The sequence below is a fragment of the Bos javanicus genome, chromosome 6 (genome assembly GCF_032452875.1).
Source record: "Bos javanicus breed banteng chromosome 6, ARS-OSU_banteng_1.0, whole genome shotgun sequence".
NCBI lineage: Eukaryota > Metazoa > Chordata > Mammalia > Artiodactyla > Bovidae > Bos > Bos javanicus.
In genome coordinates this window covers 59,211,379-59,425,003 of record NC_083873.1, presented here as the reverse complement: position 1 = coordinate 59,425,003, position 213,625 = coordinate 59,211,379, and the positions used below count along the sequence as shown (strand labels likewise).

General features: G+C 37.9%; 1 protein-coding gene and 1 pseudogene across 4 annotated transcripts; one reads left to right on the top strand and one right to left on the bottom strand.

The window, feature by feature from the left end:
• Positions 1–22,809: 22,809 nt before the first annotated feature.
• Positions 22,810–59,640, bottom strand: LOC133249150 (nucleosome assembly protein 1-like 1; annotated as a pseudogene).
• An 11,438-nt stretch (positions 59,641–71,078) lies between these two features.
• Positions 71,079–204,887, top strand: PDS5A (PDS5 cohesin associated factor A). 4 transcript variants are annotated; one of them, XM_061421178.1, is made up of 34 exons: positions 71,079–71,170; positions 72,027–72,204; positions 115,504–115,707; positions 116,748–116,834; positions 117,351–117,448; positions 121,591–121,717; positions 125,701–125,781; positions 130,782–130,922; positions 135,128–135,243; positions 143,021–143,115; positions 144,537–144,682; positions 147,756–147,907; positions 149,264–149,377; positions 151,273–151,354; positions 152,534–152,582; positions 152,810–152,949; positions 156,554–156,669; positions 158,409–158,654; positions 162,977–163,082; positions 165,131–165,291; positions 168,372–168,495; positions 169,267–169,425; positions 171,303–171,371; positions 172,440–172,576; positions 176,087–176,210; positions 176,532–176,736; positions 177,271–177,385; positions 181,580–181,712; positions 182,275–182,394; positions 185,475–185,537; positions 186,283–186,428; positions 187,470–187,578; positions 192,245–192,597; positions 202,233–204,887. In XM_061421178.1, the coding sequence occupies exons 2-34, from the start codon at positions 72,067–72,069 to the stop codon at positions 202,234–202,236; spliced, it is 4,260 nt and encodes a 1,419-aa protein (XP_061277162.1). In that variant the 5' UTR covers positions 71,079–71,170; positions 72,027–72,066; the 3' UTR covers positions 202,237–204,887. The 4 variants fall into 4 exon arrangements, with proteins under 4 accessions (XP_061277162.1, XP_061277161.1, XP_061277164.1 ...); XM_061421177.1 differs by lacking the exon at positions 71,079–71,170 and adding an exon at positions 71,292–71,379; XM_061421179.1 differs by lacking the exons at positions 71,079–71,170; positions 158,409–158,654.
• The last annotated feature ends 8,738 nt before the right edge of the window (positions 204,888–213,625 follow it).

Below are 213,625 nucleotides of genomic sequence, written 5' to 3'. Positions count from 1 at the left end.
AAGGAAGGAGGTTTTCTTCGCTTTTGCGATCTCTGTGTTGTTAGACTGTCACCCAAGCCTGCTCCATTTTTTTTTTCCTCCTAAATTCTACCTTCCTTGGTTTCCTGCTATGTGTTCTATCGTGAAATGTTCAGTGTTTTGGGGTACACGAATTTTTTCCCCCTTGTTTTCTGATAGTGGTGATTATGGTTAAATTCGGTTTTTGCCCCGCCCTCTGTTCCCTTCTCTTTGCAATTACTTTTTGTTCCGTCGTCAGTGTTTTTCGTAGAGAAACGAAATAGTCCCCGGACAGACATGGAAGAGACAGTCTGTCGATGTTGTTATAGTAATTGCTTTAAACTGAATGGAAATTTGGGAGGAAATGTAAGTGAATTTTTATCTTCATTTAGGTCTAATTGGAACACTTAACTAAAGAAAACATTCTAGGGTTTTTTTTTTTTTTAGAATCTCGAAATATTTAAGCAGAGATCTCGGGATGGTCAATTTTCTAATGAAACCAACCACACTGGGAAGGATTTCTACCCCCCCTTTGTGTGATTTTTGTATTTTTGAAAAGTTTCCCTGAGCCCCTGTTTAGAAATTACAATGCAAATACCTCTGTTATTGCTTTTATTAATTTCGAAACACAAAAATGTTAACAAAGTACCCCAAATCGCAATATCTATATAACCTTAACATTATGTTGCCTCCTAACAGCCATTAAAAGAGACTAATAACAGTGTTATATGCCACTTGAGGAATGAAAGAATCCTAGTAATTATAAACTTCAAACAAATCTAGAAAGTTAATTTTGTTCATATGAAATATGTTCAGCACGATACTAAAAACTGGCATTTCTTGTTTTTTCCTTTGATCATTGTTAAGGATTTATCACATTCTTAGGTCTGAACAATAAGAAGTAAAGTATTCTTAACACTGGAAAACATATCATCACCCAGGAAGAAAGCGGGGGGAAGTGTTTGCTTAGTATATCAATGAAAGAAAAACATAAATAAAAGTTCAGAAAATCAGACTCTAATAAGGAACAAAGCAGTCTTTACTCAACATTCACAATGCTAGCCTTCGTTTGTGAATATTTATAAAGATTCCCTCCTTCCTTATTGGTTTAAATTCTAAGCCAATAGGAAAAGTACAACACATCTTTTAAAGAGTGAGACATAAGCATTAGGTTAAAACATTGGATAAACGGATTGTTTATCAGGCTATTCTTATTTCAGATCGTGTATCTTTTAATTCTAAAGAAGAAATTTAAGAATCTTTGAATTATTGAGTATCTTGATGTAACTTAAATAGCAAGGTGCTACTCCTGGTCACATTCTGCTCTCTGTAATCTTCCTGTTGGTTTTGTTACAATATTTAATTCTCTAAAATGCTAGGTGAATATGAAGAATGGTGAAATACTACTGCTTAATCTTTTAGATAAATAAGATGAACCCTGGCATTTCTTTAGATGAAAGACCAGCCTTTAAGGAAATAATAAAATTTACATTTTTTTAAATTTCTCAGATTTTTGTAATAAATTTTGTAATTTATTATAAACAAATATTTTATATTTATCTAAAGCATCTTTGATCTGTTTAATGGCTAAATTCTAAGCATGCTTATGTTTAGAACGTGTGATTTCATCTCAGTCACAAATAATCAATGCCACCTTTGCATTTCTATGCTTTGAATTTGTGAGCTTTCGGCTTAATTATAATTATTTGCATATTTATGGTCTTCCCTGGTGGCTCAGATGGTAAAGAACCTGCCTGCAATGTGAGAGACCTAGATTCGATCCCTGGGTCGGGAAGATCCCCTGGAGGAGGGCATGGCAACCTGCTCCAGTATACTTGCCTGGAGAATCCCCCTGGCAGGCTACAGTCCATGGGGTTGCAAAGAGTCAGATACAACTAAGCACAACACAGCACAGCATATTTATAATCTCCCTTAGTAAGTCATCAATTTCTTGAAGATAGGTTCTGTTTCCCATTCAGCCTTGTATTCCTCATTACCAAACTCAGACCCTTATACAGAGCACCCCTTGGACATTTGATGAGTAAAAGAATGACCATTACTCCATGGCACAGTGTATGGCAAATCAAAAGAAAGTCGGTCTCAGGATTTTTTTTTTTTTTTAATGTGATGACTGACAAATACTTGTTTTCATTCCCAACTCAACAGAATAACATTTTGCAAGAATTTTACTAACAAGTAAAAACCAACATATGGTGGAATTCCTGTGTTTTTACATTTTAAATCTGATAGAAACTGGATAGTGAGTTATATTGCCATTATCTAAAGTAAATAATATCAATGGGCTTATCTTTACAAAAAAATTTCTTTACCACACTAAACAGGAGCTACAAGTTCTGTGACCGTGGGAAAATTACTTTAAACCCTCTAAAACTCAGTTTTCGCATCTGTCAAATACATTCATTCATATCTATTTTATGATTAATTAAAATAATGAAAGCATGTAAAAGTAAAAGCTCAATAGATGATAGTTATTACTTGCAGATATTGGTGGATTCAATCATGAAAAGAAGTAATTTTCTTTGTGCAATTATTTATGTATAAAAAGGCAGGCATAAAGTGCTGCTTTAAAAATAGTGAGGAAACATATCTTAAAGGAAGGAATAAAATACTAAGAACTAAGGAGATAACTTTAAGAGTTGAAATTTGCCAAGAGAATAGATCTTAAGTGGTCTCAGCACACACATACAACTATGAGAAGTAAAGGGATGTATTAATTGTGATAACGCATTTCACAATGTACCTATACCTATATCAAATTATGTTGTACACTTTCTGTACAATTTTTTCAGTCATACTATACCTCAAGCTATAGTAAGTGGGGAGGTAAGGAGGGTAGCGGAGAAATCAATCTCTGTTGAAAAAATAACAATAACTGACAAACAGAAAAACCAAATCCCTTAGTGTAGCTTCCAAATCCTGCCCCTTCTACAGAAATGGACTTCAAGACCTCAAGCCTAGATCCACTGAGGGGTGCTCTCAAGAACTGTATCTTTGCTTTACCTAGTTTCTCCATAAGTGGATGACCAGAGTACCAGTCAGGCAGTCTCCAGACTTAACAGGGAAAGGTAGAAAAGGAATTGGCAACAGAGAATATTAAAAAAAATAAAACACCTAAGAGAATAAGAACTACAGAATAGATGGCAAAGACAGCTTCCTTGTGCTTGGGATAATCCTTTTGTAAATGTGATGGTAAGCACAGTACTGTGTCTTTGTGAGTAATTTTCATAGGAAGCCACGCTTCAGTCCAGAAGCGTATTGTGGTAGCTCTAGCTTTGTGTAACTGTGAAATTTCATATGATTTACCAGTAAGGAAATGTTACATCCTATAATCATACCTGTTGACATCTTTCTGTCAGTTGCATTACTTTTCCACTTGTGACAGTCAGACACATCCTACTTCCAATGATGTTGAGTCATTGGGTAACTTCATCGTTCATTTTCATTTCTGGGCTTCCCAGGTGGCTCCATGGTAAAGAATTGACCTGCAGTGTTGGCGCAGAAGACATGGGTTTGATCCCTGGGTGAGGAAGATCCCCTGGGGGAGGAAATGGCAACTCGCTCCAGAATTCTTGCCTAGAGAATCCTGTGGACAGAGGAGCCTGATGGGTTATGATCCATGTGGTCACAACGAGTCGGATATGACTGAGGACTGAGCACATGTGCACATTCTTTACAAATCTAGTTTAAATGTCTTTTCTCCTGTAGTTTTCCAAGGTACCTCAAATATAATGAATTACTACTTCCTCTAAGACCATAGCAATCTGTGTATATCTCTCTTACTCAGTCCCAATGATGACTGTTGGTATATATCTTCATCAAAACTCTTTTCCCCTAGATAAGAAATAACTCCAGTGACTTGAAAATGTCCTCTAAACATTGAAATGTATAGACGCCTTTTAGCGTACCTCCTAGCTCACAATTTCCCCTTTAGCTTTACTTGCCCTCATTCTATAGGGTGGACTTCAGGATATTAAAAAATGACTTCACTTCCCTGGCCATAGTTAATGAACCAGGGGTGGGTGTCTTAATCTAATAGCCCCTTCCTGGAAAATTTTAGGATTGAGACAAAATAAAAAATTAGCATTAGTAAAATCAAAGGAAAAATGATGAATAATAGCACAATTCATATCAGAGACAAAGGACTGTTTCCTCTAATATACAAACACTTGGAAATCAATTTTAAGAAGACCAATAACCCAACAGAAGAAAAACTGGGCAAAGCATAAAAAGGCTCCCCAAAATGTATATATTATATATACATGTATTATGTACTATGCTGCTGCTGCTGCTACTAAGTCGCTTCAGTCATGTCCAACTCTGTGCGACCCTGTGGAGAGCAGCCCACCAGGATCCTCCGTCCCTGGGATTCTCCAGGCAAGAATACTGGAGATTATGTACCATACACAAATTATAAACATACTTCTGATTTTCTATTGCAGCATTAAATTCCAAATTTTGGAATTCTATAAAAGAATGATGGCATTCTCTGAGTGCTGATTCTGTACAATCTCCAGGATAAATTGCTCAGTGAAAAAAGTTTATGCTATGCTGCCATCATATTAAAAAAAAAAATGGGAATAGGAGAATAGGTAGACAGATGTTATCACATATACATAAAATTTCTCTGGAAGGAGATGGAGCAAACTTGAGAAAGGGAACTGAGTAGCCAGAGGGAAGAGGCTGGAAAGAGTTTTCACTGTATCTTTTTGGAACCAAAAGAATCTATTTGCTATTCAAGAAAATAAGTAGGAGTAAGATATTTGGGATCCTAGAGAGATGCAGTTTCTTTGTGCAACTAAGCCAGTGTGGGGTTAACTCAGGAGTTGAGGGCAACTATATTCTGCATGAAGCCTGGGGAGCAAAGGAAGCTGACCTAGAAAGAAGACTGAAGCGGATAAGCAGACAAGAGGGATTGGATATGCAGACAAGAGGGATTGGGGAGAAAATATTGTCTGGGCTCGCAACAGTTTGGTTCTAGTCTTTCCTGGAGCCAGCTGCATCCCTCCACTTGGTTTCTTTTAAAACATTCCTATATTCCTTTTTTTTCTTCCAGTTTTATTGAGATATAATTGTACACGTTTAAAGTGTACAGCATAATGACTTACATCATGAAATGATTACCACAGTAAATATAACAGACATTCATCATCTCCTATAGATAGAAAATAAAAGAAAAAAATATTTTTTCCTTGTGATGAGAATTTAGGATTTACTTTTGTAACAACTATTATATGTAACATACACCAATGTTAATTATATTAATCATGTTGTACATCATACTAGTTGTATTTATCTTACAACTAGAAATTTGTACCTTTTGACCACCTTCATCCAGTTCTTCCTTCCCCCAACCCCTGCCTTTGGTAACCGCAAATTAGATCTTATTTTCCATGAGTTTGTTTGTTTAAGTATAATTGTGTGTGTGTGTGTCTGACTCTTGGTGACCCCGTGGACTGTGGCCCGCCAGGCTCCTCTGTCCATGAGATTTTCCAGGCAAGAATACTGGAGTGGGTTGCCATTTCCTACTCCAGGGGATCTTCTGACGCAGAGATAGAACCCCCGTTTCCTGCATTGGCAGGCAGATTCTTTATCACTACTGCCACCTGGGAGGCCCCATAATTGACTTAGTAACACTGTTAGTTCCTGGAGCGCGACACAGTGGTATGATATTTCTTTACATTACAAAATGCTCACCACAGTAATTCTAGTTACCATCGATCACCACACAAAGATATTGCAGTATTGAGTGTATTCCCCATACTTAAATTTTATCTCCGTGACTCACTTATTTTGCACCTGGAAGTTTGTATCTCTTAATCTCCCTCACCTATTTCACTTACCCCCTCACCCCCATCCTCAATCCCTCAGACAATCACCTATTGCTCTCTGTATTGATGGGTCTTTCTGTTTTGTTGTATTTGTTAATTTGTTTTGCTTTTTGGATTCCACATATAAGTGAAGTCATATCTAACTTACTGCACTTAGCATAATACACTCAAGGCCCATCCACATTGTAGGAAATAAGATTTCACTTTTCTTTCTGGGTAACAATTCCATTGTATGTATACAGACACATGTAGTATATCCATTCATTTATCCATGAATACTTAGGTTGTTTCCATACTTGGCTTTTGTGAATAATGCTGCAGTTAACATGGGGGTGATGCATTTTCTTGAATTAGGATTTTTGTTTTCTTTGGCAAAATACCCAGAAGTGTGTAATTGCTGGCTCATGTGATAGTTCTATTTTTAATTTTTTGAGGAACCTCCATACTGTGTTCCATAGTGGCTGCACCAATTTACATTTCCAACTACCCTTTTCTTCACATTCTTGCCAATATTTGTTCTTTTTGATAATAGCCATTCTGACAGGTGTGAGGTGATGTCTCACTATGGTTTTGACTTGCATTTCCCTGATGATTAGTGATGTTGAGCATCTTTTCATGTACCTGCCGGTCATCTGTCTTTGGGAAAATGTCTGCTCGGGTCCTCTGCCCATTTTTTAATCAGGTTGTTTGGTTTTTTGATGTTGAGTTTTATGAACTCTTTGAATATTGTGCATATTAACCCCTTATCAGATATATTGTTTACAAATGACTTCTCGCATTCAGTAGCTGACCTTTTCTTCTTATGATAGTTCCCTTCATGTGCAAAAACTTTTTAGTTTGATATAGTCCCATTTGTTTATTTTTGCTTTTGTTTCCCTTGCCTGAGAAGGCAGATACAAAAAAATATTTCTAAGACCATGTCAAAGATCATATTGCATATGTTTTCTTCTGGGAATTTTATGGTTTCAGGTGTTAAGTATTTAATCCATTTTGAGGTGTTTTTTTTTTTTAATGTGGTGTGATAAAGCAGATCACTTTTATCATTTTGCAAGTAACTGTCTCATTTTCCCAACACCATTTACTGAAGAAGTTGTCATTTCCCCATTACTTGTCTCCTTTGTCGTAGATGAATTAATCATCTAAGTGTGGGCTCATTTCTGGGCTCTCTGATTCTGTTCCACTGATCTATTCATCTGTTTTTGTGCCAGTATACTGTTGACTATACTGTTTGCTTATAGTATATAAATATACTATATATTTATAGTTTTAAATCAGGGAATGTGATACCTTCAACTTTCCTATGTTCTTATAATAAATCTCCTTTTTTCGTCCTAAGCTAACCTAAGTTGTTCTCTGATCCAAAGAGTTTAATTATTATAGTGGCATCAAAAAGAGTTTAACTTTTGTAGTAGGTTTTCTGTAAATTCTTGTTAAAATGAAATGTGAAGTTCTTTATAATGAAATCCATTTGGGCTCTTAAAGTTTATACTGTTTTCTTTAAATCTCTCAAATTGAAGAGGATAAGTGAACAAGTTCAGGGCATTCTGAAAGACCTTCACCCAAAGCTAAGGTGGTGTTTGCTGATGGAAAATATAAACGAGGCCTGAAGCCAAGTAACACATTCCACCTGCTAGACTTTCCTCTCAGTTTCCTGCCTGAGAACTGAGACTTCTCAGTGTTTCCTGATAGCCTGCCTGAGAGATAAGTTCTTAACTTTTTCTAGTTAGGATGCAGTTTGAAGATTGTGGAACATTTTTAGGCTGATTTGTATTTTGATAGAAAAGGCACTGGGGAACAGGGCAAGAGCATCAATCCTATGGTGAAGGGACATGGGTGTCATTAATTGAGCATATTCAAATATGAGTTTCCAAGACTTAGGGCTAGTTAATACATTGACACTTACCCTTTCAGAAAGCAGTGTCCATTTCTTTGTTCACATTTTCAAATCTATAGGTAGAACTATCATTTTACTATTTATATCATTCTTCCTAGTACTGCAAAACTAGGAAATACTTCAGAAAATTCATAGAAGGCCCAGAATGCATTTACAGAGCAACTCTTAGAGTTCAACAGCTTGCAAATGAGGCTAAATATAGTTTATCTGAGCGTGGTGACATAATGCACATTCCAAGGATGGCAGCATAGACGCTTCACAAATGTTTATGTACCATTTATATAGGGTGAATTTAAACAGGATGATGAAATTATCTCTCATGTAAAATGTCAAAATAATTATATGTAAGTACTAAGATGTAGAAGAGCACAGTTTATTTCTGTCATTAAAATCCCATTGAAAAGTTAAATACCATTATTTAACTACCAGGAGCTATTCTTTATTCTTTCTCAATATTTCTTGAGAATTTATTATCAAGGGTATTGTAAAATATAAGACACAGGCCCTGTCCTTAAGGAGTTTTGTAATTTTGCTGAGGTAAGACATACAGGTATAAAGCATCATCATTGTTATTTTCCACTAAGAGGAGTAGGATGATGACATGGAAAATAATATGGGCTTACTTTATTTTTTATTATAAAAGAGCAACTTTGAAAGTCTACAGTTGAAACCACCACAGGAATTGAAGGTTGTGATCCCAAGCATCTTGGTTCCTCACCCCATCCTGTCCCCAGTGTGACTCCCAGAGGGCATCCCCAGACTGACACATGGATGGCCGTCTGTACACGTCTACTGGCAATATGGGCTTTTAAACTTGGTTCCCATTTTCAGTTCTGCCATGTCATTAATATATGAGCTCTACAAAGACATTTAACTCCCCCAACCTCAGTTTCCTCAATTAGTAAAGTGAGGATAAGGATGATAACCTTAGAGGACCATTTTAAGAATTAAATGAGACAATATGAATGAAAATAGCTAAGAAAATGCTTAATATATATCAGGTGCTTGATAAATATTAGTTTATTTTTTAACTGAACTTGAAAGGATTATCTGTTTTTCTCATTTTGATCCATTTATAATGAGCTTCAGTTAATTTTAAAATTGAAGTCAGCATACATAAATGAAAATTTAAAAAAATTTTAAACCAAAAAAGGAAGAAAAAATTTTAATATAAATAAATTTTAAAAATAAAATTGTAGTTAGCTAAAAATTTCAACAGCTGGGAGAAGAACCGAAACTCTTATCACTTTAAAACTTAAAGCAATATCTAGAGTTTTAATCAAGTAAACTAGAGAAGGAAAAATAAATATCATTATTTTCCTAGAAAAACCATTTATCATTCCTAGGGAAACGTTGTCATTCCAACTTGCTCTCTGAATGTAATATCACCTAAGTGACTTTTCCATGTATAAAATAGTTCCAGAGTTTACTTGGGGTTCCATACAGAATGTATGCGAGTATTTCAAAATATACCCTATATTGGACATTTGTTAATGGAATTTCTCATTATTTGCTTTGATGGATCACTCAAAAAGCCTGTTCCGAATCAGGATAATTTGTAGGATGATGTCAATGAGTTTCTTCATTTTCTTTTGACTGATTCCAAAATATAGAAGAATTTGATTTGCATAGAACATAGAAATGGGAAGTTAAGTAACAGTAATTTCTCAGAAAGTGACCAACATTGATCAGAGTAACCCTGCTCAGTACACAAATTCCCCAGTCTGCTTCCACTTAATTCAATAAATATATATTCCTGTGATTGATGTTGGAGTCTTCAGGGAGCTCAGTAAATAGCACTGCTCTCCTCTGTCTAAATTGAGAATAAAGGTCAAGTGTAAGGTAAATGAGGGATCAAATATCTCCTTGAACTGATAAGGACCAACTGCAGGCTGCAGCTCATGAGAACCAAACTGACCTGTCACGCAAATCCCTCAATTAGGTAGAATTCCCTACTCTGTTGCACAGACAGCACAGGTCCACAAAGAGTCTTGCATGGCATTTCTGCCTTTATGGCTACCTACTATCATTTAAAAAAAAAAAATTAAAGCCACATTTTATGACTGCACTGATATAGTTCAGTTCAGTTCAGTTGCTCAGTCGTATTCGACTCTTTGCGACCCCATGAATCGCAGCACACCAGGCCTCCCTGTCCATCACCAACTCCCGGAGTTCACTCAGACTCACGTCCATCGAGTCAGTGATGCCATCCAGCCATCTCATCCTCTGTCGTCCCCTTCTCCTCCTGCCCCCAATCCCTCCCAGCATCAGAGTCTTTTCCAATGAGTCAACTCTTCGCATGAGGTGGCCAAAGTACTGGAGTTTCAGCTTTAGCATCATTCCTTCCAAAGAAATCCCAGGGCTGATCTTCAGAACGGACTGGTTGGATCTCCTTGCAGTCCAAGGGACTGCACTGATATAGATAAAAATATATTAATACTATGTATTAAAACATTTTCATTGGCTTACAAGTTCATTTTTTTTTTCCTTCTCATTTTAAATTGAATCAAAACATTTTCAGGGCCCCTGAAACTATCCTGACTCCTAGACACTGGGCCCACTGTGCCTAATGGAGAAATTAGCCCTGGGCAACACACTGGATGAAGTAAATCTTAAATCCTGGAATAAGCACGTACTCTCTGAGCAGCCTTACTTTCAGGAGAGAAGACAAGAAATCAGGCAACCATGCTTCAGTCATTCTTCCTGAATTTACCTATCAGATGTTACTTTCTCCACTCCTGGATGGGTAAAGGAATAGGAAGCTAGGAGTTACACCTTTCCCAGTTCAGTTCATATAAAAGAAAATATTGGTAGAGAAAAGCAAACCTCTCTTAGCAAGCATTTTCTTACTACTGAAATGATTGTGTTCACTTACTATAATTTGGTAATCCTGGCCTTTATGAATACCCATCTAGGACTTTCCTAGTGGTCCAGTGGTTAAGAGTTCACCTGCCAGGGTTGGATCCCTGGTCTAGGAAGATTCTACATGCGTCCAGGCAGCTAGTGGTCCACAAGTACTGAGCCCTCCCACCTAGACCCTGTGCTCCACCACACAAGAAGCCACTGCAGTGAGAAGCCTTCACACTGCAATGAAGAGTAGCCTCCACCACCACCAAAACTAGAGAAAGCCCGAGCACAGCAATGAAGACCCAGTGCAGCCAAAAACAAATACATTTTTTAAAATAAAAACTAGAAGTTCACCCATCTAATTTTTCTTGCTCCAGATTTCATTTTACCAGGAAACTTTCTGATTATAACTATGGGTGCATGCATGCTAAGTTGCTTCAGTCATGCCCGACACTTTGCGACCCACTGGACTGCAGCCCACCAGGCTCCTCTTTCCATGAGATTCTCCAGGGAAGAATTCTTCAGTGGATTGCCATGCCCTCCTCCAGGGGATCTTGCCGACGCAAGGATTGAACCTGCATCTCCTGCATTGGCAGAAGGGTTCTTTATGACAGGCGCCACCTGGGAAGACCAATTATAGCTATATGGCCTCCCCTATTTTCCTACCAAGAAAGAGTGTATCAAGCAGCTGATAAGGCATACAACCTGCTCTCTGGTTACAGTTATCATTGTAAATTAAAGCATCCTGTTTTACATATTATTTTCACAAGAAATTTGTTGGCATGAGAATTCATGGATTTAACTCATTCATTTAACTGACTTGACTGTGTTGTTGAACTAGAAAAGTTGAGGTTCAAAATATGAACCATTGGGAATTCCCTGACAGTCCAGTGGTTAGGACTCTGAGCTTCAACTGCAGGGCACACAGTTTCCATCCCTACTCAAGAAACTAAGATCCCTCATGCCTCTCGACATGGCCAAAAAAATCTGTATCATTGATGGTGTAATCTAAGGCAACCCTAGAGGACTCCACCTCAGTCGTCAGCAAGTTTTTGTGAGCTGCAGTTCAATTTCCCCATCCTCTAATCACAACATCCTTCAAACTACTGATAATAGTGTATTCTTAAATTATAATAAATGGGGGGCGAAGGAAGAAATACTCTGGCAAAATTTTCCACAACTATTGTTTTCCTCCAGTTCTACCCAATGTCATGGGATTAAGAATGCTTGCTTTTCTTCATGGCATATAATTAAGGGGAAATTATTACTAGTTCTGTGTAAAACAAATCATATTCTTTACAACAAATAATCCACAGGAAATTTTCATTTGGTTTAACTACCTCCATGGCCAGACAAGATGTCAACCTGGATCAAGATAAGGAAGAACTGGTGACACAACAAAAAAAATTTTTTTTTCACAACAAAATTTATAATGGAATACGTCAGCAGTTATATATGTCTCATTAAACATATATTGAGAGCCAGTAATGTGCCAGTCAGTATGTGCCTAATATAATTGGAGGCTGCAAAGGATTATCTAGCTGCATGTCCAGGAAGAAAAGGAAACAGATTTTTGTGAATACACCGAAATCAGACTGATTATATTCTTTGCAGCCAAAGATGGAGAAGCTCTATACAGTCAGCAAAAACAAGACCAGGAGCTGACTGTGGTTCAGACCATGAACTCCTTATTGCCAAATTCAGACTTAAATTGAAGAAAGTAGGGAAAACCACTAGACCATTCAGGTATGACCTAAATCAAATCCCTTATGATTATACAGTGGAAGTGAGAAATAGATTTAAGGGCCTAGATCTGATAGATAGAGTGCCTGATGAACTATGGAATGAGGTTCGTGACATTGTACAGGAGACAAGGATCAAGATAATTCCCATAGAAAAGAAATGCAAAAAAGCAAAATGGCTGTCTGGGGAGGCCTTACAAATAGCTGTGAAAAGAAGAGAAGCGAAAAGCAAAGGAGAAAAGGAAAGATATAAGCATCTGAATGCAGAGTTCCAAAGAATAGCAAGAAGAGATAAGAAAGCCTTCCTCAGCAATCAATGCAAAGAAATAGAGGAAAACAACAGAATGGGAAAGACTAGGGATCTCTTCAAGAAAATCAGAGATACCAAAGGAACATTTCATGCAAAGATGAGCTCGATAAAGGACAGAAATGGTATGGACCTAACAGAAGCAGAAGATATTAAGAAGAGATGGCAAGAATACACAGAAGAACTGTACAAAAAGATCTTCACGACCCAGATAATCATGATGGTGTGATCACTGACCTAGAGCCAGACATCCTGGAATGTGAAGTCAAGTGGGCCTTAGAAAGCATCACTACGAACAAAGCTAGTGGACGTGATGGAATTCCAGTTGAACTATTCCAAATCCTGAAAGATGATGCTGTGAAAGTGCTGCACTCAATATGCCAGCAAATTTGGAAAACTCAGCAGTGGCCACAGGACTGGAAAAGGTCAGTTTTCATTCCAATCTCAAAGAAAGGCAATGCCAAAGAATGCTCAAACTACCGCACAATTGCACTCATCTCACACACTAGTAAAGTAATGCTCAAAATTCTCCAAGCCAGGCTTCAGCAATATGTGAACTGTGAACTTCCTGATGTTCAAGCTGGTTTTAGAAAAGGCAGAGGAACCAGAGATCAAATTGCCAATATCTGCTGGATCATGGAAAAAGCAAGAGAGTTCCAGAAAAACATCTATTTCTGCTTTGTTGACTATGCCAAAGCCTTTGACTGTGTGGATCACCATAAACTGTGGAAAATTCTGAAAGAGATGGGAATACCAGACCACCTGATCTGCCTCTTGAGAAATTTGTATGCAGGTCAGGAAGCAACAGTTAGAACTGGACATGGAACAACAGACTGGTTCCAAATAGGAAAAGGAATTCGTCAAGTCTGTATATTGTCACCCTGTTTATTTAACTTATATGCAGAGTACATCATGAGAAACGCTGGACTGGAAGAAACACAAGCTGGAATCAAGATTGCCGGGACAAATATCAATTACCTCAGATATGCAGATGACACCACCCTTATGGCATAAAGTGAAGAGGAACTCAAAAGCCTCTTGATGAAAGTGAAAGAGGAGAGTGAAAAAGTTGGCTTAAAGCTCACCATTCAGAAAACGAAGATCATGGCATCTGGTCCCACCACTTCATGGGAAATAGATGGGGAAACAGTGGAAACAATGTCAGACTTTATTTTTCTGGGCTCCAAAATCACTGCAGATGGTGACTGCAGCCATGAAATTAAAAGACACTTACTCCTTGGAAGGAAAGTTATGACCAACCTAGATAGCATATTGAAAAGCAGAGACATTACTTTGCCAACAAAGGTCCGTCTAGTCAAGGCTATGGTTTTTCCTGTGGTCATGTATGGATGTGAGAGTTGGACTGTGAAGAAGGCTGAGTGCCAAAGAATTGATGCTTTTGAACTGTGGCGTTGGAGAAGACTCTTGAGAGTCCCTTGGACTGCAAGGAGATCCAACCAGTCCATTCTGAAGAAGATCAGTCCTGGGATTTCTTTGGAAGGAATGATGCTGAAACTCCAGTACTTTGGCCACCTCATGCGAAGGGTTGACTCATTGGAAAAGACTCTGATGCTGGGAGGGATTGGGGACAGGAGGAGAAGGGGACGACAGAGGATGAGGTGGCTGGATGGCATCACTGACTCGATGGACGTGAGTCTGAGTGAACTCCGGAGTTGGTGATGGACAGGGAGGCCTGGCGTGCTGCGATTCATGGGGTCGCAAAGAGTCGGACAGGACTGAGCGACTGATCTGATCTGATTAGTTTCTGACTCAATGACTGGGATTATTGTCCCCATTTTCACAGGAAATGGAGGCACAGAGAGAAGTAATTTTCCTAAGCTCATATCTAGAAATTGTGATATAATCATGATGCAATCATGACTGAAACCCAAACCTGTTCAGTTCACTAAATATATGAGTCATTACTCTATGGCAGGCCTTCTGGTGGGGATAGGGGCTTCCCTGGTGGCTCAGCAGGTAAAGAATCTGCCTGCAATGCAAGAGACACGGGTTCAATCCCTGGACTGGGAAAATCCCCTGGAGGAGGGCACAGCAATGCACTCCAGTATTCTTGCCTGGAGAATCCCATGGACAGAGGAACCTAGCAGGTTACAGCCCGTGGGGTTGCAGAGTCCCACACGAGTAAAGCGACTGAGCTCACATGCACACACGCATGCAGGTAGTGGGTATTGAGGATACAGCGGTGGTCTTCCCTTGAAGAACTCCATCAGCTTCCTGCCAGCAGGCCAGTAAACCTACCTACATGGCCACTCATGCTTTCTGCTAGCCCTCCTGGTTCCATGGGAGCAGCATAGCTTTACCTCCTAAGGCTACTTTTCCCCTTGTTTTCTAGATCCCACCACTCATCTTTATTTATTTTTTAACTTTTTGGTTTGAAATAGTTTTGGACTTACAGAAAATTACAAAAATAGAACAGAGTTCATATGTACCCTTCACCCAAGCTGTCTCCAGTATTAACAATCTAAATAACCATAGTTCAATGAACAAAACTGGACATTAACGCTGCTACAGTACTGTTAACTAAACTGTGTGTATGTGTGCTCAGTCACTCAGTGGTGTCCAGCTCCTTTGCAAGTCCACAGTGTAGCCTGCCAGGCTCCTCTGTTGATGGAATTCTCCAGGCAAGAATACTGGAGTGGGTAGCCATTCCCTCCTCCAGGGAATCTTCCCGACCAGGAATCAAACCTGGGTCTCCTGCATTGTAGGCAGATTCTTTACCCTCTGAGCCAACAGGGAAGGGGTTTCTCTGATATGTTCTAATAATTAGATTAAAGTTGTGCATTTTGGGCAAAAATACCACATAGATGGGGTTCCCTTGTGGCTCAGCTATAAAGAATCCACCTGCAATGCAGGAGACCCAGGTTCCATCCCTGGGTTGGAAGATCCCCTAGAGAAGGAAATGGCAACCCACTGCAGTATTCTTGCCTGGGAAATCCCATGGACAGGGGAAGTTTGCGGGCTACAGTCCATGGGGTCACAAAGAATTGTACACAACTTAGTGGCTTAACAACAACCACCAACATATAGGCCATAGTATGTTTTAAACACCTATCAGAAGATGCATGATATCAGTACATCTTATTACTGGTGGTATTAATCTTGATCACTTGGTTAAGTTAATATCTACCAGGTAGTAAAGTTACCATTTTCTTTCCTTTATATTGATAAGTATCTTGAGGAAGTTACTTTGAGACTATGCAAAAATCCCATCTTTCCTCAAACTTTCACCATCTAACTTTACCATCTATCGATGGCTCTTGCCTGAAACAATTATTACTGTTGTATTTGTCTAATATAGATTGGCTATTTCCCTCATTCATTCTACACCTAATAATTGAAAATTTTCTGCAAGGAATAGTTGTTCCTTCTTTCTAATTTATCTAATTATATTTATGTCAATATGAACTCATGGATATTTATTTTACTTTATGGGTTATAATTCAATATTATTATTTATTTTGTTTCTCAAGTTATTCAACTTTTGTCATTGGGCGCTCCTTCAGGCTAGTTTCTGTGTCCTTTCGATGTGTCCACTTCCTTTTGCAAGCACTCCCTTATTTTCTGGTATCACAAGATATCCCAGACTCATCCTGCACCAGCCCTAGAATTAAGCACTTCCCCGAGGAGCCCCAGGTTCCTGTTATTAAAGAATGTTACTTAGGAATTCATCTGGATGCTAGATGTGCTCATTGCTACTGGATATTATTGCTCCTAGGCCCTTCTAGTGAACAGAGCTAAGGGATCCTATGTATGTGTATTAATGCACACACTTTTATATTTCTATCTATGTATGAGTTTATTTGACATGAGTTTACTCTGACATCATCTAGTGTCAGAAAATTCTAGCCTTTCCCTGCTCCTTATTTATAATATTTTTCTCCAACAGAGAGGAAGCCTGGCTCTCATTGTCTACAATAGAGACATTTGTTGAATCCTAGTGTACACATGGAGAAGGCAATGGCACCCCACTCCAGTACTCTTGCCTGGAAAATCCCATGGACGGAGGAGCCTGGTAGGCTGCAGTCCATGGGGTCGCTAAGAGTCGGACACAACTGAGCGACTTCACTTTCACTTTTCATTTTCATGCACTGGAGGAGGAAATGGCAACCCACTCCAGTGTTCTTGCCTGGAGAATCCCAGGGACGGCGGGGCCTGGTGGGCTGCCGTCTATGGGGTCGCCCAGAGTCGGACACGACTGAAGCGACTTAGCAGCAGCAGTGTACACATAGAGTAATTAGAACATGCTAACCCATGAAAAGTATGATAGAGATTTACTAAGTAGAATGCAGTATTTGTGCTTTTTTTTTTTTTTGTCTTCAGTCTTGGAGTATCTGTATACTGTTCACTTGTATTTTTAATATCTTTTTATTGCCTTCTTATCAGCCTTTAAACACCTCAACCCTCTCCTGTATGAAAAGGACTATTTCTCATACTTCATTCTCCTTCCACTTAGTCCTTAGTTCTGAAAGCACTTGAATAATTCTATATTCCCTATCATCATTTCCTCTTATCTTCACTCTTGAAGTCACTGCACTCTGACTTCCATCTTCACTACTCCCCAGAATCTCCTCCTACTTCAGTCACTTCTTACCTTTGTGTTCCTATAATCAGAAGTCAGTTTTTTGCTTGACATCTCAAAAAAAAACACAAAATACAATACGCTGTTGACCTCTTTCTTTGACAACGATGGTAAGGAGTCTTCAGTATTCCTGCTGTTTATCTGGCTGATCCTTGTTGTTCTTTACAAGTTCCTCTTCTTTCTTTTTTCCCTTTCTTATTTATTTACTTATGGCTGCACTGGGTCTTTTTTTTCTTTTTAGGTCTTAAACATTGATGCTTCCCTGATTCTTTTAGCATCCTCTTCCATACTTACCGTCTGGCTCCTGAATAATCTCAATATATCTAATGATTTATAATTACTATCTGTATGAAAATGACTCTAAAATTTGGAACCGCAATTTAGACATTCCCAGGGAGTACCAGAATTATATACCCAAATGCTTATTAGACAGTCTTCATCTGAATATATCATAGGAACTTCAGATTCAACATGTTCAATTATCAGCCTGACTTTAGACCTGCTTCTCTTCAATAAGCCTATTTTCAAAATCTTGAAAAGTCTCTTTCCCTTCACATCCAAGTCTTCAGATATAAAGAAATTAATCCTTTTCATGATTTGTTTTAAATATTTTTATTAACCATTTTTTTATTGAAGTGTAATTTACAATGTGTGTTAGTTTCAGGTGTACAGTAAAGTGATTCTCATATATATGTGTATATATATATTTTTTCAGATTATTTTCCACTATAGGCCAAGATATTGAATATGGTTCCCTGTCTACACGACAGGTCTTTGTTTACCTATTATATATCAGATCAGATCAGTTGCTCAGTTATGTCCGACTCTTTGCGACCCCATGAATCGCAGCACGCCACGCCTCCCTGTCCATCACCAACTCCCGGAGTTTACTCAGACTCACGTCCATCGAGTCAGTGATGCCATCCAGCCATCTCATCCTCTGTCATCCCCTTCTCCTCCTGTCCCCAATCCCTCCCAGCATCAGAGTCTTTTCCAATGAGTTAACTCTTCGCATGAGGTGGCCAAAGTACTGGAGTTTCAGCTTTAGCATCATTCCTTCCAAAGAAATCCCAGGGCTGATCTCCTTCAGAATGGACTGGTTGGATCTCCTTGCAGTCCAAGGGACTCTCAAGAGTCTTCTCCAACACCACAGTTCAAAAGCATCAATTCTTCAGCGCTCAGCCTTCTTCACAGTCCAACTCTCACGTCCATACATGACCACAGGAAAAACCATAGCCTTGACTAGACGGACCTTTGTTGGCAAAGTAATGTCTCTGCTTTTCAATATGCTATCTAGGTTGGTCATAGCTTTCCTTCCAAGGAGTAAGCGTCTTTTAATTTCATGGCTGCAGTCACCATGTGCAGTGATTTTGGAGCCCAGAAAAATAAAGTCTGACATTGTTTCCACTGTTTCCCCATCTATTTCCCATGAAGTGATGGGACCCAATGCCATGATCTTCGTTATATGTATGTATATGTTGATCGCAAACTCCTAGTTTATGCCCCCCTGTCCCTTTTGGTAGTAATAAGTTTCTTTTCTTTTTTTTTTCTCGTTCTCTCTCTCTCTTTTTTTAATGCACTGCTCAGCTTGCAGGATTTTAGTTCCCCTGTGATGGAACCCATGCTCCCTACAGTGGATTGAAGTCTTAACCACTGGATCACCAGGGAATTCTCATAAGTTTGTTTTCTATGTCTGTGAGTCTACTTCTGCTTTGTAAATTAGTTTATTTGTATAATTTTTTTAGATTCCACATAGGTATAAGTGATTTCATATGATATGTGTCATTATCTGTGTTTCATACTTTGTTCAATGATAATTCTGAAATATGACTAGAAATGAACTCCTTGCATCTAAACTTCATCTCCTGGAGAAGGAAATGGCAACCCACCCCAGTATTCTTGCCTGGGAAATCCCATGGACAGAGGAGCCTGGAGGGCTACAGTCCATGGAGTCACAAAAGAGTCAGACACAACTTTATTGTTATTCAGTTGCTAAGTCGTATCTGACTCTTTATGACCCCATGGACTGCAGCATGCCAGGCTTCCCTGTCCATCACCTTCTCCTGGAGTTTGCTAAAACTCACGTCCATTGAGTTGGTGATGCCATCTAACCATCTCATCCTCTGTCACCCCCTTCTCCTCCTGCCTTCAATCTTAGTATCTAAACAACAACCTGTTCCATTTAGATTGTATTCCTTTCAGTTCCAAAAGTTAGACATTTATGTATTTCAATTTTGTTTAAAGTAGCAACTAATGAGGAAAATCCATCTCTAGTATTCGTTTAATTATATGTCCCAAAGTTTACAAAGCCAAAGATATCTGGACTTCATTTGTGATTTTTATCTCTTTATTGCATTCTTTGTACTTCTCATTGATAAAGTTTCAAGTCCCAGACATTCCAGCTCCTATAAGCCCCAGTTCTCTCTGGTCTTGCACTACTGCTCTCTTCCAGGCACCTTCATCTCTTTCTTTGATCACTGCAACTGACTCCTAACTGATTTCACTTCCTCAGTCTTGCTTACCCACATACAACTAGCCATACCACAGAGCACTCTTTCTAAAATGTAAATCTGCTTTGATCACTTTCCAATTAGAACTCTCCCTTTTGTGCTTCATGACATCATGAAAAAAGTGAGGGGGAAAAAAAAACCCACAGGAGACATTTTTTGCAAATCATATATCTGATAAAGGACTTGTAGCTAGAATGTACAAAATACAATTGCAACTCAATAACAAAAAGATAACTCAATTTTAAAATGGGCAAAGGGGACTACACTGCTAGTCCAGTGGTTAAGAAACTGCCTTACAATGCAGGGGACTCAGGTTCAATCCCTGGTTGGGGAACTAAGATCCCACATGCCACAGGGCAACTAAAGCTGAGCACCTCAAGGAAAAGCCCTCGTGCAGCAATGAAAACCCAGCATATTTAAAATTTTAAAAATAAAATAAATGGTCAAAGAATCTGAGCAGACACTGCTCCCATAATGGCCAATAAACATATGAAAAGGTACTCAACAACATTAACTATCAAGAGAATTGTATTAACCATGTGTTTCTGTTTTTTTGACATTTTGGGGCCTTGCTGATCTTGAAGAACTGCCCCTCCTGCGGTTAGCCAATATTTATAGATAGTAAGGCATGCCTTTCATCTGCAGACTAAATAATCTACAGCCTAAACCCTCAATCATCTCCTTTATCAGGTTCTTATACTCCAGGCTACTATTTCTCTGGAGGTCTCAGTCCAGGAACCAGACAAGCTAGGAGCAGCCCCTTTACCCTGGGGCCTATGGAAATTATCCACCTAGCCAATCTTCAGAGAAAGCAATGGCACCCCACTTCAGTACTTTTGCCTGGAAAATCCCATGGACAGAGGAGCCTGGTAGGCTGCAGTCCATGGGGTCGCTGAGTCAGACACGACTGAGCGACTTCACTTTCACTTTTCACTTTCATGCATTGAAGAAGGAAATGGCAACCCACTTCAGTGTTCTTGCCTGGAGAATCCCAGGGACAGGGAAGCCTGGTGCGCTTCCGTCTCTGGGGTCGCACAGAGTCGGACACGACTGAAGCGAATTAGCAGCAGCAGCAGCAGCCAATCTTACTCTACCTCACATGTTCATTCTCACAGAAATCACAGTAAAAGTTCTTGCCTACATTCCCCTCTTCGCCTGACTGAACTTGGTGGCTCCTTCTGCCATGACATGGCTTGCCCCCTCCTCTTGAGATCTCTGAGCATTACAGTTATCTTTTCAATGACAATCTGACCTGTTGACCTTTCATACCTGAATAATAATAAACCTACGTTTTAAAACAAAAATACAAATTGAAAACAAAATGAAATGCCTTGTCACACCCACTAGGATGATGGTTATCAAAAAGATGGACAACAGCATATGTTGGCAAAGGTGTGAAGAAATTGGAATCCTCATACATTGCTAGTAGGAATGTAAAATGGTGCAGCTGAATGGAAAACAGCCTGGCAGTTCCTCAAAAAGTTAAACATATAGTTATGACATGACCCAGAAATCTACTCCTAAGTATACAGAAAATATGCCCACACAAAATCTTGTACATGAATGTTTACAGCAACATTATTCACAATAGCCAAACAGTAGAAACAAGCCAAATGTCTATCAGCTGATAGGTAAAATGTATATCTATGCAATGGAATATTATTCATCCATAAAAAGGAATGGGAGCTTCCCAAGGGGTGCTAGTGGTAAAGAATCCGCCTGCTAATGCAGGAGATGTGGGTTTAATCCTTAGGTTGGGAACATCCCCTGGAGGAGGACATGGCAACCCACTCCAGTATTCTTGCCGGGAGATTCCATGGACAGAGGAGAGACTGGCAGGCTACAGTCCATAACGTCCCAAAGAGTTGGACATGACTGAAGCAATTTAGCACGCATGCACACACTAATGGTAAGGATTTGGTGCTTTTATTATAATACTGCCATGGCCCAGGTTCAATCCCTGGTCACAGAATTGAGATCCCACAAGCCACACTGACTGCACTGTGTAGTCAGAAAGTAAATAAATAAAATGTTTCTTAAAAAAAAAAAAAAAAAAGTATTGATACATAGTGCAACATAAATGAATCTTGAAAACATGATAAGTAAAAGAAACCAGTCACAAAGTACTGCGTATTATATGATTCATTTGCATGAAAGGCCAGAATAGGTAAATATAGAGAGAGAAAAAGTAGATTGGTGGTTGCCTAGGGACAGGGAGTAAGAGTAACAACTAAACCTTTCTTTTTGGGGTAATGGAAATATTCTAAAATTGATTGTAGAAAGAAATGTACAATTCTGTGAATATACTAAAAGCCATTTGTTGAACACTTTAAATAGGTGATTTGCATGGTTTATGAATTATATTTCAATAAAGTTTTGAAAAAGGAAAACTTTTCAATAGCTTCCCACTGCCCTTAAAATAAAATCTAAATCACTAAGATTAATAGGCAATAAGGAATCTGGCTCCAGCTAATTTTTCTAATGTCATTACTCACAAGGCCTTTTCATCAGTCATTACCCTCCTCTTTTACTCTAATTCTAGCCATGCTGAATTTTATTTTTTGTCACCTCCCTGAATATGTTTGGTAGTGTTAAAATATGTCTACAAGATCTTTGACACTCATCCTGATAAAAAGTTGAAGCATACTTCTCCCCTTAAATACAGAGTAGACTTAGTGACTCACTTCTAATGAGTAGAAAGTGGTAGAAGTGATTTTTGCATGGCTTCTAAGACTAGGTCATTAGGCACTGCGGCCTCGTTGCTCTCTTTTGGGGAAGTTGCCATATTTCAAAGATACTCAAGCAGCCCCATGGAGAGACTCATGCATAATAATGGGGAACTGAGGCCTTCTGCCAACAGCCATATGAGTGAGCCATGTGGGGAGCAGATCCTCCAGTCAAACTTTAGCGAGCCTCCAGATGACTGCAACCCCAGCCAATATCTTGATGTAACTTCATGAGTGACGCTGAGCCACAACTACACGATTAAGTCACTTCCAAATTCCTGACCACAGAAACTGTGAAATAAAATTTTTTAATTTGATATTTTATTTTAGTCTGCAAAAACAAAATCAAGCCAAAAAACAAACAAAACCCTTAGAATAGGCTTTTCAAATTATGTAAATTCCTCCTTTCCAAGGAAGCAGAGGGTAGACCAGTGTAGGTTATCCCTAGGGCCACGTGCATCCTGCTACAGCAGCTTGCTCTTGGTTGGGTTTTGATCCTTCTTTGAGTCATATCTGGATCATTTTCCTTATCTCCTTCTTCTCCCCTTTCCTCATCTTCTTCTCTACTGTTTTATCATAATCATGGTCTTCTTCAGTAACTTCTCCAGTCAAGTATAATACTGATCTTGGGATTATATATTCATGTAAAAAATGATGACGTTTAAGGTGTGCAGGAAGAATAGCTTCAGCAGCAGCATCAGATCTCCACTCTCAGGAACTTCAGGAGGGACAAACAAATTAAAGAAAGAATATTAGAATCTGTTTTAGTTACAGTACAAACAGACCCAAGTCCCTTGTTTCTGCTTCTTAGTGGTTTTCAAAATGACAATTCTTTCCTTTTTTCCAGTCTACGTGGCATCTTGTATAACCCATAATTTCTGGTCCATCAAAAGAAAAGGGATCCGAGTCATCTGGTTATGACCTCATATTATGTGTCTTAGTCAACACTTCACTTGTGAAATATTCACTGGGTTCAAAGTGAAATTTGAAGACAAAATACATAGGCTGGCCTGTACCTAAGGACTTTACTTGAGTACCTTGCGAGTGCTTCAGCGTAGGTTTATCATTTTTCTGAAACATACCACTGAGCAAATCAACACTTAAAAAACAGTCAACCAAAATTCAGGAATTCCCTTGAGGTCCTCTTTCTCTTTATCCTTTTTCTCATCTTCAATCTTGGCCTTTACTTTTAGCCCCTCCAAAATTTCATCTTCCTCATCTGGTTTCCATTCAGTCTTCTTATGTAGGTTCATAAATGATCTCAAATGGCTTATCAGATAGAGGCTGATAGAGAACAGCATACTTTCCTTCAAGATCATAAATTTCCTCTCACAGAATTTGGCTTCTATCTGGACACATTTAACTTGTATCTTGTTAAGATATCTCTTGTTAAGAGAGAACTAATGTAACATGGCATGCTACCTGTCACCTCAAAGCCAAACATCATGAGATATTTACTTCATTAATATCCAGTCATTCTTAGCTTTATCACTTTCAAAATCATTTTTAACGGGCTTTTAAACTACTGATTAGTTCCCTCTGCTATTTGCTACCATAACATACATTCATGCTGCTGCTGCTGCTGCTAAGTCATGCCAGTCATGTCCGACTCTGGGCGACCCCATAGACGGCAGCCCACCAGGCTCCACCATCCCTGGGATTCTCCAGGCAAGAACACTGGAGTGGGTTGCCATTTCCTTCTCCAATGCATGAAAGTGAAAAGTGAAAGTCAAATCGCTCAGTCATGTCCAAGTCTTTGTGACCCCATGGACTGCAGCCTACTAGGCTCCTCCATCCATGGGATTTTCCAGGCAAGAGTACTGGAGTGGGTTGCCATTACCTTCTCCAATACATCCATGAGTTAAATCATTTATATACCCCGACAGACTTAAGTTTAATGAGGTCCCATATGGGATCTCTCTTGTCAATATTATGTCACTAGCACCTGCCACAATACCTGATATATGGTAAACTATAAATAAATATTTGAGGAATGAATAGTTACATGAATGAATGATTGGATGAAGATATATAAGGAAATAATGTAATGAGATAAAGAACCCATGTGTGCAGAAGCTGCTATGAGAGTACAGAGGAAGGGGATTTAATTCACACCACTCCCTTATGGTGTGAATTTTTGGCAAGTTACTAATCTCTCTCTCTCTCTCTAAGGGACAGCTTCCTTATGCATAAAATTAGGATATAGCTCCTGCCTCATAATGTTGTTGTATTTACAAACTAATACCTAGTAGAAAATAAAAATGATAATAACACTTGGGAATTTAGAAAAGAGCTCCATGAGAAATGAATATCTCAGTAGAGTTTTTTTTTTTAAGATTTATTTATTTTTTGGCTGTGCTGGGTCTACATTGCTGCACTCAGGCTTTCTCTAGTTGTGGCAAGTGGGGACTACTCTTTGTTGTGGTGTGCTGGCTTCTCATAGCTGTGACTTCTCTTCTTGCAAAGCACAGGCTCTAGGCCCAAGGCTTTTGGTGCTGCATGTGAGCTCAGTAGTTGTGGCACATGGGCTTAGTTGCTCTGCAGCATGTGAGATCTTCCCAGACCAGGATGGAACCAATATCTCTTGCACTGCAAGGAGGATTCTTAACCACCAGACCAGCAGGGAAGGCCCTGGGTAGAGTCTTAAAGCATGAATAAAAATTAGGCAAAAAAGGTGGGGGGTGGGGGTCAGAAATCTAGGCAGAGAGAAAAGCAGAAACAGTTTCAGAGGTTAGAAGTAGCAAAGTGCATGTAGAAAACTCCATGCAATTCAGTATCACCAGAGTATAAATTGCAATGAAGGGAAGTGGCAGAATGTGAGGCTAAAGATGGGAGTTAGGGCTAGTAACATGGAAGACTTCCTCTGTTATATTATGCTTTTGGAATTCTGAAAAAAATTAGGACCATTAAAAGAGAGTGGTTATATTTGCATTTTGAATATACTATTCCAATTAACTTTAAAATCAATAACCTTCACACCCACTGAAATGCTTATAATAAAAAAGATGGACAGTAATAAGTGTTGACAAGGATTCAGAGAAATTGAAACCAGCATGCATTGCCATTGAAAATGTGCAATAGGCAGCTGCTTTGGAAAACAGGCAAGCAGTTCCTCAAAAAGTTAAACAGACTTACCACATGATCCAGCTGTTCTACTCCCAGGAATGCACCCTAGAGAAATAAAAACAATCCATCCTCTCAAAAACACGTGCATGAAGATTGGTAGCAACATTATTCGTAACAGACAAAAAGTGGAAACAACCCAACGTCCAAAATTGAAGAATGGATAGATAAAATATGGTACAGCCATACAATGGAATCACAAAATTTGCCCATAAAAAGAAATGAAATATTAATTCATGCTCCAACACAGATGAACCTTGAAAACATTATGCTAAATGAAAGAAGCCAGGCATAAAAGGCCACATGTTATGATTTAATTTATAAATAAAGTTTAGAATAAGAGACAGAATGTAGATTAGTGGTTTATAGGACTTTTTCTAGGTTAGGGTGGAATAGGGAGTGACTGCTACTGCATAAGGAATTTCTTTTCCAGAATACAAAAATGTTCCGAACTTAAGATTACTGTGATGGTTAAACAGTTCTGTGATTATAGTAAAACCATTGTACATTTGGAATGGGTGAATTTTATGGTAATGTGAATGATATCTCAAAATATATCTTTTTATTAAAAAGCCAATACTCTTTCTAACCTATTATTTTGTTACCTGGCTATTACTATTATTATTATATTATAGGTTTCTCTTATATAATGTGACAAAACATATATGCTATGAAAGTCATACATTTTGTTTTACAATATTGCCTTTTGTAGCATTAAATTTTTACTTCTTTAAAATTTCCAATAAAGAAATAGTTTTAAGAGTTCCTACTCACATACTTAAACTTTACTATTATTTCTATCATATTGAAATTGTATCATTTCCCAGGGCACATTGCAACTATAAGGAACATTGGAGGTGGATTTTCCTTATATAGTTGGTACTTTAAACCAAACCTAAAATACATAAATTTATGACTTCTGGGAGCAAAAGAAATAGTCTTAGAAGAATATAAGTATATGTTATTGTTTTGAGTTGAGAAAAAACATAAATTTTTTGTATGTGAGAAATTATTTGCTATATTAGCACAGGGAATATAGTCAATATTTTATAACTATAAGAGTATATTATTTAAGAATTGTGAATCATTGTTTTACACCTGAAATTTATATAATATTGTAAATCAACTACACTCCCCACCAGAAGTAAAACAAGAGTTCTTTGCTACAAAAAAAAAAAAAAATCACCACATAATTTTTTTTCCCCACTTAAGGTTATTTAACACCACAAATCTTGAAAGATATTTGCTGACTTTCAACAAAGGGGAGATGACTGCAGATTCCTGCCCTCTGATGTGTATGCCTTGTGTATAGTCCCCTCCCCTTGAGTGTGGACCCAGTGAATATGACAGAGTATTATTCCTGCTATTAGATGACTAATCTGTGGCCTTTTGGTTAAACCAACAAAAAGATTATATTTGGTGTGTGTGTGTGTGACTCTTTGTGACCTTATGAACTGTGGCCTGCCAGGCTCCTCTGTCCATGGGATTCTCCAGGCAAGAATACTGGAGTGGGTTGCCATGCCCTCTTCCATGGTATCTCCCCAATCCAGGGATCAAACCTGTGTCTCCTGGGTCTGCTGCTTTGGCAAATGCACAACACCTAGATTTCAGCCTGCTAAGGCCTTGACCAGTTCAGTTCAGTCGCTCAGTCCTGTCCAACTCTTTGCAGTCCCATGGACTGCAGCACGCCAGGCTTCCCTGTCCATTACCAACTCCCAGAGCTTACTCAAACTCATGTCCATCGAGTCAGTGATGCCATCCAACCATCTCATCCTCTGTCGTCCCCTTCTCCTCCCGCCTTCCATCTTTCCCAGCATCAGGGTCTTTTCAAATGAGTTCAGTTCTTCACATCAGGTGGCCAAAGTACTGAAGTTTCAGCTTCAGCATCAGTCCTTCCAATGAATGTTCAGGACTGATTTCCTTTAGGATGGACTGGTTGGATCTCCTTGCAGTCCAAAGGACTCTCAATAGTCTTCTCCAACACCACAGTTCAAAAGCATCAATTCTGGTCAAGCATCAAGGCCTTGGCCAGAGGACCCAGCAAACTCAGACAAGACTCCTGACCCATGTGTGTTGTTTTAAACTACAAGTTTGTGATAATTTTTTATGCAGCAATACAACTAATATAGAGGAGATAAAATACGAGCCAACTTCCCTTAGATTCTCTCTTTCTCTTTTTTCAATTATGGTATTCAACATCTTACCCTGCTTTCTATTTTTTTTTTTTTCCAGCCATGCAGCATGCAAGATCCTAGTTTCCTGCTGCTGCTGCTGCTAAGTCGCTTCAGTCGTGTCTGACTCTGTGTGACCCCATAGACAGCAGCCCACCAGGCTCCCCTATCCCTGGGATTCTCCAGGCAAGAACACTGGAGTGGGTTGCCATTTTCTTCTCCAGTGCATAAAAGTGAAAAGTGAAAGTGAAATCGCTCAGTCATGTCTGACTCCTAGTGACGCCATGGACTGCAGCCTACCAGGCTCCTCCGTCTACGGGAGTTTCCTGACCAGGGATCAAACTCTTCCCCCCTGCAAAGGAAGCACAGAGTCCTAACTACTGGACCACCAGGAAATTCCCTCCCATCTTATCCATTTTTAAAGTGCAGTTCAGTAGTAAGTTTATTCACATTGTTGAGATCTCCAGAACTTTTTCATCTTGCAATTCTGAAACTCTATTCCGATTAAACAACTCCCCTTTTCTTCTCCTCACCCTCTAATAACCACCATTCTACCTTCTGTTTCTATGAATTTGACTACTTTGGATACCTCATTCAAGTGGAATCATACAATATTTGTCTTTTTGCAACTAGCACATTTCACCTAGCAAATTCCTCAAGTTTCACCCATGTTGTAGCATGCGACAGGATTTCTTTCCTTTTTAAGGCTAAATATTTTACTGTGCATATGAGACAGCAGGGAGCAAGGCACAACCTTTAAAAGAATGACAGAACCCGAGGACATGACATAAACTGGTTAGAACCAACTAAGTCCAAGATGGCAGACGAGTCGACTTCCACTAGACCCTGAGCCTCAGTATACACTCACTGTAACACATCAGGATACTAAATGACACACCCACAGGTGCCATGACAGTTCCAAGGCCACCATAAAAGGTCAAATAGTAGGTGGTGGCCCAGTTCTTGGAAATCCCCACCCCTTCCCTAAAATAGCTAGAATACTCCTCCCCACCTCTATAAAAACTGATGACCTGGTGCTTTCTGAGATGGCCACACTGCATCGATGGAGTGTGTATCTCCCTGAATAAACTTTCTTTCACTTTACTATGGTTCGATCTTGAATTCTTTTCTATTCTCAAAGCCAAGAACCCGCATGTGACAGAGGTCCCAAGGGCTTGACCATCCTCTTGTGCCCCACTTTCTTTCCTGCAGCATACCCACCGCATTTTGTTTATGTGTCCGTCTGTCGATAAATATTTAGTTTGCTTCCACCTCTTGACTATTGTAAATAATGGTGCAGTGAACATAGGTGTGTAAATATCTCTAGGAGATCCTGTTTTCAATTCTTTTGAATATATATCCAGAAGTTGGATTGCTGGATTATACAGTAGTTCTATTTTTAATTTTTTGAGAAACTACCATTATGTTTTCCATGACAGTTGCGACACTTTATATTCCCACCAATAGCACAGTGTTCAAATTTCTCCACATCTTCCCTAATGCTTGTTACTTTCTGGGGAGTTTGTTTGTTTGTTTTCTGTTTTGCTTTTTTGGTTGCCACATCCCTCAGCCTGCAGGATCCTAGTTGCCTAACCAGGTAGGAATCCCATGCTGCCTGGGATTCAGTTCAGTGGAAGCAGAACCACTGAACTGCCAGAGAATTCCTATTTTCTGTTTTTTTTAATAATGGCCATCCTAGTGGGTGTGAAGTGATATCTTACTCTTGTTTTGATTTGTATTTCCCTGGATTAGAGATGTTGAGAATCTTTTCATGTGTGTATTGCTTATTTTATATCACCTTTGGAGAAAGGTCTATTCAAATCCTTCACCCATTTTTAAATAAATAACTAATTTATTTATTTGGCTGTGCCAGGTCTTAGTTGGGGCACCCAGGATCTTTAATCTTCATTTCAGCATGTGGGATCTAGGTCCCTAACCAGGGATCGAACCTGGGCCTCCTGCATTGGGAGTGAAGAGTCCTAGCCACTGGATTACCAGGGAAGTCCCCTTTGCCCATTTTTTAATCAAGTGAGATTCTTTATTGTTGAGTTGTAGGAGTTCTTTATGGAGTCTGAATATTAACCACTTGTCAGATATTTGATTTACAAATATTATCTTTCATTTAGAAAGTTGTCTTTTTACTCCATTGACTGTGTCCTTTGAGGCATAAAAGTTTTAGTCTGAAGTAGTCCCATTTGTTTTGGAGAAGGAAATGGTAACCCACCCCAGTGTTTTTGCCTGAGAAACCCCATGGACAGGGGAGCCTGGCAAGCTGCAGTACATGGGGTCGCAAAATTGGACACAACTTAGAAACTAAACCACCATCACCCAGTCCCATTTGTTTATTTTGCCTTTATTGCTCGTGTGTTTGATGTCATATCCAAGAGACCACTCATTCCCAAGTCCAGTGTCATGAAAACTGACTCTTAAATCCCAAGCACGTTCTCCAGAGAATTCCCAAGCAGGCCAGTGGTTAGGACTCCACACTTTCACTGACGTGGCCCAGGTTAAGTCCCTGGTTGGGGAACTAAGATCCTGCAAGCCACGCAGCATGACAAAAAAAGAAAAACCGCACACACACAAAATGCTCTCCAGATTCAGATTTTTCAAACTACCTGTGATGAAAGCCAAGTTTTCTCTTTCCAATTCAATACTTTCGTAAAATAAAATAAAAGTTAATTACTAGAAGGTGAATTTAAAAAGAACGAAGACATCAAAAATGCAAGCTGGTATTTTTATAATTAAATGAAACAAATTATCCTGTCAAATTGCCATAAAACTTTATAAATGCTTGTCCTCAACTTCCATGATTATCTGGCTACATACCCATAATACTAGCTCAAGAATTCACTCCAGTCCACAGTGCACACTCTGAGACTTTTGAGTAGCACTCCTCCAGATCTTCCTCAATGGTATGATATGGCAAATAAAGTAAAATATCCACTGTGCCTTTATGTAGCCATAGTGCCTCTATCGCTTATACACAGAGCATCCCCAAAAAGTTAAGATTTCCTATTATCGCACAAGGGCAAGAATGCCTTCAACCTGACCGATCTTCACTGTGACAATGTACAGTGGTCTAAACGACTCCCCTCCATCACCAAAGTTAGTTAAAACAAGAACTCAAAAGAATAAAGAAAAGTGACTCTCACTGTATCCTAGTTCCCTGTAGCAGCCCAAACACCTTTATCCTCCATTCCCAACTTAGCCAACCAAAATCCTACAATTAGCAAAGAAGGATCCTTTTCAGTATGTAAAAGTAGGTGTAGAACTACTCAAAGAATTTTTACTTCTTTTACTTTATCTCAAGGTTTTAGGAGAGAAATCAACACAAGAGGTTAGAGGAAATGCTTCTGATTCTGTTGATGTCACCTCATCTCAGTAAGAAGAGCTGTGGAACTCATTATTATGGCAGTGCCACACCTGTCCTTTTTGCAACATGTGTCAATAGAGCTCAGGCATCTCAAATATACTGGGAGAAAGTCAATTTGACCCAATCCTGTATTTTGTAGAAAGAGACCAACACTTGCTATAAACAGACTCAGGAGTACCTACAAGGAGAACGTGTTCTTACAAAGACAAAGTGACTGTAAGTGTTACTGTGGAATCTGCCCTGAAGCTGAAAGATGGCACAAGAATAGGCTACTTTTGCTTGGATTGTATGTTTATTTGTAGTGGCTTATGGGGGTGAGGGTGGGGCTTCCCAGGTGGCTCTAATGGTAAAGAATCCACCTGCCAAGGCAGGAGATGAAAGAGACACGGGTTCGATCCCTGGTCTGGAAGATCCCCTGGAGTAGGAAATGGTGACCCACCCCAGTATTCTTGCCTGGAAAAATTCCATAGACAGAGGAGCCTGCTGGGCTATGGTCCTCCATGGGGTCGCAAAGAGTCAGACACGACTGAGGGACTGAGCAAACACACACATGGGGGCAAGGGTAGCTGATGCAGAATGTGATATTCCTCTGGGGTCAGGATTTAAGGTGGAGCAAGTAAGTCACTCTTCTAGGGGGTAAAATTTAAGTGGTGCCCAGAAACTCAGTAATCAGGATGAATATTATTTAATATAATATTTAAAAAATAAAACCTGGTGCAAAAACTCCCATAAAAAAACCCAAAATATCACAATGTTAAAGATAGGATCAATGTTGCTAAATTACTCTTGTTTCAGGCACCAGCATAGATAGGCATATCACTGCTTGGCACTACCACTGAACAAAGATTACCTGAAGACAGAGCTGCTTTTAGAAAACTATTTCTTTTTGGTTTTTCTGTTTTGTTTTTGTTTCTCAGGAAAATCTGAACAGTCATGATCAAAGCAACGTCTTGGAAGTCACCTCCACAATTCCCAGGATTAAGATGGCTGATCATTGACCTTTCTAACCTCTTCTTTTGAAAATCTCCTACAGAGAACTCCCTGGCGGTCCAGTGGCTGGGACTCTGCTTTCACTGCAGAGGCCCTAGTGTCAGTCTTTGATGGGGGCACTAAGTTCCCGCAAGCCACGCAGTGGGGCCAAAAAAGAAAAACCAGAAATATAAACCTCATCTTCAATAAAACTAGGAAATATTTGTATCCCCAAACCCCAATATAGGAAGACAAAAAGCAGGTGGAATGGTCAGCAGAATTTTGAAGAATACTCTCAAGAAGCAAGACTACCTCAGGAAAGATTGAAACCTGTAGTACCCTGGAAGGTAGTGGTAGGAATAGGGCACTGAAAGCAGTGAGTGGTGTCTGAAAAGACTGAAAAAGTTTTAGCGCTACAAGCCTCACTCTGTCAATCAGGACCACCCCTCCCCCACGCCCACAGTACTTTCTGGGTCGGGGGCGGGGGGTCGGGGGGGCGGAGGCTTTCTGGGGAGCAACAGGCGGGAAGAGGGCAGAGGTGAGGATTTAATGAAAATGAAAGTCTGCATTCTGAACTGAGATTCCCCAGTCCTCTTACCTCACTCTGTGCTACAGCTGCCAACAGCCAGCCTTATCCTTCCCTGCGGATTAAAGGCACTTTTTCTTGATAAACTAACTTGCTACAGAGAAAGTACCTACACACTGACATTTGGGGGACCACACCCTCACCCACAAGCTTGCTGGCTACCTCTTTAATCTAAAAATAAGCCCACAAAATGACAAAACCTACCCACTCACACAGAGCTTCCAGTCAGCTTTGCAGCCATTCATTTGAAAATCTGAACAAACATCCAAGGATCACCAGATCTTTGAGGAAAGTTTCCAACAGTACAGACAGAGACCAAAACAAATAAACCCAGAGCGGGTAAAGAAAAACCCAGAGGAACAGATAATGCAGAGGTAGCCAAACATTTCAAAAAAGTAAATTAACATTCTCAAGACGCTAAGATTTTGTATTCCTGAAATAAGACTGAAATTCTCTCAGGAAGGAAGGAAGGAAAGGGAGAGAGCAAAGGAAATGACACGGAGAAGGAAGAAACATTAGAAAACAAAAGGAGCTTTTGCAAATTAAAAATGAGGGTGAAGTAAAAAATATAAGAAAATTAAAAGGTTAAGCCAGGAAGTTCAACATTTAACCAAGAGTTAAATGGAACAAAATTATCAAGAAAACAGCACAAGAACATTTACCAGAAATAAAGCCCAAGTCTCCAGTTTAAGAGTATATTGACTATAGAGATATGGAATCCTTATGTTGTATACTTAATATAACTAATATAATGTTATGTGTCAATTATATCTCATTTTTTAAGGAAAAAAAGACCACATTGAGTGCCCATTATAATAAATTTTTAAAATAGCAACTCAAGTACATATGAACTTGAAATTTCAGAATGCAACGAGATATGATTCTAGAAGCTTTCAAAGGAAGATCACATACAAAAAATTGGAAATTAAACAGTATTAAATTTCTCAGCAACAATGGATGCTAGAAGACAATGGATAATTGTTGTCAAAATTCAGAATTAGAAAACAAATTTTTAACTTAGATATATTTAGGCATGCATAGTATCAAAATGTTTATCTTCTTTTTACCCTTGCTCCAGATGCTACTGGGGGATGCACTCCAGCAAAATAAAAGAGTAAACCAAGAAAGCGTAGGTCATCAGATTCAGAACTCTGGATTGTTCAAGGATGACTGCTGTGTGATAGGTCTAGAAAGAAATGAGTACAGATCCAAGGCTGGGGCCAGACTTCTCTCTAGGAGGGAGGTCTACATGGAGAGGAAATGGCAATGAAAGTGTGAAAAGTGGAATTCACAGTCACTTTACAGAGGAAGGAAGTGGAAGGAAATTCTTCAAACCTAGCTAGAAGTTCAAAGAAAACTAAGCAGAGGGGGGAAAAAAGGAGGGGTGGGGGAGGTTAATGTCATTATTCTATATTCAGGCTAAGAAGTAAACAGCATAAATGTGTAAAACGTATTAATAAGCTAGTGGTATTAAAAACTGGAAAATTAAGGAGGAATGTCATATTTTCCTAAATACAGAAAAACTTTTAGGCATAAAGATATGCTTTACAGTAACTAATTATAAAAGCAAATATTGAAAGCAATCTAAATGTCCAACAAGTGGGGAATAGTTAAATAAATTGTGACTTACCACTTCATGGAATTTAAATTAATAACATTACAATCATTGCTGCACAGCAACAATTCATTATAGAACCTGCCTTGAGAGCAGCTTAAGTTGAAAGAACAGAGAAGAGAATGAGAGTTGCTTGTGTGCTACTGATAGGGATAGAATAGGATAGTTATACAGGTAGTTGTAGAAGTCCCAGTAGGGAACTACAGATAGAGAGGGAAACTTAGGAAACTTTGGGAGACCACTGTAAGTTAATGATTACTCAAGCTTTTGGAAGGTGGAATTAAGCAGACTTGCTTAACTCTAAAGCCATAAATAAAAGTATGAGATATGCCCCAGGCCATTAGGTGAAAGAAAAATGTTACCACTCTTCTACTAATATGATAATCCTAGTTTGACCTCATAGGGTCAGACACTCTCCTGCCTGATATGAAGAAGCTAGTGATGTACAAGACTCAAGACTATGTCTACTTGAAGAAGGCTGTCTCTTTCCCTCCCCTTTGACTATAAAACTGTAGCCCACTTAATCCTTGGGGTGGGCTTCCCTCATAGCTCAGTCAGTAAAGAATCTGCCTGCAATGCAGGAGACTTGGGTTTGATTCCTGGATTGGGAGGATTCCCTGGAGAAGGAAATGGCAACCCACTCCAGTATTCTTGCCTGGAGAATCCCATGGACAGAGGAGACTGGCGGGCTACAGTCCATGTGGTCTCAAGAGTCGGACACGACTAAATGACTTTCACTTTCATTAATCCTTGGAGCAGAGCTCCCTCGCCTGCCTGCTTGCATCTCTTACAAGATTTATATTAATAACTCTGTTTCTTGCCTATCACTTTACCCCTCACTGAATTCCTTCTGCACTGAGACACAAAGAACCTGAGCCTCAATAAATCTAGAGAACAGATAAGTGATAAAAAGATTGTGGTTTCAAGCCCCAAATAGAGTTTTGGCTGGGTTTGAGTCCCAATCTGAGGTGAAGGGTTTTATTACTACTGTGAGAAACTAAAACCAAATGCCTACAGAAAGATCAATCAAGTAAATCCCCAAACAGGCAGCCTCAGAGCCCCCACGTGGCTAATATTCAGTATTGTCAGGAGGAAGTAGGAAACAGAAGGTAGATGTTTTGGTAAACCTGTATCTGATGGTTTTGGGAAGAAAGACAGGAGGGTTAGTAATACCATGATCTCAAAATTGTACCACCTGGAACAAGACAGATGGCAGGAGCAATGTCAGCCTACCTCAGGAGTGACCTCATTCACTGTGCAATGGGAAATCATTGGGGAAAGGTCTTGGATACATCCAAGATCAGAGGACTCACATTCCCCTTTTCCTAGGACCAGAACCTCAGCCAATCAAAAAAGCTACTCTTCATCCCTAGCAACTCCAGGCATGAAGTCCTGGCTGCTTCCTCATAGGATCAGTGAGGCAAGGAAGCAGGGACCCTGGGTAACCCTACTGATGACTACAAGCCCCAGAGGCTCCAAAGTCATCTGCCCCAACTCTTTGAGCCTTATGCAATATGACTGTTAGATGGCTTCAAGAGCACGGCCCTTTAGGGCTTGAAAAACTGAAAACCTTGGCCTACATTCCCCAACCCCACCCCCAAAACAAGACAAAAACACTCCATGAGTACAGGAGTCTGCATTACATTTTCTTGTCTTAGTTAAGACTGTTTTGAGATAGAAACTGCAGTCAGAAAGTAAAAGTTCACTGTAAGAATACAAGGGAAATCTGTTGAACCCGTAGGTTTGAAACATAGTGAGGGAACCAAGAATGCAAAGCTATCACAAACAAATCCAAATGCCCTCTTCGTCTCTAGTCTGTCTGTCCCTTTTGTCTTCCTTACATTCCTCCATCCCTCCCTTTCCCTCCCTGTCTCTCTCTCTGTGCCTTTCCTCCCTCCCCTCAAGGATTCTCCCTCTGTTCTCTCCTTGGGTGGGCTTCATCCTCTTCCCTCCCCCACCCACTGGCAAACCTGGAGAGGCAGTTTTGTCTCCTGCTCAGCTTGCTTTTTCTTAAGAGAAACATACCCCTTCCACACTTCCGCCTCCATTTTATTGAATAAAATTCTCTGTGGTTTACAAACGTCAAGTACTTCTGACTAATTTTGAACTTGCTGGCTCAATTGTCCTTCTCCAGCACCAGTCTGGCAAAAATCCCAGTCCTCAATCAATCCAATAGTTCATATTTTCCATTTGTGTGCCTGTGCTGCTATGAATACCTGGAGAAAACCAGCACCACTATGAATTCATGGTTTCTGGTCTCCACTGGGCTCTTATAACACTGTCCAGGAATTCTCTGACTCCCCCATCCTGTTCACACACCCATTTTCACAGATCTTCCTTACTCTTCTCCTCTCCAATCCTACCGCCTCTCCATCACTAGTACCAAATTTCCATGTTGATTACAATAGAAAGAAAATAGAAGTGGTAATAACAGTAGAGTGTGTGAGTGAGTGAAAGTTGCTCAGTTGTGTCCAACTCTTTGCGACCCCATGGACTGTACAGTCCATGGAATTCTCCAGGCCAGAATACTGGAATAGGTAGTCTTTCCCTTCTCCAGGGGATCTTCCCAACCCAGGGATGGAACCCAAGTCTCCTGCATTGCAGGCAGATTCTTTACCAGCTGAGCCACAAGGGAACCCCAATAATAGTAGAAGGTTGTTAGAAATAATAATAGAGGAGAAACATAATAAAAATAATAAAACTCTGTTAACTCTTATCAGCTAAACATTCTTTGATCTTCTTTTCCTATTAACAAGACAGACATCTCTTCCCTTACCTGAGGCTAATTGTTTTACAGTGCTCCTCCCTTATATATTATTATACTTGCTGAAGGCTCACCCCACCAGCTAACCTTTTTTTTTTTTTTTTGGCACCATGCATAGCTTGTGAGATTTTAATTCCTGGACCAGGGATCAAACCCAGGCGTTTGGCAGTGAGACCACAGAGTCCTAACCACTGAACTGCCAAGGAATTCCCAACATCCTTTAAAATTTTTAATTAATTTTTTTTTTTTTTTAAGAAAAGTATGTCTTAAACACAAACTATTTTAGCCTGTGTACTGGAGAGTATTGTGATGAACTAGACAGATATGGCTTCCCTCATGGCTCAGCTGGTAAAGAATCCACCTGCAATGTGGGAGACCTGGGTTCGATCCCTGGTCTGGGAAGATCCCCTGGAGAAGGGAAAGGCTACCCACTCCAACAGCCTGGAGAATTCCACGGACTGTATAGACCATGGGGTCGCAAAGAGTCAGGCACAACTGAGCTACTTTCACCTGTGAACTTTCCCAGAATTCAGACTTTGAGTTAAGAATTAAAATCTGATCTGTTACATAACAGGGAATACAGGGTGCTATGGAAATAGCAAAGAAATTTAATCTTACATAGGAAGTCAAATAAGATCTTGAGAAAGGTAAAATTGAAAGCTGCCACCTAAGGGCTGTATCAAAAGAGTTTAATAAGAAGGAAAAGGTTTAAATGCTCTGGAACTCTAACCAAAATCTTATCAGAGATTTCCATGAAACTGGACAAACTAATTCTAAAATTGATTTGGAAAAGAATAAGAAGACCCAAAACAATCTGAAGATGAATAAGATGGGGAAAGTTGTCTTGTCAAGTCCTATTTTTAAATTATAATAATTAAGACCTATGATCTTGGTACAGAAATAACATCAGAGCAATGAAACCCTCTGCATGCTGTGCTTTCCTACTCATCCTCAAGACACTACCTGACTGCAACTGCCCCTAGAGAATCTCTGACTGCCCCTCCCTCACCATCTTGACTAGGTTTCATTTTATGGTGCTTCCACGAGTAAGAAGTAAGCACTCTTACTTCTCCATCACAGAACTTAACACATTCTCTCCAATATCTGTCTCCCTATTAGGACAGAGACAATTACTCTTTTCCACTGTTGATCCTTAGCCTCCTAGCCTTCCTTTAAGGGAGGACTTAAAGTGCTACCTCGAAGGTGATATAAAGATACTATCCTGACCACACCTCACCAGTGTCTTAACTACTGTTGACTTTGCAGCCACTTTCCCTCCTTTATTGTAGATTTCATCAGTTCTGACCATAGTCATTTTCTCCTAAAGCCAGAAAATTTTCCAAATTTTGACATGTACACAGACATGTCAAAATCCATCACAAAAATTTTTATATATTTATTTATTTGGCTGCTCTAGGTCTTAGTTGTGGCAGGCAAGATCTTTAGTTGGAACATGTCGGATCTCGTTCCCTGACCAAGGATCAAACCCAGGCCCTCTGCATTGGGAGCTCAGAGTCTTAGCCACTGAACCACCAGGAAGTCCTCATCAAAAATTTGTCTTTGCAGTTTCTTGACATCCCAATGTTTGAACAGACTTCTTTTCTTCACCTCAGTCTCTCATTCAGAGGTTTATAAGTATACCTTTAAAATTATGAAATCAACCTTTCTGCTAAAGATATTAATGAGGATCATCCAAATGAAAACAGTCAGAGACTATTTATTCAGAGCTTGTAATGGCAAAGTAGTCAGTCACCATCACTTGCTTTTAGCAAGCAGGAAAACTTTATATATATATATACACATACACACACACACACATATATATATATACACACACACACATATATATATATATATGCTTTTCCATTTAGTTCATTACAGGATATGTAGTTCCCTGGGCTATACAGTAGGATCTTATTGTTTATATATTTTACATATAGTAGTCAGTTAGTTCAGCCGCTCAGTCGTGTCTGACTCTTTGCAATCCCATGGACTGCAGCACACCAGGCTTCCCTGTCCATCACCAACTCCTGGAGCTTGCTCAAACTCATGTCCATCGAGTCCGTGATTCCATCCAACCATATCATACTCTGTCATCCCCTTCTTCTCCTGCCTTCAGTCTTTGAAGGGTCTTTTCCAGTGAGTCGGTTCTGCACATCAGGTGGCCAAAGTATTGGAGTTTCAGCTTCAGCATCAAACCTTCCAATGTATTTTCAGAACCGATTTCCTTTAGGATTGACTGGTTGGATCTCCTTGCAATCCAAGGTACTCTCAAGAGTCTTCTCCAACACCACAGTTCAAAAGCATCAATTCTTTGGTGCTCAGCTTTCTTTACAGTCCAACTGTGTATCTGCTAATCCCATGCTCTTTATTTATCCCTTCCCTTTCCCTTCCCCCTTTGGTAACCATAAATTTGTCTTCTCTATCTGTGGGTCTGTTTCTGTTTTGTAATTAAGTTCATTTGTATCATTTTTTTAGATTCCACATATAAGTGATATCATATGATATTTGCTTTCTCTGACTTACTTCACTTAGTATAATAATCTTGAGGTGCATCCATGTTGCTACAAATGGCATTATTTCATTCTTTTTATGGCTGAGTAATATTCTGTTGTATCTATATATCATGTATTGTTTACTTATTTATCTATTGTTGAACATTTAGGTTGCTTCCATATCTTGGCTATTATAAATTGTGCTGCTATGAACACTGGGGTGTATATATCTTTTCAAATTAAAGTTTTCTCTGGATATATGTCCAATAAGTTCAGGGAGAGGTACCTGCCTAATGATGCCTACTGGAGGATGTTTTTAATTCAAACTAAATTGACTGTACTCTTTCTGGAGAGGACTCGAGTACGGTACGCTTTGTGTGCTTTTTGCCACAGTGTCCTGGCCAGAGGTCTTGTGCTTTCTATCTCTCATGTTCTCAACTTCATTATTGAAAACCCTAGTCAAATTTCAGCTCTCCCATACTAGGTGAATGTGAAGATTCTCACTTAACTCAAAAACAGCTGCTAAAGAACAGGTGATTATATTAGAGTCTATTTATATTTCTATGTAGAAAACAAACTTTTTTTCTCATTATGAAAGCAATGCATGCTTTCACCAACTGGAGTCTATAATTGCAAACAGCATAATACAAATTTTGTTAACTTAAAATTCTTTAAAAAAGAATTTATCAGAAATGTGTCAGAGTTGGTCACAGAATCAAAAGGAGAACTGAAGACATGAATACCTGAAAAGATAGCAGCAAGGGCAGCCCCTGGAACCTGGAACTAAATGACCAATACTTTCAAGGGCTGCCTTTCAACAAATATTCACTACACTATACACTACTGTACTCCAACTACACGCCTGGCACCACCCTGAGACCAGTACAATCAAACACTATCCTTGTCCTTCAAGGGAGGAAAAGGAAGAAGGTCAAGTAAGCCTTTACCAAAGAAGAAAGGCTTGAAACAGGTTTTAAGTTAGAGTTAGCTGGGTGATCAGGGAGACAACAGCAAGAATAATATGCAAAGATGCCAAAAATGATGGATGGCATATAGGGGAGACATAGTAGTTAGGGAGGCAGGGAAGGACACTGGAGGACTTTATGTGCAGTCCCTAAAACTGAAGAGAGACTTTGGGGGCTGTGGAGGTTGGGAGTCAGGAGAAGGGTGAGGAACTCAGTCTTGACCATACCTGGACAGGGATGGACCATACCTGGACAGTTGATGAAGATGCCTCTATCTGAAGCTTCAACCACACCAAATCACATGAGAGTCTAAATTTAAGATCAAATAAAGTTGGCCTAAGACTAGCTGGGTGGTGGAAAGTGAAAGTGTCAGTCGATGAGTCATGTCCAACTTTTTGTGACCCCGTGGACTGCCAGGCTCCTTTGTCCATGGAATTCTCCAGGCAAGGATATTGGAGTGGGTAGCCATTGCCTTCTCCAGGGTATCTTCCTCACCCAGGGATCGAACCCAGGTCTCCAATATTACAGGCAGATTCTTAACCATCTGAGCCACCAGGGAAGCCCAGCTTGGTGGTGGAATGATTCTAAACAGATCAAAAGACCCAGAGGTTTGATGTAAATTTGGTGAATAAGAATCAAAAATGTAAAAATCTGGACAGCAAAAACAAAAATGTTCTGAGTGAACACCAGAGACAAGAGCTTAATGCTCACAGATGGACTGTGTATAAATTGAGTCAGCTCCGCTTTAGAGCTAGAGATGTTGCAGACATCTTTTATGTCATGAAGCATTTAGACCTAACCATGGGTGATTAGGAAGAAAAGAGAGAAAATGGAGACATTTCACCGTTATTTTGAGTATTTACTAATACCAGGCATTGTGCTAGGAATTTTAAACACATTATATAATTTAATCTTCAAAATGATCTTATGAGACAGATACTATTATTTTTCTCTCTTTTATAGGGGAGGAAATTAAAACACAGAAATGCTAAGTAGTGAGTAAGCTATGGAAACAGGATTTGCTGGCTCTTTTTAACTTACCATGATGTGAAGAAAATAATCGGTTCTGAAATTTAGAAAGATCTGTCTAGTGACAGCATGAAAGGAATTCAGGAGAATAAAAGTATGGCCGGGGTGAGGGGGTAAGCAGAGAGGTATGAATGATGAGTGAAGGCAGGGAGCCTAATTAGGAGACTGCTGTGGCGTTCTGGAAAAGAGATGTTTAGGATCTAAGCAAGAGTGATTGCAGAAGGGATTAAAAAACAGAGTAGAGATTAGAGGATGGAAAAAAAAGGGAAAACAGAATTATCATTGACCTCGGTGATTTAGTGACCTCAATCCTAGCCCTGGGGACATGCCATAGCAGGGGGACTGGCTCTGTGCTCAGTGAGTGTGTGTGAGCAGCCAAGTGTTAGGAATCTCTGTGGCACTTTGGGCCAACTATTACAAGTGAAAGAGACTTGTCATTTTGTTGTCAACCTTCAGACACACATACAGGAAATGCAGACAGAGGCTGCGGGGAACAGCTTTTGAGATTGTGGGAGGAGAAACAGAAATGACATATCCTTGGGCACAGGTCCAGATAAACACTATGCTGAACCTCCAGTGTCTTCCTGCTTATCCATGGTAGAAGTTACAGAGGTAGTTATTATGGCAGTGGTAGCAGATCTTCAGCTTCAACAGTACATATTTGAACCAGGTTCCTTTGGAAATTCAGTGGTCAGGATTCCTGCACAGCTCACCAAGCAACCCAAAAACAGCAAATGGATCAGGCTCTCTGGTTTATTTGAGACCATTGTTCTCAGGCCTAAGTAAACCCTTGGGGATATTGGATATATCATGAGTAAGGAAACTCTTAGAAGAAAATAAACTGTCTCTTAACCACAGAATGGAAGCTCCAGCATTTAATTGGAATACTGGGGGGTGAGGGGTGGGGGGTGGGAGGGAAATGTGACTAGCTTAGTGGAACATCAATAAAAGGTTATATTTTAGGCAGAGAGAACAGCATGCACAAAATTCAGGGTTCAAAAGAAAACACTGATTTGAAACTAATTAAACTAATGATATCCTCCTACTTCCACAAGCAAGTTGTTCCTTCTCTTGTATTGTTTATCCTCATCAATAAATGAAGTATAAAATTGGAAGAGTGATGTCAGAAAAAAATTTGAAAGCTTAAGAGGGTTAGGTCATTTGAGGTCTTGCAAGACATGTTAACAAAAATGTCTGTTCATTGTCATCCATTGATTCTGGAAAATTCTGAGTCATTAGATTTCTGAATATTCTATTTCATTCTATTCTCTGCTTTTGAACCACTGCTAGAAATATATTAGGTCTTCTTGTTCTTTTCTGTATGTCTCAAATTTTTCTGTTTTGTTTCTTTAGCTCTTTACACCATATTCTGTGTATTTACCATATCGATTTAAGTTTCACAACTCTCTCCTTAGCTGGTTTAATCAGCTGTTAAACTTGTCCATATTTTTTTAAAATTCCAGATACTACATTTTTCTTTTCTAGAAATTCTATTTGTGACTTTCTCCTTCTCTTTCTTCTTCTCCTCCTCTTCCTTATTCTTCTTCCATAGAAGATTATTTTTAAAGCTCTTTGTCTTTTTCTAGTCATGTCTTTTTTTTGTTCTAATGCTTTCAATTCCTTATTATATGCCTTTATTATTTTAATGTACACTTCATTTATACTGTCTACTGAATAGCCTAGTTATTTGTGATTCTTGGGGATCTCATTTTGCTGATTATTGTTTCTCTCTTTATCAGTTGAGGCTAGTAGTTTCCCTGTGAGTTTTGTGTAGTAATCTCATGTTCAACTGGGCGTCGTCTCTGAGAATCCTTTGATGCCTAAGTTAAGAGTATGTACCTCCAGAGAAGTTTTTGTGTTTTCTAGAAACACACTAAAAGCAGGCCACTTTCTTCCATCAGCTTCACTGAGGTATAATTTACATACAATAAGATTCAGTAATCTAAAGTGTAGCATTCAATGAGTTTTGAATAATGTAAACAGTTTTGTAATAATCACCAAAATTAAGATATAGAATATTTCATAACCTCAGAAGGTTTACTTATGCCTCCTTTCAAGTCAATCTTCTTCCCCCACACCTGACACCCAAGCAACCACTGATGTGCTTTATTTTATTATTATTATTTTTTAAACTACTTTTTAAAATATATAATTTTATTTATTTATTTATTTTTGGCTGCACTGGATCGTCATTGCTGCGTGGGCTTTTCTCTGGTTGTGGTGAGAAGGGGGCCACTCTCCAGTTGTGGTGCCTGGGCTTCTCATTTCTGTGGCTTCTCCTGTAGCAGAGCATGAGCTCTAGGGACTCAAGGGCTTCAGAAGTTGTGGCTCATGGACTCTAGAGGACAGGCTCAATAGTTGTGGCACATGGTATGTGGGATCTTCCCAGATCAGGGACTGAACCCACGTCTCTTGCACTGGCGTGATTTTTTACCACTGAGTCACCAGGGAAGCCCCATTGATTTTTTTATGTCATTATTTTGTTTTAATGATATGACATGAGAATGAAGCTTCATTTTTTGCTTATGGATATACAACAGTTTCAGCACCATAAGTTGAAAAGATTCTAATTTTCTATTGAATATTGGAATATTGACCTTTGAATGTTGACCATGTATGTGTTGGTCTACTCCTGAACTCTCTAGTCTGTTCTATTTATCTATACATCTATCCTTATGGCAATATCACACTCTCTGGATTACTTTAGCTATAATAAATCTCAAAATCAGGTCTCATGAGCTCTTCCAACTTTGTTCTTTTACAAGATTGTTTTGGCTATTCTAGATCCTTTGCATTTCTTTATTAATTTAGAACTTGCTTGTCAGTTTCTACATAAAGTTTACTGAGGGACTTCCTTGGTGGTCCAGCAGTTAAGACTCTACACTTTCAACGCAGGGGGTATGGATATGGGTTCGATCTCTGGTTGGGAACTAAGAATCTGCATGCTGTGAGGCCAAAAGAAAAAAAGTTTGCTGAGATTTTGTTTGGTATAAGATTGAATCTATAGATCAATTTAGTGAGAGTTAAGTCTTAACAACATAGCTTTTTCTAATTTATTATGAACAAAGTATATCTATTTACTTAAACAATCTTCAGTTTTTCTTAGAACAATTTTTATAATTTTCAGAATACAAAATCTTGCACATATTTTGTTAAGCACAGAATCCTAACCACTGGACTGCCAGGGAATTCCCTTTCATGATTTTTATTTTATTGTAAATTATATTTAAATTTTTAAATTTCTAATTGATAATAAGAAATACAACTAATGTTTGTGTATTGACCTTATATCCTGAGAGCTTGTTGAAATCACCTATGTAGCTAGTACTTTTTTGTAGATTCCTTAGTATTTTCTGTATGGATGATTATGTTACTCAGAGATCACTTTTTATGTTAAATTCTAATTTGGAGTTCCTCGACAGATACTACCATATTAGTGGTACACATTCAAACTCCAGATCTAAGTGAAATCAGGTCAAGCTAGTAGTTATAAATTAAAAAAGAATGCTTCCTTTTTACTTTCCAGACCCCAGACCAAGACAGAGAAGCTTTCTTGTCCTTTCCCTATGCCAGAGGAATTTTTCTTACTTCACCTGTCACTTACAGTAGCCTTTGAAAGTCTTGGTTTTATTTACCGGACTTAATTCCAGCTCCCTACCTCCTGAGATGTCAAGTCCTTGTTAAAAACCTAAGCCCATTGTTAACATAGTGGGAAAACCACCTCTAACCTTAGGATAGGACTGCCTGACTGCTTGCTTGCTTACGGCTCTGGTTTTACCTTTGTTTTCGGCTCCCAACTATCAGTTATCCACTGATTGCTACATTACAAACAACAGTAAAACTAATGGCTTCATGCAGCTATGATTGATTGTATCTCACACTTCAGTGGGTTGAATGAGGGTTCTCCCTGCTCATTTTGCCTGGGGTCAATGATGAATCAGCTGGAGGGTCCAAAATGTTCTCACTTACATGATTAACAGTCAGTGCTGGCTATTGGTTTGTGCATTTCAGGGTTTTGTTTTTTTTGTTTTTGTTTTTGTTTTCCTTTCTGGCTGCGCTGAGTCTTTGTTGCTGCACACACGCTTTCCCGCTTTCCGTAGTTGTGGTGACCAGGGGCTATTCTCTAGTTGTGGTGCTTGGGTTTCTCATTGTGGTGGCTTCACTTATTGGAGAGCATGCGCTCTAGGCTTTCAAACTTCAGTAGTGGCAGTACAGGGCTCTAGTTGTGGTGAACAGGCTTAGTTGCCCTGTGGCATGGGATCTTCCTGGATCAAAGATCGAACCTGTGTCTCCTGAATTGGTAGGTGGATTTTTAACCACTGGACTGCCAGGGAAGTCCTATGTCTCAACTTCTCATCCTCTACTAGGTTAAACCAATTTTCTTACATGGCAGTCAGAGCAGTGTTAAAAAAGTACAAAAAGTATTATAAGATTTAAGACCTAACCTTGGAAGTTGTATAATACGTTTTTACTACATCCTATTGGTTACATGCAGAGAAGGCACTGGTGACCCACTCCAGTACTCCATACTGGAAAATCCCATGGACAGAGGAGCCTGGTAGGCTACAGTCCATGGGGTCGCTGAGAGTCGGACACAACTGAGCAACTTCACTTTCACTTTTCACTTTCATGCATTGGAGAAGGAAATGGCAACCCACTCCAGTGTCCTTGCCTGGAGAATCCCAGGGACGGCGGAGCCTGGTGGGCTGCCGTCTGTGGGGTCGCAGAGTCGGACACAACTGAAGCGACTTAGCAGCAGCAGCAGCATTGGTTACATGGCATTATATAACAGAATTTGACCAGTCTTTGTCCCTGGTTCCTAGGAGAGAGGCTGTAAATCCTTGGTACTTCTTAAGTACTAATGTTTTTGTTATTTGTGACTTCCTTGGATGCCATCTTAATCTATGTAAAAACTGATGTGTGTGTGCTCAGTCATGTCCAACCCTATGGACTGTAGCCTACCAGGCTCCTCTGTTCATGGGATTTCTCAGGCAAGAGTACTGGACTGGTTGCCATTTCCTACTCCAGGGAATCTTCCCAACCCAAGGATCAAACCTGCATCTCCTGTATTGGCAGGCAGATCCTTTACCACTGAGCCACCTGGGAAGCCCCATGTTAGTCTTATCTTTTATCTCATAGCAAATAATATCTTAGTCTATGCTGTGAGATAAAATGACTCAGGATGACACTTGGCACAAGAAAGACCCAACTATATGATTAAGTAAGAAGTTGGGACTTTGAGCCAGTGCAATCTCCAGAAAAGAGAGAGGGGCTGAACATTGAATTTAATCACAAGGCTAATGATTCAGTCAATCATGTTCACATAAAGAAACCACGGTGAAGATTCTAGACATCAAATCCCAGTTGAGCTTCCTGGTTGGTGAACACACTGATTTGCAAAAGAGGGTGAGACACCCTGCTTCTACAAGGAGAAGTTATGTAAGTGCTGTGTTCAGATCCCTCCCAGACTATGTCTTTTGTGTTTCTTCATTTGGCTGGTTCTGAATTGTATCCTTCATAACAAACTGTCATTGCAAGTATAGAGCTTTCTCGAATTTTATGAGTCATACTAATGAATTACTGAATCTGAGAGTTCATGGGAACCCTTCATATTTGTAACTAGTTGGTCAGAAATGCAGATGGCTGGAGGACCCCACTTGCAGCTGGTATCTAAAGCCAAGAGTAGTCTTTTGGAGATCACGACCTTTAAGCTGTGGATTCTGACCATAATGCCAAATAATTAGCATTAGAATTGAACTGTATTGAAGCACACCAGTTGGTGTCAGAAGACAAGAGCAGTCTAGGCATAAAGGGTGAGAGATAAGATCATATCTTGTATGCTGCTGCTGCTGCTAAGTCGCTTCAGTCGTGTCCAACTCTGTGCGACCCCATAGATGGCAGACCACCAGGCTCCCCCATCCCTGGGATTCTCCAGGCAAGAACACTGGAGTGGGTTGTCATTTCCTTCTCCAGTGCATGAAAGTGAAAAGTGATAGTGAAGTCACTCAGTCGTGTCCGACTCTGTGAGAACCCATGGACTATAGCCCACCAGGCTCCTCCGTCCATGAGATTTTCCAGGCAAGAGTACTGGAGTGGGGTGCCATTGCCTTCTCCGCATCTCTTGTATACACAGCAGCAAAATCACACTGCAAGGGAAAAAGCATACTGGGATAAGAGGAATTTATGGCCATTAAACTGCAGATCTTTACTTAAAAGAATGTTTGTTTTATTTTATCCAGCACTTCTAGATGTTTTACAGGAGGATTTTTCCAGTTATCAGTTCACAGTATTACCAAAGAAAGAATCTATCTTTATCAATTACTGTATAGTCTCAAGTGCGATAGAAGCTAACAAGGAAAGCCTGAAAAGAAAAACCCCGCCGGTAGCCCAGAAAGACTTATTTGAGAAAAATCGAGAGAATAGTTAGAGAAGATGATGGGATAGTAAGTACAGTTAAATGTATGAAAAGAGTGAATTATCTACGAGACTGGGATGGAGTGTTGACTTTGAGCTAAAAAAAAAAAAAAGTAGAAAATAAAGAAGATATATAGCCAAAACAAAAAGACTATAAAATATTCAAGGCCATAAATATACTTTCTGGAAAGAAAATCCCCACAAGAAAGATACTTCTCTATTCAGCAAAAAAAAAAAAAAAAGGGGGGGGTGGGTGGGGGAGAGAAATGATTCGAAATACTATCTTTTTGGACTTCCCTGGTGGTCCAGGGGTTAAGAATCCTCCTGCCAATACAGGGGACACTGGTTGCTGCAGGGCAACTAAGCCCGCATGCCACAACGGCTGAGGCCACGTGCTGCAATTCCTGAAGCCCACACGCTCTAGATCCTGTGGTCTACGAGAGAAGCCACTGCAAGGAGAAGCCCTCACACCACTAGAGAGCAGCCCCTGCTCACCACAACTAGAGAAAGCCATTATGCACGGCAATGCAGATCCAGCACAGCCAAAAACAAATGAATAATTAAGTTTTAAAAATCTGTGGGATAGGTCTGAGACACTGCCCGAGGTGGGGAAGGGTGAAGTATCACAGCATGCTGGCAAGGAGTGATTAGAGAAAAATAAAACTATTATCTGCTATACATCACTGAGTTTAGCCCATTTGATAAATTGATTAAATAAGCAATACTTTTTAAAAAATACTGTTTTACAAACAGAAATAAAAATTCACTGAAGACTGATATTCTTCACAATGTCATGTTTATACAGTGCTGTTCTTCAATTTAAAGTCACAGACACACAGTCAGTTAATCTATAATATAGGAAGCAAGAATATACAGTGGAGAAAAGACAATCACTTCAATAAGTAGTGCTGGGGAAACTGGACAGCTGCATGTAAAGGAATGAGATTAGAACATTTAGAAGTGAAGTCGCTCAGTTGTGTCCCACTCTTTGCGACCCCATGGACTGCAGCCTACAGGGCTCCTCTGTCCAGGGAATTTTCCAGGCAAGAGTACTGGAGTGGGTTGCCATTTCCTTCTCCAGGGGATCTTCCCAACCCAGGGATGGAACCCAGGTCTCCCGCATTGCAGGCAGATTCTTTACCGTCTGAGCCACCAGGGAAGCCCATTAGAACATTTATTCACACCATAAATAAAAAATTATATAAATCCAAAATGGATTAAAGACCTAAATGTAAAACCTGAAGCCATAGAACTCCTAGAGGAAAACATAGGCAGAACTCTGACATAAATTGGAGCAATATTTTTTTTTTGGATCTGTCTCTTAAGGCAAAAGAAAAAAAGTAAAAATAAACAAATGGCACCTAATTAAAGGCTTTTGCACAGCAAAGGAAATCAACAACAAAATGAGAAGACAACCTATGGGAATGGGAGAAAATATTTGCAAATGATATAACCAACAAGGGGTTAATATCCAAAATATATAAACAGCTCATACAGCTGAAAATCAAAAAGAAACAATCCAATAAAAAAAATGGTCAGAAGTTTTGGATAGACCTTTTTTCAAAGAAGACATACAGATAGGTAACAGGCCCATGAGAAGAAGCTCAACACTGCTAATTATTAAAGAAATGCAAATCAAAAGAACAAACTATCACCTCCTACCTTCAGAGTGGCTATCATCAAAAAGCTTACAAATAGTAAAAGTTGGCAAGGGTGTGGAGAAAAGGGAACGCTTGTATACTGGTGGTGGGAATGTGAATTGATATAGCCACTGTGGAAAACAGTATGGAGGTTCCTCAAAAAACTAAAATGCAGCCAGCATATGATCCGGCAGTTTCACTCCAAAGTGTGTGGGAAAAAATGAAAACATTAATTTGAAAAGATACATAGACCCCAGTGTTCACAGCAGTTCTATTTATTAACAAGATAACCAAGATATGGAAGCAACCCAAGTATCCATTAACAGACAAATGGATAAAAAAAAAGATGAGGTTTATATATATAATGGAATGTTAGCCATAAAAAAGACTGAAATTCTGTTACTTACAGCAATGTAGATGGGCCTTGAGAATATTATTCTTAGTGAAATTAGTCGGAGAAAGACAAATATTGTATGATGTCACTTATGTGGAGTCTAAAAAAATAAACAAATATACTTAGCAAAACATACATAGAAAACAAACTACTGGTTACCAGTGAGGGGGCCAAGGAAGAGGGGCAAGATAGGGGTATGGGAATGAGAGACACAAACTGTTTAATTCTATATATAAAATAGATAAACAACAAGGATATAATGTATAACACAGAGAATTATAGTCATTACCTTGTAATAACTTTAAGTGGAGTATAATCTGTAAAAAATACTGAATCATTAGGATGTAAATCTGAAACATATATTGAAAATCAATTATAATTCAATTTAAAAAATAAATCAAGGCACAGATATAGTCCTAAAATTGGAGTAACTCCAGTATTTTGGTCATCTGGTGTGAACAGCTGACTCATTGGAAAAGTCCCTGATGCTGGGAAAGATTGAGGGCAGAAGGAGAAGAGGGCATCAGAGGATGAGATGGCTGGACAGCATCACCAATGCAATGAACATGAACTCAGACAAACTCCGGGAGATGGTGAGGGACAGGGAGGCCTGGAGTGCAGCAGTCCATGGGGTCACAAAGAGTCAGACATGTCTGGGCGACTGAACAACAGCAATCTAGTTATACAATTTTTTTCCTATTGCCAGTTGTTTTGTTATTTTTTCATTTAGTTTTAGGCTGCGTAGCACGTGGGATCCTAGTTCCCCAGCCAGGGATGGATCCTGTCCCCCCCTGCAATGGAGGTGCAGAGTTTTAACCACTGGACTTTCAGGGAAGTTCCTTCCTGTTGTTTGTCAGCTTTTAAAAAGTTTATTTCAGCTCCACAATGGGTTTTAGCAATGTCATATAAACTTTTACAATTGTTGTCAGATTCCTGAAGCACCCATCAGGTTTCTTTTGTGTACGTAGTGCAAGATCACAAAGCATCTGAAGATTCCTTGTTCAATGACAAACCTTTAAAACTTTGCATTGTTAACATTCATCAACAGTTTGCAGAGGGAGAGTTCCAGAAAGCCATTCCTATGCTGAGACAATTGGCAATAAGTTAACTGTACATAAAAGTGATTGCAAACCACATAAACGTATTTTGCTAAATCCAAATTACTTTTTTTTAGTTTGGTTGGTTTGGTTTGTCTGGCTTTGTTTTCATTTTGTTTTTTTTCTTACTGCATCATGCAACTTGTTGGATCTTAGTTCCCCACTCGGGGATGGAACCCAGGCCCTCCACAATGAAAGCACAGAGTCCTAACCACTGAACCTCCAGGGAATTCCCCATTGCTAAATCCAAATTAAATGTACCAAATCCAACTTCCCCTCAGCCAGATCCCCCAGAATACCTAAGGACACTCCAGTCTCTCTCAGAAAAGTGGTATGGAAGGGTAGTCACAGTGGATAGAAGCAATCGTCTAAATCTGTTGTGGTTAAAAACTGCAAATTTTACAAACTCTTCTGACTGTGTGACTTCACTAGGGTCCTCCCCAGAAGGTACTGAAATTTAAACTTCGTTAGTTTTATAGTTAATCCATTTCTACCTACCTTTCTGAGTTGTTGACGCAGTAAACAAGATATTGGAGATGAAAACTATGAATAACTACACATAGGTAAAATGATGACAATAATGTATTAGCTTAGCCTCAGTCTAAGCTTTGTCCACTATATTTATGTCTGGCAATACCTAGTAACCTGATGGGAAGAGCTGAAAGAATCCTATTTGCCAGAAAGCAGAAGGAGTTCCTGGTGAGAAAATTTATCCTAAGTGAAAAGCCAGGATTGACATATTTGGTTCAGTAACAAAGCTCTTGGTGGCTACAGTAAGAGGTGATTATTGTCTAGCCATGAGCACCATGTCTCATTCCTTTGTGGGAGTCAGTTGAGGGGTGCATCATGAATAAGTACTAAAGTATCTATTTCACTGAAATAACCTTGCAAGTCATTGAGCCAAGGAAAGTTTTTTAGAAAACTTACCAAAACTTCAGTCCAGAACTCAAAATTTTTAAATTCAGAGCAATAGCCTCAAATATTAAAACAGGTCAGTTGACCGAGTAATAAAATACCTTTAATTCTGCCTATGCAGTTTCACATCCAAATACAATAAGAAGCTATTTTAAAAATAATTTTTATATGATTTTATTTATTTATATTGGGCTGTGCTGAATCTTTATTGCTGCATGGGCTTTTCTCTAGTTGTGGCGAGCCGGGGCTATTCTAGTTGTGATGGGAGGACTTCTCATTTCTGTGGCTTCTCTTATTGAGGAGCACAGGCTCTAAGGGGTTCGCAGGCTTCAGCAGTTGTGGCTCACGGGCTTAACTGTTATGCAGCATGTGGAATCTTCCCGGATCCAGGAAGGAACCCATGTCTTCTGCATTGGCAGGTGGACTGTTTATGACTGAGTCATCAGGGAAGCCCAAGAAGCTATTTATTTACATGTATTTTATATTGTCATCCATCACTGAAGCAATGACACTTTTAGAAAAACTTTTTTTTTTATTGTCCGTTTGTAACACTCTTCCATTTCTCCTGGGTCTTATGTCAAGACAATCCATTTCAGAGTTGACCTGACTGGATAAATACTGGGAAAAGGAAAGAAGAGAGCAACTGATTCTATATTTAACATTTTTTTTAATAATATTGTAAACATCTAATTCTGCTACACTGTTGATCTTAATTTCTCCTATGTCTGGAATGGTGTCAGATACAATAGTGCGAACAGTTTAATACTTTGTTGTGTCCTGTAAAGTGTCTCCTTCTGCTGCTCCTCTACTTCTGTACATCGCTTGACAAATGTATGGCAAATGTATGACAAATATTCACTTCTAGTGAAACAGCAGAACCATGCCTAGGGAAGATAGCAGTGGTATAGCCCAAGATTAAAATCTATATTGTTAGCTAGTCAGGCGTAGACACATAATCCAGAATTTTTTTAATCAATTGGACAAGTATTTATCAAGTGCCATCAGGTGCCCGGCACTGTTCTAGGCATTTGAGATACATCATGAACAATATGAACACAGATTTCTGCCCTCACATGGCTTGCAATCTAGCAGAATGTACACAACAGTACCTTGCTTTAAGTTAGTGTCATCTCCCCAGACTCACAACAGAGTAAGGGTTTGGAAAGGGTCCCTCTAACTCTTTTCACTAGGGCTTCCTAAGTGGCCCAGTGGTAATAAAAGAATCTTTCCTGCAAGTGCAGGAGACTCAGGAGACGTGGGTTCGATCCCTGGGTCAGGAAGATCCCCTGGAGAAGGAAATAGCAACCCATTCCAGTATTCTTGCCTGGGAAATCCCATGGACTGAGGAGCCTGGGAGGCTACAGTCCATGGGATCTCAAAGAATCAGACGAGACTGAGCACGCACTCTTTTCATGTCAGCTTCTCCAGTGCTCGGTGGACAGGGGTTCTTCCATCTAAGTCCACAGAACCACCCTATCAATAAAGAAGAAGCATCCTCCCCCTTGTGTGCTAAGTCACTTCAGTGTCTGACTCTGTGACCCCATGGACTGTAGCCTGCCAGGCTCCTCTTTCCATGGGATTCTCCAGGCAAGAATACTAGAGTATTTCCTCCAGCATTTCCTCCTCCTCCTGGGATAGGCGATCTTCCCAATCCCAGGATTGAACCAATGTCTCATGTCTCCTTTGGCAGGCAGGCTCTTTACCACCAGCACCACCTGGGAAGCCCAATCCTCCCATTTAGCCCCACCCTTCCTTTTCATAACCTGTCATGACACTTGCACCCTTTCCCCATGATCTTATGTCTTCTTCTCTACCTCTGGTACAGGCTGTTCCCCTTTAGATGAGACCTGGACTGTGTCAAATCCTATCAGTGGAGTATATATAATCAGACTTTTCACATTGCAAAAACTGAACTCTCTCATGTGTTAATATTCTGAGGGGGCCTCTGTCTCTCCCTCTGCATACAGTAACACTGCCAAACGCTCCTTCTGTTCCCCATGGTATGTGCTCTGCCCCAAGAAGGGAACAGCATACAGGGAGGAAAAGGATGTCTGTCTTGTCACACTAACAGTGAGAGAATCCGAGATGCAGATAGAGTATAGAAATGAAGTATCTAGAAGATAATAGTTTTCTGTTTTATTGTATGAAAAAAGATACTGTGTTGTAAAATTTGAACTTATTACTATATATTAAATATTATTTATTAAAATGCGAATGTTTTTTATATTTAAGATTAAAAAAGTCAAACCTTTGAAAATTACATTTAAATAATTAGTTCTGATGCTAAAGGAGAGTTTTTTTTTCCCAACAAGTTGGTGGATACCTTGGGAACTTTGTGTTTGTGTCAGGAGAGAAGTGTATAAATATAAAGAATACTGCTTTGGTACTACTTTCAACAAGATAAACCTTTGGAGGAGATCTTTCCTTTCCTTTCCTTTCAATAACCTTTCCTTTCTCTGGAAATTGCTGTTGGTCTCCCAATCCACTAGTGGTGACTCATCTAGAAAGTATGTTTTGGACATGACCCTGCCCCCCTGGCCCCAGCTGATGAGACCAGTTATGGGCACCTGGAGAGACAAAGCATAAACAATAAACATAATAAATAATGAATTATTTAGTATGCTAGATGATAAGGGCTACAGGTAAAAGAAAAAAGAAGTAAATGTATTGTCCTTAGCTTTTGCAATTTGAACTAAGAGCTGCTAGTTTAGTCTGGGCTGATCTAAGATGAAGGAGTTGTAAAGAAGATGGATGATTCTCTTCTGCAAGTCATGTGAACTGAAAAGCAAAGAAAGGAGCCTCTTCAAAGAGCAAAGAATGAAGCAGGTATCAGAGGAAAGTCGATAGCATCCTGATAGTGCCTCAGTTCTTATTTCTATTTCTTTCTTGAGGCCTAGCTGTAATTTTGCTCTTGGGTTCCCTGGGATACCACCCTGTTTCTCCATCTATCTGTCTGCCTCTCTCTCTAGTTCTTGCTTAAACTAGCTACAGTTAGTTTCTTTCATTCCTTGCAACCAAGTGAACTAACTTACAGCAATAATGATAATAATATTGACAGTAGAGCTAACATTTATTAAGCATACACCATGTGCCAGGTACCGTGCTAAGCACTTCAGGTACTTTATCTCCTTAGGTGCGGATTTTATCTGTCATGTTTTAAAAATAAATTCATTTTCCAGTCTTAAGCATTCTGAAACTTTTTTTTATCTGAACATACTTTTAGAAATTTTGACAAGTAGGTGAAAATATGAAGAAAGAGAAAGCCATATCCCATAATCCCATTAACAGGAGACAATAATGGTGAATATTTTCTCCTTGCTTATACCTAAGAAAATTCTTCACGCCCCACCATCTCCCCAATTTCATTCTGTCTTTTGTCCAGACTTCTGCTTTCCAAATTAGTAAGTTAAGATAGCACAAAAGCATGCAAATATAGTAATAACATAATAACACAGGGAAACTTCAAATTGCCTGTTGAAGTTGGGGACTGTATCTTATCCACCTCTGCATCCTCAACATTTAGTATTAGAACCTGCACACAGTAAGCGCTAAGTGGATCAAGGTAGCAAAACCCAATTTGACAGAGGTTCCTAACTGGCCTCTCCTGTTGTATTCAAAGCAAAGTCAAATAAAAACCTCAATACATATACAGAGATGAAACTAACTTTCATGGAAAATTCTAGTCTCAGTACACCATGTGCCGGGTACTGTGCCAAGCAATTCAGGTACTTTATCTGATTAGGTGTGGATTTTATCGCATACACGTTTGGTTCAATCAGTCTCTGATTCTACACCCACATTTTGCAAATTTAAGTGTTTTTCAGATTATCAACACTGAAGCACTAGGGGTTATGTTCAAACACCAAATATTTTCCTTTATGTTCACTATCCTATTCTTCCTAAAGAATGAAAATAAACCTGTTGTATTCTAGTAATATAGTCAACTGAGTGAAAAGGAGTTTTCTGATTAAGTTTCAATTTGTCAAAAAATTCAATTAACAAGAAACTTCCTATCTCCTGAAAATCATAATAAACCTGTATTATTAGAAGGTGAAACAGCTCTTATTAAATTTTCTACAGATCCACTATTTAATTTTCTTTAATCTCTGGACAAGTCTATGCATAATTGAACTCTGAAGAGTTTTTCCAAAACAGTATTTATCTAGGTAGTCCACATTCCAAAAACTATTCAGTTTCTGGAACTACTTGGAAAAATTCAGAAGGCAAAAGTTACACAAATTCTTGACACATTCCTTGGACAAGTAAAATGGTGCTGGTACCAGTTCTGATGTGGTTACAGTTCCAGTTAAACTAGAAATTTGATGTTCTGTTACTTAGTCTTATAATCTGCCAATTAGAGTAATGACATTTGATAGTTCTAAGTCAGAAAATACTGCATTGATGAAAATTCTTAGTTAATAAAGTGGACATAATGAAAAGAACCAATTGATTATTAAACAACCAGACATTAACTTTAGTCCATTCACTTTTGTACAACCTCATTTAGTACATTATATATTCTCATCCCTGTACTCCTTTTAAAATTTCCATTTTGTACTTTTCTGTGTTAGCCAACGAATACTTTGAGCCAAAGCATGGTGGAGCTGTCTGCCAAACAAAAGTTCCATTTCTGCAGTTTCTACATCTTAGTTGTATAATTACTTAAATATTTTCTTGCATATTATTATTTCCTAAGAATGTGAGAAAATGGGAAAATGAAAACGCAGATTCCACAGATAAATTGAGGCTCATAAACTTAATATAACTGAGAAAAATGCACTTATGGCTTTATAAATGTTCTACAAATGTTCTACATTTTACTTGTATAAGACATAGAACATTTATATAAATGTTCTACATATATATATATATTACATTTATATGTATATATATATATATATATATATACATATAGACTTGGTAAACTCAGCAGTGACCACAAGACTGGAAAAGATCAGCTTTCATTCCAATTCCAAAGAAGGGCAGTGCCAAAGAATGTTCAAACTACTGTACAACTGAATTCATTTCACATGATAGTACAATTATGCTCAAAATCCTTCAAGCTAGGCTTCAGCAGTACGTGAACCAAGAACTTCCAGATGTACAACCAGCATTTAGAAAAGGCAGAGGAACTAGAGATCAAATTGCCAACATCTACTGGATCATAGAGAAAGCAAGAAAATTTCAGAAAAACTTCTGCTTCATTGACTACGCTAAAGTTTTTTCACTGTGTGGATCACAACAAACTGTGGAAAAATCTTAAAGAGATAGGAATAGCAGACCACCTTACCTGTCTCCTGATAAACGTGTATGCAGGTCAAGAAGCAATAGTTAGAACCTCACATGGAACAACTGACTGTTTCAAAATTGGGAAAGGAGTACGACAAGGCTGTATACTGTCACCCTGCTTGTTTAACTTATATGCAGAGTACATCATGCAAAATGCTGGGCTGGATGAGTCACAAGCTGGAATCAAGATTATTGGGAGAAATATGAACAACCTCAGATATGCAGATGTACCACTCTAATGGCAGAAAGTGAAGAGGAACTAAAGAGCCTCTTGATGAAGGTGAAAGAGGAGAGTGAAAAAGTTGGCATAAAACTCAACATTCAAAAAATTAAGATCATGACATCCAGTCCTATCTGTTCATGGAAAATAGAAGGGGAAAAAGTGGAAACAGTGACAGATTTTATATTCTTGGGCTCCAAAATCACTGTAGACGGGGACTGCAGCCATGAAATTAAAAGACACTCGCTCCTTGGAGGAAAAACTATGACAAACCTAGACAGTGTATTAAAAAACACTGACATCATTTTTTTAAATTATTTTTTAACTGAAGAATAATTGCTTTACAGAATTTTTTTGTTTTCTGTCAAACCTCAACATGAATCAGCCATAGGTATACCCTCCCTTTTGAACCTCCTTCCCATCTCCCTTCCCATCCCACCCCTCTAAGTTGATATAGAGCCCCTGTTTGGGTTTCCTAAGACATACAGCAAATTCTGGTTGGCTATCTATTTTACATGTGGTAATGTAAATTTCCATGTTACTCTCTCCACACATCTCACCCTCTCCTCCCCTCTCTCCTTGTCCATAAGTCTATTCTCTATGTCTGTTTTTCCATTGCTGCCCTGCAAATAAATTCTTCTGAACCATTTTTCTAGATTCTGTATATATGCGTAAAAAATTCTGACATCACTTTTAAAAAACAAAAACATCACTTAGCTGACAAGTGTCCATATAGTCAAAGCTATGGTTTTTCCAGTAGTCATGTATGAATGTGAGAGTTGGACCTTAAAAAAGGCAGAGTGCCAAAGAATTGACGCTTTTGAACTGTGGTGGTGGAGGAGACTCCTGAGAGTCCCTTGGACAGCAAAGAGATCAAACCAGTCAACTCTGAAGGAAATCAACCCTGAATATTCATTGGAAGGACTGACACTGAAGCTGAAGCTTCAATAATTTGGCCACCTGATGCGAAGAGTCAACTCACTGGAAAAGCCCCTGATGCTGGGAAAGATTGAGGGCAGGAGGAGAGGCGGGTGACATGAATGATTAGATAGTATCACCGACTCAGTGGACATGAATCTGAGCAAACTCCTGCAGAAAGTGAAAGACAGGCGTGCTGCAACCCATGGGGTTGCAAAAAATTGGACATGATTTAGCAAGGGAACAACATATACAGAACAATTATATATAAACATCTATCTATATAACATTTATATATAAATGTTCTACAAATTTTCTCTTTCAAAAACAAGCAAATGTTAGGTCCAAAAATAAGAGTGATGAAATTTGTTTTACAGAAGGTAAAATGCTTTTACTTCTTTCCAGCTACTAACCCCCTTTAGGACAGATTTTACATATGGCTGGTGTGTGAATTTCCTAAGGCTGTTGTAACAAAGTACCATCAGTGCAGCGGCTTACAACAACAGGAATTCATTCTCCTCTTGTTCTGGAGGCTGGAAGTCTGAAATCAAGGTGTCAGTAGGGTGACACTCTTTCTGAAGGCTCAAGGGAAGAATCTTCCCTTGCCTCTTTCCTTAGTTCCGGTGTTTGCTGGAAATCCTTGGCATTCCTTGGCTTGCAGCTGCTTGACTCCAATCTCTGCCTCTTTAATCCCCTGGCCTTCTTCCTGGCCTGTCTTTTTTTTATAACACCAGCCATTGGATTTAGGGCCCACCCTAATCCAGTATGACTTCGTTGGACCTAATTACATCTGCAAAATCCCTACTTCCAAATAAGGTCATGACCTGAGGTTCCAAGTAGACGTTAATTTGGAGGGCGCTGTTTGACCCAGTCTGGGCTTTGGTGGCTCAGTAGTAAAGAATCTACCTGCCAATGCAGAGATGCAGCTTTGATCCCTTGTCCAGGGAAGATCCCCAGAGGAAGAAATGGCAACCCATCCAGTATCCTCGCCTGGAAAATCCCATGTACAGAAGAGGCCAGCAGGCTACAGTTCATGGAGTTGCAAAGAATCAGACACAACTTAGCAACTGAACAACAAAATTGACCCAGTCAAGCTAGTTTTGTGGATCATGGTAAAGATTTCATGAAGTCCAATTGTTATTTCTAAATCAGGTCATATTTGGTATTTAAAGTTCAGAAATTTACTCGCATTGTTCAAGTGAAAGAGATTTTACTGTAAGGAAACAACGCTTATGTGGAGTCCAAGAAAAATTGAACAGTTGGGACAAAAATTAGGACAGCTCTGTTTTCCTTAGCATACTCTTATGTAGAAAGCTGAAGACCTTTACTGTTTTACATTGATAATTCAGCTAAAAGTTCCATCTGTTGCTGAGTTTTAGTTCACAGCCTCTCATGATATTTTGTTTGGCTCAGCTCAGTCACTTCAGGCTCAGTCAGCTGTGGGGGAGGGGAGGCATGGCGGGGCAGGGTACAGAGAGAGGCAGGGAAAGAGAAAGAGAGGAAATATATAGCAGATGGAGAAGCTCTATACAGTCAACAAAAACAAGACCAGGAGCTGACTGTGGCTCAGACCATGAACTCCTTATTGCCAAATTCAGACTTAAATTGAAGAAAGTAGGGAAAACCACTAGACCATTCAGGTATGACCTAAATCAAATCCCTTATGATTATACAGTGGAAGTGAGAAATAGATTTAAGGGCCTAGATCTGATAGACAGAGTGCCCGATGAGCTATGGAATGAGGTTCGTGACATTGTACAGGAGACAGGGATCAAGACCATCCCCATGGAAAAGAAATGCAAAAAAGCAAAATGGCTGTCTGGGGAGGCCTTACAAATAGCTGTGAAAAGAAGAGAAGCAAAAAGCAAAGGAGAAAAGGAAAGACATAAGGATCTGAATGCAAGAGGAGAAGGGGACGACAGAGGATGAGATGGCTGTATGGCATCACTAACTCGATGGACGTGAGTCTGGGTGAACTCCGGGAGTTGGTGATGGACAGGGAGGCCTGGCGTACTGCGATTCATGGGGTCACAAAGAGTCGGACATGACTGAGCAACTGATATGATCTGATCTGACGATAGGAACAACTCTTAAAAGAGTTTGCAGGAGGGAGGCAATGATTATCCTCTCTAACATAGTTCCATAAATGAATCTCTTCTGCCTTTACCATAATGAAGTATTTGTCATATGTTTACTTTCCCTTATATTTTAGTCATATAAAACATTAAGAGGCTGGAATCCCAGACTTCATAATAAAAATACACTTTAATGTGATTATTGAACGTTTAATTACCTTGACAATTCTTCAATTTTATAATCACTTATCATCCAAATACTAGCAATTTAAGGAAGGGCTGCAAAGTGGCATTCATGTAAAATATAATTCCAAATAATTTTTCATTTTACTACCACCATTAGAAAAAAATTATCATGGGGAAAGAATTTCTTTGACTTTGGGGGATATAATTTTTTAAATTATTATTTTTTTTTTTTATTTATTTTTGTGCTGGGTCTTTGTTGCTTTGCCAAGCTTTCTGTGGTTGTGGCAAGCAGGGGCTTCTCGCTAGTCGTGGCGTACAGTCTTCTCATTGCCGTGGCTTCTCTTGTTACACAGCATGGGCTCTAGGGTGCACAGCCTCAGTAGTTGTGGTGAATGGGCTCAGTAGTTGCAGTTCATAGGCTAGTAATTGTGGTGCACAGGCTTAGTTGGTCTGAGGCATGTGGGGTTCTTCAGGACCAGGGGAATCTCCTGCGTTAGCAGGCACATTCTTTACCATTGAACCAATAGGTAAGCCCTGGGGGATAAAATTTCTTTTTAATATTAAAGTGTAATATAAAATTTCTTAGGCTTGTCTTTTTTCTCTCTGGATTTCAGCTTCCCTGAATAAGATTAATCATAACACTTGGTAACAGAGGAACAAGAGATCAAATTGCCAACGATCATAGAAAAAGCAAAAGAATTCCAGAAAAACATCTATTTCTGCTTCACTGACTACGCTAAAGCCTTTGTGTGAATCACAACAAACTGGAAAATTCTTAAAGAGATGGAAATACCAAACCACCTCACCTGCCTCCTGAGAAACCTGTATGCAGGTCAAGAAGCAACAGTTAGAACTGGACATGGAACAACAGACTGGTTCCAAATTGGGAAAGGAGTGCCTCAGGGCTGCATATTTTCACTCTGCTTATTTAACTTATATGCAGAGTACATCATGTGAAATGCGGGGCTGGATAAAGCACAAGCTGGAATAAAGATTGCCAGGAGAAATATCAATAACCTCAGATATGAGGATGACACCACCCTTATGGCAGAAAGCAAAGAGGAACTAAAGACCCTCTTGATGAAGGTGAAAGAGGAGAGTGAAAAAAGCTGGCTTAAAACTCAACATTCAAACAACGAAGATCATGGCATCCGGTCCCATTACCTCATGGCAAATAGATGGGGAAACAACGGAAACAGTGACAGACTTTATTTTCCTGGGCTCCAAAATCACTGCAGATGGTGACTGTAGCCATGAAATTAAAAGATGCTTGCTCCTTGGAGGAAAAGTTATGACAAACCTAGACAGCATATTAAAAAGCAAAGACATTACTTTGCCTACAAAGGTCAGTTTAGTCAAAGCTTTGGTTTTTGCAGTAGTCATATATGGATGTGAGAGTTGGATCATAAAGAAGGGTGAGCACCAAAGAATTGATGCTTTTGAACTGTTGTATTGGAGAAGACTCTTGAGCGTCCCTTGGACAGCAAGGAGATCAAAGCAGTCAATCCTAAAGGAAATTAGCCCTGAATATTCATTGGAAGGACTGATGCTGAAACTGACGTTCCAATATTTTGGCCACCTGATTCAAAGAACTGACTCCCTAGAAAAGACCCTAATGCTGTGAAAATTTGAAGGCAGGAGAAGAAGCAGATGACAGAGGACAGATGAGATGTTTGGATGGCATCACCGACTTGATGGACATGAGTTTGAGTAAGCTCCAGGAGCTGGTAAAGGACAGGGAAGCCTGATGTGCTGCAGTCTATGGGGTCACAAAGAGTCAGACACGACTGAGCGACTGAACATCACTTGGGTTATAAACACATCCCTTTTTGGCCCATGGATTGCCCTCATTGATTCATCCATCCATTTACCTATCACATAATGAACATATATGAAGCCACCACTACACCCAAGAAGAAAGCTTTAACAAGAACATATCTGTCTATATATTCATTTTCCCATGTGGTCTTCCTGTGTTCCCTGCTTTCCCTTGTACTCCAGGGGTAACCAACATCTTGAGCCTTGCTTTTGAACTTTATAAACAGGTTATCATATTATGTCACTAAGATTTACCCAAGTTGTTTATATCTGTAGTTTCTTTTGTATTTGAAAATATTTAGTCTTAGTTTGCTAAATAATACTTAATTTTGATAAAAACAATTTTAAGAAAGCTAATATAATTAATGATGCAGGTCAGCTTTCACACTTTAAATTGAAAAGAGAGCACATCAAGCCAAAGATATCAGAGAGGATTCAAATAAAGTCTTTAAATTACTATGACAAACAAGTTAATCATTAACATCTTGATCATACTAAGCCAAAATGATTCAGATTTTATATTTTTAGTCATCAGTGAAACATGTAAAATTCATTTCATTCACCACAGATAGATATGGTATTATCCTGTGCCTAGATATATTTGTTCTAGCCAAGCTGTCAGGGATATCTGGAAGACTCTAAAATAAAATACCATTTTTTTAGTTTCACACTAATTATGACATATCATTAAAATTTCTCTGGGACCAGAGGTACATAGAAGTTTCAAATTTGTAATCTGTGAAATTACTCAGGATAAAGTTAGCTAGTTACATTTTAAATTGAAAAACAAATAAAGAATTTCAGATAAATAGAAAACACATATTTATAAAATCTGCATTAAATGTCTTAGATATTTTTGCTTTTTTTCTGTTGGTATTTTTACCTTCATTCACTTTCACTATAAACGGCTTTAGTCTCCTATTACCCCAGTTCTTTCTTTGAAACTGCCACTGTGTTCAACCTCTGCAGTATTTAGTGCGAACACAGATTATCCTCTACCCTCATGTTCTGTCAATCACTCCTACAAACTCTGTTCTCTAGAACTGCACTGTCCAATATAGCAACCATTATCACTGTTTAGATTTTTTTAATTAAATTAAAAATTTAGTTCCTCCATTTCATCGGCCACTTTTCAGGCGTTTTGTAGCTGCATGTGGTTAGGACCTACTGGACAAAGCAACTGTGGAACATTTCCATTGTTGTGGTACCCCAGAGTTTGGATCTAGAATTTCTATGTAGGAAGAATTTATGGTTGGTAAGATGATTGGCACCCCACTCCAGTACTCTTGTCTGGAAAATCCCACGGACGGAGGAGCCTGGTAGGCTGCAGTCCACAGGGTCGCGACAAGTCGGACATGACTGAGTGACTTCACTTTCACTTTTCACTTTCATGCATTGGAGAAGGAAATGGCAACCCACTCCAGTGTTCTTGCCTGGAGAATCCCAGGGACAGGGGAGCCTAATGGGCTGCCATCTATGGGGTCGCACAGAGTCGGACACGACTGAAGCGACTTAGCAGCAGCAGCAGCAGTAAGATGATTGAAATAGGAGGTTAGGAGTTTGTCCTGAAGCTGCATTGGATGTCATTTTGTATATAGTTTGTATGTTTGTACATGTGTATACGGGAGGGGGGCTGGTGGAAATTATATGAGGGCAGAATACGGCTCACAAAGTCAACCCACTCTTTTATACATTTATTGTTCTAATCACACCAAAGTCTTTTCTTCAGAAAGAAATTGCACTTAATTATCTCCAAGCCTTTTTTCACCTTGTGGTTGTCTCTATTAGCTGTTGCTCTTCCCACAACAACTACTCAGTAACAACTCACCATCCAATGCCCAGCCTCAAATACCCCTCCCTTTGGGAAGTTCCCATAGCATTCCTTTCTAAGGCTCTTAAACAGTACAATTTAAATCCCTATTGTAGAATAAATCACAGCCTTGCCTCGAATTATGGTACATATGTCTGTGATTCCTCCATTAGACTCTGATCCTGTCAAGAGCAGGAAATTTGTCTTCTTCTTTTCTAAATATTTGCCGAGTGCCTAGTACAATGCCTAACGGGAACTCAGTAACTGTTTGTTAAATTAACTTTTGAATAACTTAGATTCTAAAAGACATCCTGACTAAAGCTATTCCAAGCACAGTAGTCCCCTTCCCAGTTAAAGATAACTTCATCCTTTGCTACACAGGCCAAAAACTTTGGAGTCACCTTATTTTCTTAACTCCTTTTTTTTTTCATCATATCCACTGTTATTACCCAGTCCTACCATTTCTCCTTGGAATTTTTGCAGTAGTCTTATACTTGGTTATCTTACTTCTACATTTGCATCTCATTTTCAGCCTAGCAGCTAGAGTTACTCCTTCATTTTACATATATTAAAAAATTATGTAGAGCTTAGTATGTCAAAGATTTTGACTGTGTGGATCACAATAAACTGTGGAAAATTCTGAAAGAGATGGGAATACCAGACCACCTGACCTGCCTCTTGAGAAACATGTATGCAGGTCAGGAAGCAACAGTTAGAACTGGACATGGAAAAACAGACTGGTTCCAAATAGGAAAAGGAGTACATCAAGGCTGTATATTGTCACCCTGCTTATTTAACTTCTATGCAGAGTACTGCTGAAGAAGCTGAAGTTGAACGGTTCTATGAAGACCTACAAGACCTTTTAGAACTAACACCCAAAAAAGATGTCCTTTTCATTATAGGGGACTGGAATGCAAAAGTAGGAAGTCAAGAAACACCTGGAGTAACAGGCAAATTTGGCCTTGGAATACGGAATGAAGCAGGGCAAAGACTAATAGAGTTTTGCCAAAAAAATGCACTGGTCAAAACAAACACCCTCTTCCAACAACACAAGAGAAGACTCTATACATGGACATCATCAGATGGTCAACACCGAAATCAGATTGATTATATTCTTTGTAGCCAAAGATGGAGAAGCTCTATACAGTCAGCAAAAACAAGACCAGGAGCTGACTGTGGCTCAGACCATGAACTCCTTATTGCCAAATTCAGACTGAAATTGAAGAAAGTAGGGAAAGCCACTAGACCATTCAGGTATGACCTAAATCAAATCCCTTATGATTATACAGTGGAGGTGAGAAATAGATTTAAGGGCCTAGATCTGATAGAAAGACTGCCTGATGAACTATGGAATGAGGTTTGTGACATTGTACAGGAGACAGGGATCAAGACCATCCCCATGGAAAAGAAATGCAAAAAAGCAAAATGGCTGTCTGGGGAGGCCTTACAAATAGCTGTGAAAAGAAGAGAAGAGAAAAGCAAAGGAGAAAAGGAAAGATATAAGGATATGAAGGCGGAGTTCCAAAGAATAGCAAGAAGAGATAAGAAAGCCTTCTTCACCGATCAATGCAAAGAAATAGAGGAAAACAACAGAATGGGAAAGACTAGAGATCTCTTCAAGAAAATTAAGTATACCAAGGGAACATTTCATGCAAACATGGGCACGATAAAGGACAGAAATGGTATGGACCTAACAGAAGCAGAAGATATTAAGAAGAGATGGCAAGAATACACAGAAGAACCGTACAGAAAAGATCTTCATGACCCAGATAATCACGATGGTGTGATCACTGACCTAGAGCCAGACATCCTGGAATGTGAAGTCAAGTGGGCCTTAGAAAGCATCACTACGAACAAAGCTAGTGGAGGTGATAGAATTCCAGTGGAGCTATTTCAAATCCTGAAAGATGATGCTGTGAAAGTGCTGCACTCAATATGCCAGCAAATTTGGAAAACTCAGCAGTGGCCACAGGACTGGAAAAGGTCAGTTTTCATTCCAATCCCAAAGAAAGGCAATGCCAAAGAATGCTCAAACTACCACACAATTGCACTCATCTCACACGCTAGTAAAGTCATGCTCAAAATTCTCCAAGCCAGGCTTCAGCAATATGTGAACCATGAACTTCCTGATGTTCAAGCTGGTTTTAGAAAAGGCAGAGGAACCAGAGATCAAATTGCCAACATCTGCTGGATCACGGAAAAAGCAAGAGAGTTCCATAAAAACATCTATTTCTGCTTTATTGACTATGCCAAAGCCTTTGACTGTGTGGATCACAATAAACTGTGGAAAATTCTGAAAGAGATGGGAATACCAGACCACCTGATCTGCCTCTTGAGAAATTTGTATGCAGGTCAGGAAGCAACAGTTAGAACTGGACATGGAACAACAGACTGGTTGCAAATAGGAAAAAGAGTATGTCAAGGCTGTATATTGTCACCCTGTTTATTTAACTTCTATGCAGAGTACATCATGAGAAATGCTGGACTGGAAGAAACACAAGCTGGAATCAAGATTGCCAGGAGAAATATCAATAACCTCAAATATGCAGATGACACCACCTTTATGGCAGAAAGTGAAGAGGAACTACAAAGCTTCTTGATGAAAGTGAAAGTGGAGAGTGAAAAAGTTGGCTTAAAGCTCAACATTCAGAAAATGAAGATCATGGCATCTGGTCCCATCACTTCATGGGAAATAGATGGGAAAATAGTGGAAACAGTGTCAAGACTTTATTTTTCTGTGCTCCAAAATCACTGCACATGGTGACTGCAGCCATGAAATTAAAAGATGCTTACTCCTTGGAAGGAAAGCTATGACCAACCTAGATAGCATATTGAAAAGCAGAGACATTACTTTGCCAACAAAGGTTCATCTAGTCAAGGCTATAGTTTTTCCAATAGTCATGTATGGATGTGAGAGTTGGACTGTGAAGAAGGTTGAGCGCTGAAGAATTGATGCTTTTGAACTGTGGTGTTGGAGAAGACTCTTAAGAGTCCCTTGGACTGCAAGGAGATCCAACCAGTCCATTTTGAAGGAGATCAGCCCTGGGATTTCTTTGGAAGGAATGATGCTAAAGCTGAAACTCCAGTACTTTGGCCACCTCATGCGAAGTGTTGACTCATTGGAAAAGACTCTGATGCTGGGAGGGATTGAGGGCAGGAGGAAAAGGGGACGACAGAGGATGAGATGGCTGGATGGCATCACTGACTCCATGGACGTGAGTCTGGGTGAACTCCGGGAGTTGGTGGTGGACAGGGAGGCCTGGCGTGCTGAGATTCATGGGGTCGCAAAGAGTTGGACACGACTGAGCGATTGAACTGAACTGAACTGAACTGAACTGATGCAGAGTACATCATGAGAAACGCTGGGCTGGAAGAAGCACAAGCTGGAATCAAGATTGTCGGGAGAAACAGCAATAACCTCAGGTATGCCGATGACACCACCCTTATGGCAGAAAGTGGAGAGAAATTAAAAAGCCTCTTGATGAAAGTGAAAGAGGAGAGTGAAAAAGTTGGCTTACAGCTCAACATTCAGAAAAATAAGATCATGGCATCTGGTCCCATCACTTCATGGGAAATAGATGGGGAAACAGTGGAAACAGTGTCAGACTTTATTTTGCTGCTGCTGCTGCTAAGTCGCTTCAGTCGTGTCTGACTCTGTGCGACCCCATAGACGGAAGCCCACCAGGCTCCCCCGCCCCTGGGATTCTCCAAGCAAGAACACTGGAGTGGGTTGCCATTTCCTTCTCCAATGCATGAAAGTGAAAAGTGAAAAGGAAGTTGCTCAGTCGTGTCTGACTCTTAGCGACCCCGTGGATTATAGCCTACCAGGCTCCTCCATCCATGGGATTTTCCAGGCAAGAGTACCGGAGTGGGGTGCCATTGCCTTCTTTATTTTGAGGGGCTCCAAAATCACTGCAGATGGTGATTGCAGCCATGAAATTAAAAGACGCTTACTCCTTGGAAGGAAAGTTATGACCAACCTAGACAGCATTTTCAAAAGCAGAGACATTACTTTGCCAACAAAGGTCCGTCTAGTCAAGGCTATGGTTTTTCCAGTAGTCATGTATGGATGTGAGAGTTGGACTGTGAAGAAAGCTGAGCACTGAAGAACTGATGCTTTTGAACTGTGGTGTTGGAGAAGACTCTTGAGAGTCCCTTGAACAGCAAGGAGATTCAACTGGTCCATCCTAAAGGAGATCAGTCCTGGGTGTTCATTGGAAAGACTGGTGCTGAAACTGAAACTCCAGTACTTTGGCCACCTCATGCGAAGAGTTGACTCATTGGGAAAGACCCTGATGCTGGGAGGGATTGGGGAGAGGAGGAGAAGGGGACGACAGAGGATGAAATGGTTGGATGGCATCACTGATTCAATGGACATGAGTTTGGGTAAACTCCGGGAGTTGGTGATGGACAGGGAGGCCTGGCATGCTGCGATTCATGGGGTCGCAAAGAGTCAGACATGACTGAGCAACTGAACTGAACTAGTTACTGAACTGAACCAGTTACTATTCTAGGCACTTTACAAATGTTAATTTATTTATCCTTCACAATGACCCTCTAAAATAAAAACGATTATCCCTATTTTACGGATGAGGAAAATCAGGCACAGAAAGATTAAGTAATTTGTCCAAGATTGCCTAGATCATAGAACATGAATCATATCACTTCTCTTTTTAAAGCACTTCCTTCTCGGAGTATGTGCCGAAGTCTTTTCAAAGGCAGGCCTAAAATGTTGTATGTGGCCTGCATCCCCCCTCTTCTATACTTTATTTTTCCATAACTATTTATTTTTTTGTCTATCTCTCCACCAATAAATTAAGCTCTACCACAACAGGCAGGGATCTTTGTTCTCTTTCCCACTACAGACTTTATTCTCAGTGCTCAAAACAATACCTTGTATAGTAGGCCCTCTTCACATAATTGTTCACAAATGAATGTATCACTTCTCATTTACTGTAAGTGGAAATGTTTTTAAAAAGGAAATAAAAACAGAAATTTCAGAATTCCTGCAATTTAGAATTTATAAGTTCAACCTATTTATGTGTTACGATCTTTAGGGCTTACTATCTTTTGAGTGTTAATAAAATCAAACAGTATTAACAATGTAGGTAATTAAAATTACAACTTTATGGATATATACAAAACTCCATTTAGTAATGGGTAAATTACTAATGGCAAGAATGAAAATAAAAATCACTCTTTATTTAAATGTGACAGATTTTTAAAAATCATATGTGAGAGAGCCTAAAAACAGTGTAGGTTTTGGTCAGTTTAAGAATTTGGATGAAGCTTTCTTAATGGATTCTGCCCTAAATGTCTAAACAAAGCACTGACTTTTGGGCATAATTCTAGCAAATCAGCAACTGTGGTGTGTTAGATTCTGAGATAATTGCTTCCTTGTATATTACTTGAAAAGCAATTCAGTGAGGGCAGCACCTTTAATATTTTTAAGATCAAACAAAGAATGTGGAAAAGACCAATTAACATCCATTAAGAATAATTTAAATAATCCAGTATCATTTTAAACTACAGCATTGATCAGTTTCAAGAGCTGCAGACTATTTCAAATTATTTTCTCTTTTTAACTTCATCTTTGGAAATTTATATGTGCTCCCAAAGTTCATTTGCTTCAGTTTTTTATTTTAAACTGTTCAAACACCACTGCATTGGGTTTTCCTTTGGATGAAAGAAAAAGCTATCTTTTGGTATATTAAAAAAATTTTTTTAAATTAGTTACTCCATATTCATAAGACTTAGTTATCCAGTTTGTAAACAGGCTTATTTCTGAATTCCAGTCTCAGAAATCCTCATTTTCTAGGTTTGGGAGTGCAGTCCAGGAAATTTCGTCTATTCTTTGAGAACTACTCGACTCAGTGCAATTTACATATTTTGCAGTTTTCAAAATATTAATTTTAGACATGTAAAGAGGAGAGGGCAAACTCTGATGGCTGTCAAAAAAAACAATAATGAGCAGCACACGTTGTGCCATGTTGCAAAACTTTTCCTCAGGTTGCAGATCTGTCCCTAGGGAGGAAATCAGTTTATTATCACCGAGTAATTAACCATTTTTCAACCATTTCCATCCACGTCGTTCAGGATGAATCCCAAAAGTCATGAACTCATCTCCGCGGCAAACGGTAATAAACTCCGTTCATCCAACTTGGCCCCAAAAGGCCGTGGGCGCCCGGTCGCTTCCCGCCAGCCAGGCTCCTCCTCTGCTCGCCTTTTGGGTCCGGTCCTCCCGAAGGCGCTCGGTGCGGCAGGTCTTGGCGCCAACCGGGTGGCGGCGCTGTTTGCCCCGCGCGCCGCCGCTTGAGGCCCGAGGGAGGCGGAGGCAAGGCCGGCGGAGGAAGGGGCGGGAGCGAGGCGCGCGCCCTGCTCTCGCGTGCTCTCGCACCGCTCGCGTGACCCGTCGGTGTGTGCGAGAGGCGCCGGCTGCCGGGAGCACGGACGGCCGCGCGCGCGCCGCTGCTAGGGGCGTCCGGGTCCGGGTCGGCGGACCCGGCCGGCGCGAGGTGCTGGCGGGCGGGCAGCCGGGGTCCGGGGCGGACACACGCGCACACGCTCCCGGAGGAGCCTTCTCCGAGGCTGCTCTTCCTCTGGCAGACGGAGAGCGGCAGTGTCTCCCCACCCAGCTCTCACTCGCCCCGCGTCTCCCCCCGCGGCGACTGCTCCTCCTCGGCACCGCCAGCCCCAGCGCCGCTCCGGGGCGGGCGGCGGCGGCGGCGGGACCCGCGGAGCCGCTTTGTGTGCAGCCCGGAGAGGGGCGGCGGCGCAACCACCTGACAGAGGCCCGGGCGCTCGATGCACCTTCCGCCCGCATGAGGAGGAGGTAAAGGCGGCGGCGGCTCGGCTCCCGCCCTCGGCTGGGGAGGGAGGGGACGGAAGGGGAGACCGGAGAGGGGGGGCGCAGGACTGAGGCCCGGCGGGGCTGCCTGGAGGTGCTGATAAGGCCTCGGCGGCACCGGACTGCGCCGAGTGGCCGGGGGCGAGAGAATCCTCCGGGGTCCCTGAGCCGAAGTTGAAGGAACAAAATGTGAAGTGCGGAGCCGCGTCAGCCGCTTCCTGGCTTGGGGTTCGGGGTGGAGGGCAGCTTGTTTTCCCCTCCCGCGGGGGTGAGGGACCGAGACACGGGAGGGGCGGGAGCGTGGCGAGGACACCCAGGGTCCCGAAGCTTTGCCCGGCAAGGGCGTAGGTTCCCAGGAGCCGCCGTTGCGTGTAGGTCCCGTTGGGTCCCTAGTTTTGCGGCCTAAGCCGAGCCCTATAGGCCTCGCGTCTCCTTTCCCGGAGGGGACCGGCCGGGTGGGGATTCAAGGCTTCTCTCTGACCGAGCCGGGGCCTTAGGGGCCTCGCTGGGCTCTCAAAGCCTCCAAACTTCGGACCTCGGTGATTGGGGGTGGGATTTCATTGTGAAAGGAGGAATGGGAAACTCCTGGCTCTGCTCGGCGCTTCCCGCGGCCGCCGGTGCCGGGGAGCCCAGAGGGCCCCGGGTTGGCGGGGCCCGCGTGGGTGGGGGCGGCAAGGCGGCCACCAGGGTCTAAGCCCCGGGAACGAGCGGGTAGGGGGGCAGCCGCCGAGCCCCCGGCCTCCCTGGAGAAAGGATCCTTTGCAGATTAGGATTTTTGAAATGAAAAAAGAGGTTACAAAGTCGCCCCTTTCCCGCTGAACTTTTGTTTTCTGACCGATAGAGGCCGGTAGAGGACTGTGAAAGAAAAGTTGTCCCCCAGGATGGACTTCACCGCGCAGCCCAAGCCTGCCACTGCCCTCTGTGGCGTCGTGAGTGCCGACGGGAAGATCGCTTACCCTCCGGGGGTAAAGGAGATCACCGACAAGATCACCACGGACGAAATGATCAAACGACTGAAGGTAAGTTTCTCTGGACAGAATGTTCACACTTCAGACGTTTGTGGTCGGAGGTGCTCTGTCTTGGGGTATTACTGCTCTGCTGGGTCTGGCCTTAAGTTTCACCTACCAGGTTTTTGTTTTGTTTTGTTTTTAAGATATTTTACGTCTTTTCTTTTACGTCCTCTGAAAGGTATTGTTCTGTCTTGGCTGTATCTTTGAATAGTATCTCTGTTAAGGACATAATCATTATGGGAAATTAAAAGGGTTATGTATGTGATATTTTTTAATTTTACTGTTTTTTTCTCTAAGTATAAAAACTCGAGTATTTTTTAAGGTTTTTTGTCTAGAATATTTTTGAGAATACTATTCAAAATAGCTTGCAGCTTTAAAGGTAGGCAATAATTTGCCTAGGAAGGTTTTCATCAGCTTCTAGGAGACAGATATAAGTGCAAAATGCATTTTAAAAATTATCACAATTTTCTAATATCCAAAAACTTAAATATGTAAGTAGTATAATTAAACTTTAACAGAAAGTACTGACTTTTCAAAAAGGCTTGAAGTAGAGTGATGGCTTATTTCCACATGTTCAAAGGGGTTTTAGGGACAGTGATTATGGCTTATTTTATAAGGCGTCAGCTTAGTTTTAAACATGGTGGTCCTAACGTGAAGGTTGTAAGTTTCAACCTTTAGGTAAGTTAATTTTTTGTTTTCTGTTGCATGCTTATAGATTGTGGCCACAGCCTTACAGAGTAAGTGTTACTCTTATTAAGGGATCAGCTTGATGCAGTAATTCTCAACCATGGCATCTTTGACCCCTAAGGAACATTTGGCAGTGCTGAAGACATTTTTTTTTTTGGTCACCGTTGGGGGCTGGATTGAAATAGGAGAAGACTGGAGACGGGGAGTCCAGCTAGGAGACTGTTAAACTGTAGTCTAGGTCAAAGATGTTGAAATCATGAAGTGGGGCTATGATAGTGGGAATAGAGAGATAGGGAACAATCCAAGAGACATTTCAGAGTTCTACTGATCAGTTGGGAGTGTGTGGAAGGTGAGGAAAGCAACAATATTGGCACCATGCCAGTCTTCCCCTTGGGCAACTTGTTGAAATGTATTTTAGAAAATAATCTTGCCCCTTTGCTGTTAGAACTTAGTATAGTGCCTGGTAAATGTTTACAGTGTTGTGAGTGATTAATATTTAAAAGTGTTCCTGTAGTTTGTTTTTAAAAATCTAGTTGGATCCTACAATTTGCTGCCCATTTGAAAAGAATAGGACACAATACCTTATATCAAAATAAATCTTGATACTAAAGATTGTATATGAAGTGGGGGTGCTTAATTGATGCTTCTTAAGGTTGTACTATTATTGTTTTAAATTTTTGAGATGCTGAAATATGAATTATGAAATACAGATTAAGTAAAATCGTAGATCTTTCTATTATTTTCATATTAAGAATATGGAAACCTTGAATTCTGGTGATGGATAATCTGGTTTTTAAAAAGTTATGATTGTATATACATCTTCTGTTTGAAAGTAGATTAAATGTCAGAAGTATTTTTTAACTAAATTGACAGTCTAGAATGAGCATATGGTTAGAATATTCATTTGTTATCAGGTCTTTTGGAAGTTAAATTTGATATACATATTAATCAATTTGAATGTCCTATTGCTAAAATGCTGTTTTTTCAAGAATTCTTATAATTTTGTCTTCCTCCTGCCTTTGTAAGGCGATTTTGACTTTGTACTTTTTAGGAAGGAGCTATGCTCACCACTGTACCACCAATGCATGCTGTACTTTTTAGGGATCCATGTTTAGTAAAAGTATTACTGTCTTACTAGTATAGATTTTAAATAATATCTAACTATATTTTTGATAATTTTTGTGTTATTTGTGGGTAACTTGTATAAATTCAGTAGTTTATTATTATTATAGCAACAGTGTTCAAATATTGTGAGGAAGAGGGCTTAAAGTCTAGTAAAACCCTGGTCAGTAGAATTCAGAGGTGTTTAGTCCATTTTCTTCATTTTTTGAGAATGGAACAAGCATTTAACATTTAGAAGGATTCTAAAAGAAATTCCAGAACTCCTTTTATTTCACAAATAATAAAAGTTAGACCCAAAGTGGCCAAATAACATTTACCAAGATCAGTCATGGGACTGGTTAGTGGCAGAGCCAGGGCAATAGCATCATGTATCTTTTTATTCTTATGGCTGCTTTCTTGTAAGGAATCTAAAGGAAGTTGATCAAGGAAGCTGTGATTTTTATCATGCAGTGGAAAACAGTAAAATGAAAAGGGGAAGGGAATCATTGAGAGTTAACTTGGTCTTTTGCCGGGAAATATGGGACAGCATTTTGTGTTCTTAACATTAGAGAGAAACTATTGTGATGCTTTCAAGGTTTCTTGAAAGTAATTCTTAGAGTATGTCTTTGAAAAAGCTAAGACATACTTTTGTATTTTATAAGTTTTCATTTCTGTTTTCAAGGAACTACTCTTGTTTTTACATCTATTACACTACCATTCTGTCAATTCCTTAAACATGCCATGTTCATTTCTGCCTAGACAGATTTTAAATTATGTAACCCATATATGTACTCTTCCTCCCATTTCATTAAGGGAAATCTCTTAGATTTCCTGTTATATACTCTTTTAATCCCTTCATGTCACTTGTTACAGATGTGATATTACATTTATGCTTGTGTTTATTTGGTTTGTGTCCTCAGCTTCTCTGTAAGCTTCATGAATACCACATCTGTTTGTTTACTTGTGTATCCTCCCAGTGCTTAGTTTGTATGTGTGTGTGCTCAGTCATGTCCAGCTCTTGGCGATGCCATGAATGTAACCTATCAGGCTCCTCTGGCCATGGAATTTCCCAGGCAGAAATACTGGAGTGGGTAGCCATTTCCTACTCCAGGGTATCTTCCTGACCCAGGGATTGAACCTGCATCCCCTGTGTGTCCTCTATGGCAGGTGGATTTTTTACCACTGCACCACCTGGGAACCCCACAGTTAGGTGCTCAACATATATTTGTTGAATGAATGAATAAATAATATGTATTAATATTGGTTTAGAGAAGTATTCTTATTTTTGAAAATGAAGGATGACTTGAAAATATTTTGAATTGCAACTAAGTACTTTATCTGAGATTGCATACTAGAGATGATAAAGTAGATATTTATAATTTTAGAACTAGAAGGTAGCTTATAAGTAATTTGGTTTTGTTCAAATTTTCCAGATAAAGAAACTGATTCTGAGAGGTTGTGACCAACCCTAGTAACATAAAGCTGAAAACTGTCATTAATGATTTTGTTATTTAGATCAGTTATAGAAATATTAAAAGCCATATAAAAGTTACCTGTTTGAAAGGATAGCAGACATTTTTTAATACCAGTGTTACATTAAGCGTCAAGATATGTAGTTCACAAATATCCTTCCTCCTGTTTAAGTAAGGATTCTGAAACGAATGCAGGAGTCATGTCTGATAAGTTTTGTAACACATTCAAGATACACCTATAAACAGTATTGTACAAATTCCATTAAGTGCTTCTGCCCATGGGCTGTTATACAGTCTATCTCAGGTCACGTATTACAAGGCTATATGCTACATATTATTTTTTCTTCTGTTCCTGCTATTTTCTGAGTGGGAGGCCCTAAAAGCCTTGGTTTTTAAAGGAAGGTAGGTATTAGGATGAAGTTTGTTACTTATATCCATTTCTATTACCTGCTTTCAGAGTTCAGTGTCCCAGACAGGTCTCTAGCTACAACTCCATACCCCAAATACTTACTACCTTGATGCTAAGAATTAGGAAAGATTAAATAATAGAGTTTTATTATTCTGAAAATGTCCCCCATTTTTCTCCCACTAGGTGTTACTTCCGTGTTTTCTTTGTATTTTTCTATAATCTTTCTCTTTGTGTCTGTCATTCTCCCTCTTCCCCATGCTCTCACTTCTGCTTTCTGTAGTCTGGCCTGTGGGATACTTTAATATGAGTTAAGATATGGTAGGCTTGATTTAGGTAGAACACTCCCTTTTCTCATAAGAACCTAGGTTGGAAGAGGGGAAGAATAGATGGCAGGAAGACCATGAATTCTTTCCTTTTCCTTCACCTCAGGTGGACCTCAGAAATACTTGATTGGGTTATAATCATTTTCACTTGCATAAGTGATTTTTTAATTATTCCTACTTGCCATGTGGTATGCTAATTTTATAGGTAGTGTATAATTTCAAGTCTGGATTTCGTCTATATATTTTATTTTAATAAATGTATTGCAGAAGATTGTACTAAGAAAATAAGAAATGGAGAGGCAAGATTTCTTAAAATGAAGTCCTAATATCTGGCCGGTATACATTTGTGAAGTAATGCTTCATGCAGTACAGCTTTTATTTTAAATTTCCATTTGCATAGAGGAACTGTTCTAGTTATCAGCTGGTGTGTAACAAGCTACCCCTAAACCTAATAGTTTAAAACAGGAACTTGTAAAAACCTTATTGTGGTAAATAAAATACATATAAAATTTGCTATTTTAATCATCTTTAAGTGTATAGTTCAGTGCCATAGTTCCAAAGTGCAGTGCAGAGTTCCAAAGAATAGCAAGGAGAGATGAGAAAGCCTTCCTCAGCGATCAATACAAAGAAATAGAGGAAAACAATAGAATGGAAAAGACTAGAGATCTCTTCAAGAAAATTAGAGATACCAAGGGAACATTTCATGCAAAGATGGGCACAATAAAGGAACCTAATAGAAGCAGAAGATATTAAGAAGAGGTGGCAAGAATACACAGAAGAACTATACAAAAAAGATCTTCATGTCCCAGATAAGATGATGGTGTGATTGCCACCTAAAGCCAGACATCCTGCAGTGCTAAGTCAAGTGGGCCTTAGGAAGCATCACTATGAGCAAAGCTAGTGGAGGTAATGGATTTCAGTTGAGCTATTTCAAATCCTAAAAGATGATGCTGTGAAAATGCTGCACTCAATATGCCAACAAATTTGGAAAACTCAGCAGTGACCACGGGACTGGAAAAGGCCAGTTTTCATTCCAATCTCAAAGAAAGGCAATGCCAAAGAATGTTCAAACTGCTGCACAATTGCACTCATCTCACATGCTAGCAAAGTAATGCTCAGAATTCTTCAAGCAAGGCTTCAATAGTACGTGAACCGTGAACTTGCAGATATTCAAGCTGGATTTAGAAAAGGGAGAGGAAGCAGAGATCAAATTGCCAACATCCACTGGATCATCAAAAAAGAAAGAGAGTTCCAGAAAAACATCTGCTTTATTGACTACACCAAAGCCTTTGACTGTGTGGATCACAACAAAATGTAGAAAATTCTTCAAGAGATGGGAATACCAGACCGTCTCACCTGCCTCCTGAGAAAACTGTATGCAGATCAAGAAGCAACAGTTAGAACCGGACGTGGAACAACTGATTGGTTCCAAATCATGAAAGGAGTATGTCAAGGCTATGTATTGTCACCCTGCTTATTTAACTTATATGCAGAGTACATCATGTGAAATGATGGGCTGGATGAAGCAGAAGCTAGAATCAAGATTGCTGGGAGAAATATCAATAATCTCAGATATGCAGATGACACCACCTTTATGGCAGAAAGCAAAGAGGAACTAAAGACCCTCTTGATGAAAGTGAAAGAGGAGAGTGAAAAAGTTGGCTTAAAACTCAACATTCAAACAACGAAGATCATGGCATCTGGTCCCATTGCTTCATGGCAAATAGATGGGGAAACAATGGAAACAGAAACTTTATTTTGGGGGGCTCCAGAATCACTGCAGATGATGACTGCAGCCATGAAATTAGAAGACAGTTGCTCCTTGGAAGAAAAGCTATGAACAACCTAGACAGCATATTTAAAAGCAGAGACATTACTTTGCCGACAAAGGTCCATCTAGTCAAAGCTATGGTCTTTCCAGTGGTCATGTATGGATGTGAGAGTTGGATAATAAAGAAAGCTGAGCGCCAAAGAATTGATGCTTTTGAACTGTGATGTTGGAGAAGACTCTTGAGAGTCCCTTAGACTGCAAGGAGATCCAACCAGTCCATCCTAAAGGAAATCAGTCCTCAATATTCATTGGAAGGACTGAAGCTGAAGCTCCAATACTTTGGCCACCTGATGCGAAGAACTGACTCATTGGAAAAGACTGATGCTGGGAAGAATTGAAGGCAAAAAGAGAAGGGCATTGCAGAGAATGAGGTGTTTGGATGGCATCACCGACTTGATGGACATGAGTTTGAACAAGCTCCAGGAGCTGGTAAAGGACAGGGAAGCCTTGCATGCTGCAGTCCATGGGACTACAAAGAGTCGGACTCAACTGAGTGACTGAACTGAGCTCAGTGCCATAAGTACATTCACATTGTTGTGCAGCCTCATCACCATCCATTCAAAACTTTTCATCATCCTTTTCTGAACTCTGAACCCATTAAACTAGAACGCTGTTTCCCACTTCCCCCAGCCCAGGCGACCACTTTCTACTTCCTGTCTTTACGAATTTGACTACTCTAGGAGCCTTGTATCAGTTCAGTTGCTCAGTTGTGTCCAACTCTTTGCGACCCCACGGACTGCAGCATGCCAGGCTGCATCACCAACTCCCGGAGTTTACTCAGACTTACGTCCATTGAGTCGGTGATGCCATCCAACCATCTCATCCTCTGTTGTATAAATGGATCATATTGCTGCTTTTGTGACTGGCTTATTCACTTGGCATAATGTCTTCAGGTTTATCTGTTCTTGCAGTATGTGTCAGAATTCACATATATAACACCTTTTGTTTATCCTTTCATTCTTTGATGGACACTTGGGTGGCTTCCACCTTTTACCTACAGTCAGCAACTTTTCTTCCTATCTCACAGTTTTGTGGATCAGAAATTTGGGCCAGACTTGGCTTTCTGCTCCACATTATGTACTAGGGTCCCTCAGTGGTATTCACCTGGTGATTAGACTGGTCTAATGTGTACACACTGGCTTCTCTCAAACACTTGGTGCCATGGTAGGAACAGCTGAAAGGCTGGACTCAACTGGGCCCTTCTTCCTGGGTATTATGTAGTGTTAAGGCTTCTCCACATGGTCTCTCCAGCAGGGTAGTTGAGCTCAGTTTTCCAAGACACTCCGGAGGAATTTGTCAGCACTTTTAAAAGACTTTATTCAGAATTGGCCTTGACGTTTCTACCTTACTCTACTGTTTAACGTATTCATAGCCCAGCTCGCATTCAAGGGGAGAAAAATTGACCTAACTTCTCAATGGAAGAAGTAGAAAAGAATTTGTAACTGTCTTTAATCTACCATAGGAGCTCTCACAACAAATCAAAGGATACTACACTTTGTAGTTACATTCATGCATTTGAAAAACATTTAATCTCAAAAAGCAACAGTTTATACTTTCAGCGAATTTGCTGGATCTGTAAAATGTATTTTACTAAATTGCTGTAACAAGTTACTGTAAGAAAAAAGTTGTAGGAATTCTTTATATGCTAGTTCGGGAAAAATTATGAAGGAGGCTCATGATTTGATCCTAGAACTTGTTTATTATATTACTTGAATTCTTACTAGAAAGTATTACTGGTCAATCATAATGATGATCCCTCCTTCTCTCTCTTTTTTTTTTTTTTTAACCCATTTTAATATCTTCTTTTGAGACATTTTATCCCTCTAAAAATTTTGGAAAAATTGCACCTTAAACACTCATATCCCTTCACTTAGATTCACTAGTTGTTAACATTTTGTCACTTTTGCTTTCATGCACACACACACAAACACACGTGGAGGGAGATAGGTGTAACACACTATTTTGTTGGAAAGTTACTTGCATACATCTTGAGATTCCACCTCTGAATGCATCAGCAGTCTTAGTATAAGCTAATGTCTTAGTCTAAAGACATTCTCTTACTTTATAACAATGATCATTATCATACTCTAGGAATTTAACATCGACATAATGATATCTGTTATACTGTCCATAATAAAATTCTCTCAATTGCCCTAAAACTTATTATTTCAAAATTGAATTTTTCATATCTTTTTTCTTTGTTGTTAAAGTCTAATGGTATATGATATCTATCTTCCTTGTGAAATTGTACCTTTTATTATTAAAAATATTCATCTTTGTTTCATTTAAAATAAATAAAATTTTTTTAAACGGAAAAAAAATTGAATTTTTCTTCCTCTGTCCAATTTCCAATATAGGATCCCATGCATTTATCATGTCTCTTTTGTCTCCTTTAATCTAGAAAGGCCTCTCATTTTTGGGGGGAGTGTTGTTCATGACATTTTTTGAAGCATTTGTCCTACAAGAGTTAGTAATCTGTTTTTTCTCATTTCCTTATGCTTAGATTCAAGTTGAACCTTTTTTGCAAGTGTACTATGCAATCAGTGGTATATAGTTACCTTTGCATCATATCAGGAGGCATGTAATGCCAAATTTTGTTATATTGACTATGCTAAGTTTGATCACTTGGGTACAGTTGGCCAGCTCTGCATTGTAAATGTACTTCTCCCGACCATTCTTAACTTTTTTTAAAAACAGTGAACTTTTATTTATTTTATTTTTGGCTGCACTGGGTCTTCATTGCTGCATGCGGGCTTTCTCTAGTTGTCATAAGTGGGAGCTACTCTCTAGTTGCAGTGTGCAGGCTAGGGCACTTGGACATCAGTAGTTCTGGTCAGTGGGCTTAGTTGCTCTGAAGCATATGGAATCTTCCCTGACCAGGGATCAAACCTGTGTCTCCTGCATTGGATGGCAGATTCTTAACTACTGGACCACCAGGGAAGTCCTTACTCAACTGTTTTAGCACCCACTTTGATGGTTATAAAATATTGCCCTTTTTGATTCTATCATTCCTTTCACCTGTATTAGCTGGCATTCTTCTGTAGAGAAGACCCTGCCCCTGTTTAAAAAACAAAATCACTCATAGATTCTTTGTTCAGTGCCTTATAGTCCATTTTATTCCTTTTGAGAGTCAGATTGTCCCAGATGAGCATCCTTGCTTTCCTGTCTTTTCAAACATCTAGTGTCTTTTTGACATGTCTTTCTATGAGTCTTTGAGCACTTCTTTGATTTCTGGTACAAGATGTTCACCTTGTGCTTCCCTTCCCCAGATTTGGATAGATTTTTTCCAAAGAACCTTATTTCCATTTTAGTGGAGAGTGGTGTTTATAAACCAAGGCCTTGGAATGGCCATTGTGTTCACATTATTGTTAGATATGTAATTTCTTCAGGTCTTTCAGTATGTACCGCTAGGGCATATGTATACTTTAAATCATGAGTTCATTGGCCACTTTCAGTTGAAATCCAGTATCGGAACGTTTTCTAAACTTCCTCCATCAGCCTTCTCTTACACTATAAATCCTAATTTCTCTTAACTCTGGTAAATTTATTTATACTACTCTACTATAAGGTACTACTATAAACACAAAAAAATTCAGAACTACTATTTCAGTAACCCTTGCAAGGTTTCTTTGCAGTTCTTTCTGTCAAATTAAGATTGCATAGAGAACCATGCTCATTAGTTATTTGAATTGGAATTTTTTTGTCTGAATGGTTGTTAATCAGTTTTCTATACAATTGGTTTTCTGTTTGTATTCAATTATATGTGCACACACATTTGTTGACTCTTCATTTCTACTGATGAGTATAATCCTTGCTTGACTCTTTATTGGTAACAAAATTTACCATCTTAACCACTTCTAAGTGTTGACAGTACAGTAGTGTCAACTGTACACACATTGTCAATACAGTAGGTCTCTGGAACATTTTCATCATGTAAGACTGAAACTATACCCACAGAACAAGTCCCCTTTCTTCTGTGATCCCTTTAGCCCATAGTAGCCACTATTCTACTTTTGGTCTCTAAGAGTTTGACTACTTTAGATACCTCACATATAAGTGTGGAATCATATTCTATTTGTCTTTTTGTGACTGGCTTATTTCACTTAGTATAAAGTCCTCAAGGTTTATCCATGTTGTAGCATATGACAGCATTTCCTTCTTTTTTAAGGCTAATATTCCATTGTGTGTATCCACCACATTTCTTTATCCATTAATGGAAATGTAGAAAGATCCACCTTTCAGGTATCGTGAGCAGTGCTGCAGTTAACATGGATGTGCATGTATCTCTTTTGAGATCCTGTTTTCAGTTCTTTTGTGTATATATGTATTGCTGGGAATGCAGGATCGTATGGTAATTTTATCTAAACATTTTCGGGGAACTCCCCTCCATACTGTTTTCGATAATGGCTGCTTCATTTTACATTTCACCTAGTAGTACACCAGAATTCCAGTTGCTCCACGTTAGTACTTGTCTTCTGTGGTTTTGATAGTGGCCATCCTAACAGATATGAGGTAATGTCTTACTGTGGTTTTGATTTGTATTTCCCCAACAATTGGTGATGTTGAGCATCTTTTCATGCTTATTGGCTGTTTGTGTATCTTTTTTAGAAAAATATATATTTAAGTCCTGTATGTATGTATGTATGAGTTGCTGAGTTGTGTCTGACTCTTTGCAGTCCCATGGACTGCAGCCTGTCAGGCTCCCCTGTCCATGGAATTCTCCAGGTGAAAATACTGGAGTGGGTTGCCGTTCCCTTCTCCAATTAAGTTCTTTACCCATTTTTTTTTCTTTATCCATTTTTTAATCAGGTTATTTGTTTTATTGTTTAGTTGTAGAAGTGTCTGTATTCAGTTTTAGAAATTACATTGTTCATTCTTTTTTTTTTTTTTTTTAATTTTTACTTGGTTCAAGAGTCAGAACTATTGAAAAACTACTTCTCAGAAGTCTTCCATCCTTATTCCTTCCACTGCATTTCCACACACCTTCTCTCTGTAGATAATCATTTCCATTAGTTTCTGGTTGATCCTTTCTTTCTGTGTTACTTCTCTTCTTCTCAAAAGATAGACTACCATATATACTCTATTGTACTTTTGTTTTTACCCAATATATCTTAGCAATGACACCATATCTGGAAATCTTCTTTTATTCATTTTCATGATGCTATAGTATTCTATGTGTGTAGAGGTACCCTAGTTTTATTTAACTAATCTCTCAGTGTTGATTTTAGATTGTTTGTAATATTTTCCTATTAAAAGTAATGCTAAAACAAATAACCTTGGTACACATTGTTTTGTACTTGTGCAAGTGTATCATCAGGGTAAATGCCTAGGAATGGGATTATTGAACCAAAGGGTACCTTTATGAGTGATTTTGTTACAGGTGGTTAAATTCCCCTTCATACTGGTTGTACCATTTTGTTCTTTTACCAGCAAGTATAAGTGCCCAAGCTCTCACTAATGTATTGTCAAGTGATGCCTACTTTTAAATTAGTGAATTAACATGTTGCCCAGAAAAGCCATTTTATTGCCTCCTGGCAACAAAACAAATTCTTTTTAAGAATGATTATTTAAGTGCTACATTGAGGTTCAAAGGGATAAGAGCCCTATTTAGATTTCATTAAAAACTCAAATGGAATTGAGTAGCTTTTTAAAAAGTTTATTTAAAGAATGAAGGTAGAGATGGAGACAAAATTTTAGTAACAGAGATGATGTTGAAATCAACAAGCCTCACTTAGATCTTCATTCAAGACCTTGAATTAAATAGACATTAAGGTGAATGCCTATTAAAAATCATACATGAAATAAATAACATTGATATGTAGAATGCCAGTACCATAATTTATTTTCCCAATATCAGATATCCGTAGATGTCCAAGGCAAAAACTGATTTGTGCTCACAGTAGGCAACTAGGCTTAAAGCATTAAAATGAATTTTATTCTTGTTAGTTTCTATTTTCAGAGTTAATTATTTAAATACTACTTTGGCTGAGGTTGTTGGCATATGGAAGTATGTCCAGTTGAATTCCATGGTCAGAAAGATAAGTGGAGTTTATACATGATATAAAAGCCTAACAAGTTTTTATTTGCTCCAAGACAACAAATCAAGAAGTTTCTAGATAACGATTGAAATAGAAAGCTAAACACAAACATAAGCAAAGAGTTTACTAAATTTCTTTCCATTGCTATTGGCATTTGGTTTTTTACATTAAGTACAGATCTTCCCAACTGGTACACTTCTATACAGTTACAGACATGCCTAAATACAGGGTCCTCAGCCTTTGGAGATTATAAATATTAGATCTTTTTTTGAATATTATGTGATATTTTAAAAGTTGGAAGCTACCATCTTATATGTGTGTGTGTTTGTGTTGTTTTTAATGTTATAAAATAATTTTTAAGATCAAACACGTAAAACTTCCACCAAAACTAGGGCACTGTGATTAGTACTGATAAACATCATGAGTCCATTAGGGGAAACCAGACTTATACTAGGAATAACACTGAAATAGATTTCCATTTATATGAAGGATATTTGAGCTTATCCTAAAACTTAACCATAAGTTAAATGCCAATTATGTGCTAGCATGGGTTCTGTTTCTTTGGATAAAAAGATACTCAGAATTTTAGGGGTAAGGAAAAGTTTCATGGAAAAGTTGACAGTGGAACTGGGATTTGAAGGCTTAGACTTTGGTAAGCAAATAGGTGGTGAAACGGTTCAAAGAAATGAATGGTAGGGACAAAGACTGAGAGGCAAGCTTGGTGTGTTTGAAGAAAATGAGAAGAATAGTTTTGATAGAGCTAAAGCATCCCAAAGAGAGTAGTTGGAAGGAAAAACTAGTGGAAGATACTGATGAAATTTGTAAAATCCTTAAATGCCAAAGAGAGGAATTTGATTTAAAAAAGAAAAATAGAGCTGAAGAGTGATGTGTCTACATTGTGATTTTGCATGATTAGCAAAGGTAAGGGCCAAAGAGTTTTTTAAGAACATGAATGCCACCCTTTCTTTGAGGCCAGTTTGTAGAGTTTTTTTATCCTCATGTCCAGACCAGATAGTATCTTTGGTTGAACAGTGTTGTTGTCCAGTTGCTCAGTCATGTCCAACTCTTTGCAACCCCATGGACTGCAGCATGCCAGACTTCCCTGTCCTTCACCATCTCCCAGAGTGTGCTCAAACTCACGTGCATTGAGTCAGTGATGCCATCCAACCATCTCGTCATCTGTCGTCCCCTTCTCCTCCTGCCTTTAATCTTTCCCATCATCTGGGTCTTTTCTAATGAGTTGGTTCCTTCGCATCAAGTGGCAAAGTATTGGAGCTTCAGTGTCAGTACTTCGAATGAATGTTCAGGATTGATTTCCTTTAGGATTGACTGGTTTGATCTTGCAGTTGAACAGTAATCGTTTCTAATTGATATTGTCTGAATAAATCTGTTGGTTGCTGACAGTTAGTAGAGTGGTTAGTAGAATTTTATATGTTAGATCATTATAATATGAATTAGATTTTTATCACATATATTTAGTGCATTTTTTCCAAAATTTCCTAGAATTGCTGTGGTAGGAATTCAAGTAAACATCAATAGTAATTTGATGCCAAATTGTTTTAATATGTGAAAATTAAGTTCAGTGGCCATGTTTAATTTTCTGTAATTTCAGATGTTTGTTGAATTGAAGAGACTTCATGTAGCACTGTAAAATTAGTAAAGCCACCACATCTGCAGTTATTTCCTCCACTGAAGTCTTGAACCATTCAAGGTCATCAGTGAGGGTTTGGATTCAACTTTTCCCAAAGTCCTGTTAATGTTGATATTTTGACCTCTTCCCATAAATCACCAGTGTTCTTAAAAGCATGCAAGATGATTAATCCTTTCCAGAAGGTTTTCAGTCTGCTTTGCCCAGATCCATCAGAGAAATCACTGTAACCTACAAAATGTTAATGTTAAGCTTTAAATAATAAACCTTAAAAGTCAGAATTACTCTTTGACTCATAGTCTGCAGAATGGATGTTAGCAGGCATAAAAACAAACAGCTGAGAAAAGAAGCTAAAGGCAAAGGAGAAAAGGAAAAATATACCCATTTTAATGCAGAGTTCCAAAGAATAGCAAGGAGAGATAAGAGTTGGAAGTACTTATAAATGTTACTAATGATAGTTTTACTTTTTCTAAAACAGGAGGCTCAGTAAACATTGACTCAGTGATCAATGCAAAGAAATAGAGGAAAACAATAGAATGGGAAAGACTAGAGATCTCTTCAAGAAAATTAGAGATACCAAGAGAACATTTCATGCAAAGATGGGCTCTATAAAGGACAGAAATGGTATGGACCTAACAGAAGCAAATCTGTATGCAGGTCAGGAAGCAACAGTTAGATCTGGACATGGAACAACAGACTGGTTCCAAATAGGAAAAGGAGTACTTCAAGGCTGTATATTGTCACCCTGCTTGTTTAACTTATATGCCCCTGTATCACTCCTATAGAGGCATCCACACCTTTAATTTTTTAAACCTGGGTTACTTTTTCATTAGTTAGTACCTGTTCGTGGCTAAGTAGTAGACTGCTGTGTGAATATAACAATTTGTTTTTGTTGTTGTTGTTTTTGTTTGTTGTGCTGTGCTGGCAGCATGAAGGATTTTAGTTCCTAGAATAGGGACCAAACCCATGGTCCCCTGCAACAGAAGTGTGGAAACTTAACAATTGGACTGCTAGGGAAATCCCTATACCAGTTTGTTTTATACCATTCTCATATTGATGGAAAGAAACTTGTTTACATTTTAGACTATTTGAATAAAAGTACTATAAATATTACTATATAAGTCTTCTCTTGTACATATCTTAGTTTATGTTGGGTAAATGCCTAGGAGTACAGTCATTGGGTCATAAGGTGAAAGTGTTAGTTGCCTAGTCATATCCAGCTCTTTGTGATCCCATGGACTGTATCCTGCCAACCTCCTCTGTCCATGAATTTCTCCAGGCAAGAATACTGGAGAATGGAGTGGGTAGCCATTCCATGCTCCAAGGGGTTTTCCAACCCAGGAATCAAACCTGAGTTTCTTGTATTGCAGGCAGAGTCTTTACCATCTGAGCCACTAAAGACCCAGGAGTCATAAAGTAGGTTATTTTTAATTTAGTTAGCAGCTACTAGGCTTTTCCCCAAAATAGTTGTTCTGTTTTATAATTCCACTGACAGTGTATGGTAATATTTTATTTTCAAAGAATTTCTCCATACTTTCCACATTGCCTAATTTATCCATATAAAGTTGATGTTTATAATATTTATTAACCATTTAATATATATCAGATGTATAGCTATATTCCCTGTTGCATTTCTCATATTGATTCTCTTTTTTTTTTTAATTTAATCATCTAAGAAAGGATTTTTCTTATCTGTTAACTCTTCAAAATCTCAGTTTTGGCTCTGCTAATTTTTCTGCTACTTATTTGTTTTCTGCTCTTATTTCTTTCCTTCAGTGTAGTTTGGATTTTCTAACACAAGTTTCTCAGCCTTAGCACTGTGGACATTTTATACCAGATAGTTCTTTGTTTTGGAGGGATGTCTTGTGCACTGTTGGGTGTTTAGCAGCATCAGACAGATGTACTCACTAGATGACAGTGGTAGGCCCTTGCCAGATGTCTCCAGGGAGACAGAATCACCCTGGTTAGAAAACTGCTGTTCTGATAGAGGCTTTTTAAGCCTATACATTTTTTTCAAAACACTTTGAATTGTATCTCACTAATTTTGATATATTTTTATTACCATTCAGTTAGAAATATTTTCTCATTTTATGATTTTTTCCTTTGACCTGTGAATTATTTAGAAATGTGTGACTTAATTCCCAAATATTTGAAGTATACATATCTGATTATTAATTATTCCTAGTTTAATTTTATTTTGATCAGAAGACATAATTTGTCTTTGGCTACACTGAGGTTTCATTGCTGTAGGTGGGCTTTCTGTAGTTGGAGGTACTTGCTAGTTGTAGGGCATGTGCTTCTCTTCGCGATGGTTTCTCTTGTTGTGGAGCACAGGCTCCAAGCACACCAGCTCAGTAGTTATGGTGCATGAGTTCAGTTGCCCCATGACATGTGGGGTCTTTGTTTACCAGAGATCAAACCTGTGTCCTCTGCATTGGCCGTGGGTTCTTAACCACTAGACCACCAGGGAAGTCCTAAGCTTCATTTTTAAAGGATATTACTTTTTGGATATAAAATTCTGAGTTTATAGCTTCAGTGCTTTAACGATGTAATCCCACTGCCTTGTGTTCTCTAGTGCTGCAGATGAGAAGTTGGTGGCAGTTTGTATTCTTGTTTCCTTGTATGTAATGTGGGCTTTTTTTCTGGCTGCTTTCGTGGTGTTTCTTTTTCTTTGATGTTCAGCAGTTTCACTGTGATGCCCTGAGGTTTGTGTTTACCTGATACTTGTCCTGCTTTGAAATCACTCAGTTTCCTAGATCTATACATTTATGTCTTTTAGCAAATTTGGGAGCGTTTTGGCCGTTTATATCGTTGGAGTTTTTTTTCTTCTACTCCCTTTTTTCTCTTTCTAGGATCTACTTACACGTATGTTAAATATTTTTTATATAATGCCCTCAGATCACTGGCACTCTTTTTCAATAATTTCTCTCTGTGTTCTGCAAATTGGATCCCTCCTATTGTTTGTTCTTAAGTTTATGTGTTTTTCTTCTGTTATCTTCAATCATAGATACAGCCTGAAAAATGTAAAGTCATGGGGATTTGGGAGATAATGTATGTGATATTATCTATGTGTTTCCTCTTTTTTAAAATATGTAATTTTTTACATGTAGTAAAGTTCATAAACCTTAAGTATAGCATATTATTAATTTTTACATATGTATACACACATAGCCATTATCCAGATCAAAATGGCACTATAGCAGGTGCCTTTCTATTCCCCTCCCCAGAGATAGACACCCTTCTGGTCTTTACCAGCGTACATCTTGCCATCAAACTTCATATAAATGAAATCATGTAGTATGCACTCTTATGTCTGAGTTATTTGCTAAATATTATGTCTGAGTTTCATCCATGTTGTTTTGGGTTGCAGCGGTTCATTTTCACTGTATGAGTATACTAGAATTTACTTACCCATACAATTATTGATAGATATTTGGGTTAATAACTTTTTGTTTTTATGAAGAAACATTCCTTTGAATAATGTACATGGTTTTTAGTAGTGGTAAGGATTCATTTGTCTTCAGTATATACCTGAGATTGGTGGATTTTCTTTAAAGAATCAGATAGTAAGAATTTTATGTTTTGTGGGTCAATAGAACTCTGTAAGTATTTGCACAAAACAACTTAAAAAATTTTTTTTGTTTATTTTTGGCTGTGCTGGGTCTTCATTGCTGCATGGGCTTTTCTCTAGTTGTTCTGAGCAGGGGCTTCTCTCTAGTTATGGTGCAGCGCAGGCTTCTCACTGCGGTAGCTTCTCTTGTTGTGGGACACTGGCTCTGGGATGCATGGGTTTCTGTAGTTATGGCATGTGGGCTCCATAGTTGGTGGCTCCCGGGCTGTAGAGCACAGACTCAATAGTGGTGAACAGACTTGGTTCCACCGAGGCATGTGGAATCTCTGGATTGGGGATCCAATCTGTATCTCCTGCATTGAGAGGCAGATTCTTTACCTCTGAGTTCAAGGAAGCCCAGAACTTTATTTTTAAAAAACAAAATTGAAAACATAATAGTGATTCAGTACTTTTTTTGTAACACAGGTATGCTGATAAGAAGAATGGAATTCTTTAAGGGAAGAGGTGTGGAGCTAACATTTTACTTAATTGGGCCTCAAAGTTAATGTTCCCTCTTACCAAAATGGATTTCAAGTGCTCACCTACTAATGCTGATCTGTAATGAAATGTGGTATACTTCATTTAAAAATTTTTTTTCACAGATAGCCACTCCTAAATATTGGTGTCAGCTTATGAACATATGATTTTAATTGAGCATATTGATTGCTTGGAAAGCATTTATTGAAGTATTTTATATTTTTCTCGTGATAATTGCCTTTCAGCTTTTCATTACATTTCATACTAATAGCTTTCAGTGGAAGAGTTAGGTGGAAGTTCCTCAACTGCAATTTAAAATGGACTTTGAAATGTGGAAATTACCTGTGTGTGTGTGTGTGTTGAGGTCCTAAGAGTTCTGCTGGAATTGCAGTTTGAGCTTGGAAATGTAGATCTATGTTTTTGTTACAATTTTTGGTAGCACAGGAAAGAAAAGCTTGACATTTCTTATGATTCAGTAGTGGGTGTTCCTTGTTGAAATATGTAAGTTTTCACATATATGTACTTAACAGGCTTTTGGTTACAACTTGAAGTCATTGAGAAACAACCCCATACTTACAACCAAAGCTACTTTCTAAAGCCATTCAGTGTTTAAAAATACTAACAAATGCTATCAATTAAGTGGTGTTGAGTGCTGAAAGAAGCTGAAGACTAATTGAGTGACATTCACAGGACTAGCAAGAAAAACAAGAAAGGAGTCTCTTTTTCCTCTTCCTGCCTTCTTATCACTCTGCTTTCTGTTGAAGATGCTGACTCGGTGAGCAGTGCATTTTCCTGAATTTGTCTCAACATCAGAGAACAGACTATATAGATAGAGGAGGTGGATTTGGAATTGAGAGACATACAAATACTTAGCATACTGTTCTGATAAGTGAACTTCTGTAGAACAAGACTAATTGTTTCTTGATTTTGTCTAACAAGATACAGCCCTGTATGTGTTTGTGTGGGGGGCTATGCCTGCTTAGTCGCTCAGTCATATCCAACTCTTTGCGACCCCATGAATGTAGCCCACCAGGCTCCTCTGTCCATGGGATTACCCAGGCAAGACTACCAGAGTGGTTTGCTGTTCCTTCTCCAGGGGATCTTCTTGACTTAAGGATCCATATCTCCTGCATTAGCAGGCAGATTCTTAGGTGACAAATACCCAATTCTGGGTGAGGTCAATTGCTTTGTTAGTTAAAACTGTTCCATCTCCATAGTCTTAACTCAAGGATTGGCAGACTTAAATTTTATACTTGTACATATGTAAGGGAAAATAAAATTGAAATAACTTGGCTGTTATTCCTAAAAATCTTTAGATTCACCATTTGACCCTTCTAAATCTTATTTTCGACTAGATGTTGATGTTTGTGTTTTTCTATACAGTGTAATTGTCATCAGAAGTATTGTTGTTGTTCAGTTGCTAAGTTGTGTCTGACTCTCTGATCCTGTGGATTGCAGCACACCAGGCTCTTTTATCCTCCACTGTCTCCCAGAGTTTGCTCGGTGATGCTGTCTAACCATCTCATTCTCTGCCACTCCTTTCTCCTTTTGCCTTCAGTCTTTGCCAGCAGCAGGATCTTTTCCAGTGAGGTCAGCTGTTTGCATCAAGTGGTCGAAGAATTGGAACTTGAGCTTCAGCAACAGGCCTTCTGATGAATAATACTCAGGGTTGGTTTTCTTTAGGATTCACTGTTTTGATCTCCTTGAAGTCCAAGGGACTCTCAAGAGTCTTCTCCAGCACCACAGTTCAAAAGCATCAGTTCTTCCATGCTCAGCCTTCTTTATGGTCCATGTCTCATCAAAAGTATTAGTGATACAGAATATCTTTGAAAAGTGCCCCACTATTATTTCAGAGATGTTCTTCCAAGTCATTAAATACCTAATACTGTAGGATATGGTACTAGTGCTTTTCTAGATACTGTCACACATTGTCAGCACAAGGTTTTCAAACAGAAGTTTGTGTAAGTACAAGCAATAGCACTTCTTAGGATTCCTTCTTGCTGTCACTTTTTTGAAGATCACTGTAAGACACGAGTATCAGACTTGTTAAAATTTGGGTCTTAGAAGAAATAAATAAATTTTAATTTGTCACAGACCATGTATGCCAGACACTAGGCTGGGAACTTCATGTCTTTTATTTCTCAATATCTTAACCTTTTGTATTTATTTATTTGGCTGTGCTGGGTCTTATGGAGAAGGCAATGGCACCCCACTCCAGTACTCTTTCCTGGAAAATCCCATGGACGGAGGAGCCTGGTGGGCTGCAGTCGATGGGGTCGCAAAGAGTCGGACACGACTGAGCCACTTCCCTTTCACTTTTCACTTTTATGCATTGGAGAAGGAAATGGCAACCCACTCCAGTGTTCTTGCTTGGAAAATCCCAGGGACTGGGGAGCCTGGTGGGCTGCCGTCTATGGGGTCACACAGAGTTGGACACGACTGAAGTGACTTAGCAGCAGCAACTGGGTCTTAGTTGCAGCATGTGTGATCTTTCAGTTGTGACATGCAAACTCTTAGTTGTAGCACATGGGATCTAGTTTCCTGCCCAGTGATCGAAACTGGACCCTCTACATTGGGAGCACAGAGTCTTACCCACTCTACCAGGAAAGTGCCTATTATAATCTTTTACGATTATACTATTGTTTCATAGGCACAGAAAGACTTAAGTAATGTATTCAGGTCACATATCCATTGAGAGGCAGAACAGAGTTCACACAGATGGTCTGAATAAAGCCAAAATTTAATTTGTGTTCTTTTTATGCTGTAAGGAAATCAGTTTGAGAGATTAGGGTAGAATGAGTATGTACACTCATCAATTCTTAGCATTGTTGTGTCGGTGGACTCAGCCAGTAGAAACATCTCTGGAATGGAGATTGACGATCAAAAATTTCCAAAGTCTGGGGTGGGTATAGGTGTGATACTGTTAGAATTTGACTGAAATGGCTATTCTTGGCTGTATACAGATAGAGAGGTAAGTAAGGCAGGAGGGGCCTGTAGAATATGACTGACGATTTAGAATTCATATTGAAGGCAAAGAGTAGATTCAATGAGAATTAAAAAATGAAGGAGTTAGGGGGTAGAATGTTCTAAAAAGACATTTTTTTTATTTTGGCTGCACCATGTGGGATCTTAGTTCCCCGACCAGGGATGGAACCTGTACTCCCTACAGTGGAAGTGTGGGGTCTTAATCTCTGAACCACCAGCTGCTGCTGCTAAGTCGCTTCAGTTGTGTCTGACTCTGTGAAAGCCCACAGATGGCAGCCCACCAGACTCCCCGTCCCTGGGATTCTCCAGGCAAGAAGACTGGAGTGGGTTGCCATTTCCTTCTCCAGTGCATAAAAGTGAAAAGTGAAAGTGAAGTCGCTCAGTCGTGTCCAACTCACAGAGACCCCATGGACTGCAGCCTACCAGGCTCCTCCATCCGTGGGATTTTCCAGCCAAGAGTACTGGAGTGGGGTGCCATTGCCTTCTCCTGAACCACCAGGGTAGTCCCTAAAAAGGAAATTTGTTAAGAAGTAAAATGGTTTATAATGAGGTTCAAGATGTGGCTCAAGCAGGATAAAGAGGGAAGATGGAGATGCTTTTAGTAATTCTGAGATAGCAGGTGTGAACTATTTGAGGCAATTTGAGGTATGCAGTCACTATGAAATAAGGAACTATAATGCTGGAATAGTAATTGGGTCTTTGATCTAGAATGAATTGTAATTTTAAATTGAGCATCTGAATATTTACATCTAAATTCTGAATCATCTTGTTATAAACCACATAACCTGTGTAAAATCCTTTTCTTTGAAGTTTTTTCCTCTGTTGAGAATAGGTGTATTTAGTCTCCTTACCTCCTTCCCAGTCATAGTTAAGGGTTATGTAGTAATACTACACATACCACAAGCCAATGTGTTCCCCCCCACCAGTGTTCAGTTTTGTGGTCTTACAATTCCCTGAGACTTTTTCACACTGGGAAAGGAATGCATTTTGCCTTGCAGAAGATTGTCCTGTCTTTGAACGCTTGCGGTCTCCCTTAGTTTCTCTGGGTGACTTTTTTTTTGCTTCCCTGTATGCTTAAAACTTATTGGAGGAAGAGAAATACATGCTGTACATGTCAATTCCCAGTGGTTATATAGAAAAAGCCATGGGTAGCTTACTTGGCTTACGTGGTGTCTAGGGCAGTTATGTGTCTTCCCTTTCAGTTATTCTCTTTCCTGATATTGGAAGATGGCTTATGAATCACAGCTCTCCCAGTTGAACATTTTTCATTGCTTTAAAGGGACCTTGACATTTAAAAGAATATTTTATGGAAAGGTCTGAGAATTTTCTCTCTCCAGTTCATTTTTATTCATCTGTATTTTATTTTTTAAAAAAACCGCTTTATTGAGAAGTAATTCATATACCATACAGTTTACCTATTTAAAGTGTAAAATCACCGGTTTTAGTATATCCACGGATAAGTGCAGCCTGAGCTGCAAGGCTTGCAGGATCTTAGTTCCCTAACCAGGGATTGAACCCATGCCTTTGGCAGTGAAAGCGCAGAGTCGTAACCACTGGACCACCAGGGAATTCTCTAGAGAAATTTTATCTCCTCCAAAAGAAACCCCATACCCTTTAGCTGTTACTCCTATATGCCCGTCCAGCCCTAACTAATCACTTTCTGTTTCTGTACATTTCCCTGATCTGCACTATCATATAATTGAAGTTATATAACATGTTGGTATTTCAGGATTAGTTTCTTTAACTTAGCGTAATGTTTTCAAGATTCATCCATTTTGTAGCATCAATATTTCATTTCTTATATTCATTCCATTATATAGATGTTTGAAATTTTATTTATGCATTCATCTGTTGATGGAAATGTGGGTTGTTTCCCCCTTTTGGATATTAGGAATGATGCTGTAAGTATTCATGTACAAGCTTTTGTGTAGACATTTTTACTTTTGCCTGTAAGAGTGCAGTTGTTGGCTCATATGTAACTATTTTAATCATTTGAGGAACTGACAAACTTTTCCAAAGGGTGTACACCATTTTATGTTCTCAGTAGTAGTGTACGAGGTTTCCAGTTTCTCCACATCTTCATGAAGTGAAAGTGAAGTTGCTGTGTCCAACTCTTTGCTACCCCATGGACTGTAGCCTACCAGGCTCCTCCATCCATGGGATTTTCCAGGCAAGAATACTGGAGTGGATTGCGATTTCCTTCTCCAGGAGATCTTCCTGACCCAGGGATTGAACCCTGCGTTGTAGGTAGATGCTTTACTGTCTGAGCCACCAGGGAAGTCCTGGTGTAATTATTTGTGTGATTGACTTTGATTCTAGCCAACCTAGTGAATGTGATGGAGAAGGGAATGGCACCCCACTCCAGTACTCTTGCCTGGAAAATCCCATGGACGGAGGAGCCTGGTAGGCGGCAGTCCATGGGGTCGCACAGAGTCAGACACGACTGAGCGACTTCCCTTTCACTTTTCACTTTCATGCATTGGAGAAGGAAATGGCAACCCACTCCAGTGTTCTTGCCTGGAGAATCCCAGGGACGGGGAAGCCTGGTGGGCTGCCGTCTACGGGGTCGCACAGAGTCGGACACGATGGAAGTGACTTAGCAGCAGCAGCAGCAGTGAATGTGAAGTGGTATTTTTTTTTTTAGTTTAAATATTTGCTTGCAGTTTATTTTGGTTTTTCTAAATAGACATTCACATCTGTAAACAATAGGATTTTGGTTTCAGCCCCAACCCCCAGTTCCTTACAAGTTTTTGTTCTCATGCGTCGGCTAGAACTGCCATTTGTTGTTTAGTCGCTAAGCCGTGTCCGGCCCTGTTGTACTCCATGGACCATAGCACACTAGACTCCCCATGGGATTTCCCGAGCAAGGATACTGGAGTGGGTTGCCATTTGCTTCTCCAAGGTGGTATGTTTTTGTAGTTCTTATTTACGTTTTCCTGATAGCTAATGATGTCAAGAATCTTTTCATGTTTTTATTAGCCATTTTGTATCTGCTTTGGAGAAATACAAAATACTATACAGATCCTTCTTCCATTTTTAAATTGGGTTATTTGTCTTTTTATTATTCTCAGAATTACACATACATGTATATAGATGTTTATATATAATCTGGATATGAATTCCTCATCAGTTATGAGATTTATAAGAATTTTCCTCTGTCTTTTCGCTTTTTTGATGATGTCCTTTGAAGTATAAGTATTTTTTATCTTGATGAAGTCCAGTTTATCTATTTGGTCTTTCCTTTTGTTGCTTACACTTAATATCATATCTAAGAAACCATTGCCTAAACCAAGATCACAAAGATTTATAACTGGTAAGAGTTTTTTATAGTGCTAGCTCTTATATTTAGGTCCTGAATCTGTTTTCAGGACCTAATTGTTCAAAAATTTTAATTGGTCAAAGTTTGTTTTGTATATGGTTTGAAGTAAGGGTCCAGGTTCATTCTCTTGCATGTGAATGTCCGGTTATCCTAGCATTTTTTGTTGAAAAGCCTAGTCTTTCCCCATGGATGCCTTTCACACCCTGAACAATAATTAGTTGACCATTGATGTATGGGTTTATTTCTGAACTTTTATTTGCCCCCCACCCCAGTTTTATTGAGATATAATTGACATACAGCATTGTGTAAGTTTGAGATGTACCACATAATGACTTATGTATATTGTAAGATTACCACTATAAGTCTAGTTAACTTCCATCATCTCATTTGGGCTTACCTGATAGCTCAGTTGGTAAAATCCGCCAGCAGTGCAGGACACCCTGGTTCGATTCCTGGGTCAGGGAAGATCCGCTGGAGAAGGGATAGACTACCCACTCCAGTATTCTTGGGCTTTCCTTGTGGCTCAGATGCCTGCAATGTGGGAGACCTGGATTCAATCCCTGAGTTGGAAAGATCCCCTGGAGAAGGGAAAGGCTACCTACTCCAGTATTCTGGCCTGGAGAATTCTGAGGACTGTATAGTCCATGGGGTCACAAAGAGCTGGACATGACTGAGCAACTTTCACCATCTTGTATAGATTAAAAAAAATTTTCCCCTTTGTTACGGCAACTTTATATACCATATTAATTGCTTTTGCTTTGCAGTAAGTTTTGACATTGGGAAATGTGAATCCTACTTTGTTCTTTCTCAGGATTGTTATAACTATTCTACATGAATTTTAGAATCAACATGTTATCTTCTACAAAGAAGTCTGCTTGGATTCTGATGAGGATTGCACTGAGTCTGTATATCAGTTTGGAGACTTTTGCCATTTTAACAATGCTAAGTTTTGCAGTCCATGAACATGAGATGTTTATTCATTTATTTAGATCTTTTTTGATTTCTTCCAACAATGTTTATGGTTTTCAGAGTGTAAGTTTTGTACTTCTTTTGTTAAACTTTTTCCTAATATAATTTATTCTTTTAATGCTATTATAAATGAAATTGTTTTCTTAATTTTATTTTCAGATTTTTCATTCCAAGCATTTAGAAACATAATCGATTTTTGTATATTTATCTTGTATTATGCAACTTTTCTAAACTTATTAGTTGTAATTGGTTTCAGTGAGTTCCTTAGGAGGAGTTTTTATGTGCAAAATCATATAATCTGTGATTAAGAGATAACTTTACTTTTTCTCTAATCTAGATATCTTTATCTAATCTAGATGTCTTTAGCTTGTCCAACTGCACTGGCTAGAACCTTCAGTATAATGTTAAATAGTAGTGGTGAAAGCAAACATCCCTGTCTTGTTCCTAATCTTCAGTTCAGTTCATTTCAGTCGCTCAGTCGTGTCCGACTCTTTGTGACCCCATGAATCGCAGTATGCCAGGCCTCCCTGTCCATCACCAACTCCCGGAGTTCACCCAGACTCACGTCCATCGAGTCAGTGATGCCATCCAGCCATCTCATCCTCTGTCATCCCCTTCTCCTCCTGCCCCCAGTCCGTCCCAGCATGAGGGTCTTTTCCAATGAGGCAGTTCTTCGCATCAGGTGGCCAGAGTATTAGAGTTTCAGCTATAACATCAGTCCTTCCAATGAACACTCAGGACTGATCTCCCTTAGGATTGACTGGTTCGATCTCCTTGCAGTCCAAGGGACTCTCAAGAGTCTTCTCCAACACCACAGTTCAAAAGCATCAATTCTTCAGTGCTCAGCCTTCTTCACAGTCCAACTCTCACATCCATACATGACCACAGGAAAACCATAGCCTTGACTAGACGAACCTTTGTTGGCAAAGTAATGTCTCTGCTTTTGAATATGCTATCTAGGTTGGTCATAGCTTTCCTTCCAAGGAGTAAGCGTCTTTTAATTTCATGGCTGCAGTCACCATCTGCAGTGATTTTGGAGCCCAGAAAAATAAAGTCTGACACTGTTTCCACTGTTTCCCCATCTATTTCCCATGAAGTGATGGGACCGGATGCCATGATCTTCGTTTTCTGAATGTTGAGCTTTAAGCCAGCTTTTTCACTCTTCTCTTTCACTTTCATCAAGAGGCTTTTTAGGTCCTCTTCACTTTCTGCCATAAGGGTGGTGTCATCTGTATATCTGAGGTTATTGATATTTCTCCCGGCAGTCTTGATTCCAGCTTGTGCTTGTTCCAGTCCAGCATTTCTCATGATGTACTCTGCGTATAAGTCAAATAAACAGGGTGACAATATATAGCCTTGACGGACTCCTTTTCCTATTTGGAACCAGTCTGTTGTTCCATGTCCAGTTCTAACTGTTGCTTCCTGACCTGCATACAGATTTCTCAAGAGGCAGATCAGGTGGTCTGGGATTCCCATCTCTTTCAGAATTTTCCACAGTTTATTGTGATCCACACAGTCAAAGGCTTTGGCATAGTCAATAAAGCAGAAATAGATATTTTTCTGGAACTCTCTTGCTTTTTCCATGATCCAGCGGATGTTGGCAATTTGATCTCTGGTTCCTCTGCCTTTTCTAAAACCAGCTTGAACATCAGGAAGTTCACAGTTCACATATTGCTGAAGCCTGGCTTGGAGAATTTTGAGCATTACTTTACTAGTGTGTGAGATGAGTGCAATTGTGCAGTAGTTTGAGCTTTCTTTGGGATTGGAATGAAAACTGACCTTTTCCAGTCCTGTGGCCACTGCTGAGTTTTCCTAATTTGCTGGCATATTGAGTGCAGCACTTTCACAGCATCATCTTTCAGGACCTGGAACAGCTCCACTGGAATTCCATCACCTCCACTAGCTTTGTTTGTAGTGATGCTTTTTAAGGCCCACTTGACTTCACATTCCAGGATGTCTGGCTCTAGGTCAGTGATCACACCATCGTGATTATCTGGGTTGTGAAGATCTTTTTTGTATAGTTCTTCTGTGTATTCTTGCCACCTCTTCTTAATATCTTCTGCTTCTGTTAGGTCCATACCATTTCTGTCCTTTATCGAGCCCATCTTTGCATGAAATGTTCCCTTGGTATCTCTAATTTTCTTGAAGAGATCTCTAGTCTTTCCCATTCTGTTGTTTTCCTCTGTTTCTTTGCATTGATTGCTGAAGAAGTCTTTCTTATCTCTTCTTGCTATTCTTTGGAACTCTGCATTCAGATCCTTATATCTTTCCTTTTCTCCTTTGCTTTTCGCTTCTCTTCTTTTCACAGCTATTTGTAAGGCCTCCCCAGACAGCCATTTTGCTTTTTTGCATTTCTTTTCCATTGTATGAGTGCTGTTTTGTTCTTCACAAAATCTGACACTCTTTGGTGATAAAAATAAAGAAATTAGGAATATAAGGGAAATTCCTCAACATGGTAAAGGGCATTCATGAAAAATCCACAGTCAACCTCATATTTCCAGGTCCATCCATGTTGCTATAATAACACTGTTGTATTCTTTCTAAAGGCTGAATAATACCCTGCTGTGTGTGTATGTGTATTTGTGTCTGTGTGCCAGATCTTCTTAAGACACTGATTTGTTGATGGGCACTTGGATTGTTTCCATGTCTTGGCAGTTGTAAAGAGTGCCACTGTGAATGTCAGGGTGTGTGTATCTTTTTTATTTTTTGAGTAAAATGACCTTAATGATAATTGGTCATTTTAAGATTAGGGCAAATGATCCACCTTTATCAAGGAAAAGGAAAATTAGAAAACCTAAAGTTAAATTTGGAGAAGGAAATGGCAACCCATTCCATTATTCTTGCCTGGAGAATTCCGTGGACAGAGGAGCCTGGTGGGCTACAGTCCATGGGGTTGCAAAAGTGTTGGGCATGACTTAGCAACTAAACAACAAAGTTAAATTAGTATATTAAAGGCATCTATGAAGCAGCCATGTGCTCCTATCTCAACTGTCTACTGTGGCCTTCACCTAACTGCATTATGAGAAAAGTCGTGTGTATGAGTTGGCCCGGGAACATAACCATGTATAGTAGTTACAGCACTGTACCATAGTGGAGTTTCTGTAGTATGCTCTTTCTAAGTCTATGTATTTTTCTCTAGTTATTTTGGATAACCACCCATACTATACTATACTATGTAACGTATAGATTAAGAATTGTAAAAGGGAGTTAAGAGTGATTAGCCACACTGCCTATATTTGAATTTTTATGCCCTTGAGTTGGTTACCTAGTTTCTTATCTGTTAAATGGGGATGTTAATAATGCCTCCCACAAGATATCATCGTATTAGATAGGTTAATGGTACATTTAAATAACTTGAATTATACCCAGCACATACAAAACTCAATATTAGCCATTAGTACCATTACAAGTAATTTACCTATTAAAAATGTGCTTTCTGAGTTGAGAATTTTCTCTTTTGTATGAGGATCAAACTGTAGAATAATTAGCTGGTTTGTGCCGTGTTGTCATCACTCATTTTATCCTTCTACCTCACAAGTACTTGGAGTTAGAGAATATCTATGGTTACATTAAAACTGAAAGTAAAAGCCTCTGAAGCCTCAGTGCACGTGTCAGACTCTCAGTCTTTAAGGCTAATCTTTAGGACCTTATGGATTTCCTCTGTAGCTAAAAATAGCTTCCTTGATGACTGTTACAGTCAGTATCCGGGTTATTTTTAGAACACTAGTATCCAGGGTATTTGTAGAACTCTAATAGTACCGAGTTGTCTTGAAGGTGGGAATAAATGGAGTGAAACATTTCTTGTAATTCAGAAACTTTCATATCTATGTAAAGTGTAGTTTTGTAGTGTATGCTTGTTAAATGTTTTGAGGTTGATAGACTGAGTCTTTAGAATATAACTTGGTTTTGCTTTCAGGAGGAGTATAGCAAAATGTGTAGCATCTAATTTTATTATGCCACACAATTCAGGTATGAAGTAATAACCTTGTCTCATTAAAGAATACTGACCTTGACTGAATATATGACTAACAAAATGAATTGTATCTTCAGGTAGTCTCTGTTGTTTTATTAGAAAATAGGTTATTGAGGTTATTGAATTATAGAGTAATTCAATTTGTTAAAATTGAATTGATGCCCTGTTGTTTATTATTTATTTGGTTTTTGGATTTGACACATAAAGAGAGATCTGACTTACCTCACTTAGCTTTAATCCATCCGTGCATTAAAAGACTAAGTCCTCTTAAGTCCATACATGTTGTTGGACATGGCAAGATTTCATTCTTTTCTTATGGCTGAAGTAATATTACATTATAATACACACACTCTCTTTCTCCCTCTCTTGCTATAGAATCTTTAGCCATACATCCATTGAGGGACATTTAGGTTGTTTCCACATCTTGGCTGTTGTAAGTAAAGTTGCCGTGAACATGAGGGTGCATATATCTTTTCAAGTTAGTGTTATTATTTTCTTCAGATAAATACCCAGAAATGAAATTGCTGGATCACATGATAGTTCTATTTTAAATTTTTTGTCTTATCTTAATATTAGCTCTTAGTCTTGAAATGTGTATTGATTGCAGTGATGTAGTTTAGTCAGTCCATCAGTCAGTAGTTTAGTATGTCATGTCCGACTCTTTGCAACGCCACGGACTGCAGCATGCCAGGCTCCCCTGTCCTTCACTATCTCTCAGAGTTTACTCAAACTCTTGTCCATTGAGTCAGTGGTGCCATCCAACCATCTCATCCTCTGTCACCTTCTTCTCCTCCTGCCCTCAATCTTGCCCAGCATCAGAGTCTTTTCCAATAAGTTGACCCTTCACGTCAGATAGCCAAAGTATTAGAGCTTCAGCATCAGTCCTTCCAATGAATATTCAGGGTTGATTTCCTTTAGGACTGTCTGGTTTTATCTCCTTATAGTCCAAGGGACTCTCAAGAATCTTCTCAGCACCACAATCCAAAAACATGAGTTCTTCAGCATTCTGCCTTCTATGCATGGCCCAACTCTCATATGCATGCATGACTGCTGGAAAAATCATAGCTTTGACTGTATGGACCTTTGTCAGCAAAGTGATGTCTCTGCTTTTTAATACACTAACTAGGTTTGTCATAGCTTTTATTCCAAGGAGTAAGCATCTTTTAATTTCATGGCTGTAGTCGCCATCCATAGTGATTTTGGAGCCCAGGAAAATAAAATCTGTCACTGTTTCCATTTTTTCTCCATCAGTTTGCCATGATGGAGAAGGAAATGGCACCCCACTCCAGTACTCTTGCCTGGAGAATCCCATGGATGGAGGAGCCTGGTGGGCTACAGTCCATGGGGTCGCAAAGAGTCGGACATGACTGAGCGACTTCCTGACTTCCCTTTTGCCATGAAGTGATGGAACTGGGTGCTATGATCTTAATTTTTGTAATGTTGAATTTTAAGCCAGCTTTTTCGATATCCTCTTTCACTTTTATCAAAAGGCTCTTTAGTTGCTCTTTGCTTTCTGCCATTAGAGTGTTACTATCTGCATATCTGAGGTTGTTGATAATTTCTCCAGGAAATCTTGATTCCAGCTTATGATTGATCCAACCTGATATTTTGCATGATGTACTCTGCATATAAGTTAAATAAGCAGGGTGACTATATACAGTCTTGATGTACTCTTTTCCCAATTTCTAACCAGTCTCTTGTTTCCTGTCTGGTTCTAACTGTTGCTTCTTGACCCACATACAGGTTTCTCAGGAGACAGGTAAGGTGGTCTGGTATTCCCATCTCTTTAAGAGTTTTGCAGTTTATTGTGATCCACACAGTCAAAGGTTTTAGCATAGTCAGTGAAGCAGAAGTAGATGTTTTTCTGGAATTCCCATGCTTTCTCTATGATCCAGTGGACGTTGGCAATTTGATCTGTTTCCTCTGCTTTTTCTAAATCCAGCTTGTACATTTGGAAGTTCTCTGTTCACATACTGTTGAAACATAGGATTTTGAGCATTACCTTGATAGCATGTGAAATGAGTGCAACTTACAGTAGTTTGAACATTGTTTGGCATTGCCCTTCTTTGGGATTGGAATGAAAGCTGACCTTTTCTGGTCCTGTAGCCAGAGCTGAGTTTCCCAAATTTGCTGGCATATTGAGTGCACTTTCACAGCATCATCTTTTAGGATTTTCAATAACATAGCTATTGACAAATTAGAATTTTAGAGAGATTTCTGTTCTCAGACTTGATCAACCACTGAAGTCTAAAGCATGTAAAAAAATTATACTAATAGAGTTCATTCCTTCAGAAAATAGGCACTTATCTTAGTTTAAAGACAAATGTAGAAAATGTAGAGCCCTTAGGAGATCACAATCTTCTTAAGGACATATGATTTACTTACTAATAACTGCAGCAAGAAGACACTGTAAGATACTTGCTTTGTACTTGGTACCTTGTTTTCAGTTCAAAGCAGTCAGCAATCCTTTCATTCTAGGCTGGTCAAGCAGGGCTTCAAGAAGAGGAAGTAGAATTTGGTCCAAAACTTTTAAGAGCGGATAAGACGACTGAGTGAATGACAACAGGAAGATTTTAATTAGAGTAGAGAGGGGTAGAAGCAATTCTATGACATTTAACATATTTTTTTTCACCAAGTGTTTAGCTCTCTTTTCTATGCGAAACTGTGAAGCTGCTCAGGATGCTTTTCAAAGATAATGAATAAACCTATAAGTTGCACTTGTTAATACATACAATTTTTGTTGTTCAGTCACTAAGTTGTGTCCAACTCCTTGTGACCAAGTGGACTGCAGCACGCCAGGTTTCCCTGCCCTTCACTGTCTCCCAGTCAGTTCACTTCAGTTGCTCAGTCGTGTCTAACTCTGTGACCCCATGGACTGCAGCACACCAGGCTTCCCTGTCCATCACCAACTCCCGTAGTTTACTCAAACTCATGTCCAGTGAGTTGGTGATGCCATCCAGCCATCTCATCCTCTGTCATCCCTTTCTTCCTCCTGCCTTCAATCTTTCCCAGCATCAGGGTCTTTTCAGATGAATCAGTTCTTTGCATCAGATAGTCAAAGTATTGAAGTTTCAGCTTCAGCAGCAGTCCTTCCAATGAATATTCAGGACTTACTTCCTTTAGGATGGACTGGTTGGACCTCCTTGCTATCCAGGGGACTCTCAGTGAACACCCTCTTCCAACAACACAAGAGAAGACTCTACATATGGACATCACCAGATGGTCAGTACCAAAATAAGATTGATTGTATTCTTTGCAGCCAAAGATGGAGAAGCTCTATACAGTCAGCAAAAACAAGACTGGGAGCTGACTGTGGCTCAGACCATGAACTCCTTATTGCCAAATTCAGACTTAAATTGAAGAAAGTAGGGAAAACCACTAAACCATTCAGGTATGACCTAAATCAAATTCCTTACGATTATACAGTGCAAGTGACAAATAGATTCAGGGGATTAGATCTGATAGACAGAGTGCCTGAAGAACTATGGATGGGATGGAGGTTCATGACATTGTACAGGAGGACGTGATCAAGACCGTCTCCAATAATAATAAATGCAAAAAGTCAAGATGTTGTCTGAGGAAGCCTTACAAATAGCTGAGAAAAGAAGAGAAGCAAAAGGCAGAGGAGAAAAGGAAAGATATACCTATTTGAATGCAGAGTTCCAATGAATAGTAAGAAGAGATAAGAAAGCCTTCCTCGGTGATCAATGCAAAGAAATAGAGGAAAATAACAGAATGGGAAAGACTAGAGATCTCTTCAAGAAAATTAGAGATACCAAGGGAACATCTCATGCAAAGATGGGCTCAATAAAGGACAGAAATGGTATGGACCTAACAGAAGCAGAAGATATTAAGAAGAGGTGGCAAGAATACACAGAAGAACTATACAAAAAAGATCTTCACGACCCAGATAATCTCGATGGTGTGATCACTCACCTAGAACCAGACGTCCTGGAGTGCAAAGTCAAGTGGGCCTTAGGAAGCATCACTACGAACAAAGCTAGTGGAGGTGATGGAATTCCAATTGAGCAATTTCAAATCGTGAAAGTGCTGCACTCAATATGCCAGCAAATTAGGAAAACTCAGCAGTGGCCACAGGATTGGAAAAGGTCAGTTTTCATTCCAGTCCGAAAGAAAGGCAATGCCAAAGAATGCTGTAACTGCCGCACAATTGCACTCATCTCACAAGCTAGTAAAATAATGCTCAAAGCTCTCCAAGCCAGGCTTCAACAGTGTGTGAACCATGAATTTCCAGATGTTCAGGCTGGTTTTACAAAAGGCAGAGGAACAGATATCAAATTGCCAACATCCACTGGATCATTGAAAAAGCAAGAGAGTTCCAGAAAACCATCTACTTCTGCCCTATTGACTATGCCAAAGCCTTTGATTGTCTCCCAGAGTTTGCTCAGATTTGTATCCATTGAATCAGTGATGCTATCCAACCATCTCCTCCTTTGTTGCCTGCTTCTCTTCCTGCCGTCTATCTTTCCCAGCATCTGGTTCTTTTCCAGTGAGTCGACTCCTCACATCGGGTGCAGGTGGCTAAAGTTTTGGAACTTCGGCATCAGTCCTTCCAATGAATATTCCAGGTTGATTTCCTTTAGTATTGACTGGTTTGATCTCCTTGCTGTCCAAGGGACTCTCAAGTGTCTTCTCCAGCACCACAGTTCGAAAGCAACAATTCTTTGGCACTCAGCCTTCTTTGTGGTCCAGCTCTCACATCCATACATGACTGTTGGAAAAATCATGTTTTTGACTGTGTGGACCTTTGCCGGCAAAGTGACAACTCTGTGTTTTAAGACAGTAACCAGGTTTGTCATAGCTTTTCTTCCAAAGAGCAAGTGTCTTTTAATTTCATGGCTGTAGTCACTGTCCCATGTGGTGGGACATTAAACAAATATCAATACATTTAATATGATTCCTATTTCATACAGGGATAATATGATCACAGGGAGTTAGATGAGAAATTAATAAGAAAAGATATCCAGAAAATAACCCAAATATTTGGAAATTAGTGTATTTCTGCATAATATATGCATAAAAGAAGGAATCACAAGGAAAATTAGAAAATATTTTGAACTTAGTAGCAGTGCTTATTGAGAAATTTATTTCAATAAGCTTTTAAATGTTTATATTAGAAAAGAACAGTCTAGAATCAGTTGTAAGCTTCTACCCCAAGAGCCTAGAAAAAGACAGGAGATTAAACCTAAAGAAAGTAGAAAGCAGGACATAGTAAAGGGTAAAAATGGAAATTAGTCAAACAGAAAATGTGCAAACAATAAACTAATAATACCAAAAATTAGTTTTTTGAAAAGATAGTAAAATTGACAAAACCTTTTGTTTGATAAGGTTTCTCAACCTTGGCTATGTTGACCCTTTCAGGCTGATAATTGTTATGGGGCGCCGTCTTATATGTTGTATGATGTTTGGCTGTATGCTTGGTTTACCCCCCAATGCCAGTAGAACCCCTTCTCCCAGTTGTGACGACTAAAAATGTCTCCAGACATTGGCAGATATCCCCTGGAGATGTGTGGCAAATTCATTCCTCTTTGAGACCACTCCATGCATGCTATCACTTCAGTTGTGTCCCACTCTTTGCGAATCTATGAACTGTAGCCACCAGGCTTCTCAGTCCATGAGGATTCTCCAGGCAAGAATACTGGAATGGGTTGCCATGCCTTCCTCTAAGGAATCATCCCGACCGAGGGATTGAACCCACATCTCTTACGTGCATTGACAGGCGGGTTCTTTACCACTTATGCCACCTAGGAAACCCCTGAGACCACTATGTTAGACCCCTCAAGAAAAAAAGACAAAAATTAGCAACATTAGTGAAATAAAGAAGAGACTTCATATAGATTTATAAACATTAAAAGGATAAAAAAGGCATAATATAAGCCAATTCATGCTAGTAAATTCTGTATCCTAAATGAAGTAGATATATTTCTGGAAAAATGCAAACTACTAAAACTGACTTAAGGTGAAATAGAAAACCTGATAGCTTTATACTGATTTTAGAAAACCAGATTTGCAACTAAAAGCTTTCCCACAAATAAAGACGCAAATGACTTCATTGATGAATTCTATTAAACATTTAAGGAAAAAGGCATACTAGTCCTATACAAACTCAGCAAACAGGAAGAGTGAACACTTCCAGTTCACTTTATATGGCCAATATTACCTTGATACCAAAACAAATTACTAGAAAAGAAATCTATGTATCAAGAGACTTCAGTCCAGTCGCTCAGTTGTGTCAGACTCTTTCTGACCCCATAGCAGCAGCACACCAAGAGCCTTAATAAACAACAAAATATGAGCAGAGGAGATCCAGCCAGCAAAACAAAAACAAACCAAAACTAGAAGAAAAAACCCCAAAACATTGCACACGTGCAAAACACAGTGACCACTGTGTCAGGTTTATTCCTGGGAGTGCAAATTTTGTTTACTATATGATATTAATTTATTTCAACATATTAGCAGTAGTGTAAGTTGGGAGAACCGCGTTATCATCCCATTGGTATAGAAGTGTCTGAAAAAAATTCAACATGTTGTTCATAAAAAATAACAGCATATTAGGAATACAAGATAGAAAGAACTTTCTCAACCTGATAAGGCATCTACAGAAACCAATTAACATACTTAATGGTGAAAGATGATGTTCTTTCTCAGATCTCAAAAGAGGCAAAAATGTCTGCTCTCACTTTTGCTCTATATTGCTGTGGTTTTGCTAGCACAATAAGAAAAAGATACAAAAGACACACAGATGAGAGAAGACAAAATAAAACTGTCTGTATTTGTTAATGATACTGGATTTATAGAAAATCCTGAGAAGTGCATAAGCAAGCCTCTAGAACCAGTAAAGCTGAGTAGTAGTGTGAAAGGCTTAGTATAGAAAAATTGATTGTACATGTATGTGTTAGGAACCAACAGTTGGAAAATGAAAAGATGTTAAAATTCACAGTAGTGTCCGAAAAGGTTAAATGGTTAGAATAACAAAATATACAAAACCAGTGCACTAAAAACTACGCAATAATGATGGAATGTATTTCTTTTTCACTCAACAAACTGTTAAGTATACGCCAAGCCCAACTCGTTGTGCTGAAGACATAGAAATAGGGTGCTGCCATAGCCCTAGCAGAGACAAATAAGAAAGCAGAAAGCATAGCATTGTGATAGAAATGTGCAGATGGTGTGTGGTGCAATACATGGCATGTCCTTCCAGAAGGATGCAGTGATTGTCCCAATATTCAATCAGTCTGGAAGAGAAAAACCTAAATCATTGAGGACGTAAACCATGTTCATAGTTCAGAGAACACAGTAGTATTAAAACATCATTCTCTTACCACGTTTTACTTTGCATTTGCCTGGCTGTCGATAGAATTTAATCTCCCCCATTATACTGACGGAGATTTTTTTCAAAAAGTACTTAGTCTACCTAGTCATTTTTCCATTTTACACTTGGGTTTTGTTTTCTTTGCTGAATTCTAGGAGTTCTTTATATATACTAGATAGGTTCTTTGTTGGTTATGCATGTCACAAATATCTACTCTCATTCATTGGCATGTGTTTTAAAATCTTTTTAGTGGTATCTTCTGATGAATGCACATTAATTTTACTTTTATGGAAAGATTCTACAGCTAGTGCTTTTTGTACCTTCTTGAGAAATCCTTCCTACTCAAGATCATAAAGATATTCTATTTTTAAAAAGTTTCTTAGATGTTCCTTTCAAATTTTGATTTTTATCCCACTGGGAACTAATTTTTCTTTTTTTCATAGATTCTAAAGTGGTCTGTCTTTACCATTACTTTTTGGTGTGGAAAATGTTAATTTAATGGTATTTTCTATGTTATAGCTTAGGAGACTGTGAAAACTCCTCATTAATATTTTGAAGGTTCTCTGGATTTTAATAATCAGTTTATTGAATATTTTCTTCATAGTTTTTATACCTAAAGAAAACTATTTAAGTGCAAAAGAAATGTGGAATCAGCTTTTCAGAATAATTTGCCTACCTGAAAAGATGGTCGTGTGCTGATATTTTTCCTTTAAAATATTTCTAACAGTTTGAATATTGTTGATTTGAGGACCACATAGATATATTTTGCTTATCCCTCACAATGGTATGAACTTTTTGGAGTTGCTGAAATTCTCAAGTCAGATGATTTCACTTAACATTTTGTTGTGTCCTGATCAACTGAATGATTTTCTATACTAGGTCTGCATTCTCACCTGACAACAATTAACTGAAGCCAGCTCTTGGTTGGAGCCTGTGTTCTCCCTTTCTCCCCAGTGGTTATTTGCCTTGAGTAATAAAGTAATGTCCCTCCCCTTGAGTTGTGACCTCTGCTATAGACCTGTGTTTAGAATATATTTACTCAAGAATTCTGAACAAATTTCTAGCCAACAGATGTTATATACTGATTGACCTGGTCTCTATCTAGAACTGATAAAGTTTTTTGCCAGAATGGCCATATGGGTCATATTTTTTAAAATATACATAATATATATTATCAGAGTAGATGTTAAAAAGGCATTTCATGAATTATAACAAATTTTATTTAAGTATAGTTTGTGTTAATTTCTGCTGTACAGCAAAGTGATTTGGTTATACATACATATATTCCCAGGATGTTGACTATAGCTCCCTGTGCTATACATATAGTAGCACTTACTGTTGATCCATTCTATGCAGTTTGCAAGTTCTAATCCCAAACACCTGACCTTCCCCGCCCCCAAAGCTTCCCAGTATTTATGTGAGGTAGCCTGGGGCACTGATTTTTGGCCCAGATACAGTAGGTTGATATATAAAGCTATTGAAAAGCCAGCTGCTTAGATGCAGTAACTAAGAGACCCCCCCCCGCCCCACCTGCCCCCCCCTTTGTCTTGTTGCCCCTACCAGGGCTGCTGGGAACCTCAAAGTTGGAACACAGTTGAAATAGTTTTTCTGAAATATCTCCAAGCAGCTCAAGTCTTATTGGAAACTTGCAACCCAAACCCTTTAAAAACCAAAGTTCATTTTACCTAATCAAATTGACTCCTTACAATTGTGTAATATTTCAAACACTCATAGAGAATAATACAACAAACATTTTTGTACCTCCTTCTCATCTTTATTGAATCTTAATGGTTTGCTTTGTTGTTTGGTGTTTTAAGTAATTTTTTAAGTTGGAATATAGTTGATTTATAGTGTGTTAGTTTCTGCTGTGTAGCAGAGTGAATTATTTAGATATAAATCCACTGTTTTTTTTATTCTTTTCCTATAATAGATCATTACAAAGTATTGAGTAGAGTTCCCTGTACTACACAGTAGATCCTTATTATTTATCTGTTTCATGCACAGTAGTGTGTACAGGTCAGTTCCAATCTCTCCGTTTATCCCTCTTCTCCCCTCTGGTAACCATGACATTGTTTTCTAGATCTGTGACTCTATTTCCCTTTTGTAAACAAATTCTTCTGTACCATTTTTTTAGCTTCCACATATTAAGCCATATTATATGGTATTTGTCTTTCTCTGTCTGACATACTTTACTCACTATGATTCTCTCTTCAGTTCATCCATGTTGCTGCAAATGGCATTATTTCATTCCTTTTTATGGCTGAGTAATAATTCTGTTGTATATAGGTACCACATTTCTTTGGGGGTTTCTAGGTGGCTCAGGGGTAAAGAGTCCGCCTGCCAAACAGGAGACACAGGTTTGATCTGTGTGTTGGGAAGATCCCCTGGAGAAGGAAATGGCAATCCACTTCAGTGTTCTTGCCTAGGAAATCCCATTGACAGAGGAGCCTGGTGGGCTATATAGTCCATAGGGTCACAAAGAGCTGGACACCACTGAGCGACTAAGCAAGCACACACCACATTTCTTTCTTTATTCCTTTGTCGATGGGCATTCAGGTTGCTTCCATGTCCTGACTATTGTAAATAGATCTTCAGTAAACATTGGGGTTACATGTATCTTTTCAAATTATGGTTTTCTCCAGGTAATGAATTTGAGTGTTCTTTCCACAAAAAAAAGTTTGCATGCCTACTTTGTGCCAGTCCTATTCTAATCATTAAGGATACAGCTGTTAACAAGACAGTTAAAAATTCTTCTCCTGACAAAAGTTAGGTGAAAGAAATCATTTCTAACACTGGGGAAACATTTTTCTCAGCTATATGTTAATTTGTGTTAAAATCAAGTGGAATAAACACAAATACTTCAAAACATGTCCAAAGAAATAAAGCTCCGGATGAAGTAATAATAGTGTGATAATAAAATTATTATTTTAAAAAGAACTTCTGGTCCTTGGGAATTGCTAGGATTCAGAACCTTCAGAAAGGAATGCAGCACACACACTGTCATAAAATAGAGACAAGTATCACCTGAATGGCTGAACCTAGGAAAAACAGCACAAGTGTGGAGAACTGTAAATCACGATGCCTTACACATCTCTGACTTAAAAGTTTTAAAGTACGATTAGAATACTTTGTACATGTGATTTTATTTCTCTATCAGTAACATCTCTAGATCAAGCTAAAAGTCTCTTAAAATCAGGAAAAGAATAATGCATCCTCCCCACCCCCAATAAACATTTAACATTATTTGTTAACTTTTTTTTAAAAGACAAGTCTTACTTGAGGTTTCATTTGAACTATTGATATGTTTTTCCCATATCCTGTGGTAAATGTATTCTTTTCAATTTTTGCTTTTCCTTTTGATATATATTCCAACTTGGAAAAGTTGCAAGAATAGTACAGAGAGCTCCTGTATTCTCCGGATGTTGACAGTTCCCATTTTTACTGCTCCCTTCTTATAAGCACAAAGCTATGTATAACAAAATCACCCAATTCAGTTCTTTGATTCCATTCCTGATGTTTGTATTTAGACTTATAAGAAATAGTGATTTACAGTCATCCTCCTGTGTGGTGTTTTCCATATTAGGTCACTTATACTATACCTGTCTGTATTTTAAGACAGTGTATGTGATACATTGAAATTGTAATTAGAAACCACTCAGTGGGATTTATTCTAGTAACAGAATTAGGAGGAAAGTATCACTTCAGTAGACACGGAAAAAAAAATGTATTTGGAAAAAACTGAGCACAATGGGACTTTACTGGTAGTCCAGTGATTGAGAATGCACCTTCCCATGCAGGGACGAGGATGCAATCCCTGTCGGGGAACTAAGATCCTGCGTGCTGGGCATAGGCAAACAAAAAGAAAACAAACCAGAATTTATTCGTGATTAAAAAGTCTTGTCAAAATAGAAATAGAGGTACAGCTTCAATATTTGACAGTGGTTACTCGTTAGGTAAGGCTGATTTATTTAAAGAAGCATTTTTGATGGTATGAGGAAATGGTTGTGATTGGATAAATGAAAAAGAAATGACTATATGGTTATTTCCATCTTTATGGAGAAAAAAGACCAGCATAAAATACACAAAAATGTAAATAGTGATTATTTTCTGGAGTTGAGAAATTATGTTATTTTTCCATTACACTTTTTTTGTCTTTTAGAGTGATTCTGAAATGTGCATTTGTTAGTTTTATAACGATAAATAAGACCAGAGTTTATTTTATAATTAAGACTTTTAATCAGAAATATAACTGCCTAAAAATATTTATTATTTTTTCTTTTTATTTCTTTAGTGCTTTCTAGTATGAATTGCAAAACCCATTAAAGTGTGAAACTTAATAGTTTTAAGGAGCCTAAATCAAGGCAGCTTTGATAATAAGTGTAAAAGGAACATAATTGATAATGTTACAAAATATCAAATGATTTGCTTGTGCATATGAACAAGAAGAGATAAGAAAGCCTTCCTCAGTGATCAATGCAAAGAAATAGAGGAAAACAACAGAGTGGGAAAAACTAGAGATCTCTTCAAGAAAATTAGAGATACTAAGGGAACATTATATGCAAAGATGGGCTCGATAAAGGACAGAAATGGTATGGACCTAACAGAAGCAGAAGATATTAAGAAGAGATGGCAAGAATACACAGAAGAACTGTACAAAAAAAAATCTTCACGACCCAGATAATCACGATGGTGTGATCACTGACCTAGAGCCAGACATCCTGGAATGTGAAGTCAAGTGGGCATTAGAAAGTATCACTACGAACAAAGCTAGTGGAGGTGATGGAATTCCAGTGGAGCTGTTTCAAATCCTGAAAGATGATGCTGTGAAAGTGCTGCACTCAGTATGCCAGCAAATTAGGAAAACTCAGCAGTGGCCACAGGACTGGAAAAGGTCAGTTTTCATTCCAATCCCAAAGAAAGGCAATGCCAAAGAATGCTCAAACTACTGCACAATTGCACTCATCTCACACGCTAGTAAAGTAATGCTCAAAATTCTCCAAGCTAGGCTTCAGCAATATGTAAACTGTGAACTTCCTGATGTTCAAGCTGGTTTTAGAAAAGGCAGAGGAACCAGAGATCAAATTGCCAACATCCGCTGGATCATGGAAAAGGCAAGAGAGTTCCAGAAAAAACATCTATTTCTGCTTTATTGACTATGCCAAAGCCTTTGACTGTGTGGATCACCATAAACTGTGGAAAATTCTGAAAGAGATGGGAATACCAGACCACCTAATCTGCCTCTTGAGAAATTTGTATGCAGGTCAGGAAGCAACAGTTAGAACTGGACATGGAACAACAGACTGGTTCCAAATAGGAAAAGGAGTACGTCAGTGGTGTATATTGTCACCCTGCTTGTTTAACTTCTATGCAGAGTACATCATGAGAAATGCTGGACTGGAAGAAGCACAAGCTGGAATCAAGATTGCCGGGACAAATATCAATAACCTCAGATATGCAGATGACACCACCCTTATGGCAGAAAGTAAAGAGGAGCTAAAAAGCCTCTTGATGAAAGTGAAAGTGGAAAGTGAAAAAGTTGGCTTAAAGCTCAATATTCAGAAAACGAAGATCATGGCATCCGGTCCCATCACTTCATGGAAAATAGTTGTGGAAACAGTGTCAGACTTTATTTTTCTGGGCTCCAAAATCACTGCAGATGGTGACTGCAGCCATGAAATGAAAAGATGTTACTCCTTGGAAGGAAAGTTATGACCAACCTAGATAGCATATTCAAAAGCAGAGACATTTCTTTGCCAACAAAGGTCCATCTAGTCAAGGCTATGGTCATGTATGGATGTGAGAGTTAGACTATGACGAAGGCTGAGCACTGAAGAATTGATGCTTTTGAACTGTGGTTGTTGGAGAAGACTCTTGAGAGTCTCTTGGTCTGCAAGGAAATCCAACCAGTCCATTTTGAAGGAGATCAGCCCTGGGATTTCTTTGGAAGGAATGATGCTAAAGCTGAAACTCCAGTACTTTGGCCACCTCATGCGAAGTGTTGACTCATTGGAAAAGACCCTGATGCTGGGAGGGATTGGGGGCAGGAGGAAAAGGCGACGACAGAGGATGAGATGGCTGGATGGCATCACTGACTCGATGGACGTGAGTCTCTCAACTCCGGGAGTTGGTGATGGACAGGGAGGCCTGGAGTGCTGCGATTCATGGGGTCGCAAAGAGTCGGACACGACTGAGCGACTGAATTGAACTGAACTGATGAAGCTGCCAGGGCTTCCCAGGTGGCACTAGTTGTAAAGAATCCACCTGCCAATGTAGGAGACAAAAGAGAGTTGGGTTCGTTCTCTGGCTCAGGAAGATCCCCTGGAGGAGGGCATGGCAACCCACTCTTGTATTCTTGCCTAAAGAGTTCCATGGACAGAGGAGCCTGGGGGCTACAGTCCATAGGGTTGCAAAGAGTTGGACTGAAGTGGCTTAGCATGCATGCACATGAAGCTATGAAGTTTTTTTTTCCTCTTTGCTGGGTCTTTGTTATGGAGTACAGGCTCCGGGGGCTTCCCTGATGACTCAGAGGGTAAAGAATCTGCCGGCAATGGAGGAGACCCAGGTTCAGTCCCTGAGTCAGAAGATTCCCTGGAGATCAGGGCAACCCACTCCAGTATTCTTGCCTGGAGATTCACATGGACAGAGGAGCCTGGCAGGCTACAGTCCATGGGGTTGCAAAGAGTCAACTATTGAAGGGACTTCGCACGCGCTCACAAGCTCTAGAGTGCATAGGGCTCAGTAGTTGGAGCATATTATCTTAGTTGCCCCACAGCATGTGGGATTTCAGTTTGCTGACGAGGGATTGAACTCAGTCCCCTGCGTTGGAAGGCAAATTCTTGGCTACTGGACAGGTAAGTCCCAAGCCATGAAATTTTTACCTGAGCTAGATATAACTTTAATAATGAGAGTCTTAAGTTCTTCATAAATGTGGTACAAATGCAGATAATGCATCTGTCAGTAATCCAAATGTTGGTACTTATCCATGCTTGTGGTCTTTACTCAAATTCTTAAATGAAGATGTACATAGTAACTGCTGGTTTGTTTTGTGATGGAGATGAGTAAATATATATACTTTTTCACTGGCTTCTAAATATCAAGAGTTGACTATTTTTTTCTTTTATACATTTTTGCAGATGGTAGTAAAGACTTTTATGGATATGGATCAGGACTCAGAAGATGAAAAACAGCAGTATCTCCCACTAGCCTTGCATCTAGCATCTGAATTTTTTCTCAGGAATCCCAATAAAGATGTGCGTCTCCTTGTAGCATGTTGTTTGGCTGACATCTTTCGAATCTATGCCCCAGAAGCTCCATATACTTCCCATGATAAACTTAAGGTAAATACAACCTTTACAAAATTGGTTATCTTTTATAGTTTAGCTTAATACCCTTAGGAACATAGGTTTCATTTTAGTCACCTTGTCATCGTAAGAAGATTATGTCATAAGTTCTAAAAACAAAATAATTATTTATTTAGTTAGTATTCATTGAATATCCATAAAATGACTGGTATATTTATGAGACATTTGAAAGATACAGATCAAAACGGTCCCTATCTGCTCATATCTGACCTTCAGGATAGCCGATCTTAAAGGCCAGGTGACTGAGTTGAAGGGATGGTGGATGAATGACACTTTTTAAAACAACTATATAACAGAATTCACACATTCAAATGACTATTTTCCTCTGCAGGTTATTTTATATGCAAAGCTACATGCTCATCTTGATGGTTCTGCCTTTTGAAAAGTTTGAGGAGCTCCTCTTTTGAGTTGATCTCTTAAACTGTTTTCATATTATGAATACTTTCAGATAGCCCATAAATCAGTTTATTCCATATTGATACTATTTGGGGTTAAAAACTTCTAAAGAAAGCTTATTAAGAAACAGAGCACTGTTGTGAAAAGTACAGTCCCTTGGACCAGTCTATTATTGGTTTTGTTCCACACAACTTTGTAGTCACACATCAAATTCAAAAATAGGTCTTGAAAATTATTATTTACATCTAGGGAATTGTAATGGAAGTACTTCATATCAAAGTACTTTAACTGAAGATAATTACCATGATACAATATAGTCAATAAAGTGGAAGTTCTGTACTAGAAGAAAGGGTAACAAGACATAGAACCTATGATTCTCTCAGAATGAGAAAGCCTAAAGATATGTGGCAGTAATAATCTTTATCTTTGCTTCTAAAGGATGTAATTTTAAATGATTTGCTCTTTTCCAGATATTTTGAGTAATGGACTAGGCTAGTCCCAAGGATAATTTTCTTTTATTGTTGTCTTTAATAGAGAATGTATATATAGACTGTTAGAATATTGTGAAAGTGATAAGTATTTGTGTTTAAATTAATATATTTTATCATTTTTTAAAACAGGACATATTTTTGTTTATTACCAGACAGTTAAAAGGTTTGGAGGATACAAAGAGCCCGCAGTTTAATAGATACTTTTATTTATTAGAGGTAATATTTTTTTTATTTAATAAATACCACTATTTAATGTTGTAGGAAATTCTTTGTAGTAACTTTATAATGTAAAATGAATCTTTTTGTTTGTTTTATACAAAGCCCACTTAAGAAAATGTCATTTACAATATGTTTTTTCATTCTTCATATCTTCATATTCCATGGGCAAAACTGTTACATTGAGACTTTATTTTCATGTTTTTATTCTTTTCTAATCCTAAAGGAGATTAAATCAAATTAATTTTCACTGCAGTTAATATTTTGTATGTATATATGTCCTACCAACCTCTGACAGTTTAGTATTTTTCAATAAGAAAAGGTTAATACCAACGGATACATATCTTTTTAAAGGTCAGAGTACGTGACTGCTGAAACAATTGTAGTTTTATATGTTGGGGTGTTATAAGCTTTAATATAGATTTCTAATTCTAAAAACTAAATTTTATTAATGAGCCTACTTTTGTGTAACTATTCTCTGTATGTGTGAATAATTTATTTATTTATTTATTTAAGAATTTAGCATGGGTTAAATCGTATAACATCTGCTTTGAATTGGAAGATTGCAATGAAATTTTTATTCAGCTTTTTAGGACTCTCTTCTCAGTGATCAAGTAAGTTATTTTTTAAGCTTTCTGTTTGTCTCTTTTTCTTGTTGTGCATATTGAATTATCATGTACTGTGTATTTACACTAAGATCTTTTAGGTAAAAGGAAATGTTTTCCTTAGAAGACTTAACATAAAGAGGAAAATAATTATGTTGTCTGAAAACTCTGTCTTTATACTGACATTTTAAGTTATGGTATCAAATGTATGTTGTTGTTTAGTCACTGAGTCATGTCTGATTCTTTGCGACCCCGTGGACTGTAGCCCACCAGATTTCAATCCAGTGCTTTATCTTAGTGTGTGTGTGTGATTTTAGTCCAGTACTTCGTGTGTGTGTGTGTGTGTGTGTGTGTGTGTGTGTGTGGTTTCATTCTAGTGCTTCATCCTGGTGTGTGTGTATGTGTGAGATTTCAATCTAGTGGGTGGGTGTGTGTGTGTGTGTGTTTGAGATTTCAATCCAGTGCTCTGTGTGTGTGTGTGTGTGTGTGTGTGTGTGTGTGTGTGTGTGTTTTAGTAAACCAAGCATTGTTATGAGATGTGTTCTATAGCATTACATTATATACAAGCAATATATCTCAAATATATTTTAAATTTTCTAATAGCCACATTAAGAAAGGTAACATGAAACAAATGAAATTTATTTAAATAATTTATTTCAACATGTGGTTCTATCCAGACTTGAGTAGGGCAGTAGCCAAATGGCTATTGCATAGCGACTTCGGTATTGAATAGCACATTTCTGAAGTTTTCTGTAGGTTTCTAATGAATACTATTACGTATTTTTCTTTTCCTTAGTTAGAATGGTAGGAAGAGAATATAACTTGGGATAAAGTGGACCAACCTAGTCTAGTGATAGAAGCTTATGAAAAGATTGCATGAGAAAAAACTTTCTTTGACAACTAACTGAAGGTCCTTAAGTGAATGATAGACTGTATAAACTATACCTTTGTGTTGGTTAGCTTTTGCTTCATAACAAAGCAACCCACAACTTGATAGTTTAAAACATACTCCATTTTATTTAGCTCATGATTCGGCTTGGTAGTTCTTTTTGTCAGGGCTGGACTTGCTCCTGTATTTGCAGTCAGTTAGCAGAACATCTGGCAACTGGCTGATGTACTAGGACAGCTGGGTCACATGTCACTCTGTCATCATCCAGCAGGCTAATCCAGGTCTCTTCATACGCTGACTCGGTTTCAGAAATTGCAAGAAGGGCACACCCCACCACAGAAGCACTTTTTAAAACCTCGGCACACTTCATGTTTACTTTTAATTCATTGGCCAAGCAAGGCACATAGGCAAACCCAGATTCAAAGGTTGGTTAGATAGACTCCTATTTTGTTGGGAGGAGTAGCATTTTAAAGACATGTGCATACAGAGATGAGAATAGTTTGTGGCCATTGTTTGCTTTCTGCCACATATGTGCAACTTTTTTTTTTTTAATGTTAAAATTACCAACAAAATGAAAAAGAAACTCCTGAGTTGTTATCCTGTCCATTTTATTACCTTGACTGTCCACTTGCTGCTGCTGCTGCTGCTAAGTCGCTACAGTCATGTCCGACTCTGTGCGACCCCACACACGGCAGCCCACCAGGCTCTGCCGTCCCTGGGATTCTCCAGGCAAGAACACTGGAGTGGGTTGCCATTTCCTTCTCCAGACTGTCCACTTAAGTCCACTTACTACTGTGCAGTTATACTTTTTTCTTCTATTACTTTTACATACACATACTTTCTTTGATCCTTTTAATAGTTTTCTTTTCTGAATCTAAAGATCTAAATTTATTCTTGACCTAATTCTTTAATTGAAAAAAATCACAGTGAGGTAAATCAGTAAAATAAGACTTGCCTTTTGAAAAAGGAATTTATTGATTTGTATTTATTGACACATTTACCATATATCTGGTGTTCTTCATTCCTTTATATATATGCAGGTTTCCATCTTGCATTATTTTACTTTAGTCTGAAAGACTTCCTTTAACATTTCCTATAGTTCAAGTCTACTGCTAATAGAATTCTGTGTCTGAAAAAACCCTTATTCCACCTTCGTTTTTGAAAGTTATATTCATGGTATGAATATTATGTTAATAATACTTTCCTCTCTTCTTTTCTGTCTCAGTACTTTTAAAGATGTTCCTCTATCTTTTTCTGGCTTACACTTTTTAAAATGATAAGTTTTTGTCATTTAAAATCCTTATTTCTCTGTTAATAATGTATCTTCTTTTTCTTTACCCACTTAAGATTTTCTCTGTATTGCTGCTTTTAAGCAATTCAATTATGATGTCTCACAGTGGAGTTTTCTTCCTGTTTGCTGTGCTTGGAGCTCACAGAGCTGCTTGGATATGTGGGTTTATGCTTCTGATTACTAGATGCCTTGTGAGTTGTAAGATTTTCCACTGTAGTTGAAACACACACGTTGTATGACCTGTGTGAATTCCAGGGATTATTCCTTCTACTCCTTTCAAGTGGTTCCTTCCCCAAACTCAAGAGATTTCTTTCCCAGCTTATGCTAATCACTAAGCACCTGAAGACTCAGGGGTAGTCTCTGTGAGCTTGCTCTCTTGAGTAGTTCTTTTCCCTCTGGTATTCTGCCCTGCAAACTGTAGTCTCTCCAGACCCAGATAAACCATTAGGCTCTGCTAGGATCTTCTCTTCCTGTACTGAAGCCTGGAAACTTTTATAGGTAGAAAAAGTAAGCTTCCCTTCTTTCAGCAGCATGTGTATAGGGTCTGATATGTTTTCATATATTTTGTTCATTTTTTTTTAAATTGTTTCAGGTAGAAGAGTAAATCCTGTTACTGAATCTTGGCTGAAACTAATGGAAATAATTTTTAAGTCTGTTTCATTTCTCTTTCCTTCACTCCTTTCCTAGTCACAAATGATATGGATCTGAGACCTAAATACTCTCTTCATTTTTTTGTATCAAGCTGAGTATCTCTGTTCTTCACTGCCTACCTCTCCCCCCTCCACACACACACATACACACACACACACACTCCTATATAGTTGATTTTTGCACAGTCTTGGCCTTTAGTAAGCAAGATATTTGAGAGAGAGTATTTTTCTAAAAGTTGTAGAAAACTGTGAATCTAACAATAGGACAGTTTTTCACTAACTTTAAAAATTTTGATCTTTGATTTTACCACTAGGTGCCCAACAAGTGTATTATATATTATTTCAAGCTTATTTTTTAAATATTACAGATAAGAGATACATAAATGATAATAAAATTTAGATTAGTCTTAATTTAAACTTCCCTTTGTCTGTAGTAGTACAACTAAGTTATACCATTCTCTTGATTTGTCTTTGCATATATATTCTGATAAATGTGAAAACGAACAGGTCAAGTCTTTAGTTAAGATGCAGTCAGAGAGGTAGAAGCCTAGATGTTCTCTTGACTTAACAACAATTTTGTGGCCAGTCTTTTTGGGTAAGTTTATATCAGCACTAGACTTATTAATTGAGAAGTCCTGCCCTTGACTCTGCACTAGCTAAGGAAGCAGGACTGAAACTGATTCTGGCTTTATACCTTGTTGATTTTTCATTTGTTTGTTTGAAATTCTTTGAGAGACAGCAGGATGACTTTTTCAGAATCTTAAGTCATGAGTTCTGGTAGCATTTTACATGAGACTTTGGATTTTCAGTATTGTTGAACTAAAACTTCTAGTGGCAAAGATATGCAAGTGTTTACATAGGTCTTTTTTGTGTTTATAGTTCTGTCATTTGGGGGGAATTATTAAAATCAAAAAGGGTGAAAAGCTATCTACATTCTTTATCTTGTACATTTTTTGTTTCCTTAAAATTTTATCATTTTTTAAAATACAGGGGCATGTAAGCAAAGACTTCTTTAAGGCTGACATTTTTGTTTCATTGAATTTAACCCATTCTTTGAATTCTAGGTGTATGGGGCTTAATTAAATTTTTGTATGTGTGAAATAGTTTACAGTGATTCCTTAGCTGTTTTAGCAATAATCACGAGAGGAGCAAGTAAATATGGAACAGCCAAAATTTCTTTGCCATTATTGGTGTGGTTTGCTCAAGTGAAAAATCCTTTACATTTGAGATAGTTACTTTAAACTGGGAAGTTTAATTTTCTTTGGTAAAAAAAAAAATTTTCTTTGGTAAGCCTAATTTGTTTTTTCTTTGTTTTTTAAAGCAATAGCCACAATAAGAAGGTACAAATGCACATGTTAGACTTGATGAGTTCTATCATCATGGAAGGTGATGGAGTTACTCAAGAATTATTGGACTCCATTCTTATTAACCTCATTCCTGCACATAAGGTCTGTATAGTATGAAGATATTAAAGGTTAATATTTAATGGTAGTACTACACATATGAAAACTTGTTTTTCACCATTTGCAATCCCATATAATTATTCCCACTGTCACTCTCCAGTCCCAAGTAAATTAAAGTAACACACATAAGTCTTATAGCTTGTTGTCTTTAAAAGACATATTTTCACTTGGTCAGCTGCTGCCTCTTCTATGGAAAATTAAAAATGTTCCAGATTGACCACTCATATCTAGTATAGGAATTGCAAGGGATTGAAGTACTGTCTTGGTTTGGTTCTTTGTTTTAGAAAAGAAAATGTATTTACTACTTTCTAATAGATACCATGAAATTAAAAGATGCTTACTCCTTGGAAGAAAAGTTATGACCAACCTAGATAGCTTATTGAAAAGCAGAGACATTACTTTGCCAACAAAGGTCCATCTAGTCAAGGCTATGGTTTTTCCATTGGTCATGTATGGATGTGAGAGTTGGACTGTGAAGAAAGCTGAGTGCTGAAAAATTGATGCTTTTGAACTGTGGTGCTGGAGAAGACTTTTGCGAGTCCCTTGGACTGCAAGGAGATCCAGCCAGTTCTTCCTGAAGGAGACCAGTCCTGGGTGTTCATTGGAAGGACTGATACTGAGGCTGAAACTCCAGTACTTTGGCCACCTCATGCGAAGAGTTGACTCATTGGAAAAGACTCTGATGCTGGGAGGGATTGGGGGCAGGAGGAGAAGGGGACGACAGAGGATGAGACGGCTGGATGGCATCACCAACTCGATGGACATGAGTTTGGGTGAACTCCAGGAGTTGCTGATGGACTGGGAGGCCTGGAGTGCTGCGATTCATGGGGTTGCAAACAGTTGGACATGACTGAGCGACTGAACTGAACAGATACAGAGTGTAGGAATTGGTATTTCGCCTTAGAACCCATGTCCTACATTTTTCTTAGGCACTTTCAGAAAATGATTTGGGCAAAAGCAGAACCTATATGGTTAATGTTAAGGGGAAAAGGATGTTTAAGAGCAGTCTATTCCTCTCCATTTCCTTTTTCTGTTTCTTTCTGCTCGCTCCCCCTAAGAAAGTGAAGGACTTAGCTTCCCCCGCTCCAGGTCCACCACTGATGTGCACTGCACTCAGGCCTATCCTACTGTTGGTACTTACTTTCCTGCTCTTTTCCTCTAATTGTTCAGTGACTTGTCATCAGATGTCTGATAAATGTGTATCTAATTATACTATTCACAATAAGATGCAACCAATTATAAATTCTTTTCCTGACTGATATATTATTTACATTTTTTAAAAATTCAAATGAGTCTATAATAGGTCAAAATTTTGAGAGTATGGCAGAGAGGTTATATATGTTAGGGAAAATAAGAAAGGAAAAACTTTATGAGGAATAGTGTATTTGGTGTTTGTATTCTAGTTAGAGTGTATTTTTAATGAGTAGAACTATGCCTTTTTAGGAAATAGGTTTTTTTAGTTTTATCAAGATACAAATGATATAGAGCACTGTATACGTTTACCTACATTCAGTTCAGTTCAGTCGCTCAGTCTTGTCCGACTCTGCGACCCCATGAATCACAGCACTCCAGGCCTCCCTGTCCATCACCAACTCCCGGAGTTCACTCAAACTCATGTCCATCAAGTCAGTGATGCCATCCAGCCATCTCATCCTCTGTCATCCCCTTCTCCTCCTGCCCCCAATACCTCCCAACGTCAGAGTCTTTTCCAATGAATCAACTCTTCGCATGAGGTGGCCGAAGTATTGGAGTTTCAGCTTTAGCATCAATCCTTCCAAAGAACACCCAGGACTGATCTCCTTTAGAATGGACCGGTTCGATCTCCTTGCAGTCCAAGGGACTCTCAAGAGTCTTCTCCAACACCACAGTTCAAAAGCATCAATTCTTCAGCGCTCAGCCTTCTTCACCGTCCAACTCTAGCATCCATACATGACCACAGGAAAAACCATAGCCTTGACTAGACAGACCTTTGTTGGCAAAGTAATGTCTCTGCTTTTGAATATGCTATCTAGGTTGGTCATAACTTTCCTTCCAAGGAGTAAGCGTCTTTTAATTTCATGGCTGTATTTACCATCTGCAGTATGAAATCATTTATTTCATTTAAACATGAAACATTTAGTGAACATCCATTATCTCATAGCTGCAAAATTAAAGAAATAGAAAAAAATTTTTTTTCTTGCAAATGAAATAAATCTTAGGATTTACTCTCTTAATGAATTTCACTCACATATAACATATAGCTGTTTTTAAATAGATTTATCATGTTTATGTCACTAGTACTTACGTCTTAGTTGGAAGTACCTTTTGACTGCCTTCATCTAATTCTGCCTCCCCACCCCCTGCCTTAACTACAAATCTGATATCTTTTTTTATGAGTGAGTTTTTGAAGTGTGATTGATCTACATAACTCTTCCTTAGTTGTGGTTACACAGTATTTCTCTACAGTTCAAAATGATCACCTAAATCTAGTTACAGTGTATCAGCATATAAAGATTTACATAGTTATTGATTGTATTCCCCACACTGTACATTTCATATCTGTGACTCAGTGATTTTGCAGGTGGAAGTTTGTATATGTTAATCTCCATCACCTGTTTGTTTCCTCCAAGATTGCCTTAATTTTGAGCTAATCTTAGTCTTTTGGAAATGGAATAAAAACCTGGAGCAAGTAGCAGGAAGCTATGGCCTGTAGACCAAATCTGGCCCACTGCCTATTTATGTAAATATAGTTTTATTTGAACACAACCATGCTTATTTGTTTTCATTGTGTCTGTGGTTGGTTTCCTGCTGCAACAACCAGAGGTGTGTAGTTGCAGCAGTGACGATATGGCTGGCCAATAAATAAAGCCTAAAGTGTATATCTACCATCTGCCTCTTTGCATAAAAATTTTGCTGACTACTAACCTAAGGTATTGGAGAAGGCGATGGCACCCCACTCCAGTACTCTTGCCTGGAAAATCTTATGGATGGAGGAGCCTGGTAGGCTGCAGTCCATGGGGTCGCTAAGAGGCGGACAAAACTGAGCGACTTCACTTTCACTTTTCACTTTCTTGCATTAGAGAAGGAAATGGCAACCCACTCCAGTGTTCTTGCCTGGAGAACCCAGGGACGGGGGAGCCTGGTGGGCTGCTGTCTATGGGGTCGCACAGAGTCGGACACGACTGAAGCGACTTAGCAGCAGCAGCAGTAGCCGCAACCTAAGGTATAGGATATCCTTGCCTTTTTTTGGAGATAAGTGCAAGATGATGGTGAATGAATCTGTTTGGTCTAAAACTGCAAAGTGTAGAGATGTTAATAGGTATTTTTCAGCACAAGGATTCCATTTTCAATAACTTTAAAAAATTAAATATATCTTTTTGCAGACTTCCTCAGACCCTTTAATTTATTACCACGCATTGGGAATCTTGAGGAATGAAGGCAGTAGTTAGCATTTCAGAAATACAACTGATTGAGAATTTTGCTTGAAGCACTTCCCATGTCTCCTCTTCGTCAGAACAGACATTGATTAGACAGTGAAATACTGAGGATAATGTGTGGGTGTTAAGGGATAAATGGGTGTGATTATCAATTCAGATTGGTTTAGTTCAGTCGCTCAGTTGTGTCTTAACTCTTTACGACCCCATGGACTGCAGCACGCCTGGCCTCCCTGTCCATCACCAGCTCCCGGTTAACAAAACCTAAAAGTCTTAGATTTAGTAAAACTAAACTTAATATAGGGTTGAACTTTTGGCTAATTACCTACTTTTTTTTTTTTTTTTTGTATTTTAGTTTTTGTTTCATGGTTGTGCTATTTGCAACTTCTGCATTTATGACGTCTTGACTAGTGGATATTGGGTAAAACCTTGAATGCAGTTCAGTTATATTTTTTGCTTCATATTTTCTGAACTTTGAAGACTTTGATGATCTAGTGGTATTATCTTGTAAATTCATTAATTTGTTTGTAACTTTGCATATTTTTTGTGTTTCAGAACTTAAATAAACAGTCGTTTGACCTCGCAAAAGTCCTATTGAAAAGGACAGTCCAGACTATTGAAGCATGCATTGCCAATGTAGGTATTTCTGCCTATCTTTTTTCTGTAATTTTGTAGTTCTTAATCCATAAAGGTATGAATTTATTAGAACCCTTCACATAAAGACTTATTTAGCCTGTAAACAGTTTCATCTATTTAGAAGAAATATATAAGAGAACTGATATGTCCAAATGTAACCAAATGCAGCATAACTTTATAAGCTTTATAGACATGGTTTTTAAATGGCACAAGATAGAGGATGTTAGGTCTGCAATTCCCACCCTTTCTTCTTTGTATTTTATCTTTTTATCTCCTTATGCTGGTCTTTTTCACTTTCTCCCTTCATCTTTATCTCTGGCTCTCTGTATATATAGTTTCTTCCTTATGTCTCTAAAGTATTCTTCTGAGCCTTTTTGGCTTTCCCTCTTAAATAGTTGTTAATAGAGTAGTAAGTTGTTTTTGACTTTCGTGTATATATTGTTTTGTTTTTACCACAAAGTCAATAAAGTAATTCTAAAAAAATATTATAATTGTGCTGCCTTAATGTAGCAAGTTCATTATTGAACATTGGTCAGACTCTTACCTGTTTTTTGACACTTTATATAAAACTGAATTGTTCATTTATGTTTCCACATCTTGACATCATTTTTTTTTACATCATGTTTTTATTTATGACAAGAATGATTGTAAGTGTTCCTTTAAATTCATATATAATTTACCTAATCATTTCCCTCTTGCCTTGCATTTAGGTTTTCTTCAGTGTTTTCTTTAGTACAGTCTTCTTGAATGTAGTATTTATTTACTGTTGAATTGTTTTCTACGTATAAAAGTCTAAGTATATTTAAATCTTATGAATTATTAGTATTAATTTACTAAATACTACAGTGAAATTTGTCTTTTTTCAGTCTCAAGTATCTTTTTCTCACTTCTCAAAAATAGCCATTACCAATAGATTTTCATATATCCTTCCAGAATTATTCATATGTGTATGTGTAGTTTAAAATTTTGTTAAAACTCTTTTCCTTATTCTTTTCAAGTTCTTCACAATATTTTCTAACTCTTAATATATGTTGTCTTTCAAAAGAAATTTATCATTTGATGATACTACCAAAAACATGCTCAGATCAGTTGCATACAATTGCCTCTGTAGCATTTTTACATTTTTTTTTGTTTTTGTTTTTTTTAAATTTTATTTTATTTTTAAACTTTACAATATTGTATTAGTTTTGCCAAATATCGAAATGAATCCGCCACAGGTGTACCCGCATTCCCCATCCTGAACCCTCCACCCTCCTCCTTCCCCTCCCCTCCCTCTGGGTCGTCCCAGTGCACCAGCCCCAAGCATCCAGAACCGTGCATTGAACCTGGATTGGTGACTCGTTTCATACATGATATTATACATGTTTCAATGCTATTTTCCCAAATCTCCCCACCCTCTCCCTCTCCCACAGAGTCCATAAGACTGATCTATACATCGGTGTCTCTTTTGCTGTCTTGTACACAGGGTTGTTGTTTCCATCTTTCTAAATTCCATATATATGTGTTAGTATACTGTATTGGTGTTTTTCTTTCTGGCTTACTTCACTCTGTATAATAGGTTCCAGTTTCATCCATCTCATTAGAACTGATTCAAATGTATTCTTTTTAATGGCTGAGTAATACTCCATTGTGTATATGTACCACAGCTTTCTTATCCATTCATCTGCTGATGGGCATCTAGGTTGCTTCCATGTCCTGGCTATTATAAACAGTGCTGCGATGAACATTGGGGTACACGTGTCTCTTTCCCTTCTGGTTTCCTCAGTGTGTATGCCCAGCAGGGGGATTGTTGGATCATAAGGCAGTTCTATTTCCAGTTTTTTAAGGAATCTCCACACTGTTCTCCATAGTGGCTGTACTAGTTTGCATTCCCACCAACAGTGCAAGAGAGTTCCCTTCTCTCCACACCCTCTCCAGCATTTATTGCTTGTAGGCTTATGGATTGCAGCCATTCTGACTGGTGTGAAATGGTACCTCATAGTGGTTTTGATTTGCATTTCTCTGATAATGAGTGATGTTGAGCATCTTTTCATGTGTTTGTTAGCCATCTGTATGTCTTCTTTGGAGAAATGTCTATTTAGTTCTTTGGCCCATTTTTTGATTGGGTCATTTATTTTTCAGGAGTTGGGCTGTAGGAGTTGCTTGTATATTTTTGAGATTAGTTGTTTGTCAGTTGCTTCATTTGCTAATCAATCAATGTTATACACCACATTAACAAATTGAAAAACAAAAACCATATGATTATCTCAATAGATGCAGAGACAGCCTTTGACAAAATTCAACATCCATTTATGATAAGAACTCTCCAGAAAGCAGGAATAGAAGGAACATACCTCAACATAATAAAAGCTATATATGACAAACCCACAACAAACATTATCCTCAATGGTGAAAAATTGAAAGTATTTTCTCTAAAGTCAGGAACAAGACAGGGGTGCCCACTTTCACCGTTACTATTCAACATAGTTTTGGAAGTTTTGGCCACAGCAGTCAGAGCAGAAAAAGAAATAAAAGGAATCCAAATTGGAAAAGAAGAAGTAAAACTCTCACTGTTTGCAGATGACATGATCCTTTACATAGAAAACCCTAAAGACTCCACCAGAAAATTACTAGAGCTAATCAATGATTATAGTAAAGTTGCAGGATATAAAATCAACACACAGAAATCCCTTGCATTCCTATACACTAATAATGAGAAAACTGAAAGAGAAATTAAGGAAACAATTCCATTCACCATTGCAACGGAAAGAATAAAATACTTAGGAATATATCTACCTAAAGAAACCAAAGACCTATATATAGAAAACTATAAAACACTGGCGAAAGAGATCAAAGAGGACACTAATAGATGGAGAAATATACCATGTTCATGGATTGGAAGAATCAATATAGTGAAAATGAGTATACTACCCAAAGCAATTTATAGATTCAATGCAATCCCTATCAAGCTACCAACGGTATTCTTCACAGAGCTAGAACAAATAATTTCACAATTTGTATGGAAATACAAAAAACCTCGAATAGCCAAAGCGATCTTGAGAAAGAAGAATGGAACTGGAGGAATCAACCTGCCTGACTTCAGGCTCTATTACAAAGCCACAGTTATCAAGACAGTATGGTACTGGCACAAAGACAAAAATATAGATCAATGGAACAAAATAGAAAGCCCAGAGATAAATCCACGCACATATGGACACCTTATCTTTGACAAAGGAGGCAAGAATATACAGTGGATTAAAGACAACCTCTTTAACAAGTGGTGCTGGGAAAACTGGTTAACCGCTTGTAAAAGAATGAAACTAGACCACTTTCTAACACCATACACAAAAATAAACTCAAAATGGATTAAAGATCTCAATGTAAGACCAGAAACTATAAAACTCCTAGAAGAGAACATAGGCAAAACACTCTCCGACATACATCACAGCAGGATCCTCTATGACCCACCTCCCAGAATATCGGAAATAAAAGCGAAAATAAACAAATGGGACCTAATTAAACTTAAAAGCTTCTGCACAACAAAGGAAACTATTAGCAAGGTGAAAAGGCAGCCTTCAGAATGGGAGAAAATAATAGCATTTTTACATTTTAAAAGTATTTTTTCTAATTTAATTTTGTTAGAAAGGAGTGGAGATATCTTTTAATTTGTGCTTTGATATTATATTCTCTTTGTTTCTTCTTCCTATAATGCTTTTAAATTATTAGCCTTTGCATCATCACCTTTTCCTTCTCTTTGTCCTCTGATTTAAAATGTTTCTGACTTTCTGGGGTTTTTTTTGGCTGTGCTGGGTCTTTGTTGCAGTGTTCAAGCTTTATCTAGTTGCAGCAAGTGGGCTCAACTCATGGTAGCAGTATGTGGGCTTCTCATTGCAGTGGCTTCTCTTGTTGTGGAGTACAGGCTTTAGGGTGCGCGGGATCAGCAGTCAAGCCTCATAGGATCAGTAGTTGTGCCATACGGGCTTAGTTGCTCCGCAGCATGTGGAATCTTCCTGGACCAGGGATTGAACCCATGACCCTTGGCAGGCAGATTCTTATCACTATACTGCTAGGAAAGTCTCTTTCTGGGTATTTTGGGGGGGGAAAAGCAACTCATCCTCCACCTTCAGTTATTCTTTATTGCTAAATTCATAGAGAAAGTGTGTATGTGTCCACACATGCTCAGTTGCTTAGTTGAGTCCAACTCTGTGACCTCATGGATGATAGTCTGCCAGGCTCTTCTGTCTATGGAATTTTCCAGGGAGGCGTATTGGAGTGGCATTTCCTACCTCAGGAGTTCTTCCCAACCCAGGGATCAAACACACGTCTCTTGAGTCTCCTGCACTGGCAGGTGAATTCTTTACCACTGTGCTACTTGGGAAGCCCAAGTAAAGAAATTACTCAAACTTAAAAATCCAAAAGATTTAGTCATTTAAAATTTTTTGTCTGCTCTAAAGAAATTTCTCTATAAAATCCTCTGCTGCTGCTAAGTCGCTTCAGTCATGTCCGACTCTGTGTAACCCCAGAGACGGCAGCCCACTCGTCCCTGGGGTTCTCCAGGCAAGAACACTGGAGTGGGTTGCCATTTCCAGGGACCCCATGCACTGCAGCCTACCACACTCCTCTGTCCGTGTGATTTTCCAGGCAAGAGTACTGGAGTGGGGTGCCATTACCTTCTCTGATAAAATCCTCTACAATGGATTAAATAAACTATTTAAATTGTTTTTTTTTTTTAATAACAGTTCATTCCTAGAATTGTCATCCTAATTTGGAAAAAAGGTAACAACTCAATTACTTTTAAAATTTTTCATATAACAGTCATAATTTGATGATATTTGGAGATTTGTTCTGTTTTGGTGACTACCCTATTATATATATTAGTAATTGAAACATCGGTTCTTTTTCATCTTCCTCACTTGTATATGGAATGCCTAATTTATAGTTTTCTTTTAACACATTTATAAAAAGCCAGTCCAAGTTTTTAAATTAAATGGATATTTTGTTTTTGTTTCTGTCTCCTTTAGTTTTTCAATCAAGTACTGGTGCTGGGAAGATCATCAGTAAGTGATTTGTCAGAACATGTATTTGATCTGATTCAGGAACTTTTTGCTATAGATCCCCATTTATTATTATCTGTTATGCCGCAGCTTGAATTCAAACTGAAGGTAGGACTGACTATAATTTCTAAGTTCTTTAACTTTTGAGAGAAACATATATGTTATATTGTTTTCCTTTAACTGTAAAAGAATAAAATGTGAGTTCAATTTATCTTATATTTAGTTAAGGTATACATCTTTTTTAATCATTCAAGTGAAACAGAGACTCTCATCTCAGTGATGTTTTTCATTGCAATTAAAATTATAATTTACTTAATTGTTAAACGCCTGATAAACACAGTGATACAAATAACATATGGAAAGTGGAGTTATCCCCAAAATGTATAAAATGTTATTAAATGATATATATTATTATATGTATATGTTTTAGAACATCAAATGATATCAGACTCAGTACTCAAAGGATCTTGATTTTAACTATTTGGCCCTTTCATAGTATAGATCAAGGACAAAAATTTTATGTTATGACTTGAGCATATCTGGGAGGTTTTTTTTTTTACTGTTGTTTTTTTAAATAGCCAACTAAACAAATTCATAATGCCTCAAAAAATACGAAAATCTTAACACTCAGTCCTTTCTCCTTGTTAAACTTTAGAAAAGAACATGTTACATTTTGCTTGATATTCTGGAATTTTTGAAAAATTTTTTTAATATCCAGTATTTTATTTAATCCTTAAATCAGACTATGGTATATTTAGGACCAACACTACCAATTTTGATTTTTTAAGTTATGAAAAACATAAGATAAATTATTATGAAAAGTTTAAGATGAATCATTTTGTCCATTTACATAGTTAAAATGTATTTGGGATTCGAACTCTGATTTCAAACTCTTAAAACAGGTATAAGATTTGTCCATTTTGTTTTATGACAAGAATTTGCTGTTCACATATGAAAGACATTTTACCAGGTTTCTCAGAAACTGTTGTACGGAAAATGTTACACAGAGAACAGAGTTTTGTTTTGTTTTTTAATAATAGGTTTATTTCCACAACAGTCTAAGAGTGGTTCCATACCAAATTATTTTATAAGGCATTAAAATATTTTCTCCCAGTCTAATATATAGAGTTTGAATATGAAAATCAAGCCTCTTTAATCCTTAAACAAGGCTGCTATAATAGATGGTGGGAATGGATTAGGAACTAGACTTCAGGATTTCAATGTGTAAGCTTAATGTAAACAGAATGAAGTTAAACTACATTGGTTGTCCATACCCCATTCTTCTATAAGTTCATTTACTTACATCAGAAGTTAAGAGCTGAATCTGGCCTCCCAAAAATGTTTTATTTGATAAATTTTATTTCAAAATGTCATACAAAGAATTTTCTCTTTTTAAAAAGTTGATAACATTGAGTGAATGAATAAATTTTAAAATCGGACTTTGTTGAAAACTCCAGATTAAACATTTTCTTTAAGAAAAAAAAAAATCAGATGATTTGACAACGTTTGGCTAGAACTTGAGTAGTAGTACCTTAAATGGGTTATGAGCTTGTCTCTACCACAGTTGTCCTCAATTACTCTTCATCTTGTACCCTCTCTATGAAAATTTGGTATTTTCATAGGCATACTTTAGCAGTAGGCGCACAAAAAAATTTTTTATAGATTCCTTAATTCCCTTTTTTTTTAAATTTAGCACCTTAGTTAATGTTATTTCTATATAGTCTCTTTTAATACAATATGTATAACCCAAGACCATTGATTTTTATGTTTTTCTGTATTCTTAGATAAATTTTTGCCTTTTTAAAACTTTATGTTGAACTAGTACTGTATCTAATAGTAAGGGAATATTTTATTGTTTTACAGCAAGTGCTATCACCTATGTTCTTATTTGCTTCTGACTGTAACCCTAGCCTGCACCAGTATTACTTTTCTCATCCCAAGTGAAGAAACAGATTCAGAGTAGTTCAGATACTCTCTCTATAGAATTGTGTGTGTGTGCTTAATTGTGTCCAACTCTTTCCAATCCCTTGGGCTGTAGCCCACCAGGCTCCTCTGTCTATGGTATTTTCCAGTCAAGAATACTGGAGCAGGTTGCCATTTCCTACTCTGAAGAGATCTTTCTGACCCCATACATCAAACCTGTGTCTCTTGCATCTCCTTCATTGGCAGGTGGATTTTTTTTACCACTTCACCATCTAGAAAGCCTATCTGTATATAATTAGAGTGCCCCTTTTTTGAGTCACCAGTATATGCTAAGCAGATAGCCTAGGAAGTTTTTTATGGCTGTGGTGACTTTCTGTAGATGTATTGCTGAATTGTAGCTACAGCTTCTTTGTAGTGAAAAGTCCTCTAAAGACAATAAAAGTGTTTGAGAAAATGCTTCAGAATCACTGTTTGATTTTACTTTTTATACTGGGCCACTGTCTGCACCTGTGTACACTCTCCATTGCATAGTCCACAGAGTGCTGTTACTCTCTCGTGTTTTACGGGGTACTCTGATAGCTGAGTTACTTAGCAGCAATGGCTATAGTTGTCAGAAAATTTGCCACATTTTACATTATAATTTTTTCATGTTAGCCAGAGATAGGCATTTATATTTATTCCTCAATTTAAAACATTAAAACACAATCATAATTGCTTTATTTTGGTTGGAGAAAATTTTTACAGAGAATTGTTCTGAATCGATTACGTTAATTAGAAACAGTAACAGAGTTGGTTACCTTTTCCAACTAAGGCTGAAGAAAAATAAAAACTAGGTGGCCTTTTGAATTTCTTTTAGAAAGCCACTGATAAATTATTAATACAGAATTTCTGATTTTTACCCATTCTTTTAATTAATACTTTATATATTTGTATTCAAACAATATATTAGGTAATAGCTCAATGAGATAATTTTCACTTAGAGATAGATTACCAATATAGGTATGTATCAGAGACACCAAATAGTTTTTGCACCAGAAAAAAATTACCTTCATTATCATCCTATTCCAGTCTCACTCAAGGAACATATTTAAAAATCAAAAAAGGCAGGGGGTGAGTGGTAAGTTTTCATTTAGTTTTATTTCAGTAGTTACATGTGAAATAATCACCAGGCTACTGAAGTGGTTACTTTCAAGTAAAGTAAAATTTCCACTTTTTCTAGTGCTTGAAATTTAAGGGATAGATTGGTTTTTCTTTAAAAAGAAAATAAATTATGTTAGCTAGTCAGTTGAACTTACAAAAGGCAGCACTGTTCTTCATTGTAGTCATATTGCTTGAGAAAGACTTTGTCGAAGAAAATCATTTTTGTAGTTTTAAGTTTTAAACCTTGAATTTTCATTTTTACCTGTTTGATAAGTGTGCCTATCTTTTAACCACAAAACCCCTATCTCTGAAAATTAAAGCATTCTTTAAAAAAAGATAATACCTCCTCTAGTCTTTCTTTTTTACCTTGCTATCTTTTCCCATGAGTATGTATTGACTTTCTGGTATTACTTTAGACACACTGTATTTGAACATTTTAAAAATTGGAAGTTGCTTTTTGTTATTGTATTTGAACACTTTAGAAGTTAGCAATTGCTTTTGGTTATTGTCTTTATTTTCCTAGGGAGTGTGTAACTTTTAAAACATTTCATGCACCATGTGGTTTTAGAATAATTCAAATATATATTAATGTGGCTTCACTAGTGAAATGAAGGACATTTTTGTAATGTATATTGATTCAGGATAAGAAAATAGGCCCCTATCAAAAATGAAGTTTTGCTTTTTTGTAGTGTTCAGTTCACTTGACTTTATAGATCCTTGTAAGATTCATTCTCTTCTGTTAAAATGAATTTTTCTGAATCATGACATTCTTCAGTATTTTGTGCTCCAGTCAGGAGGGGATCATTGATTAAAACTTCATATACCGAAAAAAAAAAACCTTTCAGATATCAAAACCTTAATTGATATGGGTTTATGTTGGAGATGAAATTGTAGGGCAGAAGTTACTTGTAGGTCTTCCATTCACAGAATTTTTTATAGGACTCTTAGGGAATGTTAGAATTAAATAATTATCTTCATATTTCTACAGCATCTGTGCAGATTGCAAGCAAGCAGAGAAAACAGGCATAAATTAACAGTTGAGAGGGAATGAAATAAGAGCAAAGGACCTGATGATCTAATGTGGAATTAAATCAACTTCTGCATAGTAAATGAGAGAATACAATATTTTAAAGTTTTCATCATTATAAGCAAAAATAGTGAAATTGCAGCTTCTTGGGACTATTTTATGTTATTTTTTTATAATCTGATGAATAAATCTCAGGTTTTATTTATTTTCTTTTTTCTCTTAGAGCAATGATGGAGAAGAACGATTAGCTGTTGTTCGACTTTTAGCTAAATTGTTTGGCTCTAAAGATTCCGATTTAGCAACACAGAATCGTCCTCTGTGGCAGTGTTTTCTTGGACGGTAAGAGAATACAATTCTGTGGACTCTATGTTTTGGAGGCTAGTCAGTATGGCCCACCTGATTAAAACCACATATATCAAACTTCAATATATGTTTTTTTAATACCAATGTTACTGTCTCTCTCGGAGAGTAAACTGAAGAGCAATTTTTTATGAAGAAAGCTTTTTTTTATTTACCCACATAACAGATTTTAATCTTTCTTGTGTGTGCTAAAATAATGTCATTAGAATAAACATTTGAAGATCTGCAGAGTCTTAAAATTTTTAAATCATGAGATTGAAGACATCATGGTCCAGTCCATGCCATATTTCACTCAAACAGTTTATTTATTTACTGGTGCTTATCCTTTAGATACATAGCTTATCTGGTAGCAAGATGTGTGTTTTAAACAATTCAGTATTGTCTGATTTTGAAATGGAAAATAGCACTGCTCAAAGCTTTTAATGTTCCTTCTAAAGAACTTGGAATTATTGTGTTCTATTCAACTTGATGGTAAGGTTGGAAAATCTATGAAATTTATTAAATTGCTTTCTTGTGTTACATTTACATGTTTCTTTACTTCAAACATTGATTAAAAAGTCAGTTTTTATTATTAATATTCTAGAGAACATTTGAAATTCATCATTGTCTAATTCAACTGATTCAGGAAATGGGCTCCAAAATTTTTCTTCAAGTAAACTCACTATAATAATTGTTATAGTAATCCTGTGTTAAATACTAAAATAAATAAGAGACTTCCATGGTGGTCCAGTGGTTAAGAATCCACCTCACAATACAAGGGACACAGGTTCATTCCCTGGGCAGGGTACTGAGATCCCGTATGACACAGAGCAGTTAAGCCCCCGTGACTCAATGAAGATCCTGTATGCTGCCACTAAGACCTCAGGCAGCCAAATAAATAAATTACATATATATAACAAATTGGAGACACTGATATAATGATATCTTATTTGCCCAGAACAGGTCGTTTTGAAGGTCTTGAATATATTCTGACCATTTGATTAATTAAACTTGAATTTATAAGAATTTAGAGGGAATGAAACAGTTCTACTTGTCAGTACATAGACGAGTGTATCTGTCCTAGTGATTGACATTAATATATATAGAAAAACATTTAAACGAAAATGCAGGACTCCATTTTTCACTTGCATAACTTATAAAAACTAAATCAACAGTAAGAGGCTTCTTACACTGAAAATTTCACATTCACTAGTGTCCTAGTAATCGGTCTCTTATTCAGGTAAACAAAGAAGTATTTTTAGCATATCTGTTGTACTAGATTATTTCCCTTAATTATTTAGTAATAAGTGTTTTGATACTTGATCATGAATAGTACTACTCACTTTTCTCTGTTAGTTAGAAAATTATAAATCCTAAATGAAATATTTTATTAAAATGACAGTTGTCTCTGGATAAGAAAGTAGGTGGCCATGGATATTTATGTGTCTATTAAATAACTTTAGTTTTATTGGTTATTTATGAGATCACTTCAAAAATATACATGTTTTCAATGTTTAAAGTCACATTATCTATGATCAGTTATATGCCAACAAAGCAGACAACCTAGAAGAAATGAACAAATCCCTAGAAATGTATTGTTTCCCACGACTGAACCAGGAAGAAACAGAAAATATGTACAAATCAATTACCAGTAATGAAATTGTGTCAGTGATTATTGTTGTTGTTTAGTCACTAAGGCAGAGAGGGCAATGGCACCCTACTCCAGTACTCTTGCCTGGGAAATCCCATGGATGGAGGAGCCTGGTAGGCTACAGTCCATGGAGCCGCTAAGAGTCGGACATGACTGAGCGACTTCACTTTCACTTTTCACTTTCATGCATTGGAGAAGGAAATGGCAGCCCACTCCAGTGTTCTTGCCTGGAGAATCCCAGGGACAGAGGAGCCTGGTGGGCTTCTGTCTGTGGGGTCGCACAGAGTCGGACACGACTGACGCGACTTAGCAGCAGCAGCAGTCACTAAGTCATGTCCAACTCTTTGCGACCCCATGGATTGCAGCATGCCAGGCTTACCTGTCTTTCATTATCTTCTGGAGTTTGTTCAGACTTGTGCTCATTGAGTCGGTGATGCTATCTAACCATCTCATCCTCTGCCACCACCTTCTCCTTTGGTCTTCAATCTTCCCCAGCATCAGGGTCTTTTCCAACGAGTCAGGTCTTTGCATCACATGGCCAAAGTATTGGAGCTGCAGCTTCAGTCCTTTACTAGAATATTCAGGGCCTATTTCCTTTAAGATTGACTGGTTTGAACTCCTTGGTGTCCAAGGAACTCTCAAGAGTCTTCTCCGGCAATACAGTTAGAAAGCATAAGCATCAGTTCTCTGGCACTCAACCTTCTTTATGGTCCAACTCTCACATCCATGCCTGACTACTGGAAAAACCATAGCTTTGACTATACAGACCTTTGTCAGCAAAGTGATATCTTTGCTTTTTAATACACTGTCCATGTTTGTCATAGCTTTTCTTCCAAGGAGCAAGCATCTTTTAATTTCATGGCTGCGGTCACTGTTTTGGAGCCCAGAGAAATAAAATCTGTTACTGATTCTACTTTTTCCCTTTCTGTTTGCAGTGAAGTGATGGGACTGGGTACCATGGTCTTAATTTTTTGAATGCTAAGTTTTAAGCCAGCTTTTTCACTCGCCTCTTTCACCCTCATCAAGAGGCTCTTTAGTTCCTTTTCACTGTCTGCCATTAGAGTGGAATCATCTGCGTTGTTGATATTTCTCCTGGTAATCTTGATCCAGCTTGTGCTTCATCCTGCCCAGCATTTCACATGATGTACTCCGCATACAAGTTAAATAAACTAGAGTAACAGTATATATCCTTATCTTAGTCCTTTCCCAATTTTAAACCAACCACTTTATCCATGTCCAGTTGTAAGTGTTGCTTCTTGACCTGCATACAGGTTTCTCGGGAGTCAGGAAAGGTGGTCTGGTATTTCCATCTCTTTAAGAATATTGCACAGTTGATTGTGATCCACACAGTCAAAGGCTTTAATGTAGTCAATGAAGGAGAAATAGATGTTTTTCTGGAATTCCCTTGATTTTTCTATGATCCAGTGGATTTTGGCAATTTGATCTCTGATCTCCCTGACTTTTCTAAACCCAGCTTGTACATCTGGAAGTTCTCTGTTCATGTACTATTGAAACCTGGCTTGAAGGATTTTGAGCATAACTTTCAGGTCAGTTCAGTTCAGTCGCTCAGTCCTGTCTGACTCTTTGCGACCCCATGAGCATAACCTTAGCGTAACTGTCCAATAGTTTGAGCATTATTTGGCACTGCCCTTCTCTGGAATTGGAATGAAAACTGACCTTTCTAGTCCTGTGTCCACTGCTGAGTTTTCCAAATTTGCTGACATAGTGAGTGCAGCAATTTAACATCATCTTTAAGGATTTTAAAGAGCTCAGCTGGAATTCCATCACCTCCACTAGCTTTATTTGTAGCAATGCTTCCTATGTCCACTTGACTCCACATTCCAGGATATCTGGCTCTAGGTGAGTGACCACACCATCATGGCTGTCCTGGTCATTAAGACCATTTTTGTAGAGTTCTGTATATACTTGCCACCTCTTCTTAATATCTTCTGCCTCTGTTAGGTACTAGCTCACTATTTGCAGATGACATGTAATACTACATAGGAAATCCTAAAGATGCCACCAGAAAACTACTAGAATTCATCAATGAATTTGAGTATGTTGTAGGATACAAAAATCAATAAACAGAAATCTTTGCATCTGAATACACTAACAGTGAACTATCAGAAAAATTAAGAAAATAATCCCATTTACAGCCACATCATAGAGAATAAAATACCTCAGAATAAACCTACCTAAGGAGGCAAAAGAACTGTACTTGGAAAACTGTAAGATACTGATAAACCAACTGAAGACGACACACAGAGTTGGAAAGATATAATTGAAATAATTAAATATTGTTAAAGGCAATCTACAGATTCATTGCAATCCTTATCAAAATACCAATGGCCTTTTTCACAGAACTAGGATGAATAATTCTACTAAATGGGAGAAGTTATTTCCAAATAATATACATGATAAGTTGTTAATATCTAAAATATATAAATACCTCATTCAAGTCAACATCAAAAAAGCAAGCAACCTGTTTTAAAAATGGGAGAGGATCTGATGAACATTTTTCCAAAGACGACATATGAAAAGATGCTCAACATCAGGGGATATTTGTATACCTTTGGCTAATGCATGTTGATGTATGACCAAAATCAAACCAATGTTGTAAACCGATCATCAATCAATTAAAAATTAATATATTTTTTTAAAAAGATACTCAACATCACTAATCATCAAGGAAGTGCAAATCAAAACCACAGTGAGATACCACCTCACACCTGTCAGAATGGCTGTTATCAAAATGACTACAAATAACAAGTGTCTGCAAAGATGTGGAGAAAAGGGAACCATTGTGCACGGTTGGTGGCGATGTAAATTGGTGCCGCCACTATCGAAAACAGTATGGAGGTTCCTCAGATAATTTAAAATGACACTATCATGTGATCCAGGAATTACAGTCCTGGGTATTTATCTGAAGAAAACAGAAATACTAATCAGAAAAGATAGATGCATTAGCTCCATGTTCACTCTGGCATTATTTATAATAGCCAAGACCAGAAAGCAACCCAGCTGCCCAAACAACAGATCAGTGGATAAACTAGATGTGGTATATACATACGTGGTGGAATTTTACTCTTCCATGAAGAAGGAAATCTTACCATTTGAGACAACATGGATGTCCCAAACAGAGAAGGACAGATACTGTATGGTTTCACTTATATGTGAAATCTAAAAAAAAAAAAAAGACCAACAAAACAAAGACAGTTAAGGAGAACAAACACTTGCCAGAGGGAAAGGGAGGTGGGGGGTGGGGGTGGGGAGGAATAGGGTAGAGGAAATTAAAAGCTAAAAAATAAGTAAATCACATTATTTATGATTAATATTTTTAAATTGCCCAATAAATTTAAAATTTCAGTTACTCAGCTTATCCTTATATGAAGTTCTGAATCTACATACTGAGTTTCATGCTTATTAAATTCTTGCTGTAACCCTAACCCTTATGATTATACAGTGGAATTGAGAAATAGATTTAAGGGACTAGATCTGATAGGCAGAGTGCCTGATGAACTATGGATGAAGGTTTGTAACATTGTACAGGAGACAGGCAAGACCATCCCCAAGAAAAAGAAATGCAAAAAAGCAAAATGGCTGTCTGAGGAGGCTATAAATAGCTGTGTAAAGAAGAGAAGTGAAAAGCGAAGGAGAAAAGGAAAGATATACCCATTTGAATGCAGAATTCTAAAGAATAGGAGAGATAAGAAAGCCTTCCTCAGTGATCAGTGCAAAGAAATAGAGGAAAACAATAGAATGGGTATTCTAGAATGGGAACAATAGAATCATGCAAAGATGGGCTCAATAAAAGACAGAAATGGTATGGACCTAACAGAAGCAGCAGATATTGAGAAGAGGTAGCAAGAATACACAGAAGAACTACACAGAAAAGATCTTCACGACCCAGATAATCAGATGGTATGATCACTCACCTAGAGCCAGACATCCTGGAATGTGAGGTCAAGTGGGCCTTAGGAAGCATCACTACAAACAAAGCTAGTGGAGGTGATGGAATTCCAGTTGAGCTATTTCAAATCCTAAAAGATGATGCTGTGAAAGTGCTACACTCAATATGTCAGCAAATTTGGAAAAAGTCAGTTTTCATTCCAGTCCCAAAGAAAGGCAATGCCAAAGAATGCTCAAACTACCGCACAATTGCACTCATCTCACAAGCTAGTAAAGTAATGCTCAAAATTCTCCAAGCCAGGCTTCAGGAACACGTGAACCGTGAACTTCCAGATGTTCAAGCTGATTTTAGAAAAGGCAGAGGAACCAGAGATCAAATTGCCAATATCTGCTGGATCATGGAAAAAGCAAGAGAGTTCCAGAAAAACATCTTCTGCTTTATTGACTATGCCAAAGCCTTTGACTGTGTGGATCACAATAAACTGTGGAAAATTCTGAAAGAGATGGAAATACCAGACCACCTGACCTGCCTCTTGAGAAACCTGTATGCAGGTCAGGAAGCAACAGTTATAACTGGACGTGGAACAACAGACTGGTTCCAAACAGGAAAAGGAGTATGTCAAGGCTGTATATTGTCACCCTGCTTATTTAATTTATATGCAGAGTACATCATGAGAAATGCTGGGCTGGAGGAAGCATACGCTGGAATCAAGATTGCTAGGAGAAATATCAATAACCTCAGATATGCAGATGACACCACCCTTATGGCAGAAAGTGAAGAACTAAAGAGGCTCTTGATGAAAGTGAAAGAGAAGAGTGAAAAAGTTGGCTTAAAGCTCAACATTCAGAAAAGTAAGATCATGGCATCTGATCCCGTCACTTCATGGCAAATAGATGGGGAAACAATGGCTGACTATTTTTCTGGGCTCCAAAATCACTGCAGATGGTGATTCCAGCCATGAAATTAAAAGTCGCTTGCTCCTTGGAAGAAAAGTTATGACCAACCTAGACAGCTTATTCAAAAGCAGAGACATTACTTTGCCAACAAAGGTCCATCTAGTCAAGGCTATGGTTTTTCCAGTAGTCATGTATGGATGTGAGAGTTGGACTATAAAGAAAGCTGAGCGCCGAAGAATTGATGCTTTTGAACTGTGGTGTTGAAGACTTTTGAGAGTCCCTTGGACTGCAAGAAGATCCAACCAGTCCATCCTAAAGGAGATCAGTCCTGGGTGTTCATTGGAGGGACTGATGCTGAAGCTAAAACTCCAATACTTTGGCCACCTGATGCGAAGAGCTGATTCATTTGAAAAGACCCTGATCCTGGGAAAGTTTGAGGGGCAGGAGGAGAAGGGGACTACAGAGGATAAGATGGTTGGGTGGCATCACCAACTCAATGGACATGAGTTTGTGTAAACTCTGGGAGTTGGTGATGGACAGAGAGGCCTGGCATGCTGCTGTTCATGGCGTCACAAAGAGTTGGACACAACTGAGTGACTGAACTAAACTGAATACTGGTGGCTCAGCAGTAAAGAATTTGCCTGCCAGTGCAGATATGGGCTTGAACACTGAATCAGGAAGATCCCCTGAAGAAGAAAAGGCAACCCGTTCAGTGTTCTTACCTGGATATCCCATGGACAGAGAAGCCTGGTGGCCTACAGTCAGTGGGGTGGCAAAGAATTGTACATGACTTAGCAACTAAATAGCAACAGCAAAAAGGGCAATTACGGGTTGGTTCCAGCCACGTGAAACTTTTTTTTTTGCTTTGAGGCAGTATGGCACATGGATTGTGTGTACTTATTTCTGGGTCTGCCCTTGCTTTCTACCTCACATTCTTCTAGCATTTTTCTCCTGTAAACTTTTCTCAGATAGATTTTGTGCATTTTGAAATTTTATTTTTTGTTTGTTTTGTGGTATAATTTTAAGCTACAATTTTTGGCTTTTCAACATACATAGTTTGGGTTGGGGGATGTTTTATACTGTTTTAACATGGTGAAAATCCTGTTCTAAAAAATACTGTTGTGAAATTATGTATTTTTTAATTTATATTCTTCCTTCAGAATGATGTAACTGTCATTTTAATGACCACCGTATTTTCTAGTAAGTATTGGAAAAAAAAACTTTATTTTTTTAGTAGATATTTATGTACTGTTGATGTACCTTATTTGAAAATAGTTATTTTGCCTTACAACTAATATTTAGCAATCTTTTTCTGTATAGATTTAATGACATTCATGTTCCTGTGAGATTAGAAAGTGTGAAATTTGCCAGTCACTGTTTAATGAATCACCCAGATTTAGCAAAGGATCTCACAGGTAAGGTGGCTGGTCTATTGAAATATGAACGCAATCACACAAATATATTTTAGATGTGGCCTTTGACTTTAACTTGAGTTTTTGAATAGGTTTCACTCTGGCACTGTTTCAGGTCTCTAACAGTCATGGACTAGTAAATGATTTCATGTTTATACAATAAAATTAAGTTTGAAATCTTCACATTGTAATCTTTTGAAATTTTTTGGAATGATAGTTTAAAGAAGTAGACTCTTCCTTTGAGTAAGTAGATAAGTGATTTCTTCTGAAATAGATTAGTAGAATTTCTCATTCTTCACTTGAAATAAAGCGTTTAAACCTACTTATTTGGTTGTAACAAATAAATAGCTTCTATCAAAATACTTGGGCTTCAGACTCAGTATAAGGAGTCTCAGCAGTAAAGAACCTGCCTGCTTTGCAGGAGACTCATGTTCAATCCCTGGATCAGGAGGATCCCCTGGAGTAGGAAATGACAACCCACTCCAGTATTCTTGGAAATACCATGGACAGAGGAGCCTAGCAGACTGCTGTTCATGGGATTGCAAGAGTCTTACTCAGTGACTAAACCACCAGAATCAAAATACTGTTTACTGTGGGCTGCCTTGATGGCTCAGTGGTAAGGATTCCGCATGCCAATGCAGGAGACACGGGTCGATCCCTGACCAGGAAGATCCTACATGCCACAGGACAGCTAAGCTTGTGTGCCACAACTACTCAGCCTGTGCTCCAGAGCCTGGGAACCACAACTGCTGAGTCCACATGCCACAGCTGCTGAAGCCCATGCACCCTATAGCTCATGCTCCACAACAGGAGAAGCTACCACAATTAGAACTCAAGAGCTGCAACTAGAGAACAGCCTCTGCCTGCACAACTAGAGAGTAGCCTCTGCTTGGGCAACTCGAGAAAAGCCTGCACAGCAACAAAGACCCAGCGCAGACAAAAATACAAATAAATGTTTTACCAAATTTTTATCAGTTTGTCCAAAAATAAACAAAGTGCTTGCCAAAAAGAGAGGAAATAACTTTGTTCGTATCATAATTATCTAAGATTTTTTTTAGCGGTCATAGAATGTTATTTTATATTGTGTAATGCTCTAAGAATTTTTATTGTATTTTTTTTAGTCATTTAATATGTATTGTATAAATCAGGTGCTGCTTTGATTTCAAATCAGGTACTGATTTGACTTTTCCATAATAGTTGGTATAAAATATTATTTATTAACATATAACTTTTCAGTAATAGTATGATATAGTTCATTTTGTTATTATGTAATGGCCACCTCAGAAATTAAATGATTTTAATTTATCCTCATTTTACAATTGTTCCAGTATATAGACATAAAAGCATTAGGTTGTTTTTTTTTTGGTCATTGTGAACATAATGAATATTATAGCTTATATTTAGCTTAATTTTTTCTGTTTCAGAATATTTGAAAGTTCGATCCCATGATCCAGAAGAAGCTATTCGTCATGATGTTATTGTTACTATAATAACTGCTGCCAAAAGAGACCTTGCCTTAGTGAATGATCAGCTACTTGGCTTTGTAAGAGAAAGAACACTGGACAAACGGGTAAAACCTGAGGAATTTTATTCTTTTTTAATTTACTAACCAGTCCATTCTGAAGGAGATCAGCCCTGGGATTTCTTTGGAAGGAATGATGCTAAAGCTGAAACTCCAGTACTTTGGCCACCTCATGCGAAGAGTTGACTCATTGGAAAAGACTGATGCTGGGAGGGATTGGGGGCAGGAGGAGAAGGGGACGACAGAGGATGAGATGGCTGGATGGCATCGCTGACTCGATGGATGTGAGTCTGAGTGAACTCCGGGAGTTGGTGATGGACAGGGAGGCCTGGCGTGCTGCGATTCATGGGGTCGCAAACAGTCGGACTCGACTGAGCGACTGATCTGATCTGATGTTTACATTGTTAGCAAAATACAATAGAAATCATTTTATATTTAAAGTTATCTTGAAAGTCAAATTCAGTTCAGTTCAGTTCAGTCACTTAGTTGTGTCCGACTCCTTGCGACCACATGAATCGCAGCACGCCAGGCCTCCCTATCCATTACCATCTCCCGGAGTTCACTCAAACATTGGATTCTGTAGCTTTTCATATCTTCAGTATGGGTTTTTAGCTCACCTTTACAAAACGAGCAGCAAAATTAAAGTTTTGTTTTACCTTTTCAGTTACATGATGAGTTTCAGAATACTGATCATCACCATTTGTTTGCTTTATAGTTAGCATTTGCGGAAGTATCTGTCTTGGAATATCGTACTTCCTGTAAAAGTGGTGTTTCCATATTGCTATGCTAAGCTTAGAGCCTTTGATGTTTAGTCATTGCTGCTGCTGCTGCTGCTAAGTCGCTTCAGTCGTGTCCAACTCTGTGTGACCCCGTAGACGGCAACCCACCAGGCTTCCCTATCCCTGGGATTCTCCAGGCAAGAACATTGGAGTGGGTTGCCATTTCCTTCTCCAATGCATGAAAGTGAAAAATGAAAGTGAAGTCTCTCAGTCATGTCTGACTCTTCGTGACCCCATGGACTGCAGCCCATCAGGCTCCTCTGTCTATAGGATTTTCTAGGCAAAAGTACTGGAGTGGGGTGCCATTTAGTCATTACTCTTTGTGTAATTTCCTGTATGTGGATGCAATTTAAAATGTGGGTTGATAAATGTAGTACTAAGAACAGTAATAGTTGCTAAGAAATAGTGTCAGCCATAAGGGACATATAGGCAAGGCAGGCTGATAAAACATGTTACTTATTAACATCTTTAAAAAAGGTTGCCTTTAAAAGTGTGCTATTTTATTTGAAGCACAGTTTTAAAAATCTCCTACCATCCTGAAACTAATGCAGTTTAGCTGTAATTTCAAGATAGAAAAGCAGTATCTTGCTATAGAAATATATAGCAAGATGCATTCTTTAAATTGTTTTGAAATAGTCATAGGAGACAGATACGTAAACACCATTTAACTTGTTCAGCTGTGTCATTAATTCTCCATCTGAAGAGTTTTTTCCCCCTGGCATTAATATAAATGAAATAACACTCCCTATTGCTTAGTTGTTAATTACCACCTCCCCAGCCCCCAAACCCGATTTCAAGTATTGCCATTTTTATTACTTCTTCCTTTTAGAAACATTTCACTTCTACTTCTGTCAGTGTTTGTTTATAATTTCAGGATGAGCTGAGTAAATGATTCTTGCTAACTGAGACTGTATGATATAGTCTTAATAAGGCCTATTGGACGTTTTAGGAACTGTTATTTTGGTGTAATGAATTAAATAACCTAGAGTATAGCCTTTCTCGGAGAAGGCATTGGGACCCCACTCCAGTAATTTTGCCTAGAAAATCCCATGGACGAGGAGCCTGGTAGGCTGCAGTCCATGGGGTCGCTAGAGTTGGACACGACTGAGTGACTTCACTTTCACTTTTCACCTTCATGCAATGGAGAAGGAAATGGCAACCCACTCCAGTGTTCTTGCCTGGAGAATCCTAGGGACAGGGTAGCCTGGTGGACTGCTGTCTATGGGGTTGCACAGGGTCGGTGGACACTACTGAAGTGACGCAGCAAAAAAAAAATAGCCTTTCTAAATTTTGTTTTCTCTAAAAAGTGGGAATGAATTAAAATCTTCGATTTCACTGCTTACATTCTTTGGTTTTATGTTAGAAATGTCAAAATGCATCTTTTACTTGTTATATGGGAACAGTTTCATTTCACCAAATAAATAATCTAAAATTGAGAAAAGTGTACCAAAAAAATTTCAAGAAAGTATTAAATAAACCAAAGATAAGTATACTCTGATTTATTAGAGATAAGTACCTTGTGGTTATTATTGTTCTTTTGTCTTTCTGACTCTAGATTTTTATAATCTCCTTTTCTGTCCACCCTCCTCTGATCACCTTTCTTCCCTTCTCTTAAACCCCTCCAATCTATTTAACTCCTAGTCTTTCATGAATTAGGGTGTGACTAGGTAACTGATTTGCCCTTTAGATTACAAAATAATAAAATTCACTTAAGACTATCACTAAGGTGCTTTCCAACTTTATAATTCAAACATTTTGATACCAAATTTTGCTTTTTTTATAATTGGAGGATAATTGCTTTACAATATTATTTTGGTTTCTGCCATACATCAACATGAATCAGCCATAGGTATACATATGTCTCTTCCCTCTTGAACCTCTCTTCAACCTCCCACCCCAATTTTGCTCTTCTTATTCTGAGTTAATATCAAAAGGGATATAACTAGGATAAAACATTCCAGATGATTCGGCTTTTGTTTGTAGACTGAATTGTATACTTTCTCTTATTTTTTAATCACTCCTAAAACTTGGCCAAATTTTTTTTTAGACAGAATCAAATGAGATTTTTGGTAAAATTTATTGTTGCTTGGCTTTGAAGAAAATAAAAAATTGATAGGTGATCTAGTAGTATTTGCACTGGATAATTTGCAAACTAGTCCGTTTTCTGAACAGAAACATAATCAAAATTGTTGTTTAAGTGATTTGTCTTTTATGAAAATAAGTATTGTGCTAATCTATGCACACCTAAATCTGTGCAGCCTATTGGAATAAATCACAATTTTTGCCAGGTATTATACTAAAATTTGTTATCTAGCTCATCTAGTAAACTTTGTACTTTCTAGTGGCGAGTAAGAAAAGAAGCTATGATGGGTCTGGCTCAGCTTTATAAGAAATACTGTCTTCATGGTGAAGCAGGAAAGGAAGCTGCAGAGAAAGTCAGCTGGATAAAGGACAAACTTTTGCATATATATTATCAAAATAGCATCGATGACAAGTGAGTTCCATATGTTGGTAAAATGGATGAATATAAAAGTGTGTTTAATTTTTTAATATGGTTTCTGTTTGATTTTTTTCATAATACTTAGTTTCTAAGTTCAGAAATCACTTTCTGCATGTTTAGACATATCATGTTTAAATAAGACTATAGCCAGAATTATCAGTTAGCATAATAATTGTGAAATATAGGCAAGAGAGTTGGACTCAGACCAGAGACCAAGTGTTCATTCTACCCCTTATTAGATGAGCCTTCCTTACAGAATTGTCTTACGGATTAAATAATATAATGAATATAAAGACCCCTGGCCCACCACCTGGCAATGTAGCACTGTTTTTTAAGTGCTAGTTATTTTTCCTTTTTGCAACACTGTAAGTACCAATTGAGATATTACTGTTCTTTTTTTTTTTTTTTTTGAGGCATAATTGACGTATAGCATTATACTTCAAGTGTATAAGTGTTATGATTCTATATTTGTATATATTGCCAAATGATCACCTAGTAAGTCTAACTTCCATACCCATATATAGAAAATTCTTTTCTTGAGATGAGAACTTATGTTGTTTTCCCTTTCTGAATGTTACTCATAATTCTCTATTGGATTACAGTAATAATTTTGTTTTTTGCAAAATACTTCACAGTGTTTTATTGAGTTAGACTACTTTGACATTATTGATTATGTATTTCATTGACTAATGAAGAATCCTTATATTTAATAAGAATTAAATAAGAATAATTTTATAATTATAATCCTTATAATAAGAACCTTTATTCTAGTGATGTTGAATAATAAATATAGGCTTAGCAAGAAGGATATTTGAATATGGTAACGAATTTAGAATGTGCAGTGAAGACAGATCTGCATAAGAGAAGCTGATTTTCAGGATGATGAAGGAAGATCACCTTGATTTTACAGAATGACAACATGGGAAAGGAGCCAGACTGTAATCAGAGGAAATTGATAAATTTTTTGAGAATTAGTAATTCTTGATCGTAGCTTTATTTGTAATGTTAAATAATTTCTGATAGCTCCAGACTGATGATGACGAACAGGTGGAACAGGCTTAGCATCCTGTGCTTAGGAATAATATATAACCCTTTTAGAACAGATGTTTCAGGCTGACAAAGTGTAAAGCCACAAGTAACAACTGTAGCTCTAAATTTAAAAATAACTATACTTGTAAGGAAAAACATTGATCACATACTGATCTTTTCCATTTATTTGCACACATGGGTATCACCATTGGTATGGTATCTTTGTATGAGGTGGTTAAAATATAAAATGGCTTTTGCTTCTGAAAAACAGAATAATTTTGTTACTTGGGGTTTTTTTCTCTTTGTTTGTTTGCTTCATAGACTATTGGTAGAGAAAATCTTTGCTCAATATCTTGTCCCCCACAACCTGGAAACAGAAGAGAGAATGAAATGCTTGTATTATTTATATGCTAGTTTGGATCCAAATGCTGTCAAGTAAGTTACTTTTTAAATGATTCTTGAATCTTTTATACAATTATTTATTTAATCATTTCTAATTGCTTCTTCTAGTTGAATCAAGAACCTCAGATAAATATTTATAGAGAAAATTTTTATCTAAATTCAAGTAAATTAAAGCAAAAATATTCCTATATGCATAGATATATTTGGCAACTGAGCAATATGGTTTCAGGAATTTAGAGAAGTCCCCATGTCAAAATTGTCTTTTGTGCACCTGTTGACTGGGATCTAAATCACGTTATTGGAGGTTTACCATACTAAGCCTAAGAAATAAGAACTGTTTCTTTGTCAGGAGAACATGTCCAGATCACTTCTGTGTAGAATAACTGTATGATTGATTGTCGAAACAAGTATTTTTGAGATTGAAAGAAGGCACTATTAATAATTTTGTTCAGACAGCCACCATAACTTAAATATCCCAGGCCACTTAGAATCTGTGGGCATTCCACTTTAATAAAGCTTTTAAAAAAGTAAGTAACTCCTCTTATTGAGAATTCTGATTCTCCTTAATAAGAACCTCAGCTATTACATTTACACATATATATATTACCTTTAATTTCATATAATTTCAAATTTACAGAAAAGTTTCAAAAATAATAACAAAACTTTTTAAATCCCATTTAGTGAAATTCCTAATTTTTGACCATTTGCTTTATCATTTGTGCGTACTTTACATACGTACTTTCTTTGATCCATAGATAGTAATTTGCAGACACTGCATTCCTTTACATCTAATACATAGGTATTCCTTAATTACAAGGATATTCTTTTATATAACTAGAGTGCTTTCATTGAAAGTCAGGAGGTTTAATATTGATAAAATATTGTATAATCCAGTGTGTATTCAAATTTCCTCAATTGTCCAAATAATGTCCTTTATGGATTTTTGTTCCCTTTCTAGGATTACATGTTGCATGTTTAATTATCATGTCTCTAGTCTTTTTAAATTTGGAACCATTTCTCAGTTTGCCTTTGTCTTTTATGACTTGGACAGTTTTCAGAACAGTGTTGCATAGGTCAGTTATTTTATATAATGTTCTCTCAGTTCGGGTTCATTCAGTGTTTCCTCATTACTGGGTTGAGATTATGCGTTTTCAGCAGAAAGTCCACAGAGTAACATACCCTATTAGAAGACATCAGCCATCATTTTAAGGATTTGCAAGTAGTTCATAACGTTCACTGTAGATAGTAAATTCCAGGCCAGAGGTCTTGATCTCTGTTATATTTGGCAAAGAGTACTCAGAAATAAACTAATTTTGAGCACCTGAAATTACAGAGTGGGTTTGTAAGAGAAGAAAATCTGCTATCACGGAGAGAAAAGAATCCAGAGTAAAGAAACTCAATTTAAATTTGGCATGTTTTGAATCCACATCATTTCCAAGAAATTCATTTTTGAAGTCATCTGCACTATTTCATGCATACCTCCTTAGCCTGGCCTTTCACGATCTGATCCTTTTCTATAATACTTTCCAGCTTCCTTATGCTCCCCTACTCACGTTCTGTCCTCCAAGCCTATAAATTTTTTTCACGTCCCTGTGTGTGCCGTGTACTTTAATGACATTTTTCTCTCTGTTTGTAGCAGAACTTTCTGGCTACCTCTGCTTAGAATGTCTGAATTCCTTCAGTTTACTTGGCAAGATCCTATTCATCCTTGAAAACTTCTCAAATATTTTCTCTCATAAGAAGCCTTATGTTTACTATTGTAAACCAAACTGTCTTAATCCTAATAAGTAAATTTTCTGAAGCTTTAAATTTTAGGTAGATGTAGAAGAATGGCGTATCTACACCATGCAGTGAGAAAACTAGTAAAGTTGAATAATTACCAGTATTGTTATATTATGTATATTTTTCATATTTATAACTATTTACAGAGCTCTCAATGAAATGTGGAAGTGTCAGAACATGCTTAGAAGTCATGTACGAGAACTGTTGGATTTGCACAAGCAGCCTACAGTAGGTTCATGATTTGTTTAAATTCACAGTTTTAGTCATTGTTAATTTTTCTGTATAATGAAGCAAGCAAAAGGTATCTCAGCTGTTTTATATTCTAAATGTCAGTTAGTTTCTGTGGTTATCCAAGATAAATTTACATTTCACATGAATATTAAAAAAATATTTTTCACCATGAGCACAGAAATGGTGTTTTCTAGTATATCAAGTATTTTGACACTAAGAATTTATAGTTTATCAGTTTTCAAATAATTAGAATTAAATCTCAGTATAAAATTATATTAGAAGTCAAATTTTTTTCCTCTTTGACTTTTGGTCTGTCATTGTAGTATCAGTATCAAATCAGGTATCAATCCTTTGAAGATTCCAAAGTCAAATTAACAAAGAAATGCTGCCCAGCATTTTCTGAAGGTTGAAAAAAGAAACATAAATAATATAAATGCTTCTAAACATATTTGCTAGAGTAGGTGTACTTAGCCAGGGAACCATGCACAGAGACCCCCTCAGTGGCCATGGATGCCTAAAGCGAGTGTTGTCTTTTTTTTTTTTTTTTGGTAAATGACCATACAGTCTCTGGAATTGCTTAACTCTGCCTCTGTGGTGCAGAAACAGTCACAGATAGTTCATAAATGAATGGGCATGATTGTGATCCAACAAAACTTTAAAAAAAGTGGGAAGTCCATGGGATCATACAGATTCATTAATAAAAGAGTACTCTTGTAATGGAGGAAAGGGCAGTAGGAAGGAAGGTGATACATTAATTAATGGGCCACAGAATAGCTAGTAGAACTATTCAGAAAGAAATTTTTTCTACTTTACACATTTTTAGTTAATTTTATTTGGTGTATAGTTTCACAGTAATTTTGATACGATAATTGTTTTCATTATTTTCTGTTCTGTTTTCTGACAAGATAATTTCCCTATGAAAGTTATATAACTTTCAAAATTTTTAAAATACCTTCCTGCTGGCATTTCCTTTCCTTCTGTTTGTGCTAGTTTAATAGTTGTTACTCCATGGTTGTTTGTTATCTGCATAGGCTGTAGATATGGTAAGCCATTTCCTACTGGGTATATTATGATGGATTTTTTTAACTTAAGAAAATGTACAATACTGAGTGTAGGTTTTCTTAATGAAATTTTGTTAGCACATATGACGTCATTTGTTTCTGTTTTAAATTTCAGTCAGAAGCTAACTGTTCTGCTATGTTTGGAAAACTGATGACCATAGCAAGTGAGTATATTTATTCACTTTGTAGGTTTATAGCAGACATCAAATAATTTACCCAGTGGAACTATCAGTTTAATACTTATTTAGTAAGAAAAAATAATCCTTAATAATTTTATTTCTAAGACCCATATAGTCTTATCTTTTGGTAGGACAGCAGTATTTTTTAAGACAGCTTGGTTTTAGTTTAGTAGTTTTTCTTTTGCAGTATTGTTTCTTTTTTAATCTTCTAGAGAATTTGCCTGATCCTGGGAAAGCACAAGATTTTGTGAAGAAATTTAACCAAGTTCTCGGTGATGATGAGAAACTGCGATCTCAGTTGGAGTTGTTAATCAGTCCAACCTGTTCGTGCAAACAGGCAGATGTTTGTGTGGTTAGTAAATTATACTTCTGTATTTGTTCTTCTAGCTTTGCTTATAAAAACTCAGATTTCATTAAAATCTGCTTTACATAAATTATTTTATTTGTGTGAATGTAACAGTATTGTGAGCTCTGAATCACCTAGGAGTACATCTGTGGTCGACTTAGTTCTCTTTACTTGTCACTAGTCAGTCAAATTCCAGGAAAAACACTAGAGAAGTAAGCCAGGGAGATTGGTCCTAGGAATCGAGCAAGATAAAATTATTTGTATTTAGTAGACATTTATTAGATAAATCAGAATTTTCTAGTGTGTGTGTATTCTCCCATGTATCAGCATGAGAAAAACCCTTGTCAGTATATCAGCAATAGTTCAGTTGCCATATACACATTTATAAACAAGGTAATTCCTGTTTAGGCTTTTGTCTTCATTCTATTTTTAGACTATTTTATAGAAAACCAGTTGTTGACAATACCCATGGAAAAATTAATTCATTTACTTACCATTTTATGAGACAGTTTCTAATTTCATCTTTACCGTTTACTACTGGTGTGACCTTTAGCAAGTTGTTTAGTATTTTTGAGATTCATTTTTTTCATCTCTAAATGTTAACAATCTCACAGGGTTGTTAAGAGGATATAGATAGATATGGATATAGGTATCTTACCTAATACATGGTTCCAGACTGCCCTTTAGGATTTAAATATTAATAAATTTGTATTTCACATATATGACAGTATTACACATATATAACACAATACAGTATTACATATATATGCCAAACACTATGCTTGGGACCAGGCTTATACAGATGAATAAGAGAAAGAAAGTCATTTCAGTTATTTATGTCTAACTTTGCTCTAGAAAGATAATTATTTAAATATGTGATTAGGGATAAGGACTATAAACAGATGTATATACAAAGTCATTTGGGAGCATGGAATATGTTTTTTTTTTTCCTCAGTGTAATAGGCATACAGGGTCTAGTAGGCATATAGGGACTATAAACAGATGTATATACAAAGACATTTGGGAGCATGGAATATGTTTGTTTTTTTTTTTCTCAGTCTAATAGGCATATAGGATCTTAAAAGAGTAGTAATTAGGGAGAGGTGGGAGGAAGCCAGTTTAGGGAAGAGAGCAGTGGATTCTTCCATTGTACCTAGGGATGTGAATGTCACAAGTGCCCAAAATAACCTTGTCTTTGCACTTCTGAATGGGATGGTTTGCTGAGAACGTTTAAAGGTTTCATTTACTTCTTGGTATTTAGAATTCCAGTTCCAGAATACTGTGTTCTGCTGGGTATCTACTAATATAATTGGATCATAGAATGAAATGGCTTGAAAAATACCATAGAGATAATTGGTTTAACCACTTCATTTTACAGATAAAGATTACATTTTAAAGAGGTGAAGTTTCTCATCCAGTGTTTCACAGCTAGTGACTGAGCTTCAGGTAGAGTCCAGATCTTAATAGACCCATGACAGTGTTCTTTCTACATATTTCATCATTTGCAAGAACCCAATCAAGTGGTACTTTTTGGTCTGAGAAAAACAGGACTTGAGTTTGAAAAGTGATAGTAACGTGATTCCTGCTATTTGTCAGAACAGATATATCTAAGGGCTTCCAAATCCAGAAAGTATATGCAAAGCAGATGTAAGGAAAACATCTCAGGGTGATTGATGGTAGGAAGCAGGAGACTAGAGATGTAGAAAGTCTTTTTTTTTTTTGAACGTGTAAAGGAAACTTTATTTGTTGCTGCCTACTTGCCACATACTAATTTGGCTTGTTGCTTATCCCTAGTATAAGCTTACATTTAGGATTATGACAGATATACTTTTTAAAAATAATTGTTATGAGAGATTACCTAAATATTACATACATAAAATGTGGTTTGAAGAATTACTTAAATATATTATTATTTATATACATTGGTATATTTTATATAGTGCTATCACTGTGCTTAAATGTGATTTACTCTTTTTCCTGTTAGCATTTCCTTTATTTTTCCTGTACTATATGTAATACCATAATTCTTTTCTAATGCCTAGTTCTTTCATTTTTTAATACTGACTATATAGTTTGCCTAGCAATTTTCCAATGGCATAGTTGTTGTTAGACAATCACTGACTTTATCGTATGTTAAAGCAAGTAAACTTTATACCAAGTGGGAGAAAACCCCCTCTTTAGGAAGACTTGCACAAAGTAAGTCTGATTTCAAAAGATAATACAAAATTAATGTTAAATATCTATCTGTAGTATAGACCAAAGTGTATAAGGACCTAAGCACTGACTAAAATATTTATTTTCTCAAATGCTGAAACTTTGCTGAGTTAATTACTACTTGCAAAATAAATCAAGCACTTCCTAGTGACTAATAAATTTTCTTCTGAATCTCAGTCCTTTGGATTTTTACTCTCTAATAGCAAACATGGATGCTATCTAATTTAATATGACCTTCATAATTAATTTGTGTCAACATGTCACTGAGGGACTTCCCAGGTGATCCAGTGGCTAAGACTCCTTGCTGCCAATGCAGGGGTCCAGGGTTCATTCCCTAATTAGGGAACTAGATCCCAAGTGTTGCAACTAAGACCCAGCAAAGCCAAATTAATTAATTTTTTTTTTTAAGTCACTGAAAGTACAACAGAAATTTGTTTCCTTTATCCCCTTGGACACAGTTCCTTAAATTTTTTTTTTTTTCATGAAAAAACTAATAAATAGAGTGACTATTATTTGTTATATTGCTTTATAGTTTGGAAAGCAAATGTGCTTTATCTTCTCAACTAACATTTCCACTTATTCATCAGAAATAATCAATGAAAAGACTTGTTATTAATGTAAATTTCTTTCTCTAGTACCCAACACATTATAAATTTAACCTTGTCTTTGGATGATTCAGTCTCTTACAATCATTAAGTCCTTATATTCTTTAGAAACTTGCAGCAATAATATCTTTTCTTTTGCAGGAACTCTTTGATATAATGTCACCATTTTTTAACTCAACTATGATCTTCCAGAACTGAAAAACTTTATACACTTAAAAGTCTTCTCCTCTTTTAAAAAAAAAAATTGTTGACCAAAAGAAAAGTTTTTTCAGACTATGAAGTAAACCATTGAAACATGCCCATGACAGTATAAATTATTTTAATTTTTTCATAAGTAGATACTAAAGGGACTTCCCTAGTGGTCCAGTGGTTAAGACTCTACACTCCCAATGCAGAGGCCCAGGTTTGATCCCTGGTCAGGGAACTAGATCCCACATGCTGCAACTAAGAACTGGTGCAGCCATTAAATAAATAAATGCATATCAGTTGTAAAAATATACAGCATTAAAGATTGTCTACTACGTAGTAATTTCATGAGAGAAATATGAGACAAAAGGCATAAATCATACCATGTTACCCCCCTTTTTTTCCTCTACAGTCTAGATTTTCTAGTGCTTGCCTAATGAGTATATCATTTTAGTCAGGGTATAAAGCAGAGAAAGTTTTTTTTTTTTTCTTTTTTTACATCTGATGGTATTAAATCCTTAAATGCTTTTGATGCCTAGGATCATTTTTATTTTGAAAAACATGAAAGGATCGTACTTACAGTGAAACTCTTTCCCTTCCTATAGAGAGAAATAGCCCGGAAACTTGCCAATCCTAAGCAGCCAACAAATCCTTTTCTAGAGATGGTCAAATTTCTGTTGGAAAGAATTGCACCTGTGCACATTGATTCAGAAGCCATCAGGTAAACTAGGAGTTAAATTCATTCATAAATAAAATATAATTTGAAACTACAGTGTTGTAAGTTTAAATTCTGGGTCCCCAACAAGACCTCAAAAGGTATACAGGGAACCTATATCATGTATCATTCAAGTTGAAAGAAAGACAGGCTCCTTTTCTGATCGTTGGTTTGTTTCATTACTTTTTATTTAATTTTAGAAAGAAATCTTGTGTTTATTTTTAGCTTGTATGTTCTCATTAAAGAAAACCTAGAACATAAGAAAATCTATAGCTATCATCAGCCTTTGAGTTTTCTTAACTCTTTTCATGGCCTCATAAAGTTTTTTAGTATGTATTACATCACTGTTTACTTGAGATATGTGAGAAACAGAATAGCATTATGAAAGGAGCACAAGATTGCCATTAGACTAATCTGCTTTCAGAACACATCTGTTACCAATTTTGGCTTTAATTTAGTTTTTAATTTATTTTTAACTTTAATAGGGGTATAACATCTCCTGGTGGATGAGTGTAAAAATTAGTAATAATATGTAAAAAATAAGCAGGCTAGCATCACAAACATTGACATCTATTGTCTTTGATTAATTGTTCCCATGATTTCATATGTTTCACTTATTTCTAATGATTTTCAATTGTAAACTTCTGAGAATACTTCTACCTTGTACTAACCATTTTTCCAGCTCATCAGCTATAAATCTTTCCATTTGGGGTTACTAACTAACATTTATTGATTCTCTTTTCTTTGAATTAGGAGACCTGGTTCTAGCCATTACTAGTACGTGACTCACTGTTTGGTTGTATTAAAATGCCAATCATATTAGTTTGCTAGGGCTGCCATGGCAAAATACCACAGACTATGTGGCGTAAACAACAGAAATTTGTATTCTCACATTCTGGAGAGTAGCAGTCCATGATCAAGTTTGATTTCTCCTGGAGCCTCTCCATGGCATGCAGTTAACCTCCTCTTTGCTCTCCTCACACGTCTGTGTCCTGACCTCCTCTTCACATAAGAAAACAGCCATTTGGGATTATGGCCCACCCATCTGACCTCAGTTTACCTTAATTATCTCATTAAATAATTAAAATCTCATCTATTTCCAAGTAGTCACATTCTGAGGTGTCCTGGAGGTTAGGACTTCTACGTATGAATTTAGGGTATTCAATTCAATCCGTAATGGTGATGTTTGTTTTTTAACTAAGATCTTATCCTTTAATCTTATTAGCAAATAAGAAAGCTAAGGTTCTGAGAAAAACATGGTAGTTTTTTACAGCTGGGTGATAGCAAAAGGTATTTTGCTATTAATTTTTAATAGAGATACCCCACATCCAGGGGCAAAGGAGCAGCCCCAGCAGGATGGTAGGAGGGGCAAATTCGCATTTAGAATCAAACCCCATTCCCGCCGGAGATGCTCAGAGGGCTCAAACCAACCTTGTGTGCACCAGGACTCAGGGCCCTCACAGAGACGGACACGGAACTGTGTCTGAGCGTCTCCTATGGAGGTATGGGTCACTAGCGTCAGCTAGTGGAGGAGATGGAATTCCAGTTGGGCTATCTCAAATTGTGAAAGTGCTGTACTCAATATGTCAGCAAATTTGGAAAACTCAGTAGTGGCCACAGGATTGAAAAAGGTCAGTTTTCATTTCAATCCGAAAGAAAGGCAATGCCAAAAAATGCTCGAACTACCGCACAATTGCCCTCATCTCACACACTAGTAAAGTAATGCTCAAAATTCTCCAAGCCAGGCTTCAACAGTACATGGACCATGAGCTTCCAGATGTTCAGGCTGGTTTTACAAAAGGCAGAGGAACCAGAAATCAAATTGCCAACATCCTCTGGATCATGGAAAAAGCAAGAGAATTCCAGGAAAACATCTATTTCTGCTTTATCGACTATGCCAAAGCCTTTGACTGTGTGGATCACCACAAACTGTGGAAAATTCTGAAAGAGATGGGAATACCAGACCACCTGACCTGCCTCTTCAGAAATCTGTATGCAGGCCTTTTCTTGTTTTTAATGGAGTGATTTTAAATATTTAAATACCGTTAAAGGGTACTAAGTGGTATTTTACTGGTAGTCCAGTGGCTAAGACTCCAGGCAGGGGCCGTGGTTTGATCTCTAGTTGGGGAACTAAATCCTACATGCTGCAACTAAGAGTTTGTATGCCACAACTGAAAGTTCGAATGCTGTAACTAAAGATCCCACTGCTGCTGCTGCTAAGTCACTTCAGTCGTGTCCAACTCTGTGTGACCCCAGAGACGGCAGCCCACCAGGCTCCCCCGTCCCTGGGATTCTCCAGGCAAGAACACTGGAGTGGGTTGCCATTTCCTTCTCCAAAAGATCCCATAGGGCACAGCTATTGGTAAGACATGGTATCGCGAAATAAATAAATAATTTTTTTAAGATACTAAAAGAAAAGAGGTTGAAGATAGGTTAAGGGGAATAGAAGTATGATGGAGCACCATCAGTAAGAAAATGGACCAGTAAGAAGAAAATCTTCCCCTATGGTGTTAAAAAATGATAGATACAAATTAAAGGAAGTTATAAAATAGGAAAATTACAGTTTTCCCTAAAAGCTCCATTGTTCTCCTTTAGGTCAAAAGTTAGATAGTCTACTCAGTGGAAGAATTTAAAAAGGAGACCTGAGTTAGAATGATAAAGATTTAGAGCAGTTGTTATAGGATAGGAAAGAAAAGGACACATGGAAGATATCCAAGCAGTTTTGAACATGCATTTGGATTGGTGATGATCTTTTGCTTCATCATACTCTGTGAAATATTTGGAGTATGTATTATTTATCTGATTTACAGATCAGTAATACTGCTTTCACGAAAAGAAGAATTATAGTTCTGGCTTCAAGATTTGGATCTGCCTCATACAACTTTTTGACTTAATAATGGTGATCCCACCCACACCGTAATGAAAGCAAATTATACCTGCCTTGTTTTACACTGTAGTTCCAGGATAGACCCTAAGACTTAGTTCACAATAGGTAGTCAGTAAATACATATTAAATAAATGCATGCACTGACAATTATGAGTAGTCAGATACATGTATAAATTTTATCAAATATTTGTAGTTTTATTTATAAATTCACGTGTTTTATGGGATTTCCTTCTAGTAGCTTAAATCAGAATATTTTTTTCAAAATGGAAATAATTTTTTAAAAAATACATGTCATTGGTGAAAAAGTTGGCTTAAAGCTCAACATTCAGAAATCTAAGATCATGGCATCCAGTCCCATCATTTCATGGCATCCAGTCCCATCACTTCATGGCAAATAGATGGGGAAAGAGTGGAAACAGTGTCAGACTTCATTTTGGGGGGCTCCAAAATCACTGCAGATGGTGATTGCAGCCATGAAATTAAAAGACGCTTACTCCTTGGAAGGAAAGTTATGACCAACCTAGACAGCATATTAAAAAGCAGAGATGTTACTTTGTCAACAAAGTCCATCTAGTCAAGGCTATGGTTTTTCCAGTAATCATGTATGGATGTTAGAGTTGGACTATAAAGAAAGCTGAGCACCGAAGAATTGATGCTCTTGAACTGTGGTGTTGGAGAAGACTCTTGAGAGTCCTTGGACTGCAAGGAGATCCAACCAGTCCATCCTAAAGGAGATCAGTCCTGGGTGTTCATTGGAGGGACTGATGCTGAAGCTGAAACTCCAATATTTTGGCCACCTAATGCGAAGAGCTGACTCATTTGAAAAGACCCTGATCCTGAGAAAGATTGAGGGCAGAAGGAGAAGGGGACAACAGAGGATGAGATAGCTGCATGGCATCACCGACTCGATGGACATGAGTTTATGTAAACTCCGGGGTACTGACTAAAATTAAAAATGCTGACTATAGAGGGGCTTCCTGGTGGCTAAGAATCTGCCTGTCAGTGCAGGAGACATGAGTTTGATCCCTGTTCTGGGAAGATCCCGCGTGCTGCGGAGCAGCTAAGCCCATATGACACACAACTATTGAGCCTGGGCTCTGAGCCTAGAAACTGTAGAATACTGAGCCCTTGTGCCCAAACTACTGAAACCCAAATGCCCTAGAGGTCATGCTCTGCAACAAGAGAAACCACCGCAATGAGAAGCCTGTGTACCACCACTAGAGAGTAACCCCCGCATTCTGCAACTAGAGAAAAGTCTGAGCAGCGACAAGGACACAGTATAACCAAAAATAAAAATTTTTTTTCTAATTGCTGACTATACAAAGTGTTGATGTATACGTAACTAACAGTGTGTTGGTGATGTTGAAAGCAGTTTGTTTTAGCATCAGATTATCTCAACATTGTCTCAACTCAGAAATCCCAATATTAGACATTTGCCTATAAGAAAGTGAAGTGAAGTCACTCGGTCGTGTCCGATTCTTTGTGACCCCATGGACTGTAGCCCACCAGGCTCCTCCGCCCATGGGATTCTCCAGGCAAGAGTACCGGAGTGGGTTGCCATTTCCTTCTCCAGGGGATCTTCCCGGCCCAGGGATCAAACCCAGGTCTCCTGCATTGTAGGCAGACACTTTACTGTCTGAGCCACCAGGGAAGCCCCGCGTATAAGAAAGGAAGACGTCATTATGTCTTTGGGTTTCCCTGTTGGCTCAACAGTGAAAGAATCTACCTGCAATGCAGGAAACACAGGTTTGACCCCTGGGTCAGGAAGATCCCTTGGATAAGGAAATGGCAACCCACTCCAGTAGTCATTCCTGGGAAATTCTATGAACAAAGGAGCCTAACAGGCTACAGTTCATGGGGTCACAGGGTCAGACATGACTTAGCAACTAAACCATCACCGCTACTTGTGTTTAAAGTGTAAATACCCAGAAGTCCATCAGTTGGTAATTGGATAAAAATAACTGTGGTATATCTATACAACGAAGTACTTACCAGCAATAGAGAGGAAGTTCATTTCAGTGGTTCACACTGATCCTGTGCAACAACATGGAGGAGTCGCAAAAGCATTATGTCACATAGAAGTTGTCAAACACAAAATATATAAAATTTTATAAAAGGTAAAATTCTAGTGGCAGGAAGTTGATCAGTTATTGCCAGAGTAGGAAAAGGGAATTAACCACAGAAGAAGTGTAAGGTAGGTTTTTGTGGTGATGACAGTTGTTTTATGTATATATCGCTACAGTGATTCACCACTTTATTTATACCCACTAGAATGGCTATGATCAAAAAGTTGAGTTGGAAGGAATGTAGAAAAATTGGAACCTTCATGTATTGCTAATGGGTGTAAATGTTGGAGGTGCTTTGGAAAGCAGTTGGACAGTCCTCCAAAAGTTAAGCCTGGAGGTACCGTATGTGTGGGCATGTGCTCAGTCGTGTCCAGCTCTTGTGACCCATGGAGTGTAGCCCACGGGAGTGGGTTGCTGTTTCCTCCTCCAGAGTATCTTCCTGACCCAGGGGAAGATGAACCTTGAGAACTCCATTTATATGAAGTATTCAGAATTGGCAAATATATATAGCAGCACAAAGTAGATTAGAAGATGCTTAGGGCTGAAGGAGTTGGAGGTGAATAAGGAGTGACTCCTAATGGAAATTGGACACAACTGAGCACACACACACCTACTGGGGAAGGGGGTTTGTTTTGAGGTAGGGTGAAAGCTAAGTTTGTTGAATATTTGCCTGTACTGGGAGATCACTAACAAGGAAATGAAATCTCAAGAACGAAGATCGTGTTTGTTTTAACTTAAAATAGTATCTTGTTGAACAGGTAGTTTCTAGTTTGTGGCGGTTAGTTGTATTTGAAAAACTAATAATGTTGAACATTAAATACTTTTTAATTGTTGATTCTGTGTGTGGATATATAGAGAGAGCACAATGCTTCTCATGAATTGCTTTCAATTTCTTTGCTATAAATCTCTAGGAGTGGTATTAGTGATTCAATAAGTTAATTATGTGATTAATTCAATGCCTTTGCTCATTATGTGTTTACTATTTGTTTTTTATTTTGAGTGAGTTCTTATTTGTCTATTTAGCAACTGCTATCCTAACGTTTTTCTTAAAATTTCAAATGATCTCCATTTATGGATATGAATATTACATTGCTTATACTTAAAAATACACACTTCTGATACATTTGACAATTTTGTTGCTTTTCGTTAGAATTACTGTTATACATGGATGGGAAGATAAACTAAAAATAAGCTCATTTGTCATGTAGAGAGGGAAGTTTAAAAAATCACAAAATTACTTTTTCTTCCAGAAAATATTTAATTTGATGTTCATAGAGTCTGTATATGTCTGCTACAATGCAATTAAGATATAGTTACTAATCTAGTAGTGTTACTAATTTAGATTGTCTTATTTTAATAGTGCACTGGTAAAACTGATGAATAAATCAATAGAAGGGACAGCAGATGACGAAGAGGAGGGTGTAAGTCCAGATACAGCTATTCGTTCAGGACTTGAACTTCTTAAGGTATTTTGTCTTAAAACAGCTTGTCTTTTCTGCAGTCATTTTTTTTTTAATTGGCGGAAAATTGCTTTACTATTTTGTGTTGGTTTCTGCCATACAACAGTGCAAATCAGTCATAATTTTATATATATATATCCTTTCCCTCCTGAACCTTCCTCCCCTCACCTCGTCCCTCCCCTTTAGGTCATCATAGAGCACCCGGCTGAGTGGGCTCCCTTTGTTATTTAGCAACATCCCACTGACTGTTTTACACCTGATAGTGTATATTTGTCAATACCACTTTCTCAATTTCTCCCACCCTCAACTTCCCCAGCTGTGTCCACAAGTCTGTTCTTTACTAGGCTCGTCAGTACCATTTTTCTAGATGCCATATGTATTCTGCAGTTATAATATGAATCACCTTAAAGATATGCAAGGGTCAGGCTTTATTTCATTGGAAGTATTCAAAAGATTAAAATTTGTAATACAGCATTTTATAAAAATAACATGTTTTCTGAATTATACTAAGGTAATTATTTTACATTATAAAATAATATTTTTGGAGTTTTGCTGTTTCATTCATTCATCATGTGCATGCCTGCTATGCTTATAACAGTATGTGCTAAATGATTTAGTCTTACCTTTCAAATAACCTGCATATTGGTTAGTAGGATTGCTCACAGGAATTACTGTAAGACATCATTTATCTGATTGGGATTTTTTTTTTTTTTTAACAAATGGTAAACAGATGCCAAAGAGGTCAGAGAATTGAACAATTAGTAAGAGACATAATTTAATCTAGAGGGGGAGCACAGCATCATCAAAGAGAATAATTTAGGACATGTTTTAGGGATTGTGAATATAGCCTGAGTAGTTAGAATTATTGCTTTGAGGAGTGATGGAAGACAAGATTGTTTCCAGATTGTGGAAATAAAATTTTTTTTTACAGAGGAAAATCATCTTTAAGGCAAACATTTTTAATAGGTTTGATTCAGCTTTTCAAATTTAAATCCTCATTTTTCTCTGAATTTTTAAAACCTCATAAGTAAATATTATCACTCTGAACCCTACCAAAGTTCTCCACTTTATAACCCATTTAAAAAATTCTTATATAATAAGTTAATGAGGGCTACATACTCCATTCCCCTACCTCCTTATTTTTCTTTTAGGCCTTATTCCATGTGTCAGGCTGACTAAATTGTTTCTGCTTCATGGAAGGTAAACTTTGTAGACACATTATTTCTAACTTAAAGATAGCCTAGAACTTATGTCTTAGTAAATAAAGGGAACAATTATTTGTATGTTTGTAATCATGATTAAAATTTTCCAATAATGACTTCAGTTCATTCAGTTCAGTCACTCAGTCGTGTCTGACCCTTTGTGACCCCATGATTCGCAGCACGCCAGGCCTCTTTGTCCATCACCAACTCCCGGAGTTCACTCAGACTCACGTCCATCGAGTCAGTGATGCCATCCAGCCATCTCATCCTCTGTCGTCCCCTTCTCCTCTTGCCCCCAATCCCTCCCAGCATCAGAGTCTTTTCCAATGAGTCAACTCTTCACATGAAGTGGCCAGAGTACTGGAGTTTCAGCTTTAGCATCATTCCTTCCAAAGAAATCCCAGGGCTGATCTCCTTCAGAATGGACTGGTTGGATCTCCTTGCAGTCCAAGGGACTCTCATGATTAAAATTTTCCAATAATGACTACTTATGAGTAAATTTTTTGTGATGGATTTCACTTAAAATATTTTCTTATAGAGTATCTTTTGCCAGTGAAATAAAGCCTAGTGTTAGCATTTTGTTCCCATCTATCACTCCCATGAAAAAGGAGCCACATTTCCCACATTCCCCGTATCAGAATAGACTAAGAGGTAGGGAAGAAAACAGGACCAGGGCTGTCGGTCAAGAACTGTTAGCCACAACTCGCCTCCAGGGAGGCTACAAGATACAATCTTGATTGTGTTGCTAGCATATGCAGCTCATGATTTAAAATTTTATTTCTAGTAGAAAACAGTTCTTTTAATGGATTATAACCATTGTGTGAACTTAAAACATTATATCTGTTCCTTTAGGTTCTGTCTTTCACACATCCTACCTCGTTCCACTCTGCAGAGACATATGAGTCCCTGTTGCAGTGCCTCAGAATGGAAGATGACAAGGTAGCAGAAGCCGCCATACAGATTTTTAGAAACACAGGCCACAAAATAGAAACAGACCTACCCCAGATACGGTCGTGAGTATGCTTTTTCTTATGATCAACACAAGAGTTTTCCAAGTGTGGGAATCTTAGGGTCATTGTTTCTCTTAGGAAGATACGGAGGAGGAAAGATGACTTTTATTTAGAAGCTGCTTTTCTGTATCCTCTGTTTTCATCTTTTCTCTGTCTGACTTATCTCCTCTACCATTTGAATATGGGCGGAGGAACAACCTAAAACTTTTATTTTAAATATTAATATTAATTATCAAAAGTTACCACAGAATTTAGGATTAATACATCTTTCTAATTTATTTTTCTCCAACTCCAAATTCAGTAGGTACTGCCTTCATATCTCACTCAAGAATTATATAATCAAAGGTGCTTAATGAAGTGTTCATTATTTGCTTAGTTGTTGGTCATGGTTCTTTTCTCTCTAGATTACTTCCCCTCTCCTCATACGAATGAAGTACATTTTGGTATTTTTACTTTGGCAGCTTTAAGAGGTTGCCTTAGGATCAGAATTTGTACTGAGAGTGTGATTTAGACATAAGACACGGGAGATGTCTTGGAGGAAGAGCACATTGCTGATAGCTATTATATTCAGATGTTCAAGGTATTTATGTAAATGGTTTGAGGTAAATTCAAATCAAACCCAATTTCCTCATGATATATTAATAGAATAAGAGAATTCATGACTCCTTAAGTTTTTATTGGATTTTTGAGCTAATAGTTTAATTTGAGAAATAATTCAACATTTATTGTATATCCTTTTCATTGTCAGCACTGTAGTGGCTAATATAAAAGATTACCACTATCAGTCTCTGCTGTCAAGGAGTTTATACTCTAGAAATGATAATTTTTATCTTTGTACATTATAGAAAAAATGACACAGTGGGCTAAAGTTACTGTGAATTTTACAAAATGGGGAAATCTATACTTTTTTAAAGGTGAAGGATGTACTTAAAGGAATTCTATCCCAGAAGGAACAGTAGAAGAGGTAACTTTGGACATGACGACTAAAACCTCTTGTTCTTAAGACTTGTTGTTCAGTCGATAAGTGGTATCTGACTCTTTGTGACGCTGTGAACTGCAGCATACCAGGCTTCCCTTTCCTTCATTATCTCCCAGAGGTTGTTCAAACTCATGCCCACTGAGTCAGTGATGCCATCCAACCATCTCATCCTCTGTTACCCCCTTCTCCTACCCTCAGTCTTTCCCAGCATCAGTGTCTTTTCCAGTGAATTGGCTCTGCGTATCAGGTGGTCAGAATATTGGAGCTTCAGCTTCAGCATCATTTCTTCCAGTGAATATTCAGAGTTGATTTCCTTCAGGATTGACTGATTTAATCTTCTGTCTAAGGGACTTTTTATGAGTCTTCTGCAGCACCACAATTCAGAAGCATCAGTTCTTCAGCACTCAACCTTCTTTATGGTCCAACTCTCATATCCATACATGACTACTGGAAAAACCATAGCTTTGACTATACAGACCTTTGTCGGCAGTGATTTCTCTGCTTTTTAATATACTATCTAGGTTTGTCATAGCTTTTCTTAAGACTAGTCAGGAAGGAAGGACGGAATTATTGAAAAAGCAGAGAAGCACAGCACTGCAGACCTCAATAACAACCCTGGCGGTGTAACTGGATTATAGCACACTAGAAAAACAAGGAGCAAGGTTAAAGTTGACCTATGCATCATCCTTTCATTAGGCTAAGAAGAATTAATAATGTATTTAATGACAGTTTGATCAAAACTCTTACTTTCTTTTGTTACTAACTGGTCTTATTTGTAAGAACCGTTACCTTGGTAAATGAATTTGAAAGAAAGACTTCAACAGTGCTCAGTCAAGGAATGTATTGATATTTGTGCATGAAAATCCTTTTCATTATTCTAAACTGTATGGAGAGAAATATGGCACATTCATAAATTTCAAGGTAGACTTCACACTGACTAGCATATGTTCCAGTTTTTTGATTGATGTGCATAAAGGTTTAGAGTATTGCTGTTTATATCTAGCCTTCCATTATTATAAGACAAGGGTCCCCAACCTCCAGGCCACAGATCAGTACTGATTCCATAGATCAGTACACAGCAGGAGGTGAGCAGCAGGGGAGCAAGCAAAGCTTCATCTGTATTTAGAGCTGCTTGTGTTACCACCTGAGCTCTGCCTCCTGTCAGATCAGCAGCAGCTTTAGATTCTCACAGAAGCGCAAACCCTTCTATGAACTGCACATGTGCATGCTTCTTTTGAGAATCATCCTGAAACCATCTTCCCCTCCCTATCCATGGTGAAAACTGTCTTCCACAAACTGGTCCCCTGTGCCGGAAAGGTTGAGGACCGCTATTATAGTATGACCCTTTTTCACTATTGCACTTGATTTGATATCATTGACCTTATAATCTATAAAGTAGTAGTATTACACCAGATGTATAGCAAGTATCTTTTCCTAAATTTTTGTTTTGGCTTACAAATTTTCTTTTGATGTAAAAAAAATGCTTAAGTTCATTATAAAAAGCTGAAACTTTAGAAACTATAAATGAAGAGAGTCACTTAACATTTTGATGTATATTTTATATGAATGTTTTGTCTTATCCATTTGATGTATATGCCAATTTTTTATATTTTGATAGAAACATGCCATACTTTATTTGCATACTTTCTCTCACTGGTATGTTCTTACCTGTTTTTTAATAAAATTTGACCTTTTGCTACTTTTTTCCCCATGGCTGCTTCAAAACAACTGAAGAGGATTGTGAGAGGAAAGTGGAAAATTTAGGAGTATTTTGTTAGAAGACAAATGTGAAAATATGGCATGGGGCAATTTTAGATTATAAATTAAAGGTGGCTTGTTTACTTCTGCATACTTATGAAGTAACATTAAAAAGAAAATTGTTTTCTGGAGTAGCTCTTTTATTCTAGAGGCATTGTATTTCTTATATTGTACTTGAGGATGGGGAAAGGGGCTTTAAATCTTTTTATAGATCAGGAAGTTTAGAAGAGAAGCTTTCTTCGAGCATACCTCCAAATAGTTACTGATGAAGTAGGAGACAACCAAAAGAACTACTTGTGGTTTATGGGCTTTTTAAAAATAAACTATGATGTTTTTTTTTCCCCAGGACCTTAATTCCCATTTTACATCAGAAAGCAAAGAGAGGAACTCCACACCAAGCAAAACAGGCTGTTCACTGTATACATGCCATATTCACAAATAAAGAAGTCCAGCTTGCACAGATTTTTGAGGTATATATAATTACATATGATGTGTTTTTGTTGATTTTTATTTTTATTCTCTCTGATTTGATGAAGCTAAAGAGTCACTTTTTTTTTTTTAAGTTCTTTAGTCCCAGTCTAAAATATAAATTCCATGGGAGCAGGGACTCTATTTTATTCAGCACTTTAGATATTCCCAGCCTTTAGATCAGACTATATGTTCAAATACTACACATTGAAGGGTGTTTTATGTATTTTGTGTTACATTATTTTACTTAATTTTAGCTTTTTTGGCTCAGTGGTCCATTTAGCTTGAGAAGCTATTATGGACCCGACAACCCTACTTGAAAATTAGTTTTGTTTGCCTTTCCTTATGTATGATCCTTTGCCTGATTCTACTACTAGAAAGGTATTCCTATTGTCATAAACTGAATACAATATGAACAGAACCCAGTGGACTTAAATATTATGATCCATGGTCATTTTAAATATTCCCACAGGACAAGAAACCCACCAACATAACTGACTTAAAAATAAGGCTGATTTGACCGTGGAAGAATTTTCTTGTTTTTATTTTATGTGGGTTTTACTTTTCCTTTTTTTTTACATTGTTTCAATCTTATTAAATTTCAATAGGTGAAATAAGAATCAAGTGTCTAATATAACTGAAGTTACTGTAAATCATCTCTTTGGAACAGATTTTTGGGGGGCACAATAAATTCAGGAGGACTCGGGAACATACACTATTCTGTACAATGTCTATAAAACAAACTAGTAATTTTGACTGTTTTATTTTTATAGCCACTCAGTAGGAGTCTGAATGCTGACGTACCAGAACAACTTATAACTCCGTTAGTTTCATTGGGCCACATTTCTATGTTAGCACCAGATCAGTTTGCTTCCCCAATGAAATCTGTAGTAGCAAATTTTATTGTTAAAGATCTACTAATGAATGACAGGGTAAGTTTCTCATTAAATTTAGAATCATAAGATTAAGACTGTTAACATCTTTATTTGTCACAGAAACAACACGTCTGCTTTTCTCTGTGTATGATTCTCTTTTACTTGTTATTTAAAATAACATCTTGCTATGTAGCTATTACTAGAATTTTTCTTTAAGAAAAAATTGAGAACATGAGATAGATGAATCATGAAGTAAAAAATAGAACCCTCAGTATTCAAACTCAAAAAAAAAATACCTGCCAGTTCACGCCTTCCTCTTTCTCCTCCCTCCAGTTGAATACAGCAGTGAAGGCTGCAAGCATGGCCAGTCTCATTTCCTACTCAGTTTCGTATTGTTCTTTGTACTACTGGTAGACAAGGCTGGCCACAAGTGGTGGCTTGATTGTTCATAAATTCTGTTTTAAGATGGTTGTTTTTTGTATGTAGTAAAATATACACAATATAAACTTTGCCATTTTACCCCATTTACGTGTACAGTTCACTTACATTATACACACCCATGTTCTTACTGGTTTTTTGTTTTATTAAAAACAAACAAGTTTGATAACATATGTATACACCCATATACAACAAGGGGTAACCCAGGAAAGCCAAGTACATCTCCACAGTGCTCCAAGCCACCATCCAAAATATACGTCCACATTGTTGTATAACTATTGTCACTACCTGTTTTCAGAACTTTATCATTTTGGAGAGAAACTCTACATCCGTTAACCAGTAACTCCACATTACCTCCTCCCCACCAACCTCTGGTAACATCTATTCTACTTGCGTGCTTTATAAATTTGCTTATTACCTTCTTATCATACAATATTTATCCTTTTGTGTCTGGCTTATTTCTCTCAGTATAATGGTTTCAAGACTTCATTTTGTGCCACAGTAATACTCCATTGTATGTTTAATCTATATTTTGTTTATTCATCTATTGATATATACTTGGGTGTTTTCTACCTTTTAACTGTTGTGAATAATGCTGATATGAACATTGTCCCTGGTTTGGGGGATATATGCCTAGGAGTGGAATTGCTGGATCATATGATCATTCTATGCTAAACTTTTTGAGGGGCTGCTGAACATTTTTCCACAGTGTCTGTACCTACATTCCCAGCAGCCATACACAAAGCTTCCATTTTCTACACATCTTGGCCAACACTTATTCTTTACTTGGTTTTTTTTTTTTTTATTCTTTACTTGTTGTAAAGTAGTATCTTGTGGTTTTGGTTTGTGTCCCTAATGGCTAGTGATTTTTTTTTTCATGTGCTTATTGGCTGTTTATATATCTTCTTTGAATATTGAGTTTTTTGCCCACTTTGAATTGAATTGTTTGTTGTTGAGTTGTAAAAATTCTTTATATATTCTGAATATTTATATACTGAATCCAAGAATAAAAAGATTTCCCCCTGTACCTTCTTGTGAGAATTTTTTAGTTGTAACTCTTAAGATCTTTGATCCAGGTTTAAAGTTAATTTTCATATATGGTATAACAGTCCAGCTTCATTCCTTTGCTTGTGGCTATATCTAGTTTTGCCAGCACCATTGAGGAGTTGAGGAGACTGTTGTTTTCCCAATAATTGGTGTTAGCACTCTTGTTTAAAATCAGTTGAGCGTATACGTGAAGGTTTTCTGCTTCGTTCTATTGGTCTGTGTGTCCATACTTATGTCAGAACCACCCATGCTATCTTGATTACTATAGATTTGTAAGTTAAGTTTCAAAGTCAGGAAGTTTTAGCCCTCCAATTTTGTTTTTCTTTTCCAGTCCCTATTTGATGGCTTTCTTGTGGGGTTCCTAGAGCACAGTGTTGTTCAGCATGAAACCTTAATGAGAAAAATTTAAAAATTTTTTCTAAAAGTTAAATTTATTCAATTTTCTATAGTCAACAGGTGAGAAGAATGGAAAATTATGGTCTCCAGATGAAGAGGTTTCCCCTGAAGTACTAGCAAAGGTAAAATTGAGTAGAACTCGATGACTGTTATGCTAAAATAAAACTAACACTTAAAAAGCATAAGGTGCTTTATTTTTAAACCAAAAATTGTGTGTTTCTCAAATTGCAGTTGTCCTTGAAGGAAGTTACATATAGATATATGTCAGCATGTTTTGTGGATCTTCCTGCCTTGCTGAAATGATTTCAGTGAGGCTGTTTTACATAGAGATTGTAGAATATTGATGTCAGAAGCACCTCAGGTCTAGCCTCATTACCACTTTTTATCTACAGGCATATGAACATTAATTTGGCAAAAACAAATGACTGTCATCATATTGGTAACTTTTGATAGATGTAAATTATCCGTCAGTAAAGCTAATTTTTAAAGTGGTAGTCTTGGGATTTAAAACAAAACTTCTTTATTATCTTATTTGATAATCTATCTCACCTTGAATAGCTTCATAGGCATCATTTATTCCATCAGTTCCTTTTTCCAGGTTGTCGATAAATAAATGTAGTAAATGATATCTACATTCTTTTGCTAGTTCTTGCATACATTTCATAACAGTCTTGAGTATAAGGCTCCAAGCAATTATGACTACAGATAATTACAAAATCTCCTGGGTTTTTTGATCAAAATAGTTCTTCAGTACTATAAGAAATATTAAAGTCTGTCTAGTTATTTTTAACCACTACAATCTGTGTAGTTTAGTTATTTAAAAAAGAAAAATATCAGTATTTTTAAATGATTTGAAAAGCAAGTGTCCAGGTGTGAAAAGTCTGAATTCAGAAGCCAGAGCCTGGGTATGCTATCTATCATAGTAATGTGTCTTAGGTTGCCTTACTTATTAGAAATAAGAATACCTCCCTCACAGAGTTGTTTGGTAGATTAAATAAAATAATAAATGTACAAATCTGGGGGAAGCACCTGGCATAAACAGAATAAGTATTCTCATTATTATTATCCTACAGACTTGTTTAATAAAACATGTCTGCTGGCAGTTAAGTAATCTCGTTAATTAACATAAATCTTCCCTTTAAGTGGAATTTTAAGTTGCTTTCTTTTTTTAGCATGTTAATATTTTATAGGTACAGGCAATTAAACTTCTGGTAAGATGGCTGTTGGGTATGAAAAACAACCAGTCTAAATCTGCCAATTCAACTCTTCGGTTATTATCAGCAATGTTGGTTAGTGAGGGTGACCTGACAGAGCAGAAGAGGATCAGGTGAGATTTTTCTTCCTTTCCAATTTTTTTTTGAGCTTCAAGATGTTGGTAGAGCTTACATAAGAATTATTTACTTAATATTAGCTGTTATAATTGCACTGTATGTTTTGTGTTTCAATTATGTACTTACTTCGGGTTTATATCTCAATAATGGTGTATTTTCATTTTTAAAGACTGACCTTTTTCCAGTAAATTTGTAGTCATAATCATTATAGCAGTGTTACAGTTAGCTTCAGCATTTGGATCAATTAAACAAATATTTGTTGAATATTTGCCAAACACTAGGAAAAGCATTGCTGTAAAAACAGATAAAATTCAGTTCCTGCCTTCAACTTACCCTGTAAGTATAGTGATTGAACAAGTGTAGTGTTTTGATGCCATGAAAGGAAATAAAAATTTCAGTGTAGATTCAAAGAAGAGTTGCAGCCTCTTGGTGGTTTGCAGACTATATAAGGTTCTGCAAATGCCAAAAAAAATTTGTTTCCATTTCTACACATGTTCAGTCTTTAAACCTGTGAAATCACCATTTCTTTCTGTACCTTTTAAGATGAAAATAAAAGTCAAATTTTTCATTTACTGGTCTACTTGTGATGCACTCTAGAGGATAGACTTAACTATTCATTTATGCTTTCAGTATTTATTGAACACTATCATGCCAGGTACTGCCAGACCTTTTAAATGTACAATAATTTCTTCCTCTAAGGAATATGCATTCTATTGGAGGAGATAGGAAATGCACAATTACATTCAGTAGAGATGCTGAATGCTTTGATAAACTGGAGAAAACAATCAAAAATGATTTTTATCATAAGCCAAGAGTAGCTTTGCATGAACAGATTGAAGAATAAGGACAGCAAGTTTTAAATTTGGGGAAACCATGTACAGTGTGTCGCAGAGGCTTAATAATGAGCTCTTACAAATCAGTGATAAACAGGCAGGATCCCAAATAAAGATGAAGATTATATATTGCCAGTTTATCTTTAAAAAAATGTTTGACATCACTAAATACAATAAATACAATTTTAACTTAAGTGGAACCTCTTGTCTATCAAATCATCAAAAAGAAATTTTTTAAGCAATCATTACTCTTTGGGATCAGGGAAAACGATTTTCCTCACTACTGCTGTGAATATAAATGGGCATAGTCTTGGCAGGACAGTTTGGCATTTTATTTCTGAGTCCTTATATTAATGTTATTCTTTGGCTTTATTTTTATGTTCATGAAATTAAAAGAATCATATAAAAATATACATACTAACATGTTCTTTCCAGTGTGTTTTTTTTTTTTTTTTCATTGCAAAGCACAGGAGAATGGCCAGTTCTGGAACATGCATATTATGAAATATTAGGCAGATCTTAATTAGACATTATGTATCCCATCGGAGAAGGCGGTGGCACCCCAATCCAGTACTCTTGCCTGGAAAATCCCATGGATGGAGGAGCCTGGTGGGCTGTCCACGGGGTCGCTAAGAGTTGGACATGACTGAGCGACTTCACTTTCACTTTTCACTTTCATGCATCGGAGAAGGAAATGGCAACCCACTCCAGTACTCTTGCCTGGAAAATCCCATGGACTGAGGAGCCTGGTGGGCTGGAGTCCACGGGGTCACTAAGAGTTGGACATGACTGAGCGACTTCACTTTCACTTTTCACTTTCATGCTTCGGAGAAGGCAATGGCAACCCACTCCAGTACTCTTGCCTGGAAAATCCCATGGACTGAGGAGCCTGGTGGGCTGCAAACCATGGGGTCACTAAGAGTTGGACATGACTGAAGCGACTTAGCAGCAGCATGTATCCCATAGTTTAGCTTGGACTCTGGAATCAGAAACTTACTCAACTTCCTGCTCCATTTACTAGTTGTATAAACTTGGATGAATCAGTTTTCCAAGCCTCAGTTTCCCCATCTTCCAGAGTAACATACCCAGATAGTAGCATTAGTAATTTTTTTAAATTCCTGAATCATTTGCCTCAGAAACCATTTGAGAGTCCTTCATTGTTACCAGTGCTCACTTTGATGGTCATGTGGTCCAAGAGTGCCATGTTTTCTCCTCTTGTGGTAAATAATAGTCCCTTGTGGATTTAGGGCAGCTTTACATTTTTTGAAATCTTTAAAATATCAAAGCTATATTATGTTCCATTTAGCAGTTGAAGTAAGAAGATTGTTCTTTCACCACATCAGTGTCACATTTTACTATTTAGATAGTTTAAGCTGACTGGGTGGGGAGTGGGGATTCCTGGGCCTTCTAGATTCCCTTATAAACCTTCCTGTTGGAAAGGAAAGCCTGCCTCAGAGACTAGTACCTGAGAGACACTGGCTCTCACCTCCATATTCTTTCCAATTTTAGATATTTGTCTAATGCCGCCTCCTTTAGGGTACAAATCGCTTCCTAATTCATAGCCCTTCCATTTCATCAGACATATCTAGGCTTAAGATTGATTTCTATTATGTCTGTGTAAAATGTGTGTGTGTGCTTAGTTGCTTCAGTCGTGTCCAACTCTTTGCAACACCATGAACTGTAGCCCACCAGTTTCCTCTGTCCATGGGGATTCTCCAGGCAAGAATACTGGAGTGGGTTGCCATGCCTTCCTCCACGGGATCGTCCCAACCCACAGATTAAACTCAGGTCTCCTGCATTGCAGGCAGATTCTTCACCATCTTAGCCACCAGGGAAGCCCCTGTGTAAAATATGTGTATGCATTTAAAAATTGTGGGAAATAGATTTTAAATGATAAGTGAATTTTAATTTCTCAGTTTTTAGTTTCTTTACAGTTCCTAATGTAAATGGTTCTTGCTAGTGTTGCAGTTGGTGCTATTGTAAATGAAAGCAGAGTTCCTTAGTTACAGTAGAGGATCTAAGCTAAAATGTAACTAAAAATGAAGGCAGCCATTAAAAAGAATGAAAGTTTGCTATTTGATACAACATGAATGGGCCTAGAGAGTATTATGCTTAGTGAAATAAGTCAAAGATAATATTGTATGTTATCACTTATATGTGGAATCTAAAAATTAAAACTAGTGAATATAACAAAGAGACTGACAGATACAGAAAACAAACTAGTGGTTACCACTGGGGAGATGGGAGTGGGGAGGAGCAAGGTAGGGGATTAAAAGATACAAACTACTATAAAATATACTGCAAGGATATATTGTACAACATGGAAAACATAGCCAAGATTTTATAATTAAGTGGAGTATAATCTATAAAAATTTTGAATTGCCATGTTGTACATCTGAATTTAATATAATAAATCAGCTATACCCAAATAAAATAAGTAAATAAAAATGTTTTTAATGAAGGCAGATAAATGTAATATCAGATAGTCACAATGATTTGAGCCTTCTTCCCTCTGTTGAGTTCAAGGACTCAAAGGATCTTTCCCATATTTATACATTATGTCAATTTAAGTGTAAATTATGCTAAAGACCTTAACAGTCAAAAAGGGATCAAAGCGCTTTATGAATGATAATGGTTATAGGAAATGTTTCTTTCTTTCTTGTTTGTTTATAGTAAATCTGATATGTCTCGCTTGCGATTAGCTGCTGGTAGTGCCATAATGAAGCTTGCTCAGGAACCTTGTTACCATGAAATTATAACCCCAGAACAGTTTCAGCTCTGTGCACTTGTTATTAATGTAAGTAACAGTCTTGTTTTGTGATTTACTTGGCCTTCAACATTAAATTTATTAATACGATTATATACTTAATACAGATTAAGTATCCATTTACTCTGTGGATGTATGCACAAAAGGGATTGCTGTTATTACTATTCTAACCAGTTATCTCCCCACAATTTTTACTTTCTTAGTATAATTGTATCTTTTTAATGAAGACATTAAAAATGCTTAAAGTGTTCTTTTGTAAATGTTTGCCAGTTTTTAAAAAACTAGGGGTTTTTGTTAATGATTTAAAAAATACTAATATTTTTAAGTAGTTTTGGTTTTGTGCTGCTGTAGGATGAGTGCTATCAAGTAAGGCAGATATTTGCTCAGAAGCTACACAAGGCACTTGTGAAGTTACTGCTCCCATTGGAGTATATGGCCATCTTTGCCTTGTGTGCCAAAGATCCTGTGAAGGAGAGAAGAGCACATGCACGACAGTGTTTACTAAAAAACATCAGTATACGCAGGGAGTACATTAAACAGAACCCCATGGCTACTGGTAAGTAACTTTCAAAGTGCTGTGTGCAAATATATCTTGTCAATGTATCCATTTGTGGAGGGTTTTATTTCTTATATTTCTGTTGTATTGGGTTGGCCAGTAAGTTCATTCATGTTTTTCCATAAGATGGCCAAGCCAACAGTGTATAACACTGGGACTTTTATAGAATGTTGCTGTTGCAGTTAAGATGTATGTAAAATTTAAGGTTTTAGTTTCTGAGTCCTGTTTATAATGCATATAAGGAAGAACTGCATTTTATAGGATGAGCAGCGTGGCTTGATTTGAACACATTGCTCTGATGTTGGAAAGTAAAGTCCCTAGCTTTGCCAGGGACTCAATCTTAAATTAATCCTTTGTCTTTCGTAGCCTTCAAAATTGAAAAAAGTATTTCAGTATCATCCAGATGATATGTTGCCTCTAATTTAGAAATAATTGAGGGAAAAATGTTAACTGAAGTGGTTAGAACATTAAATTAGGGAGAGATTTTTATAAAAGCTATTATTACTATTGTTAATAATAATGTTTTCACTCTAGAGAAACTATTATCACTGTTGCCTGAGTATGTAGTTCCGTATATGATTCACCTGCTAGCTCATGATCCAGATTTTACAAGATCACAAGATGTTGATCAGCTTCGTGATATTAAAGAGTAAGTCATGTTGATTTTTAAAGAATTTTTAAAAATATTTTTACTTTTTAAAAAAGGCTTAATTTTTATGTTACTGTCCCCATTAGAATAAAATTTTTTATGGTTTTCTTTTATTGTAAATTTTAACTTTCGTCTTACAAAATTGTTTCTGTCTAATAAGTTCTGTTTGGTGGTTTTGTTTGTTTGCTGTTGTTTGCAGTTAGCTTTAGCTGAGTCTTTGAAATAGATTGACTTGGTTTTTATGTTATTTTTATTGTTTGTGTTAAATGGGCTTCAGTTACGTCAGTTTGATCATTTAGAAAGCCATGTGAGAGCCATGTAGGGAAAATTTCTCTCTGTAAAGCTACACTTTCAACCTCAAAAGATGCCTCAAAAGCATGCACACACATAAAAGATACTCTGTGGCAGGACTATGGTAATACAAAATTAGATATGTTACACCAGTCACAGAGAGGTTTGTCTCTGGTGGAAAGACAGGCAAGTAAACAATTGCAGAATACTTAAGTGTTTTTATGTAAAATAGAACTTTGTATATTGATGCATGGTGAGTAAACAAGTACACAATGGCCTAGAATTATCTGCAAATGACTCCAAGAAACTTTAAAGCAGTATTTACTTTGCCATTGATATGCTTTTGCTTTGTACCTTTAAATCGGTCCCTTCAGCTTGTATTTAAATTACTATGATTTTTTATATGGGACATGACACCTTTTAGTTCTAATCTTATTTGAGGTTGTTGTTGTTGTTCAGTCGCTAAGTTGTGTGGTAATCAACATTTATTTCTGCCTCCTGTAGCTCTTTAAGGAGACATAGGTTCTAGTCCCAGCTATGTGAGTAAAAGCTTTACTTCTCTGAGCTTCTCTGCTTCAGTTGCTTTATCCGTAAAATACAGGATATGAAATAGGTAATTCCTAAAATGTCTTCTAATTCTGATTTCTGTTTATTTTATAAATATATTTTATTTGCAAATTCTTTTTTTTTTTTATAACTTTTATTTTGGGATTTCCCAGAAAGCACTTTGATAAAGCAAAAAAATAATGTATATGTTCGCCTAGAACACTAGGTCTATGTTAAGCAAACTTTGAGCCCTGTTTCAGTTCAAGGCCATCATGTGGAAAAAGGTTAGACTTAAGAGAGGAGTAATGATGTGGGAAGAGCACTGAAGTCATTCAAGTTAGAACTGAAATCACTGGCACATACTTTTTGATTCTACCTAGTAGGCAATGCTTTTGAATATCTCTGAACATTTCAAGTTACTGTAACTTTTCTTTTTCTAGTTAAGGTGTACAGTTTCTTAAAGTATACAGTTAGATTATTCATTAGACTTTTTTTTTTAATACAGGGTGTTATCAGATACAAATTTCCCTTTCAGCACTACCAGTGCTGAATCCTATTAGTATAGTATGTTGTGTTTTTATTTGTCTTAAGGTATTTTCTAATTCTTCTTGTGATTTCTTCTTTGACCCGTTGATTGTTTTAAGAGTGTGGTTTGGGAATTCCCTGGCTGTCTAGTGTTTAGGATCCACGCTTTTAATGCAAAGGGCCCAGGTCAGTCCCTAGTCAGGGAACTAAGATCTTGCAAGCAACATGGCCAAAAAAAAAGTGTGAAGTGTGGTTTAGTTTTCATATATGTGTGAGTTTTCCAGTTTTCCTTGTTTTCCTTCTGTTACTGACTTTTAGTTTCATGCTGTTCTGGTCAGAAAAGATACTGTTTTAAGACTTGTGGCTTGCTGTCGAGGCCTGTTAAGACTTATGGTCTGTCCTAGAGAATATTCCAAGTTCACCTGAAGAAACTGTGTGTCCTGCTATTGTTAGTTGGAGTATTCCATCTGTGTCTGATATGTCTGATTGGTTTATGGTGTTGTTCAAGTTCTCTGTTTTCTCTTTGGTCTCCTCTCTGTCTTTTCTATCCATTATTGAAAATAAGGTATTGAAATCTCTTATTGTGGAACATGTATTTCTCCCTTTACTTCTGTCAATTTTTGCTTCATAGGTTTTGGGACTCTGTTGTTAGGTTTGTGTTTATAATAGTCATATCCTCTCCAACACAGTCCTTCTGGGTCTTTTGCAATCCAGTTTGTCTAATTATAAAATAGCTACCAGCTCTCTTTTGGTTACTGTTTGTATGAAATGTATTTTTTCCCCATCCTTTAACTTTCAATTACTTTGTGTTTTTGTATCTGAAATGAGTCTTTTATAGACAAGATATATATATGGATCTTTTTTCTCCCTTAATCTACTCTGCTTGTCTGCTTTTTAATTGGGAGATTTAATCTATTTTCATTTAAAGTAATTACTGATACGTAATTCTGCCATATAACTATTAGTTTTCTCTGTGTCTTATATATTTTTTGTTATTTAATTGCTCCATTACTGCCTCTCATTTTTGTATTTACAGTTGAACTTTACAGCATGAATAGGTTTGAACTGTGCAGGTCCACTTACATGCAGATTTTTTTCAATAATAAATACTATAGTGCTTTAAGATCCACAGCGGGTAGACCCACAGATACAGACAAACTTCATATACAGAGGAACCGATTATACATAATTACTCTTAACATCTTAAAGTTGTAACGACCTATTTTGAATAATAGCAACTTAGTTTCACTAGTGTAGAGATACTCTGCTCTTGTGAAATATGAAATCGCTCCTTTGTGTCCAACTCTTTGCAACCGCATAGACTGTAGCATACCAGCCTCCTCCATCCATGGAATTTCCCAGGCAAGAGTACTGGAGTGGGTTGCCACTTCCTTCTCTGCTCTTATACATCTCTGTTTCATTCCCTTTATATTGTAATTGATACAAATTATATTTTTATATATCATTTCTTTTCACATAGATGTGATTATTTTTATGCTTTTGGTTTATTTACTTGTTTTCAGCTGTGCTGGGTCTTTGTTGCTGGCAGGCTCTTCTCTAGTTGTAGAGAGCGGAGTCTGCTCTCCAGTTGCGGTGCTCAGGTTTCTTATGGTGGTGGCTTCTCTTGCAGAGCACAGGCTCTGAGGCACGTGGGCTTCAGTAGTCGTGGCACATGGGCTCAATAGTTGTGGTTCCTGGGCTCTGGCACACAGGCTTAACAATTGGGGTACAAGGACTTAGTTGCTCTGCAACATATAGGATCTTCTTGGATCAGGAATCAAACCCTTGTCTCCTTCATTGGCAGGCAGATTCTTTACCATTGAGCCACCAGGGAATTCCCTGCATTTGCTTTTTAAATCATATATTTAAAAAGGAGTTACAAATCAGAAGCTCAGTAATGCTGGCCTTATATTTTAGCTTTGTTACCTTTACCAGTTTTTTTTTTTTATTTCTTACGGTTTCAAGATACTGTTTAGTGTTCTTTCATTCCTACCTGAAGGACTGAGTTTGGTATTTTTGCAAGACAGGTCTACTAAAAGCAAACTCCATTAACCTAATGCTAAATTTTCCTTTACAGTAGTCTTTTAAAACATATATGTATACTACAGGCAAAGAAGTACACACAGATTATCTTCAAGTGATTTTTTTCTCCTCTTGATAGAGTAAAGCAGTAAGTCCATGGTGGTTGCCTAAAAAATCATCATGGGAACTTAATAATAGATTTTGATTCTAGATTTGGCAATGTAAGTTCCTCAGATGATTCTAATCTTCATCCCAATTTACTTAGAAATTCAGGTGTCACCAGACACTTTATGTATTAAATGACTATAAAATAAATAACAAGCAGAAAACAGAAAAATGATTTGAAATGTGACTGTTTCGCTGAATTACTCGTTATATGCACACCAGTCTCATAACACATGAAATTCAGAGTTATGTCACAGTAGAATTACATATGAGCCCTAGGTCATAGGATAAATAGCTTACAAATGGTCAAAATGGCAAGACTATGCTGTATGCTGGTTTGCTCGTCATTGCTGGATATTAATACACATTATATTATCTAAATGTTTATTAAATACCTATAGAATGACTCTTCATGTGTATGCCTCAAACTGTCAGGCTTTCTCATATTAAGCTATATGTTCATGTTTGTTATTTGTGATGTTATATCCTGTTTTAATTGAATGTTATTAACAAGATATTTCTATTAATCATTAGAGTTGTATTCTTTGTATACTCGAACAACAGAACTTCCCAGTAAACTATTTTATCCACTCAGCAAAAGAACCTGCAATTAGTCTCTTTATTAAGTGAATATGTTTCATTTAGGTGCCTCTGGTTCATGCTTGAAGTTTTAATGACAAAAAATGAAAATAATAGCCATGCCTTTATGAAAAAGATGGCAGAGAATATCAAGCTAACAAAAGATGCCCAGTCTCCAGATGAATCCAAGACAAATGAAGTAAGATATATATTAGGCCAGTGACTATTAAGAAATTACACGGAAAAAGCAATGTGACCCTTGTCCCACTTTTTTTTTCTGTTGTATAATAAATAGATTACAGAATGCTTATAAAAATATATGCATATAGTTTATAAATATATGTACTTTTTCTTTCATTACATTGAATTCTAATTTTTGAAGACTGTTTATTACTCTGAAAAAGATATTAAAATATGTACAGAGCATGGGGATAAGAACTAGTGAAATTTATAACTATGCTATCTTAAGAACTAGTAAGTAAGTGTTACAGACCAGTAGATATTCTTCTTGTATGTTTCCTTTAGTTTGTTGTTTTTAATGCATACTTGGCATTCATGTTAAAGTAAAATGAAGGGGACTTTTTTGTTCTTGTTACTAGGAAGTTACATCAGAAGAAGTGCCAGAGACAACATGCAGAATGTTCAAGGAATAAACAATAGCCCCATATTACTGTGTTGATTCCATGTTACATATTGGGTAGAACTGGTACCTGTGCTTATTTTGCCCTCCTGAAAGTTAACGTGATTTGTTCCCTCCCTAGAAACTTTATACAGTGTGTGATGTGGCCCTGTGCGTGATAAATAGTAAAAGTGCTTTGTGCAATGCAGAGTCACCAAAGGATCCAGTCCTGCCAGTGAAATTTTTTACACAACCTGAAAAGGTAACTTTCTTCTCTTCATTTTTCTACTGTACTGAACTTGTTTAAATTTGTTACTGTCATCCTGGTGGCAAATACTAGACTGTCTTAACTACAAAGTAAAAAAAAAATACCTCTGTGAGTTTATCAAGAAAGGGGAGATTGTCTTCCAAAGCCTGAAAAATATCATTCTCACCTTACAGAGTAGAGAATACAAATCAAGCTTGGTGGTGGTGTTCCTATGTGAGCTATTCCTTCTGGATATTTCTAATATGTAAGAGGAATTTTCAAATTTCTTAAATTGTTTTCATCTCATCCTGTTAAAACACTGTTAGTATTTTTTCAGACAAGAAATAAAATGGTAGAGTGTAAATTATATACATCTATATATGAAATAAAGTATCAGTATGAATGGAATTGGTCTTGGCAATTGACAGACCTGGATTCGAAGTTAACAGACTTCCCCGGCGGCTCAGCCGTAAAGGATCTGCCTGCAATGCAGGAGATATGGGTTTGATGCCTGGGTCATGAAGATCCCCTGGAGGAGGAAATGGCAACCCACTCCAGAATTCTTGCTGGGAAAATTCCATGGACAGAGAAGCCTGGTAGGCTAGTCTGTGGGGTCACAGAGAGTCAGACACACAGCTAAACCACTGAACACGCACCCAAGTTAACTCTTCTAAGCTTCAATTTCTTCATCTCTAAAATGCAGATGATGATAATACCTGTGAACTATTACTAATATGCCTAGGTCTATAAGAGTTAGTCAAAAGGAAGCGTTAATTAGTGGTATTGTTAATAATGGGGCTTCCCAGGTGGCTCAGTGGTAAAGAATCCGCCTGCCAATGCCGGAGACGTGGGTTCTATCCCTGTGTTCAGAAGACCTCCTGGAAAAGAAAATAGCAACCCAGTCTAATATTCTTGCCCTGGAAATCTCATGGACAGAGGAGCCTAGCAGGCAGTCCATGGGGCTGCAAAAGAGTAGGACCTGACTTAGTGACTGAACAATAATAATAACATTATTAATAATACATAGTACATTTATTCTGCTAGCAACAAATGAAGTTTTCCACGTAAGTAAATTTTTCAGCCAACTAATAGCTCTTTAAATTTTTCCAGCTAATTCGGATTTTAAGACTTTTTTTTTTTTTAACAGATTGCATTTTATTTATTATCCACTTTAAGGTGACATTTTGAAGTTTTAACTTTCCTGTTGTTTGTTTTTTTAAAAAAATCAATATTTTTAATGGAAAAAATATGGCATTTAAAAATTTCAACAAAAATTTGTATCCAGTTTTCTTTAATGATCTAGTACTCAGAATTTATGCCTGGTTTTAATAGGAATAATAAAGATGGCAAAGTTACTTGCCTTCTAATTGAATTTACTGGTCTTTATAAATACTCCTACATGAGCTCTTGAATTTAAATTTACTTTATTGCTGACCCAGGGCTATTATGACTAGAATAGTACCTATATAGAATTTACATACAGTAGTAGTCCTGTCATCGAGAATTTAAGTTGCTGTTTGTTACTATCTCATTCTAATTGATTTTTGTTTTGATATGAAACTTAGAATGTTTTTAGCCTTCATAATAATACTTAGAGTTTCCATTTTCAGCAAGCATCTTGCCTCATTTCCTTTTCTAATATACTGCTTTTAATATGGTGTAAGTTCAAACACAAGAAAATTAGGGATATTAAGATCATGAGCCTAGTGATATTATAGTATATCTTGATGTAACATTTATTTTGGCTGTATAAAAGCCTTTGTAAGGAAGAAAAGAAAGATACAGCCTTGCCTAGACTTCATATCGAAAGTATAATTTCTTCATAGGCACATTTAAGCCATTTTGTTCTTTTCTATGACACTAGTGTGAAGGTCAACTTAGTAAAAGAAAAAATAATTTTTAAGGTGATTACTTAGAAATGATGAACATCCGGATGATAACAGATCATTTGGCTTCTGTGACTTGTGGTTTACTCGTGCTATTCCCAGGGTAATTAACAGAGAGAGCCACCACATGATCAGATTGAACTCTTTAAGTTTTGTATAGATATAACTTTTAAGAAAGTATCATCAGTGTCCACGTTTGGTTTAAATTCATTTATTAACTAGTTAATATCACTGCTGCCCAAGAACATTATGATCGCCTTTATTAGATTTTGATGGTGTATTTACCTTTATGATTTGCAGTCTACTTATGGTTCTAAGAAACAAAATATTTTTAATTAAAGTAAAAGATTTTTTTTGTTTCAGTAAGGATAATTTTCTTGAGGGTTCCCTGGTGGCTCAATGGTAAAGAATCCACTGCCAATGCAGGAGAAAGGAGTATGATCCCTGGACTGGGAAGATCTCCTGGAGAAGGAAATGGCAATCCACTCCAGTATTTTTGCCTGGGAAGTCCTATATACAGAGGAGTCTGGGTGAGCTACCATCCATGGATTTGCAAAAGAGTCAGACACAACTTAGCAACCAAACAAAAACAGTTTTCTTGAGATCCTATGTGGGGTTCTTTTAGTGAGTATTAAGTGCCTGATATATGCTTAGTACCATTTTGGGTGCTTTGGGAGCACAGAAGTAAATTCCCTGGTAGTGCAGTGGTTAAAGAGTCTACACGTCCATTGCAGGGGGCCTGTGTTCAACCCTTGGTGGGAAAGATCCCACATGTGTGACACAGCCAAAAAAGGAAGTAAATTTTATAATAGAGTGTAGGTGAACACAGTTCATTGAGTAAACTGGAAACTAATAGAAGAAGTATGTTTTATTTTAAATGTGATTTAAGGGAATTCCTTGGTGATCCAGTGGTTAGGATTCCATACTTTCAATGCCAATATCCTGGATTCAGTCCCTGGTCAAGGAACTAAGAATGTGGCATGGACAAAAACAAAAAGTAATTTGCCTAATTTATCTCTAAATTTGACTAAGTCTTGTGTGTCACTTGATTTAATTTTAAAACTAAACTTATGGTATGGTTCATGAAATAATGCTTTGATGATTTGATAGGTTTCGTAGCATAAATGAACCTGTTACTGTAAGGCATAATGCCTGAAAAGTCTTTTATGAACAATAAAAATATGCATGTTCACTTTTTTTTTTTGATAGGACTTCTGTAATGACAAGAGTTATATTTCAGAAGAGACAAGAGTACTTCTGTTAACAGGAAAGGTATTATATACTAGATAATTGGGGGATCTTTATCTCCTGTGCATATTACTGCTAACCTTTAAACATCCCTCAGGTTTTATGGTTCCTGATTCTTAGACATCATGTTGTGGATTGTAGCATCTAAAGCATTTGTTCTCTTGGACTTTTTTCTGCCATGAACCATTTTTGAGTTAAAACCATGTGTCCTCATCAGTACGGATAGGGTTCAAGTTATTTAGAATTCACAAAGCAAATTTCCCTGAAAAATGATATAATAAATTTAGATGTGTAAGAAAAAAGAAATAATTTTAAAGTATTAATAAGTTAGTTTATATCCTATAAAGGTAATATGCTATCTAAAAGGAAAAAGGAAATTTAATATTTAATAAAGAATCTAAACTGTTAAAACTATATACACTCAGTAGTTTTTTATCTGTAAGGCATTACTATGTCTTACTCAGTATGTATTTCACTGTGTTTTAGGGGCACTTTTTATTTTAATTGAACAAGAATAATTAAATAGTGCATAGTTGTGGTTTTTTTTGCATAGTTATTTTTAAAAGAAGTAATACTTCTGACTCAAATTATGTTCAGACACAGTATTAAAGAATTATCATTTCTAATAAATTTAGGATTTAACTTCCCAATAACAACTGTCTTAACAATTCCTGGGCTTAAGCAGAACAATAATCCCTTACATGTGTATAAATTTATATGTATTTCTTTTAGTAAGGTATAAAATAACATGCATATATGTAATTTCTAGCCAAAACCTGCTGGAGTACTAGGTGCTGTAAACAAGCCTTTGTCAGCAACGGGAAGGAAACCATATGTTAGAAGCACTGGAGCTGAGACCGGAAGCAATATTAATGTAAATTCAGAGCTGAACCCTTCCACCGGAAATCGACCAAGGCAATTTTTTTTCTTCAGTTGTTTTTGTTATGATCACTCACTACTTGATACATCTTTCAATTCCTTTTCTTAAAGCACATCACAAAAATGGACTTTAGGGAACATCTTAGTAAAAAACATACTGCTGAATTTTAGTATAATTAATGATGGTAATTGAGTGTGTATTACACTTTGGGAAACCATTTAGCATTCTAAATGTATAGAAAAATAAAAAAAAAAATTTGTAGTACAGTAAAACTAATTTACTTGGAAGTGTGTGTGTATATGTGCAAATTTAACACTTAGGAAAACTGAAAATATAACTCTTTAAACAAATTTATTTATATGCTTTTTAACTCGAGATTTAGTATAGCATGAATAAAGATAACATTGTTAATAACATTTGCCACTTATTGTTAAAGATTCCATGTTTAACATGTCAGGTGTTTACTGTCTTAGCTACTGCATAAAAATTTCCACCTGACCCTACTCTTACAAACACTGAATAATGAGGCTTTTAAAGATTTTATTCTGATTCATGATATTTTAAGAATAAATTCAACTGGTAGTGTTTTAAACACATTTTTAGCAGTAGAATCCAAAGATATAAAAATATTAACGTGGGGCATCTGTGGTTTACGTGGATGGTGGGCGTCAAACACCTCTCCCGTGGCCTTTTCTAGCAGCCCCCTGTCTTACAGAACTAATTAAGAACACAGACTGAAGAAAATGATAGTCTTAATCTGCTGTACTTTTACTTGGTTTTAGCGTTTTCCACCCCAGCAGATAGGCTTATAGATGAGTTATGTTGTTTGTTTCTTGACAACTAATCTATCAGGTGACTTTAGGCAGTCATTTCTTTCTTAGATTAGTAAGGTTAAGTGGAAATCAGTAACTTGGTGTAATAGGGCAGTAGGCTGTAGCCACAGATATGAGTCTTGCTAACTTGGCCAGCCTTCTAAGCCAGTCTAAGCCTCCTGTTTTCTTATTGGTATAGTGAGAGAGTAAAGTTTGTATTCATGTGGTCAAATGAAGAAGCTTTGGTTTGTTTTTCTTCAACAGGGAACAGAGTTCAGAGGCAGCAGAAACTGGTGTTAGTGAAAATGAGGAGAACCCTGTAAGAATTATTTCTGTCACACCAGTAAAGAATATTGACCCAGTAAAGAATAAGGTAAATTTTTAAATTTAATGAGTTTCTCCCATGGAGATTCTTACTACAGTTTCATGACAGGAGTGAAAAACCCACGGTCAGTACATTAATGTATACTACATACTATACATGTGTGTACCTATGCTTACTGTGCTTTCTCTCTCCAGAAATGATTCTGTGTTCACTTTCTTCATTTAACCAGAGCTTGTGTGTCACCCATAATGGTATCCTTCTACCGCACTACTTTTCCCAGTGCCTTGAAAGAATAGGACCTGAGGGGTTTTGAGATCTTGTTCTCAAATACTTCATTGACTCCTGCCAGAGATCAACACTTCTTGTTTGTTTAAGTTAAACTTATGAGCTAGCCATAATGTTTGAGTTTTTATGTATTTAACAGCTGCATTCTTTCTTTGATGGTGGATCTTTTATCTATAGCTCCCAATATTCTTAATTTTTTGGCAGGATAGAAAGGAATATAACATTGGTAGGAGGATAACTTTCCTCAGTTGGAATAGTATAAGAATAGTAATATTTTTTTTCCGTAGAATCATATTTTTGACATACTTTTTTTACACACCATGTATTTATGGTATTTATAAGATGTTTTAGGAATTACCCTCAGGTACATAAAATATAGGACTATACAGTCATTCCACAGTAGCTGAACCTTTCCTATCGAAACTCGTCTGAACTCAAACTGAACAGATAGGGGTTTTTTTTTTTAATGCCCCTATCCTTTTTTTTTTTTTAACTTTACAATATTGTATTGGTTTTGCCATATATCAACATGAATCTGCCACAGGTATACACGTGTTCCCCATCCTGAACCCTCCTTCCTCCCCGTACCATCCCTCTGGGTCGTCCCAGTGCACCAGCCCCAAGCATTTATATACATATTTATTTATTTATTTATTTGGCTACATTGAGGCTTGGTTGAGGCATGCAAGCTTAGTCACCCTGTGGTATGTTGGATCTTAGTTCCCTGACCAGGGATCGAACCTGCATCCCCTGCAGTGGAAGGTGGGTTTTTAACCACTGGACACCAGGGAAGTCCTGATAAGGTTCATTTTTTGGTCAGTCTCTCACTGTCCATACTCTGTGCTCTTTGCTAGCTGAACTTTACTATGTCAGTAGATTCAGGGAACCTCTCAAAGGTGTTAGAATTCAGAAGCCAATAGATTTAGATATTGTGGGATCTTTTTATAGACTTAAATATTCAGCATAAACATGCTTCGATTCAGAAATGCATATTGTTACAGATACTTAGTTAAACATGCTTGTCATGTGTATTAAGAGGTAGTACAGAGATGCAAATGTTTAACTAGTACAAACGGCTAATCTATAACCTTCCCAACCTCTGTGGTAAAATTGTATAAAAGATAAATTGGATATTTAAATTCTAATTTTTGAGGGGCCAAAATGTGACTTTGCTTGACCTGTAATATTATATTGTTTTGTTCCAAACCCCGTTTTAACTTTTTCATACTTCCAAAGAATGTTTTAACGATTCAGTGTTGCCTAAAGAGACATGTCGTGTTTTGGCAAAAGCCTGATAGCTTCCCAGTCAGATCTCCCATAAATTGATATGATCATTTCTTTCCAGGATCTGGTCCTCAGTCTTGCATGCTCAAAACAGTGTGTTGCTAGTATATTAAAAGAAGATATGATCTAAGGGAGTGTTTCTTGCTAACCAGTTTCTCAAAGAGGTTGATATGTAAACCAATTAATTAGTTATATAAATAAAAACTATCCAACAAGTTGGATATGTATGTTTACAGATCAGAACATTTTCTATTATTCACTCAGTGAGAGAAATCAAATTGTAATATGAAGAATGAATACGAGAGGTGGTTAAAAGAAGTAAGATACTAACATTCCACGGATGCAGGCAAGCAGTACTGCCAGTGTTGCCCTTTAGAGTCTTTCTTCATGCCTGTAGCTGACTGTAGGCATGACTATGCCTTCATGCCTCTTCATTTGGTTTTTGCATGAGTTTGTTATCCATATGCACATATACATAATGTTCATAAATATGTAAATATGATCATGTACATGACTTTTAATACAGTCTTTTTTCCCCTATTAAACAGCCTTATCTTGTGTGTTCAAATTTTTCTCTCCAGAGTTATCATTTTCTTACTTGTATACACATAAATCCTTTCCCCCTTCTTTGTTAGTGCAAACAATGTTGCATTAAACTTACTGGTGATTTTTTTTCTAGGGGCTGAGTTCTAGTAGTGGGATTGCTGGGTCAAGTAGTAAAATACTAGAGATTTTAGATATTTCCATATTGTTTTCTCAGAAAGTTAGATCACCTGACATTTCTACTAAGCGGGTACTTTTTTCTCTACATATCCACCATCAGCAGGTTTTATAGTTCTTTTGAATCTTTTTCTGTTTAAAGTATCAAAACTAATACCCCACTATTGTTTTAATTTTATATTTACTTTTGTTGACCATTTGGATGTACTCTTATGTGAATTGCTTGTTCATATTTGCCCTTTTTTAAATTATCTGTTTGTTTTTTTTTTTTTTTCCGGCCATGCCGCACAGCTTGTGGGAACTTCACTAACTAGAGATCAAACCCAGGCCACCAGGGAACTCAGTAACTCAACTTCTGATGCTGTAGTAGTTATACCTTCTCGTTAACACTCTTGCTTCCTTCTGATCTAGTCACCCAATATAGCACCCAATGTGATCTTTTTAAAAAGATAATTTGGATTCTGTTTGCCCTCTATTTAAAGTCAGTGACTTTTATTATGGACAGAGGACCTTGGTGGGCTACAGTCCATGGGGTCACAAAAGAGTCGGACACAACTTAGCAACTATACAACAACAACTTTTATTAGCACTGAAAGTAAAATCAGATTTCTTAAAGGTCCCATAAAGCATTCATGATCTGGCCCATGCTTGCTTCTCCTGCCATACACCAGTCTCACATCACTTCAAGTTACTTAAATCTTCCAAGCTCTGTCCTTCTTTGGGTGCTTCATGCTGCCTCTTGCATCTGTCTAGAACACTTTACTTTCCACATGGTAAGCCTTGCTCTGATACTGTTATTCTCCAGAATAATCAAATTGGTGTTTCCTTTTATTTATTTATTTATTTTTTCCTGAATTCCCCTTTCTTTAATCTCTTTAGCACTTAGGGTAATCTGTACTTAAATGTTTGTTTACTCTTTAAAAAAGATTAATCATCTATTATGCTCATCTGTTGAGGACCAGAACAGTATCAGTTTTGTTCCCCAATCTATGCACAGCAGCCACTACATGTAGTAGGCACTAAGTTGAGTGAATGGTTTCTACTTCAGGTTTAACCACACTTAGTCATCTTTATTGGCCTTTTTATTTTGCCCAGGAATCACCATCTTTCACCAGGTGACTTTGCATATCTCTGTCTAATCCGCTGTATACTGTTCAACAGTTTACCCTGTGTGGACCACCTTACTCTTTTTCCTTCATGTATTATCTGTTCTCTTAAGATAAAGTTTACTTTAATGTTTTAAATCCTCAACATGAAACACTGATTTTTGGATTTTCTAACTTAAGATACTATTTTCATGAGTTTTCATTTAAGTAAATTATCTTGAAACATGAAAGATTTATATGTGTTTCCCAGTCATTCTGAAAACATTTTGAGGGGAAATGAAAGTTAATTAACTGAAAAGATATAGTCTTAATTTTTTGGATGATGATAGTGGTCCTTTGTTTCCCTTGAATCAATTCAAATTATTACAGTTGATTCCTAAATTTCATTTGTATAAAGGTCACTTTCATCCTGAAAACTATTATTCCTCCTAATGTCTGTTATGTCTGTTACACTAAAATCGAATTTTATTAGCTTAAACATTTTAGATGACAATATGTATGCCAAACTAGAAAGAGGAAAAAAAAGAGAATGTTCAGGAAGAAATAGGTTAATGACCGATCCAATAAGAAGAGACAAAAGTTTGAGTGAATGAGTGAAGTGAGATGATAAAGAGCTTTCTGTTACAGAACTATGAAGATTATTATAGTTAGATGCATCATAGAGAAAGAAAATAACATTGAATTATGAAAACATCCTCCCTGCTTTTGAAAAGTTGTAGCATTAAGAACATACTAGCAGTAAAAAGGACGTTTTTATTTAAAATGAGTGTGAAAGAACAGCTGAGTAGGTTTCCTCATGTAACTGCCTGTACCATTTAATACATATTTACTGAGTATAATATATGCCACGCACTATGGTTAGGTACGGAGAAGGCAATGGCACCCCACTCCAGTACTCTTGCCTGGAAAATCCCATGGATGGAGGAGCCTGGTAGGCTGCAGTCCATGGGGTCACTAAGAGTCGGATACAACTGAGCGACCTCACTTTCACTTTTCAGTTTCATGCATTGGAAAAGGAAATGGCAACCCACTCCAGTGTTCTTGCCTGGAGAATCCCAGGGACGGGGAGCCTGGTGGGCTGCCATCTGTGGGGTCGCATAGAGTCGGACACGACTGAAGCAACTTAGCAGCAGCAGCAGCATGGTTAGGTATCATGTTCAGTCCTTACCCTTAAGGAATTTACATTCCTCGTGGGACGTAAGCAGTGAGTTAGAAACCCTGAAATCCCAACTCCTAAAATACTTGCAGAATGCTTCTTCTAGTCAGATCAGTGATATTTAAGGAATTTCTGTTCATAAAATTGTTTTCTGCTCTTCTAGGAAATTAATTCTGATCAGTCTGCCCAGGGCAACATCAGCAGTGACCGAGGAAAGAAAAGAACAGTAACAGCAGCTGGTGCAGAGAATATCCAACAAAAAACAGATGAGAAAGCAGATGAATCAGGACCACCTGCCCCTTCAAAACCCAGGAGAGGACGTCGACCCAAATCTGAATCTCAGGGCAATGCAACCAAAAATGATGATATAAATAAACCTCTTAGTAAGGGAAGAAAGAGAGCTGCAGTCAGTCAGGAGAGCCCTGGAGGTCTGGAAGCAGGTAATGCCAAAGCACCCAAACTGCAAGACACAGCCAAAAAGGCAGCACCGACAGAGAGACAGATTGACTTGCAAAGGTAATGTACTCCATTCTTTCTGAACTTTGAGTTTAGACATTTTGTTTTATTCCTAGTTGCCATCCATAACAGCCAAATACCTAGCCATTTGGGAGTGAAAACTGCCCCCTGGTTTTCCTCAGTAAGTTATGATGGCATTTGTTTTTAATCTCATAACCTTCAGGACAACAATTTGAAGAGAGATCTCCTAAATTAGGATATGGTATTTTGGTATTTCTATTTATTAGCAAGGATATTATTATCTTGGTCTTCTTCACATAGTTGCATGGGGTTTACTAAATATAAACGGCTACTTTTTTGATACAGAAGTCCCAGAATGGAGTAAATAGATGTCATGACACATGAACAAGTATATCTTGCTCTTTAATTCCACTTGTTATAGTAAACTTTAATATACGTCAACAACTTACTTCTCTCCCCTACCCTTCCCAATGAGAATAACCTCACAGCTGCTTGTCTTTGATCATGTTTGGGTTAGGTTTTTAAATTAACATTTATGAAATTCTGAAGTTTCGGGTTATTAAATTTGTTATATTTTAAATGTCTCTAAGTACCTTTTCAGCGTCTAATGGCAGCTGATCCAGGCCCAAATCTGACTAAGTAATGGGTGTTTCTTATACTCACTTCCAGTTTTATGGACTAAAAGTAGAAAGCCAATATTGGGGGCAAATTTTCTTATTTTCTCCTCAAACCTGGACCTTTGACCTGTAACAACATACTTAACATTGGCCTCCTTATCTTCATCAGTAAGACAATATGATAATACCTTCCTCAAAGGATTGTTCTAAGAATTAAATGGATCATTAAATAGAAAGCACTTAACAAAATGCCTTGTGTAGAATAAATGCTCAGTAATTAACCACTGTTTTGAATTCTAGTTGCTTTACCCCTTAATATATTTTTAGTCATGCAAAAACTGAAGAAATTTCATTGGAAAAGATAGCCAGAATTCTCTAAAGGGTTTCTAGAATTCTGGCTTTTCCTCACCCGCATAAAATACTACTGATCTCACACCCAGGCCACCTGAGCCACCTGATCTTATCTGTCACAAGCTGTCCTTTTGCCATCTAACCAAAATATCCATGAACCCTGAAATATACTTGAACCCTGAAAATATTTTCAGTAGCAACCAACCTTGTCTCTGAAATTGAGCATTGTAAAACCCATTGCTCTGCTTTTAGTTACACCATTGCCCCCAAAGCATTAAACAAACCCAACAAAAATGGCTTACATGCCAGAAACTGCTCTTGATTTAAAATGGCTTTGGGCCTTCTGAAAAATCTTAAAATATCTCTTTTAAGAGTGAAAAGATACCTTAGAAGTCTTAAGTATGCCAGTTAGTAGATTGGTTGGGCGATGTGTTACACACAATACAAAATTCTTTGTGACAGGTGTTCATGATAGTACTTCAGTAGAATAAATACTGTGCACATATCTTAGAAACTTCTGATTGATTTATTAACTATTAATTCATGGCTAACAAAACATGGAAGGACATTCTGAAACTTTCTGCCAGGCTTCCTTTTGTCTTTTCCATTCTTTCCTGAATCTAATATACAACTCTGCCCTTAAATTCTAGCATTATGACTTTTGTTTGGAAACCTAATTACTCCAGAAACTCTATATTACTCACGATATCCTCTTGCATAGAAATAAACGCATTATAGGCAGATGAGTATTGCTCTTTACACTTCTCATTTGTTCTTCTAACAAATACAGACAGATTAGACTGCCATCATTGTGCTGGGTGTTGGCAATACATAAGTATCCAAAATAGATAGATTCTTGCCCTCCAAGAATATACTTCCCAGCCAGAAGAGAGCAGAAAAACTTCCACTCTAGGTCTACTGACGGATAAAAACATAAGAATTATTTTTATTACTACATAAAGCAGTGAAATTCTGACTCATGCTACAATATGGATGAACCTTCAAGACATTCATTATGCTAAGTGAAATAAGCCAGACCCAAAAGGACAAACAGTGTATGATTCCACTTACATGAAATCCTAGAGTAGTCCAATTAAATTCATAGAGGCAGAATGAGGTGGTTGCCAGGGGATGGGGGTGGGGGACTAGGCATTGCTGTTTAACAGATACGGCATTTCAGTTTGGGAGGATGAAAATATTCTATTAAAATATTAATCCTAATATTGTTTATTAGGTTGTGCAAAAGTAATTGCAGGTTTGTGTTATTGAACTCTGCTCTTTGATATTCATATACATTCTTAAATAAATGTATTTATGTTTTACATCATTTTAATGTGCATTTCTTGCTTTTTTTTTTTTTTTTTTGCTAATGACATTGCATTTATTGTAGACTGTAGAAATGATGTTAGACAAAAAGCAAATTCAAACGATTTTAAGTTCAAAATGGGTTGTAAAACAGCGGAGACAACTCACAAAGTCAACAACACACTTGGCCCAGGAACTGCTAATGAACGTACAGTGCAGTGGTGGTTCAAGAAATTTTGCAAAGGAGACAACAGCCTTGAAGATGAGGAGCATAGTGGCAGGGCATCAGAAGTGGACAATGACCGGTTGAAAGCAATCATTATAGCTTATCCTCTTGCAACTACACAAGAAGTTGCCGAAGAACTCGCCGTCAACCATTCTACGGCTGTTTGGCACTTGAAGCAAATTGCAAAGGTGAAAAGGCTCGATAAGTGGGTGGCTCATGAGCTGACTGCAAATCAAAAGTTGTCGTCATTTTGAAATGTCATCTTCTCTTATTCTATGCAACAACAAGGAACCATTTCTCAGGTTATTGTGACAGGCGACAAAAAGTGGATTTTATTTGACAACTGGCGACGACCAGCTCAATGTTTGGACCAAGAAGAAGCTCCAAAAGCACTTCCCAAAACCAGACTTGCACAAAAAAAAGGTCATGGTCACTGTCTGGTGGTCTGCTGCTCATATTCAGCTTTCTGAATACTGGCAAAGCCCTTACATCTGAGAAGTATGCTCAACAATCGATGAGATGCACTGAAAACCACGATGCCTGCAGCCAGGATTAGTCAACAGAATGGTCCAGTTTTCCCTGACAGTTCTCCACCACACATCGCAAAACCAACACTTAAAAAGTTAAACAAATTGGGCCATGAAGTTTTGCCTCATTCACCATATTCACCTGACCTCTCACTGGTTGACTACTGCGTCTTTAAGCATCTCTACAGTTTTCTGCAAGGAAAATGCTACCACAGCCAACAGGAGGCAGAAAATGTTTTCCAAGAGTTTGTTGAATCCTGAAGCACGAATTTTTACATACAGGAATAAACTCATTTTTTGTTGACAAAAATGTGTTAGTTGGGAAAAAATGTGTTGGTTCCTATTTTGATTGATAAAGATGTGTTTGAACCTAGTTATAATGATTTAAAATTCAAGGTCTGAAACCACAATTACTTTTGTACCAGCCTAACAGAGATAAATGGCAGTGATTGTACAACAGTGTAAATGTACTTAATGCACACCAAACTGTGTACATAAGAGTGATTAAAATTGTAAATTTTATGTTACATATTTTGTTTCACTTAAAAAATTGTTACAAAAGACTGATAATAGTTAACACTAATACACTGCTTATTATTAGTCAGGCTCAATTCTAAACTCTTTGTTAACCTATTAAGTGCTTAAAACTTCGCTACATGGGTAAGTACTGTCATTATCCCTAGTTTATAAAGAGGAAGAAATCCAAGAATAGAGAGTCCGTGCAGCTTTTGGTCCCTTTGCTTACATGAATAAGCAAAGTAGAGAGGCAGGATTAAAACCAGACATTGTCACTCTGGAGTCCATATTATATTGTCCTATTAAGGTAAAATTTAGTCTTAATTCTATGAGTACTATACATGCATACAAAACTAGTTTAATAGAGGATACTTTGAAAAGACTTTATAACTAATGTAGTTTATATATGTGAAACTTTATTCCATAAAGTGGAAAATGTTTGCATACAGTTAATTTTTAAAATTATTACATAAGAAGCTAGTTTATTAAAATAATCATAGTTTAAATCAGACAAAAACTATAGTCACCTTTTAAACCTATTTCAGAATTCATGCAGAGATAAGCCCTGGCATTATCAGCTTTAGAGAGGGAGAAAACCAAGGGAGAGATCAGATGTTCTTGAAAGTGCCAAACTTAAATGAAGCATGTAACACTATGAGAGCATTGAAGGACTGCAGTGAATAGTAGGTAGAATAATGTGTGGGGTTTTCGGTATATTGGTAGAAATAATAGTGGTAATAGGGAAAGGTTGTTAAACGTCTATTTAAGGCAACCATCTTTATAAAGCAAGTACCTGGGGAGGGAGGAGGGTTCAGGATGGGGAACACATGTATACCTGTGGCGGATTCATTTTGATATTTGGCAAAACTAATAAAATTATGTAAAGTTTAAAAATAAAAAAAAAAAAATAAAGCAAGTACCAACTGTATGTTAGAAATAAGGAGGTTAGACCTGAAACAGTTACTTTCCCAGGCCACCTGGTTGGTGCTACACAGAGCAGGGGTTTTGAATCCTGGTCATGTCCCTTATTAACACTGTATTGTTAATAGAGACAGTTCCAGTTGGTAATATTTCTCCTCTAAACCATGAACATTCAGAACTCTTGTTTGTTTCTCCTCTTAATGTGGAAAGAGATGTTTTAATGTGTAGCACTTCATGGCAAATAGAGGGGGGAAAGTGGAAACAGTGACAGACTTTATTTTCTTGGGCTTCAAAATCACTGCAGACAGTGACTGAAGCCACACAATTCAGACACTTTCTCCTGGCAGAAACGCTATGACAGTATATTGGTATGGGGAGGGTAGAGGGAGGGGAGTTCAGGATGGGGAACACGTGTATACCTGTGGCAGATTCATGTTGATGTATGGCAAAACCAATACAATATTGTAAAGTAATTAGCTTCCAATTAAATAAATTTATATTTAAAAAAAAAAAGCAGACATCACCTTGCCAGCAAAGGTCCATATAGTCAAAGCTGTGATTTTTCCAGTAGTCATGTGTGGATGTGAGAGTTGGTCCATAAAGAACACTGAGCCAGCATCGAAGAATTGATGCTTTCAAACTGGTGTTGGAGAAGACTCTTAAGAGTCCCTTGGACAGCAAGAAGATCAAACCAGTCCATCCTAAAGGGAATCCACCCTGAATATTCATTGGAAGGACTGATGCTGAAGCTGAGCTCCAATACTTTGGCCACCTGATACAAAGAGCTAACTCATTGGAAAAGACCCTGATGCTGGAAAAGACTGAGGGCAGGAGCGAAATTGGGGTGACAGAGGATGAGATGGTTGGATGGCATCACCGACTCGATGGACATGAGTTTGAGCAAGCTTCGGGAGTTGGTAAAGGACAAGGAAGCCTGATGTGCTGCAGTTCATGGGGTCACAAAGGGTCACTCTAGCAACTGAAGCACCACCACCACCAAGTAAAAGGAGTAGACACACTAAACAGAAGTTCCTTGTGACTCAGCTATTGTTCTCGCCTTTAGCTGGACAAAACACTGGTCAAAATTCTGAAGGTGCCGATTTTATTTTTATTTCATGGGAAACTCTAGCTTTCACCTTCCTGTAAGTTTCTAAACATACTTTTCATTAAGTGCAAAAATTACCTGCAATTGATTTGACATCTTACCTGTATTTTCTGATTTGATATCTCACCTGTATTTTCCTGAGACCCAGTGAGAATCAGATACAAGTTAAAGCCACATGACTGAACAATTCAGAATACAGAGCTAATATAAACACCTTGAATCAGCCTGTTAAGATTATCAGTACACTTTCAACCATGTAATTAATAAACGAGACAGGGTTGCCAATGCTGACAGCCATCAAGCACTGCATTTCTGAGCTAAGAATGAACCCAGAGTGGTGGTAGGATCAGGTCATTTACTGCCCTGGCAACTTGAAGTGTAGCCTAGGGTCCTTGCATTGTGGAACCAGAGCTGGGTCTGGATCACTGTGCTAAAAGTAATTTAACTTGGCCCCAGATTTTCAGCTTGAACGTAAGCCTTTGAGAAACAAGGCCGGGCATACTGTGCCTCTCTGTGACCCTAGTATCTAACTCCAGACGCTACTTTCTCAGTCTTTTTCTTTACCTTGCATTACTCTTCACACATTTTACTTAATTTCTCACTTCACTGATGGTCCGTTGCTGCTCTGGTCACAACTGTCTTTACATTAATATCTGAAAAGAGCCTTTCCTGGCATTATCCTACCTCCTATATGCCATCTCTCCTTTTAGATCTGAGTGTCAGATCTCCTCAAGGTAGTCAGTCAGTCTACACTGGGTACTACTAGCATCACCTCCAGAAAACTGGCCCAATTTTATTACTTGGTATTTATACTCTTAGCGTATTTTATGATTATTAAACTTTATTGACCACATTGCCAACATCAGTGCCAACATCCACTGGATCATGGAAAAAGGAAGTGAATTCCAGAAAAACATGTATTTCTGCTTTATTGACTATGCCTTTGACTGTGTGGATCACAATAAACTGGAAAGTTCTGAAAGAGATGGGAATACCAGACCACCCTCCCTGCCTCCTGAGAAATCTATACGCACGTCAGGAAGCAGCAGTTAGAACTGGACATGGAACAACAGACTGGTTCCAAATAGGAAAAGGAGCCCGTCAAGGCTGTATATTGTCACCCTGCTTATTTAACTTCTGTGCAGAGTACATCATGAGAAACGCTGGGCTGGAGGAAGCACAAGCTGGAATCAAGATTGCCGGGAGAACTATCAATAACCTCAGATATGCAGATGACACCACCCTTATGGCAGAAAATGAAGAGGAACTGAAAAAAATCCTCTTGATGAAAGTGAAAGAGGAGAGTGAAAATGTTGGCTTAAAGCTCAACATTCAGAAAACGAAAATCATGGCATCTGGTCCCATCACTTCATGGGAAATAGACAGGGAAACAGTGTCAGACTTTATTTTGGGGGGCTCCAAAATCACTGCAGATGGTGACTGCAGCCATGAAATTAAAAGACACACTCCTTGGAAGGAAAGTTATGACCAAAGTAAATAGCATATTCAGAAGCAGAGACATTACTTTGCCAACAAAGGTCCATCTAGTCAAGGCTATGGTTTTTCCAGTGGTCATGTATGGATGTGAGAGTTGGACTATAAAGCTGAGCGCTGAAGAATTGATGCTTTTGGACTGTGGTGTTGGAGAAGACTCTTGAGAGTCCCTTGGACTGCAAGGAGATCCAACCAGTCCATCCTAAAGGAGATCAGTCCTGGGTGTTCTAATGCTGGGAGGGATTGGGGGCAGGAGGAGAAGGGGATGACAGAGGATGAGATGGCTGGATGGCATCACCGACTCGATGGACATGAGTTTGGGTAAACTCCAGAAGTTGGTGATGGACAGGGACGCCTGGCGTGCTGTGATTCATGGGGTCTCAAAGAGCTGGACATGACTGAGTGACTGAACTGAACTGATTAACTAATTAATGAAAAGCAATTTTGAGGCCCTAGTATATTTCAGCTACAGTCTAGATGCTTTGTTTGTAACCCCATTAATCCAGCCCTATAAAGCAGGACCCTTAAGTGGTAGCTTCTGCAGCCATTTACATAGCACGGCCATCACTTACTGCAGCAAGTGCACACCCCTCTAGAATTCCTCTTATTAGGTCCTCTCACTGACAACATTGAGTAAATAATAATTTTTAGTATGATTTCTACTTACATAATTCATTTAGTAATTCAGGGTTTTGACTTGTAAACATACCTGTAGGATTTTTTAGGTCCCTTTGGATTTTTGCAATAAATGTATTCCCATCAGCTTCTGTGTGTGTGTTCCAACAAACATTCCTGTTTATATTTTGGGCTGCATTTGAAATTGTTAATTCTTTTGAGAAAATTCCTTGAATTTACTCTGTAGGTTTATAAAACTCAGCCATTTGTATACTGTAATTGGGAAATAGTATCTGTACAACTGGACACTTAATGTTGGCCTCCTGAGTTTGAGAATGGAGGATTCACCATCTTTTCAGTTATTAGTTCACTTGTTTTTCCTTTGTTTTTAAACTATTATCCAAATGGCAAACAATCCGAAATGTTTTGCACTGAAAATGTGTTTTTATAGGTGTCTTGATTGTTTAGTATGTTTTATTTACCTTTAAGACCAAATTCTTCCATGGACAAGAAAATATCAATAAACACCCATAGAGATGCAATCCTTAAACTTGGGACATATGGAAAAACTGAATTTAAGGAATTTATCAATAGGATAACAGCAGTTTTGGATTAACGTGTTTTGTGTAGTATGCTTAGTATTAGAGTATTCAAGAATCTTGGAATATTTATTAAGCAAAGAATTTACTGATTTCCTGTGCTCATTTGTATACTGAGAAGGTTTCCTCACATCACAAATTTATATTTTAGAAGTATCCCCTAAATATGTTTCCTTATGTATTAAACAACCATATATTAGTTCTTCAGTATTATAAAATTCAAGTGAATTTTTATCAAAATAATATGAAATTTTTCAGAAGCCAAGTGCTTGGAAGTGATGGCAGTTCACTTTGGGACATAGAACCAAGTCCAGGAAATTCTTCCAGTGACCTGGATCGTTAGTCTGTGAGAGCAGCCAGAAAGATACTGAGGACTCAGAGCTAGTCAAGGGAAGCTTCCTGAAGGTGCAGCAGGCAGTTTGTAGAGGATTCTTGGATATATTATTATATTCTATTATAACAAATTAATACTGTATAAGAATCTTAGATAACTTTTTTTGTTGTTAGCATTGTTATCTTTATAAAAGATATATATAACATTGGGGTTTGGGAATATAAGTAAACATCCCCCTTATCTTTCTTTCCCAAGTTTGGAATCGTCAAGGAGACACAGTCTCAATGGCTGATTAAAAATGTGGAATGATAAGGAGTTTCCTGGCGGCCTAGTGATTAGGCTTCCTGGTTTTCACTGCCCTGGCCCAGGTTCAGTCCCTGGCCCAGGAACTGAGATCCTGCAAGCCATGACTTTCCACCCCACCCCCAAATGTGGGATGACATAGGCTAGGTAACTACTAGTACTTTGCCCCTAAATTGAACAAATAACCTCACACAGACCAGAACTCCAGCATGCTCAGTTTTCCCCACCTACCACTCCCTCATCCCTTAGACAGCTTTTTTCTCGTCCCAGAGAGGAGTAGATGAAGGGAGAAGAAGAAGAGACCCTATCCCATTACTTCATCCTCCAGGGGTCATAATTTTCCCTCCCTTTATGGGAAATAGAATCAATGGGAGAGTCTTCATAGCAGAATTAAACTAAATTTTCCTCCTTTTTTAGTGCACTAAAGAACAGAACTTAACTTTTGCTGCTTTTTAAATTCATTTTGCCATAGTTGTCTAATAATTTTGGAAGTATTAAAAATTATTTCAAATAGCTTTTAGTGTTTTATTGTAGTAATAAGCAAATTGGGCATTGGGTAGCAATGCTTATAAAAACTTCTTAATTGGTATTTTGTTTTTATATAGTTTAGGAAAAGATTCATAAATCAAGTAAAGTCTCATGTGAAAAATGAAAAAAATGTTTTCAGATTTTAGATAATAACTATAGAAAAGAAATTATGTATGGTTTGTTTTCCTGTTTTTATCTTACTAACATTGTTTTCTTCTACTCCTATCCCCAAGGTAAAAAGAGAAATTTATTTGCAAAGGGAGAAAATGAAGGCCAAACAGAAGCAGGCTCTAGCTTCTGCAAAAACTTGGATTCAGAATGATGTTGAACAGACAATGAAGCTAACTTCAGAACACACTTTCTGCCTTGAAAACTGAAAAAAGCTATTACTTCCTTTTTTCACATGACCACAACTCCTTTGATGGAAATGTACAGCAGAAACTCTTGAGAGAGAGGCTAAAAGCAACTCTTTTCCACCCTCCCCCCAGACTTTTCTTATGAAAAGTCAATAATTAAGCAAATTGCTTAACACTTGGTTCCAGTTCCTGCATATCTGGAGTTTAACGGCATAATACACCATTAATTTCCATGCTGCAGTCTTTATTTTAAAGAAAGTAACAGGATGTCCTTACACTGACAATGAAAATTCATCAATTTTAGAGCCAGGAATTTCCCGTGTTACACAAGAAAAAAAAAATAGAAGTCTACTGAATTAATTTTTTAGAAGAAGAGAAATCAGATTAAATAAATGTCTTTTTTTTTTCCTTTTGGAAACTTTTATGTATAATTCTTTCTGCCTGCCTACTTTTCTGCAAAATGAGATGTACAGATTTCAGTTCCCTGCTATGAAAAGTGATGTGGTGGCAATTTTATAAATGTTGCTTTCTGATTTTTATCAGAGTGAGAAAATAATTAAAATTATTATTGATTTCATATCACTTCATATTTTGATTTCCCCTCCATTTTAGTTTAATATAATTTGCAATAAATGTACATATTGTTGTCTGTTTCATAAAGCATATCACTTTAAAGTGGTTTTTACTCCTGTGATTATGTTGGAATATTTGAAATTTTAAAGGAGTAAAAACTGTCCAGCATTTGGTTTTATAATGTTTGTCACCAGATTTTTATTATTGATGTAAAAAAAAGTCAATTCTTTTTAAATAGTTGGACTTTGGCAGCTTTGTAAGGAAAGTGGGAGGTGCTTAGGATTGCTATCAATTTCAGCATTGTGCTGTTGGGAATAAGTGTTTTGCTTTTGTCTGCCAGTCTGGGCTCCGTTTTTATGTTTATTTTTGAAGACAACTATTGCATCAATATATTGTTTCTTGGCATTGTTCAGCATAGGTAATGTGTGCACTTTTCGTGTACACATATTCATATTTAAGTTTTTTGCATAAAATAAATGCTTCTAGATGTCATATGGTAGTCTTTTTTAATCTTTTTATCACATTATGTTTTCCTGTGCAGTTTTTATGTGAAAGGGCTAAAGTTATAAAGAAACAACATGATTACAGTCAACTCTCCATTATCTATACAAAACAGTGACTATGCCTCAGGTTTTGGATTTTGCATAAAATCACGTAATTAATCATAAAATTAAAGTAACAAAGCATACCGTAAGAGCTAATTCAGGAGGAACTCGAGATTGGTCCTTTCTCACCTGCCCCCACTCTCCACTTAAGCCCTTTCCCCAAAGCCCCATCTGAATGTGCTCAGTGTCCTTGCGCACACCTGGCGTGGGTTTGAGGACATAAATGTTTGTGTGATAACTTGGTCTTGACAGGCTGTAAGTCTACGTGAGATGTAAAGAGTGAACATGACCTGTGTCCAAAAAGGATGATAATGTTAAATGTAAAATTTGTTGGTAGTAAATGTCACTTAATGTTCTCATAGGTAATCAAGAGTTGGCTGTATACTGACTGACTGAAAGATGGATAATTCTCTTAAATATGCATATACACACATTTAGGTATTGGATGATGGCTAGGGAACAATGGATACCAGATATTACCTTTTAAAAGGGCAGAAAAAGTTCTACTCTTCCTTATTGCCTCTTCATAATCCTTTAGAAAGATAAGATATTGCCTCCAACATGCTGAAAAAGAATATCTATGCATAAGCATCAGAGAAGTCCCTCAAGCCATCAGTGGGCATGTTCTGTTTAGATGTTGAAGTTCTCTTAGCATCAGACAGCTTGATTCTTAAGGCCACCAATTTGCCACCAATAAAAAGCACACTGGTAGAGGCCGCCTCTCTCTCGTCTCCTTTTAACTGATCATTCAGCATCATAGCTGACTAGATTACCTAGCGTGAAGTCATAGCTAACGTAGTGTAGCAGCCATTCCCATCAGTTATGGCTGCTTAGATTTTTGCAAGAGAGAAGTTAGCTAAAAGGATCTGGTCCATATACAAAATGTAAATGGCCCACCTTGGATTTTTTTTAATACGAAGCAAGTGTCTGGCACTAAGGGATGGGAGAGTAGGACTGAGCTGATGGGGAGGGACTTAAGGGAAATTTGTCATTTTTCCTTTGAAAAAGGAAAAAGTAAAATCTCTTAGGAATTTGGTATTCACATCTCAGAGAAATACAACACAAAGTGCAGACTTATATTTGAGAATTAATGTTAACCCTTTGTGTCTAGTTTGAAGCTTCTTGTATTTGTCTAAAACTACAAGCCAGAATTTTGTATCTCCTTTGATAAAAAGTGTGTATAATGTAAAGTAGTTTTGCATATTCTTGTGCTGCACATGGGCTGAATTTTTAAAAATTTTTTTAAAAGACTTGAAGAGAACCTTGTAATTTGTGTAAATGACAAGTGTAAAATCCTACCATAAAATGCTAAAAATATGCATTGTTTCAAATAAAACCAAGAAATGCAGCATTATATAGTAGTGTGGAACCCTGAGTATTCATGTACCCTCTTGGTATGTCGCAAGCTGATAAAATGTCTTTGCATATTTTCTGTTTAGATTCTGGACTTCGCACATCCCCATAAGGAAACAAAGGCCACCTTCAGACTTCTGACTACATGGCTTACAGTGACTGAGGGAGAATATAACAGGATGAGTTTTTACGGGCATCTGGGAAACTTTAGAAATTGTCTTTTAAGAACTTAAACGTGGCCTTCCATTGAAACTAACCTGTTGATATACCTTTTTATTGCAAATTCTGAACATGTACATTTACTTCAAAAGCTAATTCACAGAGAAAAAGCAGATTACATACATGTATGTGGAATAAGAGGTGGACAGAATGAGAAGTAAGAGAAGCTATCATGACTGGTTTCTGTACTTGACCCTCAATGGGATTGTTATTCCACACGTTGATACTTTTCATTCATATAAATAACGGTCAGTAGAAACCACTAGTGACCAAGTCTCCAGCAGTCTGACAAGAATCTTTGCAACCTGCCTAAATAATAATGATAGCTTTGCCTACAAGAAGCTAAAAGTTTGCTACAAGCCAGCGACAGTGGAAATGAGTATAATCAGACACTCAATCTGTAAACCAGAGCTCCAATCTTTCATTTCCATTTAAGAGTAATAATATCCTTAACTTATGCTTATTTCAGAGTCCGACAGGAACACAAGTCAGGCAAGCGGTTGATCAGGACTTGAATTTTGGGGGAGTGATCAGGACTTCAATTTGGGGGGTATTTCTCAAATAACATTTTGTGATCAACGCTGATTCCAACTTGACACTTTCCTCCCCTTCATTCTCTAGTTACTCCTTTCTCCAGGAAACACCCCATGCATCCCTCTAAGAAACAACACTGTATCCATTCTTCCAGAAGCTTGAAAAGGGATCACCTGGAAGTCAGTTATACACAGGAGCACCTTAGTGCAAAGTTCAGATCTGTGGAAGCCACAAAAAAAAATGTAAGGGTTGGAGGTAACCATTCCGTGCAGACAGCTCAGTGGTGGGGGCTGGCATTAAAAACACTAAGATGCCTTAGGAGGACTAGCGATATAAAGCTAATAGCACAACACGGGCATATATGGCTGTCCAGGTGGCACATGCCTGGGTGTGAGACCTCATGGGTGCAGTAGAAGCAGAAAATCCTTACCTTTGCTGCTGCTGCTAAGTCGCTTCAGTCGTGTCCGACTCTGTGTGACCCCATAGATGGCAGCCTACCAGGCTCTCCCGTCCCTGGGATTCTCCAGGCAAGAACACTGGAGTGGGTTGCCATTTCCTTCTCCAATGCATGAAAGTGAAAAGTGAAAGGGAAGTCGCTCAGTTGTGTCCGACTCTTAGTGACCCCATGGACTGCAGCCTACCAGGCTCCTCCATCCATGGGATTTTCCAGGCAAGAGTACTGGAGTGGGGTGCCATTGCTTTCTTACCTTTTCTAGAGAAGTGCTATTCTGAGAACTGTTTGAGCATGTAGGTCCCTAAAAATGATTGGGCCGAAACTGACGCAGGAGTCGGCTCTCCAGATTCAGCGTGGCCTGGGAGGAAGTAACCATAGAAGTGGACTAGGGGGCAGATGAGATGGCTGTTTGAACAACATACACATATACCACCTGAGCACTTCCTTGTGCAAAACACTGCTCTGTTCAGACTCTGGAGCAGCTGGTGTGCATGTTCAGTCAGTTGTATCTGACTGTATGTAGGACTATAACCAACCAGGCTCCTCTATCCATGGGATTCTCCAGGCAAGAATACTGGAGTGGGTTGCCATTTCTGACTCCAGGGCATCTTCCCAACCTGTTTGGGAATCCACATCTCTTTCCACATCTCTTTCATCTCCGGCATTGGCAGGCGGATTCTTCACCACTAGCGCCACCTGGGAAGCCTGGAGCACCTGGTCCCAGCCCCCAAACCTTGGTTGCCCGCCATCCTGAGTGCACCCCCATATAAAGCACAAATTCTGTGGCTTCTTTGGACAAACTAGGGTTTTAGTAAGCTCCAAGAAGCAAATTTTGATGGGGACTCAGGCAGCAACCCTTCAAAGACTCAGTTTTATTCTGAACTTTTCCAGAAGAGATCACCTCAATGCCACCTACCCCAAACCCCAAAAATCTCCCGAAACCCTATCCCTCCCAGAAAAGTCTTGGCAGTTTCACCATCTGGCTTTACCTGCCTACAGTGGAGTGTACATTCCAAGAGAAAGGTCAGCCGCAGAGATGAGTAACCTGCCCCTTCGCCACCCACCTCAGGTTAAGAGCTGGAAGGCAGAAGGCTGATACCTTTAAAACTACCTTCTTGTGAACATTTTACAAGGAGGTTCTTTTAATTGCTGTACAACTGACCATTACGAAGCATGTCCTGCCAAGGGAAGCTTAGAATTAGGGGCAGCAGGGCCTGCCTCTTTCCAGAAGTCTATTACATCAATTCCAGCCTCCTGCTAATCCCACTTTTTCATCACAATGGTAACATAAATGGCAATGAAATGTGTCCAAAGGCCTGAGTTTCACTAATGTGTATTTTCTCTCATACTGATAATTCTGGCATTGTGTTTTGAAGATCAGAGCTACCTAAATTTTACAGTTCCTATGGAAGAATGAAGGAAATTACAAGCATTCCATAAAAATTAAGTGGAAAAAAGAAGAAAGCCACAAAGCAATCAGGCAAGAAAAAGAAATAAAAGGTATTCAGATTGGTAGGGAAGAGGCAAAATTGTCATTCAATACAGATGACATAGTATATTTAGAAAACTCCAAAGACTCCACACAAAAACTCCTAGAACTGATCAACAAATTCAGCAAGGTAACAGGATATAAGATTAACATACAAAAATTGGTTACATTTCTTTACACAAGCAATGAAATATCAGAAAGGGAATGTGAACAAATAATCCCTTTTAAAATCACATACAAAAAGTAAAAGGAATAAACCTCATCAAGTAGCTAAAAGACTTCCATGCTGAGAACTACAAACATTAATAAAGGAAACTGAAAAGGATTCAAAGATATGGAAAGATATCCCATGCTCCTGGACTGGAAGAATTAACCTTGTTAAAATGGCCATCCCACTGAAAGCAATCTACAGATCTAATCTGTTTCCTATCAAATTACCCATGACGCTTTTCACAGAACTGGAAAAAAAATAATCCTGAAATTTATATGGAACCATAAAAGCCCATGATTGCCAGAGCAATCCTGAAGAAAAACGACAAAGCAGGAGGCATAAACTTCCTAGACTTTAGACAACACTACAAATCTACTTTAATCAAAACAACATGGTATTCTACAAACACAAAATACAAAATACAAATACAAAAACAGACATATAGAACAACAGAACAGAGCCCAGAAATAAACCCACACACTATGGCCAGTTAATCTTCCACAAAGGAAGCAAGAATATACAACGGGGAGAAGACAGTCTCTTCAGCAAGTGGTGTTGGGAAGGTTGGACAGTTGCATGCAAATCAATGGAGTTAGAATACACCCCTCACATTATACACAAAAATAAGTTCAAAATGGCTTAAAGACTTAAATATAAGATATGACACCATAAAATTTCTACAAGAGAACATAGGCAAAACATGCTATGGTTCTTGGTGGTCCAGTGGTTAAGAATCTGCCTGCCAATGTAGGGAACACAGATTTGATTCTTGGTCCAGAAACTAAGATCCCACATGCCATGGATCAACTAAGCCCATGTGCCACAGCTACTGAGCCCACATGCTGCAACCACTGAAGACCACCCGCCCTAGAGCTTATGTTCTGCAACAAGAGGCCCACACACCAAAACTAGTTTCTACTTGCTGCAACTAGAGAAAGCCCGCATGCAGCAATAAAGGCCTAGCACAGCAAAAATTAGTGAAAAAAATTTCTCTGACATAAATCATACCAGCATTTTTTAGCCCAGCCAAAGCAATAGAAATAAAAGCAAAAATAAATGAATGGGATCGAATCAAACTTACAAGCTTTTGCACAGCAATGGAGACCATGAACAAAATGAAAAGACAACCTATGGACTGGGAGAAAACATTTGCAAATGATGCAGCTGACAAGGGATTAATTTCCAAAATATACAAACAGCTCACACAACTCATTAACACAAAAGAAACAACCCAGCCGAAAAATGGGCTGAAGACCTAAATAGACATTTATCCAAAGGAGACATACATATCCAAAGATACCAATGGGCACATGAAAATATGCCCAACATAGCAAATTATTAGAGAAATGCAAATCAAAACTACAATGAGATATCACTTCACACCAGAATGGCCATCATTACAAAGTCTACGAATTTATTAATGCTGAAGAAAGTGTGAAGAAAAGGGAACTCTGCTATACTGTAGGTAGGAATGTAAATGGGTGCAGCCACTACAGAGAACAGTGTGGTTGTTCCTAAAAAAAACTTATGATCCAGTTAACATATGATCCCACTCCTGGGCATATTTCAGAAGAAAATTTTAATTTGAAAAGATACATGCACCCCCGTGCTCACAGCAACACTCTTTACAGGAGCAGGACATGGAGACAGCCTAAATGCGTGTCAACAGATGGAAGGATGAATAAGACGCGGCAAACACACAGTGGAGCATCTCTGAGCTGTAACGAACAAGACAATGCCACCTGCAGCAACACGGATGGACCCAGAGACTGTACGCCGTGTAAAGTAAGCCATAAAGAGGGAGAGAAATACCATGGGGTATCACTTACATGTGGGATCTAAAATACGACCCAAGTGAACATATCTACAAAACAGACCCACCCACAAATAGAGAGAAAAGACTTGCGGTTGCCAAGGGAGTGGAGTTGGGGAGGGAAGGATAAGGAGTCTGGGATTAGCAGATGCAAATTATTATTACAGATAAACAACAAGGTCCTACTAAATAACACAGGAAATATATTCAACATCCTGTGATAAAACATAATGGAAAAGAGTATGAAAAATAATATATATATAAAACTAAATAACTCTTTGTACAGCAAAATTAATACACTATTGTAAATTAACTATACTTCGATAGCATTTCTAAAAAAGAAAGCCACTGTACAAACCCATGGCCTTCACTACCATATGGCTTTGGGGAGAACAGAGTTGTGAAAGTAGGAAGAAGCAGATTAGAAACATTTCGCACTGTGTTCCCTTTCATTTTAATATCCCTGCTTATAATGAATAGTTTTTATAATGAATATTTTTTAAAACAATAATAGTTGACCAGAGAAGCTCAGAAAGGGCTGGCATTGCAACTAGCTTCTCATCCCCTAGAAAAGCTGAATCATGGCAGCACACATTTATCAGAAGCAAAGACACTTTTGTTCTGTGAATTCAGGCAGGAACCCTTGAAGGCCTGGGTTGAGTATCTCACAGTATCAATCACGTGGCAGGAAACAGGTGAGGATGATAATGTGCCTTAAAATAACTGCAAAGGCCAGCAGGCCTGGGAGGCCTTACCATCTCTCCTGGATACTCAGAAGGGCAAGTGCCTCAAGAGAAGCCCAGCTGGGGAATTCTAAAGACTGTGTACAGGTCCCACGCTGCAGGATGAGAGTCTGACACACAGGCCTTCATTTGTGCTGGAACAGGATGATTAGGTAAAGAAGGCCAGAATATTTTCCTACTTAGGAATTCAAATTAAGAGTTGCTTCCTTGGGCCTCATACAGCTCAGCACCACTGAGATGCTTTTCATTTTCCTTATTCCACAGAGCCCCTTCCTTTCATGGGGCAAGATTCGGTCAGTCACCTTGGAGATTGGCCAGTTAGCACATTTCCCACCCTGACCATCAGATCAGAGTGTACTGGTCCTTGATTGCCTAGTCTGTCCTGGCTCTGTTTTAACTAAAAGAAAGTGAAACAGAGAAGAGGCTGTTTGTTCTGCCCAACCTTTAGTCCTACACCCAAAGCTAATAAAACTACTAACTTATCAAAAGTGTTGCACTTTACATACACTGGCGCATTTAATCATCATGATAATCTCTTAACTACTACATTCATTTCCATTTACACATGTCACCAAAGCTCATTAAAGCGCAAGTCGCTCAGTCATGTCTGACTCTTTGCGACCCCATGGACTATACAATCCATGGAATTCTCCAGGCCAGAATACTGGAGTGGGTACTATCCCTTCTCCAGCAGATCTTGCCGACCCAGGAATCAAACTGGGATCTCCTGCACTGCAGGCGGATTCTTTACCAACTGAGCTATCAGGGAAGCTCAGAGATGTGTTTAAAACCATAAGCCCAAGTCTCAGTAAGAAGGAGGAAGTTTAAATCCACATAGTCTGACTGCACAACTGAGTGCTTCCTCTTTAAACCTTTCCAACCAGCTTTCTGAGAGGCCCACAACCTCTCTAGGACTTGATGGTGAGTGTAATACGAGAGTAGGAAGGCGACAAGGAACACAAGACGGTAGGCAGAAGCTGGGGTGATACCACCTGTGGTTTTTTGTTGCCTCCGTGTTTGCAAACAATAATCTAAGGAAATCAAGGTAAAATGAAACAATCCATCAACTAGTGAATACATGAACAAAATATGACCTATCCATATATAACAAATTTATAAACAAAATATGTATATACAATAGAATACTAGTAAGCAATAAAAGGGCTTCCCTTGTGGCTCAGCTGTAAAGAATTCACCTGCAATGTGGGAGACCAGGGTTCAATCCCTGGGTTGGGAAGATCCCCTGGAGAAGGGAAAGGCTACTCACTCCAGTATTCTGGCCTGGAGAATTCCAGAGAGGGTCACAAAGAGACACGACTGAGTGACTTTCACTTCACTTCAAGAAATTAAAAGGAAGGAAATACTGATCAAGCTACAACATAGAGGACGCTCAGAAACATTCTGCAAAGTGGAAGTGGCCATATGCAGAGAAGTACTTACTGTATGCTTCCACTTATATGAACTATCCAGAGAAGGCAAATCGACAGAGATGGAAAGCAGATTAGTGATTGCCTGGGACTAAGGTTGAGAGCAACAATTAACTGTAAATTGGCTCATGGGATCTTACTGAAGTGATGGAAATGCTCCAAAACTGGATCATAGTGCTAGTAACACAGGTCAGTAAATTGACTGAAAATCACTGAATTAATTAAACATTTAAGGAGGGGTGTTTTATGTAATTTGTACCTTAAAGTTTCAGATAAATGAGATATCTCAAAAAAAGTAAGTCTACCTATACAAAACTACATCTACTTAAGAAAAAAATTATTGAATCTACATTATGTCAAAAGCACCATTGTTAACAATCATTGATTATATAGGCACACCATCTTCCCACCAGTGAGCTCCTTTTCAGAGGGTTACTCGCTGGGGTTAGTCTTGTCCTCCGCTGGGGGGAGGGAGTGGTGGCAGGAAAAAGTTTTCCCATGGGACTGGCCTTACTAACCAGACACAAAGGACCATGTGTAAACCAAAGACCAGCATGTTCACAGTGACTTATCAGTTCCTCCTCTCTGCTTGGGAAGTCTGTGGGAAGCTGAGCTGAATGAGGTCTGGGAAGTGTAGACTCTACAGGAAAAGTCCACTGGGTCATCTCCATATCACCTCCAAAAGCTGCAGTTGCCTGCAGAATCCTGATTACACCTGGCACTGTGAGATTTTGGAAATCTTATAGGACCTTTCACAACTCAAGTTTCTCACCTGTAAAATAATAAGTGCTTCAGAGTCATGAGGGTAAAATATGGGAAACACCTCACAGAATGCCTGGCCATAGTGAGTTCTCACCTGCTCACAGCTATTGCCACCATTCAACAGATTGGCAGCCCACCAGAACATCCTCAGGCAGTGATCAAAGACAGTCAGATACTTCTGCTCTTGCTTGCTGAATCTGTTTTCCAGGCTCTGAGCCAACCACCCCACTTCTGTTCATTAGTCTTTCTTGAGCCATGTAGAAAGTTTCCTCACATTCCCATATAGTTCAACTCCAAAGAAGCCATATCTGTAAGTAAAACTTTGTCATCAGTTTTTGGACAGTCAGTATTCTGAATGCCCTTTTGGGGTTTGGGGAACACCCCCCTCTAACTGACACCCCATGAGACAAAGCCATTTCCCTCTATAGAAGCTATGAACACCAACATAACTTTCCCAGTCTTCCTATGACCTGGATGCTGTCAACCAAACACCTACACCTACTTTGAGATGTGCACTGTGACACCACAGAACAGGGGCCACTCCACCCTGGAAGAGGGGGCAGCAGTGTCCAGCATTCACGCCTAGTGGTGTCAGTGCCACGGGCGGGCTGGGTGCCCAGGCATTGGCAGCTGAGGTTGGACCTTCACAGGACCAGTTCTATATTATTTTTGGCATTGCTTCTGGCTCTAGAACCTCTGAGTTGAATTTTCTGGTCCTTCCAGAGAGTCCTCACTAACAAATTTCTTTTCTTCTTGAATAAGCTAGAGTTGATTTTTCCTAATAAATCTGTACTGGAAGTGGTTGCTGGCAGCAGACCCTCAGGGAAATGGGGGATAATCTGGATATCAGCTCCTGGGCCCAGCAAGGGCAGAAAGCAGTGAAACTCCAGCAGGTATGAAGGGATGGTACCTTATTATGAATACCATAGTGAATAGTTCATCAGATTATCACCTGTTCTGGACAGAACTGAGTCCCCCAAACCCCCACCAACATTCTTACACTGAAGCCCTAACCCACAATATGGCTGTATTTGGAAACAGGGCTTTTAGGAGTTAATTAAATTAGGTCTAATGACCTAATTAGGTT

What these genes read in the sequence shown, in the direction of transcription:
- PDS5A (XM_061421178.1), top strand. Translation starts at nt 72,067, where the DNA reads ATGGACTTCACCGCGCAGCCCAAGCCTGCCACTGCCCTCTGTGGCGTC. An exon ending in ATTTGCACAAGCAGCCTACA is followed by an intron (nt 151,355 to 152,533) that starts GTAGGTTCATGA and finishes TTTAAATTTCAG; the next exon opens with TCAGAAGCTAACTGTTCTGC. An exon ending in TCCACCGGAAATCGACCAAG is followed by an intron (nt 186,429 to 187,469) that starts GCAATTTTTTTT and finishes TTTCTTCAACAG; the next exon opens with GGAACAGAGTTCAGAGGCAG.